The sequence below is a fragment of the Microcebus murinus genome, chromosome 4, assembly GCF_040939455.1.
Source record: "Microcebus murinus isolate Inina chromosome 4, M.murinus_Inina_mat1.0, whole genome shotgun sequence".
NCBI lineage: Eukaryota > Metazoa > Chordata > Mammalia > Primates > Cheirogaleidae > Microcebus > Microcebus murinus.
This window is the reverse complement of record NC_134107.1, coordinates 90788898-91077255: the sequence shown is the minus strand read 5'-3', so window position 1 is coordinate 91077255 and position 288358 is coordinate 90788898. Positions and strand designations below refer to the sequence as shown.

The 288358-nt window shown below is 39.0% G+C and overlaps 3 protein-coding genes across 9 annotated transcripts in view; 2 read left to right on the top strand and 1 right to left on the bottom strand.

The window, feature by feature from the left end:
* ALG9 (ALG9 alpha-1,2-mannosyltransferase) overlaps positions 1-88716 on the top strand; it is a 90956-nt gene extending 2240 nt beyond the window's left edge. For 2 of the 3 annotated variants that reach the window (XM_012749550.3, XM_076002505.1), the window contains exons 3-16: positions 1052-1186; positions 8744-8814; positions 12351-12439; positions 14851-14986; positions 18979-19066; positions 19245-19350; positions 27433-27555; positions 31145-31299; positions 33618-33747; positions 34382-34529; positions 35740-35869; positions 63102-63232; positions 86601-86719; positions 87027-88716. In XM_012749550.3, the coding sequence (XP_012605004.2) occupies positions 1052-1186; positions 8744-8814; positions 12351-12439; positions 14851-14986; positions 18979-19066; positions 19245-19350; positions 27433-27555; positions 31145-31299; positions 33618-33747; positions 34382-34529; positions 35740-35869; positions 63102-63232; positions 86601-86719; positions 87027-87064 (1599 nt within the window). In that variant the 3' untranslated portion in view covers positions 87065-88716. The remainder of the gene's footprint in view (positions 1-1051; positions 1187-8743; positions 8815-12350; positions 12440-14850; positions 14987-18978; positions 19067-19244; positions 19351-27432; positions 27556-31144; positions 31300-33617; positions 33748-34381; positions 34530-35739; positions 35870-63101; positions 63233-86600; positions 86720-87026) is intronic. The other variant, XM_076002504.1, reaches the window with a different exon arrangement.
* A 13413-nt stretch (positions 88717-102129) lies between these two features.
* On the top strand, positions 102130-139423 carry PPP2R1B (protein phosphatase 2 scaffold subunit Abeta). 4 transcript variants are annotated; one of them, XM_012749555.3, is made up of 17 exons: positions 102130-102303; positions 103186-103276; positions 103693-103793; positions 107168-107400; positions 107710-107857; positions 112679-112834; positions 113026-113140; positions 113561-113631; positions 113980-114114; positions 115014-115187; positions 118934-118994; positions 123928-124082; positions 124466-124608; positions 124992-125083; positions 129420-129541; positions 138152-138232; positions 139281-139423. In XM_012749555.3, the coding sequence occupies exons 1-17, from the start codon at positions 102190-102192 to the stop codon at positions 139371-139373; spliced, it is 2085 nt and encodes a 694-aa protein (XP_012605009.1). In that variant the 5' UTR covers positions 102130-102189; the 3' UTR covers positions 139374-139423. The 4 variants fall into 4 exon arrangements, with proteins under 4 accessions (XP_012605009.1, XP_012605010.1, XP_075858617.1 ...); XM_076002502.1 differs by having other exon boundaries at positions 102131-102303; positions 138132-138232; XM_012749556.2 differs by lacking the exon at positions 138152-138232.
* Positions 136054-271505, bottom strand: SIK2 (salt inducible kinase 2). 2 transcript variants are annotated; one of them, XM_076002501.1, is made up of 15 exons: positions 271414-271505; positions 236581-236697; positions 233669-233732; positions 177234-177395; positions 164129-164253; positions 163568-163691; positions 162023-162243; positions 160534-160686; positions 153167-153331; positions 146313-146541; positions 145585-145869; positions 145293-145447; positions 144440-144550; positions 143564-143655; positions 136054-142863 (listed from the first exon to the last, which is right to left on the bottom strand). In XM_076002501.1, the coding sequence occupies exons 1-15, from the start codon at positions 271429-271431 to the stop codon at positions 142230-142232; spliced, it is 2655 nt and encodes an 884-aa protein (XP_075858616.1). In that variant the 5' UTR covers positions 271432-271505; the 3' UTR covers positions 136054-142229. The 2 variants fall into 2 exon arrangements, with proteins under 2 accessions (XP_075858616.1, XP_012605006.1); XM_012749552.3 differs by lacking the exon at positions 271414-271505 and adding an exon at positions 249188-249455.
* Positions 271506-288358: the final 16853 nt, after the last annotated feature.

Here is a 288358-nt window from a genome sequence, read left to right as displayed (position 1 = left end):
AAAATAGAGAAAGAGGGCTGGGTGCGGTGGCTCACGCCTGTAATCCTAGCACTCTGGGAGGCCAAGGCAGGCAGATTGCTCGAGGTCAGGAGTTCGAAACCAGCCTGAGCAAGAGTGAGACCCCGTCTCTACTATAAAGAGAAAGAAATTAATTGGCCAACTAATATATATAGAAAAAAGTAGCCGGGCATGGTGGCGCATGCCTGTAGTCCCAGCTACTCGGGATGCTGAGGCAGCAGGATTGCTTGAGCCCAGGATTGAGGTTGCTGTGAGCTAGGCTGACGCCATGGCACTCACTCTAGCCTGGGCAAGAAAGTGAGACTCTGTCTCAAAAAAAAAAATAAAAAATAAAAAATAGGCCGGGCGCGGTGGCTCACGCCTGTAATCCTAGCTCTCTGGGAGGCCGAGGCGGGCGGATTGCTCAAGGTCAGGAGTTCGAAACCAGCCTGAGCAAGAGCGAGACCCCGTCTCTACTATAAAGAGAAAGAAATTAATTGGCCAACTAATATATATAGAAAAAATTAGCCGGGCATGGTGGTGCATGCCTGTAGTCCCAGCTACTCGGGAGGCTGAGGCAGCAGAATCGCTTGAGCCCAGGAGTTTGAGGTTGCTGTGAGCTAGGCTGACGCCACAGCACTCACTCTAGCCTGGGCAACAAAGCGAGACTCTGTCTCAAAAAAAAAAAAAAAAAAAAATAGAGAAAGAATGCTTAGTGTAGGTAGTTTAAGGAGAATGTAAGATTTAGAGTTTTCCTGTTTTGACTAAAGACTATTTTTAAAAAATAAGCAAAGGGTAAAATTGAAGCCTTCAGTGTTGCCTAAACAACAATCTTTGCAGAATTTATAATGTATGAATATTTTTAATATTAATATTTAATATTGAGTCATTTTGATTTTTTTAAATCCATTTATTACAAATCTTGCTGAGAATGTCAGCATTTTTTGTATACCTTTGTCTCTTTAATATTTCTACTTAGAAACTTCACTTGCATCCTCTTAACAGGGATTTTTGGCCAATGTAACCCTGAATTCATCTGTTTTTGTACTTTTAGACACACTACCTCATCTATGGGGAGGGGTTTCAGACTTGGGAATATTCCCCGGCATATGCCATTCGCTCCTATGCTTACCTGTTGCTTCATGCCTGGCCAGCTGCATTTCATGCAAGAATTCTACAAACTAATAAGGTAAGGGCAGGCCAATCTCAAAACAGTCACAACTAATCAAGAGGTGAGTCTCTGGAATAGTTTTGAGAAAAGGGCAAAATAGATGGGTAGTTAAGAAGGGACCTTTTTTTAAAGAAGAATCATTTATTCATTCATCATTCAACAAATATTAATGGAGCAACTTTTATTTGGTAGACACTATATTAAGTGCTGTGGCTGTAACAGTGACCAAATCCCTGACTTTATGGAACTTATATTTTAGTGGTGAAGATGAACATTGAACAGTAATTCTAAATGCACTGGGTCTTATGGAGGAAAAATACAACTTACAATGGAATAGCATATTAAGAGAGACTAATTTAAGTAGAGTGTTGAGGAATAAGTCGGTGTTAACTGGAACCTAACCTGATTAGTTTTCAGAAACTTGACTGTGATGGGTCTTGGTATGGATTTCTTTGGGTTTAACATGTTTGGAGCTTACTTAGCTTCCTGAATCTTTAGGCTTATGTCTTTTGCCAAATTTGGGAAGTTTCTAGCCATTATTTTTTATTTATTTATTTATTTTTGAATACTTTTTTAGCCCTATCCTATTTCTCCTCTTTTTTTGGAAATTCAATGTGACACAAATGTCAGGTCTTTTATTATTAGTACCAGAGGTCCATGTGGCTCTATTCATCCCCTCTCCTGCCAGTCTGTTTTCTCTCTGTTGTTTATATGGAGTAATTTCTGCTTTTCTGTCTTCCAGGTCACTGATTTTTTTCCTCTGTCCCCTCCCTTTCCTTAGTCCCATCTTTGCATTTGATTTTGTTTAGTATCTTCTATTTCTTTACTGAGACTTTCTGCTTTTTCATTTGTTTCAAGCATGTTCTTAATTGCTCCTTTAAGTATTTTTACAATGGCTGCTTTAAAATTCAGATAATTCTAACATCTCTGTCATCTTGGCTTTAAAATTCAGATAATTCTAACATCTCTGTCATCTTGGTGTCTATTGACTTTTTCATTCAGTTTGAGATCTTCCTGGTTCTTGGTATGACAAATAATTTTTCAGTTGAAAGCTGTAAATTTTAGGTATTGTTTTATGAGACTCTGGATTATTCATGGGCTTAGCATGCTTTCATTGCACCACTGTGCTCCTCAGATCTTATTTAAGCCTTCTGTTTTAGCCACCTTCTTTTTTTTTTTTTTAACTATTTTAAATTTGCTCTCTTATATTTCTGCTGAATGGCCAGCTTCTTTTAGTACTACTTACTCCAACAGGGGAAAGAAGGTTGAGGGGAATGTCTCTACATTGTTCCTGCCATGTAGTACTAGAACTCCAGGTTCCTTACTGGACCTCCATTGACCCCTGAGGAAGGGGGTCCTCTTTGTTATTGCTGAGCAGAGGTAGGAGGTCTAACTCCCTACTAGGCCTCCGCTGATGCTACCCAAGCAGGTAGGATAGGTGTACTTTGCTACTGACAGGTTGTGGGTGGGGCTGGAAGTCCAGGCTCCCCAAGTGGTTGTCACTGATGCCATGGTAGGGGAATGACTCATTACTACCACCAAAGATGAAAGTCCAGGCTTTCTGCTAGACCTTGAATACATGGGTGCAAGTAGGGTCACAGTTTTTTTCTGGGGTGTTTTGCCAGAGTAGAATGGCTACTATCTAAAAGGTTTATTTATTTATTTATTTATTTTATTTTTAAAATCATACTAGGCTACCCCATTCTTGATCCTTTGGCTAGAGAGAACAGGCCTTGGTTGGAGCATTTTTGTCCATACCCATGGGCATTTCTGGTTGGCAACTTCTTTAGCTTCATACCTGGAATATGAAAGGCAAAAAGAAAACCCTTGGAATTTACCGCTGTGTTGTTCCTCATGTCCCAAAGTCTGTAGTCAGTCTGCCTTCTTCTCTCCACCTTTGAGAGTCTTCTTAGGCCTGCTTTAATAATAGTGTCCAGAATTTTTGGTTTACTTAGCAGGAAAAATAGGGGAAAAGTCCATTTTTATTGAAACAAGTCCCTGATTAAGAGAAATGAAGGATAAGTAGGAGTAGTCTACATAAGGGAAGAATGAAGATGAGGGAGGAAGTTGGGAACAACAATCTTCTAGACTGATGACCTTGAGGCTGGGAAGAAGGCCAGCAGGGACTTCTTGTGTAAATAGGTTTGACACTTGAAAGAGAGAGGGAGTGGTGGGGTGAATTAGATGAGGCTGAGAGGTAGGAAGAGGCCAGAATTATATAAGACTTGGTAGGATCTATTAGGGAATTAGACTGTCTTGTTTTTTCCCTAGCTACATTAAGTGAAGCCACAAGGTGGTTTTAGACAGAAAAGAGATGTGATTGCATTTGCATTTTGGAATGATCAGAAGGTAGTACTTTTTTTTTTTTTTTGAAGAGGAAATGAAGTCAGAAAGAAGGTAGTACTTTTCTGAACGTTGTCCCTCCCTTCCTTACCTAGCATCTCGTTTCTAGATTTTGAACTTGTCAGAGGAAAGATAATATAGGATAAAGGTCTCAGTAGAGAACTAACAACATGCAATACATAGGGTTTTTTGTTTTTTTTTTTGAGACAGAGTCTCGCTTTGTTGTCCAGGCTAGTGAGTGCAGTGGCGTCAGCCTAGCTCACAGCAACCTCAAACTCCTGGGCTCAAGCAATCCTATTGCTTCAGCCTTCCGAGTAGCTAGGACTACAGGCATGCACCACCATGCCTGGCTAATTTTTTCTATATATATCAGTTGGCCAATTAATTTCTTTCTATTTATAAGTAGAGACGGGGGTCTCGCTCTTGCTCAAGCTGGTTTTGAACTCCTGACTTCGAGCAATCCGCACGCCTCTGCCTCCCAGAGAGCTAGGATTACAGGCGTGAGCCACTGTGCCTGGCCATGCATAGGGTTTTTATTTCACTTGGATATCTACTATCTCTTCAAATTTGACATGTTCAACACAGAATTCTTTCTCTTATACCACTAATTCTCTTACATCACTGATGTGAACAGTGAGTTAAAACAGAAAGAAAGATTTCCCTTCTCCTCTTGTTCTTACTTCCAATCTCCTTTTCTGCCTTGGTTCTGCCAGTGTGAGCCAACACAGAGCCATTTGGCAAAGGGGAATTGTAGTGTATTGAGTCCCAGCTCCAGCATCATAATACTGAAAAGGGTGGTTGCTGCTGAGAGTGGTAATAACTCACACCATTAGTGATGGCTAGCTTTCTAACTTATTGCTACCCCAAATGAGGCACCTTTGTATTGTCTCCTTATAGATTTGTGTGTGAATTTCTCTGAAGTGTACACTTAGGAATGGGATACCACACATAGACCTGTAGGCTTTCTTAATTTCACTGGGTTCTACCAGGTTGCTCTCCAGTGGTTATACGATTGATGTTCCCTGCAGTGATACTCCAGGTTCTATCTTCCTTACATCTCCCAAGTACTTGATAGTTTTGACTGACTCATTTATGTGATATGATTCTCATTTTAATTGAATTTCTGTGATTACTAGTGATGTGGAGCATTTCTTGCTGTATTTATTAGTCATTCAGATTTCCCTTTCTGTGAATTATGTATTCACATCCTTTGCCTATTTTCCTATTGGGTTTTCTGTTTTTTCTCCCGATTTGTAAAAGTTCTCAATAGTAACCCCTTGTAGGTTTTAGATACTGTGAATCTTTTCTCTTAGACTGTCACCTCTCTATTAAATTTATCTGTGGTCCTTTGTTGAACAGAAATCTTTAATTTTGATACAGTCAAACCAACCAATTTTTCTATTATGATTGGTGGGTTTCAGATCTTTGTAAAAGAATCCTGCTTCACCATAGGTCATAGAGATATTAGCTTTTTTTTTTTTTTTTTTTTTTTTTTTGAAGACAAGGTCTCGTTTTGTTGACTTGTTGACTGGGCTGGCTAGAGTGGTGTCATCATTGCTCACTGCAGCTTCAAACTCCTGGGCTCAAGTGATCCTCCTGCCTCACTCAGCCTCCCGAATAGCTGGGACTACAGGTATATGCTACCATGCCCAGCTAATTTTTTTTTTTAAATAGAGACAGAGTCTCGCCGTGTTGCTCAGGCTGATCTCAAACACCTAGCTTCAGGGGATCTTCCTTTCTCAGCCTCCCAAAGTGCTAGGATTATTTAGGTGTGAGCCACTGGGCCCAGCCCAATTAGCTTTTAATTTTACTTTTCGCATGTAAGGCTTTAATCATTTGAAGTTTATTTTTATAAATTGTGGGAAGATCCAGCTTTATTTTTTGCTATATGGTGAACTGGATTTTCTAGTACCATCTAGTACCATCAAATAATCCATCTTTTTCCTTCTGATTTCTCAAGCTACCTCAATCATAGACCTCATTCCCATACGCATGTGGGTCTGCTTCTGTCATCTGTATTCTTTATCAATTTGTCTGTTAGTACTATAAAGCTGTTATTGTTATGGCTTTGTAATGTATGCCAGTATCTGGTGAATGAATTTCTCATTTTGCCCTTTTTAAAATTTATGTTTTATCTTCTTCTTCTTTTTTTTTTCTTTTTTGAGACAGAGTCTCACTTTCTTGCCCAGGCTAGAGTGAGTGCCATGGCGTCAGCCTAGCTCACAGCAACCTCAAACTCCTGGGCTCAAGCAATCCTGCTGCCTCAGTCTCCCAAGTAGCTGGGACTACAGGGATGCGCCACCATCATGCCTGGCTAATTTTTTCTATATATATTAGTTGGCCAATTAATTTCTTTCTCTTTATAGTAGAGACGGGGTCTTGCTCTTGCTCAGGCTGGTTTCGAACTCCTGACCTCGATCAAACCGCCTGCCTCGGCCTCCCAGAGTGCTAGGATTACAGGCGTGAGCCACCGCGCCCCGCTTAAAATTTATGTTTTAAAAATCATTTTAGAATCAGTTTGCCCCTTACCTAAATTCCGCTGGGTTATATTGATTCTTCAGTATACTGTTTACTGTATTTACATATTAAATATGATAATTAATATTTTTACAGGGTGAAATCATTCTGTCCCTAACGTGAAAGATTTATCTATCTAGACAGGTTTTCTGTGTCTTTTAATAAAATATAAAAAGTATCCATTTCAGTCTTATGCAGTCTTTGATAGGTTAGTGCCTAGATTCTTTGTATTGTTTGTTGTTACCATAAATGGTATCTTTTTTCTGTTATATTTTAGGTGGGTATTTCTGATACAGAGGAACACAACTGATTTTTTTTTTTTTTTTTGAGACAGAGTCTCGCTTGTTGCCCAGGCTAGAGTGAGTGCTGTGGCGTCAGAGCTCACAGCAACCTCAAACTCCTGGGCTCAAGCAATCATTCTGCCTCAGCCTCCCGAATAGCTGGGACTACAGACATGTGCCACCATGCCTGGCTAATTTTTTTATATATATATATTAGTTGGCCAATTAATTTCTATTTATAGTAGAGACGGGGTCTCGCTCTTGCTCAGGCTGGTTTTGAACTCCTGACCTCGAGCAATCTGCCCGCCTCGGCCTCCCAGAGTGCTAGGATTACAGGCGTGAGCCACCACGCCCGGCCCACAACTGATTTTTGTTTTTTTTTTTTTTGAGACAGAGTCTCACTCCGTTGCCCAGGCTAGAGTGCCATGGCATCAGCCTAGCTCACAGCAACCTCAACATCCCGGGCTTAAGCAATCCTTCTGCCTCAGCCTCCCGAGTAGCTGGGACTACAGGCATGTACCACCATGCCTGGCTAATTTTTTCTATATATTTTTAGTTGGCCAATTAATTTCTTTCTATTTTTTAGTAGAGATGGTATCTCGTTTTTGCTCAGGCTGGTTGTGAACTCCTAACCTTGAGCGATCCTCCCGCGTCAGCCTCTCAGAGTGCTAGGATTACGGGCATGAGCCACCACGTACAGCCTGATTTTTGTATTTTGATCTTAATACTGAATATCTCACTGAATTTCCTTACTAGTTTGTCAAGTGAATCTCATAGGTTCTCTATTATCTTTGTATATTTAGTTTAGTTTATTCTATTCCATTCCTTATACCTCATTTCTATTTCATGTCTTTTTGCATTGACTATGGCTTCCAGTTATTATGTTGAATATTAGTAGGGATGGTGACATTGTTGTTCTACTACCAAATACAATTCTTATATTAATTTGTGTTAATTTTTAACTTTCTAAATGTATATTTGTACTCTCATCAAATGTATATTCGTACTCTCTATATTTGTACAAATCTATTTTTATTTTTATTTTATTTATTTTATTTATTTATTTATTTTTTTTTTTGAGACAGAGTCTCGCTTTGTTGTCCAGGCTAGAGTGAGTGCTGTGGCATCAGCCTAGCTCACAGCAACCTCAAACTCCTGGGCTCGAGTGATCCTTCTGCCTCAGCCTCCCGAGTAGCTGGGACTACAGGCATGCGCCACCATGCCCGGCTAATTTTTTTTATATATATATCAGTTGGCCAATTAATTTCTTTCTATTTATAGTAGAGATGGGGTCTCGCTCTTGCTCAGGCTGGTTTTGAACTCCTGACCTTGAGCAATCTGCCCGCCTCGGCCTCCCAGAGTGCTAGGATTACAGGCGTGAGCCACCGCGCCCGGCCCAAATCTATTTTTATACAAATCTATTTTTGTACTCTCCTCTTATATGAGGAGTCCTTGAATGTAGACACCTCATACCAAAATTATCTTTTAATAGCATATAGAATAGTGCTCAGTGTATATATGTTTTCAGTATGTTTTTATAGAATTAATGAATGAATCTGCACATTTACTGGATCACTTTATTCAACTCTTTTTGGATTTTTTTTTGGTTATAGTGATGAAGATGGAAAGTTATTTCCAAGTTATATGCACTTATATTAATCATACTATGTATTTAAATAGTGCTTATGCGCTGAGGAATTCAATGCTCTTAAACATGGTATTCTGTAGTATAAAAGCTATTCAAAAGCTATTCAATATAACCCCCTTAATTTTGTTATTTTTATTTTTTAAATTGATGTTCTTATTTATAAAATTAATAAAATCACAATGTTGAAATTTGGAAGCTATGAGGAAAAATATTCACCTAAATCCCACCAGGCTGCTGTAGCTACCCTTACCAATTTATTTCTTTTTAGTCTTTTCATATGCATATAGTTTCCATAACTATAATTCTGATGTATAAATAATACTGTATTATGCATTTTCACTTAATATTTTGTAATAATCAGTACCTAATACAGTTGTTTAAGAAGTGGTTGTTGAATGAATGAGCATTGTATCTCAAGAATTTTTCCACTGCCTTTGTTCCTATAAATTTTAATATCTATATAATAGTCCATGAAATAGATGTAGTATAATTTATTTAATAATTTCCTTATATTTGGACATTTTGTAGTTTTTTAAAATTTTTGCTAAATTAATAGGGCTGCAATTAACATTTTCATGAATGGAGCTTGCCCTCTACCCTCTGCCTCCTGGAGTGATAGATGTATACTGATACTGAGTCTAGAAATATGAAAATTTATATGGTTCTTGATATATACTGTTTTTCAAAAGGATTATACCAATTTGTAGTGTTACTGATGACAAATGAGAATGGTTTCATCTTTATGAGTTTTTCTAGCTCATATCTGTGACTTCTGTTTTCTTTCAGATTCTTGTCTTTTACTTTTTGCGATGTCTCCTGGCATTTGTGAGCTGTATTTGTGAACTTTACTTTTACAAGTGAGTAAAAAAGCTTTGCATCTAAAAGTGCTATGAGGAAGCCCTGTTTAGCTTAGGTTATCTTTCTTAATGGTCTGGGGGTAGTGATTAGAAATAAAAAACACTTTCCTTCTAGTTCTTGATATTATATCTGAAGTGTGACTTCTTGTTTGAAACCAACAGTTGAAGAGGAATACTGTACTTCTCGTTATCTTTTTCTTTCCTGAAGTTCATAAATACCATACCCTCATATTATTACTTTTAATTCTGTTAATATGAATACATATTTAACTGATCTTTACCTGGTAGGATTTAGTAGAACCTTATTTTTGGTCCTAGGATACATGATAATGATTTACCTCTACTCTAGAGCTTAGCTGATGGGACTTAGCTGATAGAGCTTAGCAGTGAGACTCACTGCTCTTATTTATACCCAGCACATCATTCTCTTTCACAAAATAGCTATTGGCTATTGGAATATTAGTGGAACTATTAAGCATGTAAGTGTTCCAGTAATAACAATAGCCACCTTTTTTACACGACACCTAGCAACATCTTATTTTTTTTTTTTTTTTTTTTTTGAGACAGAGTCTCGCTTTGTTGCCCAGGCTAGAGTGAGTGCCGTGGCGTCAGCCTAGCTCACAGCAACCTCAATCTCCTGGGCTCCAGTGATCCTTCTGCCTCAGCCTCCCGGGTAGCTGGGACTACAGGCATACGCCACCATGCCCGGCTAATTTTTTATATATATATCAGTTGGCCAATTAATTTCTTTCTATTTATAGTAGAGACGGGGTCTCGCTCTTGCTCAGGCTGGTTTTGAACTCCTGACCTTGAGCAATCCGCCCGCCTCGGCCTCCCAAGAGCTAGGATTACAGGCGTGAGCCACCGCGCCTGGCCGCAACATCTTATTTTAATAATGCTTTAGTATGCATTAAAAAGTATTTGGACTTAATGACCATTATTAAGAATTTTCCCATAGCTAAAAATCTCAAATTGAAAAAATCTTTGGACTTGACTCTGAGTAGAGCAGAGGGAAAAAAAAAAACAAAGCCAGTGCTACCTTTGAGGACTGTAACATAAGTTGGTCTTTATATGGGTTGGGGTCCGAATTTAAATCACTGGTGTGGTTGTCCAAGCCCCAAGTCGACACTTTATTTATTTGAAGGATCTGGAAATGCAGAGAATTTGTTTAAAATTGTTCTGAATTGGTAGTGCCCCTGGCATCTGGCAAAAATTTTGCTAGAAAAATAGACCCTAACCCAGGTATCAAAGAATTACCAGTGATTAAGTTCTAGTGAAGAAGATATTATAATAAAAATAAATCACAAATAATAGAAGGGAGCACGACATTATGAGTGACAATCAGCAGAAATAATCAACAGAAAGCCTGACCTATAAAACTTCATTTATTAGGAATTATTAAAATAAGAATCTAAAATAAGTATATTTAATATTTTTAAAGATTAAAAGAGGAAATTAAACACATGAACAAGAAACAAGACTACAGAAATGACCAGGTAAATTTGAAAAAGAATCAGGATTTATAAGAATCATATAATATATGTATATAATATCAATAATAAATTATATACTATTGATATTTAAAATTCAGTGGATAGTTTAGACAGCAAATTAGACACTGCTAATAAGTGAACTAGTAAACTGAATTGAAAGATTGATTTGAAGAAATTATTCACAATGTGGTGCAGAGAGACCCTCCACCAAGAAAAGGTACTATAGAAGAGGTTAAGAAATGTGTAATGTAGAGTTGAAAGATCTAATATACAGCTAACCAAATTGTAGAAGGAGATGATAGAATGGGAAGAGGCAATGTTCAGGGAAGTAGTAGCTGAGAATTTTCCACAATTGATGGAAAGAGGATGGTAATCCATAGATTTAGTAAGCCTAATATATTCCAAGCTAGATACATAAAAAGAAATTAATAAAACTATGTATAACACCAGGGACAAAGAAAGATCTTAAAAGTTGACAGAGAACTAATAGAATACCTACAAAGGAATAGTAGGCAATTAGAAGACTTCTCAAGAGCCAGAGGACAAAAAAAGAATATCATCAAAGTGCTGAGAGATAATTACTGTCATCCTAAAATTGTATACTCAGTTAAACTGTCTTTTAAGACCAAGAGCTAAATGCAGACTTTTCAGTTAAAAAAAAAGAGAGAGAAAAAGAAACAAACGAAGCAACCAATGAAACAGAATTTTACTATTAACAGATTCTCACTAAAGGAACTTCTAAAAGATATACTTAGGAAGAAGCAAAATTATTTCAGAAAGAAATTCTGAGATGCAACAAGGAATCTGAACAAGGAAATGGTTAACACATGTATATATCTGAACAAATATTGACTAAATGAGGTAATAATGTCTAAAAATGTTTAATTTAGGTTTTTGTTTTTTTTTGAGACAGAGTCTCACTTTGTTGCCCAGGCTAGAGTGAGTGCCGTAGCATCAGCCTAGCTCACAGCAACCTCAAACTTCCTGGGCTCAAGCGAGCCTACTGCCTCAGCCTCCCAAGTAGCTGGGACTACAGGCATGTGGCACCATGCCTGGCTAATTTTTTCTATATATATTAGTTGGCCAATTAATTTCTTCCTATTTATAGTAGAGACGGGGTCTTGCTCTTGCTCAGGTTGGTTTCGAACTCCTGAACTCAAACGATCCACCCACCTCGGCCTCCCAGAGAGCTAGGATTACAGGCATGAGCCACTGTGCCTGGCCATAAAAATGTTTAATTTGTGGAGTTTAAGAAATCTATGAGAAATAAGTAGAAGGAGATATATGGTTGCTTACATTTGAGAAACGCTGACTTAGATAACAACTTATTAACATTTTCATGAATCCTCTAGTTCAGGGGTCCTCAAACTTTTTAAACAGGGGGCCAGTTCACTGTCCCTCAGACCATTGGAGGGCCGGACTATAGTTTAAAAAAAACTATGAATAAATTCCTATGCACACTGCACATATCTTATTTTAAGTAAAAGAACAAACAGGCAAAAACACCCACATGTAGCCCACGGGCCATAGTGTGAGGACGCCTGCCCTAGTCTCTTTTTCTTATAACTACCATTTATTGAGCAACCATGTGCCAGGCACTTTCCTAAACACTTTGCATTGTCCTCACAAAAACTTTACAAAGTATGTATTAGTTATTATCCTCATTTTACAGATGAGGAATCTGACAGATTATGTGTCTAGAGTAGTATCTGACTGCTAGTAAATGGCAGAGCCAGAATTTGAACCTGAGCCCATCTGAATCTGAGGGCTATTATTTTTCACTACATCCTGCTGTCTTCCTGTTGTTAGTAGACATAATCTTAACATGTAGATATTTCCTCTTAGATAGGAAGCATCTCTTTTCATGTCAGGAATAAGAATGTTTGGGTTTCTTATGCACACAAAATTACCAAAAAACCTGTCAGGATAGGTCTCTATTTGATTTTAGATCTTCAGTGCTATCTGTGATGCAGGTATGTTTTTCTCTTTTGAAATGCCTAACCCTAATATTTGCTGTGCTAATAGTCTTTGCCTTTCTCCTAGGGCTGTCTGCAAGAAATTTGGGCTACATGTGAGTCGAATGATGCTGGCCTTCTTGGTTCTCAGTACTGGCATGTTTTGCTCATCATCAGGTAAGAAAAAGGGTAGGTGAAGGGATAGGTTTACCGATAGTTCACAGCTGCATTGAAAGGAAGCACTTGTCCAGATATAGGTTATATTTGTATAACATGTCAATAATTTGCAGAGCACTATTGTTTACATTATCTTGATTGACCTTTACAACAATCCTATAAGACAAATATTTTCTCATTTTTACAGGTGAGGACATTGAAACTGAGGTGAAATGACTTACTAAAAGTCAAAATTCATAAGTGGTAGAGCTGATAGTTTCACCAGGATATTTTCTGTAACATTCTTTTATCAACCACTCACTTCCTTTCTTGGCCATTAGGGGAAGGAAATAATTCTGTTGTTTTGTTTAAGGATGCTCTTTGTGCCTAAAACCTGTTCTTGATAGTTCTGTTTTCTGCCCATTATTTGAAATGTATTCTGTAGAGGTGTACATCTTCTATTAGGCTTTATTCTCCATAAGCCCACACATTTGGAATAAAAGCCTTAATCTAGAGTGGTGGCCGTTAAGTTGTGCTGCCATTGATCATTTGAACAAAGGTGGCCTACTGCCAAAAGGTGTTCCCAATTCTCCAGAAAAATTAAGTTACTGGATATAATTGTCTCATTTCTAGTTTCTGCTTGTGTGTCCCAGAATCTAGTATGCACACTAAATATACACAAAATAGTATCTAGCACAAACTTATATATTGACTTTTCCCTCATTGACTATATCAAAACTGATGTTGTTCTGCAGAGACCTCAGGGCTCCACCCTGGAATAACTTTGAGAGCCACTGTCCTAAATGCATCTGAGCTCTACCCTTTGAATCAGCAGAGACCTCAGATTCCTTTGCTTCTTTTGTCCTCTACATTGGCAGCTGGAATTTATAGCCTTAGATGTCATCAATATTATTTAGCATTTATTGGTGAAGGTGGTACCTCACATGTTTTTTTAGTTTTTTCACTACTCTTAAAATTGATCTTTATGTGTGGGAGATTCCTGGGAGTATCTTCAGTTCTGGAATTTCCACTGCAGCACAGATAAGTTGAAGGCATCCTTTGATACAGAGCCCCTGAACCTTTTGCTGAGGTTTTTAAATCTCACTGCCTATTTGTTGTGGTTCTTTCTGGAGTTGATAATTATTTTTCTTCTCTAGTGATGTGGACTTTCTGCAGCAGGAGAGGCAGATCTGCATTTTTGTGCAGTTAGTAGAAACACTTTGATCAATTGTTACTGTTGCAGAGACTAAGGCTCATGCTTCTGCTGTATACAACAAAGTTATGGTAGATGGAAATTATTAAGGGGCTGTGTAAAGACCACACTATCTATAGCAGCAGATGTGGGACACAAAGCAGTGCTACCATCCACTATCTGGCTCTTGAGGGTGTGGTGGCTCACACCTATAATCCTAGCACTCTGGGAGGCCGAGGCCGGAGGATTACTTGAGCTCAGGAGTTTGAGACCAGCCTGAAGGAGAGTGACACCCTGTCTCTACTAAAAATAGAAAACATTAGCTGGGCATGGTGGTACATGCCTGTAGTCCCAGCTCCTCAGGAGGCTCAGGAGGATAACTGGAGCCCAGGAGTTTGAGGTTGCTGTGAGCTAGGCTGATGCCACAGCACTCTAGCCCAGGCAACAGAGTGAGACTCTGTCTCAAAAAAAAAAAAAAAGGAATTTATGTAGGGGACAGGTTAGGACCAGGACAGTCTCAGAACAATCAGAAGATAAGCTTCTTCAGAAAAAAATTGTCAGCAATGGCTCTAAGTCTTTTGCAGTATATTCCCTGGCTGGAAATATAAGCTGGGGGTGTTCTTGGGGAACCTGGAATTTTGTAAGTTTTAGATTTAGACACGCCTGTAATCCTAGCACTCTGGGAGGCCGAGGCGGGCGGATTGCTCAAGGTCAGGAGTTTGAAACCAGCCTGAGCAAGAACGAGATGCCGTCTCTACTATAAATAGAAAGAAATTAATTGGCCAACTAATATATACAGAAAAAATTAGCCAGGCATGGTGGCGCATGCCTGTAGTCCTAGCTACTCGGGAGGCTGAGGCAGGAGGATCTCTTGAGCCCAGGAGTTTGAGGTTGCTGTGAGCTAGGCTGATGCCACAGCACTCACTCTAGCCTGGGCAACAAAGCGAGACTCTGTCTCAAAAAAAAAGATTTAGAGTACAGGGCAGGAGAGGAATGGCATGGTTAGTACTGTATACTTGTGCAATGTGTTGGTACTAAAAAAACAGGAGGGAGAAAATAAGAAAACCAGTGAACTTCATTTTTTTTAAGGAATAACACTTTCCTGCCCATTTCTGATACTGCATTGCCGAAAATATGTTCCTGATTATTGACATTTTGCAATGTAGGTAAATTTTTAATAGTTGTTACCTAATCTCAAACTCTTATCCTCCTCCCTCTTTTCATTTCTTTACTCTTACAGCATTCCTTCCTAGTAGCTTCTGTATGTACACTACATTGATAGCCATGACTGGATGGTATATGGACAAGACTTCCGTTGCTGTGCTGGGAGTAGCAGCTGGGGCCATCTTAGGCTGGCCATTCAGTGCGGCTCTTGGGTAAGAAACTAACACAGTTCCTGTCCCGTTTATCACTGGACATATATTAAATCTTAATGTTGGATTATCTCCATATTATCTGGGTAGCACCTAAAATTATAGGAATCAGTTTGGCCTACAAAGATTTAGAGAAATGGAAGACTATTTCTCTTAGCGCTTATTATTATGATTAATTCTAGTAAGAATGGTGACTGTTAAACATCTTATATATTAGGCACTGCTAAACCCTTTGTAAACTTTATCCTGAAACCTTACAGCAACTCTATAAGAGAAATGTAATTATTAGTGCTTTGTAAATGAGAAAGTGGACTCCAAGAGTTTGATTATTAATAATTTGCCTTTAAGATTATGCTTGCTTTTGAATCCCGGCCTTTCTGACTCTAGAGCTGATGTTTCTTACACACTACACCACCCTGTTCTGTGCATTTTCCTGGTCACTCAGGCTTGAAATCTAAGTTTCCTTCAGCCCTTCTTCTTTTTTGACCCTAGCGTCTTTTTTTCTCAAGTTCCTTTTGTACTCTTTGTTCCCACCACTTCTATTCTAGTTTGTGCTGCCATAAATTCTTGTCTGTACCACTAGTAATTTAGAAAAATATTGTAGTTTATTGTTAAGATTATTATAGAAATATTACATCTTTATTATTTTTAAAAGGATCAGATTGTATGAGGTAAAAAGAATTCCTAATTTTCTTCTCCTCTAGCCCAATCCTCAAAGATAGTCATTGCTAGTAGTTTTGTATATATCTTTCCAGAAATCATTACTGTGTGAATAAATGCACACACATATACATGTGCATATGTACCTACATTCTTAAAACAAATAGAATTATCCTGTATATATGTATATCTTCTCTTGTACATAGATTTGTATCATTCTTTTTATTAGTTGTATAGCATTCCATTATATGGCTATCCATAATTTATTTAACTATTGCTTTATTGGTAGACATTTGGTTTTCATTTTTTTGTTATCATATACAATGTTTCAGTGACCATTTTTGTGTGGATATCTTTGTACACTTGGAAATTTATGGGGTAAATTTTTAGAAGGGGTGTTAATAAGAGAATAGGCCATTTTAATTTTTTTTAAATGCCTTTTAAAGGCTGGCTTCCTCACCTTCATTCCTTTCTTCATTCTATTTTGCATAGCATCCTCAATTTGTTATATTTCTCATGATTTTTGTCTTAGGCCCTCTACTATACTTTCTGCTCTCAACCATCTTTATGTCTAGTCATCTCTCTTGAGCTTCACTCATATATTCCCACCTGCCTGTTAGATACCTCCTGAACTCATTATCTTCCCTCCATATATATTGCATTATGTGTTTCTATCCCAGTAAATGGTACCACTTTCTCCTTAATATTGAGCCAGAAACCTGAAAATTATCTGTGATTCTTTTCACTTTCCCACATCCTATAAATATCTTATGAATCTGACTACTTCTCTTCATCCCTCTCTGCTCCTAGGTTACTACATAGCCTCTAAATGATCTCATCTCTAATCTTAAACCACTGCAAATCTGCTCTCCACACTCAAATTAGAGTTATCTTCCTAAAATGCATATGTGGTCATATCACTTTGCTGTTTTAAACTCTACAGTAGTTTCTCCATTTCTCTCTGTCACAAGAATTGGCAAACTGTGGCCCATTGGCTAAATCTACCTGGCCATTTTTGTACAGCCCAAGAACTAAGAATAGTTTTTACATTTGTAGGCCAGGCATGATGCCTCACGCCTGTAATCCTAGCACTCTGGGAGACCAAGCTGGGAGGATCGCTCGAGGTCAGGATTTCGAGACCAGCCTGAGCAAGAGTGAGACCTTGTCTCTACTAAAAATAGAAAGAAATTAGCCAGACAACTAAAAATATATAGAAAAACTTAGCCAGGCATGGTGGCGTATGCCTGTAGTCCCAGCTACTCGGGATGCTGAGACAGGAGGATCGCTTGAGCCCAGGAGTTTGAGGTTGCTGTGAGCTAGGCTGATGCCAGGGTACTCTATCCCGGGCAACAGAGTGAGACTCTGTCTCAAAAAAAAAAAAAAAATTAAAGAAATTTTTACATTTGTAAAAGTTTGTTTAAAAACAAACTTTGCACATTGGCTGAGCGCGGTGGCTCTTTCCTGTAATCCTAGCACTCTGGGAGGCTGAGGCAGGCAGATTGCTCAAGGTAAGGAGTTCAAGACCAGCCTGAGCAAGAGTGAGACCTCGTCTCTACTAAAAATAGAAATAAATTAATTGGCCAACTAAAAATATATAGAAAAAAAATTAGCCGGGCATGGTGGCGCATGCCTGTAGTCCCAGCTACTTGGGAGGCTGAGGCAGAAGGATTGCTTGAGCTCAGGAGTTTGAGGTTGCTGTGAGCTAGGATGATGCCCCGCACTCTAGCCAAAACAAAAACAAACAAACAAAAAACAATGCACATGCACACAGACACAGACACACACAGGAATATGCAACAGAGACCATATATGGCCTACAAGTCCTAAAATGTATATAGTCAGGTCCTTTAAATAAAAAATTTGGAACCTTACCCTCAGGCTGAGTGCAGGTTGATGTGGCTGTAGCCACTGCCAGGCTGAGGAGAGACAGGGAAACCAGGTTCTCCAAGAACAATACTCACTCCCTGCAACAGGCTGCTGTAAGACTGAGACATGAGTGGGCCGCATTCCCCACATCTTTTTGCCTACACTACTCGTCTGACTGGGGCCTCGCCCTCTCTGGTCACAGGCTCACAGCTGGTGCCACTTTAAGAGTTTAATGCTGGTCTGTGCCCTACCCTTGGGCCAAGTTTAAGGTGACGCAGCTGCAGCTGCCACCTGGCTGGGGAGGGACAGAGAAGACGAAACTCTACTAAGCACACGTAGGACCATACCCACTGCCCTGTTTTGGGTGGGTGTGGGACTGGAGACTAGCCTGCCCAACCTATCTTAGCTAGCAACACCAACACAGACCATTTGGGGCCCAGTGGGTCACTCTACCATTGCTACTGCCGTGACCCACATCACAACATCTGCCCAAGGACCTGAGAATCTGCCCACATACCCAGCCCACTGCTCTGAGCTTCTGAGTAAGCCACATGGAGGCTCAAGAATTGGTGTTTGTTCATGCAAGAAAAGTGGAAGCACTTACTGAGAATAATGAGTGTAATTTCTCTGGGGAGATATGACTATGGTGAAGGACTAAGAAAAAAAGCAATGTAGAAAGGAGCACTAGGGAAGAGACCACAAAAGACCAGAAACCCGGGGAGTCTAATGAGGGAGGAACAGATGTTTTGTGTCCAGAGCAGCACAAAGACAAAGGGAGATGAAACTTGTGAAGAGATACTGGGTCTTGCCAAGAGGAAGTTCCTGGGGACCTTCTATCAGTCTTATTAGCTTGGTACAGGGACTTAAAGGAAGAAATAGTGAAACGAAGGCAACACATATATGCTACTTGCATAGGGAATTTCAGTAAAAGAAAGAAGAGCAAATAGTATTGGAAGGAGATACATCAGAATTGAAGTCAAGGTCTCTACTATAAATAGAAAGAAATTAATTGGCCAACTAATATATATAGAAAAAAAAAAGAATTGAAGTCAAAGTTTGTAATGTCATTATATTACTAAAATCCTAGTAAATCATGGAAGGCAGAGGTCAGTGCTTATTTATTTGGTAGGTGGGTGTAGGACAATAGGGCACATTTACTTATAATTGACATATTTTAAATGTCAATATTTAAATGACATATTTAAATGTCAAAATACACATAAATATGTAGACAGTGTAGATCATTCGGCAGCTCAGTGTTTATATTTCTTGCATAGCACTCTGATGGGCCCTGTGAAGACCATCACAGTACATTTTTGAGAAGACATCTTCTCACATACTAGCTTTCTTCCCTCATTGTAACTGGCAGAGACGTCTTATTCTCAGCTGAGCAAGAGGTATGTGTGGATCTGATGTATCTCTGTCAGTATTTTATTTTATCCCCCACTCTCTGTTTCTCTGTTAAATAGTTTGCCCATCGCCTTTGATTTGCTGATCATGAAACACAGGTGGAAGAGTTTCTTTCATTGGTCACTGGTGGCCCTAATTCTCTTTCTGGTGAGTTTTCTTTTTTTCTTGTTTTGTTCTAAAGTTGTAATGAAAGGAACTTTGATGTGAAAAAGGGAACGTCAGGAGTTCATACCGTTTTTCATTCTCAGGTTTATCCTATTAGCATTTTGAGAATGTTCCCAAAGCAAAACTTTACAATTGCTGTGTGTTTTCTGCTCTGTTTTAGGTGCCTGTGGTGGTCATTGACAGCTACTATTATGGGAAGTTGGTGATTGCACCACTCAACATTGTTTTGTATAATGTCTTTACTCCTCATGGACCTGATCTTTATGGTAAAACTTTATAAAATTTAAGAAAGTGTTAGGAGATACCTTAATTTGCCTGAGCTTCAAAATTTTAATTCATTTGCCTCATTTCATCAAATACAGCATTTCTTTCCTGGTGATCATCTTTTCCTATTTTAAAAATAGAATGACATTTGAATATAGCACAGTGATGACATGTAGCCACTCAAATATTTCTCCTTGATAAATGTGATCGTCAGATACCAGCTCTCTGTTTGTCTTGCTATCTGTTATTCCCACTTTTAGAGTTTCAAGGACTCTATTCCATTGATGGCTTTCGATGCTACATTTCTTTTTTAAATTAAAAGTCACTTTTTTCTCCTCTTATTAGAAAATCAATGATAACAAAAAGAAGAAAATAACAACATAATCCCATCTCTACATAGCTATTATCAACATGTGGGAGTATATTCCTCCAGGCATTTTCTGTATATATACACATTTGATGTTACTTTTTTAAAAACTTGCATTACTTTAATATTAGGCATTAGGAGAAAAAGTTTGGAAAATCTATAAACAGCGTATGGCATATGGGGCTGAGTTGGGGTCAGCATGTGAGGGTGGGTAGTTGGCCAGCTTGGGGTTAAGAGAAAAAAAATTGAATGCCTTTAGTCTGGGGAGGCTTTCTTCACTTTACTCCCATCTCCACCCCTTCCCTGATGCCTCTTACTCAGCCAGCTGCTGAGCCAGTTTTATTTGGCCCCTGAGGGCATTTGAGTTGATTATAGTTATAAGAGGAGGAGCTAAAGATCTTTTGGATCAGATCAGCCAAGGCAGTAAACATTTTGAGACAATGTTTTCATTAAAATAAGTATAGTTTCTTTTGCCCTAATCTAAGACCCTTTTGAGGGTCTTAGAGGGTCTTAGAGCATTCTATATATGTCATTGCCTTGGGGCTCTGCTATGAAGCAGGTTACTATTATCTCTGTCTGTACCTCTAATCAGTTTAAGTCTTGTTGTAGCCATGCCTATCATTTGCCTGTGCCACTTGGCCATTAGAACCGACAGGTTGAACATGGCGATTTAAAGTAAGAAATGAATGAGATTTACTTGAACCTCCTAGGATTTGGGGAATATTGTCATTTTACATGGCAAGTAATATGTTAAAATAAGCAGTGTTTTGTTCGATGAATTCACAAACTGCATGGTTAGGTTAGAGAATAATCACTAAGTGAAAGAACTTTAAAAAGGCTCCTTTTTGGCTCCAAGATCCCTGAGGACATGAGACATGTCCCCTGTGTTTAAGCTTTTGCCTCTAGATGTCTCCCTTTAGCTAGGGAGAGTTTGCATGTTTATAATTGTCCCTTGTTTTAGTTTACTTGTAAAATTTTGTTTGATTCCACAAGGCAATAAAAGGTCTTAGACCCAGATCACACAGTAGAAATCATTTTACACAAAACCTATTGGCAATATAATATCCATTCTGTAGTGGTAAATAAATTGAGTTAATTTGTGTTAATTTTGTGGGGTTTTTTGAGACAGAGTCTCACTTTGTTGCCCAGGTTAGAGTGAGTGCCATGGCGTCAGCCTAGCTCACAGCAACCTCAAACTCCTGGGCTCAAGCAGTCCTCCTGCCTTAGCCTCCCAAGTAGCTGGGACTACAGGCATGCGCCACCATGCTGGCTAATTTTTTTTTGTATATATTAGTTGGCCAATTAATTTCTTTCTATTTATAGTAGAGATGGGGTCTCGTTCTTGCTCAGGCTGGTTTCAAACTCCTGAGCTTGAGCAATCCGCCCACCTTGGCTTCACAGACTGCTAGGATTACAGGCGTGAGCACCGCATCTGGCCAATTTGTGTTAATTTTGAAAAACTGGCTTCTCTACTTTCATGTAAATTGGGTTAATATATTTTATATTGATATAATTAACCATTAATATATTGATATTCTGACTTTATTTATAAAACTGTGAGAGAATATGAAAGTGACAGATTTTTTTTATAGCCCTCTAGATTGATGAGGCTTCTAAATCTAGAAATAATCAGCTTGATGGGAAAGAATAAATTCTGATTTAAGTTTACATTTCTAGTTTAACAGTGGGTTGATCAAGAACTCCTGTGGTAGGTAGGTTTGGGGATCCAGTAGAGCAGTGGTCAGTCTTTCCTTGGACATTGGCATTTGCTGTTCATTTCAATTTTTACTGGGAAAGAGTCCTGGGGGCTTCTTTCTTCCTACTTTGATGAACCTGTGATAGCTTCATTTCAGATTTTGCTATTTTGGATGTGCAGGAACTGATTACTTTCCTAGTGGTATCAAAAGCCCTGTTAGGACAGAGAGAATTCTCATACTGGCCATTAACAGGCCTGATGCAGTACTGCGGTCAGGCAGACTTTGGGAAGTTGTTCCTTGATGGTAGAAATTTTGCACTTTTAACTCATCTTTGAATTTGACAAATTTTTTTTTAGTCTGATTTCCATTCTTTTAAAGAGTGTTACCTGTTTTTTGCTTTACCAGCCCTGCAGAGAGACTACTTCTTCCATATTAGGAGTAGGAATTCCTTGTATATTCCAGGTTTACAGTACAGATTTGTCAAAAATGAATGACTGAATGAATTCTGGAGGATCCATCAGGTTGCATTAGTGTCCTGTTTACTGTTGTGTCCTAGGACCACTTTGATTAGACCTGTTATGGGATCCCTGCTAATTTGGGATTTTCTTGGTACCAAATAAGAATAATAGATGTAAAATACCTTTTTTTTATTAAAGAAACAGAGTCTTGCTCTGTCTCCTAGGGTGGAGTGCAACAGCGTGATCATAGCTCGCTGCAGCCTTGAACTCCTGGGCTCAAGCAGTCCTCCTGCCTCATCCTCCTGAGTAGCTGGGACTACAGGAGCATGTTATCATAATTGGCTAATGTTTTTTGTTTTTGTAGAGATAGGGTGTCACTGTGTTACCCAGGCTGGGCTTGAACTCCTGGCCTCTAGCAGTCCTTCCCCGTCAGCCTCCCAAAGTGCTGGGATTACAGGCATGAGCCACTGCACCGGCCCATAAAATGCCTTTTTTGTCTTGGAAACCTAGCTCTTTCACTTTACTTACATGTTTGGTACTATTTGGCATTATTTTGGCTATTTTACAGAAGTCTCTTGCTCCAAGTGCCTCATTAACTATGGTAGGCCCATAGTTTCTTATCTGAAAATTAAAAATGCACTGTCTGGATAGTTTTTGCATACATCTCTTAGTGCTATTTCTCATCTGTAAGAGCTTCTAAACCTACAAATACTTCTTGAATGAATGGATAAATAGACTTTAGCAAATTGCTTTTGATCACTTACCACACATCCTCATAAAACTTGCCATCTAATGAGGCTGCAGACACACAGATATATAATTACAGGACAGTGTATCATGTGCCACAGTGGGGAGATAGGGAATCATAGGAGCAAGTCCCTCTGGTGGTATCAGGAAAGGTGTGGTTCTTGAACTGAGCCTGGAAGGAAGAGTAAGAATGTAGATGTTAGGGGGTGCATTTCAGACAAATGGAATGTAAAGTGTAGGGACTGCTGAGGCAAAAAGACTGAATACTGAGTTCTTTTGAAAAATATAATATTCAGCATCGGCTGTATTTTAGGTAGCGACTGTTAAGGCATGAGCAAGTTGATTTCAGTCTCTCTGTTGTGACTGTAATCATATAAATATTTACCCTCTCTGTTGTTCCTGGTTTTTGAAGGGACCTTTCTACACTTTCTTGACTAGATTGCATATGCTAATGATACATTGAAGATCTGACTTGACTCCTTTCTTTTGAAGCCAGGGGAAATAAAAGGAGTGCATTTCCATAGACATTAATTACAATAGCTTCTGTTTATCAAATGCTTATTATGTGCCAGAAATTTAACACATACTATCTTCTTCCCTTCATAAAAACTCTGTGAGATAGGCATTATTAATCTGTATTCTTAGATGAAGAAACTGAGGTTGAGATGGTGAGGAACTTGCCACATTGTTGACTAAGTAGCAGAAATGGGATAAGAGTCCAGGGTTAGGCCAGGCCCCATGGCTCACACCTGTAATCCCAGCAGTCTGGGATGGCTCACACCTATAATCCCAGCACTCTGGGAGGCGGAGGCCGGAGGATTGCTTGAGCTCAGGAGTTAGAGATCAGCCTGAGCAAGAGCAATACCCTGTCACTACTAAAAGAAAATAGAAGAATTAGCCAGGTGTCGTGGTGCACCCCTATAGTTCCAACTACTCAGGAGGCTGAGGCAAAGAGGATTGCTTGAGCCCAGGAGTTTGAGGTTGCAGTGAGCTATGATCATGCCACTGTACTCTGTGTCAAAAAGAAAGAGTCCAGGGTTGTCTGACTCTGAAGCCTGTGTTCTCTCCATTGAAAACAACCTTAACAAAACCCTGGAGTTTGGCTATTGAGACTCTATAGGAGAATAAGCTTGTGAACAGCATGAATTGGGGTAGTAAAAGTTAAGTGCCAATCTATAGAAAGGTTGGGAAGTTGCACCTTTGAAGGTTTGCACATTTTGGCTTTGAGGGTGAGTCCCTAGAGAGCTTGGGTGGCAGAGTGACATGCACATTGGGAAATTCTCTTTCACAAGGGAGCACTGCACTAGACCCTTTTTTCGAAGAAAGGAGTGTTTGGATGAGATAAAGGATACTTGGCATTTAGGAAATTTAGATTAGTGAAGACTAAAATTGCAAAGTCATAGGCAAAACATCTTGGTAGGATCAAAGATCAGGAGATGAAATTTGTATTGCCGAAAAAGAGGGATTGGTCTTGGCACTGATTTTGCCTCTTGTAACATTTCGAGTTCTCATGTGTTGATGTCAACAAGTATTTTTGTCTGGTGAGTGAACAGTGGGAGTAGACAGTCCTGAAGAAGAAAGGAAAGGCTCTTTCTTCAAAAAGAACAGTGGGTCTACTCAGGATGCCACTTTGCAGCTTTGGACAAGATCTGATTGCCTGTTTGCATTTTTTTTTTTTTTTTGAGGCAGAGTCTTGCTTTGTTGCCTAGGCTAGAGTGAGTGCCATGGTGTCATCCTAGCTCACAGCAACCTCAAACTCCTGGGCTCAAGCAATCCTCCTGCCTCAGCCTCCCGAGTAGCTGGTACTACAGGCATGCGCCACCATGCCCGGCTAATTTTTTCTATATATATTAGTTGGCCAATTAATTTATTTCTATTTATAGTAGAGACGGGTCTCGCTCTTGTTCAGGCTAGTTTTGAACTCCTGACCTTGAGCAATTCGCCCTCCTCGGCCTCCCAGAGGGCTAGGATTACAGGTGAGAGCCACGGGCCCGGCCTGTTTGCATATTTTATCAAGGGCTCCCAGATAACTGGATAGGAAGCTTCAGAAGGTACAGGCAAATGCCCTCTGTTAGAAGGCCCACAGTTTTCCATTCTTGTAGCAGCAGAGGAGAAAGCCACAGTGGGGTCTTCTGAGTCCTGCTTAAAGCTGACTGCCAGCCAGAATTATTCTAGAGCCTTTGTTCTTTTGTTAATTATTTCTGTTGAAATTTGGTGGCTTTTCCCTCTTAGTGGTACAAATTTGACATTTATAAGGATGACTTACTATAATTTAATTCCTACAGTTCTGTAAAATTGCAGTTATGTAAAATGGTTCCCCTTCATTCAATCTACGGAACAGTAAACATTATCCCTTCTTTTGGCCTCTTTGAAAGCTCCCTTCAGCTCATTTGAATGAAAGGTACTTTCCATAAAAAGGCAGATTGGTGAGTCACTCCCTGCAGAGACCCTGCTGCCAGCTTTCTTTCACCTAACGACTTGCACCAGTTCATTGCTTAGCTTGTCATTCTGATGTGTTTTTTCTGCATAGTTCAGCTTTAATGCTTTCTGAGCAGCAGCATTGAGTATCTCCCAGGAAAGAGATAAAAGTTTATACCGTTTTCTTTCCTCAGGCAGGTGTGTCATCAAGTAGGGGAGAACACTAACTAAAGAACTCACTCTTTTTGTTCCCTTTTGCCCTTGTTTTTAAGACTGTTGTTACTTGAACCTTCTTCACTCTTGGCTTATCCCCTGATTTTTGCCCCATCCTTCTGGGAATTAACCATTGATTATGAAACGGGTCACAGCCTAGCTGAGAACTTTATTTCTGAACTCCGAACACATAAGAATAATTGAGTTTACCAAATTAATACTTTTGTTTCTGCATCTCAGAGTATAGTATATATAGGTAAAAAGGTAGTTCTAAAGTAAGCTGTGTTGGAGACAAATATTTGGTGGAAACTTAAGAGTTTTTCTGAAAAAACAATCTATATTTGCAAATATCAACGAGAGAAGGGGCTTTTTTTTATTGATGGTTAGCCTCTGCAATAGATGATATAAAGGATGACGCCTTTCTGGTCTCACTGTGGTTTTTCTTCATAAGCTCAGATTTCCAGAATTCTGTTAAGAAAAAATGCAGGTCAAAGGTTGATAGCACTGGGTCCACACTGGTATTCAGGAGAGGATTGTGCAAAAGCTTAGCTCTCTGGAAACTGGATCATAAAGTACTCAGTTCAGGAAATATGTTGTTAAATATTAATTAAAATTCAAAGAAGACACGTGTCTGTTTTAAAAATAAAACATCCATGAGTTTCCTAACCCAAATGTTATTTGTAAAGAATATAAGATTAGGCCGGGCGCGGTGGCTCACGCCTGTAATCCTAGCACTCTGGGAGGCCGAGGCGGGCGGATTGCTCGAGGTTGGGAGTTCGAAACCATCCTGAGCGAGACCCCGTCTCTACTAAAAATAGAAAGAAATTAATTGACCAACTAAAAATATATATACAAAAAATTATCTGGGCATGGTGGTGCATGCCTGTAGTCCCAGCTACTTGGGAGGCTGAGGCAGTAGGATCGCTTGAGCCCAGGAGTTTGAGGTTGCTGTGAGCTAGACTGACTCCACGGCACTCACTCTAGCCAGGGCAACAAAAGTGAGACTCTGTCTCAAAAAAAAAAAAAAAAAAAAAAAGAATATAAGATTAAAATGCCCCTAATGAACTTGGCCTGGAATAGGACCTCTGTTCATGAACAATCTCAGTCATTGCATTTAGAAAGGAAGGAGTGAGCTTCCCCTAAAGGTAACACACAGTTGAACTTGAACCCTTCCTTAGTGTAACCTTCCTCCACTTTACTTCTCCCCTGAATGTTTCTAGCATTATGGGTTTGGTTTCTAATCTTATTTTGCTGTGCAAGCTACAAGAATGTCAGGTTTTTCTGACTATTCCTCTGCCTTCTAATTACCCTTTTAAGCAATGCTGATTGCAGGAAATTGCTATGGTGCAAGGCGGGTGTCACAACACACAGTGATTAAAACCCGCGTGTGTCATTCACTGCCTGATTGAAGTAATCATACAGAGGGGAAAAGCTGATGAAAAACCTGCTAAATGTGCAGAGGGGGGCCTGTTTCTCATCACTTGGGTTTAAGGAGTTTGAGTTAAAGAATCAAAACTAGTGTGAGTGAGGCTTGAGTTTCTTAGTCATTTTGCTTCATTCTGAATCCTCAAAGCTTCTGAGCAGGGCCTGGGTCTGTGAACATGATTCTGAGAAAAACAAGTTGTTGTTTTTTACGAAACACATAGTGCCCTTTGTACATGACTATAAAATAGTGGTTGAGCATATCAAGGGGAAAGATGCTAGAATGTAAATGGGACAAGCAGGTGAAAACCGAGTGGGAGAGGCCTGAATAGCTCAAACCACGTTCTTTTATTACTCTTTCCTTTGGTCTGCAGAATGTTGAGAGAGTAGTTAAGTTGAAATGGCATTTTTATCATTTTAGTTATATAGCTTGAAAGGTATTTAAATTATTTGGTGGTTCTGAAAAAGTATTTGTTTCATTTGGACGTAGCAGTTTGGGCTGGATAATGTGGTCTCTATAGAAAATACACTGTTTGAATCTTGATTTCTGTCTAAATCCTCATGCCCAGTCCCATTGTCTTTCTATTTTCTGGTTTTGTGCTCCTGTGTGTGGCTGAGCATGAAAGAGTGGGCTATGGACTCTCATTGACTTGAATCATTGGACCATCAGTGCTACTTAAACAAAGAGCAAGATGCATCAAGTGCTATAATAGGCATTGAAGGCATCTAATAATGATTTCTTACCTCTTGTGTCTCCCTCAGGTACAGAATCATGGTATTTCTATTTAATTAATGGATTTCTGAATTTCAACATAGCGTTTGCTTTGGCTCTCCTGGTTTTGCCTCTGACTTCTCTTATGGAATACCTGCTGCAGAGATTTCATGGTGAGTGGCATAACAGATGGTAGGTTTTCTGGGAGGAAAAGAGCAAGTAACAATGTATACCAAGAACCAAAGAAGAATCCTACTTATTTTAGTCTCCATTTTTTCCTATGGAAATCGTTGGCTTATTGAATTTTCAGCCTATAATCATTGATTATTTGAACCTGTGTGAAGATTCGGTTAATTGTTGCAAATTACACTGACAGAAGGAGCTTTGTTATCCCTTCAAGTGAGAAAGTCAGTATAATTTACACAATCACCCAGGGAGGCAAAAACATTTATAGCATTTCAGAAGATAACAACCCTATTTGAGTCTTCTCTCTTTTAAAGAAATGTGTGTTAACCTGGTAGATTCCTTAAGATAATTCATGCTAGAGGCAAATACTCTTTGGGAAAGTATTTCAACCAGAAATTTAAAAACTGGACCAAAAAAGGATTCCTCCAAATTTGATTCCAAGGTCAGAGAAGCTTGGACTTCCTCAGAAGCCTGGTGCTTCTCTTTGTTCCATTTTGCTTTTGTGTTTGCCTTCTGGGGAAGGTTTGGTTTGCCATTTATTTTGCTTGCTCTGATTCTGTATTGCACAGCTGGTGTTTTCTCAAGTTGTCGTGGCTCTGGATATCTAGTGCCTATCATTTATGGAAGACAGATTTGAACAGAAACTCATATGAGGTTTGGAAAGAGATTTGATTTCAGACTTTTCAGTCTGATTTGAATGTCATATGATTGATCCCCCCATTCTACCTCCATTCTGCTTTTCTACTATTAATGATTTATAGCAACTTCAGTGTGGTTTAAGAATATTAGAGCAGCATTCAGAGTCATTTTTTTGTGTGTTTATTAGGACTTTTACCATAACCATGATGCCATTATCCTAACAAAATTAACAATAATTCCTTAATATCATCTAAAACCTACTTGATATTCAGATTTCCTAGATTGTCTGGAAAATAGCCCTTTATAGTTAGCTTAAAGCGGAATCTAAACGCAATTCACTTGCTGAATTTGGTGTTATTTTACTTAAACTTTTTTTTTTTTTTTTTTGAGACAGAGTCTCACTTTGTTGCCCAGGCTAGAGTGAGTGCCGTGGTGTCAGCCTAGCTCACAGCAACCTCAAACTCCTGGGCTCAAGCAATCCTACTGCCTCAGTCTCCCAAGTAGCTGGGACTACAGGCATGCACCACCATGCCCAGCTAATTTATATATATATATATATTAGTTGGCCAATTAATTTCTTTCTATTTTTATAGTAGAGACAGGGTCTCGCTCAGGCTGGTTTCGAACTCCTGATCTTGAGCAATCCGCCCACCTCGGCCTTCCAGAGTGCTAGGATTACAGGCGTGAGCCACCATGCCCGGCCTACTTAAGCTTTTTAACAGGACCCCATCTTACTTTTTTCTCCCAAAGATTTCTTTAGAGAAATGAGGCCATACATCTTGCATAACGTCCCACATTTTGGATTCAGCTGTTTGCTCCCTTGAGGTGTTAACTTATGCCTCTCTGTCTTTTATTTCTTCAGAATCACGTTTTCTTTTTTTGAAAAGTAACTATTTTTCTGACTATAAAAATACTTTATGAGAGCTGGGTGAGGTGGTACACACCTGTAGTCCCAGCTGCTTGGGAGGCTGAGGAGGGAGGATTGCTTGAGCCTGGGAGTTGAAGACCAACTTAGGCAACATAGTGAGACCCCATCTTTATTAAAATAAAAATAATTTTTGCTTATGGAAAATTTGGAAGTGCTTGTGATGTAAGTAAAATAACAAGATATTAAGCTGTTTACTACAGTAGGAAATAATTGTACAACATAAACTAATGCTGATTTAAAAGTGTGTCATGCACACACATATCTACCTAGTAAGAAAATGAGTACTTTCTGTGTTTTAAAATATTTTACTGTGTATTTTACAATAGAAACAATACTCTTTTAAAAGGAAAACAAGTACAAAAATACAAAGTGGCAGGAAGTAAATTAGCCATGATCCCATCATGTCCAGTTGTGGTTTTGAGTTTGTATATTTTATGGAGGACATTTCAAAATATTTGACCACATTTTAAAATCATTGGTTAGCTTTTAGGGTACAAAAGAGAAAAAGACTGCTTACTTATAGACAATAAATAGATTTATTTCTTCTAATTAAAAGAAAATTCTAACTTAAAATATGCTACCTGGGAAGGGTATAAATCCTAAGTTATAGGATTTATCTTCTGATAAAATCCTAGAGCAGGCCGGGCGCTGTGGCTCACGCCTGTAATCCTAGCTCTTGGGAGGCCGAGGCGGGCGGATTGCTCGAGGTCAGGAGTTCAAAAACCAGCCTGAGCGAGACCCCGTCTCTACTATAAATAGAAAGAAATTAATTGGCCAACTGATATATATATAAAAAAAAATTAGCCGGGCATGGTGGCGCATGCCTGTAGTCCCAGCTACCCGGGAGGCTGAGGCAGAAGGATCACTCGAGCCCAGGAGTTTGAGGTTGCTGTGAGCTAGGCTGACGCCACGGCACTCACTCTAGCCTGGGCAACAAAGTGAGACTCTGTCTCAAAAAAAAAAAAAAAAAAAAAAAAAAAATCCTAGAGCAAAAAGTTTTACAAATAATCTTATTATTGCAGTTCAAGAATTTTTATCCCTAAGGAATTTCTGCAGCGATCCAGATAATCCAGGAACCCTAGATAAGGCATTGTGGAAGGGGATCTTCAAGTCCTGATCTTGTAGTCTAAACTTGCTCTCTACCGCACAGTGGACACCAGGGGGTGCTATCTACCCTTTGCCAGAGTCTGCACTGCTCCTTATTACTAATACAATCTCAGTAGGAGACAAAGCGTCACTGTGGGTTGCAGGCTTGTCAGTCAGTGCTCATGAACCTAACCACAGGAACTTTCCAGCAGGTTCTTGGGTATTAGTGTTCATTACATTCCTTTAATTCTTTCACATGCTTTAAGTACATTTTGGTTACAATTTTGGAATTAAAAGTGGATGAATATTGCAGAAGAGGAGAAAAAACTTAATCAGTAAACTTCCTTTAAGAGCATTTTTATGTTTACTTTGAAACAAACTGTCATTTGTGGCATGATGAAAACCAGTAATGAGTTTGAGAATCCAACATTTTTTTTCCTTTGATCTATGGCTATTTGTACAAACTAGGGTATAGATAAGACGATGAATGTATTCAACAGAACATAAGAATTAAAACCCAAGAAAGAGTTTATGTTATACTTTTGGTTAATCTCAGTAACCTTTAGTTTTAGTGGCAGGATTCATTAGCGGGAAGTGGCTTTTTTTTCTTCACCCAATGTAGAATTTATTAAGTTCTATTACCCATTAACTTGACTTTCATTTGTGTTTTGGCCAAATCCAGTATCATGCTTCCCTAGATTTTGAATTTCTTGGAAGAGCTAAGGAGTATATTCTTCTCTCTACTTGAGCCTTTATTGCCTTTATCACATTGCAGAAAATGCGAATACGAGAGTTGAAGCATTTTTATGGAATGTCCCAGGACTAGGGCATACTGCCAAATTTGAGATCAAGATAGCATTGAAACTAAATATGTTATTATGTTCTAATATGTTGAAATGTGGGTATTTTTCTGTGTCTTGCAGTTCAGAATTTAGGCCACCCATATTGGCTTACCTTGGCTCCAATGTATATTTGGTTTATAATTTTCTTCATCCAGCCTCACAAAGAGGAGAGATTTCTTTTCCCTGTATATCCACTTATATGTCTCTGTGGCGCTGTGGCTCTTTCTGCACTTCAGGTGAGTTTCAAGGAAAAGTATATCTGTCTCATTCTGTTTCACTTATTAAATAATTGCTCACAAAACCTAAGTGCAAATTATAGATGCTTTCACATAAGATATTTTATCCATACCATTAAACCTGATATGGATCATATTATTAAAGCTTTATGTATTGATTGCTTAGGTGTTTATCATACTCTTATTTCCTGATGATATGTTTGCAGTGTTAATTTGTCTCTTGTCAACAAGAATCAAATTACAGAATTTCCATTCTGTGTCAGAGCTAATGGAATGGCTGCTCTTCAACTAATAGATTGAAATAAAACTTGCTCAAGAGCTTGGGATTACATCAGGCAGTTAGCAGTATGAGACACTTTGTAATCCTGGTTTAAAACCTGTCCAGGTTAATAACGTGGTGGAGCTAATCTTATAATAACTTTAAATATATCTGTACTTATGGTCTTAGGAACCTTGGATCTTTTCTTACCCTTTGCTACCATTTGCAATTGGCAGAAAAAAAAATTAGGATAGTTTTTTTCTTAAAAGATTTATTGAGATAGAATTCACAAACCATACAGTTCATCTATTTAAAGTGTATAATTCAGTGGTTTTTAGTATATTCACAGATATGTGCAACCATTACCATAGTCAGTTTTAGAACATTTTTATCATCTTAGAAACCCTGTATCCTTTGGCTGCTGTTCCACCCCCCCAATCCCTTTCCCATATCTTCCCAGTCCTAGATAACCACTAATCTACTTTCTGTCTCTATAGATTTGCCTATTCTGGATATTTCATATAAATGGAATCATAAAATATGTGGTCTTTGTGACTGGCTTCTTTCACTTTTAGCATAGTTTTTAAGGTTCATCAATGTTAGAATGATAGTTTTAAAAAATAATTTTAATTATAAAAGTAATTGAACTTCATTGTAGATAATTTAGAAAGTGGTAAAAGAAAAATTAGTTCCACTGCCCTAACAAAAACACCTTTTGGCATTTTTATATTCAAATATCATTGTGATATGATCACAATCATTGTGATATTATCACAATCAAATATGATTGTGATAATAAGTGTATATATAACTTTATATCCATTTTAACTTATTATTATACCATTACATTCTCTATGTTGCTATAACATTACATAATATATAATAATATATATTGACTTAGTTATGTATAATGATTGGATATAATTCATATTAGAATTTAGGTTACTCATTTATTCAATATTATAAATACTGCTAGGATAAATATCTTTATTTAGATTTTTGAATTGTTTCCTTAGGACAAATTCTCAAAAATATAAAAAGGGGGTCAAACAGATTTATGGCATTTGTTATATATTGCAAAATTGCTTTCCAAAAGTAGTTCCCATCTTGGAGGGAAGGCAGGAAGGAAAGAAATCTGAGGAGAAGATACTCAAAGACAGTGGAATCCATGCATGTGCGTATATATTATACTATTGATCTAGTTTATAAATTATTTTAGCAGATAATTAACAGCACATTCCTAATGTTCTATGAGAGGAATTCTTGTTTGGTCATGAGACATTTTGTTGATACTGAAACCTTTGATGAAAACTTGTCAGTAAGGGCAGGGCGCGGTGGCTCACGCCTGTAATCCTAGCTCTCTGGGAGGCTGAGGTGGGCGGATTGCTCAAGGTCAGGAGTTCAAAACCAGCCTGAGCAAGAGCGAGACCCCGTCTCTACTATAAATAGAAAGAAATTAATTGGCTAACTGATATGTATATAAAAAATTAGCCGGGCATGGTGGCGCATGCCTGTAGTCCCAGCTACTCGGGAGGCTGAGGCAGAAGGATTGCTTGAGCCCAGGAGTGTGAGGTTGCTGTGAGCTAGGCTGACGCCACGGCACTCACTCTAGCCTGGGCAACAAAGCGAGACTCTGTCTCAAAAAAAAAAAAAAAAAACTTGTCAGTAAGGAAAGTAAAGATTAATGCTTATTATATCAAAACAAATTGAAAATACTTATATATCAAAGGAAACTATCAAGAATCATTTTTAAGTATTTTAAAAAATAAATTATTAGGATTTAAGTAGTAACAAAATATCTGGATAATTTTCCTATCAAGCTAGTGAGATTTCTTTCTTGGCAAGCCCTCTGGCTGGCCAAGACTATATAGTCAGTCTTAGAGGAGTTGGCTTTTATCTTAGAATTTGGAGTGAGTACCTTGCTAAGTGTTTGCAAATGCTCAGACCCTTAATATAACCTCTTTTTTGGCTTCCTCACTGTTGTTACTATGTCTTGTGATTATGTTTAATCTGGAAGGTATATATATTCTTTTATCAACACAGTTTTCTTTCCTTCTAGAAATGTTATCACTTTGTGTTTCAACGATACCGCCTAGAGCACTATACTGTGACGTCAAATTGGCTGGCATTAGGAACCGTCTTCCTGTTTGGGCTTTTATCATTTTCTCGCTCCGTGGCACTGTTCAGAGGTAGATATGCTGAGGATATCTGAACCCACACTGATAAGGCACTTCATATTGGGTTTTACTTGATGCAGGATTGTTTAATACCTATTTGGCTTACAATAGGAAGAGGCCTTTTCTACAGGAAAAACCTATAGACTTAATGAGTGGAATGTAACTTCTGTACTTTGAGATTGAAAAGAAGATTAATTCCTTTTAGTGTGATTAACTATACATTTTTTTCTCTATTTTCATTGACTTTTTAAAATTTTTAATGGATGCTGATGAATTAAAGAAGCCTTAAACTTAAAATGCATATTTTGGATAAAATTCTTATAATTTATATTCTTTCTTATAATCATTATGTGGATCTAGGATATTAAAATATGCTCAAGGAACATAAAGTTGAAAAGGCAAAGGGGTGCAGAAAAGGGCAAGAAAGCAAATTATTTTTGGCAGAATAGGGTCCCTGTTGTAATTGTCTTCCCAACTACAGAGACATTTTATACCTGTAGAGCAGGCTCCCTGCTGGAATTGCTCTGGCCCTTCACACTCTTTAAATTTCATGTGGATTACAGTGGGACGTTAACATGCATTATAATTAAATGTCAGAATCTCATCTTACTCATCTTTGGCTTTCGCTAACTGTTCTCCATTCTAGGATATCATGGGCCCCTTGATTTGTATCCAGAATTTTACCGAATTGCTACAGACCCAACCATCCACACTGTCCCAGAAGGCAGACCTGTGAATGTCTGTGTAGGAAAAGAGTGGTATCGGTTTCCCAGCAGCTTCCTTTTGCCTGATAAGTAAGTTGTCCTTTTAATTCCCAGAGTTTTAAATCAAGGAGTAAATGTAGCAATTCTGTGGTGGTGTCATCTTAATTTTTGTTTCATTTTGGAATTTTCACAGAAATTTATTGAATTGTTTACCATGTCAGAGAGGTGTGGGATCTGTGTTGTGCACCCACCTCCTGTATTCAGTAGGTTGAGTGCCATGTCTGGTATGCTCCTAACACTGCCCATAACCACAGGTGTCTGGGGACTTCTGAAAATGCTTTGGGTCCTAGACTAGTGGATCTTCGTGGATCTGTAACTATCTGATATTAATCCACTTCTAAAAGTGATCTGGAAACTCTAGCTAGAAGAGTGGTTTTTTTTGTTTTGTTTTTTTTTTTTTTTTTAGAGTGTTTTTAGAGAAGAAATTTTTTCTGTCCAACAGTGAAAGTTCTCCACTAATATACAGACACTGGGGAAAGCTACACTTACGACATCTGTGCCAGTTCTCTTGATGCTGTCTGTTGCTAGATGTGATAGCAGAGGCCCTCGAGTTCCTTGTATTTTGCTTAATTTCACCAGAGAAGAGTCCTGTTTAGGTAAAGGGAAATATGTTTAAGATGAATTATGTTTTTCCATTTGAGGACTGGCTTTAGCAACTTAGCTTTACCTGGTGGTAGTATCTTAATGCTGAATTAAAACCTTGTATTGGTCATTAATGATTAAATTAAAACTTGCTTTTTAAGTGTTGACTTTGGCCTTTGCCTCTTACATTTGAAATAGTTTTAGAGCTAAAGATATTTTTGAGGCTTACTCAGGAACAAAATTTTTCTCTAGTAGTATGTTCTTTGTGCCATATATTACTTTTCACTCTTTTTCTATACACCTGTGAATTTGCTTTAATTTTGATAAGTCCCTCTGATCACATGGTAATTGGCAATAAACTTTGACACTTTCCTGGTCGTTTGATGTTATGACCACTTGGTTGCAAATTTCGATGCTGAGAGTTGGTGAAATGGGTCTAGAGATCTCTAGTTGTAAATTTCTCAATGATTTTGGACTGATTTGTGACCTCTGCCTCTATGTTCCCTGGTTGAGGTTTCAACAGAAATCTTTTTTCTTCAAGTGAAATGTTTTTCATGTCCACATGATTTTCTGTTTTTTGGTTTGTTTGTTTCAAGTACATTTAGCAGTACAATCCCTTCTGTGTTTTTATTATTCTTCTTATTTGTGTTTCTGACAGTTGGCAGCTTCAGTTCATTCCATCAGAGTTCAGAGGCCAGTTACCAAAACCTTTTGCAGAGGGACCCCTGGCCACCCGGATTGTTCCAACCCACATGAATGACCAGAACCTAGAAGAGCCATCCAGATATGTAAGGGTTACACTTTCTTCTTGCTTCTTGGAAAAGAATTCTACCCCTAAAATCTACTGGCATATACATTAGAGCATTGATAAAATGAGAATTTCTTAGAAAGTGATTTTTTAGGGTGATATGACAACTTTTGTTGAGAAAAAGTGAACAGTATCACTTTTATTTTCAAATTAACCTCATTCCTTATTTTCTATATATCACATATAATTTAATATAATTTCTAAGCTTTTGAGTGGGCTGGAAATTTTCTTATGGTAGAATTTGAATCATCGTTCTGAAACTCATATCATTCCTTGGCCCATTAAAATACTTCGGGGGGAACTTTCAAGTTATCAAGTGGACCTTTGACCTAGCTATTATTATATTCTGGTTTTAGCAAATCAACAGTCAGTGAAGACTGTTTCCATAGTGAGTTCCATGAAGCAATCTCTGTCAGAGCCATGATCTTCTACCTACTTGTCTTTACATACTCAGAGATCCCATGTGAATTTTATTTCGGTTCCTTTGAAAGATGGCACATATGACATTTTTTTTTTTTTTTTTTTTTGAGACAGAGTCTCGCTTTGTTGCACAGGCTAGAGTGAGTGCCGTGGCGTCAGCCTAGCTCACAGCAACCTCAAACTCCTGGGCTCAAGCAATCCTTCTGCCTCAGCCTCCCAAGTAGCTGGGACTACAGGCATGCGCCACCACGCCCGGCTAATTTTATATATATATATATCAGTTGGCCAATTAATTTCTTTCTATTTATAGTAGAGACGGGGTCTTGCTCTTGCTCAGGCTGGCTTCGAACTCCTGACCTCGAGCAATCCGCCCGCCTCGGCCTCCCAGAGTGCTAGGATTACAGGCTTGAGCCACCGCGCCTGGCCCACATTTGACATTTGATACTTATAAAATCTTTGATCATGAAAAAGATGAGGGCAATAATGACAGTGGTCCCCTAGGGACCCTCAGAATTCATGAGTGAGATTCTTATTGTATGAGCTTTAGCTATAAGCTGTGAAAATGGACATCTTGAAGATATATCTTTGGTCTCTTGAGAGACCTAGTCTCCTGAGAAGGTAAGATATGCATTTCTACCACATGACTGTGTTAGAGCTTCATTCTTTTAACTTAAGGCTCTAATTCCTGTTACAAGGAAAATACCCTTGGCCAGGGGTATTTGTAAACCGTTATTGGGTGTTTTTATTTTAGCTGCAGATACTCTCTGGAGAGCAGGCTTTAATACACAGGGATCACTAAGGGTACGCTGGACAAAAGGGTGAGAGAGGACACCACAATAAGGGGTGTTATAAACTCAGAGTGATGTTATCAGGGCTGTGCTCTGGGGAGGAGAAGCATGGGGTTTAAAAAGAGCCTGGGCTTTGGAGTCAAGGAGACCTGCATTCAGATCATAGCCCTTTGTTTACGTTGATGACGTTGGGCAAATTAGTTAACTTCCCTGCTAAGCTAATTTTAATTTCTATCTATAAAATGGTACCTACTCTGAAATTATGAGATTCTATAATACATCTCTCTGTCATATTTAGCATAGTACCTGGTCCATAGATTCTCCCACAATTGTTCTTAATCTGATAATGGTATGTCATATAGATTAGAGGTAAAGGAACTCTTAAGGCAGGTGTCCTCAAACTACAGCCCGCAGACCACATGAGGGTATTTTTGCACATTTGTTTTTTTACTTCAAAATAAGATATGTTCAGTGTGCATAGGAATTTGTTCATAGTTTTTTTTTAAACTATAGTCCGGCCCTCCAATGGTCTGAGGGACAGTAAACTGGCCCCCTGTTTAAAAAGTTTGAGGACCCCTGCTTTAAGGTGATTTATAATCTGCCTGAATCTGTCTCTCTCTCCTTACTTATATTGTTTTCTGAACAGGTTATCATTCCAGTCTGTCTAGATTCATCATTGCCTTTTCCACCCAGTGACTTTGCTTATGTTGATGCCTGTGCCTGGACTACCCTCATCTCCCTTCTTACACTATCAAAATTCTCTTCCTCTTTGAGTCCAACTATTTAAGTCCATATTGAGCAGTCCATTTATTTTTGTTTTATGTTATTTAAATTTTTTGATATGTATGTCATATCTTTGCCCGTTAGAAGTGCGAATACTATGAAGAGAATGACTGTACCTTGTTTGTTTTGTATTCACCATAGCATCTAGGATAGTGTCATATACCTATTAGTTAGCCTTTGCATGCTTTCTCAGTGGATAATGAGTATTCATTATTATTGGGATAATGATGTTTAGAGAAAGCTGGCTAGAAAATCTATGGTGGACTTTTGCACATTTCTTAGGCTTCGGTCACTAGTTGTCTCTGGTTTTCCATATTCTCTGTTACCACACATTGTTAAATTTGATTAACCACTTTGGTATGAGCGTCAACTATAGTTGATAGCCACTGATGAACGCGTACAGCCCAGCGTCGACTATAGTCGATAGCCACAGGTGAATGTGCACAGCGACTTTAGCCAGCAGCCATGATATGACTTTTCTAATTTTTCATTTATCAAAATAAAATTGTGAACATTTAAAAATAATGTAATGAAAACATATATGTATATGTTACCTGTTGTGATTTACATTACAAGTAAAGCTGCCTGTAAAGTAAAACAAGCTTTCAGTGCTTTAAAGCTTTCCTCATCACACAAGAACAACACGGATTCGTCGTCAATGCACAGCACAAACTATCGTGCGGACTATGAGTGCCGGCTGTGGGCAAGGTTTCGCAGCCGGTGAGCGCTGTACCCAAGTGGTTAACTAACTCTCTATGAGCTTTACCCAAAAGATTTTTCCGAATGCCAATAGGAGTCACTAAAATGCCAGCTGATAAGAGAAGGAACAAACAAGTGAGATGTGTCTGCTGGGTGTGTAGTGTCTGTCACTGTGGCTATCTATGTTCCTGAGGTTGAGAGTTTTCCTGCAGAGCTGTCTTTGTATTCCAGTTTCAGTGGATTTTCCTGCATGAAGGAAAGTGCCTGCCAAATCTAGTCCACTCACCTTTGGCCCTTTGGAAAGTAGCAGGGACATTTGATGGCTCGTTATTAATTCTGCATGAACTATGATTAGGAATTTATTTCTTTCGCTTAACTGTTGAAAAAGATATTTGTTTTCTTCTCATGATAAAAGTAATATATATTCATTGTATAAAATAATGAAAGCTATAGACAAAAAAAAAATAAACTATTATCTCACTACCCAAGCACTATTACCATTTTTGTGTTTTTTTCTTTCAGTTTTTTCCCCTTTGCATATATATGTATATTTGTGTATAAACAAAAATCTCAATTATGTTTAAAAAATTAATATGTTTAATTCTTTAAGAAAGGTGTTAAGGTCTTGTGGGATGGCTCACACCTGTGATCTCAGCATTTTGTTTTGTTTTGTTTTTTTTTGTTTTTTTTGAGACAGAGTCTTGCTTTGTTGCCCAGGCTAGAGTGAGTGCTGTGGCGTCAGCCTAGCTCACAGCAACCTCAAACTCCTAGGCTCAAGCAATCCTACTGCCTCAGCCTCCTGAGTAGCTGGGACTACAGGCATGCGCCACCATGCCCGCCTAATTTTTTCTATATACATTAGCTGGCCAATTAATTTCTTTGTATTTATAGTAGAGATGGGGTCTCACTCTTGCTCAGGCTGGTTTCGAACTCCTGACCTCGAGCAATCCGCCCACCTTGGCCTCCCAGAGTGCTAGGATTACAGTCGTGAGCCACCACGCCCGGCCAGTCTCAGCATTTTGGGAGGCCAAAGCAGGAGGATCTCTTGAGAGAAGAAGTTCAAGATCAGCCTGGGAAACATAGTGAGACCCTATTTCTACAAAGATAAAAATAAAAAAAATTAGCCATGTGTGGTTATACATACCTATAGTCCCAGCTACTTGGGAGGCTGAGGCAGGGGAGGATTGCTTGACCACAGGAGTTGGAGACTGCAGTGAGCTATGATTGCACCACTGTACTCAGCTTGGGTGACAGAGTGAGACTGTCTCAGGAAAAAAAAAAAAAAGGAAAAAAGAAATGATGCCAGAATCATGACTGTGATAGCCAAATAACTTTGCCTGATATATAGGAGCACATGTTGTCCTACACTAATGTTTGTTACTTTTGGTGTAAGTCCTGGTGTTTAGTCCAGGTTCATTTAAGAAGGCAAAATAATTATGTTCTCTATCTTTCTTGAGCATGCTAAATAGCATCATTATTTTTATCTGCCCTTTGGCTCTGAGCAACTGGTTTTAGCTAGCCTTTAGCTTCAATGCTAAGTGGTTCAATCTGTCCTCTGTTTTATTCTGCTTAGAAACTAGGAAAAATGTATGACCTCCTTTATTTCACTATCCTCCTTTACCTCTGGGTTTATCAAGAATTAGGAGTATTAGTAAAGGCTCTGTGGTTTGTACTATACTGTTATAACTATATTGCAGAAATAATTTTTTTTTTGAGACAGATTTTCACTCTATCGTGCCAGCTAGAGTGCAGTGGTGTTATTATAGCCTACTTACAACCTCAAACTCCTGGGTTCAAGGAATCCTCCTGCCTCAGCCTCCCAAGTAGCAGGGATTACAGGCATGTGACACTGCACCTGGCTAATTTTTCTATTTTTTTAGTAGAGATGGGGTTGTGCACTTACTCAGGCTGGTCTCCAGCTCCTGAGCTCAAGCTATCCTCCTGCCTTGGCCTCCCAGAGTGCTAGGATTACAAGTGCGAGCCACTGTGCCTGGCCAGAAATAATATTTTTTGTGCTGTGTATTCTTTCATAGTAGGTATTGAGTAGCTATTGAACATCCCATTTTTGGACAGGAAACATTTATAGTGGTTCATACCAAGATTTTCTGCCAGAATCAAGATCTGAATTTAGAAGATACATTCTGCATCCCCTCTTTAGTTCTGGACAAATGCAAACTTTTGTTCACTATTTCGTGGTGAATGGTATCCTTTCTACTCCAAACCTAGTGTGTGATTTGGGAGCTACTTAGTCAATGGATAGACTTTGGAGGAAAAAAACAACTCTTCAACAGGATGGCTAAAGAGAAAGTCTTTTCTCTGTCTTTGATTTCATGCTTAAGTAAACTTGCTGGAAGCTTGCCCATCTGTTATCTTTGAAAAAAAATAAATTGGTCATTAATTATTTTTTTCCCAAATAATAATACATTCAGTTCTACTATAACATGGTATAAAATCATTGTGTAGTAAAGCCACAAGGTTTATGGGGATAATGGGGTTGGGAACATAATTCTTAAAAACTTTGTTAGTGGCACATTATGAAAAAAGAGATACGAACCTATTAAGATGGTAGTACAGTTTACCTATATTAAATGGTTAAAAGAACATAACTACCACAATAAATATGGCAGTTTACCTTGAAGAAAACCTGAAGTTTGCTTGTGGAGTGGTGTTGGAAAAGCTGCAGCTTGTGGAATAGTGAAAGGATAATCTGAAATATGACAAAGGTAGATGGATGGGTGTGACATATAACACCGTGCTTTGAGGAAGCTGATAGATATTTGAATGTGTGCTTGTAGGTACTTTGTGTACTCTTCCCTGACTGGTTCCGCTGAGCCAGTTTTCTGCATTCAGCTAGTGTTTCTTGTGGATTAAATAACACAGAATCAAATGCAAAAATTAAATTATGCTCAGAATGTTCCCCAGTATATCCAAAATGTTGGAACAAATTTGTGCTTTCAGGACAAGTATTAAACAGAACTGTCTATATATTCAGTCAAGGTTTTCTTTATCTCATTCTTCTTTATCCTTGCTTTTCCCATTTAACCAATAGAAAGAATTGTGGATTTGGAAGAGAACTTAAGACATAAGAGTCTATGATCTCTTCATTTTATGGGTAAAGGAACTGAGGCTGAGAGAGATTGTAACCTGACAAAGGTTAGCCCTAGCATAAGAAGCTTAGTTTCAGGATTTTCCAATATTCTTTTTGCACCTTCTCTTTCTTGCATAGGTTTTTATCTGCTAGTTAATTATTCTTTGTTGTTACAAGGCTGAATAGACATTACGTAGCTGAGCATTACTTTTTTTTTTTTTTGTATAGTTCATTTCACAGCTAGTTCAATTTTATTTTTTATAAAATTGTCTCAGTTGTCAGTTAGTTGATTAATTGAACAAACATTTCTGATCATTTTAACATATATAAATATGCACTGAGCATTAGAAATTAAAAATACACACACAGACACAAACATACACACACAAGATCCCCTGTTTTTGTAGAGGTTGCAGTCTAGAGGGGTTTTTAGACTTTTTTTTTCAGGATCTTATGAGGGTACAAACATTTTGGTTACATTTTATGTCTTTGCCTCACCCAAGCGAGGATTAGAGGCATGCTGCCATTCCCCTCTACAATGCTCACCGCATCCAATAGTTGTGAGTTTACCACCCGCCCAACTCCCTAATCCCTGGAGAATATTACTACTGTGTGAGCACCATAGTGTTAATCAATCAGTACCAATTTGATGGCGAGGACATGTGGAGCCTATTCTTCTGATCTTGTGATACCCACTTCGGATAATGGGCTCAAGCTCTATCCAGGAAAATATAAGAGGTGCTAGGTCACTGTGGTTTCTTATAATTGAGTAATATTCCATTGTATACATATACCAAATTTTAATAATCCACTCATGAATCAACAGGCACTTCAGTTGTTTCCACATCCTTGCAATAGTGAATTGTGCTACCATAAACATTCAGGTGCAGGTGTCTTTATTATAGAATGTCTTTTGCTCTTTTGGGTAGATGCCTAGTAGTTGAGCATTACTTTTTTTAAAAGTTACTTTCCATTTCTAGAGCTCTGTTTAAAGTAGCAGGTACTTTAATAGTAAATATTGTGTTTATCAATAAATATAAATTATTAGTGTTTCCCATGTTTTGCTTTCTTTTCTTTTTTTTTCTTTCTCTCTCATTTCATCCATTCTCCTTCCCTCTTTGAAAGTCTTTATTGGTGGAGAAAATAAATTGCACTACCAGTCTTGAGTATCAAAGCAAGCAGATTCAAATTGCTGTAATATATGGTATTATATAATTGCAATATAATTATATTGCAATCTATCAAAAATTTAATTGAAGACTGTTCAAAATAATTTTTTAAAATTAATTCCCTAGGATCCATTATGTTGACATTTAGAAATTAATTGATGTCACTATAATCCATAATGATTGACCAAAAGTTTTTACCTGTGAGATTACATTTTTTACAGTGCACTAAATTTTTACCTGTGAGTTTAAAGACTTAATCAACAAATATGTATTCAGCGAGGCTACATGGGGACAGAAAAACTGTAAGTCTGTGCCTCTGGTTGACAACTACTTTTTTGAATGTAACTGGAACATATCTTAAAGAGGAAATGAAAAGCCAGAAAAATACTTGAGATCTTTCCCTTTCATATGTTTCCTCCCAGGCCCCAATGTTCTTATTTCAATAAAGTGAATATCATAGGGAAATATTGATGATTGGCAGCATGATGTAGTGGCAAGGGCACTAACTAGGAATTAGGTGAGTCTGAGATTCTTTTCTAGAATCAAGTGAAGTGTCTTTTCTTTTTAAATGACTGCGAATTTCAAGACCTTGGAAATTTCTTTGCATCTCTTTCCAATTTGCTATAACTACACCTGAAATCCATATGGAGTGCTTATATTTCAATTTATCCCATTACCTGTTTTCCAGTAACATATTTTATGGTGGTAAAGTTTACCTTGAGGCATGCTTCCTAGGTGATGGGATCTCATGACCAGAAATGGAAGTCTACATGCTGCTTTTGTCCCAGAGGAGATGAATAGCTGTTAGAGGCTTACTCTGTGCTGTATCATGCTCCCTGAGCGTGATGCTGAGGTTTGAGAGTTAGATGATGTCACTGCAGACTCTAACCCTGGCAAAGTTGCTGTAACACCTAATGAGGAAATCTGTGACAATATTTATTACTGCCCATCTTTCCACAGCTCACTCCTCCCCTGACAAAATGCACACTTTTTATTATTGGCATCTTGAGCTCTGTTTCAAGCCTTTTTTAAAATTTGAGACCATGTATTTTTATTTACATCTGGGGTGGTATTAAATTGTCATCCTTAATGTATGTTTATTGATAAGATGTGAACAGTGTGGTGTTGATGATTAATAAATTAGCTTGAATTCACCCACCATTACCTTTTTTTCTTTTGGTGTAGATGTGCTCATTTGTTCTTCTCCAAAGCTTGTAGTGGGTTGAAACTGAAAGAAGTCACATTTCTTTCAAAATGAGTCTTAAATGCTTGTGTTTTACAAAATTTTAAATTAAGGCATATTTTTAGCTTCGACAGCTGGTTGATATGTAGCCTGTGACTAATGAAATGAAACACATTTTTGTTTCACGATCATGTGTTAATGTCACCCTACAATTTTGTTATTTTTGATGCAAGAAAGAATGATTAAATCTCAAGAAACAACAAAAAAAATGAGATCTTTGGTTACACTTTAAGGCAAATTTAAATCTAGTCTTTAGTCTTTTGATTTTTGAATTGTAGATGATGTGGTTATGGATAATGGTCTTAGACTTTGCAGTGAGATATTGATAAAATTAAGAAAAGAAATTGTTCTTTCTGATTCTAGTTCAACTCATGTTACTTTAGCCTTTAGACCTAAGGGGCAGTAGACACTTGGTGTTGCTGGGCATTTAAATTGAGAAATCTCAAACTAAAAATAGTCACAGTTAAGCAATATATATAGCATGATCCAGATTTTGTTAGGAAAAATCAATATCTGTAAAGAAAAAGATCTGGGATATACATTAACAGGTTGATGGCAATTTTCTTTATGTAGGAGAATTATAAGTGATTTTTCAGAGTACTTTTTTCATATATTTTTTATAATAAATCATGTTTTACTTTCATCATTAAAATATAAATAACCATGTTAGGGGCTACAGATAGCATGGTTATGAAATCTTTTAAACCACTACCAGGGAAATCTGTGGTGTACTTTACAAACAGTAGGCATCATGTTGTCAGTTGACCTCAAGTTTCCCTTCTTTGAGCATAAGAACTTTCAATTCGAAATTGGGAAATAAGTTTTCAATTAAGTAATTTTTGCCTCTTAGCCTTCTGGCCTCCTCTTAATTAAGTCATTTCAATCATTATATTTAGGACTCCCTTTGCTGCTCTTTTGTAAACTAGATCTTAATTGCCTCAAAGAAATAGGTGTGGTTTACCTATTTATAAACTCTGAGGAAAATTTTTTTAGAAACCTAGAATTAAAGAGGATGCTGCAATGGGTAAGGCAAATAGACTATGTTAAACCCTTCCAGGCAGGAGGGGAGTTACAAAATTAAATAAAAATTTAAATTAATTCACCAATTATTAAAGTTTGCTTAAAAAGCCTGTCTGTCCATCCAGTAATCTTGCTGGAGACTACCCATTGGCAGGGGTAATCCCAACAGTCCTGAATTACTGGCTCAAGAAGATAGTGATCTGTAATCTTATCAGTACAATGATGTTCATCTCCCATCTTTAGTCATCTTTTTCATTCTTAATCATTTTTTAGTGTTTCTTATTCTGTTTATTGGTTCATTCATCTACATTGATACAGCTTTTTATTGTACCTAACTATATGCTGAAAATACAAAGGTGACAGAAAGCATAGTCTCCTATCATTTAAGAATTAAAAGTCCCTCAGGCCAGGCATGGTTGCTTACACCTGTAATCCTAGCACTCTGGGAGGCCAAGGCGGGAAGATCACTTGAGGTTAGGAGTTCAAGACCAGCCTGAGCAAGAGTGAGACCCTGTTTTTGCTAAAAATAGAAAAATGGTGGTGCTACTTGGGAGGCTGAGAGGCAGGAGGATCACTTGGGTCTAGGAGTTTGAGGTTGCTGTGAGCTAGGCTGACGCCAAAACACTCTAGCTCGGGCAACAAAGTGAGACCCTGTCTCAAAAAAAAAAATTGAATGAAATTTAAAAAGTCCCTAACAAGAAAAAAAGGAAAAAAAAATATGAGGGAAAAAGAAATAAAAAGAAATAGAAACAATGTAGGAAGCAGAAAAAAATTTGTTACTTCTATAATCTATTCTCTGATAGAGTAAAAGTTTGGGGTTCATAAAACAAAAACATATACTTTTAAAAGGGATGAATGAGGAAATAAGAGCTTCTAGACATTAAAAATAAGATAATGGAGATTTCTCATATCAGTAGAATTATTAGAGTGTGGTCATTCAATAATAATACAAAACAAATCAGACCATAATATAAAAGCAAAAACAGAAATAAAAAATAAGAAAAGGATCCAGAAATCTGAGGATCCAGAATCCAGCTAATAGGAAGTCCAGAAAAAGAAAAGATAAAATGGAGGAGAGAAGATTTCCAAAGAAATCATGTGGAAAAATTACCTAGAACAGAAAGACATCAGTTTTCAGATTGAAAGAGCCCATAAAATGTCCCTGAAATGATCCATACTGTATGTATCAAGTACCAAAAGTAGTGAGTGTGCATTACTGTTTGATCATTGAAAAATCAAAAGCCACCAGGAGAGGCCGGGCGCTGTGGCTCACGCCTGTAATCCTAGCTCTTGGGAGGCCGAGGCGGGCGGATTGCTCAAGGTCAGGAGTTCAAAACCAGCCTGAGCAAGAGCGAGACCCCGTCTCTACTATAAATAGAAAGAAATTAATTGGCCAACTGATATATATATAAAAAAAAAAATTAGCCGGGCATGGTGGCGCATGCCTGTAGTCCCAGCTACTCGGGAGGCTGAGGCAGGAGGATCGCTTGAGCCCAGGAGTTTGAGGTTGCTGTGAGCTAGGCTGACGCCACGGCACTCACTCTAGCCTGGACAACAAAGTGAGACTCTGTCTCAAAAAAAAGAAAAAAAAAAAAAAAAAAAAAAAGCCACCAGGAGAGAAAGCTGAAAGACTTGTGAATAGTTGCCTCTGGGAAGCTGGACCAGGGAATAAAAAGGGTACTGCTGTTTTTGATAATAAGCTTCTTGTAATACTTAAATTTTTAACTCTGTGCGTATATTATTTTGATAAGCCTAAAGAGGAATTTTAAAAAGGACATAAATCTTGCCCTGAGAATCTAGTAGTGAGAGAGAGTCTTAAAATGTTATTCAATAGTGTAATGAGTGCCATAATATACTGTGAGAGCACAGAGAATGTAGGAGAATGTAGGAGCTTCACATAAGAGGTGGCATAGGATCTGGGTCTTAAAGGATGATTAAGAGTTCTCTGACAGAGGAATGGGAAATTGACATTCTCATCAAATGGAACAGCATGTGCAAAGGCTTGAAGTATGAAAGAATATTGAGTGTTTAGGGGCAATTAAACGGTTTGAGGTTTCTGGATCTTAGTTAATTGGGCAGAAGCATTTTTCATTTCTTGCCCTTCCTGTTAACATTTGTTCTCACATATTTATGTATGTGACTGTGTTTTCTGCTAAATTATACATTTGTTTAAGGACAAGGGTTCATGTCTTTGTCATTAATATTTGAAACTTCCATAGTACCTAATATAGGGCTTATATGTAGCAGGTGATTTTTAAAAATTTAACTAAAATACTCAAATAGGACCAGGCGCGGTAGCTTACGCCTGTAATCCTAGCACTCTGGGAGGCCGAGGCGGGCGGATTGCTCGAGGTCAGGAGTTCGAAACCAGCCTGAACAAGAGCGAGACCCCGTCTCTACTATAAATAGAAAGAAATTAATTGGCCAACTAATATATATATAGAAAAAATTAGCCAAGCGTGGTGGCATATGCCTGTAGTCCCAGCTACTCGGGAGGCTGAGGCAGGAGGATTGCTTGAGCCCAGGAGTTTGAGGTTGCTGTGAGCTAGGCTGATGCCACGGCACTCTAAACCGGGCAACAGAGTGAGACTCTGTCTAAAAAAAAAAAAAATCCATTTACTCTTAGCAAATATATAATAGTGTAACCAATCATCAATTATCTGTGTTAATAGAATAGTACATATATAACCCCTATTCCTTAATTTATTTTGCTACTAAGACTTCAGTATGAGGAGATATTTTATGATTTCACAGAATTCATAAAAATCAAATAAATTAACAGAATTGCCTATTTTCACCCAACATAGGAATGACCATAAAATTAGTCACCTTCTCCAGTCCTTTTCCCCTACTTATCTTTTCCCCACATTTCAAGTCAGAAGCAAGACATAATTCATAGTTTAATGGAAATGCTAACCTGGGTAGAGCTTTATCTATTGAATTTACATTCTTTTGAATGGGTGATGAAAATAACTGTGAGAAGGTATGGCTTAAAAAGACATTCCTGGCTGGGCATGGTGGCTCATACCTGTATCCTAGCACTCTGGGAGGCAGAGGCAGGAAGATCACTTGAGCTCAGGAGTTCAAGACCAGCCTGAGCAAGAGCAAAACCCTATCTCTACTAAAAAAAATAGAAAGAAAATAGCTGGATAACTAAAATATATAGATAAAAAATTAGCTGGGCATAGTGGTGCATGCCTATACTCTCAGCTACTTGGGAGGCTGAGGCAGTAGGATTGCTTGAGCCCAGGAGTCTGAGGTTGCTGTGAGCTAGACTTACGCCATGACACTTTAACCCGGGCAACAGAGTGAGGCTCTGTCTCAAAAAAAAAAAAGACATTTCCTCTTCTTAGATTGCAAAATGTATACATGGAACTGGTAATAATATCAACTAACAGATCAGTTAAGCAGAGAAATTACAATAGCAAAAGATTTTTTAAGCATATTTTGCCAACTCTGGATCATTGAAAATTGAATTTCCACTACTGTTTATTTGTGCTTTGGTATAATGGCTTTATTCTATTGGCTGAATGCCATTTAAAGTTTATGTACCTAGGCCAGGCACAGTGGCTCACGCCTGTAATCCTAGCACTTTGGGAGGTCAAGTTAGGAGGATCATTTGAGGCCAGGAATTACAGACCAGGCTGGGCAATGTATTGAGACCCCATCTATTCAAAAAATAAGAATAATTGGCCAGGCGTGGTGGCATGTGCCTGTAGTCCCAGCTACCTGGAAGGTTGAGAGGGGAGGATCATGAGGCAAGGAGTTGGAGGCTGCAGTGAGCTGTGAGGATGCCACTGTACTCTCAGAGCAAGACCCTGTCTCTATAACAATTAAAATTAAAAATAAATCAAAAAGTTTATGCATCTAATATTGTCTATCTTAGGTAGTAAACTCCTAAAGGGCAGGTATCTATCCATGTGTTTGTCTTCCTCTAGTGCCCTTTTAAATTATAATGACAACATAAAACCCTTGAAGACAAAATGGAAATTTTTTACAAAAATGACTTTTTGTATACATACCTCAGCTCTAAAGCAGAAATTCTCTAAAAGTTGTATAATTTATTTTTCTTTTGTTTCTTAATTTAGTACTTAGGCCTTTTTTAATGATGGTAGTGATTAGTGACTTTAGTCATAAATGCTAATGAATTTCATTCTATATTACAGATGCATTCTTAAAATATTTTATATAAACTGGTATCTTTAAAGTCAGATTTACAGAAGAAACCCCTGAGTTTTGTGTGAAACAAGTGAAGCAATCTCCCATGATTTCTCAGTTTTCCAAATCTGCACTTTTATATATAAAGCAGGAGGTTTGTTTATATTGAGATATATTGTTATGAACCAAGAGATATCATCCAGATAGGGCTTCACTGAGTTGCAGCACCACCAGCCTGGATGTTCACCCCCATGTACTGATTTCACAAGGAGGGCAAATAGCTTCATTTCACGTGATACTTCTAATCCATTAGTAGTGGCTTACTGGAGACTCCAGGGTTGAAAAGCTTGATGAGATTGAATCCAGACTAGTGTAAGAGTGCAACAATTGATTAGTGATGTCTAACATGAGCAGTGAAAAGGGAGACAACTGTCAGAGCTTTCTGTATTTATCATCACCCAACTTCAGGATAGACCAATGTGGTAATTCTAGGCTTTGTAGGTAAGTCATGTAACCTACTCCCAAATCATACCTTTTATATCAATAAAGTTGAGGAAGCTCTGTAAAATTTTATATTATAATTTTTTAGTCATGCAAGCGCACACAATTTTTCTAACCCTCTCTGTATTTAACAATGATAATATCTTGGCTTTAAATAGCTCCTTGACATCAACAAATTAAGAAGTGAATGATCTTATTTTGCCTTTGCCATTTGTGACATGTATGTATCTTCAAATATGTTCAGTGCTAGAAGTAAGACAGACTTTCTTTTTTCTTTGGGGCATGATCATAGCTCACTGCAAGCTCAAACTCGGGCTCAAGTGATCCTCCTTCCTCAGCCTCCTGAGTAGCTGGGACAACAGGTGTGCGCCACCACACTCAGCTAATTTTTCTATTTTTTTGTAGTGACTGGGTCTCACTATGTTTCTTAGGCTAGTCTTGAATTCCTGCCTTCAAGTGATCATCCTGCCTTGACCTCCCAAAATGCTAGGATTACAGTTGTTAGCCATGACGCCTGGCCCTGATGTAGACTTTCTATTAATAATTGTCCAAGTCTTGGCAATGTAAAAAGCAGATCCTGTGCATTTGTTACCTCCAGTGAGGAGCTGTCTTTTAAGATGGAAATATATCTAAGGGTGAGCAACAGCAGTTTAGAGGAGAGTAGAATCAACAATGTGGAGTATATTTATAATTGTGATGAAATTATTTTCTCCACAGTGATCCTTTCTTAGAGTCGAGAGGAATTGTAGTGGTTTGTAGTCTAAACCTTTTTGGAGAGATGGTAAAATCTCTGAGGCTAGGTTAAGTGACTTCTCTAAATCACAGAGCTAGAAGCAGAGTATTTAGAGATCCCATTTCTTGATGCAAATGGAAATGTTAGCTAGATTTAAATAAGACGAGCACTTAGTTAGAGGTAGGGTATACAAAGCATTCTGCTTTTCTATCGATGTCATTTTGGAGTTAGCTCCTTTAAATACTTGTTTGTTTTCTGGTTGCTTTCTGATGTAATCCATATCCATCTCAAAAACCCACATCAGGTGTTGAAGCAATGTGATTTCTACTCAGTGCTCTGAATGTCAAAACTGAAGAAACTCAATGAAGCGAGGGAAACAGTGGAAATAACTGTGACTCTCTTAAGGTAGCCAAGTGCTTTGTCATCTAAATAGTGACGCGCATGAGTGGATGAACAAGATTCCCACTGTCCCTACCTACTATCCAGCAAAACCACAGCCAAGGGAACGGGCTTGGCAGAATCAGAGAGGAAAGAAGACCCTGTTGAACTTGACTGTAGTCTGGCACAGTGAAGAGACGTGAGAAGTGTAGAAAGGTGGGCAGCCCTGAGGGGTGGGGGTGAGCCAGAAGGGGCTTTGGCTTCTGGCCCCACTCTGGGGACCTTGCCGGGTGGAGAATTTGACTGGGGCATTACACCTGTCAAATAGTAACGCAGGTGTTGTTAGTCAAGCTCTAGGAGGACAGAAACCTCCTGTGGAGCAGAAAGGCAAAAGGCTCACTTGGTCTTGATTTTCAGTGTGAATACAGACTGTGAAAATGGGACTTCATAGAAAAATAATAATTCATTTTCAGATATGGTAGGGCAGTGGTCCCCAACCTTTTTGGCACTAGGGACTAGTTACATGGAAGACAATTTTTCAACTGGGGGTGGGGTGTTGGGGGAGGGAGGCAGAGCTCAGGCAGTGATACCAACGAATGGAGAGTGGCTGTAAATACAGTAAATACACATGAAGCTTTCCTTGCTCCCCTGCTACTCACTTCCTGCTGTGCACCCCCCTTCCTAAGTTTCATGGAAGACAATTTTTCCAGCGGGGGTTAGTGGGGAGCTCTGCGGCCCAGTCCCTAAGAGGCCATGGACCAGTACTGGTTGATGGCCCAGAGGTTGGGGACCACAGTGGTAGGGCATATGCAGTAGGGTTTCCTTTTACATTTGTGTTTTTTATAAATAAAAAATTGTAACTAAAATGGACTCTAAAGATATCTTCTCAGGGCCGGGCGTGGTGACTCTTGCCTGTTATCCTAGGACTCTGGGAGGCTGAGGTGGGTGGATCGTTTGAGCTCAGGAGTTTGAGACCAGCCTGAGCAAGAACAAGACCCCGTATCTACTAAAAAACATAGTAAGACATTAGCTGGACAACTAATATATATATATATATATATATATATAATTAGCCAGACATGGTGGCGCATGCCTGTAGTCCCAGCTCCTTGGGAGATTGAGGCAGGAGGATCGCTTGAGCCCAGGAGTCTGAGGTTGCTGCGAGCTAGGCTGACGCCATGGCACTCTAGCCCTGTCAACAGAATGAGACTCTGTCTCAAAAAAAAAAAAAAAAAAAAAAGGAAGATATCTTTGAGAGAACTTCTTTATATGCAGAAAGTTCTGGAAGGTTACTGAACTAGACTGGCATATCCATTTGGAATTTGTGTTAATGCTGTGGTTTCATGTGTCTCCCAAAGTTCGTGTTGGGAACTTAATCCCCACTGTGGCAGTGTTTGGAGGTGGGGCCTCATGGGGGCTCTCCCCTCATGAATGGGTTAACGTCATTATCACAGGAGTGGGTTCCTTATAAAAGGATGAGTTCAGCCGTCTCTTGCTCTCTCCTGCCCTCTCTTTGCCTTCACTATGGCATGACACAGTGTGAAAGCCCTTACCGAATGCTAGCACCTTGGTCTTGGATTTCTTAGCTTCCAGAACTGTGAGGAAATAAATTCCTGTTTTTTATAAGTTACCTAGTTTTAGGCATTCTGTTATACCTTAATCTGTTCACAGCAGAGAATAGATTAAGACAGTTGCTCTTTTTTTTTTTTTTTTTTTGAGACAGAGTCTCGCTTTGTTGCCCAGGCTAGAGTGAGTGCCGTGGAGTCAGCCTAGCTCACAGCAACCTCAAACTCCTGGGCTCAAGCAATCCTACTGCCTCAGCCTCCTGACTAGCTGGGACTACAGGCATGCGCCACCATGCCCGGCTAATTTTTTCTATATATATTAGTTGGCCAATTAATTTCTTTCTATTTATAGTAGAGACGGGGTGTCACTCTTGCTCAGGCTGGTTTCGAACTCCTGACTTTGAGCAATCCGCCCGCCTCAGCCTCCCAGAGTGCTAGGATTACAGGAGTGAGCCACCGCACCCGGCCCAAGACAGTTAGTTACTCTTAAAAGTGATTCTTGTATTTATTTTCTGTTCCCTTTGGGTTCTCTAACCCTCTTTCCAGTAGGAGAATACTCATAAATCTGAATGGAGTTGTGTATTCTGATCACAGTAGTGAAATCCAGGAATAATTGTTTAAATTGATATCTATAGGTAACTCACATACTTTAATTTCCCATTCTGTGGACTAGCCAAGTTAAGTCAAATCTTATTTGGTGAATTTTCTAGGCTTCCTCACAAGTAGTAATCAATTTGGTGGAGCTTGAAAGCATTTTGCTATTTAGAGATATTTAGTAGATTTATTATAGTATGATTTGATCTTTATTGGATGATATTATGGAGGAAACAGATTGTCCTCCAGGGGCTAGAAACCTAGGGAAGAAATTCTTAACACTTATAGATAGCTGATCCTAGTTTTTAACAGCTTGCTATTTGAAGTTGTCCAGCATCCTGGTACAGCTGGTAACCATTCTTCCCTTCCACAAATACTTTTTGACTGCCTGAGATATGCCAGGTACCATACCAGGCATGAGGGATACAGTGCTAATTAAGACAGACTCAATCCCTACCTTCACAGAGATGATATGCTCAGCTATAAGAAGGCCTGGACCTTGCCTACAGTTGCTCACAGGAATATGAGGGAACATGATGACTTAGAATTTATTGTGTGTTTGGAAACAAGACATTCTGAATGCTGTTTAAAAGTTAAGTATTAACTTAATAGCATATGTCAGCAATTGTTGTGGTTGGATAGCCTCAGTTATGACCAAATTTTACTTAGCTGTGGGCAAAGTGTCTAAACATTTTTTTTCAGCTTTAAAACTCCCACTTGCTTTGGAGGTTACAGGACAATTATTTTGATTGATCTCTCAAATTGTCCCCTTGGATTCTTAGAGGATTCTCTACTACAGTTGTTTACCAGAGAATTTTCAGTGGCATTTGAGAAATAAGATCTGTCTTATATGTGGAGATGATTTCTCTGTGATATTCCCTGAACTTCATGTTAGCCCTTGCCAGAGATCTCTATTTTTACAGCTACGTGCGTCATTGTCATTTCCAGCTGATAGACGCCTGAATGCAACTTCACATCCTTCCTGTCTTAGGACTTGTGGGGCTTGACTCAGGCAGCTGAATAGACAGCAGGGAAGGTCACTGAGAATAGGAGGATGGGCTGTTAGTTCTTTCCTTGTCCCCACACAGCATTCTAAGCTTCGATAAATTTATTTGGTACACTGTTAAACCCACTCCTCTTGTTACCTTTTCTCTGTCTTCAGACTCCTTATGGTCTTTCTGTGGCATTTGAAATCTACACTGATTTTCCAAAACTGTGTGCTTTTTTGATTCTTCTCCTGCATCCTCTAATGATTCCTTCTGTCCCTTGCTTCTTGAAGCATTTGTCCGTTCTGCCCAGCACTACAGGTGTCTTTTTTTTTTTTTTTTTTTTTTTTTTTTTTTTTTTTTGAGACAGAGTTTCGCTTTGTTGTCCAGGCTAGAGTGAGTGCCGTGGCGTCAGCCTAGCTCACAGCAACCTCAAACTCCTGGGCTTGAGTGATCCTTCTGCCTCAGCCTCCCGAGTAGCTGGGACTACAGGCATGCGCCACCATGCCCGGCTAATTTTTTATATATATATCAGTTGGCCAATTAATTTCTTTCTATTTATAGTAGAGACGGGGTCTCGCTCTTGCTCAGGCTGGTTTTGAACTCCTGACCTTGAGCAATCCGCCCGCCTCGGCCTCCCAAGAGCTAGGATTACAGGCGTGAGCCACAGCGCCCGGCCACTACAGGTGTCTTACTGAGCTTTATCTGTGGCCTTCTGCTCCTCTCTGGGTTCATTTCTTCTCTCTCTTCTACCCTATCACCTTTTCTTCCTTCCTTCATTTCCTTTCACTTTTTTTCATGCATTCTTGTACATTTGTTAAATAGACATTTATTTAGCAGCTACTATATGTTTTGGACTACTAGATTTTTGAAATAACAGGAGTAAATGAAATAGACGTAGTCGCAGCTTTTATAGACATTACAATGAATTTCCCAATTCATAGATTATATTAATAATTGTGAAATATTTTGAGAAGTACTGGTTGCTTTGAGAACATGTAATTTGGGAACCTGTCTTAGTTTAAGTGGTCAGTGAAGTTATTTCTTTCTTTCTTTCTTTTTTTTTTTTTTGAGACAAAGTCTCACTGTGTTGCCCAGGCTAGAGTGCCATGGCGTCAGCCTAGCTCACAGCAACCTCAAACTCCTAGGCTCAAGCGATCCTCCTGCCTCAGCCTCCCAAGTAGCTGGGACTACAGGCATGTGCCACCATGCCCGCCTGATTTTTTCTATATATATATCAGTTGGCTAATTAATTTCTTTCTATTTATAGTAGAGACGGGGTCTCCCTCTTGCTCAGGCTAGTTTCGAACTCCTGACCTAGAGCAATCCTCCAGCCTCGGCCTCCCAGAGTGCTAGGATTACAGGCGTGAGCCACCGCGCCTGGCCTTAGTGAAGTTATTTCTTAAGGAAATAATTTTTAACAGAAATCTGAAGGATGAGTAGTAATTTATAAGGTGGCAGCAGGGAGTGTTCCAAGCAGTAGGAACAGAAAAACAATTCTCTGACTCTCAGTATTCTAGACACAGTAGCCTTCTTTCAGTTATAGTCATGTGTAGTATAACGATGTTTAGGTCAACAACAAACAGTATGATGGTTCCATAAGATTATAATGGCCATACTATGTAGGTCTGTTGTAGTAGGCTGAACTATCTAGGTTTGTGTAAGTACAAAATCAATGCTGCATAAGGACAAAATCGCCTAAGGTCACATTTCTCAGGATGTACCACCCCAACCCTAGTAGTTAAGGGACACATGACTGCACTTGAATACACCTGCTTCTTCCCACCTCATTAAGTGAAAGGCGAAACTTATCATCTTTCCTCAATCTCACCCAAACTGATTCTTCACTGTGATCTCCTCTTCCCTCCCCATTCCTTCCCCAGATTAGAAATTTTGGTGGTGTTGATTTCCTTTGAAGTAGACCTGAGATTTGCTCTTTTTGTTCCGTCATTCTCACTGAGGGCATTATCCCTTCACAACTGAATACTACATTAATAATTGGAGTCCTTGCTTTCCAGCTTTTTCTCCACTGCTTCCTTGTCCCACCTTCCCCAGTATAGACCTCTCTTTTTAAGACCCAGTTTTTATCATCTGACTCCTTGACTGAAAAACCAAGAGTAGATCCCTATTGCATAAAATCCAGATTCTCCTCCTTTGGGCCCTCCATTATCAATTCTCAGATTCTTTCTCTCTGGTTTTGTTTCTCAACATATACCTGTTGGGACAGGCAAATATTCCTCCCATTCCCCCTGTAAACCATGGTTATTTCTGCCTTTTACCCTCTGTTTTCTCTTTAATTTTTATTACTATCTCCAAGAAATCTTTTTCACTACTGTAGTCCCCAGTGATCCCTTCCTCTCTAAACTCTGATTACTCTTATACTAACACTTTCTGTATTTCATAAATGCTAATGCCACTTCCTGACCTTTAGGTTAAGAACAGGGACATGTCTTATAGCAATTTTATATATTCTTATTTAGGATTCACCAAATAGGTATTTAATAAATGCTTTGAGGATGCCCAGAAGATTCATTTTGATATCATTTAGTGGATGCTGCTAATTCATTACTAATCAGGAACTGTGAGTGGTTAATGTATCGTAATCTCCTGTATGTTGGATTTAACTTGAATTGACAATAGATACCAACCTAGGTGTCCAACAAGACTAATTCATTTTAATTGGCTCTAATGTTCCAGAGGTCTTTGCTAGCAGTTGAAGTCTCACATTTTATAGAACTAGTCAAGGATTCCTTCTAATATTCCAGCTATTTGTATAGTCCTTTTGATCTGCAAGTTTTATTTAATCATCTCATTTAATTCTCATTACAGCTTTTTGTGTAAGTGGCATTATCTTTATTTTACAGAAGAAGAAACTTAAATGAGTATGGGTTACCCAGTTAGTTTGTGGTAGAGCCCCGACCTGAATCTAGGCTTGCTGTTTTCTCACGACTTTATTTCTTCTTTAATGAAGAACCTGCTCTTGATCAGACCTCACCATTTTCTGCTGGAGGCCTTTGTCTTTGTTTGTTTTAGTTATTTATCAGCTGCTTTCTGGAGAGGATGTAAAAGAGATTTTTTTAATGGATTAGTATTTCAATTAATATGATTTTGCATTGGTATCTTTCTAAGACCTTTACTTTAAATGGCATTTGCTTACTGATGATGTGATAGGTAAAGCCTAAGATGACTGTTATAGTTGGATATTAATTAGTTACACATCTCTGTGTGTGCCTCACCAGAAAAAACCAGGCTGAGGTCAAATATTGAAATGTCAAACTGAAGGCTCTCTAACTGAAGGAGATCTAAGCATGAGACCATGTGATTCTCTGTCTCTTGCTGGTTCTGTTTGATTACAGAGACATGGCACTTGTTTCATGTTCTTACAATCCTTGGGAGCTACAGAGTGGGTGTTCAGACCAAAAAGGCTACTTCCTGAAGTGTTTATGCAAAGGATCATTTTTAGAGAGTTATGTGGAATGGAATTGGGTCTGACGTCAATTCTCAGTGCGCTTTCTCTTCCCTGGAGGAATAGGCCATATGTAGAGACAGATGTGAGACTGAAATCTTTTTTACATATAAATAATGCTGGGAGAGAATGAGAACATTGCTGTGAGATGGAGGTTAGGGAAGAACAGAGTTTACTGTATGCCAGAGATGACCAGTTTGTTCTTATATGCACTTTAAAAAAATTGTCAATCATGTATAACCTATAAGCCTAAATCTGTACAAAATATAAATGTACGGTAGGTTAATAATAATAGAGCAAGTATCTGCATAACCACTACCCAGGTCAAATAATAAAACATTGCCAGCACCCAGAAGACCCCCAGTAATTCCTTTTGATCATTACCCACAACCCCTTTTGGAAGGAGTCTCCTTACTTCTATGGCAATAATTTTCTTGTTTTTCTCTGTAGATTTACCATTTTTACGTGCATCCCTAAGTGATTTAGGTTAGTTTTGCCTGAATCATACTGCATTTATTCTTTTGTGTCTTGATCCTTTCACTTAACATTTTGTTTGTAATAATCACACGTTATTGCATGTAGCTATACTTTATTTTTCTTATTAGTGTATAGCATTTTATTGTATGACTTTACCACATTTATTTATTATTTCACTGTTGATGGATGTTTTTGGTTGTTTCTAGTCTGGGCCAACTACAAATAATACCACTTTGTACATTCTTGAACTTATCTTTGGGGGCAGGTATTTCTGTTGGATATACATTAGTTGAACCATATGAGATTACCATTTGTGTGGGTCAAACATCAAATATTAGTGATTTGATCACCAATATTAGTGATTTGATCACTAATCATCAAATATTAGTGATTTGGCTCAATCTAATCCCTAGGAGTAGAATTGTTGCATCATAGGATATAAATATGTTCAATTATAATAGATCATGCCAAATAGTTTTCTGAAGATCTTGTACCAACTTAATCTCCTGAAAACAATGTATAATTGTTCTACGTTCTGGTCAATGCTTGATATTGTAATTTCTCATTGTGGTTTTAATTTGCATTTCCTGGTTACTAATGAGGTTTTAAGCACTTTTTCATTTGTTTGAGCCATTGATTTCTTCTTGTGAAGTACCTATTCTAAGTCATTTGCCCATTCTTCTATTGGGTGGTTTATTTTTGTCTCTGTTAGCAGGAGTTCTAGATATATTCTAGATCTGAATCCTTCATGGGTAAATGTGTCTTCTCCCATTCTACAGCTCAGCTTTTCACTCTCTTAAATGGTGTTTTTCTGGCTGAGCGCAGTGGCTTACGCCTGTAATCCCAGCACTTTGATAGGCCGAGGCAGGAGGATCATTTGAGCCCAAGAGTTCAGCCTGAGCAATATAGTGAGACCCCATCTCTACAAAAAAAATTTAGAAATTAGTCAGGGTGGTGGCACATGCCTATAGTCCACCTACTTGGGAGACTGAGGCAGGATGATAATGTGAGCTCAGGGGTTCACCACTGCACTCAAGCCCAGGCAACAGAGTGAGACCCTCTCTCAGAAAAAGGTGTCTTTGGATGAACAGGTATTCTAAGTTTTAATGTAGTCAAATGTATCCATCATTTCTTTTTATAGTTGATGTTTTTTGTATGTTGTCTAAAAAATCTTTTACCCTAAGATCTTGAAGATAATCTTCTATATTATCTTCTAGAGCATTATTGTTTTGCTTTTCACTTTTAGGTCTATAATCCATCTGAAGTTGATTTTTGCATGTGGAGTAAAGTTGAGGTCCAATTTTATTTTTCCACCTAATGGATATCCAGTTGTCCTAGGACCAGTTAGGGAAAAGACCATCTGCTGCTTTGTAGTGTTCTGTTATAACTCAGGGTCTATATGTGCCTGCATTTGTTCTAGGCTCTCTGTTCTATTTCATTGGTCTGTTGATCTAGTCTCATACTAGTACTTCACTGTCTTAATTACTGTAGCTTCATGGTTCTTTTTGTTCTTTTTTTAAGAGTTCCTCGGCTATTCTTATCCTGTATTTCCATGTATATTTTAGAATCAGCTTGTCAAGTTTCATAAATTTGTTGGGATTTTGATTGGGATTATATTTAATCTATCAATCAATTCATTTAGAATTGACATCCTTACTATTGTAAGTTTTTCATCTAGGAATAAGGTATATCACTCCATTAATAAGGTCTACTTTATTGTCTTTCAAAAAATGTTTTGAGATAAAATTCACCATTTCAGTGATTTTTGTTATTGAGGCAAAATATACATAACAAAATTTGCCAATTAAACCGTTTTAAAGTTTATAGTTCAGTGGCTTTTAGAACTTTCAAAATGTGTAATTCTCACCAATATCTAATTTTAGAACGTTTTTATTCTCCCCCGCCTAAAAAAAAGCCCCATACCCATTAAGCAGTCACCCCCCAAGTCCCTAGCAACCTCTGCTTTCTGTTCTGGAGGATTTGCCTATTCTGAACATTTCATATAAATGGAATCCTATAATATATGGCCTTTGGTGTCTCGCTTCTTTCAGTTACACCAATGTTTTTAAGGTTCATCTATGGCGTAACATGTATCAGAACTTTATTCCTTTTTTGGCCAAATGCTATTCTATTGTATGACTATACCACATTTTAATTATATGGATATTATATGGATATAATTATATGGATATTATAAATGTATCAGTTGATGGACATTTGTTAATAAAATTCTATAATTTTTATAGGGTACTCTTTTATTTTTCATTATATTTATTCCAAGGTAAATGTTTTCAAAGCTTGTAAATTATATTTTTATAAAATTTCATTTTGTTTACTGCTGTTAAATAAGACTATATGATGGCCAGGTGTGGTGGCTCACGCCTGTAATCCTAGCTCTCTGGGAGGCCGAGGTGGGCAGATCGTTTGAGCTCAGGAGTTCAAAACCAACCTGAGCAAGAGGGAGACCCCGTCTCTACTATAAATAGAAAGAAATTAATTGGCCAACTAAAAATATATAGAAAAAATTAGCCGGGCATGGTGGTGCATGCCTGTAGTCCTAGCTACTCGAGAGGCTGAGGCAGGAGGATTGCTTGAGCCCAGGAGTTTGAGGTTGCTGTGAGCGAGGCTGACGCCACGGCACCCACTCTAGCCTGGGCAACAAAGTGAGACTCTGTCTCAAAAAAAAAAAAAAAAAAAAAGACAATGATTTTAATGTATCCTATAAGTCTAAAGTTTCATAAAATCTCTTAAAAATTCTAAAAATGTATCTACAGATTCTTTTGGACTTTATATATACCAGTCATATCATTACAATGAATGAATTTTGTTTCTCTCCATTTCTTCTTCCATCTTTTTCTTTATTTTATCTTACCCTGCTGACTAGAACCGCTAGTACTGTTGAATCTCTTGTAATGTTGAACAAAGTAGTGATAGCAAGTAGCTTTGACTTATTCCTGATCCAAAAGGAAAAGCTTTTAATTACTTTACCATTAAATGCGAGATTTGCTATAGATCTACACATGTTTCAAATGACTTTGTGTAGCTGAAGCCTGATAATCTAAGAGAACTCTTTTGTTTTAATTTTTAAGAAACAATTAGATGAGCCTCCTAAGAGTACTTTGCCTCTTATTCAGTCATTTTTGGCAATCTTGAGGTATAACTTTTGAAGTCACATTGACCTGTTTCCAAATATAGCTCTGCTATATACTCATGTGATTTTGGTCAGGGCTGTAAATCCTTTTAGGGTAGAAACTATGTCTTATTTGTTTCATTCTGTATCCTTAACTCTAACTTAATGCATAGTACATTATAGAGGCTTAATATGTGTATATTGAAAAAAATGAAGTTATTTAATTTATCTGAGTCTTGACTTCCTCATTTATAAAATAGGGGTAATAATTCCTTATAGGCTTTGTTATGATGATTTTTAAAATAATATGTATAACATAGTTGGCATGTAAAAAGCATTGAAAATTTCTTTCTCTTGAGATTTATTTTTCTTTAACTGAAAAATAAATATTAATGATCTGTTTTTCATCTCTGGGTTTTATGTAACTTCATAGAAACTTGTGTCTTTTTTTCATATATTTTAAAGAAGTTAAACATTTTTTATTTTTGAGACAGCATCTTGCTCTATTGCCCAAGGCTAATGTGCAGTGGCATGATCCTAGCTCACTGTAACCTCAAACTTCTGGGCACAACTGATCCTCCTGCCTCAGCCTCCTGAGTAGCTAGGACTACAGGCACCTGTCTCCAGATCCAGCTAATTTTTTTCATGTTTTGTAGAGATGGGGTCTTCCTATTGCCCATGTTAGTCTTGAATTCCTGCCCTCAACTGGTCTTCCCACCCCAGCCTCCCAAAGTGCTAGGATTATAGATGTGAGCCACAGCTCCCAGCCTAAAACTATTGAAAATTAAAAAGGCTGGCCAGGCATGATCTCTTGAGCATGTAATCCTAGCACTTTGGGAAGCTGAGGTGGGAGGATTGCTTAAATTCAGAAGTTCAAGACCAGCCTGAGCAAGAGCGAGACTCTGTTTCTACTAAAAACATGCCACCCGGGCATGGTGGCGCATGCCTGTAGTCCTAACTACTTGGGAGGCGAGGCAGGAGGATCGCTTGAGCCCAGGAATTTGAGGTTGCTGTCAGCTAGGGTGACGCCACAGCATCTAGCCTGGGCAACAGAGCAAGATTCTTGTCTCAAAAAAAAAAAAAAAAAATTTAAAAGGCTTAGAAATTTTCCCTATGGCTGCAAAATATTCTGATGACTTGAGATGAGAGGGAAAGTGTGACTGTAGTTTAAAATGAGCTTTTTAACTGCAGAAGGATCCTACAGATTGTGTATCATGTTCCACTGAATTAATCAATTTTGTGAGAAGCACAGTACTAATATGGTTTTATTTATTTATTTGTTTATTTCTTAACCTACTCTCCAGAAAACCAACGTGGTTTTGAATGGAATGTATTAATAGTCTCCTATGAGCACCTGTAATGTTCTGGTGTATCCATGTTATGAGCAACTGGATGACTCTAGTTTTGTTAATACTATATATCTTTTGTAATCTTCTTCATTCCTGCAGTTCTGGTATCTCATTTTTACTGAACTTTTGCTGCAGGGAGTCTCTGTCAATTCTGTTGAATTTTTGAAAGAGATGATATGCATGATATTTCTGTACCACCTGTGGGGAATAGTGTAGCCTCCTGTGGCTTTGTCTAGAGAGTCCGGGGCATCCTCACACATTAGCGTCTGTGTTTGTCATGCCCTTTCAGATTCTGGAAAAAGAGGCAATATGCTGGAGGGGAGTAATAGTGAGCAGAAGATAGGTTTTCCAGAGGTAGCCTGTGGACTCATGGAGGCTTCTGAAGTGTCTTAACTCTTAAGAAAGACTTAGGGACTCAAACTAGAGTCAGACCACCCAAAGCTTACGGATATGTTTGGCCGAATGAGTGTAAACCCCGCTGCCCCAGTAGCATAGATAACACTCTCACACTCTTATCTGAGTGGAAAGAGCACAGGCAACATGTCAAAGGACTTAGATATTGGTTTCTCTAAAACCCTGTGGGAATTCTTAAGATTGCAATTGATGTTCCCTACCCTGAAGGACCTTCACAATTACTAATGAAGAGTTGGATTTCTCCATTTCAGATCAACATCAGTAAATGCCATTATTTAGTGGATTTGGATACCATGAGAGAAACACCCTTGGAGCCAAACTATTCATCCAATAGAGAAGAATGGATCAGCTTGGCCTACAGACCATTCCTTGATGCTTCTAGGTATGTAGTTTAATCCTATGAGATGTACTAGGGCTAGTAAAGGTGAACATTAGATTATTGGATTGAATAACTTCTAGTCCTGGGCTGATGCTAGTAACCATCATTTTCTTTTTATGTGGGCCCAACACATCCTCTGTTTTTCTCCAATTTCCTAAGAAAACTAAATGATTTCTTTTTCAAGGCACCAGAATGCAAAGTGTATCTGATATCATCCAAATGGAAGGCTCTAAGTAAAACAGATATGTCTACTGAAGAAAACTCAAATAAGTGTTTTACATTGATTATTTTTGGCAGCTAACTTCAGCTATCTTAACCAAGAATATTCTGACACTGTTAGAAAGATTGATTATGTCCTTTGAGGACCTAGAAGTTCATGTCCATTATTTTCAGGCTTAAGCCTGGACCAAGGTTGGGATAGGCCTTATTAGATCTTAAAAAGGAAGGCTAAATAGACCAGGGCTTGGCTGGTTCTTCAGAAAGTTCTCAGAATTAATGAGAAGAAGTAATCAGGACATTCAGGTGAAGGAGTAATGGGGAGGATGAGTTAGAGGAGTCAAGGTGTCTGTGGGCACAGGTTCAGGTAAACAGACAGTTGGAGTTAAGGAGGTTTAGGGAGGACTGGTGGGCAGAGCTCAGGAGCCAGGAGGTCTGGAACAAAGCAAAAGGTAGAGGACTAGGTCCTGAGAGGTAGGTCTGAGGCTCAGAAGCTGGGACTGGGCCTAGGACAGGACTCGAGATAGAAAGACTAAATGAGCACAGGTGCTGGGTTTAAGTCTGAGGAACCAGAATATAGGTCAAGATACCAAGACAGGAAATACAATACCGAGAAAAACAAGGGTCCCTGGCCGGGCATGGTGTCTCACGCCTGTAATCCTAGCTAGCACTCTGGGAGGCCGAGGCGGAAGGATCACTGAAGGTCTGAAGTTCAAGAGCAGTCTGAGCAAGAGAAGAGTGAGACCCCTTCTCTACTAAAAATAGAAAGAAATTAGCTGGACAACTAAAAATATATAGAAAAAATTAGCCAAACATAGTGGCACATGCCTGTAGTCCCTGCTACTCAGGAGGCTGAGGCAGAAGGATTGCTTGAGCCCAGGAGTTGGAGGTTGCTGTGAGCTAGGCTGATGCCACTGCACTCTAGCCCAGGCAACAGAGCAAGACTATGTCTCAAAAAAAAAAAAAAAAGAAAAGAAAAGAAAAAGAAAAAAAGAAAACCACAAGAAAACAAGGGACCCTAATTATTAGAACTGAGGTATGAGACTGATTCTTCATGAGTAGCCAAGAGTGCAGTTATTTTAAGTTGGTTCAGTTAAAGCCAGACTAGCAGGAAGGCTGAGATGCTGACCTGGATACCAGGCCACTAGGTTGGTCTTAGAAGTGAGGCTGGAACTGAGTTTGGAGAGATGCAGGAGCTGGGAAGGTCACTGTGCTTTTATTTTTTTATTTATTTTTTTTTTGAGACAGAGTCTCACTTTATTGCCCAGGCTAGAGTGAGTGCCGTGGCGTCAGTCTAGCTCACAGCAACCTCAAACTCCTGGGCTCAAGCGATCCTCCTGCCTCAGCCTCCCAAGTAGCTGGGACTACAGGCATGCGCCACCATGCCTGGCTAATTTTTTTTTTTTGTATATATATATTAGTTGGCCAATTAATTTCTTTCTATTTATAATAGAGACGGGGTCTCACTCTTGCTCAGGCTGGTTTCGAACTCCTGACCTCGAGCAATCCGCCCGCCTCGGCCTCCCAGAGAGCTAGGATTACAGGCGTGAGCCACCGCGCCTGGCCTCACTGTGCTTTTAGATTGAGTCTCTTCAGTGACTTTATGGGCAGTTACAATTGAGAAGGATGAGGGGATGGTTGAAGAGAGAAGGGCAATCAGGAGGCATCTGAGTTCTAGAACAATTCTCAAATATAGGATCTTGAACCACACTGTAAGTCATCCTGTAAGTCTTTCTGTAGCCTGAAGCCATTCCTTCAAGTATCTGATACATATTTTCTAGGCATTCCATTTTCACATAATGGGAAATAGTGCTGCTTTTCAACAAATATTTTTTGAGAGCCTGCAATGTTCTAGGTGCTTTGTACATATCAGTAAATAAAACAAAGATCTCTGTCCTCGTGGAGCTTATTGTTTGGAGGTGGGTGGAGGAGACATATAATACAAAAAACATAATCAATGAAGGACTAGATTATATGATATATTAAAAGATGATAAATGCTAAGGAAAAAAATAGCAAGTTAAGAGGAGAATTAAGAGTTCCACTAGAGCTGAGAGTTATACTTTTAGCCAGGGTGGTCAAGGAAAAATTATATTTGAACAAAGACTTGAAAGAGGTAAGGGAGTTAGATGACCAGGGGAACGGCTAGTGAAAAGGTTCTGGCATTAGGAAGAAACAGGAGATGAGTGAAGCTGGAGCTGAGCAAGAGTGGAGAATAGCAGGCAGTGTGGTCAGAGTGGTAGGCATGAGAGTGCAGGCTATGAAGAGCTTCATAGGCTGTTGAAAGGCCTCAATTAAATGGGGAGCCACTGTAGGGTTTTGAGCAAGACTTGATATAACTTTTGTCTTAAAAGGGTCATTTTTGGTTCTGTGCTAAGAATAAATAGTAGGGAATAAGAATAGATACAGGGAGACCAGTCAGGTGATTACTGCAGTAATCCAGGAAAGAGATGAGGGTTGTTCAGTTCAGGGAGAGGGCAGTGGAGATATCGGGAAGTGGTTAGATTCAGGATATATGGAAACACACTGATTTTGAAGTGTGAGAGAAAGAAAGAAATCAAAGGTGATCCCAGGGATTTTGATCTGAGCCACTGGAACAACGAAACTGCTATTAGCTGAAATGGGGAAGATTGCAGGCGGAGCAGGTTTTAGGGGAACGGTGAGAGGAGATCAGCTTTGGTTAGGTCTGACACATCAGTTGCCAAGCAAATAGAATTACTGAGTAGGTAGCTAGATATACAAGTCTAGAGGTCAGTGAGGAGGTCTGAGCTAGAGATAGACATTTATAATAGAACTTTGGCATTTAGATGATATTTAAAAACATGAAATGGGGAGATAACCAAAGAAGTGAATCAAGTTAGGGACAAGATGAGGCTGGGGAAACTCCAGTGTTAAGAGGTTAGGAAGAAGAGGAGGAACCAGCAAAGGTGACTGAGAAGGAGTGACCAGTACGGCAGTAGGAAAATCAGGAGAGGATAGTACCCTGAAAGCTAAGGGAAGAAAGTGTTTTCAGAAGGAAGGAGTGGTCAGCTGGGTCAGAAGCTGGTGATAAGTCAAGTAGGATGAAGTGTAACAGCTGTCTGTCCATTAGATTTGGCAGCTGCCAAAAGCAATTTGGGCAGAGTGACAGGAGCATAGGGCCTTGAGATATTATGGGGTTTAAAACAAGAATAGTAGAAGAATTGGGGTAGCAAATATAGACAAGTCTTTTTTTTTTTTTGGCCACAAAGTATCTGCTGATAGACAAGTCTTTTGAAGAGTTTTGCTATATAGGGAAACAGAGAAACAGCTGTAGCTAGTGGAAGGTGTCAGGGAAGTGATAGCTAAAGAAGATTTTTGACCTTTGTAACAAACATTTTTATTGTGGTAACATACAGGTAACAAAATTTGCCATTTTTAAGTATACATTTCAATGGCATGACTTACGTTTACAGTGTTGTACAACCATTACCACTATTTGCAAAACCTAAAAAAATTTTTACATTTTTTCATAGACTTTATTTTCTAGAGTAATTCTAGGTTCACAGCAAAATTTGAGCAGAAGGCATATACACCACCTGCCACCACACATGCACATCCTCCTCTACTATCAGTATCAGCCACCAGAGTGATACATTTCTTACAGTTGATGAACCTACATTGACACATCATCATCACCCAAAGCCCATAGTTTACCTTAGGTTGTTCACTCTTGGCATACAGTTCTATGGCATAATGTCACATATCCACCATTACAGTATCATACACAATAGTTTCACTGCTCTAAAAATCCCCTGTGCTCTACCTATTGTTCCCTCTCTATAGCCCCCAACAACCACTAATCTTTTTACTGTCGCTATAGTTTTGCCTTTTCCAGAATGTCATATAGTTGGAATCATATAGTATGCAGGCTTTTCAGATTGGCTTCTTTCACTTAACAATATGCATTTACATTTCTTCGAGTCTTTTCATGGCTCAATAGCTCATTTCTTTTTGGCTCTGAATTCTATTGTCTGAATATACCACAGTTTGTTTATCTATTTACCTATTGAGGGACATCTTGGTTGCTTCCATGTTTTGGCAATTGTCTTAGTCAGACTGCTATAACAAATTACTGTAGACTTGGTGGCTTAAACAGCAAACATTTACTTCTCACAGTTCTGGAGGCTGGAAGTTCAAGATCAGGGTGGCAGCATAGTTAGGCTGTGGTGAGGGCCTTCTTCCAGGTTGCAGACAGCCAGCTTCTTGTATCCTCACATACCAGAAAGAAGATGAGCTAGCTCTATGTCCTCTCCTTGTTAAGACACTAATCCCATTCTAAATTGCTCCACCCTCATGACCTAATTACCTCCCAAAGGCCCACCTACAAATGCCATCACATTGGGAATTAGATTTCAACATATGAATTTTGAGGAACACAAACATTCAGTCCATAGCAACAATTATGAATAAAGCTGCTATAAATATCTGTGTGCAGATTTTTGTGTGAACATAAATTTTCAACTCCTTTGGAAATACTAAGGAGTATGAGTGCTGGATTGTATGGTAAGAGTACTTTTAGTTTTGCAAGAAGCTGCCAGTTGTCTTCCAAAGTGGCTGTACCATTTTGCATTCCCACCAGCAATGAATCAGAGTTCCTGTTGCTCTACATCATTGAGAGCATTTGGGGTTGCCAGTGTTCTGGATTTTGGGCATTCTAATAAGTGTGTAGTGGTATTTTGTTGTTTTAATTTATATTTCTCTAGTGTGATGTAGAACATCATTTCAAATGTTTATTTGCCATCTGTGTATCTTCTTTAGTGAAGTTGGTATTTGACCTATTTTTTAATTGGGTTGTTCATTTTCTTATTGTTGACTTATGAGAGTTCTTTGTATATTTTGGATAACATTCCTTTGTTAGATATCTCTTTTGCAAGTATTTCCTCCCAGTTTGTGGCTTGTCTTCTCATGCTCCTGATAATGTCTTTCACAGAGCAGAAATTTTCAATTTTAATGAAGTTCATCTAATCAATTTTTTTTTTTTTTTGAGACAGTCTTGCTTTGTTGCCCAGGTTAGAGTGCCCTGATATCAGCCTAGCTCACAGCAGCCTCAAACTCCTGGGCTCAAGTGATCCTCCTGCCTCAGCTTCCTGAGTAGCTGGGACTATAGGCGTATACCACCACATCTGGCTAATTTTTTCTATTGTTAGTAGAGACAGGGTCTCACTCTTGCTCAGGCTGGTCTCGAACTCCTGACCTCAAGCAATCCTCCTGCCTTGGCCTCCCAGAGTGCTAGGATTACAAGTGTGAGCCACTGCGCCCAGTCTTATCAATTCTTTTTTTCATGGATTGTGCTTTTGGTGTTATAAAAAGTCATCTAGATTTCCTATGTTATCCTCTAGGAGTTTTATACATTGTTTTTACATTTAATTAAGTCTGTGATCTATTTCATGTTAATTTTTGTGAAAGGTGTAAGTCTGTGTCTATATTTATTTTTTTGTATGAGCATATGCAGTTGTTCCAGTGCCATTTGTTAAAAAGACTATTTCTCCATTGTTATTGCCTTTGCTCCTTTGTCAGAGGTTTATAGTTAACTGTATTTATGTGGATCTATTCCTGGGCTCTCTGTTCTGTTCCAGTGACCTATTTGTCTGTTCCTTGACCAGCACTACACTATCTTGATTACCATAGCTTTATATAATAATGTCTTGAAATTGGGTAGTGTCAATCCTGCAACTTTGTTCTTCTCTTTCAATGTTGTATTGGCTATTCTGGGTCTTTTCCCTCTCCATATAACTTTAGAATCAGTTTGTCAATATCCACAACTTAGCTTACTGGGATTTTGATTGGAATTATATTGAATCTATAGGTCAAATTAGGAAAAACTGACATCTTGACTATAGCGAGTCATCCTATCCATGAAGATGGAATATCTTCCCATTTATTAGTTGTTCTTTGATTTCTTTCATTAGAGCTTTATAGTTTTCCTTGTATAGATGTTATATATATTTTGTTACATTTATACCTAAATATTCCATTTGGTGTGGGGGGGTGCTAATTTAAATGGTATTATGTTTTTAATTTCAATTGTTCATTGCTGGTATGTAAGGAAGTGATTGACTTTTGTATATTAACCTTGTATCTTGCTGCCTTGCTATAATTGCTAATTAGTTTTAGGGATTTCTAAAGCTTTTTTGTTACCCCAAAGTATCCTTTTTTTAAAAAGATGAGGGGAATAATAGGCATGTTTGTACACTGATGAAAATGATCTTTTGTAGAGCTAAAACTGATGATATAGGAGAAAGGAAAGAATTACTGGAGCAATGCCCTTGAGTTAGGTAAGAGGAGATGCACAAGTAAGTAAAGGGTTGGCTTTAGATAGATGTACAGATTGTCTATGTACAACCCTATCCAGTAGAACTTTCTGCAGTGATGGAAATGTTTTCTGTCTGTACTATATAATATAGTAGCCACAAGCCACATGTGGCTATTAAGCATTCAAAATGTGGCTAGTATGACTGAGGAACTGGATTTTTAATTTTATTTCATCTTAATTTAAATTTAAACAGCCATGCATAGCTAGTGGCCACTGTACTGGACAGCACAGAAGAGTAACAGGCAGCAGGTAGGTATGATGATAGGAATCTGGCATTCTCTTCTGATGGCCTTAATTGTCTCAATTGAAATAGGAAGTGGGATTATCAGCTGAGAAAGGAGTGTAAAGGATGGGGTGTTAGAGATCTGACGAGAGAGAAGAAAGAGAAAAAGGTATGAAATAATTGAGAATGAAAGACAAAAGGAGCTGTAGAAATATAGTGTGATTGAAGGACAGGATCTAGAACCTGTTTGAGTTTTTGATGGGGCCACTGTGGTTGCCTTTTTTTAATCTCCAGCTATGTCTAATGTTAGCTTTACTGGTAAGACACAAAACAGGTAAATTTAACCAGGGTTGATTTTTTTTTTAAACAACTTTATTCAAGTATAATTTGCATGCCATGCAATTCATCCATTTTAAGTGTACAACTAAATGATTATTAGTAAATTTACCAAGTTGTACAGCCATTCCCACAAATCAATTTTAGAACATTTCCTTCACCCTGTTAGGAGCCCTCATTCCTATCCCGAACTTCAGGGACCCACTAATCTGCTCCCTGTTTCTATAGATTTGCTTTTCTGGACATTTCATATGATTGGAATTATATGATATGTGGAGTTTTGTCTGTAACTTCTTTACTCAGCATGTTTTTGAGGTTCATTCATGTTATAGCATATTTCAGTAGTATCCTTTTTTATTGCTGAATACTATTCCGTTGCTTATTCCTTCACTAATTGATAGGCATTTTGGTGGTTTCCACTTTTTTTTTTTTTGGCATATTATGGGGGTACAGATTTCAAGGTTTCAATAAATGCCCTTTCCCCCCCTCCACTTTTTGACTCTTATGAATAATGCTACTGTGAACATTCATGTGCACATCTCTGTGTGTGAGTTTGGGTTTTAGGTAAGAAAGTTCAACAAAGCATGAGACGGGTAAGGGAGTTGAAGGTTTTTGCAGGAACATGCTAAAATGAGTGGCCATGACCACAAATTTGTAAGGATGGACATGGGGCAGGGCATTGAAGGAGTGAGAGAGAATGAAAGGTGGCAGGATCATGGATGGATTTTCAAATATTGCCAGAACTGGGGTAGTAAGAGGAGTGAGCTGGAAAGACAGAAGCAGCAGTGATGGAATGAAGTTCACCTCACACGTATTCTTTGGTTCCTATCTTGTTATTTGGTGTAGTACTTGGGGTAAGGTTCTATTGTGTCTTCATTTTTTAGTTCAAAAAACTTTGACAACATGAGACAAGGGCCTGAAAAGATCCCCAGCTCTGAGGGGACAGCAAATCCCAAACCGCCTTCCTGTTAATTGGGGAATGCCTTTAGAGGATTTTCATTTCCCATAAGTTGTGCTCAGGGCATTATTTTCATGACCCTATGCTGAGAAAGAAAGAAACCAGTTGGGTTAAGAACTGAGCAGGTACAGTTCACCTGAAGTTGTACAAAGTGTAGTGAAGAGCAAGTAGGGTTTGAAGATGTATGCATTTGAAACCTAGCCACTTGCTCATAGTCCCCTTCTGATTTCCAGATTTCCACATCAGTAAAACAGAGTTAACTATTTTGTCTATTGTACGGGGTTGTTATAAAGATTAAATGAGAGCGGGTATATGTGGAAGTACTTTTAAATTCTAAAGCATTATACAAATGTCAGGGCATTCAGTTTATTTGCAGGTAGCCTAGGGTTCCAAAATTATGCTGAATTTCTTTATGTTTCTCAGCATCTTATAGTATGTACTGATCTAACTGCAAAAACAGCAGGATCCTACAGCCCACTTTGCCACAGCAGTTTATGTCTGTCAGCACTATGACATCTGATGTTGCTGACTTTGGGCCACTTAAGTTAGGCAGCACTGTCAGAGCCTGTGTGCCTCAGAGCTGTCACTCTGAGGTGACGTGTGAGATGCTTTTCTGAGCATGATCCTGAAATGCCTTCAAGTGTATTTACTGGGACTGCTAAATTTCCTGTCTTTTTGAAACAATGGTTTTTGTGCTTTAGCAATTTATATAACAAGGAGAAATAATGGTACCATCTGGATCATCTGGATGGAGTGCTCTCTCATGTCTTAGACCCTAGATCAGATGAGGCTGCAGGTCTAACTATTCTCTAGGTCTTTCTGAGGAAAGGAGAAGGTTTTAATAAGTCTATGACACATAGCTACATGATCTATTTAGAAATCTAAGTAGGCTAATTTCTCAAGTCTAAATCTGCTTTCCTTACAGTTCATTTCTATGAAATCATTTCTTCTTTCTTCCATTGTTTGTCTATCCTTCTGCCATCTGTGCAATCAGCAAGTATTTACTAAGCACTGCCAGGCACTGTGGTAGATTTTAAGTAGATACTGATGAATAATAGTATACACCAGGTCCCTGTCTTCTTGGACTATACAGTATATTGGACGAGATCGGGCGCGTTCAGGGTGGTGTGGCCGTAGACAATATACAGTATATTGGGAAAACTGCTATTAAACAAATAGCCATGCAAATCAATATGTAATTACAAAATGTGTTAAGTGCTTTAAAAGAAAAATTCAGGGGGCCACTAGAGGAGTGCTCAGCAGAGAGCCTGTAGTCTTGTTATGTCCTTAAGCCAGTTGGTTAAGTAGATTAAGAAATCAGGAAGTCTTTGAATATCTATTATGTCCTTCTCACATAAAAGTATAAAAGAAGTAATTAGACACAGGCTTTGCTCTTGAATAACATAGAACTTTTGTAGGAATACCTACATATGAAAACAACTTAAAAATAGTGTTAAGACCATAGAGGTGCCAAGTTGTGTGTTAGAACTTTAAAGAAAGGAGGGAACCATGGATGGTAGAGTACACTAGAAAGGCTTCCTGCAGGAGGTGGTGCTTGAGTTGAGGCTTAAAGGAAAAGTAGGATTAAATAAGTGCTGGTGGTAAAGGGGGAAGGATCGCCTATTTAATTCAAGAAGCAATCATGAGTACAAGTGGAGGGATAAGAAGAAGCCTTTTGGATAAGGGGCCCAAGAATCAGTATCAGAAAGTTTAGTATGGCCAGGTGTGGTGGCTCACACCTATAATCCTAGCACTCTAGGAGGCCTAAACAGGAGGATGATTTGAGCTCATGAGTTCGAGATCAGCCTGAGCAAGAGTGAGACCCTGCCTCTACTAAAATAGAAAGAAATTATCTGAACAACTAAAAATACATGGAGAAAAAATTAGCCAGGCATGGGGTCGTGTGCCTGTAGTCCCAGCTACCCGGCAAGCTAAGGCAGAAGGATTGCTTAAGCCCAGGAATTTTAGGTTGCTGTGAGCTAGGCTGACACCACGGCATTCTAGCCTGGGCAACAAAGCAAGACTGTCTCAAAAAAAAAAAAAAAGTTTAACTTACCTCTTTGGCTGGTTTAAATTTGCTTTTATGTAATCTGTAATATATCATCCACATCAGAGCTCTTTTGAAAGTAAAAGGGACCCTTCCCTGGGCAAATTGAGATATATGGTCATCCTGCTTTAATGTGACCAGAATAAGAAGCTTGTTCCAAAAAGCAGGATGGGAGAGTGAAGCATGTAGATATAGTTCCTTTGCCCCATAGTCCGTGTTTACTATGTGGATTTGCCCATAGTTTATTTATTTGATTTAATTTGCTGACATCCTTTTTATTGTAGCCTACATTGGGCCTCAGCTGAAAGGGAAGCAATCAGGATGTTTGAGTACAGTATTAACACATTTTTAAAAAAAATTATACTCTGAGTTATGTGACATTGGGGATTCCACTCCAAGGAGAACCAACCTAAAGATTATTAGGACAATTTTGTGACTGGGGCAAATTTAGGGATTCTGAACATCTGTAAAAATGAGAATAAACCTGTTTTCTATTAAAATTGTTGCAAGATAAGCAAGGCCTTTACTGTTGGACTAATAGAGAAGTACTTACTAAATAGAGCTGAATGGTGTTAGCCCATTTGGGAGAATGGTAGCCCAGGTGCTCATTCGCTTCTTTATTAGAGGCCCAGAGACCTCTGGCCCCATAAGTTTGAGAGGATACAGGCATAAGATCTTAATAACCATGTTCTAGTCTCTACTCACACAGAGCTGGCACTAGAGCTGCAGCTTCCCCTCCCTGAGTTTGCCACATCTGTGTCCAGCTAATTTTATAAAGTTTATCAGATGCCCAAGATATGGAGGTCTAAACTGACAGTATCACTGTTTAGACCAGACACTATTGTTACTCTATGGCCATTTCATATTACATACTTTCTAAAATAAGAGAGGATTTTTTTTCTTTCTTTGAAGCATGATATAATTGCTACTTGAATAAAATAGCTCAACAAGTGGGCGGTTGTAATGCCTACTCTGAGAGTCCCCAGAGAGGAGTGAAGGGACAGTATTGCAGTAAATTACCAGCTCAGTGGTACGTTCCTTTCTAAGTGTGGTGAGAACACTTGGCTATGGGAGTCTGGTGGGAAATGCCTCTCCAGGATATTGTAGATGGCCTCCTGAGCAGCAGGGCCTGTTTGTAGCTTTGGAAACAAGTTGGGCAGCCCTGCCACTGCTTTGCATAGCCACTTTCCTCCCACTGTTTCCTCCTGCATTATAGGTCCCTTTTGTCTTTCTTGCTTTGCTTTCTCCTTTGGTTTTAGGACTGTGAGATTTTCTTCTTCTCTATATTGGAGCATGTTAGCCTTCTCTAACTGGATTTTAGGTTTGCCTAATTAGGGGCTCAAGACAACTTGGGGGACTTAGATAGGGCAGGATTTCAAAGCCATGCAAATTCATAATTATAGATGAAGAGTAGATGCAAGGTAGGAGTTAGAAGTTAAAAATCTTCAGCTGGTATGGTAGGAGAGGTGCCTTTTCTAGTCAAAGGACCTCTGCAGCAGCAAGTTGGGGACTGTACTGATGACATGTGCTGCTTGTGGTCTTTCAGAGGCTAGCATAGGATTCTCAGTGGCCACTGAACTTTAGCTGCTCTGGAGAGTTTTTCTAAGGCCATGGCTTTCCTTTTAGCCTCCAAGAAGTGAACTCAGCACCTATGAGGCTTAAAGAGTTCACCTATATTCATTTTTGCTCTATGTGATAGAGTAGTCTGACTGGTGGGAGCCAGTGTCTCCCCCAGCCCCTAGCTCCAACATAAACAGAGCTATTTATTTCCAGAAGATAATAAGATCATTGGAGTAATCACTGTAAAGAGCAAATCAGTTGGAAGCTTTTTTTCCAGTCATTGCTGTGTAACAGTCACTTGTACTTAGTAGTGTAAAATGAACAAGTTATTATTGTTTTCTCTCATGGATCTGGAAGTTGACTGGGCTCAACTAGCCAGATTTTTTTTGAGACAGAGTCTCACTCTATTGCCTGGGCTAGAGTGCTGTGGCATCAACCTAGCTCACAGCAACCTCAAACTCCTGGGCTCAAGCAGTCGTCCTGCCTCAGCCTCCCAAGTAGCTGGGACTACAGGCATGTGCCACCATGCCCGGCTTATTTTTTTCTATATATTTTAAGTTGTCCAGCTAATTTCTTTCTATTTTTTTAGGAAAGATGAGGTCTCTCTCTTGCTCAGAGTGGTCTCGAACTCCTGAGCTAAAACCATCCGCCTGCCTCGGCCTCCCACAGTGCTAGGATTACAGGCGTGAGCCACCTTTCCCGGCTGTCAACTAGCCAGTTCTTGTTCAGTGTTTCTTATGTACTGGCCATCAGACAGTGGCCAGAGCTGGAGGCACCTCAAAGTCTTTCTCACTCATTTTTCTGTAGTTGATGCTGGCTGTGAGCTAGATATCAGCTGAGGCCATTGGCCAGAACACCTACATGTGGCTTGTCTGTGTGGCCTGGCCTTTCATACAGCATGGTGGTTGACTTCCAAGGGTAAGCATCTCAAGAGCTGTGTCGTTTTCTTCTTACCTAGCCTTGGAAGTCATGCAGTAGCACTTCCACCTTACTTTCTTGTTTGGGAGCAAGCCACCTGAATAGCCTGTGCTCACGGGGAAAGGAATTAGACTTCCCCTATTGATGGGAAGAGTGTCAAAGAATATATGGACATGTTTTAAAACCACCACAGCTCTTTTAATGCTATTCTCCATCCAAATTGGCTAATTTTTGTAATTTTTCTGTTTAAAGGAAATTTCTTACAGATTTCTTACAGACATATGGTGCACACAGTAGTCCAGCAGGCTGTTTCCATCTGCAGCTTCTTACTACCCAGGTGGAAAGGGAGACTCCGCCCATGGCGGAATTTGGTTGCATGCCAACAGTTTGACATGTTTCAGATGGTGTTCCAATCCTTTGGGTAGAATTAGTTCCCTCCTAAGCAGTAATTGAAATGCTTCTGTCTTTTCCCTATGTGTCAATCATGGTAATGCCCTTAGCTCCCTTAATGATGCCAAGAATATTGAAAAACAGTAAGAAAGAAGAGATCAGAGTTTCTACAGTTTTGTACTTCTTTGTCAGTTTATTACTCTCTTACACTTTTTGTTTCATTCTTCATCAATTTTGGGCTTTTCCTACTTTACTTCTCCCCAGATACTTTCCTGAGACCGTTCATCTGTCAGTGCTACCTCAGGCCTGATTGGGCTTCAAAACACATTAGTGTTTTGCTCATTATATTATTTAGCTGTTTAATTATTAAGATCTGCTGACATTTTAAGAAGAATAAACTTTTCTTTTTTTCATTTTTCTGAAGCTCAGAAAGTCTGCTTTCTATTGTTGTGAAATTAATTCTCATAAGAGACCATTTACAAACCATCTGTGCTCTAAGTCCATGCCATAGAGACCCTCAAGTTTGAAGAGCATATACAGTGTTCTGGCACCATCACTACTTTTATTTAATACCTAGTTTAGACTAAGCAGCTGGCATCATCAAAGGTCTTTGTTCTAAGTTCCTTGAGAATTAGAACCACATCACATGTTGATTTTCTACAACTCCTAGCATGTTATAGAATCTTTGAAAATATTTATTGATTATTTGATGTATTTCACATTCTTAAAACTGGTTTTATGCTACAGTAAAAAGAAAAAAAGATGATAGGATTTCTTCAGAAGCTTCTGATGCCCTTTTTTGGTAAAATAAAGATCATTGAATTATTTTAAAGTATATTCATTATTTATTTCATCTCTATAAAGCTAGCCAGAATCATCTACCTTATGTGGCCTCCAGTCCTCCTTCTATTTGTCACATAAAAGTAGCCTGAATGAGGGTCCAAAGAGCAAGGACAAAAACCTGCATGAATGCTGTTTGACATCTTCTCCACAGGAATAGTGACCAGAACAGATAATACCTAGATACCTAAATAGCTATCAGATGGGAAAGAGACTAGTAAAGAGCATTTTACCAGCAACCTTGACAGGACTGAGGCAGGAAATAGCCAATTGCCTAACAGCAAGTCTTTGTCAGTTTCTTCATTCTGAATGTCAGCTAAAGGTGACTGGTTAAGAGGTTATGATGTTATGCCAGATGTTGACCAGGCCACAGGTCAGCAGAATGATTCACTCTGTACACTGGTCTCACAGTGCCATGATTCCAGTCTGGGCCTCAGTACACTTCATAGTCATTACACATTATGGATTTTTGAAGGTTGCTCCCAATAGTCAAAACCATGAATACAAGACCCCATCTCTGAAATAATTGAAAAAAATTAGCTGGGCATGGTGGTACACACCTGTAGCTCCAGCTACTTGAAAGGCTGCAGCAGGAGGATGGCTTGAGCCTAGGAGTTGGAGGCTGCAGTGAGCTTTGATTGTACCATTGCACTCCAGCCTGGGCAACAGGGTAAGACGCTGTGTCTTAAAAAAAAGAAGAAAAATATATATTCATTGAATGTTGAATGTTAAAGATCTGTTATACATGCCTGCTTAAAATAAAGTATCATACTGAACACATGGATAATGCAAATTCTATGTAAACTGACACCCAGAGAGGCTAGGTGTCCTTTTGTGGTGTATTTTCTTTGCTAACATGGGGGCCTTCTGTATCTCACTTGCCCTCTAACATCCCATGGGCCTCCGCAGCTCCCTTTGTTCTCTCCCATCCACCACCCCACCGCAGGCTCCTACTCGCTCTGCTCTACCTAAGGCTTTAGGACTGAGTTGCTTGGTAAAAGAACAGAAAGAATTTCATATAATTTTTGATATTTCCTTTTCCTCCATAGGAGGTGAATATTGCAAAAAGGGATGGAGGTAAACTAGATGATCTGATTTAAGAGTCAGGGAATAGTCATTCATTAATTCACAGAATATTATTGAGCACTTTCTGTGGCACTATCCTAAAATCCAAAGATAATACAGTTAGATAAAATTCTGTCCTCAAGGGACTGACGTTCTAGTGGAATATGACATACAGCTTGTAACTCCTGTGCCCATTCTCTTTTGTGTAATAGGGTTATAAGTCCCCTCTGCGTAAGTCCCCTCAGTTACTGACCATTAATGTCTCTGCCCCCATTTCCTGTTAAAAGACTGTTAAAGCAGTGGTCCGCAACCTTTTTGGCACCAGGGACTGGTTTGATGGAAGACAGATTTTCCATGGACGTTGGATGGGTGTTGGCGACGAAGCTCAGGCAGTGATGCCAGCCATGGTGAGGGGAGCAGCTGTAAATACAGACGAACTTTGACTTGCTCACCAACCACTCACATCCTGCTGTGCGGGCGCTCCCCCACAATTCCTAAGTTTCTTGGAAGACAGTTTTTTCATGGATGGGGGTTGGGGCTCGGGGCAGAGCTCTGCAGCCTGGTCCCTAACAGCCTGCAAACCAGGGATTGGGGACCACAGTGTTAAAGAACAGTCACATTTTTTGCTCCGTGCCAGCTTTTTGAGCAGTTCTTAAATTGCTTGATATGAAATTATAGGTTGGTTATTACTAAGGCCAAATCTTGAAGGAATTCTGAGATTCTCTTCAGAATTGGAGATAGCTGCAAAAGGCAAGTTCTGCACTGAGGGTTATAGAAAGTCTATCACTGAAATGTGAACTAAGTGCAAGAGGAAGAGTGGGGCCGGGGGGGGGGACCTGCTTTAAAAAGCCCCAACTGGAAGAGCAACTGGCCGTGGGTTTAGATTACAGGTTTATATAGGGGATGTTTAGGTGAATTATTATGTATACATGGATGGATGGACTAGGTAGGTAGGTAGGTAGGTAGATAGATAGATAAAAATAAAAGAGAAAACCTGAATACTAAAATATTTTCCTTTTAAAATGAAAATTGACCCAGCATTTCCATTTGTGTCTGCTGAACTGGTGACATCAGGGACTGGCAGCCAGTTGTCCATTGACGTCAGCAAGAGCAGATTTAAATCTCCACAGCACAATCCTCCCCAGCCCTGATAAATAGGGCTGGTAATTGAATTAGAAAACATTCTGAGCCATCAGCTAATTATGCTGTTCAGGCAATTGCTTTGTCCAGGTCTGTTTCATCCTTGAATCGCTTGACTTTCTCACTGGGGCACACATTTTATGTCTCCCTAAATTATGCTGCTGCCTGTGCTGCCCTAGAGCAATACTTGGGCATTTCACTATTTATAGACATTGTTGTATGAGTTTTTTTTTTTTTTTGAGACAGAGTCTCGCTTTGTTGTCCAGGCTAGAGTGAGTGCCGTGGCGTCAGCCTAGCTCACAGCAACCTCAAACTCCTGGGCTCAAGCAATCCTCCTGCCTCAGCCTCCCGAGTAGCTGGGACTACAGGCATGCACCACCATGCCCGGCTAATTTTTTATATACATATCAGTTGGCCAATTAATTTCTTTCTATTTATAGTAGAGACGGGGTCTCGCTCTTGCTCAGGCTGGTTTTGAACTCCTGACCTTGAGCAATCCGCCCGCCTCGGCCTCCCAAGAGCTAGGATTACAGGCGTGAGCCACAGCGCCCGGCCTTGTTGTATGAGTTTTGATAGGAATTAGTTTTATTCTGTAATTCAGTCTGATCTTTGTTTCCATGTATATAGATGTGTGCACATACATTATTCCAATGTTCAACTGCTCTTTTTTCCAGCAACATTACAATATAACAAATTCAAAGTGCCCTAGTCAGAGTTAACATATTGAAGCTATTGATGGTAAAGAAATTAATCTAAAACAGTAACTATAGTGTTTAAATGAAGAATTCAAGCCAACTTTTTCTTTTGGTTAAAAAAAAAAATTACACAATCTTCCCATCCCAGCTCAGAGGTAAGAATGGGCCAAAGCGTATATTGGCCGTTTACTCATTTCATCTTCTAGAAGGAATTAGTTAGTGGCTTTGTATGTGATAGATAATGCTATTAAAGATTACAACCGGAATCTGCAGGAGAAAAGGAGGTTCTTTTGTGTTCATGCTTAACAGAAATGCCTCCTTGTTTCCTGAACATATTATTTGAATTTTATGCTGAATTTCATGTGATTATACACTGGGGGAGCCTAGAAAATTAAGTTATTTCTGAAATCTCTTGCTGTAGCTAAGTCAGATCCATATTTGTCCTTAAAAGATGGTTATTCCAAACCATAAATTCAGCTGGACTTTGAATTCCTTATAAAGAGTAGGAGGAACCCTTTCTTGTTCATCATTGTGTTCCTGGCATCTAACCCATTGCTTGACATCGTGCTCAGTCACTTGTGATTGGACTAAATTGAATTAAACTCTTATTTCATTTGTATTATATAATATCCCTCCCTCCCCCTCTTCCTCAGTCTATCCATCCATCCTTTGATCCATTTACTATATGCCAGGCACGTACTGGTAAATAAAACAGACTTGGTCCCTGAACTCTGGGGATGGGATGGAGTGACAGACAATAAACAAGATAAACAACAAATAAATAGTTACAAATTGTACAGAGCATAATGAAGAAAGACACAAGGTATGCCAATAGAGACTAGTCAAAGAAGTGGAAACCTAGGATCGTTGGAAGACCTCTCAAAGGAGGTAACTTTTAAACAGAGACATGAACAATGACATGGACTCAGTCATGAGAAAAACAGGGTGGAATAGTTTTCCAGGTTGAAGGAACAGCATAAACAAAGGCCCTAGGATAGAAGTTTGTATTTTTGAGGAGCTGAAAGGAGGCTGGTGTGGCAGAAGTGTGGAGGGCAAGGAGGAAAATGGCACAAGGTGAGGGATAAATAAGCAAAGGCTAGATCTCCTACGGCTTTGTAAGCCATGATAAAGAGCTTGGAATTTATTCACTTCATCTCTAGTTGCTGCTGAGTAGACAGAGAATTTTACGTCAAATGCCTATAGATTTGGTTATGGGTAGACAAGTTACTTTTCATGCTTAGTATACCTTAGAATATTGAATGGATAAAACAAAATGATATGCTATATATTAAATGCTGCTTCTACACCTACTTAGCCCTTAGCATTTGACCTTTCTTCTGAATGTGTGCTTCACCACTTTGAACTATATCAGCCATTTAATATTTAGTATATGGTAAGTTATGATTATATATCATTCATATTCAGTTTTTCCCAGCTAGATCATTAGCCCTTTGAAAACAGAGACTTTTGTGACTTCAGGGCCAACACACAAATCCTTATATATTATAGGCACATTGGGCTTTTTTTGTTTGGCTGGTTTTTGTTTTTGAAGAATTTGAGGTTTCCTTTATTTAAAAATTTGTCTGCTGGTGTTCAAAAATTACTATAAGTAATACATTTCACCTACTTTTGTATATATTTGAAATTTTCTGTTATAACAAATGGAAAACAAACTAGATTGTTTGTAAAACAAAATAAACAAATGAGATGGTGTGAAGTACAAAATAAAAATCTTCTGCTATATCATAGGGAATGCATCATTTTTTGTTTTAATTGATAGTGCTGAAATTGCCTTTCCAAGTGGCTATGCAGGTTTATGTTTTCACTGGCAATATCTGTTTCCTAATTTTTCATTAGCATTTCATACTGTCAAATTTTTTAACTTTTGCAATCCTGATTGTTGAAAATTGTATCCAGTTTTGTATTTCCCTTGCTACAGGTAAGATTGAACATTATTTCATGTTTATTGGCTATTTGCATCTCTCTTCTCTATTCATATTTTTTTTCATTTTTTTCTTGTTGAGTTGTTTATCTTATTGATTTTAGGAACAGTTTATATAGTCCAGATACTAATTCTCTGTTACATATATTGCAAATATTTTGTCCTAGTCTCCTTTCTTTTACCTTTGTTTTTGCTTGCTTTTGTACTCAACAATAATGAATAGTGGTCCTTTTTCCATTTCAGTCCAGTCAGTATATTTTTTGAGACAGGGTCTTTTTCCATCACCCAGGTTAGAATGCAGTGGCCTCATCATAGTTCACTGTCACCTCAAACTCCTGGGCTCAAGCAATTCTCTTATCTTAGCCTCCTAAGTAGCTGGGACTAGAGGCATGCATCACCATGCCTGGCTAATGTTTCTATTTTTTGTAGAGGGGGGGGGTCTCACTCTTGTTTAGGCTGTTTTCAAACTCCTGGCTTCAAGCAATCCTCCTGCCTCGGCCTCCCAAAGTGCTAGGATTACAGGTGTGAGCCACTGTACCCAGCCAGTCAGTATTTTTGATGTTGATATATACCATGTGCAGCCCAAGATAGTTTTCTGAAATGATTTTTTTTTAAGAGACAGAATCTTGCTCTGTTGCCCAAGCTGGAGTGTTCAAGCCTGGGCTTGGAACTCCTTGGGCTCAGGCAATCCTCCTGCCTCTTCAAATGATCTTTTGAACATCATCTGTCAACATACCAGGAAAACAGTCATCACCATTTACTGTATCAGTCCAATGGACCCTTTTTATTTTTTATATTTTTGAGTTATTTTATAAATTACTTACAAAAATAAAAAAATAGTGAAAAACAATTTCCTCAAACTTAAGAATTGGTGAGTGAACCATATATTTCTAAGGATAAAAAGGAAATAAAGTATTCTTGACCAGATCATCATTCAATAGAAAGACTTCATCATCGTAATAATAATTTAAATGTAGCAATCTCAATTTTTTATTCCATATCTTCAGATTTTGAATGTGTATAAATACCTGAAATGCAACTAACTACTCACTAGCTGTCATGCATGAATCTGGAATATATCATCTTGAAAATACTGATTCCAGATTTCAGATATATCTCCAATAAATTCTAGCTTGCGATTACTTCTGGTTCTTCTTGCACTTGTGTCATCAAAATGTAATACTTGAATAATTTTTTGAAATCTTTGATGACTCATAATTTTGTGGAAGAGAGGACAGCTATCTCTTTTGCTCCATAATTCAAATATTTCCATTTTTAGATTTATAGATACCAATTAAAATGATTATCCAGTGGATTTTTTTATTTCTTTCTTCACTGTTATTCTTCCAGGCACCTTTGCAAACTTGCCTTCAGCATTGTCAACTTATGAACTGTATCAAATATAATTTGACACACAAATATCATAAAAGATGAAAGAATATGATTAAGTATCTTTTTAGTATAACAGAATAGTCCAGGTTCTTGTAAAATATTGTATGATGAAGTCTTTCCTGTTGAATGACTAACTGGACAAGAATACTTTATTTCCTTTTTGTCTTTAGAAATATATAGTTCACTCATCAATTCTTTTTTTTTTTTTTTCTTTTTTTGAGACAGAGTCTCACTCTGTTGCCTGGGTTAGAGTGCCGTGGCGTTAGCCTAGCTCACAGCAACCTCAAACTCCTGGGCTCAGGTGATCCTCCTGCCTCAGCCTCATGAGTAGCTGGGACTACAGGCATGTGTTACCATACCCGGCTAATTTTTTCTATTTGTAGTTGTTTGGCTAATTTCTTTCTATTTTTACTAGAGATGGGGTCTTGCTCTTGCTCAGGCTGGTCTTGAACTCCTGAGCTCAAATGATCCTCTCACCTCGGCCTCCCAGAGTGCTAGGATTATAGGCGTGAGCCACTGCGCCTGGTATGCACTTATCTTCTGATTTGTCTAAGAATTGTGAAATGTCTTCCTCTGTCAATTACTTTTTATGGCCATTATGGAGGGGAAATTGTATTTTATTTTATTCTGTTTTATTTTATTTATTTATTTATTTTGAGACAGAGTCTCGCTTTGTTGCCCAGGCTTGAGTGAGTGCCGTGGCATCAGCCTAGCTCACAGCAACCTCAAACTCCTAGGCTCAAGCAATCCTCCTGCCTCAGCCTCCCGAGTAGCTGGGACTATAGGCATGCGCCACCATGCCTGGCTAATTTTTTCTGTATATATATTAGTTGGCCAATTAATTTCTTTCTATTTATAGTAGAGATGGGGTCTTGCTCTTGCTCAAGCTGGTCTTGAACTCCTGAGCTCAAATGATCCCCTCGCCTCAGCCTCCCAGAGTGCTAGGATTACAGGCATGAGCCACTGTGCCTGGCATGCACTTATCTTCTGATTTGTCTAAGAATTGTGAAATGGCTTCCTCTGTCAATTTACTTTTTATGGCCATTATGGAGGGGAAATTTTAAATTTTTTGAATTCTCAACTGTATTCAATGAAAGCTAAAAGCACATTACACATATAGTGTCTCTAATCATTTATACCTTATTGAAAGATGATACAATATTTTGGGTGATGCAATATTTTGGGCAATGCAGTAAGAAAATTGAGGGATAATGCAAAGTGATGATTTATTTCATTATTGCATTATCCTTTTCAGTGATTTCATCATTCTTTTTTTAGTATTTTAATTTTTTAAAAAAGCATAATTGTAAATAATTCAAGATATAGAAAAAAAGAAGACTGACAAGATCCTATAATGTACCTTAGATTTATAAAAAGGTACTATGGGCCCATATGGACTAGCAATCCTCCCAAATAGTAAGGAATTGTTTCAAAACTCAAGTAATAAACTAAAATTGGGTCCAGTGAACCCTGCTGTTATACCAAGGGCTGAGTTCACCAGAAATATATAGTGACTATATTAATGAATGAAGCTTTTATTGTGACTCAAGGAAATGACACTTAATTAGTTTTAGCCTTTCTTTACTAAACTTAAGCTCGAAGGAATTTGCTTCAGCTTGCATCTTTCGGTTCTGACCTTCACCTTATCTGTGCAGCATAGAAGAATAGTAAATTGGCTGGGCGCCGTGGCTCATGCCTATAATCCTAGCTCTCTGGGAGGCTGAGGCGGGCGGATTGTTTGAGCTCAGGAGTTCGAAACCAACCTGAGCAAGATCGAGACCCGTCTCTATTGTAAATAGAAAGAAATTAATTGGACAACTAATATATATAGAAAAAATTAGCTGGGCATGGTGGCGCATGCCTGTAGTCCCAGCTACTCGGGATGCTGAGGCAGAAGGATCGCTTGAGCCCAGGAGTTTGAGGTTGCTGTGAGCTAGGCTGACATCACGTCACGGCACTCACTCTAGCCTGGGCAACAAAGTGAGACTCTGTATCAAAAAAAAAAAAAAAGAAGAAGAAGAAGAAGAATAGTAAATTAACTTCCTTTTGAGTGGAGTGAGTGCTTCCTCCTCCTGCTGTTCATTTTGTTTGCAGGAGCTCTATTTTGTCTCCTGTGTCTCCACTCTAAGCCTCTTTTCTCCGTCAAAGCCCTTGAACTTCTAGCTGTTGAAGTGGAGTGCGTCTCTATTGAGCACAGGGTCCCAGTTGGGGAGAATCTCTAAGAGGTGTATATATCAAGCATGGTATCATTGTGTGCAGGCATTGTTGGAGTCTGCCAAACCCAGGGCTAGGCTGCCAGTACAAATGCCACGTTGACATGACATTTACAAGTTTAGAATTTGGAAAAGGACTAGCGGTGGAATGCCCCTCAGCTACCTCATTTAGGGTGGCAGTAACGAGGCCAATTTTTGATTTTCAGACTCAGAAATCACAAGAAGTAATACTTCATATAGAATTTAAAACTATCACAGCACCTTTTTTTAGGAAATGATAAATCTTGTTTCTGGGGTACAGGATAGACCATAATGGTTGAGAATGCGACTCTGGAATGAAACCTGGATTTGAGTGAGGGCTCTGTCACTCACTGTGTGACCCTGTGCAAGTTTATGCCTCAGTTTCCCATCTATAAAATTGGGATAATAATGTCACCTATATTATATGATTATCAGATAGATTAAATAATATATTTAAAAGTGTAAGGACTTTTCACATTCTTCAGGAACTTGTAAAAAATTCAGGTTTTCAGTTCTCAAATTTCAGTAATAAGTAGATATATTGTAATTTGCCAGGGACATGTTGTCATAGCATGAATTTGTGTGTAGACCCTTTCCTTGACGTAGACATTACTGAACACCATGCATAGGTATCCAGGACAGACATAGTTTTTTTCCTCTCTCTAGGAAAATGTAGAGCTGCAGTCAGGGTCATTTGAGTATTTGGCATCTCCACAGTTTCTTGGATGCAGAAACCATTTGGATGTTAAGAATTCATTTCAGTAATAGCAGTACTTTGATTGACTTGAACTTTTCTATGGCACATTCTAATGCAAAATGTAAACTCAGAGCTGTTCCAAAGGATAGACTGTGGCTTATTAGGGGCAGTAATAAACTTTGGCATAGGTAACAAAGTACTTGTTCTTGATTAAATATTTTGTCATGATGTAACACCTAAGTAATAGGTTTTTCTGTGCTACTTACATAAAATATTATCTTTACCACAGCACTTAGTTTATTTCCTTTCATCACTTTCACTACTATTAGTAAATTCTCCCAAATGATAAAATTCTTTCTTTTCTTTTTTCCTCCATGTTTTTCAGATCTTCAAAGCTGCTGCGGGCATTCTATGTTCCCTTCCTGTCAGATCAGTATACAGTATATGCAAACTACACCATCCTCAAGCCCCGGAAACCAAAGCAAATAAGGAAGAAAAGCGGAGGTTAGCAACACACCTGTGGCCCCAAAGGACAACCATCTGGTTAACTAGTGATTCAGCTGACCTGACTCCCTCCAAGTCATCGCCTGTAACATTTATAATAAAGGTCTCCTGACATGAATGCTGGAATCTGGGTGCTTTGGGCTAGTCAAAGTCTATTTCAAAGTCCAGTCAAAGTCACATTCACCTCTTGTCTGTGTCTCTGATCTGCATGTAAACTTTTTGCAACTAGACAGACAAAGGTCCTAAAGCACAGGTAGATATATTGCTTCACATCTCATTGTTTTTCTTCTGTCCAATTATTTACTAGACCGGAGAAGAGCAGAACCAACTTACAAGAAGAATTGAAAATCCTTGGACTGGATGGTTGCATTAAGCTGTGCTCCATTCTGTGGCCTGGCATCCGAGAATTAGCAAAGCTCTCTTAGGCCATATGGGCTTCTCCACCAAAGCTGTTTGGGAGCTCCTAGCAGACCTTCTTGTTCAGACCCTCATGCTGAAAAAGAACACAGTCTAGTTGCCAGCCCACATGTCCTTTCACCTCCAGCAAGACTAAGCTTCTGTAAAGTTCTTCACAGGACTAGGACCCTGTCCTGGAGCTATCTCAGGAAAAAGGCGACCATTTGAGGAACTGTGACTTAATTTTATTATATATAATGCCTCTAATTTTCCTTTTATTTCCTTTACAACCAACTGTAACCATATAGTGGTTGTGTGTTTGTGTGTTCTTAAGTTTTAGCATGCCATTTTTTGTATTATAGACTCTTCTGTATAAAGGTATCAACAGACCAAACTATAACTGTATAGGGCATATTTGGAGAACATTAATTCTATCAATTGGTAGATTGGGATGACATCATATTTTTAAGTATAATAATATATTCTGAGGCCATTGCTGATGAAATTAAGAATTTCCCTTTTTTTAAACAACCCTAGTAAAAAGGACTAGTGTATATTGATTAGCACCTAGTTTTTAGTTCTATCTACTGTAAGGCACATCCTGCATGGGACACTTCTAGTCAAATAGGCAATGACAATGACCTAATTAAAATGTACTAAGTATATACTATTACTTTACCTGTATATGCAGTATTTCAGTTTACAAGGCACTTTCATAGCATCTCATTTGATCCTCACAGTTATAATGTGTGGTAGATAAGGCCACACATGATTTTATCCCCATTTTATGGATAAGGAAACTAAGATTTACCGGAGGAGGTAAAGTGACTTGCCCAAGATCACGCAGCCAGTAAGTAGCAGAGCTAAGACTAGAACCTAGGTTGTCTAACTTCTCATCTAGTGCTCTTTTATGAAAACATTACTTGAAAGGGCGATGAGGTTGACCAGACACATGATTGGTATTGTAACCCTCTATTTTAAGTAAGAATTTTATCTGTGTTTCTTTGAGTTCTTTGGAGCCTCCAGTCTGCCTGATGCAGCCTGGCCTGTGGCAGGAAAACAGTGCTTATATTTGGAAGTCATGTTCCTTTGCAGCCACACAGGATCCAAATATCAGTACTGTTCTTAAGTTGATCGGGGGCTGATATTATAGGTGCCTTATTTCCCTAAGAGTAATTGTTTCTAGTATCTGCAAATAGAATGATTCTGTTTTTGAGAGTTTTTCTGTCTTTTATTTTTCAAACAGAAGGACTTTAGTAGGAACTGATCCCAAGAGAAGAGAAGAGGTAGTAACGGAAGAAAGAGCTAGTTACCATATAAAAGGCTTCTCTTTGAGATCCTTTCTAAAGGAATATCTGAGATGAAGTTACCACTGGAGAGGTAATAGGTGTAGAGAGCATAGAATGATAACTGGAGAGTGAGTGAAGATAGACTGGGGTACCACTGACTTTAAAGCTGTCTGGCAGCTGGGCTTAGTGGCTCAGGAAGCTGAGGCAGGAGGATCCCTTAAGGCCACGTGTTCAAGACCAGCCTGGGAAACATGGCAAGGCCCCATCTCTCAAAAAAAAAAAAAAAAAGAAGAAGAAGAAGAAGAAAAAGAAAAGGAAAGAAAAGAAAAATTAGTCAGGCATGATGTCATGGACCTGTATAGTCCCTGCTAATTGGGAGGCAGAGGCAAGAGGATTGCTTGAGCCCAGGAGTTTGAGGCTGCAGTGAACTATGTTCGTGCTACTGCACTCCTGGGTGACAGAGCAAGATTGGCCCCTATGATCTGACTATAGGACAGAGAATTATAAGGGAAAAATCTTGCCTTACTTTCAGTAGTAACTGTCTTTCACGGTAGCTAAGGCCCTCTGCTTTTTGTACTTGAAAGGAGGATGACGTTGACCAGAGACCTGATTGGTATTGTAACCCTCTATTTTAAGGAAGAATTTTATCTGTATTTCTTTGAGTTCTTTGGAGTCTCCAGTCTGCCTGTCTGTAGGGGTAGGTAAAAGAGTCCAGTAATGGAGAGCCACAGTAAGTGGGTTTTTGCTAATCAAAGCGATACAAAGCTGATGTTTTATCATCTTGCTTGTTTAAAAAAAATAGGTCTTCTGAGCAAGAATTTAATTATAATATAGCACAAAAAAAGATCAGGATTGATACAGGGGTTCCTTGGAAATATCAATTCCTATTCCTTTTAAAAGCTAATTGTGAGGCCGGGGGTGGTGGCTCACACCTGTAATCCTAGCACTTTGGAGGCCGAGGCGGGCGGATTGCTCAAGGTCAGGAGTTCAAAACCAGCCTGAGCAAGACCCCGTCTCTACCAAAAATAGAAATAAATTAATTGACCAACTAAAAATATATATACAAAAAATTAGCCGGGCATGGTGGTGCATGCCTGTAGTCCCAGCTACTCGGGAGGCTGAGGCAGTAGGATCGCTGAGCCCCGGAGATTGAGGTTGCTGTGAGCCAGGCTGACGCCACGGCACTCACTCTAGCCTGGGCAACAAAGTGAGACTCTGTCTCAAAAAAAAAAAAAAGCTAATTGTGGTTCTCTTTATTCTGTGTATCACTTTGGTGAGAGCACAAAAAAAATTGCAGAACACTGTGCCACATGTTGTAGGTAAGGAATTGAGAAATGAATAGTTTTTTTGTGAAGGTGTTTTTCATGTGATATTTTATAAACATTAAAAAATCTCCATCTCTTAGCAAGGGATAGAGCTTTCACTGGGGAAAACATTTCAAAACACCTGTTCAGAGTAGCATTTCTCCTACAAGGAATCAATGTTCAGTATGAGCTAACTGCTGTGCTTGCTGTAAGGATCAAGTATCTAGGGTACTTATTTCTCCATAAATTGTTGGGTATTAAGGAATGAGGAACTACAGATTATTCCTAATAGCTTTGGATTATGGGCTGAGTTAGGGAGGGCATATACTTAGCAAATCCAGGATTCGGTCCCTAACTCTAAAGCAGCTTTATCTGAACCCCAAATCTTGTGACACTGAGTAGCATTACTGAACCAGTCTGTGTGGTAGGTAACCATTATCAAAATTTACCTCTTACCTGATGGGTGTCATCTGATAAGAAAGAAGACAAGTCATTTTAATCTCTTGGGATAATCATAGAAAATTGTAAGCCTGTACTCTTTATAACAGAATTCAAGTTTAGAAACAGATTCTTTGTTTTAAACCATGATGGTTCTTGACCCCAACCATTTATTTGGGTCATTTTCCCTAGTTTGGAGTTCTGGGAAAGAACCTTGAAAACCCTGTGTAATTCTGTGACATGAGATCTAAGGTGACCATCTGAGCAAAACACCAATGGCAATCATTTATTGTGTTTTGCATTTCCTGGGATTTATTGAAATTAGAATTCACTGTGATTATGTAGTCTTCTGGCCAGTATCAGGCATCTCTGCTTTTAATTTGGTTAATTTTATTTTCTCTAGAGAGGGAAAAGAGGCACAATTTAATCTTTGCCTCCACAGGCATATTAAAGCTCATGTGTTAATCTATTCTTATGCTACTACATTAAATGCCTTGTGTAAATGGAGAAATGGGCATGTGCCCAACTTCAATTTTTTTGCAACAGAAAGATCAGACTTCTGTATGGCATTGTTGGATTTCAGAGGCTCTCTGGTGTATCCGTAAATCTGAATGTTGCCTTTAATTTTTCCAATCTACATAACCATGTGATTCATGCTGCAAATGAAATCAGGAAGCAGTACAGTGTTGAAGCAGGAGTATTCTCCAATTCACTTGTCTTCCTGATCCTTGTGCTTTATTTCATGTGTCAGTGTTTACATAACGTATTGTATTTTCTGTGAAAAGAAAAATAAATCACGGCAGTTTGATTTTCCTTTTCTTAATGTGACATTTTCTCTTTTGCTTGTAAATCTTTGTTGGAAATGGAAACTGAAGGAGCTCAATTCCATCTGTCTTCCCTCCAGCCCTACCCCTCAGAGTATAGACCTGCCTTCTATAGGCCAAATAGTCCAGAATGTTCATCCTGAAAACTTGAGGGAGAAGAGTTTGGGAAAGCCAGGGAGGGTTATTTTTATTTTACCTATGGAAAAACCAAGCATAGTTGGAATTACTCAACGTTTGAACATTGTGCCTAAAAGAAATGAAGTTCCTGAATCCCTCTTAAGTTTTTGGATTGAGAATCTCTGGACTGTGAGAGTCTAATTTTCATAGAAATCCTGCACTAGTTATATCTAACATTTAGGCAGTTTACCCCCTTGTTGGAGTTGTCAAAAGGAACAAAACTTTAATGTTTTATTTTATTTTACTTTTTAGGAACAGGTGCTCATTATGTTGCCCAGGTTGGCCTGGAACTTCTGGGCTCAAGCAATCTTCATGCCTCAGCCTCCCTATATAGCTGAGACTATAGGCGCATGTGCACTGTGCCCAGCTGGAATAAAACTTTTTTTGTAAATGAATTCCTAACATCATTGCTGTACCTTGCACTTTATACCCAATAATTTCTAGTAGCCATCTGGTTTTGTACCATTGGTTATCATTTTTCTTCCTATAGGACCCAAAATTCCCTTGAAACTTGGTTTGATTTATTTCTCTCAAGTTGTTTTAGGGAATGATGTTTTTATTATAATAACATAATTCCAGGAGGGAGCAGTCTACAGCCTTAATTTCTTTTTTCTTATCTAGAATGTCATCCTTTTCTCTGTTTATTTGCTGCTTTTACTTTTAGGGCTGTCTCCCTCTTCTAAGAAGGAGACTCCTGTGATTACCTCCTTTTCTGAACCCTCTTGAGTACCTAGTGTCTTAACTAATGGCATAGAACCTTAGCATATAAACCTTGTAAACCTGTCTTCCAAGAATATTGTTGGCATGCTAGAGGCAAAGACCATGTCACACTCCTTTGTATTCCCAGTGCTCAACATGGTTCCCTGGACATTTGGATAGTGTACATGTTTAGTGACAATGAATAAAGAAAAGTAAAAAGAAACCTATAACTAACATATATACAGCAGTTGCTCTCAATTTGACATGGATTTTTAGACCACAGAAAATACAGCAAGTCCTAAGTCCTGTAGTACTCAAAGGGCAATGTGAAAGATATGAATGTTTATATTTTAGCAATTCTTCTGAAGTACACAGGCTTCTGCACAAAAGCAGATTCCTCCCATAGTTTCTAAAAAGAGAGAGGGTAGTTTTATTGACTATTTCTATCATTACTTGATTTTGGAGGGTCAGACATAGCCCAGGAGACCTTCTGACCCAATAGTTTGGGTCAGCAAACCTCTCCTTCCAGGAGGTGCTCGGGTCCTGTCAGCTGCATGACCTGCTAGGAAAAGGCAGTCTGACTACAAGATGACTTTGTGGTGATACACTCAGATTGAGTAATATTAAGTAGCAAGTGACATTTTAAAACTGAGGGCTGTTTTTGGCTCTCTTTTGCTGTGGAGTTCAGCATAGACCTGATGTCTAAGCACATTATAACTAACAAATTTGGTAAATGAAGTTAGGGAAATGGAATTGTAATGGCAAGGACAGACTGGGAATTTCCTGTTGTAACTTCACAGAATAAATAGTCTGTGTTTAAATTAATAATTGAGTTTAAATAGCATTTTACTTGAGTATGAGCTTTTTTTTATTTTTTATTTTTAAAGTGACTGTTCAGGCATTCTCATAAAATACTTCAAGGTGGTAGTATGACTTTTTGTTTGTTTTTGGTTTTGTCTCTAGTTTGTGGGCTTTTTCTGTCATTACATGCCTGGAGATAAAAGTATAAACCGGGAGACTTTTTGGTGGTCCTAACAGCCAAAAGATTGTGTGATTTAAGACAAACTTCTGACAAAGTTTCTTTTGCAGACCAACAACCATGGATTCCAGACATTACCTGCCTTTAGAAGTGCTCTCTTTGGCCTTCGTTGTCATGCGGAAACAGTATTTGGCAGTTGGCACCCTTAGCCTTTGATTCGTCATTTTAAATCACAAATCCCAAGTTGCCGAACAAGAAGGGTGTGTTTTTGGTTTGTTTGCTAGCTTCTTCAGCAGCACAGGACTAAATGCTGAAGAAATTGTTACCTATAAAGCAGCAATTCTCAAACAGAGCTACACGATGCAGTCATTTGGGGATCCTTTAAAAAATTGCCACTGTCTGTTTAACCCTTCAGGAATTCTGAGTTGGTAGCTCAGGATAGCCCCAGACATCATTATTTTTTTAAAAACTCTCTAGGCGACTTATCGGATACATAGCTAGAGTTAAACACCACTGCTCTTGATAAAGACTGAGAGGCAAACAATCACACCAAAGATCAAAGACTATTAAGCAGGCAAAATGTTTGCTGTCTTTTTCTAATTATGACCCTGGTACCCCTGGTTACCCAGGCCTTCAGCCAGGCCTCTTCCCCTCCATAGACCTTTTTCTCTGCTTACTTGGGCCTATCAAACTCACTTGCTGTATCTCCCATTCCCTTTGGGCCCGGCTTTCCAGGAAACGATTAACTAATATGGTACTGAAGTACACTAATGGATGTTAATAATTTACTGTAGTTCTCTTCCCATTGATTCATCTCAGTAAATTGAGTGATAACACATGTGGGGAAAAAAGAATAAATGACTATAATTTTGGCAATTTCAGACTTACTCAGTGCCATTTTATTGGTATATTTATTAGGTGGGAGGAGAAAATTTGAGCAGGCAGACCCAACCTTCAGGAAGAACCTGGTCTTCAATTCAGTGCTATTGCTTGGTACTGCTTGGCCTACTCAGGTAAGGACCTGTGTCTGTGTTGAGTAGGACAATGGAAAAAAAAGTGTGTGTGTGGGTACTAAGCCCTCCTGCTGCAGGACACACTGGGGGAGCCTGCTTTGTGTGTTTTAAAAAATATATTTAACTGTTTATTTGAGACAAGCAAAGTGAAGACCATACTTCACCTTTGTTATTCTACCTCTGTCTTCTGCAGACAGAGCCTCTCTGGAGTTGCTGCCACTACCTCAGCCATGAGAGCAAAGGTTAATCTCATTTTGAGAGAAATGGCCCGAAATGTACTCAGTCAACCAACAAGAAGACACCACGTACACTATTCAGGAGTTGGTCTCACCTCTTTCTTGTCTCCCTGTTAACAATATGTCTCTAAGCCTCTCTGATATTTCCTATAATGTGTTCCCATTTTTTTCTTGCCAGTGAAGTATTTGCAAAGATATGTAGAAAAGGAGGCTGGTTTTTCGGTGCTACATTTATAAAAGAATCTTAGGAATTTTTTTTAATTCAGCCTTTTCCTTGGGTCTTTTTCTATATTTGTGTTCTCACAGTCTTTGATTACTAGAGATAGTCTAGAAAATAGCACCAAAGTTTAAATTTGTTGCCATGTTTTTTTTTTTTCTTTCGTTCTTTTGGTTTTGTTTTACTCCCAAGTATCACTACCTCTGACAATTTAAGGCAACCTTATCTGCCATACCATTCTAGAGGCTTCCCTCATGCCCAGCAGAGGGCATCCTATTCTCACTAAACATTTCAGAGCTCCTGTCTCTCCAGCAGCTTTCAGTATTTGTTGTGTTCTTGGTGTAATTCCAGTGTACATTGAAATACCTTAGTTGCATTTCTTTGGAATTTTGCACTCTACTATTGCACCATATTGCACTCTACTATTACTATAATGCAAAAATTTCCTGGAAAAAACTATGTCCATAACTACCAGGGCATGACTTGTCCATCACAACAATGATTCCCTGATTGGTAGACGATTCACAAGTCAATTCTCAGTTGATTTCAGTTCTATTTGTCATGACTTTGATTGTATTCTTAGGTAATAAAAGATACGCGTTTGAGTGAGAAGAGGAAGCAGCTACTCTTAGGGGCAATTGCCCTTTGTCCATTTTCAATATTCTAAATATGTGCAAACCACATCACATGCACAGTTTGAACTTTACCTCTGCTAACTTATTGATATTGTCAAAGACAACCACCCCAAAATATGAAGGTCCAGGGTTCTACCCTTCAAATGCTAACAAATTATCCACAACACTGTAGCCCAAGGGACAGTAATAGCATTTAGCAGGGCCTGAGCCTTGTAAAGTAAAAGGCTTTAGAATGCCTTTGACTGCACTTGGGATGAAAAGCAAGCATTTGCAGAAGGAAGTATAATTTGCATTTTAAAAGTATAGGATAACCACCTAGGCAGATTTGAGCCTTAAGGAATAGACAAGGTACAGCCTATCAGATACAGAAGAGGATTCCCTTCTCCATATGTGTGACACCTGATACCCTCTTTTGAGCTCAGTCTCTGAAACTTGGGACTGTATGGATTTTGCATTGGTATCTTTTTCTGTTGGTTTTGTTTTGTTTTATATACCATCTACATTGTCAGATTTGCTTTGTGAGAAATAATATGAATAACAGCTAATGCTTATTAAGTATTTATTATAGGCCAGGAATGAATTGCTTTTTCTTCATAGTCCTTACAACAACCTTATGAGGTTGATAACTATTATTAACCTCTTTTTATAAATGGGAAAACTGAGGCTTGGAGATGTTATTAAGTGTCTTGCCCAAGGTCATCTGAATATAAAATTGTTGACCCGAGATTCAAACCTAAACAGTGACTTCAGAGCCTCTCTTTAAACCATGACCTTACATTCCCTATTTCATGACCTCTTTGAAGTCCACAGTCATTAACCTCCTTTTTTGGATGTTACGTTGGGGAATCTAGAAGGATTTTATCAGCAGAGATGAGAGCAGGATCTAGTTAAAGTTGTTTCACTTTTTTTTTTTTTTAATCACCTTTTTAATCTGCTTCCAGTAACCACAGCCTGGAGGTTGTCCTAGTAGAACAGAGTGTGCAGATAGTACATTCAGTCTTTGCAGGAGCTTTTCATGAACACTGTGGGCTCCCAGTTAATTTTAATCACATAGCTAGATCAGAGAGGGAGCTGATTTCCTGAAGTCCTAGAAGTTAGTGGAAATTCCGGTCTCTGATTACAGTCCCAGCTGGATTTCTGCCAGATGTGAATGGCGTGTCCAGGGGATCTTGGCCCTGGTCCTTTCTTACTCTTGTGACTTTTCTCCTGACAGTTCTTCTGCTGGGCAGATCAGAAAACAAAGTAGGAAAGAATACCATCTTCAAGGGGGACCACAGGCAAAAGCTTTCAGGGGAGCAGAAATATTTTAAATAAGCCTTGCTTTTGCTAAATCAAGCCTCTGTCTAGCTGGATCCTGGGGACAGTGTGCCCAGCTGCTGAAAGCTACTACTTATGTTGGCTAGGTCTAGTACAAGATATGGTGATAAGAGGCTTACAAAAATAAGAGAGAGGAAGGAAATCTGGACTCTATAGACCCTGTGGACATAGCAGGGCTAGACAGAGAATAACTGGGCAAAAGGAGCCTATTATACACACTTATGGATGCCACAGGAAAGGCCAGCCAGGAGGAGGCAGAGTACAGTTTGTTTCAATAGATAATAATCTCCATGGTTCAAAATTCAAAAAGCCTAAATGCAATGTGTTATCCTGGAGTGGGTCCTGCAACAGCAAAAGGACATTAATGGAAAAATTTGAATAAAATCTGGAGTTGAACAAATAGTAAAACAAAACAAACAAATGAACAAAAACAAAGCACAAATGCATATACTGTACATTTCAAAATATTTCCTTTCCATCTCTGTTCTCCAAGTACCCAGTTACCTTGCTAATGAACCAATGTTATTAGTTGTGAGCATCCTTCTAGAGATTTTTTAATACATATCCAAGTGCATGTGTGTGCATTATATTTTATACAAATGGTACGGTACTATTACACACTCCCTTGAAAATGGTATTCTTTCCTGCTTCCTTTTCTGTTCTGGCCCTTGCTTTAAAAAAATTTTTTTTAAGATAATTTTAATATTAGCCATTTGGAAACAATCTGTCATTTCTGAACATTTTCAGCTTTAAGTAAACCTGCAACTTTAATAACACTGTATACCTTGCTCTTTCACTTAACACTGTTAACAAAGGGTTTTTGTTGAGTGGTGTATAGCATCTGGCAAGATAACCAGGGGTTCTGTCCTGAGAGCATTAGAGCCCATTTGAGTCTCAGGACTCAAAGGCCTGAGACTTTTGAGAGAAGTCACCATGCCTGTTTGATCTTCAGGTTTGCCATAACTTAAAACCTACCCCTGTAGCTAGGGGAAGTACTAATTCTGACTGCTGTTCTTGGGGAATTGGGGGCCTACACACTTTGAGCAGAGATCTTCAGATATTTTCTTTTTGTGTTTGGCATGGGCACCAGATTCAGTGAGCCCTTGACAATAAATAATTCAACTTCTAATATTTGCATAGTGCTTTCCATTAACAAAGCACTTTACCAGATGGATCTCAACTCCTCACAACTCCGAGAGGTAAAACCTCTATTTTACCAGTGTAAAAAAATCTTCTGGAGTCAGGTCTTTTGGCTCTAAATCTTGTACTCCTTTCATTCTTTCACGCTGGTCCTCTCTGTTGCCAAAGCTCAATTGATTGGAATGTTTTCTTATCTGCTCCTACTTCCTCAGTAGATAATAATTCATCATGGCTAACATTTGAGGGCTGTCTTTTGCCAGGCACTAACTAAGTACATTGTATGAATTATTTAATCTTCTTGACAACCACATGAGTAAGCTTGGCAGCCCCACTCTGTAGATATAGAAACCAAAATTCAGAGAGGATAAGTTATTTGCCCAAAGTTACGCAGCTAGTAATTGGTAGAGGTGGGATTTCAATCTACACCTTCCTGACTCCAGGGAATACTGTCCTCTCTTAACCATTATATGCACTGTTCTGAACCAGAACTGACTGTCCTATTTCTTTGATTTGCTCTTCCCAAGAATTCAAGCAAAGTTTTGCTTTGGAAATCCAATACCTTCTTTTATATATAGTGAGAAGCTGTGGAATGGAGGTAGGGTATGAAGCAGAGGTTAGCAATAATCCCTGATCATGAGTTCTACAGCTGCTTCTGATTTACTATGTGACTTCAGGTAGAGCTTCTTTCTTTTTGTCAGAGTATTTTTTTTTTTTTTTTTGAGACAGAGTCTCGCTCTGTTGCCCGGGCTAGTGTGCCATGGCGTCAGCCTAGCTCACAGCAACCTCAAACTCCTGGGCTCAAGCGATCCTTCTGCCTCAGCCCCCCGAATAGCTGGGACTACAGGCATGCACCACCACGCCCGGCTAATTTTTTCTATTTTTAGTTGCCCAGCTAATTTTTTCTATTTTTCATAGAGATGGGGGTCTCATCTTGCTCAGGCTGGTCTCGAACCCCTGACCTCAAGCGATCCTCCCACCTTGGTCCCCCAGAGTGTTAGGATTGCAGGCATGACCCACCGTGCCTGGCCTGTCAGAGTATTCTTATCCATAAAAATGGGATTAAAAATTTGCCACAAAAAAAAAACCAGAGAAGGGAAAGAAGGCAAAAATATTGAGGTGAAATTGAGGGGAAAATATTTGAGTTCCACAGAATGATGACATTCTTTGCATAAATATAAATTTAAGATATCATTAACAGTATGGTGATAATTACTACTTTGTAATGAAATAAGTACAGACCTGGGAAGGGATTTACCAGGGTCATCTTGCTAAATAAAGATATTTGGAAAATGCCTCTGTGCACTTCGGGTTTTCTGTGCTGGGCCAACCACCGCTCTCCTGATGGCCCTTTCAGTGGGACCACAGTCTGGGTCTGCCCTGAGAGAACCACCGTCAGGTCTCCTGCACAGGCCTTCTCCCTGGCAGTGGGCTGACTTTGGGGCAGATCAGCACTTGAATAAGTGCCTACTTGTAAAGCTCTGGTCTGAGCTTAGTAAATGGGAGGCAAAGGGCCAGAATGATGGTCATGATGTCATTCAGACTTCCTCAGGACTACTCTTTTCTGATGCGACATTGAGAGCTGTTACAAACGGATCCCATCTGCCTGTACTTCCCTATATTCTTGACGCTTTGTCTTACAGGAACTGAGCAAGTCTAACCCAGTCTTCCCTTGATTCACACTGGATGAGTGAACTGTACGTGGGAGTCAGAACTCAGTGCTTTTATGCTGAGAATGTCACGTTGTTTCTAAGGGCTGCCTTAAATCCTCAGTCTAATCTCAGCTGTTGCCTCTGGCGTTCCCTGGTTATTAATTTCTTATGGTGTGTGTGGGAAGTGGAGAGAAGGCCTGAGGGAGCAATAGAGGGGAGAAGAGGATATGGAAATAGCTCAACGCCACAGAACTGTATTGCGAGTGCTTGGCTAATGTCCAGGAATCCAGCAAAAGAGGGATCACCCTTTTAATCTAGCAAAACCCACAGCCTACAGAGACAGAATTGCTTATCAATAAGCAGTTATAGCTGTCGTTTGCTTTCTCTGGACAGAGATGGCCTCCGAAGACTTTTCAGACTCTACCTGAGCAGACAGATGGTTGTTTATCGACATGGAAATTATTTTTCCAGATGAACTTTTCATATCAGTGACTTTCAAATGTCAATGCACATTAGAAACACCCAGTGGACACCATGAAATGTCTGGCCCCCTTCTTAGGGACTTTGATTCAGTAGGTCTGGGTTGGAGGCCAGGAATCTGCATTTTTAATTGGCAACTTGGATGATTCAGATAGTTAGCCTTAGAATTTGGCCCAGTTTTTGAAATAGCCTTTCTGCTGCTGTTTGAATCACTTTCTTTATTGAAGCATTTATTAGCATTTCCATGTTTATTACCTGTTTTATTCTCACAGCATCATAGTAACTAGATCAGGTACCAGAGATGATGGATGGTTAGCTCCATTTTATTGGGGTGAGGGGGTAAAAGGTGGGACTGAGGCATAGGGAGAGGTAGGTTATAATGAATCAGAAACAGTGATGGCCATTCCAGAATTGATGACTCTCAAACCAGGCAATTTTCTGGGGCCTATTTTCTCACCTTGTGATTTCATATTTAATCATAGTTATTCCTTAGATCTCCAATTCATTGTGCTTGGGTAAGCAAAGCATATTTGAGTTTTAAACAAAATAGTTTAGCATCAGTGTCCCAATTTTTGTTAGCATATTGAGGCTTTTCTGAGCTTAAGCTAATATCTAGATGATAATATGTATGGAACTGAATCCACTTCTCTTTGTCCTTGCTTCCTTTATCATTTCTGAAAACTTTTTACATAAAGTCTTCTCCATGATAATAGGAACTCCATCTGATCTTCTAACTGGTAAAGTACTAAATTAAGAACTGCTTCCCACTGCTCCACTTGACCAGAAAAAAAAAAAAAGAAAAAAAAGAAAAAAAAATAAAAACAAAAAAGAACTGCTTAGCCATTTCTCTCAAACTTGCGTAGTATATGGATCCATTTTTAAAGAAATAAAAAACACTGAAAACTCTCAATCAACTTAAATTATTTTTTATTACAGTGTTACTTAAATTTACAGTATAAATGATGAATATATGTTCTTTTATTTATAACTCTTAGCTAAAAAAATTTACAAATACAAATGAAATCACAAAACTAATACTATTCAAGTTAGTAAGGCTGTAGTAATTTAACATGACAAATGATGTATTTTGCTAAAACTAAATCATCCCTTATATTGTGATTATGGTATTGCCTGCTAAAGCTCAGCTGCTTTTGAGTTCAATATACCTATGTACCAAGTGGCCTATGATATATCAATTTTCTCACTACTTTTCTCTGTTAGAACTACTCAGTGCAGTCTCATGATGTCATTTGGCTTTCATTTTGTGCATGAAAGCTTCGTTTTCATTTTAAAACCACTTCTGTTCTTTTTTCATTATCCCCAAACAATAAAAGCAGCCCTGAAAGACACCTGCAAATGCAGATGTTGAAATTGTGTGGCAGTACTAAGTTAAAGCAGTCATTCAGATAATCCAGAATATGCTATGCAAACCTAAAAAAATAAACAAATGAAAACAAAATTAAAACCCTAAAGAATACATCCACCTAATTTGAGAAAAATTGTTCAGGTCTCTTGGGTCCCAAACGTTCATTACTACCAAAGGCTCTATTTACTGTGCTTACTTCCAAGAACCCCATGTTTTAAAAAAAATTGTCTCCTAAATTGCATTTATTAATAATTTTACATTTTTTATCAATCACACACATAGAATTACCATTTCAGAGTTTGGGATCATCATATGTAGTTATCATTCTAAGTTGCTTGAATTCCAGTCCTAAACAAACAAAAAGACAGGAAGGACCCATGCTGTCCTAAGCAGGATAAGTGAAAACTTTCCATTCAGTTTTGTAAGAAAGAACTCCCAGACCCTGACCTCCACCTCCTCGCACTGCTGCCTTTGAGGACTCTTGGAGGTCTAGGGAGGCCAGTGTAGGCTTTCTTGTACAAGCCAAGTACCCACTCCACCCAATTTGGAAGGATTAAAGCTTGTCCTAGTTTTGCTTCATTGTTGTACTTCTAGCATGCTAAAGAGCTAAAAAATAGGAGGAAGAAAATACAACAGAAGGCACCATTCCAGTACCAAACTGAAAAGAAACACAAAAACAAGAGAGCAGCATGTTTTTAACAGCTTGCGTGGAAAAAATATTGACTGGGGAGTTTGGACAGAGCTGTTCATTTTCTCTCACCGCCCGCGTTATTTGTCTTACGGCGCAAGAGCCAGATACGATTCTGGAGAACAGGCCCCAAGGAAGAAGTGGAGGGGCTCTGTGGAAGCATGAGGCAGAGCGGAGAATTTAGGGCTGGCGACCCAGTGGCTCGGGGTCAGGATGAAGCCAGGGGAGGTTCTAAATCCTTTTTCCTCGGGGCTTTGGGCATCCTCTTCAGCCGGCCTGTGTGCTAAGAGGGCGCAGCACGCCTCAGCCTGTTAGGTCCCCGGCCCGTTCAGACCACAACGAACAGGAGGAATCCCTGCCCCAGTTTGCTTCGGCTGGGGAAAGGACGCGGGGGTCCCATGAGCTTTCTCAGCCCACCCTCCTTGTGGAGTTTAGACCTACAACTCTTGCAGCGGGGTTCCGAAAGTATCCTCCTTAAGCGAGGCGGAGACGTAGCTCCCCCACCTCGGCGGAGCCCGCGCCCCGGCCTTAGCCCCGCCTCCCTGGGCGCGGGGCGGGGCCTGAGCGCGGGGCGGGGCCTGGGCGCAGAGCAGGCGGCGGCGACCAGCCGGAGGAGAAAGAACATGGCGGGCGCGGCGGGGCCCGGGGCCGGCCCAGCGGCAGCGGGCGGAGATGGAGACGATTCGCTGTACCCGATCGCGGTTTTAATCGACGAGCTCCGCAATGAGGACGTGCAGGTATTGGACTGAGGCCGGAGACTCGAGGCGGGCCCGGCCGGGCGCGTGGTAGGGGAGAGAGAAGGCCGGAGCCGCTGTGGGGGAGGCCCGGGGATTGAACGAGCCGAACTCGGAGCAGAAACTTGAAGGGGAGGCGAGAAAGACGCCTGAGGGGCTGTGGTGTCACGCCAGATCCTCCCCGGGACTTCTCCAGCGCCCCTCCTCCCGGTCCCCTGAGGCGTCGGCCCGGTGCCCCATCGGGCGTCTGAGAACCGGCTTCCCACCTGGGCGCCCCATCGGGGCGGCGCGGGCGGTCACGCCGGGTCCCTCCCTGGGCCGGCCGGGCAGTCCTGGTCGATGAGCCAGCGGGAGGAGCGCGGTGCCGGGCCGCGAGGGGCTTGGAGCGGGCTGTGGATCGCTGGGTGCCAAGGGACCCTTTTGCGGTGCAGCCCGGTGCCTTCCTCTCGGCCTGGAAACTGGCTGGGCTTGTTGGGTACAAATAGAGTGGGATGGCTTAATTAACCTAGATGGAGTCGGTGTATCAGCTCTGATGGAACTTTTCTTCGAAAAGGCAGGCGTTGTATTCAACCATTTGTATTCAACCTGCTTCACCACTGCCAAAGCTCTCGCTCTTGAAAATTATTTTACTTCCTGAGTTTTGTATTTCATTCATTTCTCTTCTAGGCCCTTTTAAGTGTTTCTCCTAGGAAATCTTCCTCTGGCTGATGAGGCAGAGTTACACTGCTCCTGAAGTCCTTATGAGGTTCCTTATGAATAAAATCTAAATGAAAGTTTGTTCTTTGTAAGAAGGATATCATTATTATGTCATTATTGCACCTTTTGTCTTTTGGTCTAAATTGCAGCCATTTCTTTACTTTTTTCTTTCTACTTTCTTTTTCAAAGCTCCGTCTCAACAGTATTAAGAAATTATCAACAATTGCTCTAGCACTTGGAGTAGAAAGGACGAGAACTGAACTGCTGCCATTCCTCACAGGTTTGTGGACCTTTGTTTAAAGAAAGGCGGGGACGTTCCATTTTCCAGTGTCTTTCAAAACTTTGTTGTTTAGAGTTTGTTACTGACAGTATCATTAAGTACTACACTGAGCCAGGTGCTTTCTGTGTAAAAGAAACAGAAGCATATTGTAAGGTTGTGACCAGATATATTTAAACATTAACTGTTTAGCTAATGGGAAAGTAATTGATATGGGAGTATGAATTTCTAATTCAGACTGTAAAAGAGATCCAGGAAGACTCTTGATTGAGGAGAAGAAAGAAAATGCTGTTAGGGTTCTGACTGGGCCATCTTACTGGCTACCTACTGAGTCTATTCCTAGTTTTGTGTGAGTGCCCGGCTCTGGGCCAGCTATACGTGTGATGAGTTGATGAGTATTTGGTTGATGTCATTTCCAGATACAATTTATGATGAAGATGAGGTACTGTTAGCCCTTGCTGAGCAGCTGGGAAATTTCACTGGCCTGGTGGGAGGTCCTGACTTTGCCCACTGTCTGCTGGTGAGTATTTGAATGTGCTTACCCTCCTCTTAGAATTTTTGCAGTATAAATGATACATTGTTTGGTGATAGGCACACAGCAGCATTTTTTATGCAGACCTCTTTATGGGCAGATAGTCATAATGTTAGCCATTGACAGAACAAGTAATATAGGTTCTTTAGACTCTTATTTGTCCAGCTATGAATAAAAGAACTTCTTCCACTTTTTCTGCCTCTGTAGACTTACTAATTTAGAGGTGGGGAGAAAAAGGATTTGATAGTTTTTATGTTTTTTTTTTTTTTTTTTTTACCCCCCTGAAGTTGGAAGTCTTAATTCTCATTGGAGAATGTCTTATCATTAATTGTTAGCATAAGCTTTGCTTCAGACTTTTTGAGTTTGATGAGTTCAGTTCAATTTAGTTGACATTTATTGAGAGTCTACTATATCAGGCAAATTATAAATTAACAATGTTAATGTTAAAGAAGACTAATCAATGGTGAATGGAATGAGGTCTCTGTCTTTGTGTGTCAACAAATAATTGCAGTTTTTTTAAATGGAAAAATACAAGCACCTATAAAGTACTCAAATGTTAGAGAGGTGAAAGATTAACTCAGGGTGTTCAGGAGAGACCTCTTTTTTTTTTTTTTTTTTTTTTTTTTTTGAGACAGAGTCTCGCTTTGTTGCCCAGGCTAGAGTGAGTGCCGTGGCGTCAGCCTAGCTCACAGCAACCTCAAACTCCTGGGCTCGAGTGATCCTTCTGCCTCAGCCTCCCGGGTAGCTGGGACTACAGGCATGTGCCACCATGCCCGGCTAATTTTTTTATATATATATCAGTTGGCCAATTAATTTCTTTCTATTTATAGTAGAGACGGGGTCTCGCTCTTGCTCAGGCTGGTTTTGAACTCCTGACCTTGAGCAATCCGCCCGCCTCGGCCTCCCAAGAGCTAGGATTACAGGCGTGAGCCACAGCGCCCGGCCAGGAGAGACCTCTTGAGAGATGTTGTCTGAATTAGATTTTAAAGGATAACTGGGAATTCAGTAGTTGGACAAGGTAGGGATATCTGCTTTAGGTCTTTAAAATACTGTTTGTGTGATGCTGACTCTTGTGATTCATATCTCTACCTCTGACTTTTCCATGGAACTCCATAGATAGATAGATACAGATGTATAGAGATAGATTTAGATATATATATATATATATCACTGTCTATGTATATCTGCCTATGCTTTTTCTACTTGGATGTCAAACTGGTATTTCAAATTTAACATACCTAAAACAGAACTCGTCCCCAAAAGATGCCTCTTATTTTGTTGTTCCATTTACCCAGTTGTATCACCATCTATCCAGTTACACAAGCTAAAACCTAGAAGGTGTTCTTTAATTACTGGACTACAAGGTGGAGCAGCCTTTCAGAAGGTATTCTTGAATCCTCTTTTCCTTGTCCCCCAAATCTAATCTGTTAGTAATTCCTACAGAGTCTATATAGATTCCCCAAATCAGTCTACTTTCTTCCATCCCTTCTACTGCCACCATAGTCCAGACCACCACCATCTTTCCTCTAGAGTACTGCAGTAGCTTCCTAACTAGTTGCTTTCCACTCTTGCCTTGCACCTCACCCCTACAGTTCACTCTTCACCCAGTAGGTAGATCACTCCCTGTCATGACTCTTAGAAAATCCAAACTCTGTGCAAGACCTTTTATGATCTGCTTCTGAAGGCTTATCAAATGGTGTTCCCTCTTGATAACCTCATTCCACTCATACGGGTTTTCTTTCTGTTCTTTGAATAAACCAAGCTCATTATTTCCTTAAGACCTTTGTCCTAGGTCTTCCCTTTAAGAAAATGCTCTTTTGAGCTTCCTGTGGCTGGCTTCTTGTCATTCAGATATCAATTTCAATATATCTCCTCAGAGAGATCTTCCCTGACCACTCAGCTTGAAATAGCCTTCCAGTCACCCCTTATCATATCATTCTATTTTATTTTTCTACAGAGTACTTATTACCATCTGCTTGTTTTCTTGACTGATCCTAGTCTTTCTCCATTAGAATGTAAATGCCATTAGAGCAAGGAACCTTGTCTGCTTCTTTCCTTTGGAAACTCAGTGCTAGAATACAACAATAATCATTTATTGAAAGCATGAGTTTCAGAGGCTTGGAAGCATGAAGCATAGGTTTCAGACTGCTGGGGTATGAAGTGTTGGCTGGAATAGGCAGGAGTGGTCACCAAGGGCCAGAAGGAAAAGGGCATTGGAGAAGTGGGCAGAGCTCAACTCAAGAGACAACTCATCAGCAATTCTCAGGAGCTTGACCTTATCCTGTCTTATTGATAGAGATTATCCAGTGGTCCTGTATGACAGCAGGTTATGGTAGGCAGAGGACAGATCATGAAAGGCCTTGGAAAGTAAGAAACAGTATATTTTCAATTGGCTTCTGAAATACTGTTAGGAAAATTGAGTAATGTCCAGCTTTGTGTATCAAACGATGTTCAAAATGTATTATTAGGCAGGCACCCTTATTTCCTTTGACTCTTTATCCTTGTCTTTCAGTCTGTTGCTCAGTTCTACATGTGGGTTTTATACTTTAACATCTGTAGTTCATGGCACGTGCTGAATCTACCTGTCCCAAATGCAAACACAGTAAGGCAGAGATTCAGAGAACCAGCCTGTTTTCACTTTTTACTGGGCCATGTCATATTCAGTTACTGATCCTAGTCCAGACCATCAGCCCCTTTGATTTCTTCTATTTCTAAAGCTGCAAGCAGGGTCTCCTACCATCTCTGTACTCTTCACTTGATTGTTTTGCCAGAAACTCCGGCTCTATGGCTCATGGGAAGATTCTGAATGTATTCTGAAAAAAGTGACTTTGTACTCAACCGTTTATAAGTTGGATAAATTTATGATGTGGAGCTGGTGAACAAGGCTTGCTTGCACCTCTGGGAATGGTAGAATAATATTCAAAAGGCTGTGGACTCAGTGACATCACAGCTTGTTGAGTGTTATTGTAATTGTGGTGCCTGATGTCGATCATATTTTTGTACTTAATCTTGAGGAAATATATATGATCCTATCTGAATTTGGCTACATATCTTTCAAACCTAGTGATTCAGCTCACAATAATATTAATATTGTGTCAAGTCTTTTCCACTGTGTCATTTGTAGACACCATCTGGGAATTGCCATCTGGGACATGAGATCTTGGCTTTTCTACAGAAGTCGTGTCTTCAGGTTGGCTGTACCGTATGTTATCACTGTGGGAATTGAAAGTAACCATTTGGTATGATATAGCTAACATTCTGGTTACGTGTACCACCTCCCTTCAGTCACTTTAAAAAGTGATAATCTGTATCTGACCTGATTCATTAAGTTCTTCTATGATTTTCCTTTTTGATCTTTTCAGCCTCCTTTGGAAAGTCTGGCAACTGTGGAAGAGACTGTTGTTCGAGACCGGGCTGTGGAGTCCCTGAGGCAAATCTCCCAGGAGCATACGCCTATTGCTCTGGAAGCTCATTTTGTACCTCTGGTGAAACGCCTAGCGAGTGGAGATTGGTTCACTTCTCGCACGTCTGCATGTGGTTTGTTCAGCGTTTGCTATCCCAGGGCCTCAAATGCTGTCAAGGCAGAAATCAGACAGTAAGATAGTTTTTTGGTTTTTGTGGGGTTTTTTTTTTTTAGTTATTTGGGATTATTGGGGATTCATAGGTGACAATTTACACAGTACCCTGTTACCACTGAGTGGCTGATACCAGGATAAGATTGATGTCATCATTTTTTATTATCCAGTTGAATATACTATTTTTATTTTTTTATTTTTGTTATTTCTAGGAATAAAAGCCTAATCATTAATGTTTGTAAGAGAAAACCTCTAAAATGTCTGTGTGTGTTGGGGCATGTTTAATCATGGTATCTGATGCAAAATATCTTCCTTATTTTATGTTGCAGGCATTTCCGTTCCTTGTGCTCAGATGACACACCAATGGTACGACGTGCTGCTGCTTCCAAGTTGGGAGAATTTGCAAAAGTTTTGGAATTAGACAGTGTGAAAAGTGAAATTGTTCCATTGTTCACTAATCTAGCTTCAGATGAACAGGTAAGTTAACTCTTAGTATTTAAGGGACAACATAGATATGCTACTCTCTTCTAAATTTTAGGAATTTCTTGTATTTTTTGTTCTTTTAATTTAATTTTTTTATTTTAGGAATGTCTTTGAGGAGGTTTGGTCCTCATGTTAGAATCCTTTTTGTAAAATTAATACTTAATTCTGAGCTGGATAAAGTGTAATATGACTCACTTCAGTGTTCTTACGTTTCTTTCTTAAGCAGACCATGATTTTCTTTCTCACCTTAGCAGCTGGTGAAAGAAGGGCAAGTCAGGGATTAAATGGGAGCCATAATTAGGAAGACTAAGCTGCATCAAGGGATAACATATCTTTGGGAATTGTCAGCTGTATTGTAGTATGAGGGAGTAATGTTTCCTGTTATTTTTAACTTCAAGATAAATAAGCATAGAATGTGTTAGGAAAGCTGTTTGACCCACTGCTTCCTCTGTACTAGTATATGAGAGTACGTTGCATAATAGCAATTTTAAATCCAAGGAACTGAGATCTCTTTGGTGTAGAAATAACAGTAAAAATAGCAAACACCTAAATAAAGTGCTTAATATTTCTCAGCCTGTTTTAAGTGGTTACATGTGTTAAGTAATTCAGTCCTCACAACAACCACATGAGATAGATACCCAATTTTACATATTAGGAGACAGAGGCCTAGAAAGTTTAAATAACTTGCTTAAGGTAGCATAGTTAGTAGTGATAGAGTCGGGATTTGAATCTAGGCAGTTTGGCTCCAGAATTCATGCCCTTCATAGCTAGGCTATACTGCCTCTCTGTAATGGTGCTTAGAAGGATCAGCCCCCAGAGTTCCTGGACTCTAGAATAATCCTTTTGGGTTTTTAATTTGTCTAGTGGCTGCCCTAGTATCACTTCATGTATACAGGACCACGAGTACTAGGAAACACATTGATGAATATCATTTTCAGATTCTAAATCTAATGATGATAAATCTTACTTTCAAAATAATTTTTAAATTTGTTAAAATAACAGAAAACAACATAAAATGTATACAACTTAATGAATTATTATAAGGTTATATTATCTTGTAGCTAGCATCTATGAAAGGTTATAGTGCTTTGACAACCAGTACCCCAGAAGCCGTCCATGGGCTGCCTTCCAAACATAGTCCTTCCCTCCTCTGCTCTCCACTTTTTACTCCCTTAAGAGTAATATTATTCTGACTTTTAAGGTAATCACCTCCTTACACTTTACACATTTTTTTGAGACAGAGTCTCACTCTGTTGCCTGGGCTAGAATGCCGTGGTATCAGCCTAGCTCACAGCAACCTTAACTTCCTGGGCTCAAGCAGTCCTTCTGCCTCGGCCTCCCTAGTTGCTGGGACTATAGGCATGTGCCACCATGCCCGGCTAATGTTTTCTATATATTTCTAGTTGGCCAACTAATTTCTTTCTATTTTTTAGTAGAGACGGGGTCTTGCTCTTGCTCAGGCTGGTTTTGAACTCCTGACCTTGAGCAATCCACCTGCCTCGGCCTCCCAGAGTGCTAGGATTACAGGCATGAGCCACTGCTCCCGGGCACACTTTACACTTTAATTACCCAAACATTATAGTTTAAAACAGTGCCGTCCAACAGAAATATAAGCTACTACTAATTTTAAGTTTTCTACTAGCCACATTTTTAAAAGTAAAAAGAAATAGGTGAAATTAATAATATATTTTACCCAGAATTTACAAAGTCTTATCATTGGAACATGTGGCTTAGTGGTTGCCACGTTGGACAGCTCATGTTTAGAATCCTCATTTGGAATTTTATTGATTACATTTCCCATGGTATAATTTAACATTTTCTCTTGTCCTCTATATTTCCCACAAAATAGTAGTTGAATCTGAAGTTAGCAGTTTTCTTTTGTGTGGGCCAGTTTCTATTGTCCCTGGTCAGTTCTGCTGTTATAATACAAAAGCACCCATAGATAATATGTAAACTAACAGGCATGGCTGTGTTAAAATAACAACTTATTTATGAAAACTGGTTTCCTCTTGAATTTGGCCAGTGTTTTCTCACCTGTGATCTTAAGGCTTAATCAGATTTAGGTTTGATATTTTGGGAGTGATAAGCATACTTCATAGGCAGTAGTGTGCTATTAGCAGCACCTGATGCTCAAAAAATTATTAAGTGCTTTGTATTAAAGTATGTATATGTATGTTCCCTCTGACCAATGGTAGAAAAGCTGCTTTTGGCTTATTCATTCATTGAAAAAATATTGAGCACCTACTTTATATCAGGCACTGTTCTAGTGCTGGGATACAGTGTTAACAAGGCATACACAGACCCTGTTCTCATGGAGTTTACATTTGAATGGAGAAAAACAAAAACAGATAAATAAAATTGGGCATTCCTCTAGACTGGCTAGTGAGAGGTGGCATAAACTGAGACACAAAAGAAAAACACCGGCCATGGCCCTTTCCTACAGTGTCAGAGCTCCTGGAAAAGAGAATTCCAGGAAGGGGGGACACCTAGTATAAAGGCCGTAAGGTTGGAACATAGTGGTTGAAAGAGACTAGTAAGAGATGAGGTTGGAGAAGATAGGCAGGGGCCAGATCACAGAGGGTCTTAAGTATAGTGTTTGGATTTTCACCTAGATTATGAGCAAGGTTGTGATATGTAATTTACATTTTTTAAAGATATTCTTGCTTCTGGATGGAAACTAAATTTTAAGGGGGTTAAGAGTAGAAACAGGAAGACCAGTTAGGAGGCTTTTATGATAATATGCAAGAGGCAGGGTATAGTGGCTTCCACCTGTAATCCTAGCACTCTGGGAGGCTGAGGCGGGAGGATTGCTTAAGCTCAAGAGTTTAAGACCAGCCTGAGTAAGTTAAGATCCTGTCTCTACTAACAATAGAAAAATTAGCCATGTGTTGTGGCATGTGCCTGTAGTCCCAGATACTTGGGAGGCTGAGGCAGGAGGATCTCTTGAGCCCAGGAGTTTGAGCTTGCTGTGAGCTATGATGGCGCCACTGTACTCTACCTGGGACAGTGGAGTGACACTCTTTCTCAAAAAATAAAAAACAAAAACCTAAACAAGAGATGATGGTGGTGGACTAAGGGGGTAACAGCGAAGATGGAAAGACTCTAGATACCAGATTTGATGGTGGAGTCAATAGAATTTAGCACTATTGGATTGGATGAGGGGAAGAAGAGTCAAGATCTAGATTTTTGGCTTGAGCAGCTGGGTGGATGGTGGTGTCATTTATAACATGGAGAAGCTTCTGGGAGAAGGAACAGATGTAGGAGAGAAAATCAGGAGTATTCTAGAAGACAAGTAGTTGATTAACAAATATTTATTGGCCTATATTTCAATAGCTGATAATAGTCTTTCGATATAGCATTATTTTTAGAATCTGAAAATATTTGTATAGCCATTACCAAGAACCTAGTTCTTTTTATACCCTTTTCATTTGTATACAGAGGGATGAATGTGTCTTAGGGAGGTTATTGGTGATCTACAGTTTTTTAAATTTGTAATATTTTTAAAGTTGGAGTCACTGTATCTCTTTCTTTTCTTTCTTTCTTTTTTTTTTTTTTCTTGAGAAAGAGTCTCACTCTGTTGCCCAGGCTAGAGTGCCGTGGCATCAGCCTAGCTCATGGCAGTCTCAAACTCCTGGGTTCAAGCAATCCTTCTGCCTCAGCCTCCTGAGTAGCTGGGACTACAGGCATGCACCACCATGCCCGGCTAATTTTTTCTATATATTTTTAGTTGTCCAGCTAATTTCTTTCTATTTTTAATAGAGATGGGGTTTTGCTCTTGCTCAGGCTGGTCTCGAACTCCTGACCTCAAATGATCTTCCCACCTCAGCCTCCCAGAGTGCTATGATTACAGGTGTCAGCCACCATGTCTGGCCTCTCTTTCTTGAGTGTATGTATGTATATTTACATACTATGTTATTGTACACAACTATTAAAATTTTAGCCAGGCACAGTGGCTGGTGCCTGTAATCCCAGTACTTTGGGAGATGAAAGAAGGAGGAGTTAAATTTTTGACCTATTTTTCCTGGGTGCTCATATGTTTATGTGTTTTTAGTTTCTACTTATATATAATGATTCTCAAATCTACAGTCTCAGTTCCCACTTTCACATTGATTTTTCTTAATTGTATATTTTCACTTGCAAAGCTGAGTTCATTAATCACATACTTTTCTAATTCTAACTTCTAATTTCCATGTCTTTTAGACATGGCTATCTCAAATTATTCTGTCCTTGATCTTAAACATTAAAATCCAACTGATTTTTTTGTTGTTGTTACTAACTTTTGATTGCTCTTTTCTTATATTTCTTTCTAAGTGATTATCTCATGCCTAAATGCTTATTACTCCCACCTTGAACTGAGTATTTTGGAAACTAAGCTTCCTAAGTGATTTCCCTTACCCTATTCTATTTGTTCTAATCTATTTATAAATAACTTGTACAAGTATACTTTTCAATTTTATCCCTCAACTTCCTATTATAGTAAGGCTTTGAGGACATCATTAAAATGTTCTTTTTTTTTCCACTTAATCTTTACGTTTACATTTAATTTTCTTAATAAAAACTCTGTACTCTGGCCAAGGCAATTACTTTGTTGTTGACTCTTAGAACAAAGTCATTTCTATGTTTATGACTTTGGCATGCCATTCCAGGCAAAGGCAGCAGCTATTTCAGGATGTAAAGACATGAAACTGCATATGGTGTGGTTGTTTTTTTTTCCTTTTTTAAACAACACCCACAGTAACACCGCCCCATACCACACACAGTGTCCCACAGCTCTCCGTAAATATTGTCTGACTTAGAGAAATTTTGTTCTTTTAGGATTCAGTGCGCCTTCTAGCTGTGGAAGCTTGTGTCAGTATTGCCCAGTTACTGTCTCAGGATGACCTTGAGGCCTTGGTGATGCCTAGACTTCGACAAGCAGCAGAAGATAAATCTTGGCGAGTTCGCTATATGGTAGCTGACAAATTTTCAGAGGTAAAATTAATGCATTTTAGGTACTAAAGAAAAACAAAAAACCACAGATATGCTGTTGCACTAAAAGTTTCTGAATTAATTCTTTTGGATGTAAAGTGTGTGGCAAAAGTATATACTTGAAAATTGCACTATTTTGTGTTGTTAATTCTTTTGTTAGGATACATTAAAACCTGTATAAATTTCTTTTATAGCTCCAGAAAGCTGTGGGTCCTAAAATCACCCTAAATGACCTCATCCCCGCCTTTCAGAACCTAGTTAAAGACTGTGAAGCTGAAGTTCGAGCAGCTGCTGCCCACAAAGTAAAAGGTTAAAGAGTTCAATTTATGTTTGTGTCATTCATTTTGGTGTATTTTTTTGTGCCAGTGTATTTGGTATTTTTTTTTGTTCTAGAATATGTGTCTTAAATATATAGAGATGATTTTAATATGTGGAAATGCTACATTGTCATACAAAGCCTTCCCCGTTTCTATTTAAAACCAAACAACCATTTTTTCTTATTTCTGTTAAAAAATGCTTTTTCAGGTTGGATTGATATAATATGCAGTGGCATAAAGATTGATGAAAAATTGCATTTAGAATAAGATTCATTTCCCCCTTAGAGCTTATTTGCTTAAACATATGATTTGATTTAACTTGCAACTATTGATACACCTGGTGCAGTGTCCTCATTTGGCACTTCTTAAATGGCTCTGTGAAAGCATTATTTTTTCTATTTCTCTCTTTTAGAACTTTGTGAGAACTTGCCTGTTGAAGGTAGAGAGACCATAATTATGAATCAAATTCTGCCCTATATAAAGGTAAACCTAACTTCAGTTTATTTTGTTTCACTTTGCCCAATATGAAGATAAACCTTACCTCATTTTTTTTTTTTGCTTTACTTTAAAGCTCTTTGAGTTTAAAGGTGGACATGGGATCAATGAGGCAGATATGTTAATGTATGAAATTGTTATTTATTACTTATTAGTGCCTGTTACAATTGTAAAATGGTTTTTAGTGCATAGGTTTATGCTACCTAACAACTGGCCTGAGGAAGCATCAACTAATCACAATTGAAATAGTGCCGTCTTGAAATTCTTTGGGAGATGGTATGGAAGTTTGTGTTATCTTGCAAGAAAGAAAAGCTTTTAATTTTGATTTTATTTTAGGAATTAGTATCTGATACCAATCAACATGTCAAGTCAGCCCTAGCTTCTGTAATTATGGGATTATCTACCATTTTGGGCAAAGAAAATACCATTGAACATCTTCTACCTCTTTTTTTAGCTCAGTTAAAGGATGAGGTGAGTCTGGCTATACATTTTGTTGTCTGTGATAGTTGGTATGATTTGATTTTGATTTGGAGTTTCACTAAAATAGGACCAAAATGTGGGAGTAGATAAAAATAACATAACTTATTTTAAACTAGTGGCAATCCCTAAGTTTGGATATGGGTTACACACTTACCAGAAAATGGGCACAAGGAGCCATTGAGGCAAACCTAAAAATGTCTATCCATCCTCTCTGCCTGATTTTTCCTTCATATTCCGTGGTTCCTTATCTTTGAAACTAATGTATCTTGGTTTTAAATTTTTTTTTTAATTTCAATAGATTTAGGAGGTACAAATGATTTTTGTTACAAGGATAAATTGTATAGTGGTGAAGTCTGGGCTTTTAGTGCACCCGTTATCCGAATAGTGTGTTTTGTAACCAATAAGTAATTTTTTATCACTCACCTCCCTCCCACCCTCCCCTAAAGGTTCTTTTATTTAAGTTTAAATATAGTTTAAAAAGTTACAATGATAGCTAACATTTATTTAGTAATTACTATATACTGGGCATGATCCTAATTGCTTTGCTCCTGTTGTTACATATAATCCTCACAACAATCTTATGAGGTAGATTTTATTACCCCATTTTACAAATGAGGATTCTGAGACACAGATAGATGTTGCAGATCTGGGATTTGAGTGCATCTAACTTAATTCCAGAGTTTATGCTTTTACCTACCTACAGACTTTTCACTGAAAGTTCTGGTTAAGATCACTTATATTTATGTGCCTTGAATTATTTGGGTACTCTCACCTGAGAGTACTTTCTCATTTTAAAATTTACTTAGCAGTTTTAACCTTATCCTGACAGGAGAATATTGGGTGAGGACATGACTTTTACATGTGGTCTTTTGGGGCTTGTGTACTTACAGTGTCCTGAAGTTCGTTTGAATATCATCTCCAATTTGGATTGTGTAAATGAAGTGATTGGAATCCGTCAGCTCTCTCAGTCTCTTCTTCCTGCCATAGTGGAGCTGGCTGAAGATGCCAAGTGGAGGGTCCGGTTGGCCATCATTGAGTATATGCCGCTGCTGGCAGGCCAGCTGGTAAGTGTGTGTGCTCCACGAATTGCAGGGTAGTATCAAATAGTCCAGTTTCACCGTGGCAAGTAGGAGGCCCAACTAGCCTGAATGGTTATGTTTGTTTAATGTGTGAGAGAATGTGGTCTTGTCCTTGTTGCCTGTAGGGTGGTTTTTATTTTTATAAGTGCATAAACATCTAACAAAAAGGTTCAAGTTGGGTATCCCTTATCTGAAAAGCTTGAGACTAGAAGTGTTTTGGATTTCAGATTTTAGAATATATGCATTATACATGCTTACTGGTGAAGCATCCCAAATCCAAATATCTAAACTCTGAAATGCTCCAATGAGTATTTCTTTTGAACGTCATGTCAGCACCCAAAAAGTTTTGGATTTTGGAGCATTTCAGATTTCAGATTTTTGGGTTTGGGATTTTCAACCTGTATAATAGAAACACATTTCATCTCACCACCACCTAAAAACAAAGCCACACCTAAAAACAAAGCCATAAAAGAATATGATCAGTTTCTTGGTATATATAACATAGATTTTGTAATATTTAATGTTTCTATAACTTAAGGAATATTTAACTGAAAAGGAAAGGAAGTATGGTTTCAAGGGAAGTCTGCTTTGATTTTTGCTTAAGGCAGCTTCTCTTTTTGCCTGTTTTCTGAGTAAAAATGTCCCTAGAATGTTCATATATTCTGATTAAAGGGAATTGAAGAATCACCATATAGAAAAGGAGTATTAAAGCTTATAATGTTAATATTTTTTTTTGTTTTGAGACAGTCTCACTCTCTTGGTAGGTTAGAGTAACGTGGCATCAGCCTAGCTCACAGCAACCTCAAACACCTGGGCTTAAGCAATCCTCCTGCCTCGGCCTCCCAACTAGCTGGTACTACAAGCTTGCGCCACAGTGCCCGGCTAATTTTTTTTTCCTATTTTTAGTTGTTTGTCTAATTTCTTTCTATTTATAGTAGAGACAGGAACTTGCTCCTGCTCAGGCTGGTCTCAAACTCCTGAGCTCAAGCAATCCTCGCGCCTCAGCCTCCCATAGTGCTAGGATTACAGGCACGAGCCACCGCGCCTGGCCTATAATGTTAGTATTTTGACCAAAGTCCACATTATCTATTTGAGTTTCATGATTAGTTTTACTCTGATACCACATTAATTAAAATTTCAAAGATGGGGTTTATAGCCATGTCCTTTTTTTTCTTTTTTAGTAGGTGCTCTAGACAGTTATTTTATTTTATTTTTTTTACTTTTTAAAAAAATTATGTATTTCTACTTTAAAAAAATTTTTTTATTTAAAAAAAATTTTTTTTACTGGTCAAGTAAAGCATTGGACATTTAAAGTTTATTTATTTTTGAGACAGTCTTGCTTTGTCACCCTGGGTAGAGTACAGTGGCGTCATTGTCATCGTTGCTCACTGCAGCCTTAAACTCCTAGGCTCAAGTGATCCTTCTCCCTCAGCCTCCCAAGTAACTGGGACTACAGGCATGTACCACTATGGCCACCTAATTTTTCTATTTTTATTACTGGCTAATTTTTCTACTTTTAGTAGAGATGGGGTCTGGCTCTTTCTCTGGCTGGTCCGAACTCCTGAGCTCAAGCGATCCTTCTGCCTTGGCCTCTCAGAGTGCCAGGATTACAGGCATGATGAGCCATCGTGCCTGGCCCACTTTTTAAGTTTGAAATACTCTTACCCCTGTTGGTAGCACTTATTACAGAGTATTTGTAATTATCTGTTATAATCTTGTTGGGGAGATAAACAAGTGATCCCTTTTAGGGCCGGGACTGTGTTCAGGGTTTTATTTCCACTGTCCATCATAGTGCCTGTCATTAATTAGGCACCTAACATTTGTTGATTATTGAACAGATAAATACCTGAATATTTTTTGAGGAAGCTCATGCTATGTCATTTTACTGCTAACATACTATAGTTTGTTTTCCCTGCCTCACCCCCATTTCCATTCCTTTCAGATCAGAGCATATGGGATTTCTTTATTTTTCTTGGACCACTGAACTTGTGTTGCTAATTCAAGAAATAGCCAGGAAACATGTGTCTTGTGGATGTCTGGCATTACATGTTTTATAAAATTTGAAGTGTCCCATTCTTCAAAATGAATGCCAAAGATAAAAGTACATCACTAATAAGGTCATCTAGTTGTCATGTCACCCTTTTCCTTTGTCACTCCCAAATGCTGTGGATCATCTTCTCTTCACTGGTGACTGTCATGGATCAATCCTCCAGGGTGGAAAGCAGCAGTGGGTAACTGGTTTGCTGAAGACTGAAACAAATGTCCAGAAGGGAGGGTGAATTTTAGTACCATTTCTTTCAACTTCTGCTCCTTCTAGACCTGGAAAGTCTCCAAGGGTTGCTAGCTATACAGAGCAGTATGGAAGCAAACTAGGTGATGCCTTTGGTTGACTTACTACCAGTCTGGTAGGGATACTATTCATGCCTCAGTCATGAACATTTTGTTTTGTAATTTAACCTCTTGTTAGTATATATTGTCTCCTTATTTTTTCTTTATCTGTAAAGACTTTTCTATCAAATAGTCAATTTATAAAATTTTCTTTCTTTCTTTATTTTTTTTATTTTGTTTATTTACTGGACCTTCAGAGTTATTTTTTTCCTTTTCTTTCTTTTTTTATTTTATTTTTTTTTATTTTGATATTTATAAAATTCTCTCAAGACTATGTATGGCCTGATTTGTGGACCATGGTGAGTAAATGTGAAGTTAAACCACAAAAAATTGGAAAATAAAAGTTAATTAAGACTGAAGGAAAAACCCTCCACCTAAAATGAAAAAGATATCTTTGAGAGCTGACATGGTAATCTAAATGTATGGCAGAACTTGTGGTTATAATGATCTGTTTATATAAAACTATTTAGTCATATTCTGTCACTATTTTTGAAGCATTATAATGTTATATTAATATTATATCTTTTTATTTAAAGTATATAATCACTGGATGGGAACTTCTTATAATTCAAAGAAGCAAGAGTGTAAACATGTACATTCCAGAAAGGAGGCACTAGGAAAGTACATATCACAGCGTTTCCCCACATGCTGCACAAGTCCCAAGGCTGAGAAGTCTTCTAAAATCAGCTCCTGGAGCTCATCTCCAGCCTGTGCTGAAGTGGCTACCTGTTGACAGTCAAAAGGAGCAGGGCTAGGGGAGCCAGGACAGTTCTGTGCTCCAGGTTCTACCTGTGACTCCGTGCTGGTGTTGCTTCCCCTGTTGTGTTACTTTCCCTCCAGTGCTTTATCCTAGCGTCCCAGAAATACTCTCTTTAACTGGGGATATCTCTGTGTCTTGATGTCAGTTGCTTCATTTTTAAGGATTTATTATGATATTAACCAAAAAGGGAACATAATTGGCAATTATTAATATTATTGACAGATATTTTCATTTTTACAAATAATCTAGATTTTACTTGGCTGACCACCCACACTGCATTCTTCTTATTCTTCTGTAGTATTGTATCTGGCTTCTGGCCACTCTGTTCTTTCCTACTTATTAGCAGGGCCTGTGCCATCTCACTTATGATTTTCTTTGTTTATATGATTTCTCTCCAATAAAATAGATTTATAGTTTGTTTGTAAATCCAGTTACATTTCTTTTCTGGCTGTCTCATGAATTCAGCTTCTTTTGGAAATGAGTGGGTTTTTTAGCCTTCAGGTAACCTTGGTATAATATAGTTAGATCATCTTGGTTTCTAAACTTTGGAGATGTGTATTAATAGAATCTTCTATATCCATAGGGTGTGGAATTCTTTGATGAAAAGCTGAATTCTTTATGTATGGCCTGGCTTGTGGACCATGGTGAGTAGATAAGTTAAAAATAGACTATTATGGAAAACCTATGATTTTGCTTATGTCCCATGATGTTCATATGTTTCCTTTTTCAAAAAGAATCCCAGTCCAACCAGATATTTGCCATAAAGTCCAGTCCTCTGAATAAAAATTTGACGTTTCTACCAGGTTTTTTATCTTAAATTTTATTTTATATCTGTCTCTTTGCCCTGTTTCTTATTCTATTACATCATCTTCACAGTATCTCTTTTATGCATCTCCTTACTCCTTCTTTATTCCAGGATCTTGTTTGACCATGGCATTATTGGTTTCTTCAACTATAGACTAGGATGGAGAAGTATTGGAGATAGATGAAAGGCCTGGGTTGGAAGAAGTGGCTACTTGGCTTTTTTGAGGTGACAGAGAAAATCATATACAGTGGGACAGTACAGGATTCTTAGGAAACACCAGCTGTGCCCTAGGATAGAGAGGGTCTGGATTTCTGGTTTTAGTGAAAGGAAGGCTTCCTGCTTCCATCCTGACTAACAACTGCTACATTGCTAGGACAGTACGAGCTCAGGGCAGGTAGGTAGGACAGCAGGAATGAGCAGTGACTTTCTGGTGAGGTCTTGGATAGCTGTATACCAGCCAGCAGTGGGAAAACGAACCCTCTGCACCAGCTCCCAGGTCCAGACTTGGCAGCTTCAGTGTAGCCTTGGACCTGTTCTGATAAGTGCCACTGAGGGCTCGTGTGACATTGTCCTTGAGCATTGGTTCCATATTTTGGTGGTGGATACAATAGGAATCGTGTTTCAGTTCCACAATCTTACATATACTTATGTATGTATTGAGTATATTTCTTTGTTCATCTGTGGGCATTTATGCTTGCATATTTGGGAAGAATGAGGATATTTGGAACTGGTTATACATATAGGTGGTTTTGTTAAAGGCCTATTTGTATCATATGATAGGTAATATGATTAAGTGTGAAGAGGAAACGTGTGAAAAAGTATGTGAAACTCTACAAGGGCTTACATATGTGAATATTTCCAGTGATTTCAAACTACTATGAAGATTTCTTTCTTTTTTTCTTCCCTAAAGTTACCTGTTCATGTCCTATTATTTTTTTCTTTTTAAATAAAACTTAAATTTGGCAAATCATGGTAAAGAAAGTCTTTTTTTTTTTTTTTAAAACAAAATGTTTATATGATTTCTGATAAATAGTTAGTGGGAATGGCACATCCCAGCAAATCAGTCTATACTTTTTTTGAAAGCTAGATTCTAGATTAAGACTGTTTTATTCTGAGGAACTTTTAAAGTACAAACATTCCACAAAGAATTAAATTCCTGTTACCCTTTCTCCTTTCTCTGTAGGATTGTACTCTCTATGCAACTTAATTACTCCTTTCTTTTTTCTGATTTTTTTTCTTCCAGTTTGAGAGCAGTAGAGACCCTTGTTTGTTTCACTGCTAATGTGGGGACTGTGAGCATTTTTTGAACCAGTGAAATGGCAGCTCTGAAATTGTTCTATGCTTAATTAATCACAGGGGCTTTTTGTTGTTCTTTTGCTTTTGCATTTTTTTTATTTATTTATTTATTTATTTATTTATTTATTTATTTTTGAGACAGAGTCTCGCTTTGTTGTCCAGGCTACAGTGAGTGCCGTGGCGTCAGCCTAGCTCACAGCAACCTCAAACTCCTGGGCTCGAGCGATCCTTCTGCCTCAGCCTCCCGAGTAGCTGGGACTACAGGCATGTGCCACCATGCCCGGCTAATTTTTTATATATATATCAGTTGGCCAATTAATTTCTTTCTATTTATAGTAGAGACGGGGTCTCGCTCTTGCTCAGGCTGGTTTTGAACTCCTGACCTTGAGCAATCCGTCCGCCTCGGCCTCCCAGAGAGCTAGGATTACAGGCGTGAGCCACCTCGCCCGGCCTGCTTTTGCATTTTAGATAAGCAGTATATAGTGATCACTGATCAGAGTTTTTGAAACTTTTTCTCCTAGTTGTTAAACTAGTAAAAGAATGTTGTGAAAAATCCAGGGAAGTATAAGGAAGAAAGTATTACCTATATTTCTGTGGTTGAGTGGACAGTATTAATCAGAGGGAGGAATTTAGAAGGGGAATTTGTTTTTTATACGAGAAAGTATCAAAGTTAGCATAGAGTGAGGTAAATATTAAAAAAGCCTTGCAAGTCAGCCAGACCTTGGGGAGAATGGGAGAGAGAGAGAAAGAGAAAGATAAAACAAGGAGAGAAAACAGGCAGAACTGTGGAATGGTTTGCATTCTTTTGACAACAAAATTGAGAGGAGCCAAGAACATAGTAGGCATCTGGCCAAGTAGAGTTTAGGGCAGCTAAGGCTTTGTTCAAGGCTGAGCAGGTGTGTGCCGACTCTCTGGTTACTCTGGCAGTGACCTCCCTTGCTATGTGGCATGATGATAAGAAAAAACTCAAGCGTATTAAAAAACAGTAATTAGAGAGTACACATGCTTTAGCTAGCCTCATCTTAAGGGGAAGAGAGGATGGGAGTTGGGTCCAAGACAAAGACTATAATGTGAAGGGAAAGAATCTGTGCTACAGGTAAAAAATAGTTGGCTTTAACTTGCTCTGTAGAGAGTGCTTCTGGGTATTACTGCTGGCTTGTTTCTTCCTTAGACTGGTCAATTTAAGTAAGTGTTGGTGATAAGAGGTATTGTTACTCATCTTTGCTGTCTTGCCTGTTCTTCTCAACATCATTGCCCAGAAGGATCCATGGACTGGGAAAAACAAATAATTCTTGTCTAAAGGTGTGTATAAATTGTCTAGGATTGGGACTGTCGCATGGGTAGCTATTCCTGACCTTCCTGTTGATAATCCAGGAGGACTGGATCCACCTGATGAGAGAAGTGGAACACAGTATCAGTACCTACCACCCTTGATTTATCTAAGCCCTGATTCTGAGTCTTTCTGGTTCTGAGAAGTGACACCAGGCTTGTCTTTGTTCATTGCTGTATATAGCAACTAATTGTGAGAAGATGGTAGCTCAGACCTTTATTATCTATTATTCTTTTTTTTGTTTGTTTGTTTGTTTTGTTTTGTAATCTTTTTATTTTTTATTTTATTTTTTTAATTTTTTTTTTATTTTGGCATATTATGGGGGTACAGATTTTAAGGTTTCAATAAATGCCCATTTCCCCCCCTCTATTATTCTTTTTGATAAATGATCTTGTACGGCATTATTAGATCTTAAGGCACATTTATTCACAAAAGACATTTGATGTCTTACCTCAGCCTAAACGTTTATTTATTTATTTTTTTAGACAGAGTCTCACTTTGTTGCCCAGACTAGAGTGAGTGCTGTGGCATTAGCCTAGCTCACAGCAACCTCAATCTCTTGGGCTCAAGCAATCCTTCTGCCTCAGCCTCCCAAGTAGCTGGGACTACAGGCATGCGCCACCATGCCTGGCTAATTTTTTTTGTATATATATTTTTAGTTGGTCAATTAATTTCTTTCTATTTTTAGTAGAGAAGGGGTCTCGCTCAGGCTGGTTTTGAACTCCTGACCTCAAGCAATCCGCCTGCCTCAGCCTCCCAGAGTGCTAGGATTACAGGTGTGAGCCACCACACCCTGCCAGCCTAAACGTTTTTAATGGAGAAGTAGCAAGTCGGTCTATAGTTTTAATTTGCCCTTGTATAGATGAACACAGTGTCCTCTACACAGTCTCCTGGATGTCTTTCTCCACTCATTGGTCTTCTGTTTTTATATTCCTTTCTTTTTTTTTTTTTTGGAGATAGAGTCTTGCTCTGTTGCCTGGGCTATAGTACTGTGGTGTCAGCCTAGCTCACAGTAACCTCAAACTCCTGGGCTCAAGCGATCCTTCTGCCTCAGCCTTCTGAGTAGCTGGGACTCATCCGTCTTCTTGATGCTGCTTGAATAATTTTGCTTAAATACCACATTGGCCATTGGGTCACATGTTGGCTTTAAAAATCCATCAATGTTTTTCTCATCAGGTCTAAGTTTAGCTTTCAAGATACTCTGTAGTCTGCATCCGCAGACAGTTGTCTAACCTTAAAGTCTCACGGGTTTCAGTTTTTTCCTTTGTGTCCTGGGTACATTTTTCTATCCTTTCCAGGAATTACTCCCCTCTTCTCTCTACTTACACAAATCCTCCCTAGTCTTCACTGCCCAGTTCAAGGTCTGTTTCTTTCCTGAAGCCTTCCCAGACTTCCCTGTTCATTCTTCTCTGCAGTCTACACTACACAGTACCATACTTCATTATAATTCATTATAATTGGGCTAATACCATGTGACTTCTCAAGAGTGCATTTGCTTTAATTTCTCTGATAAGAGTACATGACCTCTGAGGACAAGTATCTTTTTTTTTTTTTTTTTTAAGAGACGGAGTCTTGCTCTGTTAACCAGGCTGGGGTGCAGTGGTAGAATCAAATCTCACTGTAACCTCCAATTCCTGGGCTCAAGAGATCTTTCCCCCTCAGCCTGCCAAGTAGCTGGGACTATAGGCACGTGCCACCACATCTGGCTAATTTTTCTTATTTTTTATAGAGATGGGGTCTTGCTATGTTGCCCAGGCTGGTCTTGAACTCCTGGCCTCAAGTGATCCTCCTACCTTGGCCTCCCAAAGTGTTGGGATTATAGAAGTGAGCTACTGTGCCTGGCCTGTATTCTTTTTGTAACAAGTAGCATGCAGTAGTCATACATATTTGTTAATTAATTAACGATGCATATATTGAGCTCCTTGCATCCCTTGCCTTGGATGTATACATTTTGAAACTATAACAATAATAAATTAGTGTATTATGCATCATGGCTGATCATGCTTGTCATTGCCATATGAGTCTATGTGGAGTGTTTACAGAGAGGTTTTGTTTTTAGTCCACATTTGATGCTGATGTAAGTAAACTAGGTTATGTTTATAAAGTAGTAAGCAGTATGAGACTGTGTTTTTGACCTCTTCTGCAGTATATGCCATCCGAGAAGCTGCCACCAACAACCTCATGAAACTAGTTCAGAAGTTTGGTACAGAGTGGGCCCAAAATACCATCGTTCCCAAAGTGTTAGTAATGGCAAATGATCCTAATTACTTGCATAGAATGACCACTTTATTCTGCATTAATGTAAGTATAACATAGCTGTTATTGCTAAATTCAGGGATTAAAGCAATTGTTAACAACAATTTCTGAATTCTGAATACTATTTTCTCCTTGGAATATATTGCTTATACTGATTAATTTAGATAAGAGATGAGAGAAAATGTCAATTTTAAAATTCATGTTAAAATATATGGTATTATATTAAAAGTTGCAGTTGTGAATTCTGGTCTAATTTTCAGATTCTTTGAATGCTACCTTGTGTCCCTTATTTGGATGCTCAAACTAGAAATATTTTCCTATTGGTCATTTATTATATTTTCTTATTAAATATTAATTTGTCTCATTAGATTTTTGGATTTTTTAAAATAATAAGTGTTTTAAGTGTGCCATCTTATTTGTTTCTCTAGGCACTGTCTGAAACCTGTGGTCAGGAAATAACCACTAAGCAAATGCTGCCCATCGTATTAAAAATGGCAGGAGACCAAGTAGCAAATGTTCGTTTCAATGTGGCCAAATCTCTACAAAAAATTGGACCAATACTAGACACCAAGTAAGATTTTAGTGTTATTCTTGTTTTAAAAGTATATTTTAACTTTACCTTGTAGTGGAGGGTTAATAGCTAAAATTGAGTTCGGTGATTTTTCACTTAAGATCTGGGTTTATTTAAAGAGAATAATAAAGTACTTTAGTAACCTTTTTTGATGATGGCCACTCTGACTTTTCTATTTAAACTCTGTATATGTGTAGATCATTCACGGAAGCTAATTTTGCTGAGAACTTCTTTAGAAATTATTTTGGATATTTGTCAAGTTTATAAGTGTTTTAAAATATTTTTAAAAATTTTAGACTTCAGAAATTACCATAGAGCACATATATCATAAAGGACTTCTCTGGCCCACTAGACTCTGTCACAGGTAATACTTTGAATTTCAGTGCTTTGCAGGGAGAAGTTAAGCCGGTGCTACAGAAATTAGGTCAAGATGAAGACATGGATGTCAAATACTTTGCACAGGAAGCTATAAGTGGTATGTATTTCTGTTTTCTGCCTTGCAGCTTATGTTTTGGTTAACTGAGATTTATCCCTATTATGTGAGTGGTGTTAAGTGGGCAGGGTGGTAAATATTACGGGAGACAGGGAGGGTGGTGAGTTTCTGGAATGCTGGTGCCCTCTTTGTTAGAAACTTCTTGGCCCATCATTCTCTCATAAGTGAATAGGCCATTTTCTCAGTTCCATGTCTAGGACTGGATAGGAAAATGATTGTTACTGGTAAAAGCACTTTTTAGTTTGGATTTTAATCAATTTTTGAAGTTTAACTTCTGGTTTGGCAGAGTAAAGAAAATGACTACAATGAGAAGTTCTTAGTCTCATGCTTTAGGATCATTGTTGTCATGCTTAATATTCACATAGATCGTTCATGAACTTTCTGTACCACTAACCTGATTTTGTTTGGAATTTTCCAGTTCTTGCGTTGGCATAATGAGGAACAGGAGGGAAAAGCCTTTACAAAGTTCTTATCACAGATTTCTAGACATTGTGTTCTTAAACTGGGTGGAGAAACTATGGAAAACCTTCAAGATCTCATCCAAGCAAATGGCAGCAACTTAGAAGAAATCAAATTTCAGTGACTTGATTCTTTAAAAGATGAAATGGGATTGTTTTTTACTGATCTTCCTTGTTGGGATACGTATTTAAAAGCCATTCTTATTAATCAATTCCTGACACTTGGTACAGTCATCTCTTGATTGTGTCCTAATGCTTTATCCGGCACCAACGGGGTTCCTGCATCCTCACTGTTTAATCAGGCCCCAGCCACTTAATATTCTGGACAGAGCCTGGATGGGTTTGGATCCAGAGGTGGAATGGAGTGATTCTTTTGATGTTTACATATATGTGTGTGTGTCTCCATCATTCCATAGTTAAATGTACATGTTTAGGATAACTTCATAAATTTTCTATTTGGGAGATACATTGAGACTTGACTATAGAGAAAACCACATTTTCCTGGATTATGATGGTCTGCATTGGTGTCATGAAACAGGAACGTGGAAGCTCAGGGTTAATGTATTGGTTGTTTTGGTTTTTATTTGCTTGATTTTGACTGTAATCATGTCACTCAGAAACCTGAAGTGTGGATGCATCTTGCTGCTAATGTGTGATGTTGACACTTAACTTAATTTCAACAGCTTACCACCGTGACTGTATTCAAAAATACTTCTCTCTTTCTGGAGAAACTTTTATTTTAGTGCTTCCTAATAAGCAGTAGTTCTACTATTTCATTGTAAGATTGCAGTTTTATATTTCAAATGAGTATAGGAACAGCCACAGGTATAATACTGAGTAGATTTCCTACTCCTCTTGGTTCTGTTTTCAGGAGTCTGGTCCTTGCTACGTTGCTACATTGTACAGTAGCTTTCCAAACTGAAGTTTCTTTGCAAATTTTTTAGTATGGGTGATGCTGGAATCTTATCATTTGAAGTGTTTGTTTTTCTACTTTTACAGTAAAACCTCATTAATTCTGAAATTGAAGATAATGAGTTAACCAGAGGAGTTTACTGAAGCAAATTAATAGCATTTAAGGAAGCAGTTTGAACTACTTAAACAATTTTAAAGCCCTCTTTAAAAAGCACCCATTTACCATGTGATATGCCAAGTACCAGTCTTTTTAATCATATAAGACCTTCCATGAGAATCTGTAGGAGGCCACACCTTTATAAAGATACATTCAGTTTACTCTTTATCCTTCATATATATGTATGTATTTTGTGGAGAAGTTAAATTTTTTTTTTAAATTATTTATATATTTCACCTAATCAAACTGATCTTATCTCTAATGAATTCTAGTTAATGAGGTTTTACTGTAGCTTATTTTTCTCTCTGTGCATCTTGTTATGTAGTTGCTTGTTTTTATTTTAGTTTTTGAATTGCTGATTTCATTCACAACCTCTTAAATCTAGGGAGCCCTGTTCTGTTTTGTGAAGGTCCAAAAGACTCCTATAAAACTTTGTACATTAAATAATTATATAAAACCAAGCTGACTAAATACTTTTAAGTTTATCATACCTTAAAAAAACAGAACAGAAATTTTAAATCAGAAATTATCTGCCTGCATTTTAGACTGCCAAATAACCTTATAGTAAGTTTCCATTTCATGACTTTGGGCCAAGGATTAAATATTTTCCTAAGAAAAAATCTTTTTATACATTCTCATTTTAATGTCTTAAACTATTATGCTATAAACATTTTAAATTTTAGTTTCATGGTTCTTTATTTCTATGACCTGCAAGTTACGTTTCTCTTCATTGAATTTCACATGTGAGAGACTTTGTCTTGATGCTTGAAACCATTTGCATTGGAACCATTGCTTTATTCTTTATTGGAAATGTCATTTTCATTGGTTTGGGGATAGACTTAAGAGGCCCTTGTGTATCCCCCTGGGGTACCCTGTGCATGGACTATTGAAGAGAGAGACAGTAGCTCTTGACTGCTCAAGCATGGGTCATGGAGCTCAGCTGGGGCCCTGTCTTTTGGGGGTCACGGTGAGGAGCTTCATTGTTTGTTTCTGACCTAAGCAATAGGGAATCCCTTTTGTTAATTCTTAAGAATTGTTCTTTGGTTCATTTTATCCATGGATTAGTTTTCCTATCTTGATTTCACTAGAATATAAGCTCTAGGAGCTTTGTAAGGGCAGGGATTTTTGTCTGTTTTGTCTTCTGTATCACCAGCACCTGGAACAGTGTCTGGTATACATAATAGGTGCTCAATAAAAATGTGTTCTATGAATGAATTTCTAAAATATGTCCTCTGGTGTATTGCGTGCGTGGAATAAGCCACCAAAAGTAGCACATTGTGTCTCGTTTTCTCATCGACATAATTAAAGATTTTTCTGCTCTTAGGAAACAAGCTTTATGTGGCCCTTCTCCAGTCTCCTGACTTAGGCAACAGTTCTATGTGGATTTGTCTGATTGCCTTCAGCATACATTGCTGTTGTTTTTCATCCTAGTAAGTTTACATCAATTGTTTGGTTGATTAGGAAAGTAAAGCAGAGACACACACATAAACCTATGCCAATAAAAATGTCTCAGCCACAGTGGAATTCACCTTTGTGTTTCTTTCTACAATTTATGTGGGTTTTACCCCAACAGGTTTAAGAGACCAGATCTTGTTTCTCCATCTGTGCTGCCAAGAAGATGTGAACCTAAAGATACATCTTGTTTCATAAGAAAAAAAGGTTAATATGTGGTGCCTGATGAGGCCTTATTGAAACAATGGGCAGCCCTCTGCTCACAGAAATACCACAGCTTGGCCACCATGATGCAGGGCCCCTGGGGGTCTTTGCTGGACATCTGACTCAACAGAGATGGCAGCATGTTGCCATCCAAGTTGCAAGCATCCAAAGTGCTTGCATAGACCTCCAGGGGAAACAAACATGTCATTCCTGGCCCAGTGGTTAAGCTGTGTTAATGCTTTCTTGTTACAATTTTGTTCCTTTATTAACCGCTGTGTTGTCACTGAACTCAAAGTCTGGTACTTTCCCATAGAAATCACATTGGTTCCATCCCCCCTGAGGATGGCAGGGCAGGGCAGCCAAACAAGTTGGGTGCTTGTCCTATCCTCTTGCCTTCTACTTCAGTTCCTCTGACTTTTCTTTATTGTGACACTCCTATCTTAAAGCCTCTTGTTTCTCCACTGCTTGGATATAAAATTAGAGGGAGAAGGCCCTGTCACCTCATGTTCTTGCCGTAACAGATGAGGTGATTGCCGGCCGGTGTTATGTAATTGTTTCCCTTTGATTCTCCAGTATTTGTTTCCATTCAGTTCCTTGCTCCTCTCTTTCCTATTCCCTCACATGTCTCCAGTCTTCTCTGTACCTAGAATAGTCTGCCTATCCCGTTTGCCTCCACGAGCCTGCTGTTTCCAGGAAATTACATAATGTTCAGTTGAGATGGAAATCTTCTGGAGGATGAAGAGAGTTTAATTACTCATTGCGTAGAAAAGCCAAGCCATTTTTTTCTCCAGAGTTGTTCTCTTAGCTGGTATTATTAGTTCTGAAAGGAGCTGGGTCTTTTTTGTCTGGTAAGGGTTTTGTAGGTTGTTCATAACCAAGATGTGGGGAAGCACCCTGCTGGGCACCATGAGGCCCCGTGGGGCAGCACTCCGTATGACTTCTGAGGGAAAGGCACCTTAGATAGGGTCCTGAGTTGAACCAGTTTTCTCTGCCCAGGGGCCTTGTCCTCGTAGGTTGCTGGGCTTCCCATCCTGGTGCTAGAAAACCGAGGGTATCCTGGCCAGGAGTTACAAGTGGGCTGGGGAGGGATGTGCCTGGTCAGGGACAGTTACAGCACCACTGTCTGTATCTCTAGTGGTGGCACAAAGGCTGAGGAAGCTAGATTTTCCTGTGAAGGACAGTGAAACGCCCAGCACCCCTGGGGCTGAAAAGAACCACTTCCTGAGACCCAGAGTACCTGGAGAGGACACTGGGAAGGTAAGTGCTTCAGAAGCCTGGGGCCGAGTCCTGCCCTCTGAGGGCTGAGGGCAGCCAGTGTGGCCTGGTCCTCAGGGAGATGCAGCGGGATAGGCAGAGGAGCAGTACCTCTTACCCTGTCCCCAAGGGGACAGCCCATTTTAGGGGCCAGGAGGGTATATTTTTGAAGCCAGTTGCTCTGTTTTGCTGTCTGTATTATGGGAATACTGTATGAGGAGTGGGCTCGATGTCAGAACTCTTGTCACTTCTGTGGCTCGAGCGAGGTCTATCCTGTCATCTCACCACAGTCAGAGAGCAAGCCCAGGAAGTAGACAGAGGTGCTTATAGGCAGGGGCTACTTCCATTTTCCTCAGTATATAGAAAGTGATTTGCTACAGTTCTTTTCAGGTAGTTATTTCTATTCAAGATAAAAATGATTTCTGTCAAGTTTTTCTGTGTAATAGTTCAAATGTTTTATAAGCCCCATTTGATGTCACTCTGCAGGGAGAAGGTGTACAAAAGGTTCAGGTCAGCAATCAAAGTTGGTGCTGGCCACTGCCCAGGGCCATTCATCAGGAGGTGATTTATGATTTACAGATGCATTCAGAAAAGGAGCACGGAGAGGCTCAGCCTCCTCGTGCTGATGTCAGGCTGCATTTAGTTCACTGGAAGAATTTGGCAGTCTCACACCCACTCCAGTGGGTTCGCTTAGTCAAAATTCTGACATCAAAAAGTCTGCCTTTGAAATCTCATGGCTTTTCATTTTATGTGAACGGAGGCCACAAAAACGATTTTCCCTGTCGTCCAGGCCCTGAACTGCAGTCATGTATCTTAGAACGTTCTCACCTTCCTGCCGGGCTGCACACTGTTGTCCTGGCAGCTCCAGCCGATCCTGCAGTGGGCTGTGTGGTGGGAGGAAGGGCAGGTGACTGTGCTGGTAGCCTCGGCAGGCCCAGGACCCTGACAGACAGATGCCTGACGTGGCCAGCCCTTCACGTCCTCACATCCACTTCATAGAACTTGGCCTTAGGGAAAAGAGCTTGGCTGAAAGAGCAAGATGGTGTTATATTTTTCAGACCTAAACCATAGACTTAAAGGAGAAGAAAAGAGTTATGTTTTCCTACAAATTCAGGGCCAACTCCTCATGCCATTAAACGCATGGTATGCACCTGACACGAGTGTGGAACGTTGAGGTGGCCTCCCCACGGCCGACTTGCTCAGCTCTGATAAGGCCCCTGGCTGGGCCTTCCACAAGCTGAGGACACAGTATCAGCTGCCATTCCTTGAGCTGTGCAGCACCTTTTCAAGCACTTGATCAAATCTCATTTAATCCTCACAACAACCCTAGGTGGTAGGTGCCGTCATCTCTGTTTTTCAGGTGGTCGTGAATCTCCCCCAACTATGTTGTATCTATTTGGGACTCTTCCAGGAATGGAGGCTTGGTGGTGCTAGGCCTGTGAGGCTGTAGCTCATTTAATCCAGAAAAATCCTCTGCCTGGTGACTCAGGGAGCCTTCCCTGCATTTGTTTCACTTAAGGAAAATGACCTGAGGGTGAGATGGAAAGGGAATTGGCTGTTGCCAGGCAGAGCCCTTCATGTCAGGGGCCAGCAGCCAAGTGAGTGATCCAGGAAGTCATCCAATTGCAAACCAGAAATCGTCCTTAACCCCTCACTGTCTGCGGTGCGTAGCAAACTCGCCAATCCGTCCAAATGGGGTAAGGGTGAAGGCCTAGCTGTGGAGAGCCCTGGGAACTCTTCTCAGTCCTCAGGTAGCCTCAGGGCCCTCAGGGAGCCATTTGACGCTCCAGGCTGGGCCTGCCACCACTAGGTCCAAGAGAAAATGGCCCAAGGGGTGAGAGCCAGTTCCTCTTGGTGAGGCGTGCCTCCTTGGCACCCTTGAAGTCTGCAGAGGTGTCTGTGTGCTGGATGTCGCATGTGTCCCCCCATGTGGGACCTGCCAGGGAGCACCGTGAGCCACCTCCTACACCCTGCTCTGCCGCTGGGTGCTTTCTGGCAGAGTTGCTGGCAGGCCTCTGTCAGACAAGGGTTAACAGGGGATTTGTTTATTGAATCACGAAGTAGCTGTCACATGATTTTAATCAAAACACCATTTCCCTGACAACAGTGATGTCAGTCTTGTTATTGCAGGAAGGAGCAGCTGTGAGGGACATTCAGTCTCCATGCCGAGCCCAGGTTTGGAGACTAAAATCAAGTAAAGCACCCATAAATAATGGTTGCAGGCACTGACTTACTGAATACACCCTCCTCTTCCTTTTCTTCTCTCTCTGTCCAGACGGTTTGTCCTGCACACACGCTGACCATAGGCAGCCCCTGCACCCTGAGTCTCAGCCCAGACCTCACCTTCTGTGTCCCTTGTTCCTTCTACTCTTGCTCCTACTTCTGATTTTTCCTCTTTTTTTTTTTTTTTTTTTTTTTTGACACAGGATCTTGCTTGGTCACCCTGGCTGGGGTGCAGCGGTGTGGTCATACTGCTGCCTTCAACTCCTGAGCTCAAGTGATCTTCCTGCCTCATCTTCCAGAGTTGCTGGGAGTGCAGGCACACACCACTGCACCTGGCTCCGTTTTCTGTATTTTCCCCAAACCCAGAGAGTCACTTGGGCCCCCAAGGTCTCTGGCCTGTGCCTTCTGGCATCTGTCTCTTCCTTGCATCTAAACCCACTCTTGCTGGGGAACCAGGCTGTTCTGGCCAGCCTGAATTAGGGACCATCCCGCCCCTCAGTTACCTTGGCCTATACTGGAGCCAGCTTCCTGGAGCAGGGAAGGCTATGCTTGTCCGTGTCCTTCCAGATACAGCAGGTTGGGGTGCCCAGGTGCTGTCCTGAGAATCTCAGGGCAATCTGAGGAGCTCCTCAAGGGCCTGAACTCTGGTCCAGAGGATTAGTTCTCTCAAACCCAGAAATACTACAGGAGGCCGAGTTCAACCTGAGGACTGACAACAAAAACCAAAGCCTAAGGACACTTGATCCCATCCCCAGTAGCCTCCATCCAGCTAAGAGAATTGGATCCCGAAGTCCACCAACACATCAGAAGTAGGCTGGTCACAGGACCTGCTGGAGCAGTGTCCTCAGGCTCTGGCCTCCTTTCGGTGCCTTCCCCACTGTGGGGCTTGCAAACTGAGCAGCGGTCTGCACGGGGAGGCTCCCCCAGGCTTTCCAACCCTTCTCCACCCAGGAGTTTGACCTAAAAGTTGGAGATGAAAAAGGCCTCCAAGCTAGCTGGGACATAGATTCTTAAGGATGTTCTTATGTTTGTGGTACCCAAGGGCCGGTGCTACCCAGAACTCTTCTGAAAATTCAGAAATCCTGGGTCAAAGTTCTTGGTTCTTAACTTGGAACAGGTGGTCACAATAGGACAACCACTGTTACATCTGTGAAGAGAGATTTCCCAGGCAGCAAGCAGCCATTTTCTACGTCCAGTGTTGGGAGAGTCAAGAGTTGAAAGAAGACAGGCAGGATGAGATACTATGACAAGCCATTCGGGCAGACTGGAGAAGTCTTCATGTTAGAGAGCTGTGCCATGCCAGGCTGCATTTGGACCTCATGATAAATGTGGCAGCTAAGAGCCAGGTGCAGTGGCTCACACCTGGAGTCCCAGCTACTCGGGAGGCTGAGGCAGGAGGATCGCTTGAGACCAGGAGTTGGAGGCTGCAGTGAGCTATGATCTTGCTACTGCACTCCAGCCGGGGTAACAGAGCAAGACCCTATCTCTAAAAAACAAAACAAAACAAAACAAAACAAAAACCTGAGAGTTAAGTCAGCCAGCCAGTGTTTCAAGTTCCTGTTGGCACTAACAAGCCTTTACAATGATTTGCCCGGGTTAGTGACAGGGCTGAGAGTGCTGCCAGAGGCAGAGGACTTGGTCAGAGGTTCTTTGCTGCCTCCCAGACAGAGAAGGAGCAGGCACCCCCCTTCCCTGGAGGGCCTTCCTGGCCAGGGTGGCTTCTCTCGGGTGGGTGCCTGTGCTCCCCAGCCTTGCTCCTTCCTGGCCCCTTCAGCCCTGTGGTGTTCCCTCCCACTGCCTGCCTGCCCTTTGGCCCTCACTTTGCTGGCACAGGGGCCCCGCTAAACACCTTGGCTTCTCTAGCGAGCAGAAGGCAGTTCTACTGGGCCCCAGACCTGGAAGACAGGGAGGCAGTGACCTCGGAGTCCCTTGCATGGTGTGCTTGTAGGAAAGGCCTTGGTGGCTTTTCTCAGTTCAGTCGCGTCCCATTGCCAACTGTGCAGGTGGCCCTGGGGTGGTAATGGCCAACACCTCAGGTTCAGAGTTCTCAGTCTGGCCCCTTTTGGGGCATCTTGGGCCCCCTTATTTCTTGTCTTTGGGGAGTGAGGAGGGAGACCGAGGGAGAGAGTGACTCAGTTTTCCCTTCAAGAGGCTGGATCCCTGATGCTTCATTTCCTCCAGGCCCAAATTTTCTGAACTTTCTGCCCAGGTGGGTCTTGGGGGCTCAGCTCCAGGGAAGCTGGCGTCCCATGGCACAGCGTCTTCCCGCCTCCTTTCCAGGCACTGCACTTGGCCACCCAGCCCAGCACGTGCTCTGTCTGGGCTCAGAACCCGTTCTCTTTGCCAATTTCTGACAGGCTCTGAGTCAGTCGTCCCTAGGAAAGCCCCCTAGAAGAGTGTTCAAAGTGAGGCATCATCAGCAGGAAGGCCTGTGACAAAGACCAGTGGCTGGAAGCACCTAGCAAGCTCCCCGCTCTGGCCGAGGTCTGGCCTCAGTGATTTGCAGTCATAGCGTCACACCCGGGCGGAGGCAGCTATGCCAGTGATGGCTCCATGTCCAAGGTGAGGGCCCAACCCCTTTGTTTCAGTTAAGGCCCACATCTGTCTCCTAAAAGACATTACTTAGGATAATCCATGTACCATATTCCATCCCCTGAGAGCTGTGCAGCTTTTGAAGTCACGGGCTGAGAAGGGCAGAGCTATGCTGTCGTCAGCCTCTAGGGCAGGGCAGCTCTGGGCTGTGCAGGTGGCATTTCCTTTGTAGCCACATAGCACCCAGGATTTAGTACACAAAGCCCAGAACTTCCTTCCAGAGTGTCCAGGGTGCAGGCAGAGTGCGAGGCTCCCTCTCACCTGGGTCCACCCAGGGAGGGATTGGAATCCCCTCAGCAGAACAGGACCCTGTCAGAACCTCAGCTCTGAAAAGCGGGGAAGCTGAGTCGGGGGTCCTTGACCTTGGTCCATGGGTGGGCCTCAGGGGATCCAGGAATCGATACCTCCTGAAATTCTATGTCCCAAGTCGTGTGACTAAGTACATGATATTTTGGAAGAGAGCCCAGTGCTGTTGTCAGCACGTCAGAGGGACTGGGATCCCTCAAGACCTGGTGGGGCAGAAAGGAGCAGCCTCAGGCCCTGTTCGCACACGCCCTGCAAGGAGAGAGGGCTCTGGGCGACTTGGGAAGTGCGTGCAATGCCTGGCCCGGGTGTGGGGAGCAGGGCCTGCGGTCCCCACAGGGTGCAGCCCTGCAGGGTGTCCTGGGGCGCTGCAGACCTGACCAGCCACTGAGGTTCTGGCCAGTCTGTTATGTTTGCCCATACTCTGGGCATTGGGGTTGTTTTTGGCAACATAGAATAAAAATGGAGAAATTTGGTGGGAAAGGGAAAAGTTTGTGAAACATCATTACTGAAATGTAGTGTTTTTTCTTTAAAAAAAAAAAAAAGAAACTCCTTGATACGGAATTCTTGGGCAGTCAAGGGGTACACCGCCGACTTCAGGCAGGACTGAGCGTCCGTGGTGCTGGGCAGCAAGTCAGCTCTGCCTCCTGCACCCTTGCCCCGCAGCCAGCCGCCCATCCTCAGTTCTATAGCATGGTCTCAACCGGAATCGTTTGAGGGAAGCCAAATCCCAGTTGAGCTCCTGCTGCCAGAAGGCAGGATTTAACACTGCCCTTTCACTCAGGGTCTGGCACTGAAACGCCCAGAGTTGGAGAGCAGCTCATCTCAGCAAATGGAATCTCTGGCACCCTGAGGGCGTGGAGTTGGGTCTCAAAAGGGTGCCTGTCCCTGTGAGGGAGTCTATGGTGTGTATGGGCACAGCATGGAGGCCTGGCAGACCCCAGAGATGTGACATTGTGACTAAGTAGCAGTGTCTTTTCCTGGCAGACTGGAGCCCCTCCCCACCGCTGGCCTGCAGCTTGCCTGTCCTGGGGGGCCGGACAAGAGCCTCAGGAGCCTGCTCCCCTCCTACCCAGGCTACCTGGGCTGATGGGCCTTGCCCTGAGACTCTGGAAAGCAAGGAACAGTCGTTAGGCAGTGCCTAGCGGGGCCCTGTCCCCGGCAGGCTGTGGTGAGCAGTGCTTCCGTCAGCGATCTGCAGTGGCCAACGTGTACTCAGGCGATTCAGAGCAAGGTATTATTTACCCTGCTGACGTCAATGAGAATATATTATCCACTGTCCTTTTCTGCAGCCTGAAATGAGCACCAGAGCTCAGAGAACACAGCCACCTTCCACACTTTTAAAATTCCACCCAAGGCCCTATCTCATTAACCTGGCATTCATATCACCCAGGCTCTTAGAAAACAAGTTGTTTTTATTTTAATTCAAGAGGGTTGGAAACATAAAAACAGTACATTTTCCTTGCAGAAAATTACCCCATTTAAATTACCATTTGGTACAAAGATCATTTATTACACTGCATTTTAGGCAATTCTCTAACATTGAGTGACAGGTTACACTTTGATTTTTTTTCACATTGGAGCTATTATGATTTGCACTCAAAATACCAAAGCTATTGAACTCACCAATTTTTTTTTTTTAGTAATTTAAAAAAAACACAGAAAAAATAACTACAATTAGGTTAACTTTATGAAAAGTAACTCTTTCACAGACCAAACATCCAGCAAAACCACCCACCTCCCTTCAGAAATAAGCAATAATCTTGCCCTTCCTACAAAGTGCAAATATCTCTGTATCCCTTTTATTTCTTAAACTGCAGTCCCCGAAGTGAAGCAAACTTCCTGTTCTCTCTGCTTCTTTCCCCTTCAGAGATTTTGGTGAAGGCAGATTTCTTTTACCAGTAGTAGTGGGAAGATCTCACCACTTGAATTTCCTTGACTGAGCAAATCTTGAGCAGATAGGCATCACACAGCCAGCGGCGAGGCCCAGTTATCTGTATTTACTAATGTAACATTATTCCATTTGGGGTCATATTTTTCCAGGATGTTGTTTTGTACTTCTATTTTTAAAGCTCCCCCCTACCTACCAGCTTTGGCTCTGAAAAGAAAAAGTATTCAATAAAGTATGTTATTTTTTTTAATCCTAAAAGTGTCTAATAAGCACTTTTACTTGATGGGATTGACTGTAAAGAAACGTTACTCCCCTCCTCAGGACAAAGGCTGAGTTTGTGACTCTTCTCTGAGCAGCCCCTTTTCCTAGGGTTGAATCTGGTGGCCTGCAGTGGTGGCCTGACACCATGCAATTCAGCTCCTTGGCAATCCAGGGGGATGTGTCCTTCCATCATATAATTCTATAGGAAACTATTTTGTGTAACTTGGAAAAACTAGACATCTTTGATGCGAGCCTAAACTTCTGTAGTTAACTGGACACTGAGAGGATGGCCGATCTGTGGGGTCTGTGTCTCCCTCAGCCTTGTTCCATGCAAGGCCACCTGGACAACTGCAGTGTCACCTGAAAGGCACCTCCCCTCCAAAGCCAGGCAGCTGTCAAGTGGAGAATGAGGCTGTGGGAACAATGTCACATTCACCCTGTGCTTGACTAAAATGGGGGCTTTGTTTATACAGCTGTTCGCTTATGAAAAGAGTCAGATGGACGGGGAAAGGGAGGGCTTCTCACACAACGAGAAGCTAGAGAACCCAAACCAGAAGCAGTCAACCCAAGTCCTTGTCCTGGGCTCCTCCATTCGCCAGCTCTGTGACCTCGGATAAGTCACACAAACTCCCAAGAGCTTTGGTTTCCTCAGCTGTGAAAAATAAGGACGATAACTTTCCAGCTAATTTCACAGAGTTGTTGTGAGGATTTGAAGAGATTACTTGTGAAAGTGCTTGGTAAACTCACGTATAAATATAAGCTATTGCTCCTTGTGGACAGGCAAGCCATTGGGTGGGACCCATCGAAACTCTAAGTCTATGGGCTGTCCTGCTGCCCGTTTCTCAATCTATGCACTAGTATGTGCCCCAATCTGCCAGCGTGTTGAAATCTGCCTAGAGGTGTGGACAAAAGATGGTGGTGCAACTAGGATGGCGTGAGTCTTCCAAAGGCAGCCAGGCTACTTGATTGGGAAAAAATGGTAAAATAAGTATGTGAGAGGGTACTGGGAGATCAGAGACTCCAGGCCCAAAAGGGGCCTGGAGTTGACCCTGCTGCTGACAAGGGGCAGACAAAGAGCTCTGTAATTACAGTCGCTTCCCTGGGCCACAGGCCTGGGAGGACCATACTATGGAACCCGTCAGAAGAGATATATAAATTTTTAAAATGTTTTTTTGTCCAGCTTAGAACAGAGGCAGATGATACTGTTCTTGTCTTCCACACATCATTCTGAAGATAAGTTCTGTAAAAAAAATTTCCAGAAGTAACAAAATGATCAAAGTTCCCTGCCTATACAATGACTCCAACTTACTGCTTGTTCTCCAGTTTTTACCTTTGATGTCTAGGCACAAAGAGACCGAGCGGCTCGGGTGGCTTCCGAGGAGGCAGTAGAGGCAGCCCAGTTTAGGGGTACAGATGCAGCCAAGGTCAGCCCCGGCACAGGGATTCAGCAACTGTTCAGTGGGACCAGTGTTGGCAATGACACTAAGTATTGTCTCTGAAGGACGTTGAATGTGAAAAAGTTACATGGAATATGAATTTTCTTTAAGCCAATAGGGAGCTTAAGTGTAACTGTCGATAGTGGCTTTTAAATGTAATCCAGAGTAGAAAAACTCTGACCCCAATATATTTATGAATCTGGGGCTGGACTAGAGGCTGCAGGACCCACGCAAAGGTCGCACCACACACTCACGACATCCTGGTGCCTGCGCCTCACACCCGGGCCCCTTGACCAACTAGGACTAGAAGCTGCTACTGTGCACCTTTCACTAGTCTCTGGCTGATCACCTGATCACTCTCTAGCTGACAGTATACCCTCTTCCCAAGTCTAACACCTGGACAGAATTCTTTAAGCAGTTCCCTGCCTTCAGGTACTAGTGACACCCAACGTGTGGTCAGAGAGATCGGTCAGCTCCCTGACAAATCCCTTCTGCTGGGGCCATTAGTCCGTTGGTGGTGGGGGACAGGGTAGAGGGTGACACCCCCACAGGGTGGTCCTCCCTCCCCATCAGAGCATAGGCCCACTATCACTGCAGGGGCCAGAGTCAGGAGGAGCACAAGAGGCGAGGGCCCGGTTCAGTCCCAGGCTCCTGTTGTCTCACCTCAGCTGACTGCAGGCCACGGTCTAAACACCTGGAAGTTCTTTATTTTGGAGGGAGAAAAGGCCGTGACTTTCTTAGAAGGCAAAGTTGGATACAGAACAGTAGTTTTGCTCATATCTACACTAACAATCCTTGAGTCCCATGTCTGGTCCTCCTGGTGGGCACAGCCCCCCGTCCATTGGGTTCTGGAGGCTGTTGGTAGAGAGAACTGTCTTCCTCCATCCCTGTTCCCAAGGTGGCAAAGGGCAGTGCAGGCCTGGTGGGGCAGAGGGGCTAGAGGGTGGCTGGGGATGGTCAGCATAGCTCATGGGGAATTTAAAAACAGGACATCGCCCTCTTTCTGTTGTGTTAACATGCTCTATTTGCCTTACAGGGACCAGCGTATCAGTTGCATGTAAATACTAGAGACACACATGCCCAACTGGAAATTGCAGAACTAGTGCATTTTTCCCAAAGCAGAGACTAAATACCCCTGGATTAAAAAAAAGAACATAAAAAATAAAGAAAGTACCACACATATTGCACTTTTTGCCAAATGAAATTTTTACCTCATGTTCATCTCACCAAAGTCTCTTCAGAGGAGCCTGGTTTACAAGATAATAAAGCTAACGATTATCATACAGTAGTGTACACACCGCTGACGTGAAACAGACTGGAAAGCAAGTCAGTATTGCAAAGTAGCCTCTCATGAAAAGAGTGGTACTAAGCCATCGTAGTGTTACTTTAGTACTTATGAAGATAGAACTGCTTGGAAGCTTCTGTCGGTCACTCGTTAGGGAACAGAACAACAGAGATGATCAGACAGGGCTGAGCAAACACCCCACTGACCAACAGAACCAGTCTCCTCTCACCAGCTTACATTTCAGTAAATACAGATGGTTATGGAATTTATTGATTTCTGCTTGAAATAAATGAGATAAGCAAATAGAGCTTACAACACAGGTTCCAGCAGGAGGGGTCGTGCTCTTCACCAGGCAAGTGTCCAGCTGCCGCCATGTCCGTCGGTTCCTGTTGGGCCTGGCTGCTGCTGGCTGCCTCCCCATCTCTCTCTGGGTCCCTTAACCTTCCAACCCGTAGCCTCTCCGTAGTCCCTCATCTGTCGGCCTCACTGTCCCGCCATAGCTCCTAGGTCTCTTGGGCTAAGCAGCTCACGGCCTTGTTGGGGGCCAGGAGTTTATGCCAATTTGTAACCGTACCATTCCTGCAGTTCTGGAATGAGTGGCCCCCACTGTCAATCTGGAAGGCATTTTAATTTCGTAAATATTATAGCACTCCTGTAGTATATTTTGGGAAAACATCCTCCTTCAGTTTAAACAAATCAAGTCCTGTTTTATAACTAGCTTATTTTGCAAAGACTTAAAACAGATTAGAGATCTTAATGAAATGATCTCTTAAATGAAATGATGTTCTTTATTTCACGAAATCATCAATCTTAAGCACGAGGAGGAAAAAGCAATCCATAGAAGGAACTTAATTCACTCTTCCTGGACTGTCACTGTGTTATTAAATCACAGAAATGACAGCCCCTACACTACCCTTTCCTGCTGACACCGAGAGTCCAACCCCAAGCACAGGGCCTCTGCAAAGCATCCTGGCACCGACATGGAGCCCCAGTGACTAGGCAGACTCTGGCTGGCGACAAGAACTGCAAGTTGCCAGCACTGCTAGGGATGGGGCTGCAGGGCCAGAATGGAACTCCCTAGGTTTTCCATGCTTCCCCTCGCCTGTCTGGACACTTACTACAAAGAGGAAAGGCAACTTAAAGGTGTTTTCTAGATGCAGCATCAGTGTAGTATCTCTCTTCTTTGTGCTTTAAGGAAGATGCTTTGTGCTTAACGCATTCATCTGCTGATAGGACAAGCCATTCTAAAGGACAGAAATTATAATCTTTATAAATAATACTGAATTTGTAACACCTGGATGTTACTGCCCAAATGACAGATTACTCATTACTTCTAGGTTTATAGTTAACTAGCTTTAGCATCTATTTTTCACTTACTCTGATGAATGAATTGGAAGGGTTGGTTAAGTTTTACTAGTAATACAACGTGTTTGGCAGATGATCTGCTTAAATGGTTAACACATCTGTGGTTCTTTGAATATTGCTGTTATACTTGAATGTTTCATTACAAGTCAAAACTTTAAGGAAATTAAGAATGCTGATTCCCACATGGTGGAAAACAAACTCTGAAGTGACTTTGGATTTAGCATTGACATAAATGGAAAACTGTTGGTTTCTACAGAAAAGAAAGAATTAAAGCATGATTTGGGGGGAAAGGCACAGCACTACCACTTCACATGGGACATAAAAGTTCATTTTTCGTGTCCTTAAAATTTCTAAGCCCTATATGAAACTGTCCAAATATACAAAGCTCAATAAACTACTAGCAACATATAGTGTGAGTCAGAGTAGCTGTTACATGGTAAAAGAGACGACAGGGCCTCCGGGGACCAACTGCCCCCAAACCAGAAGTCTCCACAAGAGACTGTGCAGAGAGAGCCTGTCTTCCCTGGCCCGGGGCTGCTGCTCTTGATGCCTTCTCCAGTTTCTTGCCCCCTGCCTCCATTAGTGGGTCTCCTGTTGGTTCTACGGGTGACATCTTTGGAGCCCTGAGCACATTCTGACACTCAGCAGCCCAGGGGTACCTTCTCACGACGTGTATTGTCTGCTCCCAGATGGAGGCGACGGCCGGTCTCAGGGGTCAGTACCAGCTGTCATTTAGGGGCCCCTGAAACAGCTTGCGCTCCACTGCTTTGCGACAGCCTTGGGGACAACTTGCATCAGCAGCTAAGAACTTACGATTCGATGACAAAGTACAACTCTCCTTTATTTCCTGTGCATCAAATTTCATTATGTATTCTTGATTGGCCTTGAAGCAACATGTTGTTGCTCAGCTTCAGTGAAAAATATATTGCCTTTTTTGTTTGCTCATATATATGCAATGGCACACATTTTGCCTGCTTTCACCAAGGTTTCCCTTGATAATGAACTGGTGTAAATTCTGCATAAAACCTAGGTCTGAACGTCTTCTTATAGAAACAGTTGGTGGTGCCTCCCTCGAGAGCTTGCTCCCCTCCACCTCAGGGCATGAGCTTTAGCCTACAACTATGTTCCAGCACTTGCCACAGAAAACTTCGTGGTGGGACAGCGGCAGGAGGAAGCAACCTCCACCCCAGCCAGGCCCGCTGATTCCAGTTGGGCGACTTGATTTCTCCCCATTAGGGAGAGGGCAAGAAAATAAGCTTCAAATTGAAAGGCTGGAATAAAAATAGAAATACAAAGTCTTCCTTCACTTGACCCACCTCGCTTCCTGTGCCGAGGTTAATTCACCAGGACATACCCATTGTGTTGTGGATCCACAGCGTCCAGCATTTCACAATCAAAGAGTCCGGGTAACTCAGAGAGGGCCAGTGGGTCGTAGCTCGAGGTGGCCTCCTGCAGTCCTGAGCTCCTGGGGCAGTCTGGCCCTGCCAGGCCGCTCTGCTGGGCTCCCTCCACGGGGTACTGGCCGGGAGGAGCAGGGTAGTCTGGCGTGGGGGAAGTGGTGCTCGGCAGCTCACAAGTCTGATAGGAGAACTGTAAAGGGGCTGGGGCAGCTCCTGGCTGCTGTGGTGGCGGCGGCGGCGGCGGCGGTGGTGGCTGCTGTTGCAGCTGCGCAGGGAGTGGAGGAGGAGCCCGGGGACCCGGTGAGGAGGGCAGGGGCTGCAGCTGCATCTCCTGGTACTGGCTGAGGAAAGGGCTGTATTGCATCTGCTCGGAGGAGGGCTCCAGGACGGGGCTCAGGGGCTGGGTCAGGCTGAATGGGGGCGCCTGCTGAGATGGTGGGGGGCTCTCCTGGTGGGCAAGGGGCAGCTGCTGACTTGGCTGTGGGTAGGAGCTCTCTGCTATCTGCATCTGATTGAAATATGCCTGCAGCTGAGACTGCTTCTGGAGGAAGAGTCGCTTCTGTTGGAGCCTAAATTGGCAAAACCAAAGGAAAGAATTTTAAATCTTCTCAAGTGATGGCAGTTTTAATGTAAATCCAATACCAGTCATTAGCTTCGGTTCCCCACGCCTCTCTTTCCGATGTCAGGAAAAAACAAGTGATAGTGGGAACTAATAGTGGGGTTTTTTTTTTAACCCAATCTCATTTTTTGTCCTTTAATTCAGGCAGTGTTAAAGTGAGCAGGAATGCATTTTCTCTAAGACGCTTGAGTTTTTTCTCCCTATAAAATGAGAGTCTGATTTCCCATCCTGAGTGGTTAGAAGGGGAGATAATCACACTATGGCCTCTGCAGGTATCTGTAGGTTGATGGATTAGGGTAATTCTACCTTGGCCAACCTGCTTCTAATAGCGAGGCATGCAGGCATGAATTAAGGCAAGGAAGGACAGAGGCCTTCTCTGCAGTCTAACCCACTTTAATTGCTTTGGGCCACTGATTGTGAAAGCTTAGGTCTAGTCATATCCCCAAGGAGAAACAGTGGCAGAAAAGGAACAACGCACATGTGAGGGCTGCTATTGCCTGACAGACTAATACTCTGGGGACACTGGAATATCTTCAGTAGCAGTCATGCCTGAAGACACTGTGGCACACACGAGTGGGAAAGAACAACACATCCAGCATCTTAGCACTTCCACAAGAGTGAGTTCTTCGACCAAAGACTGCCCCCCTCACCTGTGTTCCTGTAGCTGCTGTTCAAGGCTCCGCGGTGGTTCTTTGCAGTAAAGCTGGCAGGTGTTCTGGGCCTTTGACAGAAGGCTGGGCTTCTGGAAGAGCAGAAAAACAATACATGACAGCATGACAATATACTGTCACCTAGGATGCAGTCATCAGACTGTGCTTCTCCTTGGAGGATGAACCTGCAAGCGTATCCTACAGAATCCACACAGGGTGAAGGGACTGACACTTGCTCACTGAGACCCTAGGGCGTGGACTGCCTCAGTTGTAACCTACTTCAGTCTTTCACTCTACTTCTAAAAGTCCTCTAGGACTGTGAGAGGTTCATGGAGATTAAGCACTCGCTTGCTTTTTTCTCATTATCCACTCGACATTATCCACACTTGACATCCGAGTGCAAAGGGTTAAAAAACAATGAGAAAAGTAGAGTTAAATCTTGATAGCAAAGGTCTCAGTGCCTGCAGGATGAATGAATGATTTGTACTTTATGGGATCTATGTTGTATCATTTTTGAAGATTTTCATGTACCAACGTAGAGAGCCCATGTTGAAATTTTGCACACTTGAGAGATTTCCATTTCATTTATTATCCATTAAGAGGCATAAGATTAGAAACAAAGACTCCAGGTCTCCCCTTCCCACCACTCAGTAGTGTATCCTTTCCTGCGCCTGAGGATAAACCCTTTCCCGCTACCAACAAAAAGCCAAGTCTGGACACATTTCTAGAAACTACATGTGAAGAGTCAAACCTATCTGCCTGTAAGGAATAAAGCAGCTACCCTAAGTAAATACCAAGCAAAACAGGTTTCTGCTTTGCAGAAGGGCAGACTCAGGGTAAGCGCAGTGAGCTGGCCTAGCAAGGAGAAGGCCCCACCTGGAGTCTGTGCTGCAGGTACTGAGATTCCAGGCTCTGCCGCTGGGACAGCTGAGGATGCACACTGGTAGGGAGAGTGGAGACACTGTCCTGCTGCTGAGAAACTTCCTCCTGAGGAGCAAGGGGTGAAAACAATTTTCAATTCTCCATGGGGGAAAGAGTCTCAATTTTTACTTTAAGCACCTTTGCAAATGTCCAAAAGGGATCTCAACTCTTTAAGACATAATACTCAAAGCTTTTTACATAACTAGTAGGCTGAGAGTTAATGACTCTGCAGAAAATACATGCATGTATGATCTGTAGTTAACAATTACCCAGTCAGGGATAGAGCAAAGGCTCCTGGTGTTACCAGGAGGCCATCACCTTCATGTGCGCCTCAAATACGCTAATATCCTTGATGCACTGAAAATAGGCTCAAAATAAAATTGCATAAACAGCAACATTTATTGTATTTTTAGCATGAATAATCCACTTAAAATATTTAATGAGGTGTTAGTAGCAAGCAGCTTCTCATCTAGGTGAAATTTCTTACTCTTCATTTGTGTGTGGGGGGAGGGGAGTTCAAGGGAGACTGTACGAGGTCATCCATATATAATCTGCCCTGTCAACCAAAAATAGCTTGACAGTGTCTAGGCCTCCATCTGGTGCTGGTCACTTGGGAGCAGCAGGGCTGGGTCTAAACTGTCAGTGGCAGGTGGCAGCAACACGGAAAGTGTTCAGGCTGTGGGCTTTCCAAAAGAAGCTGTTTGCTCCAGGTCTGGAGGAAATCCTCTAAGTGAAAATGGCACATCTTCAGGACAAACTCGCACCTCATACTCACAGGGCCATGGTGGGAAGGGCCCAGCGCACCCACCTGAGGGCAACTGCTGGCAAGGTCTTGGAGCTGAGGAGCAGCTGATGGGTCTGCCTCTGATCCTATTTGTTCATACAGCAACTGCACTTTGTTCAACTCTAGAATTCCTTTGGTTCTAGCCAGATTCTGAAGATGCTGTCTAAATGCTACAATTCCTGAAAGGAAGTACAAAGACCAGTTTAAATAAAATACAAAACCTTTCAGTGATCACAGGTTCACACCAACATGGCAACAAACCTTCCTCAACTCCTACAACATAAGAGTTTTAAAAGCCAGAGGAGAAAGCAGTCACCTTGGGTGAGGGAGGTGTCCGACGCCCGGCGGCCCTCTCTGAAGCTCACTGGCGACCTGTTGTGGGCCTCTCGTTTCTGGGCACCCAGAGCCTGCATGGCTGGGTTGGTGGGTCTCAGGCTTACGAAGGGAGATGTCATGCGGGGTGAGGGCTGATTGGCTACCATCATGTCCTTAAGGGAAGGGTTGTCCTCCAGAAAGTTCAGGTCCCTCTGGACAGACCCCATATCATACTCAGAGTCCACACTGTCAAGGGAGGGGTTGTCACTCATGGAGAAAATTTTCCCTTTAAGAGAAAACAAAACAGATATAACCAACAACAATAGCATCTTTTAAGAACACATGATACAAAGCATAAGCAGCTTGGGTTATGACAGCTATGATGCCCTTCATCTCCAATCAAAACATCTTTTCAGAAACTTTTTTAGAGGTCAATTTAATCATCTTCAAATTTAGTGGGGCGAACACTCCAGAAGCTACAGTCGTAAGCTCTCTGCCATTCCAAAGGACCTGGCGTCCCTGGGGAAACACACGGCCCCCAAGTGCATCCTGGGAGTTAGGGGAGCCAAACCAGAGACATTTCATTTTAATCTGTTAGCTGCTGAGCAGACCTAATCTGAATCCGCTCCAGAAAGGAATGAGATACAGACTAAATTCTAGGAATTCCTGGTGATTGGAGTACGAACTAATGCCGTGAAGACCTAACCCGGCGCTGCCCCCGCATCATACCTGCCCCAGGCATCACGACCAGCTGATTGGTCACTTCGGACAGAGTGTGCCGCCTCTGCCCGCTGCGTGTGGACTGAAATGCCTCGAAGGAGTGGCTGGGGTCTTCCTCGGCCTCTCCTTCCGTCTCCAGCCCTTCGTCGATGGAGGTCTCCATCATGTCGCTGGGCAGCGACTGGCAGCCCTTCCTCAGCAGGGCAGGAGGCACAGGGTCGAGCAGACAGCCGTTTACCTAAATGCCAGAGGGGGAGGGAACATCAGTTGCTGTTCTGTTGAAACAGTAGAAAAATCCCCAAAGGAAAAACCATCAAGACTTGAGGCAAACTAGAAATGAAGGAAAGTATTGAACGTGTACATATTTATTACTAACTACAATACATAGAGGAGAAGTTAAGGCAAGCCAACTGCAGCACTTAGAGAGACAGAAGCCCATTATGACCCGAACTGGCACTGCCACCCAGGTTCCTCTGAGTCATCTTTATTATAATAAACACATTTTTTAGTGGTTTCTAGAAGAACGGGGGGGGGGGTGTTATATTAGCTTGAGGCCTGCCAGTTATTTTTTTAAAATAAGGGAAATGAAGAGAGGGGAAGATGAGTTTGTTTGTCTTTTTTTTTCCAACTGCATGGCTCACAGCTAAGAAAAAGTAGTAGTGACCAACATTCTTCTCATTTTCAACCACAAAACATACCAAAAGGTGCTAGACGTACTTTTATGTTCATAATTTAAGTGCCTGCCCATTTGATTTAGTCTTCATTTGGTTCTGTGTGCCTGAGGAATGGAAAGTGAGAATTCTTTCAAGACAGACTGATAGCAGAAAAAGGATTGGAAAAAAAAAAATTCAAATGGCAAACAGCCAAAGCCTTCCATTATAGAATAACAAATGACTCACTGGCCTAAAATTCCAGCAGAGGTTAATAAGCCCCAGTGCACTGAATTCCCTCTCCCCCAGCAAAACACACAGTAGCTCCAGTTCCTATCCTACAGGGATGAGCTCAGCACAGCTCCTGAGCACAATCTGCCTTCCCAGGCAGTTGCCAAGCAAACCACCTAATGGCAGCAGAAACAGCACACAAAGGGGAGTTGTGGTTGCAAGTTCTGGCTGGTAAAAGCCCCTGTGAGGAGGCAATTATTTACCTCATTACCTTAACTATTCCCCTGCGGAAATCAATCCGTTTTCTCCTAAGAATAGCTGCTCAGGAACAGCCAGTCATAAGATGTTCAGTTCTAAGCATTTACCCTCACCTGGAATATACTGGGTAGAGCTATTGTTTCCTTTGGATGCAGGAGCAGCTCACGTATGTGAGAGGTGACGTGGGATAGCCCTTTGCCAGACACAAGAAACTTTCCTCTTATGGCAACCAGTCTGAAGGCACTGCAAGGCCCTTTATTTGGAGAGGGAGACTTGGGTGACTCAGATCTTTGTTTGCTTGGGGGAGGGGACGGTTTTCTATTAAGAACTGCTCTGGGGCTACAGCATTATTTGGATAAGGTGGCAAATGTATTACAGGTTTTTAAAGTGATGAGTGGTCGTTTAAAAGGAAGAACAGCAAATAATTTCTTCCTAGAGTTCACTCAACCTTCCCTATGACATCAGAAAACAAAACTCTGAATCTAGCTAGCCAAGTCTTATTCTCTCCTTGCTCCTTCCCCAGATAAGATTTCTTTCTTTCTTTTGTTTTTTTTTTTTTTTTTTTTGAGGCAGAGTCTCGCTCTATCACCTGGGCTAGAGTGCTATGGCATCAGCCTAGCTCATAGGAACATCAAACTCCTGGGCTCAAGCAATCCTCCTGCCTCAGCCTCCCGAGTTGCTGGGACTACAGGCATGCGCCACCATGCCCAGCTAATTTTTCTAATTTTAGTAGAGATGGGGTCTCACTCTTGCTCAGGCTGGTCTCCATCACTTGAGCTCAAGCCACCCTCCCACTTCAGAATCCCAGAGTATTAGGATTACAGGCGTGAGCCACCTTGCCCAGCCTGTTTTTTGACTATACTGAATAGTTTTCTTATAAGACAGAATGGCTGTTTCATACCTCTAGGCTCCTTAAATATCTACTAATACAATTTCTAAGACTAGCCGAGGATGATTTAGAGATGAATAAAGTAACAGAGGAAAGAATATTCGTAAGTAATTATCTACTGAGCATCTTTTACACTTACAGCCTCTGTCAAAATTTCACCAGACATTTCTTGCAGTATAAGCCATACAAGCAGGTTCTTTTTTTCCTTAATAAGGAAAAGTCACCTTTTCTTAGTCACTTAAAATACCCTGCAGTCTCCCTGAATTTTCAATTTTACTTACATTGTCAGCTAATAAATTTATCTCCTCACCTAGAGTACAAGAGGAATTATATTTTTTATTTTAAAATGTTTGCTGAATTCAATTTCATCCGAGGATAGCTGGAAAACAATGATCTGATATTTAGTGATGATTAAGAAAGGGCTGTGGGGGCTACTTTTAAATAGATGTGAACACCTGCAGCCTTCAGTTACTATTTCCTGAAAGAGCCGATCACCACGCCACGCTTGCCTGCCAATTTACCCAGGGACTTGAAACAGGACCCTAAACTCAGCTCCAGGATTTTGTGACCGAAATACTAAGCTGATCTATCAACTGACCTAAGCTGCTTTCTTAATAAGATTTTTGCTCTATGAAATAATCTAGGCTAACTATCAATTATAGGACTTCAAAATACAATGTGGTGAAATGTACATTTTCTAGTTTATTGTTTTTGTCTTTCCTTAAAGTTCAATTGATTACTTCACTTGTAAAAGATCTCATATTGCAATAGGTGACCTATATGACCAAAGAGAAGGCTTTATGTCAAGATTCAAAAAGTGTATAAATAAAACTACAACACCTTTTTAAAAAGCATTTTAACCATCTTGAGGCAAATTAAATAACTAGGTGAGGAAGGAAAGAACTGAATAACACCAGCTCTAGAAATTTATCCTGAAGAATTAATCAGAGGTATCATCAAAGATTTAGATATAAGGATTTTCACCTTAAGCATACATAAGGGAGAACATTCTGTAAAAGAATTGAAATACCTGATCTCCAACAACAGGAGAGGAATTAAATAAGGGTAATATTAATACAATATATTAGGCTGTTGTTAAAACTCATTCTTTCAAAGAACATTTTGTGACATGGGAAAAATGCTCATGGAATATTATATAAAGCAAGATACAAAATTACACAGAATATAATTTTCTTCTAGAAAGTCTACCTACCTACTGAACCATCCTACCCCTACCTACCACCATCCATCTATAACCTGCTTTAAGGAAACATGCCAAAATATGCTTATCTTTTGGTAGTGGGATTATGGATAAATTAATTTTTTTTCTTTACTCTACTCTGAATGTTTCATGTATGATTATGATTGGTTTTATTTGTTCAATTTAAAATTATAATGTTATAAAAAAATCCAAATTTGGAAGTAAAAGTGAAATTTCTCCCCCTTATAAAAAGCCTGAGAAGTTAACACTATTAAGAGTTTGATACATATCCTTTTCTTTTCTTTCTTTCTTTTTTTTTTTTTTTTGAGACAGAGTCTCACTCTGTCACCCCAGCTAGAGTGCAGTGGCATCATTATAGCTCACAGCAACCTGAAACTCCTGGGTTCAAGTGATCATCTTGCACCAGCCTTCGGAGTAGCTGGGACCATAGGCACGTGCCATAATGCCCAGCTGATTTTTTCTATTTTTAGTAGAGACAGGATCTCTCTCTTGCTCAGGCTGGTCCAGAACTCCTGAGCTCAAACAATCCTCCCGCCTCAGCCTCCCAGAGTGCTAGGATTATAGGCATGAGCCACTGTGCCTGGCTGATGTGTTATATATCCTTTCTAGACCTTCTCTTATGTATACTACCTTTGTAATAAAAAAAAATTAAAAATGTATATAGACATGAAACATCCCTTCTACAATTGCATTTTCATGGTTTAGCCTCACTGTTCCCTTCTGCTATTGAGCTATGAAGGTGGTAACTTGGACAATTCTTTCATTATAATAAAATATATTTTATATAAAGTGACTGAAGTAAGTGTGTATGTGTGAGTGTATGTATAAAAAAAATTCTCAAGAGAAAGATTTACTCTGTAGGATTTATGCATTTGCCCCCTCCCATATGGTCCCTGTGTCACCTGTGGGTCTCAGTTACTATTTGAAGTACCTGATCCAACCATTCTTATCTAGAGGGAGGTGACTCTCTCAGAAAGGTGCCATTTTTTGCAAGAACCACAAACCAAAGTTTCAATTTAGACTCTCTAAGGGATTTTACTGACAGTTTTAAGCACTGAAGACTTCTGGGAGGGAAGGAGAGGTGAACTCTCTTTGAGATGCATAATCTGTCCCCAGCTGAGAGCAGAAATGAAATTAGCAATACAGGCAGCTATGAGGCATCTTTTAGAAAACAACAAATGGATGTTATAGTACATACATATGAAGCAATGTGAACAAAAAGGGAACTGTATCTCTAGCTGATAGTTTTTTGTGTGTGCATTTATTTATGGGCCCCAAAGAAGGGTCTTAGGGAGGGAAGAGACACAGTGTTTTTGCTGACATAAATAAAACACTCCACAAATAAGACCAGCGGATGTCTCTGGCCTGGCTGAGTGCCAGGGTGGCTATGCTAGTGTGGGTGGCCAGCTCCAGCGTGGCACTGTTCTTCCTACAAATGCAAATATACCATCTAGCTACTGTCTATATCTTTTGCAAAATCATTCATTTCCTGTCTGTTTCCTAGTTACGGTAACAATCACAAGCTTTAAAAATAGCTTGCCCTATATAATACAACAGACAGTGCCCAATCTGTGTTTCAGGCCTGATGCCCTCACAGACAAGCCTTTAGCAGACTGCATTTTAATTTTTTTGAGGGAATTAGATTTTCAAAATAAATGAATTATGTTGCTCTAATTTATGTCTAAATTTCTGAGTGGGACTGTAGTAGCAACCACAGGCAAAGAAAGCAGACTGTCCACAGGCAGTGGACTCGTCCTTGTCCTTAGGGACATGGACACTAGCTACTTGTGGCCAGCAACTAGGCTGAAACCTGCCTGTGGCAGCCTAGCATGGAGCTGCCTGCTCCGGGCTACGCTGCGGCTGAACTCATGACTGACCCTTTGAATCTGCTCTGCCTCCGGAGTCCCTGATTTCTGAAAATGGCTCTCACCTTCCAACATCTAAGCTCAAATCTTGTTATACTGGTTTGGACTTCTCCTCTCCAGACTCTAATATTCTATCAGTTTTATCTTGACCATCTCATTTCTGTGGTCCCCTCCTCTCCAGGTTCATGGCCACTGTCCTAGTTCAGCTCCCATCACCTCCTTCCTGGACATGCGCTCTGACCTCTGTTTTTTCCCCCACTACTCAACGTACCAACGTGACCATGCAGGCGCATTTTCTGAAACACAACATGGATCACAGTGCTTCCTTGCTCAAAAATCCTCAACTTTCCTACCACCCCAACGACTGTTCCTTCAATTGTTTCCATTGATACCGAAACACTTCTCCACATTGAGAGCTCCGACCTTGAGAAAAAGGCTAAATTCCTTGGCTTACCATTCACAGCTAACATATCCATCTTTATTTCATACAACCTGCCTTCATAGGCCCTTCCCGCGGACAAACTGAACTACTGCGCGGACGTGGATGGACCTACGCTTTCCTACTGATTGCTTTCGCTCAGGCTTTCCCTCCCCTGAAGACATCCCGCCCTGGTTTCTACCCACCCAGGTCTACTCACCTCTCAATCTCCCGCTCTGACAGTTAACCCAAAGACTTTCCCGATCAAACAGCTAAAAGCAACTCCCCCCCGCCTTCTAGTCTCACTTGGATTCATACTTCTTTAAGGGACTGATCATATTTTATCTTTTATCAATTTATTCAGCACCTGGCATGCTGTCTTTAGTTACATATAATGTTTCTTCTGCTAGACCGTAGTCTAGCAGACTGCGAGACAGAGTTCATGTCTGACTCATTTTTTATCACCTAAAGAGGTAAAAAGACAGGAAACCAATATGTGCTGAATATCTATAATCGGCCCCAAACTTCATACACATTATCTTAATTCTGACAAAAGTCTCAAAAAGTTGGTATTCTCATTTTACACAAGAGAAAACTGAGGTTCAAAAGTTTAGTCACCTTGCCCAAGTTCACACAGCTAGTAATGAGAAGAATCTATTTTGAACATACTCTAAGATCTATGTTCTTTTATGACACTCTGTTACCCATCAATATGATCCTCTGTATACTGCTTGATGCTAAGTACATATAACACATATTAGAAGTTAAATAAATATCCATTAAATGAGAGAAGCTGTCATCTTCCATATCCTGAAAGACAATTTTATGTAGTACACTAATCTTTAAGCACATCCAAAGTGGACAAAAAACGATGTTTAACTGGCCAAAAAAGACAGCCCATCATTTTGTAGCTGCAGTACGCTAAGCAGAAGAGAGTCAATAATAATGAAATAAACAAAGTCCAACTCAGCAGAAAAGTTAATTTTTTGTTTCCAGAATTAAAATCTATTAACAAAAATACCCCGCCCAGACACTTGTGAGGGATCTAGGAACTTGAAGAGAGAAGGAATTAGTTAAGGAAGGAGAACGAAGATGGCTTTGAAAAGTTCACACAAGGTCTGACAAGTTATGTTATGTAACAGTCGTCATGACAAAACGCTGATGAGGGCTGGGCCCTGGACACAGTTCTCAGGTTTTTCTCCACAAAAACAACACTTCTGAGTGACTTGAGGAAATGGCAAAGTTCAACAAAGCCAAAGTACAACACTTGTGGACCAAACTGAAGTCTCCAGCCAACTGCCAGCTCGGAGTCTCTTAAACACACCCGTACCTTTGGAGTGTCCACACATTCTTCTTCCATAAACGCTGCTTCCGCCTGACAGCCGGACGCTGGGAAGGGAAAGGCCTCCACGGTGGACGCCTGTGGGAGGAGGGCAGAGCGCAGCAGTCGCATGTTCGGCGAGTGCATGGTCACTGGGAGCCCCACGGTTTGTGCCTGTGAGCACGGCAAGAACAGACAGTGTGGGGATGTGAATACCTTCTCTGCAGATACACAAAGTTTTAAGAATAAAATAATTCTTCCTGGGGCAATTGAAGGATAAATAATTATTCATTGGAAACTCCAGAAAGATTTTATAAAATATGTATATGGTACAGGTATTGATTTGAAGCAGTCAAATCAATGATTCTGAAACAGGTTGTACAGAATTTCATTCCTGTCTCATGATAACATGTGTAACTTTCATGCAGGTCTTTGTGATGCATCAAGAATCCTCCTTGCTAGGCCGGGCGCTGTGGCTCACGCCTGTAATCCTAGCTCTTGGGAGGCCGAGGCGGGCGGATTGCTCAAGGTCAGGAGTTCAAAACCAGCCTGAGCAAGAGCGAGACCCCGTCTCTACTATAAATAGAAAGAAATTAATTGGCCAACTGATATATATATAAAAAATTAGCCGGGCATGGTGGCGCATGCCTGTAGTCCCAGCTACCCGGGAGGCTGAGGCAGAAGGATCACTCGAGCCCAGGAGTTTGAGGTTGCTGTGAGCTAGGACGCCAAGGCACTCACTCTAGCCTGGGCAACAAAGCGAGACTCTGTCTCAAAAAAAAAAAAAAAAAAAAAAAAAAAAAAGAATCCTCCTTGCTTCAATTCAACAAACATATTTGTCTCTTTCTTTAAATATATTACCTAGAAATACATAAAGAAGAATAGAAGTGTCCTTGCCCCTGTGAGCTCAAAATTGAACCAGGGACAGGCATATACACACACATCCGCAACGAACTACAATACAAGGTACACTGAAATAAGTACTATATCTCTGCTTTTTGTTTTGTTTTGGGTGGGGTGAGATGGTATATATTTCTTGGCTAGGGTGTGTGTGAAGAGGAAAAGAGTAGCAGCAGTTGCTTGGAGGTGACAGAAACGTCTGCCCTCCTTCCTTGGAGGAGATGCACGGCCCGCACGGTGTGCTGGCCTAGCAGACGGGGACGCTTACTGCCGAGCAAGTACTGTTCCCCAAGCCAACCTACTACAGAAAGCTCCTGATGGGTTTAAGCCTGTTCTCACGTGTCCCTTATTTACTACCCTAATTAAACAAGCATTACAAATGCTTCTTTTTAAAAAATCATTTAAAAGACAATCTTCCCTTATGAGAATTGGCAAAGATTAATTTTAAAGGTGAAGCTGCTGGATGGTCCTTTCATCCCTGTCCCTTCAAAACTACCCGAATAATTTATCAACTGCATTTTGAACATAAAAGACATTACAAAACATCTGAGGGAACAATGATCTTACCAGACTACGAAGCAGAAGAATGGCCTATACTTTTCCTGCTGTAGTCACTTCAAGGGATATATAGGATAGGGAGTTTTAAATTCAAACAAGTGAAAGGAACAAAATGGTATGAGATTCGAGCTTCTCTTCCCCCAAGACCTGAGTTTGATTCTGAGCTCCCTCACTTACTAATTGTGTGACCTTAATCAGGTTACCTAACTTCTCTGAATCTTATCTGCTTCACCTGTAAAAAAGGAGCTAATAACTACTTCGCAGTTGTGAAGGATTGTAAAAGGTAACATGTAAAGTCCTTAACTCAGTAACATGAATTCCTCCTTTCCCCTTCTTTCTAAAGCCTTAAAATGATCACAAGAATGTAAGAATTAGCTTGCAAAATGAATGCAGTTTTGTTCCCAGATACTATCTAATGGTTCCCAGCTAGGATTTCAGGTTGATGATTTTCAAGGATTGGAGGATATATTAGAAACATACTTTATGTCTGAATATACTTTGAATACATTTACAATTTACTTTATATTTGACATATTCCAATATTAACATCATTGGATATACTGCACAAGGCAAAAAATAAAATACTATTAGCAAAACATCAGTAGGCTACAGATGATAAAAACAGAAAAGAAATACTGCATACCATTCTGGGCATGATAAAGAAATAACTTTTCGTGTATTGTCACTCCTCAGGCTTATATCCTGTGCCACTTTTGAGGTTAAACAACACTTTTTTTCCCCCTTTCAAACACTAATCATTTAAATTAATTTCGCTAGCCACAATGTGAAGTTTTAACTTCCTAATAAAGTATATTTGGTATACTCTTCTTACCCCCATCATCAGCTTTTCAAACAAAAGGATAAAGCTGAAGATTGATTTCTAGTTCCCAAATTTATCAGACCGCTCCTTCTATATGAAAGTAGTCTAGATGATCAGGGCAAAGCATTAGCTGAAGGCGCTGCACTGGAAATGAGATGCCAACAAAACAACTACAACATCCTGCCCCTTCCCAGTCCTTGACTCTTGCTAGCTCTGAGTCTTTAAATGGCAGGGCTGTGCTGTGCCAGGCCAAGCGTAGCACATTGTCCTTGACGACTTTCACATCCGACCTGAACCACAACAACAACTGACTGTGTACTTGGTAAGGGCAGAGGAATAACACATTTTGTTGTGACAGTCACTTCCTAGGAAATAGACCAGTAGGTTTTAGGAGTCTTGCAGTCACTGAGGGGACTAAAGAAGTCTTTTTGGAACAAGAGAGGCTATAAATATATGAATGGCAGGCTCAGTGGTACAGAGCTGACTAGAGAAAATGAATAGACAGACGGCCAGTTAATATCCCAAGGAAGCAGATATTACCAGCTTCTTTGACAGAGCCAACGATCATGTCTAGTCAATTGTGATTACTTTTTTAGACCATGTGTTTATTGCCTTGAATTTCTTCTTTTGACTTTGTGTTTTCCAGAAGCATCAAAATGAAAATAATGTTCTTTCCTATGGGAAAATTGTTACGGCTCCAACACGCATAGACTTGCTACAGCCTGAATTGTGTCCTCCAAAAATTCACAAGTTGAAGCCCTACCCACAGTGTGACTGTATCTGGAGACACGACCTTTAAGAAGGTAAGTAAGGTTAAATGAGGTCATAAGGGTGAGGCCCTGATCCAATAGGGCTGGTGTTCTTGTAAGAAGAGGAAGAGATGCCAGAGATCTTTTTCTCCACACTTGCATGGAGGAAAAGCCATCTGAGGACACAGTGAGAAGACAGCCATCTTTAAGCGAGGAAGAAAGCCCTCACTAGAAATCAGCCCTGACAGCACCTTGATCTTGCATTTCAAGCCTCCAGAACTGTGAGAAAATAATTTCTGTTGTTTAAGCTACCCAGTCGGCAGCAGTTTGTCATGGCAGCTCTGGCAAACGAATGCAATGCTTTTTCCAATAGTTGTGAAGGGCAACTTCTAATCAGCAATTAAAGCATTGGAGATGACTGTTTCCTTATCTGTTTACAGTTGATAGAAACTTGGAGTGGAAGAACTGTTAAAACCTAGTGGTTAGAATTCATGAGAAAAAGGCAGGACGTATTTTTCTCTAAATAGTCATCTGAAGTCAATTAGATATAACACTTCCTGCCTGTTATACAGCAAATGCAAGTACTCTAAATCTAAGATGGGAATCTCACTGTTGTCTAAATAATAATAATAGGTAGTTATCACTAGATGATCAACTCATTAAGGGCAGGGACTATTTCCTGGGACTTCTGAAGCCACAGTGGCTGGGACCGTGCCTGGCGTATAAGTGCTCTATTTGCTGAATTGCATTTAACTTGGTGGCAATCTTATGAAGTAAGTATTGCTATTTCCATTTTATATTTAAGGATGCAGGAGCTCAGAGATGCTGACTTGCCCGAAGTCACCGAGCTTGGTATGGAACCCAAGGTCTGTGTGATTCCACAGCTCATGTGATCTTTGTATTGGATCGTGTTTCCTCAATTTTTTACTGCTATATCAAGTAACAAGTGATTTGCCACTTCCTTAAAAAAAATTACAACATCAAAGAATTAAAGTGAGAAGGCTCTACTAAAACTTTCAGCACATTTATATCCATAACAACAGAGAAAACTATTTTTTAACAAGTTCAACACTAAAATTTAGAGTGTGAAATCTCGGAGGGAAGGGAGCATTTTCTTCAGCCCCGGAGCCTGTTGCTTAGCATCCAGAAGGCACTCAAGACAGGTTTGCGAATGAGCACTGAAGACTGCCACTTGAATTAGATACATTTTAACTTACAGTAAGTAGGTTTCTATGACGACTTGGGTCAATGCATAAAGTGAAAAGAACTCATGGAGTGCTTGGTAATAAAAAAAAAAAGTTATCAAACATAAGAAGCCATGTTATAAATCTGAACTCTGAGCCAAATTAAATATAATTTGAGATATCCTAGAGAATTTGCTCCTAGTCTAGATATGAAAGGATATCATGTACAATAACACCCACACGTGCTCAGGAACAATCATTTATGTAACCCCTCACCACTCCCTCACTTGTGTAATGTTTAAGAAGAACAAAGAGACTTGGCAGAGAATGACTGCCACAGCCCTGGGGGTTTTCCTGCTTCCTATCCATCCTGTCTGGCCACATTTACAAGAGGGAAGGGGTTCCACTGCATCTCACTATGGCTACCCCAACTTAGGAAGTCTCATTTTATCTCTTCCTCTCTCTGTCTTGAAAGCAATACCGTCAACTTTGAAGGTTTCCAAGTACTCAGAGATACTCTAATCCACATATCTGCAACTGTATTGATACCTGATTTGACTCACATTTGTATCAATACATTATTTTACATACAAAGTATGTATAACAAAATAAACCATTTGCCTATTAAAATCAAGAAGATTTTAATTTCTTCTTTTTACATGTTCTGTAGAAACCAATGCAAAATTTTATTATAATCCTGTAAGTTTTGTAAAACTGCCAAAGAAACACAATGTTGTCAAAACTCTTCTGCTCTTACTTTTGCTTAGAACAAAATAAGTTACTCAGAAAAGTGGACAGGAATCCTAATTGAGCATAAATAAGAACAAATCACTCCCTTTCTCAACCTCTATATAGATGATTCCCCAAATCTCATTAGCCCCAGCCTCTCCTCTCTTCTGAAATCCAGATCCATATCTTCCCCCTGAGCAACTGAGTTAATGTCGCTGCTATTTTCTCAGGTCTGGGCTCGAGGATGAGTCTCCTCTAACTCACTGTTGCCCCTTCTTCCTCAACATTTGATTATTACTGTATATAACACACACACAGCACTTACTATGTGCCAGGCACTGTTTTAAGTGCTTCACAAATATTAACTAATTTAATTGTCACAACATTTTTAAATTCTTTTTCTTTCTTTCATTCTTTATTTTTTGAGACAGTCTTGCTCTGTCACCATGGCTTACAGTGCAGTGGCATCAAACCTCAAACTCCCAGGCTCAAGCAATCCTCTTGCCTTGGCCTCCCAGAGTGCTAGGATTACAAGGAATGAGCCATTGTGCCAGGCCCCAACATTCTATTATTATCCCCATTTTAAACTTGGGCAATTGGCCAGGTATGGAGGCTCACGCCTATAAAACTAGCACTCTGGAGAGGCTGAGGCAGGAGGATCAATTGAGGTCAGGAGTTTGAGACCAACCTGAGCAAGAATGAGACCCTGTCTCTACCAAAAATAGAAAACTTAGCTGGGCGTGGTGGTGTGCACCTGTAGTCTGAGCTACTCGAAAGGCTGAGGCAGGAGAACTGGTTGAACCCAGTAGTTTGAGGTTGCAGAGAACTATCATGACATCACTGTACCTTAGCCAGGGCAACAGAGCAAGACTCTGTCTCAAAAACAAAACAAAACAACAACCCCCCCCCCCAAACCTCAGAAACTCGGGAAACTGAGGCACAGAATGACCTTAAACTCCTTTAATGTCACACAGCAGGAAATGGCAGGATCTGGGATTTGCTCCAGAGTCCCTACTTGTAAGCACCATGCCGAGCTGCCTCTCCAAATCTCTGCTAAGTTCACACAGAGTCTACCTCTGAAACAGTTCCTAGACTTGCCTCTTCCTTTCTGCCCCCACCAGCACCATATTAGTTTAAGCCTTCAGTATTTCTCATATCAACTACCATAATCTCCTAACTGTTCTCTCAAAATTTCTTCTCTTCCCTATCCAACCCATTCTTCCCAATGCTACCAGGTTAATTGGCTTAAAGCATGGATATAATTGTATCATTTTTCTGTTTAGCAGCCTGCAGTAGTTCCTTATTGCTTCCTGAATTATAAATAAAGTCTTTACCTTGGCATTCAAAGCTCTTCACAGTCTGGCTTCAGTTTATAATTCCCACTTTGTCATTTGCCTATACTTCAATTCAGGTGAATTAATGAGAATAAGGCCCCCACTGGCCCACATGAGTACTTCTCTCATCTGTGCTGCCCCTTCTGCCTCCCTAGGATGCCTTCAACCACTGCCTCTCCCTAACAAAGTCCTACACGTCTGCGAAGATTGGTCTTCTATGCCATCTCTCCCACAAAGCCTTTCCCCTTCAGATGTGCCTCTCTCTCCCTTGTCCTTAGCTTTTCTACAGCGCTCATCTTTCTCTCTGTTGAGTGACAGTTATGTATGATCTTGTCTTATTTTACTTCCATAGTGTAATGTCTCTGAGGGTAATGACTGCATTTTACATATCCCATCCCTGATAGTACCTAATAATAGAAGCTTGCACATGGTAAATCTGCAATAAAGAGTTGTTAAATGAAACTACATGTATAGGCTAGTTACAGTAATTCTCAACATAAGTGAATGATTAAAAAATGAAGCATCTCTTTAAAAAAAAAAACTGCTTGAGGCCGGGCGCTGTGGCTCACGCCTGTAATCCTAGCTCTTGGGAGGCCGAAGCGGGCGGATTGCTCAAGGTCAGGAGTTCAAAACCAGCCTGAGCAAGAGCGAGACCCCGTCTCTACTATAAATAGAAAGAAATTAATTGGCCAACTGATATATATATATAAAAAATTAGCCGGGCATGGTGGCGCATGCCTGTAGTCCCAGCTACCTGGGAGGCTGAGGCAGTAGGATCACTCGAGCCCAGGAGTTTGAGGTTGCTGTGAGCTAGGCTGACGCCACGGCACTCACTCTAGCCTGGACAACAAAGCGAGACTCTGTCTCAAAAAAAAAAAAAAAAAAAAAAAAAAAAAAAAAAAACTGCTTGAAATAAAGTTAATCCTTAAAAATAGGAAGGTGCTAAAACATTTGAGAATCTAGTGAATGACAGAGAAACAAACTTTACAGAAAGACAGTGTAGAGGATGAAAGCCTAACTCTTTGTACTGCAAGATGAAAAATGTGTCAAACATGTGAACAGGCGCGTGCACAGATAACACTATCGGCTAAGGGGGCGTTACCTTGGCAACTGTTTGTTCAGCGATGGAGCTAGGCCGGCGCTGGCGGCCATCAAGTCTCTGCTCCACTGGAAAACTGCTCCTGTGTGATTTTAGGCGCTCCACCAACAAGAAATAAATGGCAGCAAAGTGGTTATAGCTCTTGTTCTGCAAGGACTGAAAGAGAAAACAAGTGCTGAAGGCAGAGAACTATAAAAACCAATTTAATGGTCTATACCTTTCTTAAAAAAAAGAGAAAGGAAATCATCTGTTCTTAAAGTAGATTGACAAAGTGTGCCTCAACATGAAAGCTGTTCCAGAATTTAGACTGGAAGGCAGAAAATTTTCAAGTCTTTAGTATTAATGATCTAAAAGGTGATTTAAATGAATTGCTTGGCCCTTCTACATTAACAGGATCCATTTATTTTTCTGCAGTCAGGGAAAATGCCATCCTGGTCTCATATAGACATTCCCCAATGCTGCCATGTGGTCCCATCTCATAGCTGTAACCACGGTGTAAGCTCAGTTAGCAACCTGAGCCTGGGGCTCTAATTCCATGGCTTCCACACCAGTCCAAACCATTGAAAACTCTGAAGTGAATGATTAAAGTCTTTGGGGAACTTTCTGGTGATTATTTTGGGCTGGCGAATGACATCTGGATGCTAAATTGAGAGACACTATGCCTCCGTTCTTAGGTAATTTTTTCCTCTTGTTTTTGCAGTCCCACCCTCTTGAAACCTTGAAAATACAGTTGCTTCCCAAATTTTCACATCTCTAGCCTGCCAGCTTTCCCAGGATACTAAGGGAACAGGGAAACAACTGCTCCTTTGGCTTCTAATTCCACCTGACAGTGTGCAGAGGTGCTGTGCAGGATGCAGAATACTCTCAGCAACAATCACAGGCCAGTGGAATGGCACTCACAGCTGCCCTTGGGGATCTACTTCATGGACAGTGCAGAAAAACGTCACTGAGTGCACGACGTGCAAAGCAGGGAAGTCAGTTTGGTTTCACCCACGGCTACAATGAGGGAAAAGGCAGCACAGTCTTTCACAGCAAACAAGGGGGCATTTGATATTCTTTCTTGTTATGCTTCCTCTTTAAAAGAACTGTTTTTTACTATTGTGGAGTTATTAAAAATATGTATCCCATAAGTATACCTACTATTAGAGGATAGAAATAAAAAAAATTCCCAAGTAAAACTTCATGCTTCATCTTGGAAAAACTTTCTAACTTTTATTTGCTAAAGCTTCCATCTTTGCCTTTTCTGAATCTTCTACAAATGCTTCCTCTTGAATTTTTTGGTGGATGGGGCAAAGAAAGGAATTTAGACATTGAATAAAAGCAACTATAAATAGAGTCTGATGTAATCACCAGGGAACACTTGAATAGTATGCCTAGGTGCTGGGAACAGATGTGCTAAAAGAGTAGGATGACAGGTGTGAGCATGAAATTTCAAGTAACTAAGTGCAGTAGAATCCTGAAATATCTTTAGTCAAATCTCTGATGGCTTTACCTCAATGGTTTTCTGCTGATCTATTCCAAGGCTGTGCATCAATCGCAGAACCTGTTCATTAAACTCCCCGATCGATGGCTCATTTTCTTGCTCTTGTGGATAGAGAACAGGTCTCTGTACAGGAACTTCGATGAGCATCCATTTATGCTCCTTGATTTGAGCTATGGTTAGCCGTTTGCAAGGGTCTAGGACCAACATCCTTCGAATAAGGTGCTCACAATCTATAGAAACCACAATGTTACAAAAGTCACACAAATCACCTTGCACTTTAGTGTTATCTGCTTGACTCACATGACTTTGTACAACAGTGTTAATCGTTGTATCCTCCACTGGAAAGCAGAAGGTCAAATGAATAAATGAATACATGAAGCTTACTGACATTTGTCAAGTTCACCTGGTGAACCAATGAATATTTAAGAAAAACAGGAGGCTGTAGGTCTATCAGATTCTGTGCTCAGTGAAATCTTTCTACTGAATTTCCAAACTGAAAATATCTAGACACGGACTTAGATTTCAACTAAAGAAAAGAAACAAGCCTCATTCCTAGAACAAGCAAATGATAAATTGATCCTCAGTCACATCTAAGGCTGATACACTAAGGCTATGCAAGTGAGGCAGAGAGGTCTCCAATGGGCTGTTGCTTTTCTTCACATTCAGTGCAGATGAGAAAAACTATGTGAAATATTATATACTTCTTGATTACACCAAGAAAATGGCACTGCTGCAACTTTGAGCACTAGATTATTCCCTGAGCTGATGTGATATTCTTCACCACGCCCACATAAACTAAATTTACAGCAGCCACTAATGCCAGGCACCCTGCTAAGTGCTTTATACAGATTAATTTAATTAATCCTCACAACACCCTTCAGAGAGGAACAACTGTTATTTCTGTGGTATAGATGAGGAAATTGAAGCACAGAGAGGAGATACAAGTGCCAAGGTCATACAGCCAGTCAGTGGTGGACTCAGGATTCCAACCAGCAGTCTGTTAGTCTGGCTCCAGAGTCCATGCTCTTTGCTACTAAAAGCATTATTTCCATTGTTAGTAGGAACAAAAAAATTAAGATTAATAACCAAAATGAAATTAAAAAGTAAACTTAACTACTACCTAATGTAACAGCTCAAGACGGGCAGGGATTATGGCATTTCATGTTAATTCAGCAGAGCTTTGCCAGTTGGGTTTTAATCTAATTAAAAATTTTTCAATTTTACTAAATTCATTTCATACTTAGAGTAAAATGTAGTAAATCTGTATCTATAAAGTGCTTCAGTACGTCTAAAATAAACCTGAGACATTTATAGACCCAGAGTGAATGGGAAGGCTTGCTGCTCTTAATCTGGGAAATGTTCTGTATTCAGTTACAAGCAGGAAAGGCTGGAACTTGTCTCACCTACAAAGAGGGGGTTGCTTATTTCTATAGCTTTTTAAATGACTCACTTTATTTGGCATCCAAACTCTCTGAGAGGGAAGCTTTTGCCTGGGCATTTGATTTGCAGCACAAATACTATAAAGCACCTTTAGTAAGATGAACAGCTTGTTACCTTCTGACATGAAATATGGAATCCGGAATCTTCCTTCCAAAACCCTCTGCCTCAAAATCGGAAGAGTTGGTCCATCAAAAGGCAGAGCTCCACAGACAAGGACGTAAAGAACGACTCCCATACTCTAGGGAAGAAAATGATGCAGTCATGTAGTCACTTTTCTACCGAGAACTTCAAACACTCTTCTCCTAAACATCCCCAGGGCTCTTAAAATCATAAGGACTGAAAAATTCTTGTCTGAATTTATTATTTTCTCAGAATTTGAAAAAATATCTGAAACCCTGACTATTGTAAGAAGTCTTATAAAAGATACCAAAACATCTGAATTTGATCACTTTGATGACTAAACTTTAAATTATTGCTGTTATCAGGATGATAATACTTGTCCCTAGAAATTCTTTCCTAGGGATCCATTTCAGGATTCTCTAATACTAGTCTGGCAGATGGGGAAAATAGGAAATACTGCTTATGTGCTAAGTACCAGGAGGTTCTAAGATGGGCCAAAGTACCAAGTCTTATCATTATAGGCGCATTTAACAACACAGCAAAGCAAAGCAATACCCAAATATCCAGCTGTGGTCCTTCATACTGCTGCCCTTCAAAGACTTCTGGGGCTGCATATGGGGGGCTGCCACACCACGTTGCCAGTAGTTCACCACTTTTAAAGAAATTTCCAAAACCGAAATCTATTGGGATGGAAATAAATGTTACTTTCATCTATGCTCTCAAACTATACTACATTTCTCTGTAATAAATCTTACAATGTGCTATATTAACAAAATTACTACTATTCACTCTGTGAGGGCTGGGATGATATCTATTTTGTGATGGTTCTCTAGCACTTAGTCATTTATGACTAGCAAATAGTAAGTACTCAATAAATACTGCTGAATGGATGCATAAGTGAATCAAGTTTCCTTCTCAAAGAGAGTAAGAGATTGGAAAGAGACTTTAAATCATGTATTTTTAAGGCTGAAAGAAAATCCATTGGTGTGGAGAACTAACTTGAATTCCATAATCTTAGAATTTCAATTACCCAATAATTGATTGATGAAGAGCTCTTCATCTTATATGGTCTATACAGAAAGCTACAAATGAGTAAAACTAACTCTAAGATATTCACGTAAACACAACCAAGTGACTGGCTGCTCTTATAGCCTCCCCCAAGGTAGCAAGGCAACCGAATACAGTGTTTCCTAAGTAAAAACTCTGGGTTGGTCCATACATCCTCTTTTAGGCAGATGCTCATCTGAACAGCTTATTAACATATGATGGCTATATGGCCCAGCCACAGGCCACCTATCACCGTGACTTATTTACTCATTTATGGAATACAGTGGCATTATCCTTGAAAACAGTTAATGGCCTTCCCCTTATAACCTTAGTCATATTCAATCTACAGCTCTGATGCATAGAACATACTCCGGAAATGCTATACTCAGATGCCTTTAATATGCATGAAAAAAATTCAGTGAGCTTTGGTATAAATGCAAGCTTATACCCTTTTGTTATGCCTTTACACAGTCTCATGTTCTTACTGAAGAAACAAATTCCTATGATTTTGTAAGTTGTACCCATGCTGCCTTGTGTTGTTGTTACATACTCCTGACTGAAGAACATGCCTCAGTGACAGGAAGTGGCTCTACACCCAGCTGGCACACAGCACTGCATGCAGAGTGAGCTTTAAGAGATGCCCCAAAGGGGGCTGGAGGAGTCTCCATTGCCAGACTGACTGGGTTTGTGACTTTGGAGTCTTAGTTTCCCCATCTGTAAAGTTGAAATAATAAATATACCTAGTCAGCACATTGTTGTGAGGGTCCAACGTATTAACATAAACACACATACTCTATTCACACCTTGAGATTATGCATACGTCTGCACCTTAGGCGAAGCATTCTCTTAAATCAATAAGTAACAACTGGTGGCAGGCAGCAATAATGGTAGTAATAGTGACAATCCCTATCACCACAGCTTCATGGACGAGTACAGGCTATGAAGTTAGGAGAACTAGAGCTGATTCCCAGTTTTGCCACTTTTTAGCTTTAAGCCCTCTAGGGAAGTTATTTAACTTCCCTAAACCTTAGTTTCCATATCTATAAATGTAGGGATAATCCACCTACCCAGATAGGATGCCATGAGGAATGAGTGTCACCATATAAAATGCTTAGAGCATGGCAGATGTGAAATACCAGCTCTCTTTTCTTTCTGTGAAACCATTATTACCTACTATTGCCTTTCAAAGAAAAAGGTCCCAAGAAAATAGATAGGAGGGGTAGAAAAAGTGTAGAGGGAGCCTAAGGGTTCAGAAGAGGAAAGAGGGTGCATCTGGGGAAAGGGTCTCAGACAGAGCCTAACCCTGGTGAACAAGACTGTGGTTGGCATCCGGGAGCATGAGGCAAAGCGGGTGCCAGGGAGACGTTCTCTCCAGTCCCATAGTCCACTTTCCAAAATGACCATCAGAAAGGCCTTAGCTTCTCAATTCCATCTCTGTGACTAACCACTCCTATCACATCACATCCCCATCTGATATATGTTTCCAATTTTCTACAAAATCCATACTGTCACATGAGTCAAGGATGGGATGTCCAAATCAAGTTTAAAGAGAAAAATTTTAATTTCTCTGTGTGTTTGGAGATCTTAGGTACAGTAATAGCCACACTTTAAACCACAATAAATACTCTGCAGATAGCATTGTTAAGTTTTAATGTCTCAAAGAGCTCTGATAGAGCCATTTCACTCTAAACTTTCTCATACCCTGGTGAAATGAACTCAAAGGAGTGACAGAGGCCTGTCAGGAAGGTGGCCTGGCTTCTTTGTCGCCTTAGGTTCTCATTGGTCACTTCACAGGCAAGAAAGCAAGAGCTAGGAAAGTTCACCAGGTCTGCAGTAGGCTAGTTTCAGCCTCAGCTTTACAGACTTAGCACAAAGAAAGCTTCCTGTTCACACTTACAAGAAGGGTGTACTAAGCACCTGTTTACTTCTATTTTCTGCAGGTAACTGAGTAAAATAAGAACTTAGGTCTAGAAACATTAAAAGAAACACCAAAAGACAATCAGGCTCACTAAGCTATTACAACGTCACATATGCAGAGGTCTTCTATAACCTCGTCAAAGCACTTCAAACATTGTATTTGTAATCATCTGATGAATAAAAACATAAGGAAGACTTTGGAGTCAGGCAGATCTGGAATCAAATCCTAGGTCTTCTACTTAGCTATGTAATCTTGATCAAATTATTTAACTTCTTGGACCCTTGGTTTCCTCATTTGCAAAATGGGGACAGTATACTTCATAAAGTTGTTTTGAGTATTGATATAAGTACAATATAGATAATGCTACTGAAACATAGTAGGTACTCAATAAATGGAAGCTACTGTTGCTACTATTATTTTACTTATCTGTCTTCCTCATCAGACTACACTCCTTGAGAGTAGAGAATGGGGGAATGACAGTCTGTACTTCTAGCCCTTAATATGCTGTCTGCAGACAATAACTGATTGATAAAGATTTTGCTAAATGAATATGTCATTCTTATCTCTTATAAAAGTGCTTCATTATGTGCCAGGAGCTGATCTAAGCTCTCCAAAGATAATTTCTTCTTAATAACCCTATGAGGTATCCTTATTTTTGGAAAAAGTGAGCATAGAAAGTTAAGTACCTTGCCAGAGGTTATACAGCTAGTTAGTTGCAAAACTAGAATAGAAACCAAGTTTGATGATAAAGCCCTCACTGTTAACCACCACCTTTATGTCCTTCCTGGCACAGGGGTAAGTAGCTATTTTTGAACAAGTTAATAATTGCCAGGCTTAAGAAGTGGCAATGAGAGGTACTTAAAAATAAAAGGCTTTTTATTTCTTTAGAGGAATCTGAGTAATTGGCTTCATTCACGGTCTATAGCTTTCTGCCTAAATGCATATAGTGAAATGAGGGGTGAGCAAGAAGGATGAAATAAGAAGCTGCTGGATTTGTTTCCTCTTGTCATTTATTCAAATAAAATGCACTATATTCGTGTTTCATCATACTAACCAAATTCACTCATCTCTTCATTTAACATCTGTATGCAACGCAGGTGTCAATAATGTGCAAACCACTGAGCAAACACAGAACAGAATCTCACAACAACACAGAATAATGAAAGACCCCCCCCCATTATCACCTGACTTTTAGAAAGCATTATGAAAACAATCACGTGGGCACTCCCCTGTCTGCTAGACTCAGATCCACCCTGGCCTTGCTGGAAAGCAAACATCTTTCTAGTTTAATATTTTTGCTAATTCTCTGATCTGCAAGTTAATACCTAGAACTCTGGCTGCTATGTTCCTCAGACATTTTGCTTGCTGTTTTTCTGTCATAAAACTTATGCCATACAATGTTGGATTCACTTTTTTTTTTTAACTTGCAATTTTGAAATACTTTAAGATTTACAGAAGAGTTGCAATAATAAAGTGATATATATATATACCCTTCACCCAGCTTCCCCTAATGTTACCATTTTACATAATTATAGTACAATTATCAAAACCAAGATTCAATTATCAAAACATCGATTCAATACTTCTAACTAAACTACAGACTTTATTAAGATTTCACTAGTTTTTTCACTACCATCCCTTTTCAGTTCAGGATTCTACCTTGCATTTAATGTCATGCCTCCTTAGTCTTCTCCAATTTTTGTGACAGTTCTTCACAGTCTTTCCTGACCTTGAAGAATACTAAATATTTTGTTTGACTGTCCTTCAACTTGGGTCTGTTTTGTGTCACCTCATGATTAGATTAAGGGTATGACTTTTTGGGAAGAGCATCACAGAGCTCGTGCTCATCTCAGTCCATCATGTCAGGCGGTGTACGGTGTTATGTGTAATTACTGGTGAGGTTTACCATAAACACTTGATTAAGATGGGGTCTGTTGGGTTTCATCACTGTAAAGTCACTATCTTTCCTTTTGTAATTGATAAATATTTTAGAGAAGATCCATTGGGACTATATATATTTTGTTTTCTCTTGAATATTCACCCACTAGCTTTAGCGTTTGCTGGTAGATCTTGATTGCAGCAACCACTGTGGTACTCTAATGGTGAGTTTTCATTTTCCCCATTCCTTCTACATTTATTTTACCTAAATTTTATTTTTCAATAACAAATAATAATATATATTAATATATTAAATATTTACAGGCACAATGTGATAAATATATGTTTAACATTGTAGAATGACTAAATCTTGCTAATTAACAAATCCATCGCATCATTAGTTACAATTCATCTCTAAGGAAGAGCTGTACCTTCTCTACCCTTTATTTATTTATTTATTATAGTGCTATATTACATATTATCATGAATATTTATTTTATTCTTAAAGTTATAATTCAATACTACTGTTACTTATTTTGATGCTCAGTTTCAGCTTTGGCCATTAGGAGATAATTCATACTGGCTCCTGTGTCTTTTCAACATGCCCTATTTTATTTTATTTTAATTATTTTTTTATTTATTTAATTTTATTTTATTTTATGCATTTCCTCATCTTTTGGCCCCAGATGTTCCAGGCTTATCTTGTATTTTCCCTGCCCCAGTCTTGACTCAACTGCTTCTCCTAGGAGCTCTGGTTCCTTTTACTGAAGAATGGCATTTAGAAACCAAGCCTAGGTCCTACATGTGCTCATTGACTTGAAGTACCTACAGCTGCAAGTGACTTAGCCAGTCCTCAAATGCAGGTCCTTTGAACTCGGAGCCAGGTGTTTTTTTTTTTTTCTTCTTCACTATAATCAATAATCATAGATGTTCCAAGGACACCACCAGTCAGAAGTGTAATCCAACTTAAAACTGGATTTACAGAAAGCTGTCAAAACCCAGGGAAAAAATAGAGATGAGCGATTTTCCAATTTATCCCTGTGCCAGCAGGAGTTGGAGAAGGCTTTCTCTTCTCTATAATATTAGAAACTATGTTAACAGCATCCTTAAGAAGTGGATGGGAATAATTAGGATGTTTAGAGTAAATGTCAGAAATATACACCTGTATTTATTTTAGGAATCTATATTCATTTTAAGAATGCATGATGTGCTAAATAGACACATCTTGTCCTTTTCATGTGAAGATGATACATGCTTCTATCCCCACAACACTAAGGCATGTACCCCAAGCTTTTACTCTAATAAAATTTTTGAGATTGCTTAATATATTCATATTCTCTTGCCTGGGTTCTATGAGGCTTGAAATGTGTATACAAAATAGGATTTGGGATAGAGTCTTTTACTATAGATCAGTTACTGACTCCCATGAAAATCAACTAGTCCTTAAAAGCTGAGTCCTCTGTCTCTTATCTAACTAACCAGTAACAGACCATGGATATATCTGAATACAGTACTAGAACTGCTACTGTTTTCTTTTCCATATTTTGAAAGTTGACTGACTGACCTATGTCTTCCTGATAATAAAAACTATCTTTACTGTTATCACTAAATTACATAAATTATCAGTGCCCAAACATACTTAGCAAAGGGACAATGTTTTAGGAATAATAGTGCCTTGCACAGAAGTAAGCTGACCCTGAAGATTACTGTCTAATGGGAACCAAGTGCAATATAGAGAATTCTGTTGTTTGTTGGAATGAAATAGTTCCAACATTAACATGCATATAAGTCACCTGAGAAAATTGCTAAAATGTAGATTCTTATTCCATAGGACTAGGCTTGGGCCTGAGATTCTGCGTTTCTAACAAGTTCTGAAGTGATGCTCACGCTGCTGGTACCTACACCACTCTCTGAGTAGCCAGAAAATGGAATAAAATAGGGGCTGTGAAAAAGGTACAGAAGATGTTAAATGATGTCAGTGTTTGCTGTTGCACAATGATTATAATCACTAAATACTTTCAGGATTTGTATTTAAATGACATAAAGACTAAAAATAGGAGAAATCATTAGGTAAACTAAGTCATTTTTTTTAAAAAGGAAAAAAGCAAACACTGAAACCCACTCTTCATAGATAACAGAGGAACACAGTAAAAAGATCTAGACTCAGAAGAAACGGTAATATTTTCCAATGGTCAGGGAAATGCGAGTTAAATAGCTGTAACTTTATATAACTGGAAATTATTTTAAGAATGAACTCCTTACACTGTTGGGAATATTAAAAGAACATTCTCATACATTGTTGGTGGGGGAAAAAAAGAGAAAACCAGTTTTTGAGCAAAGAAAAAATAAATGATTTCTAGGAATCAACACAACCAAAGCAATTTTAATCTCCAGCAGTGTGTTATAATGTCTAATTTATAATTTAAAAAATCCTCCTACAGAGCAGCAGATGGCTTTAGGGTTAAATTTATCCTCATTTCTAAAATTACCAGCAGAATTCGGCTATCCAACCTCTATGAAGAGTTACACATCCTTTGTGATTATTGTAATAGGAGTGAAGAAGACAATTATGAGGACATGAAAGCTGACAAATGAAAGGTAGAAGAGTGACAGAGAAGAAACTGACCCATTGCACAAACTGCATACAGATCAGTCAGACACTGACATCAATGCATACTTTGTTGCCCACCAGCAAGAAAAGGCCAGTTGCATAGTTCATTTCCAAACATCAGTCATTCTCCCTATCTGACAGGAAGGCAAGGGAACCACCACCACAGTTGAGGTGAAATGTGATCCTGCTGACCAGTGTGAGACATCTATTCGTCCAATCAGAGAGTTCAATGAGCTAAGAAGCAAATACATGATCTTCCTTAGTCTAAACGAAGTAAGTGGGGAGAGGGGGAAGGGAGATGAACAGGAGGGGGAAAGGGAGCCTAAGATGGGGAAAACAAAATCAAACTAAGCCCTTTCAGCTACCTTCCATATTCCAGGCTTAATGTGCTGGTGGTGCTAAGTAGGACTGAAGGATACCGGCAAAGTTTTCATTGCACTTGCTGATGTAAAAGCTCTTTTTACATTTTATATAATGTTAGTGGCAGGAGGATAACAAATGGAAGGCTTTCAATAATTATTTTTCCAATAAAACCTATCTTTGCCTCTCCCACCCCTTTTTAGTTCTAGGGCACAAAACTGGAATCATATATCCAGAAACCTTGTTTCAAGGTCTGGTAAGTAGGAAGGATATTAGAAGCAATGATGACAGACGATTGACCACTGTATCAAATTAGAAAGGAAGCATTCATTCCTTTTGGGCTAAGACAAGTGACTTATGATGCATAGGTCAGATTAATCAGGCTAATTACATAATACTAATTACATTTAAGGTCTCTCTCAGAAAAAAATTAATTTGTATCAGAGACAATTTAGAATATGTGATAAATTTTCCTTGCTTCTTTAAGATTTGTATTAGTAAAGCTTTGTTTTCACATGCAATCAATTATACATTGGATATAAATAATAGTTACCTTTTATTGAGTGTTTACATGGTGCCAGGAGCTTTAATTAACAAATTATTTAACAAACACTTAAACAGTACTAGAGAGGCATTGTTCTAAGTGCTCTGCAAATATTAACTCAAGTAATAAATAACCACTATGAGATATGAACTTCTATCACTCTTCTTTCCAGATAAGGAAACTGAGAACAGAGGGGTCAGGAAATGTGCCCAAGACACAAAGCTAGTAAATGTCAGAGCCAGGATTCAAACCCGGGTTTCCTAGCTCTAGAGCCCATACTCTTACCTACTACCCTGTACCACTTACCTGTATTGCCAACCTATGTCTAGCATTATCAATAATCCCACGATCTCTTCCTGAAAAACAGATTAATCTCTATTTAATAGATATGGAACCCTGGGTCTAGAGAAGTTAAATCATCAGCTCAAGGTCACAGCTTCTAAGTGGCATAGCCAGAAATTGCACCAGCACTGTTACCAAATTCAGCACTCTCCCTGTTTGAATTGTGATTATTTTCTGAAAACTTCCTCCAAGTAATTCATACATTTTAATCCTTATCTAAGTATTTATTATGAACATTTCAGACTGGGAAAGTTGGAGAATAAAACTAAATGTTATTCATCTATTCAGTCTCAACTTTTTTTTTTTTTTTTTTTTTGAGACAGAGTCTCACTCTGTTGCCTGGGTTAGAGTGCCGTGGCATCAGCCTAGCTCACAGCAACCTCAAACACCTGGGCTCCAGCGATCCTCCTGCCTCAGCCTCCCGAGTAGCTGGGACTATAGGCATGTGCCACCATGCCCAGCTAATTTTTTCTATATATATTTTAGTTGGCCAATTAATTTCTTTCTATTTTTAGTAGAGATGGGGTCTTGCTCTTGGGCTCAGGCTGGTTTCGAACTCTCAACCTTGAGCTATCCGCCCGCCTCAGCCTTCCAGAGGGCTAGGATTACAGGCGTGAGCCACCGTGCCTAGCCTATTTATTCTCAACTTAATGCCTGAATAACCAGAGACAAATTAGCTAGGAGAAATAGTACTGTAATTACTAAATTTACTGAAAACCAATATTGTTTTGCATTCAGCTTCTTACTATGAATGTCCCAGTGCTCATATTTTACAAAGGTGGGAGGTCCCACGATTGAGGCAATGGGCACACACAGGTGTGGGTGAAACTATATGGCTTATTAGGTTTGACCCACTGGGGGAACATAAACTGGAAGCTGGTCTCAAAGCCATGTTTCTGTATTTATTAAAATGAACCATGTCTGATACTTACACTCCGCTTTCTGTCTTATAACACAGATAAATATGAAAATATTTAATATTTAAACCTCATTTTGGTTTGTGCTTCTTTTCAATTTCAACATACAAGATGGCTAAAACAGTTCATTTATTCATCTTATTTAGAAAGTAGAGATCTTTATCAGTAAAAGCAACATAAAAAATATATAATTTAAGGGGACAATTTTATATTTTATTCTGGGTCCTTGCAATTTCTTTTCATGGAGCCTCATCTTTCCCACATGTTCGATTTCTTTAAAATTCAAGAATTCTCAAAGAGATCAGAAAGTGTTCTTAAAAGAAAGCAGAGCCATCAAAAAGTTATGAAATCTATGAATAAAAAAATATCCTGGAGAAATTCTTTAAAGACATTGGAACACACCTAAACTTCATATGGCATGTGGAATCCTTCATGACCTGGCCCCTGCTCACCTGTCTAGGCTCTTTTCCTATCATTCCTCACTGGCATTTACATGGTACTGGCTAAGACCTGCATCCCAACATTCCAGGTTCTCTCTGGCCTCTCTGCTTTTGCACGTACTGATTCATTTGCTTGAAGAAGCCACCCCGACCCCTACGCCTACCTTTCTCTATCTTGCCCCTCCACCCCCATCCCACCATAAATACCTTCTTAATCAAGTTTTAGCTAATAATTTCCCTGATTCTTCCAGGCAGAGTTAGTCTTTCTCCTAGCCTCCATGGCCTTGAAAACAATGAACTTTTTGTGTTATATTTACTTAAAGGTCTGGTTCTTTACTTGATGAATTCCTTGAGGTGAAAACAGAGTTAAGTTTTTTATTGCTGTTTTTTGTCTTGAAATTTGTGAATTTCCAGGACTTAGCTCAGGACCAGAGTAGATAGATGTTTAATAAACACTAAAATTTGGGGTTGAGGGTAGTGAGGATAGCAGAAGATAAAGTGTGGGCAAGAAAATATCTGAGTGCTTAGCTATACTGTGTGTGCACGTGTGGGTCTCCATTTGTGAGCAATGGAAGCAGGGACACTGAATGTATAAATATAGAATGACGGAACCCACAGTTCAGTTAGTGAGCACCCCTTGAGGAGGAACTGACACATGATACTTGGAAATTACAACATGATGTAGTGAAAGAAGCACAGATATTGTGGTCAGCGAGACCTAGGTTTGAGTTCCAGGTCTGCTATTTATTATCTGAGTCACCTTATCAAGTTATTCAATCTCTTTGCTTTTCAGCTTTCTTATCTAAAAACTGGCAAAAGCTATGCAGCTCCCAAGGTTGCTGTGAAGATGAAATCATATAAATACCTAGCAGAGTACAATGAAAATAGTGAAGGCACAAATAAAAAAAAGGTTAGTTGTTGTACTATCTCTTCACCAGAGAAAACAACTTTAGGAATCTGACATTTTACCCATCTTCTACATAATTCGAAGGCCTTGAAGTTTAGATATTCAAAACCAAAAATAAAAACAGTAAAAACAAAACAAAAACCTAGATGTCACATAATGACATTAGAAATACTGATGTGACCCACCCATATTTTAGGCCAGAATTATAATAGACACACTACAGCCAGGCAAAGCTTGGTTATAACCTTAAAGCAATATTCTGGGTTTTCTGTTTATAAGTTTTTTTGGTGTCTTACTTTGACATTTTCTTCTGAGAGGTTAAGTGATAGCGCTTTGTAATTTCTACAGCGTATGAGTCACAGCTCTAATTTTTCTCTGCATCAGAAAACTCCTGGAACTCCTTTGACCTATTGTTTTTGTGAATTTTTTGTTTTGGTAATAAGGGACTATGAAAGTGATGCAGGGGTTTCCCCCTTCTTTCTACAGAGCTAAGGACTTTGTAAAAGAAGAAAAAGGACTTTCTCTGGAAAGAAAAAAAAAAAAACAACAACCCAACAAAAAACACTTCTAGGGCAGCTGATGCTTTTAAGGAACAGTAGACAAAAAATTCCAGTGAAGTGCATTATAGAAGGTTGGCAAAAAGGAGAGAAATGAAAGAGACCAAATGGGCCAAAAGAAGAAGATAAAGGGGAAAAAAACATAAATGGAAGAAGTGAACATATATTTAAAAAACTATGAAAGCATTGCAATTCTGTGTATCCTATTTTCACAACAAAAATAACAAATCAATGCTGTGTGTGTGTGTGTGTGTGTGTGTGTGTGTGTGTAACAAATTAACTTAAAAAACACTTTCTCTTATCCAGGCAATCCCATTAGGATAAAATCAGACTACAGAATGGAAAATCCATTACATATCCTGTAACATATATAATACTGACATTTAAAACAAAACGAGTAAAAATTATTTAGCTTCCCCAAAATGCCCCAGACAAAAACTAATAGAAAATGGTACAGAAACAAATCAGTTTAATGTACAAATCAGAGGCTTTTAACTTTGAGTACCCAACCTAGCCAGTCAACCAACAATTTCTTGGTCAACTCCTCCCATCTGGATGTCTCCCTGCTCCCCTTTAACAATCCTAGAACAAAACACCACCACTTAGCACTGCTGCTATTAAAAACAAACAAACAAACAAACAAACAAACAAACAAACAAAAAAACACCACCACTTGTAACTCTGCTAAGCTTTTAACCTGTGCCCTTTATCTTCTTCAAAACCCTAACCAAAATAAATCTGCTTGCCTCCCACACCTTCAGCCTCTACTGCTGCTGCTCTAGTTCAGATCCACATTTTCTTAATTAGGCTACTGCATTAGATTCCTTATTAATCTTCAATCTCACCCACATCTCCTATCTATCTTAACTTTGCTGCCAGAGACATACTTCCAATGTGCAAATCTAACCATAACCAGTTCCACTTTATGCCCAACCATGCCCTAAAATTTTTTTTTTATCTCTTTATTTTTTTTTTATTTTAGCATATTATGGAGCTTCAAGTGTTAAAGTTACATATACTGCTAAAATTTTCAATAGGCTAGACTCCCTATTACCTACAGAATAAACTCTAGAATCTTTTACACGGCATTCAAGACTCTTCATATTCTGGTCTTTACCTACCTGCTCTTCCTGTGTCAATCCCCCATAATCCGCAGAGTTTTATTTAACCAATATTGAGCTACAGTTCCCACTATTCCAATCTCTGTCTACCTGCCTGCAACGTCCTACTTCTGTTTGTCTTCCTGGCAAGTTTCTAACTCATCTCTTCAGCCTAAATTCAAATAACTCCTCTGTGAAGCTTTCCTGACTTCTTGGATATACTGTCCCCTTGGGTAGATATCCCCTAACCTATGTTCCTACTATAGCCTGTACATACATTTTTTATGGCAACTATTATACCATATTTTTTTAGTTTTATTAAAGCATGATTGACCAAAAAAACATTTATTCAATGTGTATAATGTGATATTTTGATATACATATATGTTGTGAAATGATTTCCACAAATCATATTTGGCATAGCAGAGTACCTAACACACAAATATTTATTAAGGGAATGAGAGTTTTGACTATGCGAATTAAGAAACTCAGAATCTAACATGTAAACATTTTTGTAATTGTGAAAGGGTAGAAGGAAAACAAGCAAAATAATCTCTACCTTTAGTTTCCACGTTATTAATCAAAACCCTATTGTATCAGAGTAAGGCAAGGTGCTTTTGTGTCCTAAATATTTCTCATTCTACTTCCATCACTTCATTCTTTTCTCTGACTGTAGCCAGCAGCCATAATTAGGAGAGCAGGCCAGAGCTCTGGCAACCCACACTGCTCCCCCAGCCCCATCCTCCCTCCACTCACTCTCACATGCAGGCCAATGTACCTCGTCCAGCAGAGCCCCTCCCGAGGGACCTGGACACGAATCAGACCTCAGGTGTAGCCTTGCCAGTGTACATTAATAATGAATTTATTTCCCTTACTTTTAATTACACACAGAACTAAGGAAACGTGTAAAATACACTTTGAGGAAGCCTGACATTATCAGGTGGAAATGCCCCTGAATGTGCACCTGCAGGTCTGTTTCTGCAGACCGAGAGCAATGGCTCACGTCTCATCACGTTGGAGCCAGCTGTGTCCCAGTTACCTGCTATTTTAATATTCATGTTGTTATCCAGCAGGAGATTTTCAGCCTTGAGGTCACGGTGCACAATCTTCCGACCATGACAATAATCAACAGCAGACAGAATCTGCCAGAATTTTCGCCTGGCTTCAGACTCATTTAACCGGCCATGATTAGCAAGATAGTCTATGAAAGAAGAGAGAATTTAGATTTAGTCACCAAAATAAAATAAATCCACTATTAGTATTCAGGAATTTTTTTCCTTCAAAAAAAATTTTTTTAAATGAATAAGGATTAGTGTTCAAATAATATGTTCTTGCCTTTGGAGAAGTAATTTCAATCACATTTCACTAGAGTCCAAATAAATTGTGAGAGTCCAGGACCAGACAACAGCAAGCCACACAATATTCAAAGTACAACTCAAAATGATATTTTTATGTCTAAGCACTCCCTCTGTCTTTTTGTTGAAAAATATATTGAGTATTGCTCCTAACCATACTTTTAAAATAAAACATAAAACAGAGAACATTAGTGAATTCGCTGAGATCTTATTAGACAAAGGATATCTTTTCTGAAATACTGTTTTCATGCAATTATTATACAAACTACTTTTAACATAAGATATGTGGTACCTGGAAGTAGCTTACATAATTCACACCCTGTTCTGTTGGAAGGAATAATTCTGATCCACCCAAGAACATGCTGACTTGTTCTCTAAATCAAACACTGTCATGACAGTCATTTTCACTAAGCTAAAAGACAAATATACTTTGCAAAGTACATTATCTTATGCAATGTCATAATCTTCATTAAAGCAGTTTACCTGAATATTAATTCTACATATACTGTGCACATGAATTCAATAAAAATAAACATTACAACTCATTCAAGTATCATCTGAAGCTCTAAAAGGGCTCTGAAATTATCTTCTGAGGGAGAGAGGGATCACCACAAAGACTTGAAAATTTTTTTTATTTAAGATAATTTTCCTAACTAAGGAACTGTTTGGTGAATCAATAGGCACAGTCATCTTCACACATTTTCTGCTCTAGTGCTTACTAATTTGCTGGCTTTTAAATTCCATGCCTATGGCCAATGCCCTTCCCAATATTTATTATAAAATTTACTAACATTTGCACAACACAAAGCATGTTCATATCGTAGTATCTGATTTAATCTTCCTTAAATGCTCTATGAGAACTAATACTCAATTCCCATTTTATAGATCAGAAAGCTGAAGATCACAGGCTGAAGTAATCTGGCTGAATTCATACAATTGGTGAGTGAATAGTTGATCTGGGACTAGAACCTTTGACTGAAGTTTTTATTATCAAGCATCTTTTCCTAGACTCCTGCTGAAATTCTAACCATGCTTTTAAAACCCTACTCAAATGTCACCTTCCCCTTAAGTAGTCCCTCATTGCTTTAAGTAGAAATAACCTCTCTTCTCTGAACTCCTTGTCACTCATCATACACTGACATGCGCTAGTATCAGAAACTGAGACAGTCAGTTCATCACAACTTCCCCTTGCTTTTACACTGCATGCAATTATCTGCATGCATATTATAAATACATATGTGTGTGCATGCACACAGCACAAACTCTAACATACCATATTTTGAAAAATTAAAGATATCTTCATTTAAGCTTCCTGAGGACAGGGACTATAATTATTCTCATCTGTGCTCCCCACAATGCTTAGCACTATGCGCGAAACATCATAGGTACAATACTTCATACTTAGCTGATTAAGGTCTATCATGGATGGTGTCATAAACTCTTCTATCAACAGTATTATAAAAATGTGGAGTATATGCCATACTCTACATATTATAGGCTTTAAATGTAAGCAGACATTTTGTCTATTCTTCTACACTGGCTAATATCAGAAACTGAGACATCCTCCCCTTCATTGCATAACCCCCTTGCCTTTACAGAGCCTGCATAATCAGCTGTCCATGACTCTGAAGGCGAGGAAAGGATCACTTAAGAATATGTAGAAGTTTTGATCAAAATGTCCAAATTGCCATCAGAAAGATTATGCTGAAGAACTGGTAAGTAGACAATGTGCCTTTGCCACCTTCCCCCCTCCCCACTGCCACCCCACCCAGAGATAGGCTCACGCTGTCACCCAGGCTGGAGTACACTGGCAGGGTCACAGCTCACTGCAACCTAGAACTCCTGAGCAATCCTCCTGCCTCGGCCCCCCAGAGTGCTCGGATTACAGGTGCGAGCCACGGCACCAGCCTATTGTTATTGTTTTTTAAAGCTATCAGTCCAAATTGGCACTACCACAGGCAAGGGGGAAGAAAAACTTTGAAACTTGGCATCAGGAAATGTACTGTCTGAAAAACAAAGGCATGGTATATCTGAACCTAAAATTACCACGTAAAGCCACAGCCATCACATGTCAGTGAATACGTAACACACAGTGTGAGAAAAATGACAACACCCAAATTCCAGAGATTAAGAGACAAACCATATAGAGAGGTGGTACTTTCACTATGTAAGTGAAAATTTCAGCAAGTATTCCAGTGTATCTATTATCTTCCCCGTTCTTTATGATTTCTGCAGTATAAGCATCCCTGAAAACCGTACCATCTGCTGAGAAATCAGTAACACAAGTAACTGAGCCAGAAACCTGTGGCTGCAAATAAAATTAGTTTAGGTTATACATCATCTCCTCTGAGGAACACAGTTATCAATCCAAGCTCAATTTAATGCACAAGGTCCTGAAGATAACATAGCAAAAGCATACTCATGTTTCACATTAAAAACCTCATTTAATTACAATTACAGAACAAACTTATGAGTGTAACAGCAATTCTCTGTATTAATTGCTTATGTGTGTATTTTTGATGAATGGATACCATTTTTTAAAACTTCTTTTTCCCTATGTTTACATTTGTTCTGATTGTGAAGTGAAATGTGATTTTATTTTTGTTGACTTTAATAACAAAACTTTTTAAGGTTTAAGGTTATATTTTGTTTGTCACCCTCCTACCACTTTGCTTTCTGGTAATTGATTTTTACTGTATTTTACAAAAATCATGGTATGCAACAGACTGGACAATTTATGCTCAATACCAGTAAGTTAAAGGCTTAGAAGCAGAGCCAACCCAGTGGTAATAAGCACCTTGGGCATCCAGATAGCATTCCCCAGTGAAAAGAACCAAGTCTTCTCGGAGAAATGACTGATTCCAGGTTTGGGGCAGGAAATTCGTTTTTATCATGGCAGAAAAAGCAAAGCTATTGAATATTTTTGTAGTCATGGTAAAATCAAAAAACAGTATAATGGGGTTTCCACTGACCAAAGACGGGAAAATGTGAGCATCAAAAAGAATAATGGGGGCTGGGCGCGGTGGAAATAAGTACTTTTAAAAAGAAAAAAAAATTCATGAAAAAAGATCTTGGTTTTTAACATTAACATAATGTCTCATCCTACAATATACATAAAATAGTTTCAAAGTAGCTATACTAATAGTACTATTAACAATAATCTGGATGAAGTATAAAAGTTAACATTTCTTTGTATTTCTTTTTATCTTAAAATTGTATTATCCACATAAAATTTTATATGCAATTTCAAGGGGGGTCTAAATACTATGTTTTAAAATTACTTGAAAAAATTATCTATGTGTGGTACCTTGCCAACATGATATAAGGATTGGTACATTTGTTTTCAAATATATTAGGAATTATTTTTTCTCTCTTCTTTGATTTATCTTTATTTCTTGCATATGTAACTGATCTAATATTTAACATAATGCAAAAGTTAAAACAATATAACAAGATATAGTCAGAGAAGGCTACTATCCCTGTTCCCTTCTTCTGCCTATAGGTAACTTTTAAAATTAGTTTTTGATTTACCTTTTCTGTGTTTCATTTTATATGAGAAAATGTCTATATATAATTGTATTCTCCCCACTTCTTACACAAAAACATTCTCTTTCTTTAAAAATGTCATAGCAGAACACAGAAATCTTCTACATTCCTTTTACAGTACTGCAGATATAATATTTTTAATATTTAATAGTGTGGTGCTAAGGTAAGAATGAAGGTTTAGAAGATAGGCTTCCTGGGTTCAAATTTTGTCTTCATACTTGCTAACTATGTGACCTTGAGCAAATTACTTAACCTCCCAAATCCTTCATTTGCTAATTCCAAAATGGAGATAACAGAAACCACCTCGAAAGGTTATGTGAAGATTAAATTTAAAAATACAACTATAAAAGAAAAAACCTATGCATAGTGCCTGATACATATAAGTGCTCAAAAATGTTAGGTACTATTACTTCAATTATGATTATTACTATTATTGTTGTTGTTATGTTGCCAGGGGTTGACTCAGGCTACCTTCCTTCCCTAACTACTATTTACCCATCAGCCCCTTGTGATACGGTTTCTATGTTTCACACACCACTAGAATTGCTTTAAAGTCACTGGCAAGTCCCTAGGCTAAGCCAATTAATTACCTTTTCTCAGTTCTCATTTTTTATGATCTTTAAGTGTTAAATTATATATTTAAATATATAATGTTTAATAATATATAAATATATATGTTAAATATATAATTTAACACTTAACTGGTCTCCAAGATAAACACCTCTCCATTAGATGCTGTGTTTGCCTTGTTTTTCTCCAAGTCTTTCACTAATTAGTTCTTTTTCTTCTAACTATATAAAACTACCTACCATAGCCTAGTCTAGGCTTTTGTCTTTTTATATTCTTTCCCTCATGGAACTAATCTAAACTATCACCTTTGTGTGCCTAACCTTTGATCTACTTTATTCTTAGTAGATGTTAGTCCTTTTTCATAATCTTCTTGTTTAGTGTCTGTCTCAGGGGTGCCTCTCTGGTCACCCCAGTAGTCTTAACACTCTGGCCTGAGACCTTCTGCTCACAGACCCTACTCAGTATCTAATGAAGATCAGATTCAAATCTAATCGTACAAATGCACACATAATTTTTTTTTTTTTTTTGAGACAGAGTCTCACTTTGCTGCCCAGGCTAGAGTGAGTGCCGTGGCATCAGCCTAGCACACTGCAACCTCAAACTCCAGGGCTCAAGTGATCCTCCTGCCTCAGCCTCCTGAATAGCTGGGACTACAGGCATGTGCCACCATGCCCGGCTAATTTTTTCTATATATTTTAGTTGGCCAATTAATTTCTTTCTTTTTATAGTAGAGATGGGGTCTCGCTCTTGCTCAGGCTGGTTTCGAACTCCTGACCTTGAGCGATCCTCCCTCCTAGGCCTCCCAGAGTGCTAGGATTATAGGTGTAAGCCACTGCACCCGGCCCTATCACATAAAATTTTATATGCAATTTCAGGGGGGTCAGAAGTGGACTATAAAATCTTAGGTTTAATACCAGGTTGAGAAACTCTGCCCCTGGGGGATTTCATTCATTACTTAAATTTTTAGAAAAATAATCTCCAGATTTGCCAAGTACATTCAGCCTCTCAACAGTTACTTAATTGTATATCTATATAGTTTTTTCTTTCTCCTACTGCAATGTTATCAAGACTGAGCTCATCTTTCTTTTTATAAACTTCATTACCACCTTCTAAGTCACTATAACTATCATCTTACAGACACTCAACCTCAAAAATTCAAGAGTCATCTTCTACTAACCCCTAAATTAAGTATAGCTGAAGCCCCAATAAGTTTCACGTTATACAGATTTTAGTTATATATAGTATTTCATTCTGCCTTTATAGATAATAACCCTAATTTTATAGCATAGTGCCTGACATAATAAATGCACAATACATGTTAGCTGCTATCATCATCATCTTCACTACTGAGTAGAATCTCTTGTCTTCCCTCAGGGATAAGAGGCAGCCTTCCCAGCATCTTATCAAAGACAATGGGAAACACAGATAACTGAGTTCCCTTAAGCTTCAGGGATGTCAGATCTTTTCATGATCACCTTTAAGCCTCATATTCTTCATTTAGAAATTATCAGCCTCCCTCAAAGATGCAGCTAATAGTCCAAAAGATTAATAATTTATGCAATTAAATATTAATGTTATGTTAAAAGGATTTAATTTGTAATTTCATCAATTTGTAACTTGGGAGTAACGTAAAAAGGCTGATGCCAATTTAATATTTTATGCTTAAAGAGTCTTTTATTTAAAAAAAAAAAACTCAAAAAATTAAATACTGGACAGAGGTTTCTAACCCACAAATCCACGAAGACTTCACATTTCTAATTAATAAATTTGAAGAGAAACAATGTTTTCAGGAACATGACAACTATGAACCCTGAACCTCCACCTAACTATCATCTTACAGCTCCCATAAGGTAATCAAAACAGGCTCACTTGCTCTCTTCAAAATATTTTGAAGATCCATTGTTTTCAATTCCCATACCCAAATTTATACTCATCTTTTTCTCTACTGATTCTTTCTTCTAATCAGCACAAAAATGATACTGTGAAAAAGACCCCTTCTTATTGTAGATCGGGACTCCAGTCTTTGTCAGCTCAGCTTGTGCTGGTTCTTACCAATCACTCTCGGAACATAACTAAGAAAGGAAGGACCATTAAATAAAATAAAAACCTGAACAACAGGTTTATAGCACATTATAACCTGACATGTGAACACTAAAAGAAAATGGATTAGTTGTTTGAGCTGTATTGTTAGGATAACCTGTGTTATCCTAATTTTAAATATTAGATTATAATATTATTTCTAATATTAAACTTGTAACCTTGAGATATATTTGTGATTATGAAACTACAGATTATAAAACATTTTGCTTTTCTGTTTGTTTTTGTAAGTACATAATCATTTCAAATTGTGTGTTCAACAAAAATTAAGGAAATTGTTGCTTGTGGTATACTCTGGCAATTTAATTGTGCTTTCAGCAATTTCCCTACATTAGACTGTTCGCATCTGTTAGATTCTGAATCAGTTCTTCAAGCTATGTGGAACCACTGAAGCAAACCACAGTCTTTTGAGAAGTGAAGTTACACAGAGTTTTTAGTTACACAAGTAAAGTTCTAAAGGTTATTTACAATTAACTTTCATAACTATATGTTCAAGTTCTCAGCAATAATTAAAAGCAAATATAGTCAAACTTTTCTAAAACATTTATAAACCCTATATAGAAGCCAAGAGATTGTAACATATGATGGTAGTAACAGATTTCAAACAAACAGATGACTTCAAAATTTTTTCATGCCTTTAATAAAACACATATGTAAATACATTTCTGGATTTCCTTTTACCTAGGGAGATTTCAAAATACAGTAGAAATAAGTTCTAGAGTCAGATAAGCCTGATTTTGAATCTTGGTTCTATTTTTCACTGCTCTGTCACCTTGGGCAGGCTGTTTAGGTCCTGGATTACTCTAATTTCTCAGTAATAAACCCCAAGTTTTGTTCTTGATGGGAGAGTCACTAAATGTTCTGCACATGAATTCTAACTTGACGGCAAAGAACCCTTACAAGGGGTTTTATTCCACATCTATCCTAGTGGAGCAATTCTTTAGCCCGTCATGTGAAAAATATCTGTACGCAGTATCTAATAAGAGAGAATATACTGTATGCAGTATGTAATAAGAGTTACAACACAGAATATATATTAGGAAACAACTTTTAATTCCAATTTTGAAATATATCATAGGGTAAATCAAGGCTTATAAAGGTGAACATGTACAAAAACCATACTTTTTGGTTCAGTTTCTATACATGTGTATAGATCTTTAAAAAACCCTAAACACCTCAGTTACAAATCAGAATAAAATCAATTAAATAAGAATGATGAGCACAGTAGCATAGGACTACTTGGGGCCCTCAATTGTACCGACTCTCTTCAGGTCAATCTGAAAGCATGGTGCTCTCTCCCTCACGGAATGAAATTAAGGAAGAAAGCTAAAGTTCTAAGAGGTTAAAGTATAAAGTCCATTTATTCAACAAATATTTGAGTGTCAGTCACTATGCTTGGCACTTTGCCCTCATGAAACTTCTGAGTGGAGAAAAAGACAATAAATAAATAGACAAATAAGAATTATAATTTCAAGGTGCAATAGATGCCAGGGAAATAGGGTAATCAATCAGGAAGTATCTGGATGAGGCTACTTTGCATAGGGTGATCATGAGAGGTTTCTGTGAGAAGGTACTAGCGGGGAGAAAAACATTCTAGGAAAAGATGTAGCACATTCATGAAACCAAAAGGAGACCCATGAGGCTAAAGCACAAAGAGCAAGGAAGGAGGAAGGTGTACAACAAAACTGAGCAAGTCAAGCTAAGCAAGGATTTATAGGCTTAAGAAGGAAGCCTATATCTTATAATATTAAGAAATGAATTAAGGGTTTTACATATGGGAGAGATCTGATCTAATTTACATTTTAAAAGCACTTAAACATAATCTGAAACTGAGAACTCCATGCTAATAAGCCATACAACCCCACTCAACAAAAATTAAAAGAAAAAAACTTAAGCACCTCTATGAGAATGGTCCTGATATCTCAACTGATGTAAGAGCCACAAGGAAATAAAATCCAGCCCGTAATGCAAACAGATTTACAATATATATGAGAAAAAAAGTTAAATAATAAAAACCTTAATCAACACTTCAAGAAAATAATAGCAGGGATATCATGAGGTACTTACTGGCTTACAGATAAGATGAGGTACTGTCTGAAACATCATCAACTGTCTTAATATGATTCCAGAACAATAGTTGGGTTTTGGGTTTTTTTTTTGTTTTGTTTTTTTTTTTGTTTTTTTTTTACTTATTTTGATATATGTAGTAACATTTTATTAACTGTCCCAGAACTGCTTTTTAGGCAGTGATTTAAAAGAAAAAATAATGTCAATAGCCTGGGAAAGTGCCCAGTCATATTTAATGCCAGATGATGATGATGTCATCTGGATGGTATTAAACATTCCAGACAATTCCCCAAATAGGTACTTTCAGCCCACCTATTTTTATCATCTCTCCAGGACCTCAAAGTCTGTTGTGAATTATTTCTGAGTAATGACTATGACTGGACTGACAAATGAGTCACTCTAAGCTGAACTACTGATGTTGTGTGCTATTTACTCAATTTATGGTAGTGTTATAATAATATTTATAAATGCAATCTGGTCACACTTCTAACACATTCTTTACACAGATAAATACATCCAGATAGCTATTTTGATATGCAATTATTTCTTAAGAAGGAAGGAAATGTAGTCTAAAGAACAGACTATGGTTTACCAAACCACACAATTTTTAGAAATTAGAATCCAAATGTCAAACTTGCAGAATAAGATAATGATGAAGGAAGCAGATTTGTTAATTTTGATATTTTGGTTTCTGTATAGATATCCTCTAAACATATCTACATTTTTAGCACTTGAGATATAAGACATCATCATCATTCATTCATAAATCAAAGGCACATATATCTCTTTCATTTCTTCCTTGAGTTCTTCAGGTGAACTAAAAGAATAAAAACAATGAAGCCATGCTAGATTGGTTCATTCAGAAATGGGCATCAGGAACTGAAGAGTAAAATTAAGCTATACTAAGTAGAACCAATTTTTTAATGAAGCTTTTGCAATAAAGTTAGTAAATAGTAAGTCAAGGTTCTTGGGAAAACAAATTCATAAAAGGGCAAGCCCCTTAGTTTATTAGCCAGTGGCTTGACTTATACTGTATGTTTAGTGGGGTCCCATACAGTAATAATGACATTGTGAAGTCACTTGTTAGAAAGGAGAAAGACAACAGTGAAAGGGAAAGGATAGCTGGAAAGAACAAGACAATCTGATCAACTATTCAGACATCAAAGAGGACAGTTAATTCAGTGACAAACTGACATTATAAGGTTGAAATATTTCTGTGGTAGATTACTGCTCCCATTTCTTCATTCCCTCCCCATAACAGATTTATCCATACCCTTTGTCATCTGACTTTGCTATGCCTCCCAGCAGACTAGGTGGTACACATTCCTGCCTTTTTGCGTTTGGTCTTGGGGAATGTGAATGGCTTGACTTGGTCTCTTGTGTTTCTACTATCTATCATGAGAAGAGAATGCCCAAAAGGAGAAACATGTGGAGCAGACCTGAACCCAATTTATATAGTCTGAAATGGAGCCACCCCAGATGATGTGCAAAGAATATTTGTCGATGTAAACCACTAAATTTGGGGGGCTGCTTGTTATATAACATTACCACAGTAGAAATATGACTAGTATACAATTTCTAATATTGGAAAAAATTTTGCTCAGCTATAAATTCACAACAGTTGTACACAGAAATCTTTTGAACATGTTTGTCACATAATATATGATTATGATATTTTGTGTTCCTTAACTATTACACATGCCCTTGTTTTATTTTTACACACCTGGTTGACATCTATGGATATTAAAACCAACCTGACTGGCCTTGAAAAACATTTGGCTGGGAACTGCTCGTGTAGACTGTATTAATTACTGGCTCCACTAAGTAAGATGATGTAGAAAAGTCTACATCAGAAAAGTTTCATCTCAGAGAGATTGCTTGAGCACTTTCTTCCAAGCCAGTTTACCCACTATCAGCAGCTAGACTTACCCACTGCCTCCTATTTCCAGGTTTAGTGCTGGGAAAGAGGGACTACTGTTTAGGCATGGTTCTGAAGAATCAAATATGAACAATTTCAGAAATAAAGGAAGATAAAAGAGACAAACGGGTTAGTTATGGCTAACTCCTATGTCAAGGAAGTAATTACAGAAAGAAGATAGTTCCAAAACAACATGGACTAATATTAAAAACACTGAGCTCTGTTCTCAGCTCTTCAGAAAAATCACTTAATCTTTGTTGGCCTCAGTTTCTAAATATATATAACTATGTAACCCTTAAGGTTGCTTTTTAATTCAATATATTTATTTATTTTTTTATTTCAGCATATTATGGCGGTACAAATGTTTAGGTTACATGTGTTGCCTTGCCTCCCCTTCCCCCCTGGAGTCAGAGCTTCAAGCATGTCCATCCCCCAGATGGTGTGCATCACACTCATTATATATGTATATACCCATCCCCTCCTCCCCTCTACCATCTGCCTGACACTCCAATAAATGTTATTCCTATATGTCCACTTAGGTGTTGATCAGTTAATACCAATTTGCTGATGAGTACATGTGGTGCTTATTTTTCCTTTCTTGGGATACTTCACTTAGTAGTTAATTCAATATTAATACTTCAATAGATATCAGTTTTGCATAAAAGCATGACTTCAAATTTCCCTTTGGTTTATTTTTACCTCATCTCTTACCCTGTGATGTCTAGTACAAAAATCTTGAGGGTGCTTGATTTAAGACAGGAGAGAAGTTAGATGTATGGATGGCAGCTCTGAAACTGCTTCTTACTCAGCAATGAGGAGGAAAGGACAACATCCGAAGTGGAAAATAACTGACTGCTAGAAGCCAGAAGAAAACAGATCAAATCCAAGAGGCCACAGGAAAAATAAAAGGCTCCAGTATGGGTAGTATTCTGGGACCCAACACAGGCAGAAAAGCCTAGATCTCCACCTACCGTAGTTTAAGAAAACAAGATCTGGCATTTCACAAAGCTAGTAGTAGTGTGCCAAAACAAGGGTACTCAGAGTTACAGAAATACAATCAAATGTAAGAACAGATATTAAACCCTGTAACCCTGTAGCTATTTAATAAATGTTTCCTTTAACAACAGAAAAGAAGCTTGACAATGGTTATGAAACCTGCTGGTCCTAAGAACTTAGTGACTATGATCCTGAATAACAGAGGAACAGGCACAGCACGGTTTTCTTCTGTGGCCTTTAAAACGTTAATATTTGGCAAAAGGACATGACTTCATAGAGTTGGGTCTGCAGATTCAACATTTAACATTTAATGATGTCTCCAGGTGGTTTAAGTGGTTAGTCTTGAGCCACAGGTGTTGGTAACCAGGAAGGAGATTTGCATGGGTTTCTAATCATTACTCAAACCAACCACACTATTAACCTGTACTGCTGACACACAAAGTTTAAAATAAAGGCAAGTTTAAAATACGGCACTCTTAAGATACCATTTGGCATCTTTCTCACTAATCCTTAAGTTTTGTTAAAGCCAGAGTTTAAACTAATAGTGGTTGAATCAAGAGAATTTAGAAAGTGTCTCACTCTGTGTCATTAGCTCAAAGCTGTAGACCTAACAAAGTTAGAACATGGCTCTGGGACTTGAGGACATTAAAAGTCCTTGTAGCCTCTCAAAGGTGTTGTTTCCATAGATTTTAGAGCAAGAGTTTCTGACTACCTTGTTGTTTAGTCAGCAGCTTCTCGACAGTCTCTGGCCTATCTTTCTAATCAATCTTTTCCATTCTCTTGTTCCTTCCTCTTCTAGCGGAAGGAAAAAGATAATTTAATAAATCTATTTTGCTTTCCAGGAATTTGTTAAGACATGCTAAATATAATCACTGTTTAACTACCCAATTATTATGAGAATGTTAATCAAAAGTTAAGTTATGATTCCTTTACAATTTTGATTGTGCACTTAAAAAGTTGCCAATCTAAGCTTTGCTAAATATCTTAGGCATAAGCATCTCATAATTAAGGAATATTCTATTAGAGTTTAACATATCTCATAATACTAAGGCCTTTTAGAACTATGTAAATCCAAGAGGAGCTAAAGCTAAAGCCTTAGAGAAATTCTGAGCTTTCTCTATTTTAAATTTAAAGTCTATTATGCTCTAATATTACCAAAAGTTCAAACAGACTACCTTAGGCGCTATTCAAATATTTGTGAACCATTAAGCTTTTATATAAATAAGAATGTCTGTTAGCCAAACATGTTGGAAAAAGCCAGTGAAATAAGTCAATGCCTTTGGATTTGATCCTTTGAAATCTGCAGGATTAAGCAATCAGTGACAACATGGATTTATAATTCCCATGTAGTGAGTTTCTGGCTTTATGTTTCCTGAAGAAAATTTCATCATGCAGATGTATGAGAAAAATTTCATTCACAGTATTTTAAACTACTATAATTAGGTTGCAGTTTCTGCCGTGAATAGGATAAAGTTTTATCAAATATGGGCATCCCCATAACACATAGATAAAAGAAAAAGAGTAAGGAGGGGATGAAGAGAGGTTGATTAATGGGTACAAATATACAGTTTGACAGAAGAAATAAGATCTAGTGTTTGCTAGATAAGTATACTATATATTTAAAAATAGCTAGAAGAGAATAATTTGAATGTTTCTAGCATACAGAGAAGACAAATATTTAAGGTGATGATATCCCGATTACACTGATTTGATCTTTACAAATTATATATTTGTATTACGTTATCACATGTACCCCTAAAATATGTACATCTATTATGTATCAATAAAAAAGTAAAATTAGGCCGGGCGCTGTGGCTCACGCCTGTAATCCTAGCTCTTGGGAGGCCGAGGCGGGCGGATTGCTCAAGGTCAGGAGTTCAAAACCAGCCTGAGCAAGAGCGAGACCCGTCTCTACTATAAATAGAAAGAAATTAATTGGCCAACTGATATATATATAAAAAATTAGCCGGGCATGGTGGCGCATGCCTGTAGTCCCAGCTACCCGGGAGGCTGAGGCAGAAGGATCACTAGAGCCCAGGAGTTTGAGGTTGCTGTGAGCTAGGCTGACGCCACGGCACTCACTCTAGCCTGGACAACAAAGCGAGACTCTGTCTCAAAAAAAAAAAAAAAAAAAAAGTAAAATTAAAAAAGATAAAGGCAGAAAAGATACTTTAGGAGCTGAGACTGGGGAGCAGGGTTTGGAAAGGTAGTCTATGGCAGTGAGAAAGGGATAGCCAATATCAGAAAGGATGGGAGGGGGTTAAGGAAATGATGTATTTAAAAAGTAAACCAAAGTCAGGGTTTAAAGACAAAAAAGTCTAAATACTGGATAAAGTACCACAGCCAAAATACAGCTAAGAATTAACAATTTAATTGTTTGTTGACTAAGTTTTCCAACTTAGTTTATTAGTACTTTTTGTGTGTTGGAAAACATTTCTAATTTATAAGGAATTCAAAACAAGGAGGTTTCTTTATAATAATTTTGATGAAACACAACAATTTCATAAAATTATATCTCTATAAAGAATTATCAACAGAAATAATTTTTCTGAGGTCTTGTCTTAGATACAGGTAGATTCTGAAAGAAATAAACACACATATATCACTGTATTCCCCCCCCTCCCTCCCTCTCTCTCTTTCTCTCTCTCTCTCTGTCCAAACAGTTTAGTTCTATTCTAGTCAAAATGAGCTCTGCCTGGAAGTGGAGAGAAAAGAACCATGTATATGAGTCATAATAAAGGAGTCAACTGTTATTCTTGTTCTCTTTCAAACTTCCATTTTATGAGTTTCCTTCTTGATTTATCAGCCATTTATTTATTCATTCATTCGTTAATAAGATATTGGGCACTCTGATGTCTAGCCTCATCATTCAACCTCCTACTCACCAATGCCACATGGATATCTATGACGCACCTCAAATTTAACATGTCCCAAACAAAACTAAAAAATGTCATCTCTCCTAACCCTGTACCTTCCCTTTACTGAGTCTTCCGAACTCAGTAAAAGGCCACTTTAATCTTACACTTAATACTGAGACCCTTTTCTCTCTCCACATTCAATCCATCAGCAAATTTTTTCAACTCTAATTTAGACATGTGTCCAGAATCCCGCTATTTTTCTTCAACTCCATCAATGCCCCTCTAGTGTAAATCACCATTATCCTTTGCCTGAACTACTACAATAGTTTCCTGACTGGTTTTCCTACTTTTATCTCTGCCTTTATCTTCTATTCCTGACACAGTAGCCAGAGTGATCTTTAGAAACAGTTATATCATGCCAGTCCTCTGTCCATAACCCTCCCATGGCTTCTCATATCACTTAGAGTAAAAGCCAAAGTTCTTACTATGGCCTAACAAGCCCCTGCATAACCTGAAACTGAAAACATCTTTTTAACCAAAAGAGCTGAAGACTCCAAAATTATACAACATAATAACGTGTGACTGGTCATAGCTCAGACTTAATGTATGTACTCAAATTCTTTAATGGCGAATTGTGGGGCGCGGTGCGTCTTCCTTGCTGGCGAGGCGGGCGCGACAGCGAATATCGAAACCAAACCTTAATCTCTACCATGGAATTACATTCACAAGTTTGCAAGAGAACGTGTATAAGTTTGTCCAGTGTAACAGTATTTGAAATAGTTAAAACCAGGAAACCACCTAAAAGTCTATTTAATAGAAGGAATGGTTATATAAATTATGGCATGTAATTACACTGGTGGAACACTATGAAGCTGTTAAGAATGTGACAAGGCTTGAGACCAGGCTGGGCAACACAGTGAGATCCCATCTCTTAAAAAAGGAGTGATGAATCTTTATTCATTTACATGGAAGTTTCTCTGTCTCTCTCATACCCCACTTACTTTAGTAATTCCAAACTGAGCGCAGTTCCCTACATATAGCCTTTGCACATGCTATTTCCTCTGAATATCTCCATCCTCCTCACTGTACTAATTCCTATTCATCTTTCAAAGCTCATCTCAGAGTATCATCTCATTAAAGAAGCCTTTCCTGACTCCTCTGGCTGGGGTAGGATAGGTTAATATTTGTTGTATAAAATAAAGGAAAAATACCTACATTTTCTATTTTATACAAACTAGCTTGAAACTTCATTCTAAAAATTATTTGGTATCTATTTTCTTTCCCTCAAATCCAATGTAATTTTTAAAAATTTTTCTTTCTTTCCTTTTTTGTTTTTGTTTTTTAGAGACAAGGTCTCACTCTGTTGCCCAGCCTGGAGTGCAGTGGTGCCATCATTGCTCACTGCAGCCTTGAACTCCTGGGCTCAAGTGATCCTCCTGCCTCAGCCTCTGAGTAGCAAGGACTACAGGTGTGCACCATGACACCTGGCTCATTTTTACATTTTTTGTAGACACCTGACTAATTTTTAGTTTTTTTGTAGAGACAGGGTCTCACTATGTTGCCTAGGCTGGTCTTGAACTCCTGGCCTCAAGCAATCCTCCTGCCTTGGCCTCCCAAAGTGCTGCGATTATAGGCATGAGCCACTGCACCCAGACTAATGTAGTATATTTGTATGTCACAAGATCTACCACTGATACAGAACTATGGCCAGTGATCTTAAATAACATTAGTTGGAAATCTGTTGCAGTGAAGAATCATTTTTTTATATCTCTATTGAGATATAATTAGCACAACATGCAATTCATCCATTTAGGTTGCACACTTCAGTATTTTCTAGTACATCACAGGGAGAATTATTATTTTAGCAACAACAAAAACAGTCTCTGAGTTTGGAAACCATCAATTTGTGATTACCATAAGATGAAACACAAAGGTAGTTAAAAAAATAAAGCAGTTATTCTATCTACACAGTTGGTTAAAATATTTCCATAAGAAAATCCATCTGGGGACCATATTATCAGGTTATAGAAAGAGGAAAGAAACCTGTACTAACCTCAATCTCATCAAATGTTAAAAAAAGACATTTCTACGGCTCCATAAATAATTATAGAATGAATACAATTTCCAACTATCTACTAAATATTTTCAAATGGATATCGTCCTAATCTTTTATATTCAACATGCTCTGAATGGAACCCATTACTTACTGTTTTCTTTTGTAACTTCGTCATTCCTATTAATGGTACCAGTATTCCCCTTATAGTTATCTTCGACATCTAGCTCTCTTTCATTCTGTCATATTCTGTAGGGTTTTCACTTGTAATTTCACAAATGCAAATTCACACTCAGGACACAATTCCCTTCCTCTACTTAGTCCTCTTGGAAACCTTCCTCAAGTTATGATCCTCTTAGTGTTTTGATGCATGTGGGGTGAACCATAAATTTAGGTCTTAGTCCAAAGTCAGACCATAACTACAAACTGGGTTTATCTCATCATTTTTAAAAATAATATTCTTTTATTAAGATAACCGACAACCACCATAAATTATCATTTTTACATCTTGTATATTTCCTCACTAATCCTTATTACTGTTATCCATAACTAAATTGAACTTTTCTTATCTCTAAAATCTGACTGGAATGCTAATGTAATCCTGGAGACTCCCTTGTCATCTCACACCTTTTAGAGATAGTATTCATTTTTGGCACTGCAAGTCAGCCAGCTATTCAGAAATTTTACTTTAATGCTTGTGTTCTCTCAAATAGCATAAAGAGATAAAGATTACATCTTGGAACTGTAACATAGAGTATAAATATGTCATGACTATTTCTCTGCAATAAATTCTATTTTCATATAATTTTCTGCCCTCTGTTGTTATTAATATTACCTCCAGGATTTGCTAGTTAGGTGTTTCCTAATTTTACATATAGGTTCCTATTTTTAGCAGGATATGACATCATAAATGTATAAATGACTGAAAAAAAATTTTTAAACAGGTGAAATTTTAATTGAAGCATCAGAAATTTATTAATCTGATGTGAAAACGATGAACACACCCTAAAACGGAGGAGAAAGACATGACAACAATGGAAATTTAAGTGTTTGGATTTTTTTTTTTTAGTGACATAAAATGAAACAAAATCACTCAATTTGAGGAGATAAAAAAGTAGACAGCTTAAATTTGATTATATTGCATTAAATAAAAGTCTGCTGTTGTGGGCAACAGCCTGACCTTGTCTTCAGATTTTACAGACTGCCTCTAATATACAGATTATTATTATTATTTTAAATCTTTCAATTATGAATATAACTGCTTACTAGAAAACAACCTCAACAAAGATTTAAATTAATTTTATAACAGGCCAGGAAATAAAATAGAGAAACAATACCCTATCCTTAGGAAAGGCCTTTGGAAAAAGCACAGTACCTGAAAAGAACCCCCACCCCTCCATAACATCAGAGGGGCAAACGCTATTGCAACTATGATGACTTTGTACTTGTTTCACAAGACAAACTGAAATTTCTAGCTCCACCAAGATCTCCATGAGGTTGGGGGACGGTAGAGGTGCCAGCCTTTTAAATCTTGGAGATTCCAACAGAAAGCAAATAAGCTTTGCTTCAACATCATTGGTAAGAGCATTTATTTATCCTGTCTACTTCATGCCAGTGCAGCAGTCACACAGTTTAAAGCTTCTCCTGCCCAGCTGTTTGGAACTATCCAAGGTTCTGACCCTTAATGGTGGTCTAGTAACCTAGAAAGCAGCACTTGGGCTGGCGGGTTGGGGAGCAGTGCTAGGAAAACCAAAGTCCACAGAAAACAGAACTGTAGTCTTAGTGGTTCTCTGCCATTTCTAAATCTTTATTCTATCTCCCACCCACTTTGGCCTTTTTCTGATCATTCCATCCAGCCCTGGTCGACATTTTACCTCAGGGCACCCATGGTATATCACCAAATCCTATCAAATTCCTATAGCATCTGGATCTATTCCTTTCTTCCTTATTTCAACCATTCTCCCCACTCTACTATTTTAGGAGCAGAGATCAGTAGATTATGGGATTGTAGGAGAGATTTAATTTAACTTTGATTTGTTTGATTAGATTAGAGCTGCCCCAACTGGAAAAAATAATTCAAATGTGTAAATTCTGAAGACTGTTTCCTGCCTCCCATAAAGTGCTCTAAAGCCTCCAAGCTAATGAGGGGAAAGAAAAAGATAAGGGTTATATCCTGCTCCAACAAACCCATCAGAATTAAAGTAGTTAGGCCATCTTGAGCAGAGAAACAAAAGGCAGTCTACAGTGCCCTGAATGCTATCCCATTTCTCTAATGGGAGAGGTGTGTAAGTTGGGGGTGTGAGAGGCAGATAATGTTCCAAAGAACTGTCAGAATTAACCCCAAAAGAATATCTGGGTCTTATCTTACTCTCTTTCATTCTCCCGTCTGCCCGGCACCAGGGTATGTTACCCCAACTCTTTTGGTGGTGAAAAATAGTCAGAAGACATGATTTCCCCAAACTTTGAAAATCTTTCAAAATTTGTTTCATAGAAAAACAAAGAAGACAAGGTTATGCATAACCAGGTCAAATACCTCAAAAGCTGATTAAAAAGGAAGAACTTTGATTTTATTTCTTATGAATTTTGCACATACTGAATGGAAGATGGGAGGTAGAAGCATGGTGTGGTGTCTGGTCCTGGCCCAGGGTTTCCTTCTACTTTCTCCCTGGGAAGTAGGGGGTGGAGAGGGGGGTAGCATAATGATCAGAACACAGACTATGGAATTTCAAATCCAGTGCTACCACATTTTAGCTGTGTGACCTTGGGCAGGCTATTTTTCTGTGCTTTAATCTCCTCAACTGTAAAACTCAGATAATAAGTGCATCTACTTCAAAAGGTTTTTATGAGGATTAAATAACTAGGGTTAACCACTTAAGATAAACCTGTGTGAGTGGTGCCATCAATTTCTGTCAATTTTTAACCTTCAGAATTTATCCTGATGCCGGTTGTTTACTACCACTTGTGCCACTACCTCGTTAAGTCCAAGCCACCATCATCTCATGCCTGGACTGTAGCAATGCTCTTACCCAGCCTCCTTGTCTCCACCCTACCTCCACTCCAGTCTGTTCTCCCAACAGAAGTCAGAGTGACGACTGAAAAACTAAGTCACACTGTGTCACTCTTCTGTACGAAACTCTCCAATGGCTTCCAGTCTCACTCAGTATAAAATCCCAAGTCCTTACCAGAGTCTATGAGGCCTTATGTGATTCCAACTATTCCCTTTCCCTTCCTGTGCCTCCCTGCTCACCCCACCCCCATTTCCTACCACCCTCTAGCCACAGTGCTTTCCAACCTCAAGGCCTTTGCACGGCTGTTCCATATGCTTAGATATCCACGTTGCTTTCTTCTTAAACTTAATTCAGGTCTCTGCTTAAATGTCCACTGATCAGAACGTCTCCCTCTAACCACCACCCCAGGGACTCTACCATTTTACCTTTTTTGCTTCACTTCTCTTTCTAGCACTCTTTACCACTTGTATATTTGTTTGCTTATTGTAGTTCTCCTTCTCTTAGGATGTAAATAAATCCCATGAGGACAAGGATTTTGAACTGTTTCCCCCCCTGTAACTCCTGGATCTAGAACAATGCTTGGCATATAGTTAGAGTTCAATAAATATTTGTTGAATTGACGAATGAATAAATATTTGCTATTATTATCCATCTGTGACATTTTCTTTATTCCAAAATATTGCAACAGCTTCCAAACAGGATTTAAAGCTTCCAATCTCTTCTGTCTAGAATTCATCCTATACACTACTAGATTACTTTTACTAAAACACTGCTTTCATAATGTCATTCCTCTGCTCAATAACTCTTCTCTGACCTCAGCATTTCCCCAGTGCACTCTGCAAGATGTTAACAGATGTATGTGAAAAGAGACACCAGGTAACATTTGGAATAAATAGGATTAAAGAAGTTGTGTTATTTACTACAGAAATTCTTAATGACTTTAATTTACTATGTGCAGTGTAACTATCTAGAAAGACTTATTAATAATACTTCCCAATAGGATATTTGTGATTATAGAATCCTTTTCCAAGAAGCAGGTCAAGGACTGGCTTTTGTGAAACACGCTATAGGATATATTGGCCTATAGAAGTATCTAAAATCATTTTCAAAAATAGCCATCAGAGCTCTTGGTAAAATTGAAAAGACACAGTTTGTCATTGGTACCCTTCCTACTTTCTTTTCCTATCTCCCCCCTTCTGTGGCTTATCTTTCTTACCAACAAGGCTTAGCAAGAAATTAATAAATCAATCCATCTCAAACTGAAAGTATATGTATTGGCATATATGTTTAAAAGGAAGAGCCTTTCTGGGCTTCCAACCTACTTTAGGGTTTTTCTTAATCCATAAATAATCTTGTAACTTCAATGATGTATTTTTAATTTTTGCTTATATGCTGCATCAAGCAAAGAGAGAGAGAGTATACTCAATAATCTTAAATTCATCTTAATAACCGGTATGCACAAGCTCAGCAAGATACAGACCACATAAAATGTGATACTCCTTACTAGTAATTAATCCTGAAAATTCTATTAAGATTATCACAGCTTAGCCGGGTGTAGTGGTACATACCTGCAGTCCCAACTACTTGGGAGGCTAAGGTGGGAGGATCGCTTGAGCCCAGGAGTTCAAATCTAGCCTGGGCAACATAATGTGACTCCATCTCTTAAAAACAACAACACAGCTTGGATATTGAACCTATTAGGTTCAAGTTTTAGAAAGTATATCTTTACTGGTACTATAGTTTTATATGGTATATTCATTGTGGGCAAGGTATTTTTCCCTAAATGATATTCCAAATTTTTTAAAAATTTTATGTGATGGACTACTCAATATTTTTTTATTTATTTATTTATTTATTTATTTATTTATTTTTGAGACAGAGTCTCGCTTTGTTGTCCAGGCTAGAGTGAGTGCCGTGGCGTCAGCCTAGCTCACAGCAACCTCAAACTCCTAGGCTCGAGCGATCCTTCTGCCTCAGCCTCCCGGGTAGCTGGGACTACAGGCATGAGCCACCATGCCCGGCTAATTTTTTATATATATATCAGTTGGCCAATTAATTTCTTTCTATTTATAGTAGAGACGGGGTCTCGCTCTTGCTCAGGCTGGTTTTGAACTCCTGACCTTGAGCAATCCGCCCGCCTCGGCCTCCCAAGAGCTAGGATTACAGGCGTGAGCCACTGAGCCCGGCCTCAATATTTTTTTATGACAAAACTGAAGCACTGCTTTACTAAATCAATATACTCATTATGGAAATCTCTGAGAAAGGATTGTGTCTATAAGAATTCAGAAGATAGATCCAAAAGAGGTATATACCAGATATATTTCAGGGTACCTGTCTGCCATGCCCTTTTGGGGACTCCTCACTCATAGCACAAAATGGCCTTGTTTTATACTATGCATATAGTATATATAATACTTACATATTAAATACTAAGTATACAGCATATACTACATAGGTACACATCTGACTCAAAGATAATTGTACTAAACTCGACTGGATAGAACTGCAATTTTCTTCAGGTAAAATTTCCACAGTAATTTTCATTTTAGAAGAGCTTAAATGAAGGGTCCCCATCAATAGATTGCCATTCCCTTCCACCCTCCAGACATTAGACTACATTTACCACAGAGGAAAATGACCTCAATCCCAACTCCAGAGATGGGCCTGATTTAGTCACAGGGCAATCCCATTCCACAGGCCAGTGATGAGTTCAGAAATGGTATATTTTGGTAGCTTCTCTTTCTCACCAAGAGAGCTTATTAACCCAAACAGATCTCTAACTGCAAGTCCAGCCAATGAAACATGAGGCTCATTTTCAGGGCAGAGTTTAGGAAAAATTTTCTTACTCCTAAGAAAAAGCCACAGGAAGAAATGGCTACTTCCTTCTAAATATCGTTATATGTGCATATAATACCTGCAACCACTGTAATCATTTTAATAAAGCTAAAGTTGAGAATGGCAGAGTGAAGGGATGCAAAGAACCTGGGTCTTGATGACACTGTGGAGTCTCCAATCACCCAACTCTAACTGCTGTCCTTCCATTGGACTTCCTCCTATGCGAGATAATATATTTCCTCATTTATCAGTCAATTTGAATCAGATTTTTATTACTTTTAGCTGAAAGGTTGCTGGATCAGAGAGGATAATGTGACTTGGATTGAAAAGTGAGTAGGGTGAATCAGATCCCTCTCTTGGGAAAATGAGAGACAAAGAGGGAAGCTGCCAGTTAGTTGTGAGGAACTGAGCTGAAAGAGCATATAAAAACAGAGAACTCATTTGAGCCATCATAAAAGGAATAAGCAGACAGAAGCAGCCTGCTAGGAGAGAAAGGAGGGTCAGAAAGATGTGTTGCAAGAAGCAGAGAAGCCATTAGAAAGAACAAGATTGTTCCTTTAAGAAAAGACATCTTTTAGCTTTCTAGTTCCCATGGTGCCTGGCTAAGCTGCATTTCTCATCTTGGAACTACCACGAGACATCTCTGTAACCTTACAGTGTATTTCCTTTTAGAGGAGTTGGTTTGAGGGTGTATGCTGCTACTTAATGAGCTCTGTCTAGGATGCATGGGGGTCGATGGAAAAGCAAAAGTCAAATTAAACTCAAACTACAAATTAAAAGGGGCCAAAAATTACAGATGAGAGACTCAAGAACGGCTCCAATGATAGCAAAACTTAACAAAGAAGACTATAAAAGTAAATACGAAGTGAAAGAATGATCACATAATCAATACCAAGCAAACTAGCTATTAAAAGAGAACAAATATGTGTCAAAGATGTTTCTTACATTATCTAGCAAAAAAGTTATCTGGATCAAGCATTAGATTTTCAAATCCTTTCCTGACACACTTTAACCTTTCATTTATTCTTATGCTTTTGGTAAAGAATGCCAGGGCTAGACATTTTCTCTCTGCAATCTCTCTTCCATCTGGCATCTCTTTCTTCTACCATTGCCTCCCCAACTGAGTTCTGTTGATATTACCTCATATTAGTCCTGATTACATTTTACTTTGGTTACTGCAGTATTTGTTAAGGTAATTACTATGGCTCTAGTGTCTCCCAATTCTAATACAAATTAATCCTTCCAAAGCAGAACTCTGAATATCTTATTCCTCTATTTAAATATTCTTAATAGCTCTTCCATGCCGATGGCATTAATTAAGCCCATGCTACTCCTTGGCCTACTTAGCATACAGAATCTGCATGATACATAGTTTCAGTCCATTTTATTCCCTTACCCTCTCTTCCTATTATCATCTCCTCCTACTATCCACCTTTCCTCCCCCACTTGCTGAACTGCTTTGTTCTCCACATAAACCTCATAATTTTCTAATTCTGTATTTTTAGCTCATGCCATTACCTTCATCTGAAACTTGCCCCCACACACATACACACTCCATCCTTTTCTTCCATCCATGTAGGAGTAATAGATTTTTAGAAATAACAGTATATTCTGATTAATAAAATCAGCACATGAATGAATCAAAGTATAGATATGCAAAATCACTTTAAAGACTACAAAGTTAGCAATATTTACCAAAATAGAAAGAACATGCACCCAAAATGGAAGTTTAACAGCAAGGATAGCAGTGATCCAAATACTATCTAAAGGTATCACTCAGGCAGACAACATGTTTTCAACAGTCCTTCAAGCTCCACTTCAAATGCTGGCATTCAAAAAACCCTGTCTTGTTTTTTAAGCTTTGTTACTGTTATATGACTATATCTGATTTATTCCAAAGTATTAGAAAGCAAAAAACCCACATCTTATGCACTTCGTGGTCCACAGCACTAAGAATGACTTAAAAGTAATAGATGCTCAAATATCTGCATACATTTATTATTTGTGGAAAACAAAGAGGATATTAAGGTTTCTTACTTTTTCTATCTTTAAATTGAAACAATAGGAAAGTCCTTTTTTTTTTTTTTTTTGAGACAGGGTCTCACTCTGTCACAGGGGCTAGAGTGCAGTGGCATCATCATAGGTCACAGCAACCTCAAACTTCTGGGTTCAAGCAATGCTCCTGCCTCAGTCTCCCAAGTAGCTGGGTCTACAGGCATGTGCCACCACACACCAGCTGATTTTGGTATTTTTTGTAGAGGCGGGGTCTTGTTCTTGCTCAGGTTGGTCTCTAACTCCTGACCTCAGGCAATCCTTCCACCTCCGCCTCTCAAAGAGCTATGATTAATGAGTGTGAACCACTGCCTAGGAAAGTCATTTTAAAGGGATTCTTTTTCTCTCTCAAGGGGATTTTGACTTAGCTAAACATCCAGTTTAGAATGTAAAAACACAATTGAAATGCATGATGATAATACATTAAGAGAGAAATAGAAGTTTCTGAGAAAAGCCAGAAAATTAAATGGGAATTGGGCAACTAGTTTTACTAGCAAGTCAGGTCAGAATTTCATAGCATAATTATTTTATTTAAGTGCCAAAATTGCTAGCAGTAAATATCACGTATTATGTGTAAGGCACATGTAAAACAAAATTCCGGATCAGATATTTCAGAAATGTTAAAAAATGCATTTCAGAAACAAATTGAATGGGTATTTTTCATTATGAATGACTTGTCCTTATTTCTTTCCGTTAAACTCAATGAGTTTCTCTAAAAACAGATTTAAAAAAATGGTGACAACTACTATCTCAGCTATCCTCATGATATGGTAAAATAGGAATTGGTGAGTTGTATGGAAAATGGGTAACAAACTAGCTTTTAGTTACATAATAACCAGGATATAAGTATCCTTATGTTAAGGGCTATCAGCATTTGATTACTGAACAAAATTATCTGCATATAAATACATTTAAGATGTTGAAACTTCTTGGTAAATTGAAAAATAACACATTCTCTAATAAATGAACAACCAGAGCCATTATTAACAGAGAAATGGTTAAAAACAATATAAATATGTTCTTGGCCAACTCTATCTTGGTCCACTGTTTTGATAGTCCAAAACAGTAATTATCAATGTTAGAGTCAATTCTCTCAATCCCTTAATAAACATTTACCAAGTATTTATAATATGCTGTGGGCTAAGCACTCTACCAGGTACTGGACATATAAACATAAATAAGAAACACTGTTTGCCCCTAAGGAGCTCAGTCTAGCAGAGGAGACAGACCTATAAGTATAATTATAAAATAGCAAGTACAACATTGAGAGATATGCACAGGCCACTATAGGACTACAGATAAGGGACCTCCATTTAGCTAGAAAGTTAAGAGAGGCTTATCAGGACATTGTTCTTTCTATAACATCTATTAGTGCTATTATTACCATCATCAAAAGCCTCTGTATACACAGTTAAAAACACAGCAGATTCCCCACAAAATATTTAAGCAATAGTTAATATAAAAATTGAAATAAACAATTACTGCTATCCCCTGACCTATATAAAGAAGTTCACAATTTCAGGATTTTTTTTTTTCCAAAGAGACAGAGTCTTGCTCTGTTACACAGGCTGGAGTGCAGTGGCAGAACCACAGCTCACTGTAGCCTCAAATTCCTGGGCTCAAGGGACCCCCTCGCCTCAGCCTCCCGAGCCTCCCGACTAGCTGGAATTATAGATACACGCCACAACATCCAGGTAATTTAAAATTTTTTTGTAGAGATGGAGTCTCACTATGTTGCTGAGGCTAGTCTTGAACTCTCGGCCTCAAGTGATGCTCCTGCCTTGGCCTCCTAGAGTGCCGGGATTACAGCCATGAGCCACTAAGTCCAGCCTAAACTTTGGATTTTATCAGTATATAAGGAAATCAAAGGAAGAGGAAAAAAGATTTTAATTTAAATATTTAAGTAAAAGTTTTCAAATGTATACATATTTGAAGGATCCACTGATAAATCTAATAAATGGCTGCATTGCAGAATAATGCCTTAAAGATTCCAATCAAATTTTCTGCCAAAGGAATGGTTGTAATGTATTCTGAAATCAGATTTCATACTTATACTTATCTTCTAAATTATCTGCATCTCAAGTGAAAAGTAAAATGAGTCCCTACCTGGGGAGGGAAATTTCACCTCATGTAACAGTCACATTCTCCATGAAGCTTTCGTACACTACTTCTTTAAAAGTGTGAAGCTGATGGGTGTACAGATTCTTAATAAGACACAACAGATGGACATGGTTAGTGAAGCACAGTTAAGACTGAGGAGAAGAGGCAGCTGATGACAAGCAGAAAAATGTACAATTCTCACTTGAATTTAGGTGTGGGGAACTAATTTAAAAGCTACTTGAGATGCCTGTCTTAGAACTGTGGAAAAACACTTCAAAAAGTCACTTTATACTGATTAAACAAAGCACAATATTAATTTACCTTTATGTGAAATGATTTGTAATTTGGTTTTTATATGGATCAAACTATAAACAGGGTACAAGTGACAACATCACACAACTGAGTGAAGAAATAAGTAAAGAAAAAGAGGGTGGTGAACAGTACCTATTTTGGCCAATCTGACAATGGCCAAATACTGTTGTCATTACTGAATAATAATGACTCAGATCTTTAAGTAGTCTACATTGCAAAGACTAAAAACCTATTGCATAGGAGATAATGTAACAATCAGAAATTTCAACAAGCAAATGAAATGTTTAGCTGAGAACAGGAAATGAGCTACTCCAACTCTGATATTTGGGGGTCTTTTGGGGTTGGTTTTCTATAAGGATTCACTCAATCACTGGAGCTTCTAACAGTTTTTCCTTCCTTACAAATGCATTTATTTTGTATTGAAAATTTAAATAACACAACAGAAATTTCTTTAGGAAGGAATAATAAGATCATTGTTATGGAGCAGAAAAATATTTACTAACATATACTTTGTTGTAATCACGTTTTACCTAAACAATTTCTGTTTTCACTTTCCTCACAGTCTTTGCTTCAAATTCCTTTTTTCTTTTTTTTTTGAGACAGAGTCTCGTCTTTTTTGAGACAGAGTGTTGCCCAGGCTAGAGTGAGTGCTGTCAGCCTAGCTCACAGCAACCTCAAACTCCAGGGCTCAAGTGATCCTACTGCCTCAGCCTCCTGAGTAGTTGGGACTACAGGCATGCGCCACCATGCCCGGCTGATTTTTTCTATATATATTAGTTGGCCAATTAATTTCTTTTTTATTTATAGTAGAGATGGGGTCTTGCTCTTGCTCTTGCTCAGGCTGGTTTTGAACTCCTGATCTTGAGAGATCCACCCGCCTTGGCCTCCCAGAGTGCTAAGATTACAGGCGTGAGCCACTGCGCCCGGCCTGCTTCAAATTCTTAACAATGGATCCCATCTTAAAATCGACTTTAGAATTCTAAAATATACATGCCAGCGTCAAAGAATGGTCAATCAATAAAATGAAATAAATAAAATGAAGGAAAGAGAGATCCGAGAAGGGAAAAAGACAACTCACATCACAGAACCTCACCCCCCCAGTTTGCCCCATAGGAATCTTAAAATTAAGGGCAGAACATTTTGATTCTGGCAATGAAACTGGATCAAATCTACTTCTGATATGATTCTTTTGGCATAAATCTGCATTCTGTTGCTGCAACTGACCATTCCTGACTATTTTATGTTCTTAGAAAGCTGCTCTGCAAGACAATTTGCACATTCATGTCTGTATCCAATCTGATTTCCATCCTGTGAGGAAGACTTCTTTAAACCAGTTTTAGAAGCCTCTCTCCGAACTCCTCTTGCCTGTGAAAATGCCAATCACCTTAATCCCCTTTCTCACTGTCCTTTTGTTGGCTCTTCTCTATTCTTGCTTTCTGTTAGAGCAATTCTTCTAGTGCAAGGGAAGGGTAGTTGGTACCAGAACTGAGAGTCAAGTTACTGAGCATTTCTGAGCTGATAGGATGCAAGGCTTGGTTTTCTCACTCTATGGTTCCCAGAATGGTTTCACTGTCATTTGACAGTACTCAAATTCAAGTCTGAAGATATTTTTATAATATATACCAGGACTGAAGAATCTCCAACTAAAAGGTCCTTTCATTACCAAAGCAATAATGTTTTTTCCCGTTACCTCTACTATTAGGTGGTTTCCTCTCTGATCTGCTCTTGGGGTAACCCTTCTGGTTGAGGGGAAGGGTAGTACCAGGGCTGAGGGTTCGGTTATTGAGGCCCTCTGCCAGCACTGCTGAGAAGGAAGCATGACAGGGTGTGTGTCTACCTGAAAGTTTTCCTCCTGGGGCATCTGGAAAGACTCAGGATTAAGGCAAGGTTAAAACTTCAGATGGTTCATGGAAGCCAAGTCACAGCTTGAAGCTCCTCCTGAATCTGTGGGTCTGGATAGAGGGGTGATGCTCAAGGCTCTCAAATTGCCAGAAGTTGACTTAGAAAGGCTTCCAGCCCAGTTTGGGGCTCCCAAGTTTTAAAAGAAAGAAAAGTGAGATCATATGACATTTATTAAGGATCTACCAGGCCGGGCACGGTGGCTCATGCCTGTAATTCTAGCACTCTGGGAGGCTCAGGCGGGCAGAGTTCGAAACCAGCCTGAGCAAAAGCAAGACCCCATCTCTACTATAAATATAAAGAAATTAATTGGCCAACTAATATATATAGAAAAAATTACCCGGGCATGGTGGCACATGCCTGTAGTCCCAGCTACTCAGGAGGCTGAGGCAGCAGGATTGCTTGAGCCCAGGAGTTTCAGGTTGCTGTGAGCTAGGCTGACACCACAGCACTCACTCTAGCCTGGGTAAGAAAGCGATACTCTGTCTCAAAAAAAAAAAAAAAAAAAAAGGATCTACTGTGTTTCCCCAAAAATAAGACAGGGTCTTATATTTATTTTTCCTCAAGAATACACCCTAGGGATTATTTTCAGGGGATGTATTAATTTTTTTTAAGTACAGTACAACAATCTACCATTCATTAAAATATAGTTAAGTCGTCTTCTTCTAGAATATCATCACAACTCTCTAAACCCTAAATTCCATCCTGAATTTCTTGCAACTCTATTTCCTTTAGAACCATTGGCCCCAATCTCTCATGTCGAGCAATAGAGCTCTCATGGGGCAGATGAGAAGGGCTGCTCATCTTCTTTACCGCTCTGCGATGAAATGCATGGGTTGTCCAGATATACTGCGTAGCCACACCCATCACTGGGTTTTATTTTTGGGACAGGGTTTATATTGCACAAATGCTTAGAAATCCTGCTAGGGATTATTTTATAGGTAGGTCTTATTTTCGGGGAAACATGGTATATACTAGGGACTAGGCTAGCAGATGGACACAACAACAAATAAAATATCCACTCTCAAGGACACAGTTTAATGAAAGAAAGAGATAAACAATACAATGTTTCAGTATTATATAATAATATGGATGTGAGCAAGGTGCTAAAGGAACAGGAGAAGTTAGCACCTAAATATTCAGTCTACTGAGCACTAACTTCCTTTCTAAAGCACTGTTCTAAATAAGTCCTCCAAATTCTCTATATCTGGTCCCCAACTCCTGGGCTACAGACTGGTACTAGTCAGTGGCCTGTTAGGAACTGAGCCACAGAGCAGGAGGCGAGCCACCGCATAAACTCCTCCTCCTGTTGGACCAGTGACAGCATTAGGTTCTCAAAGGAGTCTGAACCCTACTGTAAACCGCGCATGTGAGGGATCTACGTTGAGTGCTCCTTATGAGAATCTAATGAGCGATGATCTGAGGTGGAGCTGAGGCGGTGATGCTAGCGCTGGGGAGCAGCTGCAAATACAGATTACCATTAGCAGAGAAGTTTGCACAATAAATGTAGTGCGCCTGAATCATCCTGAAACCATCCCCTTCACCACCACCCTGTACCCACAGTCCGAGGAAGAATTGTCTTCCATCAAACTGGTCCCTGGTACCAGAAAGGTTGGGGATTGCTGCTCTATATCACAATCCATTAATGTTTTCCAATATTGCGAATATTGCTAGTCCATATGGAATTTATTTACTCTTCCATCATTTCATATGTTCATATTCATAATATCAGGAATATTCTTTATTCTTCTACCCATCACTCCTTGTTATTTGTCTTTACATACTCAAGCTAGGTAGCAATATAGTGTAGTGCAGCAGCTCTCACATGTTAGTGTTCATAAGAATCGCCTTGAAATGCCTATTAAAAATGGAGAGCCCTGGATCCTATATCCAAGGAATCTAATTCAGCAGGTCCGGTAAGGGACCTAAGAACCTTTTTATATAGTTACCCAAAATAATTTTGAAGTTTGTGGTCTACAAAATATACTTTGAGAAATATTATAATAATGTTATAATGGTTAAGAACGTGGGTTTTTTAATCAAGACTTATTGGGTTTGATTTAATCAAGACTTCTGCAACAACTTGGATGGAACTAGAGACCACTTTCCTAAGTAAAGTATCTCAGGAATGGAAAAACAAATATCACATGTTCTCACTTATAAGTGAGAGCTAAACAAGGGGCATATATGGTCATAAAGCAGTGCAATGAACATTGAAAACTAAGAGAGGGGGAGGGAAGAGCGATAAAAATCTACCTATTGGGTACAATGTACACTGTTCTGGTCACGGGTATACTAAGAGCCCTTACTTCAGCATTACACAATTTATCCATGTAACAAAAAAATACTTGTACCCCCTATTTGAAATAATAAGAAAAATAACTACTTCTATTTATTAACTGTGTTACTGTGAGCAAATTTCTTTCACTACTCTGAGTCTCCCTTTCCTCATCTATATGAGGATAATGACATCCACCCATGTGAGGTTTACATGAGACAAGACATACAAAGTGATTGGTAGAGTACCTGCCACATGGTAATAAACGTTTAGCCAAGTTACTGTGTTTAGCATTAACAATAATTTAAAAGTTACCTTTTCTAATCCTAGTACTCTGGGAGGCTGAGGTGGGCGGATTGCTCAAGGTCAGGAGTTCGAAACCAGTCTGAGCAAGAGCAAGACCCCGTCTCTACTATAAATAGAAAGAAATTAATTGGCCAACTAATATATATAGAAAAAATTAGCCGGGCATTGTGGCGCATGCCTGTAGTCCCAGCTACTCGGGAGGCTGAGGCAGAAGGATTGCTTGAACCCAGGAGTTTGAGGTTGCTGTGAGCTAGGCTGACGCCATGGCACTCACTCTAGCCTAGGCAACAAGTGAGACTCTGTCTCAAAAAAAAAAAAAAAAAGTTACCTTTTCTAATCAAGACCATCTGAATCTGGTTGGTTCTGTTTCTTCAAGAGCTGATAGTAATTAGGTGCCCAGTTACATGAATTCAAGTTACTCTCATTCACATTTAAGTGATCCATGTTTTTCATGATAACTTGCTTAAAATTGGAGTGGTGTATCAAAAGAAAGCTCCAAGATGATACTGTCATATATCACCAGGATTCTTGGCAAAACTATAAAGTAGGAGATGAGATTTTGGTCCTTTACCAATTTTTGCCATTCCTTCCAACCCCACCACCCACATGAGGGTCCCAACTAATTGTAAAGATGTTAAAAAGTCAAAAATAATTATTTTTGGTCATAACTCCTTAGCCACCAATTTCCCTTAAATTTAGTGTATCCAATGACAAGATTTAAAGTTCTACATGTTTTCTCTGTTAACTGAAGACTGATTACATTGTTTTATGTATGTATGTATGTATGTATGTATACATGTAATATGGATCACTTTTATTTCTATGTTTTCCACAGTGTATGCTCCATACATTTGACAGATTTTTATTTGACAGATTTTTAAAAGAAACTATGTTTGGATTAGATCTTAAAAGCACCAATGCATTATCTTCAATCATATAAAGTTATGTGGGATAAATATTTCTATAAAGAGCTGTCACTGGCTCCTTGTTACAGCTAATACTTACTCTCATGTAAAACTGGAGTAGCAAATTACTTCCATTAAGTCATCAGCTCACCAAAAAAAAAAAAAAAGCTACAGAGCCTGCAAAGTTTTCCTGGCCAAGCTAACATATTTGCCACTGATAAATCCAAAATCACAACTTATACTGAAACAAATTAATTAAAATGCAGTGCCTGCCATAGTGCAGGTGGTTAAAGCATATCTGCTAAATGAATGAATGGATGTACAAACAATGGTTAATTTTGTATGTATCAACTATAAGTACATTATTTTACCTTTAAAAAACCTACTAAAACTAAGCATAAGCAAGTCTCCCATTAAAACTCAGAGCCTATTTAATTTCTACAGATCCCTACATTAATAACTCAAATTTAAATTACCTTTAATTTTACTTTAGTGAAAGAACAAAGTGTTCTTTACTTTAGTTAAAGAACAATCTTCCTGTATAATTATGTGAAATATTGTTTCAGCAAAGAATATGTACCTTGATGCACTTAACAATATATAAACCTAACTTGAAGTCAGTAGTGCTCTTAAAAGTAGTAAAAATCATCTTTATTTTCATATATAAAATCAAAGGTATAAAACACAACTTTTCCTCTATACTGAAACTCATAATTAAAGAGTACTATTTCTAGAAAACTCAGGCCTACTGAGACCAGCCATATCATTAAGACTTTGAGTAAACATCAAAGTAGAACTTACTTTAGTTTCAGATCTATTGAATATAATCTTGCTTCACAAACCTATTATTTTTATTTTCATTTACCTTATATAATTTTATGAAAATCATTTTTCCTTATTTTAAACATAAAGTAACTTGGGAAAAACAAGCAACACGGTAAATTCAGAGAATTTATATTTTGCTGTTTAAACTACTAGAGGTATGAATAGAAAAAATGGAAGAGGTTGAGAATGTTCAAAATCAAAAAAAGTTTATAATATTTTTAGATATTGATGCCTACCCTTTACTCTCCCCAAACTAATTTTTATGCCAAAGGTTTTATAACTCTACTACAGCATATTACAATTTCTGCAATGAGTACACAATGAAGATTTTAAAAAGACAGGCAAAGAAGAATTTGTACTTCTTATGGGAATGTTATTTTCATAAGAGCTTTTTCTTGCTGACTTTCAATGTAGAGGTTGAAATTCTTCCCTTTAGGTTTTAAAGAATAGCAAGTAGATTATATACCTACTGGTAATTATATTTATGTTCTCCTATAAAAATCAAAGATTTTCTTCTATTTTTTTCAGAAAGTTCAAAACAAAGATGGTTTAACCAAGTCACAAATTGAAATCTGGTAGCTTAGAAAAGCAAAAGCAAAAGAGAATTAATTGCTAAAGCCAAGGTTTAAAATGTATCTAAAGTTAGGATATTAAGCTATATTTTAGCTGTTCAGAATATTTACACAAGGTATGTACATTTACTAATTCAATGTTTTATGAGAGAAAGATCTACACAATCACAAACAATAAAGCTTTCAGGACAAATGACCTGCTTATAGTTAATGCTGAGAAGATACTATTGCATTTGCATATAACTCAAATTTGTATTTATTAGTAAGCCATTAAACTCGTATTTCTCTGCCTTTTTTCATCTCCTAGATCAACTTCTGGATGTGGAAATACTTATGAGTGCTCCTAGCACAATTAAAATTTTTTAATGAAAGCTATCCTGGAGAAAAAAATCTCATTAACTGTGAGAAAGTGATGTTGAAAACATCACACAGATATCTTCTTTCTGTATTTCTGTCATCTCCATGACACCACCACTACCACCTGTGCCATCACACAGATTCCAAATTAGCACGATAACATCAGTACAGATCACCTCTGCACTGTATGTTACCGTTTATAAACACTCTCACGTACGTTATCTAGCTTAATCCTCATGAATGAATGAATGTTCATTCCATGTTATATTACCTCAGCAAGCAAATATTATTAGCTCCGAGTAGATGATATAACTAAGTATGTAATAGAGCTGGGATAATTACATAGGTCTCCTAGTATCTAGATGAGTGATTTTTCCACTAAAGTAGTATAAACTTTAAGTACTGTAGTCAAATACTTTCATGTGATTGCCTTCATTTGTGGACAAGACGATACCGGATTTGGAGGAAGTAATTTACTGTGTTCTTGCAATAACAATATATTATTTTAGAACACAATGGTCTGGTCACCAACTAAAGTGTATAGTGTTTGATTAGCAGATTCAAAGTCAGAGTATAGACAGATACATGGAATATGTGCAAGGATCAACAAAATGCTGTACTCACAGATGGAGAGACAAATGCACAGAAAAAAAGAATGAAACTATGTGACACTACCCTAACCAGCTACAGTATGCTGAAATATAAGGGGCGCTAGAACACTGGAACTGACAGGCTACATAACATATCAATTATAATATGAGTAGCCTGACAGAATTTAGGAAAGAGTAAAAGTATTCATTTTGCTGACTAACAATTCACAAACACACTGACTGGGAGACCATAAATGGAAAGGAGACATATAATCTAGCCATGAGACACACTTGCCATAGTCTATTTAGCTGGATCTTCTCCAAAAGAGCTACACTCTAACATGTCTCTAAGCTGAACTGTAGAGCTGTCTCATTTTTTTCCCCCAAATGAAAATACAGTACTTATTTTTTCCAAGAGTAAAAGCAGTGCATGCTCATTGTGAAAAAAATTAAAACACAGAAATACACCAAGTACAGATGAAAGCCCCTAAGGGGTCTCAGACACAACCACTGTACAGCTTGATTCACATTTTCCAAACTTTCCCCTTGTCTATGAAAATATATATGTATAATGAAATATAAACATTTTGAGTTCATTTATAAATATATTTACAGTATATCAATATGAGCCATATATTATATGCTATGGTCTGAATGTTTGGGTCTCCCTAAAATTCATATGTTGAAACCTAATCCCCAATGTGATGTATTAAGAGGTGAGGCCTTTGGGAGGTGAGTAGATCATGAAGGCACTGTTTAGGGTTAGTGCCCATATAAAAGAGACCCCAGAGAGCTAGCTCGCCCCTCTACCATGTGAGGACACAGTGAAAAAGTGCCATTTATGTAGGCCCTCACCAAATACCACCAGCACCTTGATATTGGACTTACCAGCCTCCAGAACTATAAGAAATAAATTTCTATTGTTTATAAGTTACCAGTCTAAAGTATTTTGTTATACTAGCTCAAAAGAACGAAGGCATTATAATATACTACTTTAAATAGCAAATGGTATCAAATAATAATGATATATTTAAAAACCCAAATGCGATCATACCACACATACTATATTGCAACTTGTTATTTTTTTAATCTTTTAATTTATCTCTTAACATTACAGACTCCCTATTTTGAATGGTAGTTCTTTTACAGTTTCATCTGATTTAGAAAGAGAAATTTCACTTACTATATGATACAAATAGAATAAATGATTTTTGAGACTCTAGACTTATTTTCATCTATAAATAAAAAGTAAAAAAATAGCTTCATACAGAAAAGGAATATTTTGACTAACTACATCTAACATAAATTTAGTATTCAAATGAAAAAATATGATTGATGATTTAATTTGTCATATGTCTGGAGGGAAATCTGTAACAAAAGCCAAGCAATTTCACATCTCGTCATTTATTGTAAAGAAATAATTAAGAATGTGTTCAAAGATTTAGTCTCAAGGATGTTCATGGTAATGTTGTTTATAATAGTGGAAAAACTGGAAATAATCTAAATGTCTACCAGCAAAGAATTGATTAAGTGCACTATAGCACATTTAATTGATAGACTACTACACAGTGATTTAAAATAACTTTATAGGCGCTGAGTGCAGTGACTCACACCTGTAATCCTAGCACTTTGGGAGGCCGAGGCAGGTACATTGCTTGAGCTCAGGAGTTCAAGACCAGCTGGAACGAGAGTGACCCCTTCTTTATTAAAAACAGAAAAATTAGCCGGGCATGATGGTGCACCTGTAGTCCCAGCTACTGGGAGGCTGAGGCAGGAGGATCACTTGTGCCCCAGGAGCTTGAGGTTGCAGTGAGCTATGATGACACCACTGCACCCTAGCCCGGGCAACAGAGTGAGACTATCTCAAAAAACAAACAAAAACCCCAAAACAAAAAACATAATAATAATGAAAAAGAATGAACAACATGAATGAATTTCATAGGCTTACTGTTGAGAGAAAGAAGCAGACACAAAACGGTATTATTTCACTTATCTGAAAATCAAAACAGGTAAAACTAATTTATGGTGACAGAGGGAAGGCTAATAATTACCCTTGTAGAAACAACGACTGGGAGAGAACACAAGGGAGCTTTCTAGGATGATGTAAAGGAAATGTTCTACATCTTGTTCTAGGAGATGGTCACTTGAAGGATACATACATAGAAAATTCATCAAGCTATAAACTTAAGATCTATGTACTTTATTACACATTATACTTCAATTTAAAAAAGGAAAAATATGTAAATGAAGAATGAACAGATATGAACAAAAAATGAAAATGGGTTTATGGGTTTCTAGTTTTTTGTAACCATGTTATTTGTATTCCAGTTATAATAAATAATAAAAGGTCCAGAAAGCATTCAAGTGTGTTAAGAAAATTGTGTTAGATGAGGAATTAAGGTCCTCATACATTGTGGAAATAAAACCTTATGACAGATTCCAGAGTCTTTTATTTTTTCTGTTCTTTAGATTCTTTCATATTTTGCCACATGAGACATTATATATTCAGAATATAAGACTGGAAATAAACTAACAGGTATATGCGTAACAGAGCTTTTCTTATTACAAGCAAATTTGAGTTTTCCAGAATCAGCAATGATAATAAAGCTTACATTAGAAATGCTGAGAGGAGTCACTAAGAAAAGGATATCTATGCCTTGTGGTCAATACGTTAGAAAAAAAATGTTCCCTTTTTCATCGCTCCTTTTGGAAAAACAAGGATTTTTCTACCTTTGACACTGCAGCAAACATTAAATACATTGTCTTAGTCTAATGCCAAGAAAAGTTTTTTTTTTTTTTTAAGGTATTGCCTACTTCTCACGAATCAATGAATACCAATATTCAAAAATTATTAGTTCATTTTCAAAAAGTTATTGAAAATATCTTTTTCAATTCATACATTTGTAACGATTGCCTGAATACTCTACATATTATAATATAATAAATTTTAAAAGCAAAACAAGCCCTACTCATTCATTCAGTTTCTGAGTGTCTGTTACGTGCCATACACTTTACTGGGTGTTGAGGATCTAGAATATGAGGTAAGAAACAGATCCTGCCCTTGAGAAAATCACAGTGGAGTAGGAGAAAGTTGCATACACCAAAAATGGTAGTGCTTTACAACAGACACAACCATTAGAAAGTGAATGAAAGAAAGACCTCTTTTAACTAGGGGACAGATAAGAAGGCTTCACAAATGAAGTGAAGTCTGAACTGAGCTATGAAAAATGAAGAAGACTTTGCCTGGCGAAAATAGGGGTGAGGGAATTCTAGAGTTGTGATAATAAGAAATATGTATTTGGTCTTTGTCTCCAGTTCCAGACATAGAACTTCTAAACTGTGCCTCTCCCCCAGTATCTTTTGTTATTCAGAACAAGCCCCTTTCAACCATACCAGAGTCTATGCTAATTAATAGGTGACTCTCCTTGAGTCCCCGGATACTTCAGGATAGGGACTGGTTGCTGGAGGAACCAACCCTGTGATTAGAGGGTTGGAACTTTCAGCTCCACCTCTGGGCCCCTGGGGAGGGCTTGGAGATGGAGTTAATCATCAATGGCCAATGATTTAATCAATCATGCCTACATAATGGACCTCCATAAAAATCCTAAGGACAGAGTTTGGAGCAGTTCCAAGTTGGTGAATACTTGGAAGGTGCTGGGAGGGTGACAGCCAGGGTGGGGCATGGGGGGACATGAAAGCTCTGTGCCACCCCCCATATCTTGCCCTATGCCCATTTGGCTGTTCCTGATTTGTATCTTTTATAATAAACCAGTAAAGGTAAGTAAACTGTTTTCCTAAATTCTGTGAGCTATTCTAGCAAATTATAGAACCTGAGTGGGGAGTTGTAGGAATCCCCAACTTTGTAGTGAGGTTGGATAGAAGGTGTGGGTAACCTGGGGGATCTGCTACTTGCAACTGGCCTCTAAAGTGAGAGCTGCCTTGTGGGATTGAGCCCTTAAACCTGTCGTGTCTGATGCCAGCCCTAGGCAGTATCAGAATTGAACTGAATTACAGGACGCCCAATTGGTGTTGGAAAATTGGTTGGTGTTGGGAGGAAAACCCCATACATTTGGTGTCAGAAGAGCTAAGAGTGAAAAACAGCTCAGAAGGCTAATGACATAAATACAGGAAAACATAGAGCATTCAGGAACAGGTATCATCCAAACTGAGGGAAAGGAAAGAAGAGATTAATATTTACTAAGTACCAGGTACTGTGGTACCAAGAATTTCTGTTTACTTTCTTCATTCCACATACCAACCGTTTTACAAATGAGAATCTGAGATTCAGAAACATTAAGTAACTCTTCCAAAGTTACTTATTGATGTTGTTAATCAATGGCAGAGCTGGGATAAGATTCCAACTCTGTGGTTCCAAAGCCCTTTGTCTGTCATACAGTACACATAAGGAAATAATGGGAAAAGAAATCAGAAAAGGATCCTAGGTCTTCACCATAAACGACCTTAAATGCCAAAGAAGTCAGTAGGCAGAAGGGAATTACAGAAGATTTTTGAGAAATGAAGTAACAATCCAAGTGGTGTTTTAGATTAAACTGGCAACCGTGCATAGGATAGATTGATAGAGGAGATACAGAGGCAAGAGACCACTTGAGATGAATCAATGAGGGACTAAATTAGGGTAAGGCAATGAAAATATAAAATAAACAAAAGCAGAAATGAGAAATATTTCAAAGGAAAAATTTGTAAGACTTGGCAAATTAATATAAACATGAATAAAAAATAATTCAGTGGTGTAAGAAAAATGGTTAAACTGGTTGACAGAATTTTGAATACAGGAAGAGCTTATTTAGAAGAGACAAAGGTAATGTGCTCAGTTTTGGAATTTATTTTTCAGATACCAAGGCAGAAAGTAAGGACCTTGAGTTCAGGGAAACGTAAAGGCTCAGATTAAAGATAAGAAAAAAAGGAACACTTAGAGATAAATAATATGTTTAACACCTCAGAGATAAGAGACTATATCACATCTATAAAACAGGAAATGGGAAATGGGAAAAAGAACCAATTAAAGAACATAGAAATAAAAAATCTGTTGAAATACCAACTCAACTGACTTGAGAAACCTGAAGCCTCAGAAACTAATGGCACAAGGAACCCTGAAAGTTGCTATAAAATGAAGCTAAAATAAGGATGATCAGTTAAAGATAGTTTTAGAAGTAATTCCAACTCCAGATCTCTTCTCTCATTCTATGTAACAGGTGAGTGCCCTGACTTGTATTCCAGTAGAAATATGGAGACTTGTCCTCTTGAGAGACTAAAATAGAGGGGCTCTAGGCCTAAGAACCCTAGGCACAGTTGAGGAGAGGGATATCACATTAAAAACAAGAGGATTAAGTAAACATATACATACTGGATACTAACATGCCTCAGTCTTCCTCACACATGAGGCCAAAACTACAGCAACCAGGTTTTTTACCTTCTGGGCAAAACACTAGAAGAATCTTCTCCTGGTAATCTATCAACTCAAGTGGAAAGACACAAACATTAAAAATTTCCAATATAAGAACACAGATCACCTTAACAATAAAACTCACAGCTGAAAAATGCCAACAACTAGCTCAGTTTCCAGTTAGCTTTTTAGTTCCCCACTTTTAACTAGGAAATGACAACCAAATATGTGTAATAATCAACTAAAGAAATGCTAACATAAACTACACAGACCAAAACAAACACACCAACAGAAAAAAAAATCAACTTGGAGGAAAAAAGAGACCATACAAAGAAAAGAAAATATAGCGAATTATTGTTATTCTCAGAGAGCTAAAAGAAGATATTATAAAATGAACAAATAAGAAAAGGGTGTTATTTTAAAAGAAATCATCAGGAAACAAAATAAACTTATAAATACAAAAATGTGATAGCAAAACAAAGGTTGGAAGCTAACGTTTATGAAATCCCCTGGAAAGCACAGCAAAAAGACAAAGATATGGAAAATAGAACAAAAAAGAAAAGAAAATTAAGGGGCCAGTCAAGGAGGGTCAATATCTGAATAATGGACATTCCTGAAAGAGAAGACAGAGAAAATTAGGAAAAGAAACCATCCGCTAAGTAACTCAAGGCAATTCCCCAAAACCAAAGGATATGAATTTCCAGATTGAAAGGACACACCAATAGCCAAGCACCACAAATTAAAACAGACCCACACCATCGCTCATCATTGTGAAATTACAGAACACTGGGGAAAAAAAGATCTTATAAGCTTACAGAGGACACAATAACAACAAAGGATCAGGAATTGGATCACTTTAGGTTTTTCAAAAGCAACCCTGGAAACTACAAAACAATGGAACAATGTCCATCCTCATTACTCTGAAGGAAAATTATTTCCAACTTAAAATTCTATTCCCAGCCAAACTATTAAGTATTGTGGTAGATATGCAAGATCTCAAAACATGTAAGATCTCAAAAAATTTAATCCTACACATCATTTCTTCAGGTTTTTGCTCAAATATGTATCACAGAGGCTTTTGCTGACCGCCTTTTATAAAGGAACAAATCTTTACTACATCCTGGCCTCCCTATCCCTTTTATATTTCTTATTTATCTCTGAAACACTGACATAGAAATTTTCTCTTAATCCCCCCAACCTAAAACACTCTCACTGAAATACAAGCTCCAGGAAGGCAAAGACTTTGTTCATTAATATGTTCTTAGCACCTAGAACTGCATCTGACATGTGACAGGCCCTCAATAAATAATGTATTGCTTTGACAGAAATAAAATAATTTTACAAAAGTAGGCAACGAAGCAGTAGCATTATTAGACTATTCATGTGTGAGGATGATATGATAGCATCTTCAGAATTACAAGGAAATATAATAGAAATATAAGGTCTTCAGAGGTTTCACTTAGAGATCTCTTTCTGAAAATAGAAAAGATATTTGCCAAAGGGGGAAGAAAAGATCCTCCTGTATGTGGACTATGGTTTTCCCATTTTATCCTAAGTAGGTAATCTATCCCTCTCACCACCTTAATTAACAGACAAAAATCTATCTCTTGTTCTCCTCTTTCACAAACAAAGAATTAGCTTTCTCTGAATTAATTCAATCTTATTGAAAATTTTTAATACAATGATTGACTTAACAGCAATTCATCCTGAAAGAAACAGAAAATGAGGGAACAAATCATGGACTGCCAAAATCTTCACATTAATAGAATTCAGTTGGGTATGGTTATGGCCAAGATCAGAATAGCTGATGCTTCCCTCTCTCCCTTCACTGTAGCCTAGCTACAGCTGCAGCTGCCAGACATGGGAGCAGCTCGCTGCTCACAGTACAGAATGTCAGCTTTGAACCGTAACTAAAGGCAGGCTGCCAATAATCAGCAGGAGATAGCTGAAATTTAAAATAGAAGTTAACAGTGAAACTGGACTGCTTCTCAGAAACTTGCCTATTCGATTAAGGCCTACTATGCTTATATTTCCAAACATGTGAAGTTTAAAAACAATTTTGCTTAATCATCTCTGAAAAATCCATTCCATTCAGCAAATGTATGTTCAGAAACTCAAATTTATTTCCTGAGATTTACAGACATCAACTTTTTAGACCTAGAAAACTGACTGGGAACTCCTCTAGAGCAATGGTCAAGTCACTCATTTTTTTTTTTTCTTTTAAATTCCCAGCACTAGCCATAGTACCAAGTACATAGCACTTACTAAACTCACACCACCCCCTCATTTTTAGAAGACACTGAGGTTCAGAAACATTATGTGGCTAACCCAAGGATGTTTATATTAGAAGTTAATGGCAGAACCAGGACTAGCACACAGACCTTACTCCTGACTTTTCTTTTAATGTCTGACCCAATTTAAACAAAGGAGGGAGGGGGAGCAATAACAACTTTCTGAATCATGAATCATGCTGGCTCTTTCATGTAGTTACTAGTCTCTCTAAAAGTTAACTAGAAAGATTTATAAATAATCCAACTAGATCTGAGCTCTTCAAAGATAACTTTATTACACATATCTAATAAAAATTCAAAAGGAAAGATCCTAAATTTTACATCCAAGGATAGTCTAATTTTATCCACATGAATTCAACATTTGCATACCCCTTCTGATGTACACCCTAATTTAATATCTTTCTACACTGACAACCACCATCCTCAGACGTGTGAAAGTGTTTGCCTATACATCTGCACAGCAGATCGTGTTCAGTCAATAAAACCCATACAACACGTGCCTGGGATATGACTGGATAGGAGGACAGGGGCAGATTGTTATTCCAATTCGATACCAACTTTTGATTTTATACTGAAGGCAACACAGGAAGACACAGAAATATTTTAAGCAGAAAAATGACAAGGATCAGATCTATATTAAAGGAAAATCATTTTGATAGTAATATGAAAGATAGATTAGAAGAAAGACAAGTCAGGAGGAATAAGACCTTAGGCTGTTGAAGAAATTCAAGTGAGAAATGATGAGGGACTTAAACAAAGCAATGATGGAAGAAACTGGAGAAGTGAGGATAGATTTAAGCAATACGGAACTGCGGCCCTGGTTAATAATAAGTTAAAAAAAAATAAAAAGAAAAAGCATTAAAACTTAACTTAGGCTCATACTGGCTACATACAGTGAGTAAACCTTCAAAGTTTATTTAAACTCTTAATAGAAAACAAATGAACTACTTCCCTAATACTACCTTCAGGCTGTTAAGATAGAAACTGAAGAACACAAAAAATGTTCCTTAGGTTCCTGGAGTAACCAAGTGTCTAAAGGTATCTTGGCTAAAACAAAGCCCATTTTCAATTACCACAGCTGGCATCCTAATATATTACCATTGAAAGGGAAAGACAGGAAATGAATCAATAAACCTCAGGCACATGCTCAGCCTGGAAAGACACAGCATATCAAGGAGCAGAAATCTGAAAACAAAGGCCCTGGGTAATTTAATTACCAGGCCGGAATCTGCTGACTGCCGGTTTAATTGTTTGAACAGTGCCCAAATTGTTTGATGAGGTGACCACCCTAAGATTTCTGCACCACTTACTACACGTGACTACATGAACAAATATGAGAAATAGTTCTAAAGAATGTAGGAATCCCGAATGACTTTTATTAATCACACCTATGATTCCAAAGGAAAAATGTAAAGTCAAAACCTTATCATATTTATAAATAACCCAAGGCTCTTTTTAGCAAATTCACTTGCCATTACGTATTTTGCACGGCCAGACCAAGAAAACAATATCCTTCAGAGATGAGCACCAACTACTATATAAGAACTGGAAAACAAAACGTACCCAGATTAAATGTATATGTTCTTATTTACCATTATACTCTGAAAAGGTTATGTTAAGGGAGGGCTGGGAGTTGGAAGAAAGAAAGTAACAGCAGGGTAGTAACTACCAGTAAGTACTCAAAAACTGCTCAGTACACTAGAGCAAGCCAATTTTCTGCCTTGATTCAGTTAGTATTTCCTCATCTGTGTTTATCTCCCAAAGAGTAAATCAACAGAAAACTCCTTTCAAAAACTGAACAAAGAAGTACCTCAGACTACTTAACCTGGCAGTGTGTTCTCTGTTGGCTTCACTGAGTAAATAAGGTCCATAAGGCCAAAGTAGACTATTACACCATTCATTCGACAGGTATTTATAAAATGCTTTGTATTGTGCTAAGTCCTCAGCAAAAGCTTACAATCTATTAGAGATAAAAGATACACATGAAGACTTTAAATAACAACAAAAGTCAGTATGTAGATAAATTCTAAAATGAATCATGCAAGAATGAGAACTTCAAGGCTCTCATAAGAGGAAATCAACATGGACAGAATTAATTGAGAAAGATTTTATTGAAGAGATGGAACTGCAGCTAGAGCTTTTTAAAAGGCAGGATTTGAATATGTAAAGAGCGAAGGGCCATGAACACACAGCAGAGATTTTGAATCAGAAATTTACATGTTCTATTATGAGAACCAATATGGAGCTCAACTTAGTTATGGGTTTGTGGTAGAATATTAGATTTGGACATTAGATTTGGTAAGAAATTCACTGGCCAGTTTCCGAAATACTGAAGACAGGAGCCCAAATGCTTCATACTTCCATTATAGCTAAGGAGGAAATATAGGACCAAGCTACATATTACATCAAGAGGAATAGTTATGCCACTGTAATGGACAAAACTGTTAAGTGCTTGCCCTGTTGTTAGTCTTTAATGATAACATATTAAATTAATGATATCCATTAAGATTTAATTCAATTAAATGATATGCTTAAAGGAGATAAGGGGAGGGCAGAAAGTCCTTTAAGCAGAAGAAAGAGGAATATGCAAAGTTACTGAGACAGATGCAGCTTGTTAAGTTCAAAGAACTTTAAGAAGGCATATAACCAGTTAGTATACAAAGAGTATGGCTTCAAACTTTGGTTATGCCACTTATTTGCTCTGTGACCCTGGGCAAACTGTTTAACCTCTCTGTCCCTCAGTTTCCTGTATTGTAAAACAGATACATTAATAGTACCTATCTTATAAGGTTTTTGAGAGGATTAATGACATAGTATATCTGTAGGACTTAGCACAATGCCTGACACATGGTTAAGTGTTCAAGAAATGATAACCTTTATTGGTTTTGTTTGTTTTTTAGACAAGGTCTCGCTCTGTTGCCTGGGCTAGAGTACAGTGGCATCATCCTAACTCACTGCAACCTCAAACTCCTGGGCTCAAGTGATCCTTCTGACTCAGCCTCCCAGGTAGCTGGAACTATAGGCGTGCACCACCCTGACTGGCTAATTTTTAAATTTTCTGTAAAGATGGGGTCTTGCTATGTTGCTGAGGCTTATTGTTATTGTTTTTAAGGACAAGGTGTATAGAGTGTAAGGACCCTTGAAGACCTTGTTAAGGATTCTGAACTTTATTCTCAAAGCAATGAAAGTCTCTGAAAAATTTTAACAGGATACAATTTTTATTTTAAAAAGATGAGTTACTTAGTACCTGTATAAGAAACCCTAAAGGAAAAATTTATTTTAGAATTTACTACTAAGAAAAATTTTGCTTTCTTTGAGGAATAGGTACCTTTCTTTCTCTTAGAAAAAAAATCTGTAAATGACTATATCTTCTTTTCCCTTTGACAGTCAGAAAGCTTAAAGCCAAATCTGAAGCTCTCAGGCCCCTTATTGCCTGCATATTTGTGTTCTTTTTTTGCCCAACAATTGTCTTCTACTCTTATGTGTATTTTCTGATTCAACTCTTTCTTATTATTTGTATTTTACAATTTTGGGGGCATTATTCTCCTTTAAAACTACTTCAACTCTTTGTGGAAAGAGGTATAGCATACTTAACCAAATGAAAATAAAGCATAAACACCATAGCCTCACAATGCATGAATCATGCACTGTAGGTGCATTCCCAGCATGCCACCGTAATTGCTCTTTTGGTGTAAAACTTAGTCAGATGGAGCAAGAAAACCAGATGGCACAGGAAACCTCTCTCTATGCACGAAGAAGCAGATGAGGAGAATGCAAAGACCTAAGGCCTTCCCTGAATTAACAGGGCACAGTTAAGGCAACTGTGCCAGGAGCAGAAGAGCAAGCTGCTGGGAAGTTATGCACAGGCTTAAGGCTAAGGTTATATATATGAATGTTTTTCCCTAAAGTACTTCAGCCTTTTTATAACCTTCAGTCTCTCCACTGTTCTATTTTCCCAGTTCATAAGACCTCTTTGTTATTTCACTTATCTCCCTCCTGAACTTGGATCTCACAATCAGCCTTTTCAACGATGACCTCTCTGACCACGGCAAGCTTATATGCATTTGATCTTCCACCATTCTAATCCCCAACCTGGGGCACTTATTCATACCGTCTACTTTTCCTCCTCTCGGGTTGAAAAGCACTGCTGACTGTGAGTCTACCATAAACTCCCTCACTGGTAATTATTGATCGTTTTATTCATCCCTTGACTATCATATGAGCACTGCCAACTGTTCTAAACCTTTCCCACACTGCAGTGTCTAATGTACTGCTCCTTCCCTGATGTCTCATCTGCTATATTACAGAATGAATTAAATCTATGCTATTTCAACAAACTCATCTTTCTTCTATTCTACCACAAAGTGCCTCTGTAGCCATATCCTTGGCAGGATCTCTAATTCTCACTGTGACTGCACTGACGTACATCTTTTCAGAGGGGGAATTCCTTTTTTCTACACTAACCACTCCCTCTGTGCTCTTGATCCCATTGCTTCCAACGGTCTCTTCTTTCCTGCCTATATTCTTTCCTTTTCTAGCTTTTTCAAACACCAAGACCACAAACAAAACTATGATACAACACTGAATCCTATAGGCCCTATCCCACAATTCTTTCCTTCTCTCTTTCCTTCTACCCTGAAAACCTCAAAAGGTAGTTTTATAATACCTCTCACCCTTTTCTCATCACCCATCTGTCCTTAACCTCTTGAAATCTGGTTGTAGCTCCCAATTTAGTGAAAAGTACTTTCTTCAAAGTGATTGGTGATCTGTTAATGACCAAATACTCCCACTTTACTACAAGTTCCTTTGACTAATTAGAACAGAAACCATTCTTATTTCCCACGACACTCTTTTACTTCATCAATTCCTTTCTTCCACCTGCCTTTGAAATGAAGGCATAATCAAAACACTTCGTAGCCTTCTGCACTCTGAAATCTCATCATTAATTACAGCTTCACTTATCACAGGTAATTTTCAAATCTATACCCCTATTGCTATACCCCTCCTTTTTTTGAGAGAGAAAAGATTTATTGAGGTATAATTTATATACAATAAAATGCAACTTCTTAGGTGGTTACTTAGATGAGATCTGATAATTGTATACTCCGTACAACCATCATTCACAACAAAAATAAACATTTCCATCACTCAAGATAGTCCCCTCTTGCCCCTTTCCAGTCAATTCTCCCCACTCCCTAGAGGCAACCTCTTTCCAACTTCTATTACCATCTGTGGTGTTGTCTGTTCCAGAACTATACAAAATGGAACTATATACAGTATATATTCTTTTGTGTCTAGCTTATTTTTCCCAGCACAATACCTAAGATTTACCCATGTTGTTGTATGTATAAATAGTTCATTCCCTTTTTACTGTTGAGTCATCTTCCACTGTATTACCACCATAATTTGTTTTGGATATAGTCTCCTGTCGATGGACATTTGGGTTGCTCGTGCTTTGGATGATTGTGAAGAAAGACTGCTATGAACATTCTTGTACAAATAGTTTTATGGACATTTGTTTTCATTTTCTTGGGTAAATACCTAGGAACGGAACTGTTATGTAATTGGGTGGATGTATGCTTAACTTTATAAGAAACTGCCAAACAGCTCTCCTAAGCTGGTTGTACCATTTTAGATTCTCACCAGCAATGTATGAGAGTTCTAGTTGCTTCACAGCTTCACTAACACTTTGTATTGTCAGTTTTTTTCTATTTTAATCATTCTAGTTGATGTGAAATGTTATCTCACTGTGGTTTTTAATTTGCTTAAGTTTCTGTGTTGACTAATAATGTTGAGTAATTTTTCATGTGCTTATTGGACATTTCTATATCTTTTGTGAAGTGTCTGGTTCAAGTCTTTTGCCCATTATTAAATTGGATGGTTCATCTTTTTATTGCTGAATGTAAGTTCTCTTTTGAATTGTGTTTACTTCCATACCTTCAACTGTGAACTGCCCATATCAAACTAAATGTCCTGATATTATTTCCAAAGGCACATTTAAAATCTAACTTGTTATTTTTACTCTGAAAACAGACTTAGGTGTCATCGTCAACTACACCACCAATATTCTTCAATCATGTTTGTTTCAAAGCCTAACTCTTGGTGTTTGCTTCTTGATAGTCATTAGGAAGTTTTGAGAGGTGACAGAGTATAATTATTAACAGCACAGGCTCTGGCACTGCCTAGTTCAAATCCAGACTCTGTCACTTATTTGCTGTGTGACTTTGGACAAATTACTGAATCTTTCAGTACCTACCTTACAAGGTTTTCGTGAGGTTTAAATAAATAAATCAAGTACTTTAAATAGTACCCAAGAAAAAGGGAGTGCTCAGTAAGTATCAGCAGTTGTTATTTTTAGAATTGGAAATGCCTCTTTCTTAAAATCTTTTTCATGATTCTGACAACTAACATCTTAATCCAGGCTCTCAGCCTCTTCCGCCTAAACAATTAGAATAGTCTCCTAAATGGCTTCTTCCCTCCTCCTGTAATTCAGACTACACACCACTTCTGGATTTATCTTCCTTAAAAAAACACCCCCACACACATTATTGCCTTCTGGCTCACAGATGGCCACGCAGACAAACAATCTTAACCCCTTATCCTAACACTCAAAGTTTCCTATCACTGATCCTTACATAGCTCTCTAACATTTGCCACTTTCGTATAGGTGTAGGGAAAGAATTCAAAAGGGATTCAAAAGACTGCGCCTAAAATACAAGAAAAATCCAGAAAGAGCAATACGAACATGTGACTTAGGAAAATGGAGATAAGTCCAAACTAATCAGCTAAAAGAAATGAAAGTGGTTTCCTCTGAGGAGGAGGAAAGCAGTGGGGATGGCAGCATGGGAGACATTATTTTCTGTAACAAAACTTGCAGAATTATTTGACTCCTAAAACTAATGCTAGTACACATTTAACTTTTACATAATAAATACTTGTGAGATAGAAAGATACAGCCCAAGATACACAAACAGAAAGGAAGGCAGGCAGGCAAGTAGGTAGGCAGGCAGGTTTATTAACTGAAGCAGATAGTATAACCTGCAATTTGGTTGTCCATACCTAAGGATAATAAATAGACCTATGCAAGGAATAGTTGAGCACATCCATTCACTTAGAGGAGCTATTCTATTGGCAGATTGAGGAAGTTGGATTTTATCCAATAAGCAATAGGAAGGTGAGTGAAGGTTACTGAACACAATTGTGATATAATACAAATAATTTTTTAGGAAGATTGAGCAGGAATTATATAGAAGTGTACTTGACTGGAGAAGAAAGAGGGTATGGTAAAACATGAGGATTCACTAATTGAGACATGAAGTGATGAAAGCCTAGATCAGGGTGATGACTGGGGAAACAGAAGGATTTAATTTCAAGTCATTTTGCAAGAACACAGAGTATGATTTGCTAGCCAACTAAATACAAAACTAAGAGAATGGAAAAAAATAGAGAACACGACATCCTCCTTGCACAGAGTAGGAATACTTGTAAAGCTAGACAAAGAGTGATTCCAAAGTTACAACCTCAAAAGAAAAATCTTAATATATAATTCAAAATATAGAGTTTACTACTCTTTATATGGTTCTTTTTCATCTAAATCTCCAATCGACTTAAAACATTTTTGGCTCAATTCACTCAAAATCTTACATAGTAATGCCCTCTTACCTATAGGGGATACATGCTAAGAAACTGTGGATAGTACCAAAACCTATATATATTATACTATGTTTTCTCCTGTACATACATACATACCTATGATAAAGTTTAATTTGTAAATTAGGTACAGTAGAAGATTAATAATAACTTATAATGAAATAGAAAAATTATAACAATATACTGTTATAAAAGTTATATGAATGTGGTGTCTTTCTCTTCCTCACAAAGTATCTTGATATTTTCAGGCCATGGTTGACCTCAGATAACTAAAATTGTTGAAAATGAAACTGTAGATAAGGGGGACTAACGTGCATAATTTTCACTACTTGATTAATGTTATTTGGACTCCATCTTCCCATTTCTATTTTATTTTTTATTTATTTATTTTTTTTTTATTTTTTTTACTTTAACCTCAGGTAAAAGTCTTGTACCCATTTCTATTTTAATATCCTCATGAGCTCCATGTCAAAAACTGGCTGGCTACCAGACTGTTCTTTGCTTGCACCTACCTGAATCTACAGTTATGTCTTTTCTTCCCTTCAACAATTTTTTGCCCATTTAGACCTCTGTTTTCTGCCAGGATTCCTTTCCCTCCCACCTTCTTTGCTGGATTCCTTATTCTAACCCTTCCTGGTCACTAATCTCTTTCTTTTCTACCACCATCTCAGCATGATGTCCAACTCTTCCCACCCCCACTGACCACACTGAAAATTAAAGCAGGGTTGCTCTGAGTGAGAGTGTGTGTTGCGTGTGTGTACATATCAAGACAGCTCTAAAGCATGGAGCAGCATGAAGAACCTTCCTTATAAGGAGAAATTAAGAGCAAGGGATATTTAAGGGCCAATAGTAATAAAGTACAGGAGCTACAATGAGCATCAATTCTTTTAGTGAAAACTGTTCACATGCCATTGCCTCGTTTTCAAAATTACTTTTTTGTAATTAATGGTCATTATAGAAAACTCAGAAAATAGAGATAAACAATATGACTATGTTTGTGACTAAGGAAGATAAGTTTGGAGACAGCATAAAATAGAACAGTTAGGAGATGATCACATAGTACAGACAAGGAAGAGTGAGGACCTTGACTTGAGGCAAAGAGTGGATATGGAGAGCTGAGAACTTCTTTGAGAAATATTTAGGAAGCAGAATAGGCAGGATTTAAAACCTCATCCGAAGAGGGGGAAGGGAAAAGGAATCAATACTGACCCCAAGCTTCCCAGCTCAGATGACTCTGTAAATAATGAAGCCAAGTAAGGGAAAAGGGAGAAATAGTTTTTGTGAGAAAAGGCAATGAGTTCTGTTGGGCTACAAGCTGCATGACAAAGTCAAAGTAAATAAAAATAAACTGGACTAAATGATCTCCAAATCCCCTTTAAACTCAGATTCTTCCATTCTAAATTAGTGAAGACTATCCAAAGATTTCGTCATATTTTTAAATTACATTCTATCATTCATTATCTACACTGCCCAAGAAACTAACTGTACCAAAGAGTGGAAAATAAGATAATTAGCATTTACTGTCCAACTATCAAATTCTATCAGATTCTTCTTTCCAGAATTTATATTGCAGTTACCCTAGATATTTTACATTAAAAATAAACTTTACACATTAAAAATCCCCAAATTATGTTTCAATTTATGTAAAACAATGTTGTCCAAAACTGTTTCAAAGGTCTTAGCAAGAAACAGCAATTTAGATTATCCCATTTCCATGGAAATGACACCTAATATATAACAGCCATTGCTAGCTCACTCATAAAACTACAGCCCAAAGCTTTAAAAATATTCCATTGGATAAAGACTTAAAAATCATTCTCTTGACCCAGTGTCCCTACCAACTACCTTCCATTTCTCTTCTCCCTTTTTGCAGCAGAACTCCTTGAAAGAGTTGTTTATTTTACTCTCTCCATTTTTCTTCTCTCATATGCTCCTTAAACCCCTTCAATCTAGCTTTTGGCCAAGTCACTCTCCCAAAATTGCTATTACCAACTGCCAAATACAAAGGTCAATTGTCATTCTTCATCATCCTTGATCTATCAGCAACATTTATCACAGACATTCACTCTATCCTTCTGAAAACATCTGGTTTACTTGGTTTCCAGGACACTATACTCTCTTAGTTTTCTTCCTTCTCTGTCTCCCTTGCTGGTTGCTCCTCTTTTCCCAACCTTTTAATGTTCAAGTGCCTCAGGGGTCAGACTTTGGTCATGTTTGGTCTCTTCCAAACCACTTACTACTTAGGTGGTCTCCACCTGTCACGAAATCCTATTGATTCTACTTCTAAAACATATTCTGAGTCTGACCACTTATGACTACCTGCACTGCCACTGCCCTGGTGTGGGCCATCGTCGTCTCTCACTTGCACTACTGCAGCAGCCTCTTACCTAGTCTCCCAGTTTCCACCCTTTCCCATTTGCAACACAGCAGCCAGAATGATGCTTTTAAAATGTTAAATTAGATATAGTCACTTCTCTGCTGAAACCCTGCTGAAAATGGCTCCCTGATACTATTCAAGGTAAGAGCCAAGGTCCTTACAATAGCCTACAAAGCCCCGCAAATCTGTCCCACTGCTGCCTCCCACTACCTTTTGGACCTCATCTCCTACTCTTCTTCCTTGCTTTTCCCTCTTGCTTGCTTCTCTTAAGCCATACTGGCCTCCCTGCTACCCCATGAACACACCAAGCACAGGGCCTTTGCATTTATTCTTCCCTCTCCCTGGATAACCCCCTTTCTCCCACATCTACATGCCTATGCTTTCAAGTCTTTGCCCAAATGCCAGTGAGGCCTTCTCTGATCACTGCAATGTTTCGATCCACTCCTATCCCCCCATCCTTGCTTTATTATTTCCATAATACTTATCACCATTTAATAAACTACATAATTCACTTATTTTGTTTGTCTCTCTCCCAATCTAGAATGTAAGGTCCATAAGAGTAGGGATTTTTGTCTGTTTTCTTCATTACAGTTTTCTGACCACTTAGAACAGTATGTTACACATAGTTGGTTTTCAACAAAGATTTCTTGAAAGACTGAATGAATAAGTGAATATAAGAAAGAATAGGAAGAAAGAAAATAACAAAAAGAAGAAGAGAAAAGAAAGGGAAAGAAGGGAAAGGAAAAAATTTGTCCAGAGTAAGGAATAATTAATATGGTATAGCCAGCATTATAAACCAGATTTGCTTGGCTTCAAAGCCCATATCATTCTATTACAGTGTGAGTTAAGATGCTACTAGTTGAAACAAATACCTTAAGAATTACAATAAGTTCATTAAGCAGCAGCACAAAAAAGTAAAAAAGGAATAGTATTTCAGACTATCTTTCCTGAAATACAGTGAGCTCAGTCAGAACTATTTAGAATTCATCTACAAATAGTACATTTTCCCAAAACTATGGAAGTATATATAATTCTCTTTAAAATACCTAAAGTTAACAATAATTTTGAAAGAATTGGAGAATTCTGCTCTTGGCTAAGATGGAGTAAAAGGGATCCAATTTACCTTCCTGCCTGAAACAACCTCCCCACCCCAATTACAACAAAAACATAAAATATCTGAGATAATAATTTATAAGACACTGGATATCAGGCAAAGAAACAGAACGGTCCCTGAGAAACAGGCAACAAATGAGGTAAGACCCACGAATGTCCCAGCTAATGCCTTGAGAGAATTTCTAGGCCACAGCATAGGGAGGGGAAACCCAGGCAGGCCCCAGCAATGTCCTTGAGTTGAGGAGAGAGCTGAAAGTCTGGGGAGAACAGGACAGAGATCACAAGACAGAGTACCAGAAAAGAGCTACAAACAGAACTCCAACAATCTGCAGAGGGTGAGTAATGAACATTCAGGAGAGTCCTGATTGGCACATGTGAGAGAGAAAATTACCTGAGGCCAGAGAAAGAACCATCTGAAAGACTGAGCGAGAACAACGCCTGGTGCTTACATTGAGCCAGGGATAGTGCCTGTTCCTACTGGTCAGGCTAAAAACCCTCAGATTTCATGGGGCATTGGGCAGAGTACTCAGAAGTGGTAAATAATGAGACCCAGACTAAGCAATGCTCTAATCATAAAGGCAAGACCCCAATGGATGAAACTGTTTCTGCATCCCAGAACAAAGTTCAAGACAACTTAAAGTAACACAAAAATATGAGGTGCTCAAGGTAAAACTGGCAATATCTGGCATCCAATCAAATACTCCCAGGCATGTAAAGAAGCATGAAAATATGACTAAAACTGAGGAGAAACACCAACCAATCGAAACTGATCCAGAACTGACAGAGATACCAGAATTAATATACAGGAACATTAAAAGTTATTATTAACTATATTCCAGATGTTCAAAAAGCTAAGTAAAGACATGGAAGGTATAAAAAAGGTCCTAGTCAAGTTTATAGAGAAGATAACTACAATGGCTGAGATGAAAAATATATTGAATGGGATTAATGGCAAATTAGACATCACAGAAGAAAAGATCAGTGAACTTGAAGACAAACAAATAGCAACTATCCAAAATGAAACACAGAGAGAAAAAGGAATTTTTTAAAACAGAAAAGAGTATCGGTGAGCTGTGAGACAATTTCAAACAGCCTCATGTACATCTGACTGGAATCTCTGAAGAAAAGGAGAAAGAGGTGGGACAGAAAAATTAGAGAACAGTGGCTGAAAAAATGTCCAAATTTGATGAAAGCAGGACATTCACAGATCCAAGAAGCTCAATGAACACCAAACGTAAGAATCGTGAAGAAAATCCCATAAAAGCAAATCATAATTAAATTGTTAAAACCAATGGTAAACAGAAAATCTTAAAAGCAGCCAGAGAAAAAAGGCATATTACACACAGAGGAATAAAGAAAAAGATGACAGTGACAGAGGATTTCTTGTAGGAAACAGTACAAATGTGAAGACAGTGAAGCAACATCTTTAAAATACTGAAAGAAAAAAGAACAATCTAGAATTCTATATCTAATGCAAATATCTTTCAAAAACATAGACAAAATAAAGATTATTTTAGACATGCAAAAGCTGAATGATTTCATCACCAGCAGACATGCAGAAGAAACACTAAAAAAAATCCTTTAGGTAAAAGGAAAATGACCCTTGATAAAAATATGCATCTACATAAAGGAATAAAGACGAAAATACGCCTCTACAGGTAGGAATGTGGAAATGGTAATTATACTTGTAAATATATATGATTTTTTAAAAAATTGAAATCTCTTTAAAAGAAAATTGACTGTTTAAAGAAAAATAACAACACTGTATTGTGTTTTATAAAATAGGTATAAATAAAACATGACAAGAACATAAAGGCCAGGAGGGACAAAATAAAATAACATTATTGTAAGGTTCTTATATTACATGTGAAGTGTTAAATACTACTTGAAGGTAGATTGTGTAAGTTAAAGACCTGTACATGAATGTTCATTGCAACTTATGAAAAACAGACCAAAACTAAAACCAACCCAAATGTCTATCAACAGATGAATGGATAAACAAACTGGGATATATTCATACAATAAAATACTACTTATATGCATTCCAAGGAAGACCGCCTTAACGAAATAAAAAAGAAAAAAAAGAAAAAATACTAGTTGCAATAAAAAGAAATTATATGTTGATACACACAATTAAATGGATGAATCTCAAAATAATTATACTGAGGGAAAGAAACCAGACAAAAAGAGTACATCCTGTATGATTACATTTATATAAAACTCCGGAAGATGCAAACTAATCTATAGTGACAGAAAACAAATCAGTGGTTGCCTGGGTGAGGGATGGGGCAAAAGAGCTACAAAGAGGGCACAAAGAAAATTTTAGAAGCAAAGGCTATCTTGATCATGATGATGGTTTCACAAATGTGTACCAACACTTACTAAATTGTACACATTAAATGCGTGTAATTTATTGTATTTAAATTATTCCTCAATAAAGCTGTTTAAAAAACAATTTTGGATTTAAATTTAGGTTGAGAAATAAAAATAATTAGATACCTAATGTATCCTGGCTTCACAGAGTAAAAACAAATAGCTATTCTAGATAAAAGTTAGAATAGAAGATTCATCATTTTTAAGGGCCAGAATGGGTCACAGAGACCAATGAATCAAATACTTTCTTGTTGGAGATAATGGAACCAAGTCCCAGAGTTAGTGACTTGCCTGAGCCTTACAGCTATAGCAAATACCTTACCAAACTGTAACAATCACAATGACAGAGATTGTGTTTTTAAGACACTACTGTACCCCAATACCTAGTACATGCCTGGGACACAGTAGGAGCTCAATAGATATTTGTTGACTGATCTTTCCCCTGGGAAAAAAGGTAAAAAAGAAGATAAAGGAAAAGAAAATATCCCTTGCAGTATGACCCAAAGTTTCTCCCTATCTTTGATTTTCCAATCTCTTTAGCACAGATGAGAGAATTAAGTAGTATCTTTAATATCATAAATACAAGGAAATAAATTATATTCTACATTTTTTAGTTTACTGGATATTTTATCATATTCTAATACTTAAAAAATTCTAACTCATATTACCAACTCTTACATAAGCAGAAAAATTAATAGAAAATACCCCATTTCATGCAGATTAGTGACCTTTTCAAATTAATAAAAAATTTACAGAAAAAAGCTTACCAAAAATTTCTCCATTTTTGGCATATTCTGTCACAAGGTACAACATACTTTTGGTCTCCATTACCTATTGATAAATAATTCCATATTAGTTGACAGGAAAGCACTTCAATCTACTACAACATTCTATAGGGTTACCTAAATTGAAACTACTCACAAAAGAATCAGAGTTATGAACAATTCAGAAGCTAGCTAAGTTTACATGTCTGACAATATCCTTATGCTAACATTTTTATGAAAAATCTAGATCCTTGCTCTTCTAAGTATAGTCCATTAACCAGGAGTAACAGCACTGTCCAGACATGTGTTAGAAATGCAGACTCTCAGGCCCCACCATAGACATCACAGACATACTGAATTAGAATTTCCATTTTAACAAAATCAACACGTGATTTTTATGCACATTAAAGTTTGAGAAGTACGAACATAGGTAACAAGAGTTTTGAAGGTCAACTTTTCAACACCTCTTCGCTGACTTTTCTAACCCTATGCTATCATGGTAGACCCTGATTAAGAAAAGAATAGTAAACAGAAGAACTTAGTTTATCTGGCCTGTAGCCTAGCTAATCTGGCACAATGTGATATTCCTCCTACTACACTTTAATATTGTTACAAAGTACTATGATTTTAAAACATAGTTTAAAAGTTTCATCTTCACAGTTTTACTGTTATACACTTTTATTTAAATTAGTTTTTCTAGGTTCAGGAATGAAGTGTGTCATTGTCACAAATCTGATTTTTCAAACTACGCTAAATATATGTCTATTTAGAAAAGAAATTAATTTTTTGAATTAATATGAGCAGTTTTTAGACTCCTTCTCTGTAACACTCTTTATCTGCTATCTCCTGAAAGGCTGAAAACTTCTTGCTTTAAAATGTAGGTTGAGGACTATTCCCCATTAGGCTAGAAAACTAAGAGCTACCTACAATTTGGTTAAACGAATCAAATAGTAAATCAATTTCAACCAACTATTTAGTTCAAATAAAGATAGAATTATCATGTGAATTATGATAGTTTTATCCTCAGTTAGCTTATGGCTCATCAGTGACTGAAAAACATGATTAGTTTTTTAGAAGTATCATCTTTAGGAATTAACAACAACAAAAAGCTTAAAGGGAGAAATAATTTGAATTTTTTTTTTTTTAAGAGAAAAGGACTTGTTATGTTGCCCAGGTTGAAGTACAGTGGTTATTCACAGGCATGATCATAATGCACTGTGGCCTCAAACCCCTGGGCTCAAGAAATTTTCTTTCCTCAATCCCCTGAGTAGCAGGCACTACAGGTACGTGGCACCATGCCTGGCTAATCTGATATAAATTTAATCTAAGAGGCCTTGGTAGTTTTAGAATTCTTAGGAAATGTTTTGAGTGGTACATCATAGTCTCTCATTCTTAGGAGGCATATCATAAGCCAACAGTCTCTACATTTTTTAAATTGCAAATCTCTATCAATAAAAGTTGTTTAGCCACATATATATATGCATGTACATGTATATACACACATGTATATGTACATACACATTTATGTATATATACATACACATAAATTATATACATGTGCCACTGTATTTATTGTATATATGATATATATTATAAATGCACACGAGAAGGCAAATATAAACAATAAACATAGCTAGAAGTTTTAATAATTCCTTCTTATACTCCCAAGGACATTTATGCCAATCCATTTGAGTGCACATAGTGGTGTGCTAGTAACCAGCTCTAAGGAAAAAAAAAGGCCCTGATTTGTAAGTCAATTTCTGTGGTGTAAATATTCCCACCAATGCTGATTTTGAGTTACTAATGTAATGTGAACTGGCTTGCAAAACTTCTGAAAATTTAACAATCAGGTCTTATACGCCAGCAGAGGCCTAGTCTAGCAAACCATGGGTTCACACATCCTACTCTGGAGAACAAAGTCATAGGCTAGCATATTGGAATATTTCAGTTTAAAATTCTTCCAATAGAAAAATTCTACATGTTAATGAATCGAAACTTTTAAATGTTTTATATTATCATTCTTAAACATGAATTACTCTTTTAAAATCTGAGAAAATATTCCTTTTAAAAAAACACGGCTTATGCTTAAAATGGGTATAACTTATTTTACAAAAATTATCTTAAAGTTGATTTTTTTAAAAATGGCTCATTTATTTTATCTGATAAAACAAGCTAAAAAAAGATTTGTCTCTAGGTATCACAAAGTATACTACTCAGTAATAGATCACTCCAGCTTTTGTATGTCATAAAACAGTGGTCCCCAACTGTTTTGGCACCAGGGACCAGTTTCATGGAAGACAATTTTTCCATGGACCAGCACCTCAGATCATCAGGCATTAGATAGATTCTCATATGGGGCGAAACCTAGAGCCCTTGCATGTGCAGTTTACAGCAGGGCTTGAGCTCCTATGAGAATCTAATGCCATAGCCCATCTGACAGGAGGCGGAGCTCAGGCAGTCTTGGAGTGGCTATAAATACAAATGAAGCTCCATCCCTTCTGCCACCCCCCCCCAACCTCCTGCTGCGTAGCCTGGTACTGGTCCACAGTCAGTCCAGGGGGTTGGGGACTGTAGACATAAAACATCAACAGTATGTTTTTTAAATAAGCAATACTGCCACATCCTCATTAATGGTACCACCAAAACGCAGCAGGTTTAAGCAGGGTATCATAAATGCACAATTGCAAACTTTTAAAATAAATAACTTGCCGTGTGAGAGACAACTTAAAATAAAGCTACTAGTTTCTGATTTCAAAACTTTTAAAGGTAATATAGAAAAATGGATATACTTGGCTTAATAAAAGCATATATTTATCTTTCATTTATAGATTAGAAAAACATAAAAGGAAAAATCATGATGCAAAATAGAGTACTGAATATGAAATGCATGGAGGAGGTATAAGACTAAATCATACCTGATAAAGTTTGATTATGTGAGGGTGGTCTAACATTTTCATTATTTGAACTTCTCGGTAGATTTTCTCAAGGTTCACCGCATCCAGCTGAGATTTATCTATTATTTTTATCGCCACCTGCATCCCAGAACACAAATAAATATAATTAACATATGATAATTAACATCTTCCAATTAAGAATCCTGTCAATAAATGACATCTGGAGACTTCACCTGTAGTTTTCTATGACACTGATTATAGTTAGTTTAAATTCAACACTCATTCATTCATTCATTCAATAAATGTTTCTTCAACTCATACCATGTGTAAGGAACTGCAGAAGATTTTGGTTGGTAGCGTCTTTAGTGTGCTATGAAGAATGACTCTGCAAAGTTACTTTAATAAAGCATGTTTCGGCCGGGCGCGGTGGCTCACGCCTGTAATCCTAGCTCTTGGGAGGCCGAGGCGGGAGGATTGCTCAAGGTCAGGAGTTCAAAACCAGCCTGAGCAAGAGCGAGACCCCGTCTCTACTATAAATAGAAAGAAATTAATTGGCCAACTGATATATATATAAAAAATTAGCCGGGCATGGTGGCGCATGCCTGTAGTCCCAGCTACTCGGGAGGCTGAGGCAGAAGGATAGCTCCAGCCCAGGAGTTTGAGGTTGCTGTGAGCTAGGCTGACGCCACGGCACTCACTCTAGCCTGGACAACAAACCGAGACTCTGTCTCAAAAAAAAAAAAAATAAAATAAAGCATGTTTCTCTTTCAGTGCAACTGTAATGGCTTTTTACTCCATGTATAAACTGAAGAAATAAAATCTTTATTTTATTAAACTAGCAGCTGTTTCAACCAGTTTTCATCCCATTGTAAAGTACCTATAAACAAATGATTAGCCAAGCAGAAGACATTTCGGAAGATAGTTTCTGTTGTACTGAAATACTATTTTTCTAGAAAAGCAAGTGATAGGTTCCAAAGAATATAGACATACCTGTCTAGAATAAAGCTGAATAGTAAGTATTAAAACTCAATTACATGAAAAAATATCAATTGGATCAAATTTTGTTTTAAAAATCAAAGTGTAAAAACTGAAATGTTAGTAATTACAGTAACTTTTAACTTTCTAAAAGGAATTTGATTTCAGATAATGTGGCCGCATTCTTATATAACTAAATAGGAATCTAAACAATTCCAAGGTTAGTAATCTGCTGAAGGAATTACATTTGAAGGTGCATAAATACATAGAATTCAACACTCACATACTTTTTTCCCCATCCAACTAAAAAGAACTAATTTTTAAAAATTAGATTAGGAATATAGCATTCTGATTTAAATGAATTTTTCAGATAATTGGGAACTATCCAAATAAATTTATACTTACTAGAAATGTATTAAAATACACTTCATAGTCTATCAAAAAGTATTCTTTTTTTTTTATTTCGGCATATTATGGGGGTACAGATTTTAAGGTTTCAATAAATGCCCATTCCCCCCCTCCCCCCACAAGTCTGAGTCTCCATCATGACCATCCCCTAGATGGTGCACATCTCACTCATTATGTATGCATATACCCGCCCCCCTCCCACCTGCCCAATACCCTATTACTGTAGTACCTATGTGACCACTTAGGTGCTGTTCAGTTAATACCAATTTGCTGGTGAGTATATGCGGTGCTTGTTTTTCCATTCTTGGGAAACTTCACTTAATAGTATGGGTTCCAGCTCTAACCAGGAAAATATAAGATGTGCTATGTCACCATTGTTTCTTAGAGCTGAATAGTACTCCATGGTATACATATACCACATTTTATTAATCCATTCTTGGATTATCAAAAAGTATTCTAAACATAATCTAATCTATGTTGTTGTTTCCAGGTAATTTTTAATACACCAACTATTGTTATGTTCTGTAATAGTTCAATACTCCCAAAAGGTATCCAAGAAAATAGGACTCAGCTTGTCACCTCACTTAATTTCCTCAGTCTCCTATTCACACAATTACAGTTGACCCTTGAACAATACAGGTTTGAACTGCGTGGGTCCAATATACACAGATTTTCTTCCACCCCTGAGATAACAAGAACTCCTCCTCCTCTTCCACCTACTCAATGTGAAAACAACAAGGATGAAGACCTTTATGATGATCCACTTCTACTTAATGAATATAGTAATTATATTTTCTCTTCCTTATGATTTTCTTGATAAGGTTTTTCCTCTAGCTTACTTTATTGTAAGAATATAGTATATAATACATATAACATACAAAATGTGTTGACTGTTTGTTACTGGTGAGGCTTCTGGTCAGCAGAAGGCTATCAGTAGTTAAGTTTTTGGGGCGTCAAAACTTATACTTGGATTTTCAACTGCTGGGGCAGGGGTGGAGTGAGTGTCCCTAACTCCCACCCTGTTGAAGGGTCAACTGTAATTTTTTCTTCTTTCCTAATGGCTGCTGTCCTTAGCAGTTATCTCCTAAAGCTCTACTGTACGGTTTCTTTCTTACCTTTCTCTATTTCTAACTTGCTGTCCACAGCTTGTTCCCTGATTTGAATTAATTGTAACTCACAGAACCACCCAAGCTTCCCAGGGGAAATCAGATTATCAAACATAATGTGTAAAACTAAATGTATTGCCTAAGAAGAAAGGGGGTAGATCCTTCTCAAGGCAGAAGGTGCATAGGTTCTGTGATAGCTATTTTCATTATGTTTGATGGAAGTTTTAATTATTACCATAATCAGAATATTCTAAAAAAGCATGATAGAAACCAGTATTATCCGTCACTTTGGGTAAAAGTTGCCAAATAAGTGTACATTTGAATATTCTCAATATTTCTCAGGATAGTAACATGGAACTTCAAAGACACGCATATTTTGAAGAAAATGTTTTGCCCTACAATTTTTGGAGTGAGTCTAGATACCAGGACCCTTCTCATCAAAACAAAGCTTTTATGAGATGGGTCACAATCATCTAATAAATAGAAAGAGTTGGGGAGAAAAGAACTATGGTTTTAAAATCTCAGTATTACTGTCATAAGACAATTTCATATTGTATGTATTTTGAGTATCATATTCAATACTGAAGAAAAGGTTTGGATACTAAATGCCAATTAAAGATATTACCCACGGATATCTCCTCTTTTATATTATTTTGGAACCTTGGCCTAAACAATGAAAAAGTAAAATATATAAATTGTCTAAACTTTAAGAAACAATTATAAACATCATTATTTATCTTTTCTCAATAAAAAAATTCTCAAATAACATAATTCTCTCTTCACTTTGGGTCACAGACTCTCTGTCTACCTACCTATGACCCCAAATATATATATTTATTTCTTTACATCGTTATCCCTTGTTTTTAAGGCTGTTATAAGAGGATTATTCTTCTCTAAAGAAAAAGGAGAACATATGTTAGCATATTCCTTGTGATAAGGGACAGTCTAACTGCTTTGCCAAGTAGACCTCAAAACATATAATGATCCAAGCTCAACAGAAGTTTATTTCTTGCTTATGCAGCAGAACTGGATGGGTGAAATTAGCAGGCATACGAGACTCAAGGAGGCTTTATTATCTTTAACATATAGATTCCAAGGTTAACCTGAAGGTGATCTTCTTTCCAGCTAGACAGAAGGAAAAAAGGGCTTGGTGGGGTCTCATGGTAAGTTTTCATGGGCCAGGCCTACAAGTGGTACATATTATTTCTGCTCATCCCATTAGTTAGAACTCAGTCATATGACCACACCTAAATGCAAGGGAGGAATAGAAACAGTCCAGTTGTAGGCCTAGAAGGAAGAAGAAACAGTGGATTTTTGGTGATCAGCTAGCAGCCTCTGCCAAACTCTTCCAGGTAATTTCCTAACAATAGAGCTCTTTACCAAGTACTTCCCAGAAATACATACAATAATGATGGTGGTGATGACTTTTACAACTGCACAGCACTTTCAAAATTCTATCAGCTACTTTAACATATTTTATCTCATTTATTTCTCAACTCTGTGAAGTAAATGGAACAAGCAGTTTATAACCATGAGTTAATGAAACAGAGGTTCAAAAGATGTTACATAATCTATAAATGTCCTAAAGCTCTAGTAAGTTAAGATACAAAAACCCTTGGTCTTCTACCTCCAAGCTCAATCTTTTCACTATTTCAAAGAGCCTATTAGTTACACATTTACTGAGCACTTAGTGTGTGCCAGGAATTATGCCTGGGACACAAAAATGAATGAAATCTGATTTCTACCCTCCAGGAACTTAATAGGTCTATGAGAACAAAATGTACAAATTTTATCCACAAAAAAACTTAATATTTGGGGATTTTCCTAATGGTGTACTGAAAGCTCTCAATTTATAAAAAGGTCATGTTCCAAAAGTTCATTTTAAGGATAAGTATGAATTTAGATTTCTAGAATCTTTCTCTCTACATCGTTTCATCTATTTAGTTCTAAGCATAGTACCAGAGACAAAATCTGCTTGGTCACAAGAAAGAAAGGCAAGCAAGGGACTCCATAAATTGAGAGATCCCTTTCTTATAGTTGTTCATCTATTCAACTCTCTAATTCTTAATTATACATGTGTTCTCTTTTTTAAAAAAATTCAATGCACTCTAGTCCAGGCAACAGAGTGAGACTCTGTCTTAAAAAAAAAACCAAAAAACAAAAAACTTTAATGAATTTATGATGATGATAGAAAAACTAATATTCTTCCTACTAAGGGACAAAAGGAAAGTTTCCTCTATAACTCTGGAGGACATATAGGAAAAACTAGAAATGATTACTATAAAACTAAATTCTATATAAAGTAACACTGAATTTCATGAAACACTGAACACTCATGAAAATGTGAATTAAAAACAGTAAAATACCATTTTCATTTATTATATTTACAAAGATTAAAAAATAAATACCCTTATGAGTTAAGGTTCAATAAGATGGCCATTTTTAGATATTGCTGGCAGAAATATAAAATAGGTCATAATTTTTCTGGAAAGCAATTTGGTAGTCTTTATTAAGAACCTTAAAAATCATCCATCCCATTTAGACTAAGGATTCTTCTTCTGAGAAATTATTTGAAGGAAATAATCTGAAATGATGATAAAGATTTATGTGTAAATATATTCAATAGAGTATTAGAAAATGAGAATTATCAGCGCAGTCTCAACAGAAGATATGTATAGAAAAAGACCAGGAAAAACCAGATACAAATATGATAAAAATGTTGAGATAAAAAGATAATGGATTATTTTATTTTACTGCTTTATAGTTTTCTGTGCAATTTTTCTTCAGTGAGCATGTATTACTTTTCTAATCAGAACAGAAAACCCAGAAAAATAGAGTTATTTATCATCTATGCTAACTTCTATGAAATTATTATTTTCATTGTCTCATTTTCTAAATTCTCTAGAAAATGGCTATATTATGATTTAAATGTTAAGAACACCATATACATAGAGATGTTTCCAACAATGTTACATTTTAAAAAATACATAGGAAAGTAACAACTATACAAATTTGCAGGGACAGAGAATTAAATGTAACAGCAGAAATGAAAAAAAGATGTTAAGCTGATGAATAAAAGGAATTTTTTAATATTTTAAATTATTAATGTTATCTTGTCTTTGATAATTTTAGAAAAAAGTTATTTCACTTCTCATAAAAGAAATATTAATCTCATGCATTTAAAGAAACCACACATATGAAAGTAAGTTCTGGGTTCTATAAATCCACAGATTAAAAAAAAAAGCTTTTGAGGACTTTATAAAGAAGTTACACAATAAGAGTTATTCTATGGAAAAACAAGCACCACATATACTCACCAGCAAATTGGTATTAACTGAGTAGCACCTAAGTAGACACATAGGTACTACAGTAATAGGGTATAGGGCAGGTGGGAGGGGCAGGGGGGCGGGTATATACATAAATAATGAGTGAGATGTGCACCATCTGGGGGATGGTCATGCTGGAAACTCAGACTTGTGGGGGGAGGGGGGAAAAGGGCATTTATTGAAACCTTAAAATCTGTACCCCCATAATATGCTGAAATAATAAAAAAAAGAGTTATTTTAATAACTAATCAGAGAGATTAACATGTTTGTTGTCTCTGATATTTACATTAGTGCTATTTACTACTAATATACTAATTCTACACTGTCCTTCTGAAGTACCAAGTAGCATTTGCCCCACTATACAATCATATCTTTGAAACTAAAAAAATAAACACACTTTTCAACTTATACAAGAAATCACTGGTGGAATTACAATATACCAGCCTATCATATGATTGAAAAGTACCTGTGATTGAGTGATCTATAATAAAAGAATTTCTGAAAGCAGTAAAAATCAATAGTAAAACTGACATGGAATTCTCTAGCTACCTTCTCAGAATAAATAAAAATTAGATTTTTTATGATATAAATTTAACTTTTAAACTGAAAGTATTTAAATAATAAACGCTCACTAAGACTTAAATTTGACTATTAATAGTGGGTAAGGAAAATACTGGAGGAAAGGTCAATGGCCCTATGCTTTTATATCTAGAAAAATTAAACTGAGAAATTTTAAGACTATAAAAGAAGTGATTAAAAATAATCTCCTATATTAAAAGTACAAATCAACAAAAAAGACAATGCAATTAAAAAATGAGCCAAAGGACAAAAAAGCAATTTACCAAAGAAATGCAAATAATCATCATATAAAAACTATACAAAGTAATCAAGATATACAAATTAAAATAACAAAAAGAAAAAAATAATTTTTGTCAATTAAAAGATAAAAATAGAACTTGTTTAAAAAAATAGCACAGAGCATTAATTTCCCCTATCAAACTGACAAAGATTTAGAAAATAATATTCCTGGGAAATGTGTGTTCTTCCTGGTGAAAACTGATGGGTATTCCTTTTCTGGAGGGTCATTTGGCATCTCATGCCATAAGATACATAACGTACATATTCCTTGATCCAAGAATTCCATCACTATGGAATTACCCTGAGGAAATAATCAGATACATGCACCAAGATGTATGAAGAAGAATGTCCTCTGAAACATTTAAGAAAAAGAAACAGCAAGAGAAAGAAATAAACTAAATGTTCAATAACAGAAAACTGATTAAATAAAATATTGATAGTCATATGCAAGAATACTATTTAACCATGCTTTAGTTCATTTTTTAACTTGGAGAAATGTTAATAACACACTAAGTAAAAAACACAGATTATATGTAGAGATGACAACTTTATTACATACACATAAAATATACGTGGATAACTAAGAGGATATGAAGCAAATATTAACAGCAGTTATCGTTGGGTCTGGAAAGTGGAAGTAAGGATGTTTATTTTCTTCTTTGGGCTTTTCAACAATGTCTACAATGACCATGCATAACTTCTGTAACTGGGAAAAAACCATATAAATACGATGTTTACTTTAAAGAAGAATTTAAAACAAAATTTTAGCATTGTCTCTCAGTTTAATGCATCCAAGATTCAGCTCTTAATCTGTACATTTTTAAAATGTTTTTTTTTAAATGAAGAGTTCCTGATGAAATTCCCAAGTTTAATTGTCTTTCAATCTTCTAATAATCTCAAACTGGATATATATGCTGTTTCTCTTTGAAGGACGGGAAAGCATTCTCCACAAATGTTCTGTATAAAGAAACTTTTACATAAATAATTTATTTCAAAAAGATAGAGGTGGAAAACAGGAGAGGTATTAGGTACACTAAAGAGGAAAGAAAGAGATCTTAATGAATTCTGGAATCCATCTGCCTCTAAGGAAATGAATTTGTAATCAGTAGTGGGTCATAAATCAAATGTCATCATGTGAATCCAAGAAGAGAGGTCAGTTTCAGTTATTTCCAAATAAATGTTTTCTTAATTGCTTGGTACTGAGATAGAATTTCCCAGAAGATTTAAAATCAGAACACATTAAACTCTGTTAAAGTTAAAAATTTCCACAAAATGTAAAAATTTACACAACTCGTATTTTGTATGTTTGTTCCCCCTCCCAAAAAAGAACAGATCATTCTGAACAATATTTAGCAGAATAATTTGACAAATACTATTTGTCTGAAGTTTCAAGAAACTAGAGAATAATTCTAAGAAAGCATATATATTCTATGACAAATATAATTTTTATTTCAATACACAATTAAAGATTATACACAGGACTAGATACAAATATTAGTGATTAAGTTGTTTTGTAAAAAGTCCTTTCATTGCATATAGTACAGCTGCTCCTTGAAATCTGGAATATTTCATGGTGCAAGATTAATTCCAAGACTATTGAGAGGAGTCTTAAAATTTTCAAGCAAAATATAAAACTCAAATTTATTTATAAAAAAGAGTCCTTTTCAAGAAACATCCTAATTAGGGTGTAATATGCCCTTCTCTTGTCACTACCTTTGCTACAAAAATGTAATTTTGATACTTTTACCTATTTTGAAAAGCTTTAAAAAATCTTACATTTTAAGGTTATAGTTAAAGAATTGTGTCTAACTATAAAAGCCCCAAAATGCACATAGAAAGCTTTTCAGTGAACAAAAGCAATTTTCAGAATGTCCTTGATATCAGTTTTGCATTCCAGGTTCTCTGAAGGATAAGGAGCCTAATGCCTACATGCTATTTTAAAAAGATAATTTTCAGAAACTCTGTGAAATATCTTTACGATTCTATGGACCACACACTTACATATTCTTTAGCTCAGCAATACAAGAAGTATGGTGTTGGGGAAAACTCAGTTATCTATCACAGACAGCAAGGTCTGAAAAATAAGTAATGACACTTATCTAGATAGATATTATGGGTAATTCTCTTAATTTATCTATACTTTTAAGTTTTTCAATAAAAACATGATAGATTTGGTAATAAACATATACTACTCTTTAATGTAGAAATGATACCTTCTCACTTAGTAAATTCCCTTCGAGGAATTTACCAGCGATTCTTCCTTCTTAAAAAAATGTAATATGCGACACAGAATATAAAAAAAAATGTTTACTTCAAATTATTTACTACAAGTGAAAAGTGGAAATATATAATATTCAATAATAAAGGAATCATTAAGTAAAATCGGATTCATCCACAAGATATAGAACACTATGCAGCTATTAAAAATGTTTTATAAAGTTATATATAATACACAAAATGCTTAGGTTATAATGTTAAGTGGAAAAAATATAATTTATAGTGTATCATGTTCTCTCATCTATGGAAAAAAATGCATTTAAATAAAAAGACTAGGGGGAAATATGTCATAATGTTAAGAATGGTTTATTCCCATTGGTGAAGGAACTATACATATGCTTTTTTATGCACTTTACTTTTCCTTATTTTTTATATTTTGTATAGTAAAACACTATTTCTTTAAAAGTCAGAAAAAAAAATGTAAGGGCATAAGTGGCTTTTCTAGAATTTTACTTAAGAGACAAAAGACTAGCTATACAATTACCTAGAAAGAAAAAGTTATTTCCTAGTACTGTGTAGTATTAATAAAACACTACTCAAGGACATTCACGGAATAGCAAACTAGCAACCACTACTGCCTAAAATAGTTTAACAGCTTAAATGCCATTATTCTTTTCCCATTATGCTAATTTTATAAAATTAGCTTCTCTAATTCATAAACCACAAACCAACACTACAAAGCTTTTATGAAGTATTATATTAGGAAGCTAGATTCTACCACCACCTGCTTTCCCTTTTGTGTGTAAAATTCACAGAGATTTAATAACATAAGAATACCGCTTCAGATGATGATGTAATTATATTTCTTAAAGTGTTAAGCTACTTGATAGATTAAATCAAATTGAAGATCTCTTCTGTCTACTAATTTTTTTTTTTTAGGGAAACAAACTTGGATCTCCCAAGCTCTGTAGAAAATAGATCATTTTTGAGTGATACAGAACAAGAGACAAGACTCAATTAAAAATAAAAGTTCCAATTGTTCATCCTGTAGATGTTTAAGCTAAAAACTAAAATTTGTCTCAGGATCAAACTTGGGTGAAAAAGGCCTCTAAGTTTTAAAGCATACAAACTTATATTGATTTAAAATAGAGTATATAAAGAAACTTTTATAATGATATTTTGGTAATTGTTTTTTATACCATATTTATTGTTCTATGTTTACTGTAGTCTGATCAGCAATGAGAGCCTAAAATAATTTAAAATAAAACAAAGTTTTCACTAGCCATCTTATAGTTTTTAAGGTTGTTGTATTTATCAAAAATACACATATTTATCCAGTGAATGAATGAAGTTAACAAATACTGCTGTAAAAAAACTCATTAACAACAAATTGAATACTCTATGAAACAATTGTATCTGTGCCCTTGCTAAACAATCATTAATGTAAATTACCTATAAAAATTCACAGAGCAGCTTCACAAATCTAGAGATCTAACTTTTCTGTTCAGCAATTGCCTTGACATTTCCCTCACCCCCTCCACATTATCTCTAATTGCACCAAATTACTACAAACACACTCACCCATCTTAAATTGACACTATTAGTTTTTATGTTAACGATTTCTTTAGAAAAAGCACAAGGGAGATGATTTCTGTGGACTAAAAATTTAGCTTTTAACCTAAATCACTTAAAATACATATACTACACACACAATTTAGGATCTAAGTGCTCTTTCATGATCTAACCTGTACCTTCAATTACAAATGAATGCATTGATCTAACTGTGATAGCCAAACCACGATACTACTCTACAGTGCCCCCTAGCTCTCTAAAATGTATCAGTTTAAAGGGGACACCATTTGAATTGTCAACCTCAAGTGTCAGTCGCTATCAGTTCCACTTAATCAGCTCTTAAATAGATACTGTATTAACTAAATTTGACCTGATAAAAAACAACTGACTTAATTAAATCTTGCTATGAATCCAATAAGGCCTGATGGGAAAAAATGTTGTGAACTGATGGGTTTGGAATAATTCTACCACGTATATATTCTAGTTCAAAAGTTCTGTAGAACCGGTCTATAACTCGCAATTTGTTTGCTTTTCAGACAGTCATTAAGCAAGGACTCAAAATTACGCATTTAAAATGCCTTCTTTTTATGTAAGTCCAGGGGAAATGGCATGGCAAAAGGCCATGGCTCTTCAGAGGAATGGAATCAATTTCTTCATTTTTAAAAATGCTGGGATCAGATTAAGTTATGCAAAGACTTAGTAATGCCACCATAGCCAGATTACCACTATCATTACAAACAATCAAAATTGTTAACACTGGTAAATTTGTGAGAGGAAAATCTGTGACCTTGGTCCTGATGCTACAAAATAAGTCAGATCTAGACTGCTTCAGGATCAGTCGAAGAAGGCAAACAGCGAGTAGGACTGAATGGCATATGTCTCTTCCTTCTGGAAACCGACATTAAACAAAACTTCTAAGTACAACAGCCACAAAAATCACTCAAGTTTCCAAATGCCCTTCGCCTTACCTAAGTCGTTCTGGAAAAAAGTCCCACTTTATTCCACATTCAAACTCTAGTGCATTCGTACTAACAAGGGAAAAAACGGAATAGGTTGAAAACTGGGGGGGGGGGGGATGAAAAAGGATGAAACTCCAGTAGCAACTACAAGAAAGCAGAGTAGATACATCAAAACCACTAGATTTTATTCTAAAGAATGGTTTTGCTTCCACCGTTTCTCTAAGCTAAGGTATTTAATTTGCACGTCTTAAAATAGAGACCCTGAGGAGAGCAGCTTGAGGCAGTGGAAGGAAGGGAGGCGGGTTAGGTAAGAACAGAGACTTGCGAGAAAATATGTGCGGTGCATTAGAATGTGCAATGAAGAGGGGTGCTGGATTCACCGCCAGGAAGCAGTTGAGGGCTTTATGAGTAGAGAGGCGGAATCCGACGAGGTTTAAGGAATGCGTATTCACAGCCAGAACGCACACCTGGTAAAGGGACAACCCTAGACAAGAAAGACCAACCCACCAACTGTGCAAATGCAGAGATGACCATTTCAACCAATTCTATTGTCTGGAGTATTAGATGGAAATGCCCTAGGCAAGAGATCAAGCTAGCCAAACAGCAAATCAGAGACACCGCGGGGCAAAAGCAAGGAGAGAAGACGGACAGTGGCTGTCTGGGCATTCCCGGCCACCGGGGCCCCTTCCTCGCGGGGCAGGGGAAGGACGCCGGGGTCGCCGGGGCCGCTCGATCCCCGACCCGCGGAGCCCAAGCTCAGGCGGTCCCCTCCTCCGGCTAGCGACGTCTCCCTCGGCGCAGCCCGGGAGCACCGAGACTTCCCCTCCCACCCCACCCCCAGCCGAAAGCAGGGAAGACGCGGAACTTGGGCTCCGGAGCGGAGGCCACAGAGCAGGTCACGGCCCGGGTGGGAGGCTCTGGGCGAAATTCCGTGTGACCACCGGGGGTGGCGTAGGGGAAAGCGAAGCCCCGGCCGGTCGGGTTTCCAGTCGGACGACACTCGGGTCCCGGCGACCGGGCCCGATCCCTGCGCTGCTCCCCGAGCCCCTGCACCTCCTGGGTCCTCACAGTCCCAGGCCCGCTCGCCTTCGCCGGTGGCGCGGCCTCTCGGGTCTCCCCGGTCCCACCACTGCTGCCGCCCCTCTCGGCAAACAGCGCCTCTCCCGAGCCCTCTCCTCGGACGCTCCCGCCGAGCCCCGGGCCGCACCTCCGTCTTGGTGATCCGGTGCCGCCCCAGCTTCACCACGGCGAAGTTGCCCTTGCCCAGCGTGCCCTCGATGTCGTAGAACCCCACCCGGACCGGCCCGCGCTGCAAGTGCCTCGGGCCATCCGCCATGACCATGCTGGGCCCCGCTGCTAGACACGGCGGACAGGAGCGCGGGCTGGCGGGCTGGCGGCGCGGCTCGGCTCGGGCGACGACCGCTCCGCTTGCTCCTTCGCTCCTTCCCTCCCGCTCCGCAGGGCCCAGCCAGGCGCGCGCCGCCGCTGACGTGCGCCGACGTCAGGGGGCCGGGGCATGGGGGCGGGGGCGGGACCGGGCCTCGATTGGTCACCATGGCGACCGGAGCACCGCCGACGTCGGCGGCGGGCGGGAGAGGGGGGCCGGCGCGCGGGGAGGGGCGCCGGGCCAGGCCGGCGCGCTCCTTCCGGCTCTGGCGCCCTCGCCTCTCCCCTCCGCCTCGCCGCTGCCAGGGGCGGGGTCGTCGCCCGGCCCGCCCCGTTCCTCGGCCTTCCAGCCGAAGGGCAAGAGCGAGCCCTGGTGGGCGGTGCCGAGGGCTGCAGCGACGCGGATCCGGCCTGTGGGCTTCTCCGCCCCGGCGTTCTCCGCCCACCCCGGGCCCTTCCCGCCAAAACCCGTCACCTATGAGTACAGTGCACCTTAAATTTGGCACCGGCAAAGGGCTGAGCAACGCGTTGCTCACAGGCTCCTTCCTTTGTATCTTGTTCTCATCTCGTTGCTATATAAATCCCTCCACATTTGATGTCTCCGAGGAATCATGCTGACAGCAGCACGGTCGCTTATAGACTCGCGGAATGTCCAGCGTTGAAGAGACCCTAGAGATCACTTAATCGGAGATTTAGAGCCTCAACTGGGCTTCAGAGCCTGGAACCCCAGGAAATGTAGGCAAATGTTTGCTTTTCTGAGCATGTCTGTGGGGAGATGGGATCATATCTTCTATCATATTCCCAAATGTGTCGGTGACCCTGAAAAGGTTAAGAAATATTTATCTAATCCAATTTCTTCTCAGATGACGAAGCAGGCCGCAGGAATGAAGGGAATTGCCAAAGTTACACAAGTAATGCTAGAGTTAGGATTGTAAATCACCACACGAGTGATTTCCATATAGCGACCCAGGGAAACAGGAGAAGCGACATTTTAATATTTTGAGCTATATTATGTGCCTCCAAGCCTTGGCTCCTAAATACCATTCTCCACTAAAAACAAGCAGAGTCCTTGACGAAATGGCTGATTCCAGAACAGAGAGAGGGAAAGTATAAAATGCCCTCGAAAGACCTTGTTCCGGAAAGCAAGGAGATTTCTTGGATATGTCAAGGAGAATATGTCAAAAGAAAAAAAGAAGACAGCTTGAAGGTCTCCTTATCATGTCTGAGACGATTTGAGCATCAAGAATGAATACTGAGAGAAATGAATTATAACACATTTAATTTTTAAAAAGAATTCATCAGTACGTGCTTAATCTTTTAAATAAATAAACAAATGTAAAGGGGGGTGGGAATGAAAGTTCTTGACAGTGAATGCCAGCTAACACATGTGGAAGAAATGATGAAATTAGGAAATCATCTCACAACTTTTATAATAATAATTGATCCAGACAAAATTATCAATAGATATTAAAATCACTGGGTGAAATTTGGCTGGGATATTTACACAGTCTTCAGATTTTTTTATGCATTACAAAGGGTTAACAAAGGTATTTTGACAGTGAACAAATCTGGCAGACACCATCCTAACCAAATGCTCAGAGTTAATGTCACCAATTATGGGATAAAATGACATGATGTGCCTCCTGATGTGAGGTACTGAGAACACAATCAATATCTCTTATGTAGTATCCCTGACAAAAATTCATATTATGAATCTAAAAATAGTCAGAAAGATGTAATCTGAGAAACATTCTACCCAATAGATGATTGGTACTCTTTTAAAAATCAGTGTCATAAAAGACAAAGGGTAAGGAACTGTTCTAGATTTAAGGGATTAAAGAGACATGCCACTAAAGGCAACATGTGATCCTGGAAAAAATGCTATAAAGGAATATTTTCAGGACAATTGCTGAAATTTGAATATGAACTGCATATTAGATAAGAATATTGTTTCATTGTCAAGCTTCTTGCATTTTATAATTGTACTGTGGTTATGAAAGAGAGTATCCATTATTAAGAGATAAACGCTGAAGTATTTAGTGATAAAAGTTTTTGATATATGCAACTTATTCTCAAATGGTTTAGCAAAGATAGATAAAGTAAATGTGACAAACTGTTAAATTAATAAATCTAGATAAAGTGTAGATGGTAGTTTATTGTACTGTTTTTACAACTTTTCTGTAGTTTAATTTTTCAATGAAAATTAATATATCATGTGTATATTTACTATATTTTGTTTTAAAATTTATTTTATTTATATATTTTATTTTATTAGTGCAAGATTGATTGGCTGTTGGCCCTCCACTGCTCACTGGCTGTAAGACTGATCAGATTTCTGGATTGATAGAAGTTGTATATGAGGGTTCCTCTAACTAGAGCAGGAGCCCATTTTTGTATACCAGTTCAAAAATAGTTCCCATATGCATATGGCTAATTAGATGAATGTATTTTAATTGTCCTGGGGCTGGGTGCCTTTGGGAGTCTGATGAAAAGCCACTTACTCAGGAACCAGAAAATGTACATAGAGACCCACTAGAGTTAACAACCTTCTCCTTTAAAGTATACCTTTTGAACAGAAATTGACTCCTTTTTATCTAATTATTTTAATCAGATAACCAGGCCAACTACCTACTTGTACAGTCCTGGAATAAGAACTGATTTGGGGCTAGAAAGAAGAAAAAAGGATGGCAGGGAGTACCAGAAGTTTTTGGAAAACCAGAGTTCAATGTGAGTATGCTGAGTGTCTAGAGAGAAAGTTAGAGAAAGAGAGGCCAAAGATAGGAAAGAGGTAAAAGGGCATATCCCAAAAATCAACCTTGCCCATGTGGAAATGCAATGGATGTGCAACTGAAAATTACTGGTAGGTTGTAAACTCTGCAGAAATATGTGGACTAATTTAGAATACTTCGACTTTGGATTTTGTGATTCAACTCTATTTCCTCAATCCAAAGATCCTTCTCCTATTTCAATCCTATATGTTGCTTATATGCTTTTGCTTCCAATTAAACGATAGCTGTATACATATTTTTTTTCTTTTTTTGAAACACAGTCTCGCTTTGTTGCACAGGCTACAGTGAGTGCCATGGCGTCATCCTAGCTCACAGCAACCTCAAACTCCTGGGCTCAAGCAATCCTGTTGCCTCAGCCTCCTGAGTAGCTGGGACTACAGGCATGCGCCACCATGCCTGGCTAATTTTTTTTCTATATATATTAGTTGGCCAATTAATTTCTTTCTATTTATAGTAGAGACAGGGTCTGGCTCTTGCTCAGGCTGGTTTTGAACTCCTGACCTCAAGCAATCCGCCCGCCTCAGCCTCCCAGAATGCTAAGATTACAGGCGTGAGCCTCCCAGAGAGCTAGGATTACAGGCGTGAGCCACCGCACCCGCCCAATAGCTGTATACATTTTAGCAATTGTTATTATCCAACTCCTACTTTGCTCTTCTCTTTCTCTCTCCCTCCTTCTCTCCTCTTTCTCTTTCTATACACACCCACCCCCCACGCCCTCACACACACACTCGGGAAAAACGAATGAAAGATAAGAGGGAGAAGGAAAGAGAGTTTCAGACAGTCACCATCTTTTGCATCTCTGGTTTTAGTGTCAGTGAGGTAGAGCATACTAGTCACTAGATTTTCTATATGCTTGACTTTTCAAATGCAGCAATCCCAACTGATGCTGTGAGTCTACTATATTTGCCATTGAGTTGGTTTAAAAAAATGTTAACATAACACTTTGAAAGGCCAAAGGGAATACAGATAGAATTAAGATGATGATAAGACACTAAGAATTAATCCTGTAACACACTTAGAATAAAGTGGACTAATAAAAATGTGGAATGAGAGGAGTTAGCAAAGAGGTAATGAAGAAGTGATCTGAAATGTGAGGAAAGAAAACTTTGTGGCTCACAATGCTATACATATTTTGCTAAAGCAGATGGCCTGTGAACTTGAAAAACAAGGTATATACCTGTGTGTCCTTGATCATGAACATCTGCCTTTTTACTGTTTTTTCATTTTAGGACTGAAGGAAAATCAATACACCTGGCCTGGATTTAGATTTAGTACAAATCAAAAACTGGTGAAATCTTCATTAGATGACTTTGCTTAGAAAAAATAGATTACGAAGCTAGAATGAATACTTTGCTTTTCATATTAACAAAGGCAGAAATTACACGAGAAAATCCAAATCATTGACCTGTGCCAATTCCAAGCACTTCTTTTTTGTTGTTGTTTTTGAGACTGAGTCTTACTCTGTTGCCGAGGCTAGAATAGTGTGGTATCAGCCTAGTTAACAGTAACCTCAAACTCCTGGGCTCAAGTAATCCTCCTGCCTCAGCCTCTCAAGTAGCTGGGATTACAGGCACTTGCAACCGAGCCTGACTAATTTTTTGTTTCTATTTTTAGTTGCCCAGCTAATTTTTTTTATTTTTAGTACAGACAGGGTCTCGCTCTTGCTCAGGCTGGTCTTGAACCCCTGACCTCAAGCTATCCTTCCATCTCAGCCTCCCAGAGTGCTAGGATTACAGGTGTGAGCCAACGCGCCCGGCCCAAGTGCTTCTTATTAGTATAAATTACAGATATTCATGAAACAAGCATCAATCAGATAGGTTAATGAACATGTGGGTGTTACTATGTATAAGGTACTATTATGGAAATAAACTGGAGGATTGAGATTACTTAAAGAAAACTTCGTTTAGCATTTTTATTTTTTTAATAGCTTTATTTAGGTGTAATTGATATATGAAAAACTGAACATATTTAATGTATGCAATTTGATGGCTTTGAACATATGCATACACCTGCGAAACTATCAATACAATTGAAGTACTAAACATATCTGTCATCTCCAAAAATTTCCCCTTGTCCCCTTTGTGTGTGTATGGGCAAGTAAGAATACTTAACTTGAGATCTACTCTCTTAAGTTTTTCAGTGTACAGTAGAGTATTGTCAATTATAAGCACTATGAGCTTGACTATTTTAGACACCTCATATAAATGGGATTATGTTGTATTTGTCCTTCTATAACTGGCTTATTTTGCTTAATGTCTTCCAAGTTCATCCTTCTTGTTGCATTTGGCAGGATTTTCTTCTTTTTTAAGGCTGAGTAATATTCTAGTGTGTGTGTGTATAAATTCTTTTTAACTTCCCATTCATCTGTCAGTAGACATTTAGGTTGTTTCCATATCTTGGCTATTGTGAATAATGCTGCAATGAATATGGGAGTGCAGATATCTCTTTGAGATCTTGATTTCAATTCCTTTGGATAAATACCCAGGAGTGGGATTGATGGATCATATGGTAGTTCTATTTTTAATTTTTTTGAGGAACCTCCATACTGATTTCCATAATGCTTCACTGATTTACATTCCCACCAACAGTGTATAGGGGCTTCAATTTCTCTACATCCTTGCCAACACTCATTATCTTTTGTTCTGGGGTGTGTGTGTGTGTGTGTGTGTGTGTGTGTGTTTAATAATACAATGCTAACAGGTATGAGGTGCTATCTCATTGTAGTTTTGATTTGCATTTCCCTGGTGATTAGTGATGTTAAGTACCTTTTCATAGGCCATTTGTATATCTTCTTTGGAGAAATATCTATTGAAGTCCTTTGTTCATTTTTAAATCAAGTTATTTGGGGTTTTTGCAACTGAGTTGTAGGAGTTCCTTATATGTTTTGGATGTTAACCTCTTATAAGATATATGGTTTGCAATTATTTTTCTCCCATTCCATAGTTGCTTTTTCACTCTGTTGATTGTTTCCCTTGCTGTGCAGAAGCTTTTTAGATTAGTGTAGTCCCACTTGTCTGTTTTTGCTTTTGTTGTCTATGCTTCTGGTCATTTCTAAGAAATCATTGCCAAGACCAATGTCAAGAAGTTTTTCTCATTTTTTTCTAGGAGTTTTATAATTTCAGGTCTTACATTTAAGTCTTTAATCCGATTTGAGTTGGTTTTTGTGTATAGTGTAAGATAAGGGTCTAGTTTCATTCTTTGTACGTGGATATCCAGTATTTTCAGCACCATCTGTCGAAGAGACTATCCTTTCCTCATTTTGTATGCTTGGCATCCTTGCTGAAGATCAACTGACCGTATACGTGTGGATTTATACCTGGGCTTTCTATTTTTTTCCATTGGTCTGTATGTCTGTCTTTATGCCAGTACTACACTGTTTTAATTCTGTAGCTTTGTAATATATTCTGAAATCAAGAAGTGGGAATTATTCTTTTTGCTCAAGATTGCTTTGGTTATTCAGGGTTTTTGGTAGTTCCATATGAATACACATTCTACTGAAGCACACAGGGAACATTCTATAGTATAGATTATATGTTAGGTTACAAAACAAGTCTTAAAAAATTTAAGAAGATTGAAATCATACCAAATCTTTTCTGACCACAATGGAATAAAACTAGAAATCAATAACAGAAAGAAAATCAGAACATTCACAAATATTTGGAAATTAAACAATACACTTCTGAACAATCACTGGGTCAAGGAAGAAGTCAAAAGGGAAATAAAAAAAATCTTGAGGCCGGGCGCGGTGGCTCACGCCTGTAATCCCAGCACTCTGGGAGGCTGAGGCGGGCGGAGCACTCAAGGTCAGGAGTTCGAAACCAGCCTGAGCAAGAGCGAGACCCCGTCTCTACTATAAATAGAAAGAAATTAATTGGGCAACTAATATATATAGAAAAAACTAGCCGGGCATGGTGGTGCATGCCTGTAGTCCCAGCTACTCAGGTGGCTGAGGCAGGAGGATTGTTTGAGCTCGGGAGTGTGAGGTTGCTGTGAGCTAGGCTGACGCCACGGCACTCACTCTAGCCTGGGCAACAAAGAGAGAGTCTGTCTCAAAAAAAAAAAAAAATCTTGAAACAAATGAAAACAAAAACACAACATGCCAAAACTTATGGGGTGCAACAAAAGCACAGTACTAACAGGGAAGTCTTTGGGTAACCATGCTCTAGTTTGGTTTTAGCTCTGATGGATCTTCTCTAAATGAAGAATTTATGTGATTCTCTTAAAAGTTTGAAAATAATTTCAAAATATTTTGCATCTCCTCCCAAATGACAGCTTTCCTTAGCATCTTATATTTGAAAGGGATCTTAGAGAGTATCATATGAGTCCATCTTCCCATCTGATACATAAATCTTGACAGGTGGAATTAAGCTTTGATTTACTGTTTCATGCAGGAAACCAATCTATTGTGAGACAGTTGGCATCAGTTGAAAACACATCCTTATATTGGCTTTCCATACACTTCTTTCTAACGTCTACCCATAGATTTTAGTTCTTTTTTCTGGTGCAAGACATTGCAAACAAACATATACATACCTATTGTCATATTCTTTCTTCAGTTCTCTAGTCAAAACATTACCAGCTTCACTGTCTAGCTGACTATGTTTCCAGCTTTCTACCTGTTGTTTTTTTTGTGTGTGTGGGGGTGCTTGTCTGGACTCTGGTTTTTTCAATGTCTCTCTTGAAATATTGTTCTAAAAACTGAACACAGGCCGGGCGTGGTGGCTCACGCCTGTAATCCTAGCACTCTGGGAGGCCGAGGTGGGCAGATTACTCGAGGTCAGGAGTTCAAAACCAGCCTGAGTGAGACCCCATCTCTACTAAAAATAGAAATTAATTGACCAACTAAAATATGTATACAAAAATTAGCCAGGCATGGTGGTGCATGCCTGTAGTCCCAGCTACTCAGGAGGCTGAGGCAGTAGGACCGCTGGAGCCCAGGAGATTGAGATTGCTGTGAGGTAGGCTGATGCCACGGCACTCACTCTAGCCTGGGCAACAAAGTGAGACTCTGTCTCAAAATAAAATAAAATAAAATAAAAACTGAGCACAATAGCTTAGATGTAGTCTAAGCAGTGCAGAATACTGTCCATTGACCAGTCCCTCCTTTGATCCTTACTCTGTACTCATACTAAGTAATGAAGCCAAAGATTGGGCTAGTTTTCCTTTTAGCAGCCACAGCCCACAGTTAAGACTAAGGCCAACTAAAAATTTTTTTTAAAGATAACAATCATTGTTGTACTAGGTCACCCTTATAATATTTGTGGGCAATTGATTTTTAAGAAACTATAAATGGAAATTCTAATAGTTAAAATGTCATCTTGATTTTGCTCATAGTTCCAGATAATAGAATCACTTTGGTTCTTTACTCTGTCATCTACCATATTACCTAACCTTTAGTTTTCTGAGCTATCTGCAGATTCTATCAACATGCCTTCTATTATCTTTCTTGTAGTCATTATTCTTTGTACTGTCACTCCTAGTACAAGTGTGTGGCTCATAGTAGTTCATGCCTGTAGATTGGTAAACTGATAAATCGGCAAGGTTTGGGCCACAGTTCTAGAGCTTGCCACTAGACATCTGCCAGTTTAACTTCCACAACTTATTGGTCAACATTCATTTGATTTGGTTTTTCAATAACCAGGAGTTCCTGGAAGATTCTATTATCCATGCTCCTGGGATAAGATTTTCAGGAGAGTCCTTGACATTCTAGTGCTAATGTTTCAATGTGTAAGCTACTTGACTCTCAGTTGCTTACTTTCCCCTTAGTTCATTCCTGTCTGTTACTGGAGTATCTTACTAATCTTCTCAACTCCACTAGCTAATGAGCTTCTTTGATGGTAAAGATCATATCTTAGTAATTTTGAAATTCCTAAACTTTTTTTTTTTTTTATCAGAATTCAACAAATGCTATTTAGTTTGACATTTATTGCATTCATGTGGTAGGCACCATGGTAGATACTAGGGGTACAAATATGAGTAATCCACAGTTCTTATCCTTGAGGGTTTTGTGGCATAGAGAGGGAACTCTAAAATCCAACTGCTTAAGTGTGATCTGTGGCTCTACCACTTGTTAGCTTATGACCTTGGGAAAGTTGCTTAGCCAATCTCTGCCAGTTTCTCATCTGTTAAATAATGCTAAGTAATAGCACATACCTCAGAGGATTATTATGAGGAGGATAGACACATAAGCAAATAATTTTAATATAATGCTGTAAGAGCTAAGATAAGAGGTTTGCACAGGGAGCTCAAAGGAAAGGCACTCAGTTCAATTTAAGGGGTCACAGAAGAGGCCTCCAGAAAATGAAAGCTGAGCAGAGTTGTAAAGGCCTAGTGAAAGCCAGGTGAAAAAAGATTGGATAAGCATTTGAAGAGAAAGGAGCAGAATTAATAATGATCTCAACTGTAGGAAGAAGCATGATATGGTCAGGCAACTACCGTCAGTTGTGAACATCCAGACTCAGTGATGAGAGTGTCCACAGAAAAAACTGGAAGATGCCTGGTCATAGGAGGTCCTGTCTCCCCCTTTCAGCCAGACTACTGCTCCTAAACCCCTCTATAGAGAAATTATGAAGCTGCAACTGGATAGGAAGCTGCTCAAGTGATGAATTCCAACTGTGGCAGTGATAAGATGGGAGGGCTGGGAGGGACAGAGATTTTGAAGATTGCTCCTAGGTTGTTGATAGGAGTGGACAGATGCAATCAATTACCGAGAGCTTGCCATGTCCATTCACTCTGCCGGCACTGAGCATAGAAAGGTGGATGAAATATGCTTCCAGCCCTCAAGGAGCATATAATCTGTTTCACGTAGGTATTTAGCCCTTATTACTCCAATATATACAAGGAAATCATGAAAGACTGTTAAACAACGTGCAGAAATCAATATATGTATAATGTCTCTATATTGCAGCAAAATGAGTTGTGGTAGAAGTCAAATGTTCTGTGTTGCCATTTATAGGTTCTGGATACATAAATCTGGAGCTCAGGGGAGAGGTGTAGGGTGATAGTACTGATAGTTGAAGTCAAGAATGTAGACAGTATCATTCAATATGAGTATCAAGAGTGAAGGAGGCCAGGCATGCTGGCGCATGGCTGTAGTCCTAGCTACTTGGGAGGCTGAAGTAAGAAGATCATTTGAACCTAGGAGTTTGAGGCTGTAGTGTGCTATGATTGCATCTGCGAATAGCCATTGCATTCCAACCTGGGCAACATAGTGAGACCCCTATCTCTAAAAAAAAAAAAAAAAAAAAAAAAATTAGAACAAACCAAAAAGAGTGAAGGAAAAGGCAGTATCTTGCAATATTTGTTCAGCAATCATCGGAGGGGGCAAATAAAGAGAAGCATCCCCTCCCCACCAAAGAGAAGAGGCCAGCAAAATAAAAGGAGAGTAGATAGGGAAAGAATACCTTAAAATCTAGTGAAAAGAGAGTTTAAACAAGAATTTCCTATGAGGAAGGAGTGCTTTCAATCACTGAAAAATGTCAAGCAAGATGAAGATTGAAAGGAATTCATCAGATTTAGTCACAAAGAGATAATTGATGATCTCTGTAGAGGATTTCAGAATACTGGGGGTGGAAGCCAAACTGGAGTGGGAAGTGATGAAGAAAAGTGAGTGTAGACCATTCTTTCAAGAAATTTGTCTGTGAAGGAATGAATATAGAAGGTGATTTAAAGTCAAAAGAGAAGTTTGGTGTGTGTGTGTGTGTGTGTGTGTGTGTGTGTGTGTGTGTTTTGAGAGAGCCTCGCTTTGTTGCCCAGGCTAGAGTGAGTGCCGTGGTGTCAGCCTAGCTCACAGCAACCTCAAACTCTTGGGTTCAAGCAATCCTGCTGCCTCAGCCTCCCAAGTAGCTGGGACTACAAGGCATGTGCCAGCATGCCCAGCTAATTTTTTTCTATATACATTAGTTGACCAATTAATTTCTTTCTATTTATGGTAGAGATGGGGTCTTGCTCTTGCTCAGGCTGGTTTTGAACTCCTGACCTTGAGCAATCCACCCACCTCGGCCTCCCAGAGTGCTAGGATTATAGGCGTGAGCCACTACGCCTGGCCTGTGTGTGTGTTTTAATTGATAGAGAGTTGACCATTTTTGGAAAGAGCCAGAGAAGGGAAAGCTTGAAATAAAGGGGAGTAGAAATAACTAGAGAGAGGATAAAGGAATCCACAACACAAGGGACTCTTTAGTCAGGAGGTGAGAGGCCTCCTTTACTCTGATGTGGGTGAGGAGGAAGTAAGGGCAGCTTTGCTGACAGGCAAGTGGATCGTTCTCAGTGCAGGAAATTTACTCTTGGCATCAATTTCCTCTGTGAAGTAGGGAACAGATTATCTGCAGGGAGTGTGAGGGTGGAGGAATAAGAGACTTTGGATGAGATTGTTGGGAAAGAAGATGGAGGGCTCAAGAATCTGGAGCATAAATTAGATGAGAGTGAGGGCATGAAAGATATTGGGAAGGAATCATGCTCTATGCCAGCATATTTGAGTTAGATATAATTGTTCTAAGTGGTGATAAGATCCAGGGGAGATCCTCAAGAATGGGTGATTAAAGAGAAAAGGTCTACCCTTTTCTCTACTATATTCCTAGCACCTAACACAATGCCTGGGATGTAATAAGTCCTCAATATATATTTGTTCAAAAATTGAATAAAAATGTATTCTTCTCCGCTTTCCAGTGTATTATACCAATTTCCCTCTTTCACATATTACATTAATTATAATTGTAGTAAATATTCTAAAAGAAAAGAACCACCTGGTATGAGATTGTATAATAGGGAGTCCTATTCTAGGTTGGGGGTCAAAAAGTTTTTATCAGGAAATGACATTTCAGGCGAGATCTGAAGAATCAGTAGGAGATAAGGGATTTTTTTCACTCAGTGAAAAAAATTCTGAGTATCCTGAGGTGGGAAAAAGCTAAAAGCATTCCAGCTGAGTAGTAATGAGAAAGAAAGAGGGATGGGACTGAAGGGGTAGGGTAGGACTATATTATATGCGGTCTAATATATACTAGATTATGACATACACTGTGACCCATAAGACTTGACATTAGAAAAGTTGACATAATTATTGTTGCCAGCTTATAAGCATTAGTTGAAATTATTATTATTATGGGTGTATGATTCTGTACAGTGAGATTTGAAAGCTGAAACATTATATTTGTCTAAAATGTCTCTTCCAGCAGACTGCTACTTCCCTTGTACATGGCCTTATTCCTATGGATTAAACAAAGCAAATGTGGTAGCCTTCCAAAAACCACTATTAAAATGAATTTTGTTTACCTGGAGAGAAAGTCTCTAGGCCTTCCTCTCTGCTAGGTTAGTTTTTTTCCCATTAGCTTCATGATTGGTATCTTAGTCCATTCAGGTTGCTATAACGAAATACCTTAGACTGGGTAATTTGTTAATATAGATAACAGAATTTTATTGCTCACACTTCTGGAGGCTAGGAAGTCCAAGATCAAGGCACCAGCAGATTCGGTATTTGGTGAAGGCTAGCTCTATGCTTCCTAGATGGTGCCTTCTTGCTCAGTCCTCACATGATCGAAGTCCAGAAGGGCCAAACAGGCTTCCTCCATCCTCTTTTTATAAGAGTACTAGTCCCATTTATGAAGGCTCTGCCCTCATGACCTAGTCACCTACCAAAGGCCCTACTTCTTCTTTTCAGGCTGCTTCTCCTTGAAGGGAGTGGGTAGGAGTGAGTCTAAAGATAGGACCCTGACTGGAAGAGGTTTTGGTGGCAGGATACCGAGCCTGAGCAATTAATTATGATAGTCTGGTGCTTGGAGCTCTCCACCCCAGGGCTTGTCCCTGCCCTTCTCCTTGAGCTCACTGGATGTTGACACAGACTGGGATCTAGCCTTTGGTTTTTTCCATTACAAAAACTCAGATGAAATAGATGATACCATCAGAGAACTATATACTCACAGCCAAAGTAATGAGATGTTTCAGGAGTACAACTACTTCAAAAGAAAGCAACAACCTGGATTATAGATGCCACCAGAAGCAAATACAATATGCTAGATCAGATGGTTAACAAATGTAACAAATATAAAATAAGCATAATCAATCTTTGTTGGTATAGTTTTGTTTTACTAGATTTATTTTGAAGCTACAGTATATGAAAATAATTGGTATTTGTTCAGAAATATTAATAGAAAAATAAAACTTTGGGTAAATAGATAACTCAGAAACAGACCCATGTATATAAAGGATATTGATCCCTTACTCATACCATGTATAAAAATAAAGTCCAGATAAATTAGAGACTTAAATTTTAAAAGTGAAATTTTATAAATTTTATTAGAAAGTACTGGCATAGGCCGGGCGCGGTGGCTCACGCCTGTAATCCTAGCTCTCTGGGAGGCCGAGGCGGGCGGATTGCTCGAGGTCAGGAGTTCAAAACCAGCCTGAGCAAGAGCGAGACCCCGTCTCTACTATAAATAGAAAGAAATTAATTGGCCAACTAATATATATACAAAAAATTAGCCGGGCATGGTGGCGAATGCCTGTAGTCCCAGCTACTTGGGAGGCTGAGGCAGGAGGATTGCTTGAGCCAGGAGTTTGAGGTTGCTGTGAGCTAGGCTGACGCCACGGCACTCACTCTAGCCTGGGCAACAAAGCGAGACTCTGTCTCAAAAAAAAAAAAAAAAAAAAGAAAGTACTGGCATATGTCTTTCTGATTTTAGAGTAGTGAAGAATTTATTAAAGACACCAAAAAACCTCTAACCATAAGAGAAAAGATTAATAAATCTGACTATGTTAACATTAAGAACTTCTAAATATTAAAAGATATCTTACAAAAAGAAACAAGAGAAGGTATCAGCTGAGAGAGGATATTTGCAACTCAATTAACCAACAAAGGATTAATAGCAAGATTTTATAGAGGTTTCTTCAAATCAATAAGGAAAGGATGAACAAAACAAAACAAAATGGCCAAGAAATATGAACAGAAATTAAACAGAGGAGAAAACTCGTATGACCAATAAAAATATGAGCTGGTCAACTTCATTATTGATTGCAGAGGATAAATTAACACCAAAATATACCCATTTTATACCCATTCAATTGGCAAAAATTAAGAAATGAGACAATACCAAATGCTGGAGAGAATGTGAATTAGCGGAATATCTTATACAATGTTCTTGAGAATGTAAAATGGATACAACCACTTTGGAAAGTCTGTCATTATCTAAATGTTGAACACTCCCATATCCTGTAACCCAGCAAATTTTACTTCTAGGTATTAATATATACCCAACAAAAACTCTACGTATGACAGGTGATGGGAACATCAATGTTCCTGGCAGCACTGTTAGTAAAGGCAAATGCCTGATACCCTTTTTATAAAAGTTAAAAACAGATGAAATTAAACAATATAATTTTTAGGAATACAAATATATGATCAAGCTATAATTTCAAAAAAAAGCTAATAATAAATATGATAATCAAGGAAGGGAAGTTGGATAAATGGATTGGGGAGAAGCTCATAGGTGGGTATGATTGTTAATGATCTAATTTTTACATTGGATGGTGAGTTCACAAGTATTTATATTATAATAAGCAAATACATAAAGAAGCATATAAGTATATATAGATATAAACAAAAGAGGGCTATGCTTGGGCCAGTGAATGAGAATGTATCACAAATCAAAGATAATCTAACCTCAGAAATGACTAGGTTGGCCAAGAAAAAAAAAAAAGATAATCCAATTCTGTGCACTTGATTAGAAAAACATCCACTATCCTGACCATGTTTTGTTCTTACCATTAATCCACACAATAATCCTATTTTTGATTACTACTATAATCCCCTTTTTACAGATGAATCACAGCTTAGTGAGTTAACTCGCTTGAGTTTATGAAGCTAGTGTATGAGAATCCAGAATTTGAAGTCTCATCTGTTTGACCCTAGGGCCTGGCCCTTAACAATTGGGTTAGGCTCTTGGTCACTAGGATTATTTTACTCACCAAAATACCCACCGAGAGCAGTTATTGCTGAGGATAACAATCTCTAGATATGTGAAGATAAAAGTTTACCTAACATTTAAATATTTTGCCAAATAAAGTATGCCATAGCAACTCGAGCAATTTGCACACATGTGTCACAGTGGAAAAGCTATGTTAAAATGAAATCACAAGGCCGGGCGCGGTGGCTCACGCCTGTAATCCTAGCTCTCTGGGAGGCTGAGGCGGGTGGATTGCTCGAGGTCGGGAGTTCGAAACCAGCCTGAGCAAGAGCGAGACCCCGTCTCTACTATAAATAGAAAAAAAACTAATAGGCCAACTAATATATACAGAAAAATTAGCCGGGCATGGTGGCTCATGCCTGTAGTCCCAGCTACTTGGGAGGCTGAGACAGAAGGATCGCTTGAGCCCAGGAGTTTGAGGTTGCTGTGAGCTAGGCTGACGCCACGGCACTCACTCTAGCCTAGGCAACAAAGCGAGACTCTGTCTCAAAAAAAAAAAAAAAAAAATGAAATCACATGTATATCGTTGAGTAATAAGAATTTGAATGCAAGATAGCTCAAGTAAGAAATGTCATGCACTATTGGATCAAGAGTGATTCATTCCTTGAATGTGCACAATGTTCCTCTTTCATATGCCCACACAAGAATGTAAAGATATAAAAAGAATGTTCACAAACTTTTTTTAGCAGTTGTAAATTTGCTATACACCCCGTTTATTCTGCTTTGTGACCTTACCCAAGCAACCTTTATTCTGGTTTCTGATTTCTTTAAAGACCACCAAATGTAAGTCCCATGCCCCCTCTACTGGTCAGCCACATTTTGCCATAAATGTCTTTCTAAACAGGCATCCGCCCATCCCCGTGAGTGAAGATAATTTCATGCGTATTTCTAGTGCCCTGAGTTTTTTTTTTTGCAGAAGAGAGTTGGCAGTGGGAAAGAGAAAGGAGTATATATACATTTTTTTGTGAAGAAGACAAAATAACACCAAGAATCTGGCTTGTGGGCAGATGCCCATATAACTGAACTTGGATCAAAACTTTTGGGGTGTAAGATTGGAGGCGTGGAGATCAGCCTTAGAGGCAGTGTTTGTATGTAGCCTTTGCTTTACAGCAAAAAAAAAAAATCTGTTAATTTTCTTCAACTCATCTACCAATTACATTGATTAGGTACTATCACAGACGTCTGTCTTGTTGAGTGTATCTCCATCCCCTCTCCCCTGAAGGTGGTGTTCTCCTCTCCTTCCTGTGTTTACATGTCAAATCTATTCATCAGAGTAAAATGAGGACTTCTGAGGGCAGAAATCACATTTAATTTTCTGTCGGGTTCAGCCCCCAACTCCCAAATAGTGCATACCACATGGTAAATAACAATTATGCTACTTAGCTACCCTTCTCAAATTGCCACATAAGAACAGAAAACATCCCCATTCAGTAGCCCAAGGAACTCCAAATCAAAAGGATAAAAGAAGATGCTGACCACGCACCAGAAGACTAAATACAGTAATTTTATTGTTGTGCCCATAATCACGATTTGAGCAGAAACATTTCAGGATATGTTGATTCCAAGATGTTGAAGTTCAATGATCAGGTTCAGAAAACATCTATTAAAATGACTTCCGTTTTCCTCCACCCCTGAAACTCCAAATCCTTAAACACTAACGAGGGCTAAACAATACGGTTCTTTTGTTCTTTTCAACCTATACACTACTTGACCTCAAAATCCTGACAGAAATGTAGAAGCAACCCTGAGCATCGAGAAGCCAGACACAAGGCAGCAAGATTCTATGGGTGGGGAGCCAGGTGCCTTGGGCTTTGGTCTTGGCTCCAGTGAGTTATAGCTAGGTAACTATTGGAGAGTCACTTCAATTTAGTTTGTGCCTCAGTTTCCTTATATGTAAAATTAGTAATAATCATATCTACTTTATACGCCAACATCACTGGGTAGGCAGGCAATGTATTCTAAACTCTTTGACCCTAGGTCTTCTCACCCTATATACTCTCCGGAGTGGTGAGGGGTGGGACTGGGGGTGTCATATCTACTCTCCCTACTCCATTATGCATCCAAATTCTGAAGACTTGTGACTGTCCTCAGACTGGGACAAGCAAGGGCTGCCCCAGCTTTAGAGGGCCCCACATATCACAAACCACACACACACACACACACACACACACACACACACACACACACACACAAATTTTTAAAGAGCACATGTGCCGGCCGGGCGCGGTGGCTCACGCCTGTAATCCTAGCACTCTGGGAGGCCGAGGCGGGCGGATTGCTCAAGGTCAGGAGTTCAAAACCAGCCTGAGCGAGACCCCGTCTCTACCATAAAAATAGAAAGAAATTAATTGGCCAACTAATATATATAATATAAAAATCAGCCGGGCATGGTGGCTCGTGCCTGTAGTCCCAGCTACTCGGGAGGCTGAGGCAGGAGGATTGCTTGAGCCCAGGAGTTTGAGGTTGCTGTGAGCTAGGCTGATGCCATGGCACTCACTCTAGCCTAGGCAAGAAAGCGAGACTCTGTCTCAAAAAAAAAAAAAAAAAAAAAAAAAAAAAAAAAAAAAAAAGAGCACATGTGCCCCTCTCTCACTTAGGCATTCAGCATTGACACAGCATGGCCATCAGCCTCATGTCCACTCTTACAACTAATACTGTTTAGGCCCCAGGAAGACATTTTTCTATTATCTCTTGCCCTATGTCCTTGAAACAGCAGGTGGCTGGATCTGAACGCTATAAAAGTTTGTGGTTTGTGCCATTCTCAAATTAAAATTATTAAATATAATTTATATTTTACCTTTTAATTTTAATAGATTGCTTTTGAATACTTTAAAATAAACATAACTTTTTTGACAATATATGAAAAATAATAAAAGTAATTATTTTATTAAAAATAATTACTTTTGATAAAATATAATAAAATTTTATGCAGTTTGAATGTACTTTGATTTTAATTTTAATCTTTTATGATATTACTGTTGGTAAAACATAAATTATATGAAAATCTTGACAACGGCTTAACTAGTGATTTTGCTAAAATAAAAGCAAGAAAAACATTAGATACTCCATAAACAATTGATTGAATGAGTAGATAAAATGCAAGGTTTTTTTTTTTTTGTAATGGCAAACCACTTTTAAGAGTGTGAGTTCTACCTAAGAGCAGCAGAAATAGATTATATAAGTGGTTTCTCAAGTGAGATTTCTCAAATGAGGATATAAGGAATATGTCATGATTAGAAAGGGGGAAGGATTTCTCAAAGACTTTATTAAATGTAATGCATCTTCTGGAATATCCATTTCCCTTTTAACCATTTCGGTGCGGCGCTCACCGGCCACAAAACCTTCCCCACAGCCGGCACTCATAGTCCGCACGGTGGTTTGCGCTGTGCATTGACGACGAATCTGTTTTGCTCTTGTGTGATGAGGAAAGCTTTAAATCACTGAAGGCTTGTTTTACAGGCAGCTTTACTTGTAATGTAAATCAGAATAGGTAACATATACATATATGTTTTCATTACGTTATTTTTAAATGTTCACAATTTATTTTGATCAATGAAAAATTAGAAAAGTCATATTACGGCTGTCGGCTAAAGTCGCTGTGCGCGTTCATCTGCGGCTGTTGACTACAGTCGATGTTGGTACTGAAGTGGTTAAATTTCTATTTCTTTAAGAAAAACCAAGTAGCTTGTGAGACTTGAATGAATATTTTAGATAAACACAGGACTTTGGGAAAATTTTGCATTTCCTAAGAATTTTGGTTTGGGTCACTTCCCCAGGGCTATGTATGCACACATGTGCATGTCTGTGTGTGTGTGTGTGTGTGTGTGTGTGTGTGTGTGTGTGTGTGTGTGTGTGTGTGTGGTGTTGTGTTCAGCTTGCATTCTTCTTTCCCAATACTTCACTGGAAAATTTTATGAAGCATTGGAAGAAGTAAAAAACAACTGACTAGCACAAGAAGAGTTCAGAGTAGTATGCCTTGGGAGGGAATAAAAAGAAGGTTCCTAAGAAAGTCTTTCATTTGAAAAGGAGTGAGGCATTACACAATGTTGCCAGCTTAATTGTTTCTGTGTATGCTGCTAATGAATTAGACCAAATCATTCATTCTGTTCTTGTTTGGGGTAAGATGGCCCAACCCTGGCCAACTTATTTACTAGTGTGTGTAACTGCTTGGTCATTAGCAAGAGTGAAGAAGAGAATGTGGAAGGCACAATCTAATAGTGCTTTGGAAAAACAACTAAGTGGATGTGTCCACTGACAGTGGCTAAGGAGTGCTTCCCCCATACAAATCTGTGCTCAGGGTATTCAGTTCTACAAAGGAGCACCACTGAACTTGGCAATGAGTTTCATCTTCCGTTCTGTTCCTCTCTGCTCTATTATTTTCTTCTGTAACATGGGAGAGGTAATTACTAGGGAGAAGAGTATATGAGGACTTAGGTGGCCTGATCTTGGTCCTCCCTAGGGCACTAAGTAGCTATGGACCTGAAAGCAAGTTCACTGAACTTTTCCAGCCTTCCTCCCCCAACCCCCTCGATTATAAAATTAGAATTTTGGTCACTAGATCATCTCTAAGATTACTTCCAATTCTAATATGCTAGATCATTTTTGAACATCGTTGCACAAAAGTTCCCTTTACTTTTGTAACCCCATAACATATAAACTTAATAAGAGTCAAAAAGGGCTTAACCAGATGGCTTTCAGAAAACTTCTTAAGAGTCAGTGAGTTTCCATGTTTCTCAAGATATAAGGATTATACCTGTAGTCCTGATTTTGAATTGAAAATATTGATATGAATGAATGATGTGTAGTAAAAAGCGTTTTTCTACCTCTGTCCTCTGAAAAGGCCTAGACATAAAGACCAAACCAGTATCGATGAGCATTGCTAGCACCCAGGCTGAGGTGTCTATGTACTAGTTTTTTTTTTTTTAAGTAATCAAGATGTGTGGCAAATGCCCCGGTATGCCACCCAGATTCCCCTTTCAGAACTGAGGGCTCGTTCTCCCAGTGCTGGGAGCATTGGCTACCCTTGGTTCTCAGTTGAGTCACTCTTCGGGCATTGCCCTAAACCAAGGTTTCTCAGTCCCAGCACTATTGACATTTTGGACTGGATAATTCTTTGTTGCTGAGAGTAGTTCTGTGTATTAGAAGATGTTTAACAGAATACCTGGTTTCTACCCACTAGACACCAGTAGCATAAAAAATGTCTCCAAGGCCAGTTGCAGTGGCTTATGTCTGTAATCCTAGCACTCTGGGAGGCCGAGGTGGGAAGATTGCTTGAGGTCAGGAGTTCGAAACCAGCCTGAGCAAGAGCAAGACCCTGTCTCTACTAAAAATAGAAAGAAATTACTTGGACAGCTAAATATATATAGAAATAATTAGCTGGGCATGGTGGCACATGCCTGTAGTCCCAGCCACTCGGGAGGCCGAGGCAGGAGGATTGCTTGAGCCCAGGAGTTTGAGGTTGCTGTGAGCTAGGCTGACACCACAGCACTCACTCTAGCCTGGGCAACAAAGCAAGACTCTGTCTCAAAAAAAAAAAAAAAAAAAAAAAAAATGTCTCCAAATGTCCCCTGGAGGGCAAAATTGACCTGGTTGAGAACCACTGTCTCAAAATGAAGACAGCCACCTCACCAAAGTTCACACACCCCTCCCCAGCAGCAGCCTACATCTACTGACTGGTTAATGTGGATTATAAAAGTCAGACTATAAAAGTCAGGCTCTCTTGCCTCAAGGCAGGACATTTTAGAGGGCTAGACCATCTCCAGCATTCTCTGTGGGATTGGTGGTGACGGTGCAGTGGTTCAACTCCTTCCTCTGCTCATTCTTATTTTTGTCTCTCCTCCATGGGTGGTGATTCTGAGGGTAGTCCCCAATAAACTTCTTGCATGTAAATATTCAACTCAGAGTCTGTTTCCTGGGGGAACCCAACTTGAGACAGGACTTTTTAGAAAAATGGCTGATTCCAGGTCTGAAACAGGAAATACATGAGATAAGCCTGGAACATCTTGTGATACCAGAAAGCAAGGAAGCTATCAAAGAATACTAGGATCATGTCAAAAGGATTCAGGAGTCAATTTAGATAAGTTCTCATGGGCCAAAGATGGTCAAAGATGAAGATCAGGGCTGGCACAGAGGTTCACGTCTTTAATCCTAGCACTCTGGGAGGCCGAGGCAGGCGGATGGCTCAAGGTCAGGAGTCTGAGACCAGCCTAAGCAAGAGCGAGACCTTGTCTCTACTAAAAAAATAGAAAGAAATTAGCTGGACAACTAAAAATATATAGGAAAAATTAGCTGGGCACGGTGGCCCACGCCTGTAGTCCCAGCTACTTGGGAGGTTGAGGCAGAAGGATCGCTTAAGCCCAGGAGTTTGAGGTTGCTGTGAGCTAGGCTGATGCCATGGCACTCTAGCCCAGGCAACAGAGCGAGACTCTGTCTCAAAAAAAAGATGAAGATCAATGATGATAATGCAATGGATTGATGCTTAAATTCATGACATAAAGATTTTTAAAAAGTCATTGATCACTTTGGAGGATGTAAGAAATTACGTCTTAATTTTAAAAACTGGTAAATAAAAGAATTAAGCAAATGTTTCTGTCTTTCCCATATTACCTATATACCAGACAATTGATGAAAGGGAATAATTTGTGGAGAAAGAAGACTAAAAACTAAGAAGAAGAAATTATATAAATAGAATATCACCATTTTGCAGTCCTTGAAGAGTTAATGACCTTAAGCAATGATCACCAATGGCTAATAGCAGAAAAAGAAATAGCCATAAGCCCAGGAGTTTGAGGTTGCAGTGAGCTGTGATGATGTCATTGCTCTCTAGCCCGTACAACAGAGCAAGACCCTGTCTCAAAAACAAACAAAAAACCAAAAATCAAAAAAAAAAAAAAAAAAAGAGAAAAGAAAAGAAAAAAGAATGAAAGAAATAGCCAGTTATTTTGTACCTGATAGATACTACCACAATGTAGTGGTCTTGTGGGAAGTTTAGGGGGGCAGTTATTGCCCTCACTTCTGGCATCAGTTGCAAGTTTGGGGATCTCGAAACCACCCTTGGTTTTGGTAGTTTGCTAGAAGGACTCAGAACTCACTACAAGCTGTTATACTAAAGGCTATGGTTTATTAACTGCTAAAGAATACAGATCAAATGTAGTCAAAGAAGAAAACATATAGTGCAGAGTCCAGAAAAGTTCCCAGTATGGATGTTCCAGTTGTGCTTTCCTCATAGAGTTATGGACACCATTACTTTCCCATTCTCTATGTGTGACAATATGCACAGATTATTGCCAAGCAAGGAAACTTACCTGAGCCTTCCTGTCCATAGATTATATTTGGTTGACTGCCCACATGACTTCTCAGTCTCCAGCCCCTCCAGAAGTTGAGCTGATTATGTGGGACCCAAAGCTTCCACCTTAAATCACATTGTTACACTATCCAGTTTGACCCAAGGCCCCCATGCAAACAAAACCACTCCTATGAAGCATGAAATTCCAAGGGTTTAGAAATTACCTCCCAGAACTGAGGGCAAAGGCCAGACCTTTTTTTTTGGACAAGATTAAATTCTTTGCTACACATATTGCAAAACAACAAACAAAAAAGATTGAACCTGAATCTGATTAAGCCTTTAGAAATAACTAACAATTTGCAGGAAACATAAGAGATAAAGAACTTGTGAAATGACACAATAGCAAATCTAGTTTACGGGAAACTCTACAAGGCAATCAACCTGATATCTTTTTTCTTCTTCTTCTTCTTTTTTTTTTTTTTTTGTAAGAAAGGTCTCGCTTTTGTTGCCTGAGCATGAGGTCAGTGGCCTGATCATAGTTCACTGCCCTGCAACCTCAAACTCCTGGGCTCAAGTGATCCTTCTGCCTCAGCCTCCTGAGTGGGTGCATACCACCAGGTCCAACCTTGACCTGGCATCTTTAACAAAAAAAATCACAAGAGAAACAAAGGGATGGAAGAGAAGCCTATATACTAAGTTAAAGTAGACTTAAAAGAGATATTGCTCAGTTGTAATGTACTGTACTTTATTTGGATCCTGATTCAAATTTTAAAAAGGTGAAAATATAAGAGAATTGAGGAAATGTGAACTCTGATTCCATATTTGATCATGTTAAGGAATTGTTCATTTTTGTACTTGATAATTTTACTATGGTCATGTTTAAAGATCAAAAAGAGCCTTTATCTTTTAGAGACACATGTTGAAATATTTACAGATGAAATGAGATAATGTCTGGGATTTGGTTCAGAATGACCTGGGGGTGAGTTGGTGATGGGAGGTGTTTCAGGTGGAACAAGATTGGCCATGTGTCGTAAGAAAGCAAAAAAACAAAACAAAAAAAAAAAAACCTGGATCATGTATTAGTTCACATGTTCATGTTTGCCATTTAAAAAAAATGTAAATGGATATGTAAGACAGCTTGTGGGGGCACAAGGGGCCTTCACTGGGCCTTGCTTTTCTGCTGAGGTGCTTGTGTACATCAGACCATTCTCAGTTGCCCACCTCCCAGTTTTCTCTAGGCCTTTGAAGGAGCAGACATTGATGACTTCAGCTGAAAGTTGGAAGTAATACGTGTAGTGATTGAGGCCATACAGGTGTCGTAAGGAGATACAGATGCGTATACAAGATAATGGATGTTTGTGTATACAAGAAAATGTATTTTGTCTATTTATTTTTCAAGAGAAAAAAATACAGTTTTACTAAGATGGTAAATTTACTGTGGATAAACGTTATCTTGTAATATTCTAGCGAGAGCAATATATTTTATTTTTTTTTTTTTTTTTTTTTTTTTTTTTTTTTTTTTTTACATAACCTTAACGTTTGTATAGCAATATATTTTAAAGTTACAATTAAAAGCCTCATGTTTGCCATGTAAGCATATGTTTAGCTTTGTATGTCTAAATATATGCTGATGATAGAATATTAAATTTATTAAGCAAAGGGAACTTTAAGCGATGAAGAGGAGAAAGTCAAATATTTCAGAAGAATATTGAGCTTTGAGTACATAACTCCTCATAACAAGACATATCAAAAAATTATTCTATGCCCAGATAGCTGAGATTCCAGGTGTCACTAAAATATATTTATTTGAAGCCTGATAACATTTTGTGTAATTTTTTTTGTCATGCATTTAAGCATATTTAAACAGGATGGGTAGGCCAGGTGTGGTGGCTCATACCTGTAATCCTAGCACTCTGGGAGGCTGAGGTGGGAGGACTGCTGGAGATCAGGAGTTTGAGACCAGCCTGAGCAAGAGTGAGACCCCGTCTCTACTAAAAATGGAAGAAATTAATTGGCCAACTAAAAATATATAGAAAAAATTAGCTGGGCCTGGTGGCGCACGCCTGTAGTCTCAGCCACTCAGGAGGCTGAGACAGAAGGATTGCTTGAGCCTAGGAGTTTGAGGTCGCTGTGAGCTAGACTGATGCCACGACACTCTAGTCAGGGCAACAGAGTGAGACTCTGTCTCAAAATAATAATAATAATAGTCATAATAATAAACAGGATGGGTAAATTCACACCTGATGGGTACAATGAACACTATCTGGGGGATGGGCACACTTATAACTATGACTCAGACAGTACAAAAACAATTTATGTAACCAAAATGTTTGTACCCCCATAATATTCTGAAATTTAAAAATAATTTTTTGGTTGGGCGTGGTGGCTCATGCCTGTAATCCTAGCAACTCTGGGAGGCCAAGGTGGGTGGAGCACTCAAGGTCAGGAGTTCGGGACCAGCTTGAGCAAGAGAGAGACCCCATCTCTACTAAAAATGAAAGAAATTAATTTGCCACCTAAAAATATATAGAAAAAATTAGCTGGGCCTGGTGGCGCATGCCTGTAGTCCCAGCTACTTGGGAGGCTGAGGCAGGAGGATTGCTTGAGCCCAGGAGTTTGAGGTTGCTGTGAGCTAGGCTGATGCCATGGCACTGTAGCCTGGGCAACAGAGCGAGACTCTGTCTCAAAAAAAAAATATATATGTATATATATATACATATATATATAAAAAATTAAAAAAATAATTTTTTAACAAAAGTATACTTCTGAAAAGGCTGCAGTTCCTAATACTTACTGCTATTCACTGGTATGTATTTTCACTATAACGAAGACTGTAACCATAAGTCTTTAGGCACTTAGGACTTATGTTCTCATCTTGTCTCCTTTGACACTATTTTATATTGGCTTTTCCAAATTCAGGCTCCATATTCTGAATGATAAAACTGCTAAGATTTCCTCTACAAACATCTTTGAGGCTTCTCCAACAGCTCTTAACACCAAAGATTTGTTTCCTTCTATTGTAAAAGGAGGGATGCTGGAAATCATCAGGTACACGTGGTCTTCTCTGTACTGTGAGAGCATTTGTCAAGTCCCCAGTAGGAGAAGAGCTGGCAGACCAACCTCCCTGGGGCAACTGCATTCAAGGCACACAAGCCAGAAGTTATTAATATTAAAATAAACATGCTTCAGCAGTTCTAGTCTTTCCAGGATGGATAGAATGTATTTATGGTCACGTGCATAGACTGGCATAGTAACTGTCAACAAGATTTATTCAAAGTTTTCTATCTGTTTTGAAATACCTGTTTCAATTGGTTACAATAAAATATGCACAGTGGGATAAATGAAAAAGTCTGAGAAATCTGTCAATGGCCTCGTTTCTACGTTATGTTACTAAGGTCACTGCAATTGTTGATTAAATACTTACGCATTATGTTTCACTTTTCTTCTGGTAGACATTGTTAGTTATTATGGTAAATTAGCGCAAGCCATTCAGTCTTATAATCAATAGGTGGTTTCTTCTTATCCTTTACAATCGCCTAAACACCCCTGCTTTTAGGCAATAGATCAGTAATGGAGTCTTCTGGAAGAAACATCAAAAGAATCATAATCTCAGCTGGGCACAGTGGCGCTCACCTGTAGTCCCAGCTATTTGGGAGGCTGAGGCAGGAGGATCGCTTGAGCCCAGGAGTTTGAGTCCAGCCTGTGCAACATAGTGAGACCTTGTCTCCAAATAAAAATAAATAAATAAAATGTAAAAAAAAAAATCATAACCACAATAATGGCCTGAATTAGGTTCTCTTAACTATTGACACTATATGGGATAGATTTGTGGGTACAGGCCTTCCAGTATAAGCCGACCCTGTCTCCAAGCGCATATGGCCAGACTGTATGACTGAGGATTTCCAGGACTTTTTATTTAGTCCCAAAACAGATGACTTTGTGATAGTAGCCAATTAAACCAAGATTAGAGAACAAGCATTAAGGAGGTAGGACTGAAGGAAATCGAGATGAAAAATTTACTCGGGGTTAATCTCCTATATTCCATCGGGCAAATAAGAATGTTCCTTTTCTTTCATCCTGGTCTAGTACTAATTCTCGATTTAACAAATTAACCCTGTGCAAAATGGAATAAATATCCTTTAAGCGGTATCTTATTACAACTGATCTCTCAGAATTCAGAAAAACATCTTAGGATCTAGATTATAAACTAATAAGTCAAGAAGGAAAAATCTAAAAAAATGATTCTGAGGAAAAAGGTGACACATACTGATTAACTTGTCTGTAAAACTACATGTAATGATGGTCATTATTAAAGTGTCATCGCTTCCTTTTGCCTTCCATGACCATGTTATTGTTTACGTAGGTTCAATACACATCTGTCTTCTTTCCTATTGGGATATAATCGGATAAAGAAAATTTGTCACAGTTGACTGTGTCAGAAACGTCACATTTAAAAAGAAATCTCACATAATTAGGCGTGATAAGCTCATTATTAAGAAACAAGGACTGTACTTCACATGGGGAAATGATGCCCATAAAATCCTCCCAGGAAACTTCTCTTGCACCTGCTCTCCGACTAGTGAAATCTCAGCCTTACAGGTAGTAAAGAATGCCACTTCCTGCCAGAGCAGGAACGTTAACAGACTTGGGGATCTCAGGGAAGGAAGGGCATCCCAGTTACCCAGTTCCTGAGGATGATCATGGTGGAGGCAAACTGGGTTCCTTTTTCCCCCAGACTTAGAAAGGACAAGCTGATAGATAACAGCGATTCAACTGCATCTATAAGGCTGATGTCATCAAACTATGACTAGGGGCTTAATGCACCGGCCAAAGAGAAAAAAACAGGTTAGTGACACGAATCAAAAAATTTCTAACAAACTTATGTGGTCAAACCTACACTCAAGTGGCAGGAACTAGCCAGAAAGAGGGGATGAGAGAGCAGAAATGATGCCTTGCCCATGGCCATCTCGACATAGCACATCATGCACCACAGTCACGCACACACACACACACACCCCAAAACCAAAAGCAAAACAACCCCCCAAACACAAAACCAGAACCCCCCCAAAACTTGACATTCTTAAAATCCCTAAAAAGGGCAGCAACACCCTAACATGAGTCTCTAGATGAAGACCCATACCCTTTTTGTAAGCTGCATTAATAAAAATAGAAATTATCTGGACAACTAAAAATTATATATATATATATAATTAGCCAGGCATGGTGGCACATGCCTGTAGTCCCAGCTACTTGGGAGGCTGAGGCAGGAGGATCTCTTGAGCCCAGGAGTTTGAGGTTGCAGTGAGCTATGATGATGCCACTGCACTCTAGCCGGGGCAACAAAGCCAGACTCTGTCTCAAAAAACAAAACAAAATAAACAAACAACTTTTCTTAATGCATTTGTGTCTGAGTTTTCCTTTTACAATTGACAATTGTCAGAGCTCTGTGAAGGGTATGATGGGTCCTTTTACTTTTCTTTCTAATTTTGTATATATTCTTAAATTTCCACAATAAAAATTTAAAATAACATATAAAGGCTACACAAAGTAACAAAGAGATATTGGCAGTGCTTTCCTACAAAGACACCGGTATTAGTCTAATTTCAACTAGTTTCCAAACTGAAAGGCTATGTTGAGGCTATATTCAATTTTAAAGCACATGCAGCCAGTGGAAATGACGAACCATCACAAAGATAGTACTGCAGTTGGCAGGCTAGGACCAAGGAAAGTTATTTTTTGTGGTTGTGAAGCTAATGTTTTCTGACCTCACTAGTGAGGTTAGACTCCTCAATGTCAGACAGCAATGAAGGGAGCCAAAGTTTCCATAGTATTTGCTACATTCAGTGCACATGTCAAAAATAGCTCCAAAAGCTATGGCAACTGAAAAATATTTGTTTTAATCAGTGTTTGGGAAACAAATGCTGCTATTTGCCTTCGGGGTTGGCTTCTTCAGCATTGATATTGGCAGATACAATACACAAAAAAGTCCTACAGCACTTGTGTTGTTTTGTAAAATCCCATATGGACTTACTCTGTGAAACCGCTTGGCACATTTGCACATTTTGGTTTCCTGGGAGGTTCCGTTGGATTCATTTGGCTCTGGTAAGATGATTATTTACCGGGTGTTCCCTTGAAGTATAGAAAGAAAGAATACACTTGTTATGGGTTTGTCATTTATATATTTAACAAATATTTATTGATTTCCTATTGTGTGTAAGGCATTGTTCTGGCATTCTAGAAAGATAAAAAAAATGAATCAGATGAATATTAGGATCTCAATTTACTTTCAACCCAATAAAGGAAGACAGGTTGGGGGCCAGGCATTGAACTAGGTGCGGCAGATGCAGAGGTGAATGAGGCTCCTGACTTCACGTTGTTCCACGAAACTAAGGCAGAAAGATACATGGGTTAGAGAAGGGCTTATGGAAAAAATAACCTTGAAGCTTATTTGCGCAGGACAAATTAGAGTTAGCCAGACAAAGCAGAATGGAGCAGAAGGTATACTTTAAGGAGAGGGAATAGCAGATATATGTAGAGATCCTAGGATGGAAAAGATCCTGTGTCCAGTTTCTTTGAAGATCTAGAAACCTGATCCTTCAGGGATCCCAGAGTAGACTGAACTCTGGAGATAAATTCACAGGAACCAAACTTATGGTGGTAATATCTATAAAGCAGATGAGCGACTTATTAATATATAATGAAATAAATGTCATGTAGGCCAGAGCACCTGTGTCCAGAGTATTTCCTTCCCCATCGTTAGATCTTATCTGAGAAGCTTATTCATGCTTATAAGATTGCTTTGCAATCCTGGCATCAGACTTGGGGGTTAGTTGCATGATTCAGAGGTTCCCGGTTCTATGATTGCTGATGCATGCGCCTCCACCCTATGGAGGGAGCTACCATTGGGAATAGACTGGCTAAAATCTGAGGGCCTTGTCCCTTAAGTAGTGTTGGAGGTACATGGTTGTAACTGAACCAAACGGGATTCGTTTGCCAACATGCAATGGAAAGCCGAGGGAAAGCCAAACATCAAAGCACGGGGTTTTGGCCGTGAGAAAGGTTTATTGTTAGATGGCCAAAACAAGGAGACAGGAGTCAGACTCAAATCTGTCTCTCCAAGCTGGGGGCTGGAGAAGATTTTATAGGCACAGTGTAATGAGGGATGATTGGATCTTGTGATGGGGTGATGTCAGGAGACATGCTCTGACTGGATCCTGCTCCAGGGCTTGATCTGATTGGATCTTGGATCCTGTCATGCAGTGACCACTTCTTCTGTTTCTTTTTTTTTTTTAGAGACAAGGTCTCACTCTGTCACCCAGGCTAGGGTGCAGTGGCTCAATCATAGTTCCCTATAACCTTGAACTGGGCTTAAGCAATCCTCCTACCTCAGCCTCCTTAGTAGCTGGGACTATGTGCACCACTATACCTGTCTAATTTTGCTTATTTTTTGTAGAGCCAGGGGTCGCACTATGTTGCCCAGGCTGGTCTTGAGTTCCTGGCCTCAAGTCACACTCTCGCCTTGGCCTCCCAAAGTGCTGGGATTACAAGTGAGAACCACTGTGCCCCGCTGCTTTTTAATTCAGTCCCTGATCCTTGGTCTGAGCACTTAGGTTCCACCCTTGATTGGGAGCTTGGGGTCACCTGGGGGGCCATGGCAACTGAAAAACAACTCACAACTTTGTTACATAAAAGTTGAATAAGATTGGTCTGATGAAGTTACATGTTGATCATCATATTTTTTTCTGTGACTCGCTCTTTTCTGTTTTTTTGTTGGCCATCTGGTTCTGATTGCTATTTTTTATTTTTGTATGTCCAATCAATTGCCAAGTCTTATTAATTCTGCTTCCTAATGTCTCTTGAATCTATCTGCTTCTTTTAGCATCCACTGTCCCAAATCTCTTGCCTGTATTACTGAAAGAACAGCGATGTTCATATTCTTGCCCAGTTTTGCCCTCCTCCAATCTCTTCTTCACACTGTGGACGTGACCAGCTTTCTAAAGTACAAATCTGATCATGTGATCCCCCTCTTCAAACCCTTGAATGCGTCCGTCCCCACAGCCTTTGGGATTGTGTCAGTTCAGATCTTGACAGAAAACAGAATTTATCACAGATGGTCCAGAGCAATTGACTTTAATGGAAGTGCTGCTTGCAGATACGTGGGTAGGGTTAAGGAAGCAAACTATGAATGGGAAGGCACCCAGAGGCTAGCAATAGTGGGAAGTTGGTAACACCTTAGAACTGATGGGAAGAAACAGAGTTACTGGATTATAGTGAGAGAGCTGGAGGAGGGGCCAAGTGGTGGAGCTTGAATTGCAGAGGATGCAACTACTGCTACAGATACGAAGGGAGTGGGGGAGAAATGTCATGACCTTTCTTCCCTCCTGCCCACAGATGACCTGCTGGAGCATCCCATTACCCAAATCTTATGGGAAACCAGCCGGCAAGGGAATCGGGTGATGCATTCTGCAGGGGTCATCCTGCTGGGGGACAGAGTAGGGTAGAAAATGGATCTAGGTGGGGATCTGGGGGGATATGGCAAATGATGAATGATCAGCACAGGGAGAAAGTCCACATTCCTTAGCAAGGCTTACGAATCCATTCACCATCTAATTCCTTGTACCCACATCAGTGCTGTCACCCCTTGACCCCGTCACTCACCCGCCCAACATCCCAAGCTCAGTCATGCCAAACCATTGGAAATCCTGCATATGCGCCATGCTCTCACCTTAGGCATCGCTCCCTCTAGGAAGTATTCTCTGCAGCCCGGGTGCACCCATAGCTGTATCAAAGCCTCATCACAGTGTATTTCACTGACTGTTAATCTGGGTTTTTACTAGACTAGTGTAACTGCCACAAGGGTGGAGACTGTATCTTACTCACCGTTGCACCTCCCCAGTGTCAAGCACAGTGACTGTCATATAGCAGATGCCCAATACATGTTTGTTGATTCACTGAGTAAACACGTCAATACCATTCGCTCTGCAGCAAATGCAGACCTACAGCCAGACTTCAACCGAAGGTCACCCTCTGACGTCCTGGACACACTTTTTCAGTTACAAGTCATCGTCTGTGCACAGGTTAATTTCTACAGTTAAATTCTTAGATGGCCCCTTTGTTTCTAGGTCCTAGAGGGTATACTGTGCTGTCGTTGCACGCACTGCCTATAGGCAAAAAGTCCTGAGTACCGTGGGAAAGCCAGAGACAGGCAAACAGCTAAAGGATTTTGGAAGAAGAGAGAGGCTTTAGGGAGGATGAGGCACTTAACAGAGTCTTGACAGCTGGGTAGGATTTTTCACATAAAGTTATAGGGAAAGAACATTCCAGGCCAAGGAAAGAGGACAAGCAAGACGGCAATGGGGAAGTGTGTGCTGGGTTTGTGGGACAGCAACGAGTCTTGACTAGTGTTAGGGCAGTGGTAGTGAGTAAGGTTAGGGAGTCGGGCCAGGTCATGGAGGCCGCTGAGTGCTGGGCTGAGGAGTTTGAACCGGAATCTGCAGACAATGATGGGTCAGTAATGGTTTCAGATTCGGAGGAAGATTCTAGCACGTCTTTCCATTTAGAGGCGCATTGTAACCTTTCAAATGCCTACCTTGTGCCTATTACTAAAGCGATTGGCCTAGATCCACAGGGCGGGCGGGGCTGGCTTCTTGCCTCTTGCTGTCCCCTCTCACCCCCCGCCCTCCCCCAGGCTCCCTGCTCAGACCCTCGGCAGCAGGTGACACATCTCTGTGTCCGGGAGCAGAGCCTCAGAGCTCAAGAAGTGGGCATACACCAACAAAGAAGACGTTCACTATTATATTTAGTAAAAAAAAGCAGAAAAGTATGAAGTTAGCTTGAGGAAGACACAGAGAAAGGACAGAGAAGTAGAGAAAAAAGGGCCGTTTTCAAGATGCTAAGAGCTTATTGGTTGTCAAATGGCTCAATGACCCTGAAAAAGCCATTTTGGGCAAGGCTCTTTCTAGAAAATAAAGGGGGAGGAAAAAGTGATCTCTTCCAGAAGGAAGGAGGCCAGTTTCTTCCTTGAGAAAAACAGAACAAAACAAAATAATCTTTCAAAAACATAAGCTGACTAGTTATTTCTTAGAGCAGAACTACTTCCTAGAATGTAAATATTTGCATTGGTTCCTTTGTATTGGACTTTATGAAATAAATATTATTTAATGGAAAGTGACTCCATCTTTGCATTTTTTTCTTTTGTCTGATTATTTTGTAGATTTAAAAAAAAACATTTATTTCTGTTAAGAGATTCGACATTGAATATTTCTAGCAGTAAAATAAGGAGAAGACACAAACTGAAAGGCAATTAGGAGGGTAGAAATTAATGCTGGTTGCACTTGCCAAGGAAGGGTTTCATTTCGATTTAATGCCTTTACTGATTGCCAAGTCAGTGCAAGCCATTGTTCTAAGAGTTGGCCATCACAGGGATGAATAGGAGGTGCTTCCTGCAATTGGAAGGCCTGTAGGGATGACAGTGAATTCTAAGGAGAGCTAGACTGTGAAGGAGGCTAGGATAAAGAGTACGTTGAGAAAATGTTAGTTTTGTCTGGGGGCTGGAGGAGGCTTCCAAGGACAGGTAGGACTTTTGAAAGACTCTTGGCCAGGCAAAGAGGAGGAGGTAGGACATATCAGCTTCTTCCCTGTGTGTGCTGCCACTGCTTCTTTGATATGTCTCTGTGGTGGTGGCATGCAAGGCACAGTGACAGTCGTTCATTTCCAGGTGTGCTTCCCCAGCTGGATTGTGTGCACAGCTTGAGGGCAGGGCCTTATTTATCCTTGGGTCCATAGTGTTGGAAACACAGGAGGTACTTAAGACAAACGTATCCATGAAAAAATGGTATGGGCATTGTGTGAAAAAATGCAAGTGATTTCCACATGTGCTTATATAAACAGAAAAACAAAAACAATACAAATTAAAAAAAAAATTACATCCCAGTTTGCATCCCCCATGGGACACGCAGCTTGGCTATTTGTGGAATGATTTGCGGAACATGCAACAAAACCAAAAGGCTTTTTTGCTCTGTCCCTTACTGGTCGGATGGTCTTGCTATTTCATTCGTAAAAATGGCATCCATCTTGCTGAGCAATATTATTACCAGCATTAAGAAAGAAAATGCTTATAAAAGTACTTGGCATAAATGCTCAAGTCCCTGATAAAAATTGGTGTAGTATTTGAGTTTAACCTGTACACATCCTCTCGTATACTTTAAGTCATCTCTAGATTACTTATGATACTTAATACAATGTAAACGCTGTGTAAATAGTTGTCATGCTGTATTGTTTAGCAGGCATCCTCAAACTACGGCCCCGAGGGCCACATGGGGGTGGTTTTGCCCATTTGCTTTTTTTACTTCAAAATAAGATATGTGCAGTGTGCATAGGAATTAGTTTTTTTAAACTATAATCTGGCCTTCCAACGGTCTCAGGAACAGTGAACTGGCCTCCTGTTTAAAAAGTTTGAGGACCCTTGGTTTAGAGAATAATGACAAGAAAAAAAAGTCTGTTTACCCGTTCAGTACAAAACAACCGTCTAGGCCTAACTACATAGTATATGTCAGCAACAATGTAACATTTTCTATTTTTTTTTTATCTGATCCTTGGTTGAATCTGCAGATGCAGAACCTGCGAATATGGATGATCAACTGAATTTCCTCCTGTTTTTTCTTTACTCTACATACAAAAGAGGCAGCTCCAAATCCCCCTATCTGCTGACAGCACCCCAGCCTTTAGCAGGATCAAGGCTCTTTTTAAGGCTTGCAGAAGGGTAGATTTGGGATCAATTGTCTGCCAAGTGTGGGGATTCGCAGTGCTATTTCAATGCAATTTATTCAACTCTCTTATTCATTGCCTTGGGGGTCAGGGCTGGGGTGAAACAGTGAGGAGGTGTATGGCATAGGGCTGGAAGCTTAGGAGCAGTTTCTCAGCCTTAATCCTACCTAGCTGATCTCAGTCTTTAGTAAAACCAGCTGTTAGAGATTCTGGATCCTTGCAGAGAAAAAGAAACAAACTACCACCAACCTTCTCTGCCCCCTTTCTGTTCCCAGCTTCTACACATTCAAAGGAAAACGCCTGAAATGTATGCACCGAGATGAGATGGAGCGATCACAGGTTATCACATCCAACCTTCCAGCCAGCAGGTGGAGTAAGAGCCCTCTGGCAGTAAGAGCTAACACCTGTACAGCACACGCTCAAGCTGCTCAAACTCACATCTGGGGGCTCTAAATTTTACCCCCACCCGAGGGATCATGTCATCTCTCTGCGAACCTCTCGAGTGGGGTAGACCGTACAGGGCTTGTTAGCAGGCATCCTCCTGCACTTCATGGAAATTCCCCTCCCCGGATTTTTTTTTTTTTTTTTTTTTTGAGACAGAGTCTCGCTTTGTTGCCTAGGCTAGAGTGAGTGCCATGGCGTTAGCCTAGCTCACAGCAACCTCAATCTCCTGGGCTCAAGCGATCCTTCTGCCTCAGCCTCCCAAGTAGCTGGGACTACAGGCATGCGCCACCATGCCCGGCTCATTTTTTCTATATATATTAGTTGGCCAATTAATTTCTTTCTATTTATAGTAGAGACAGGGTCTCGCTCTTGCTCAGGCTGGTTTCGAACTCCTGACCTTGAGCAATCCGCCCGCCTCGGCCTCCCAGAGAGCTAGGATTACAGGCGTGAGCCACCGCGCCCGGCCTCCTCCCCGGACTTTTGTGTCTCTGCCCTAGCTTTACCAACTCTGTTCCACAGGATGGCAATATTTGGGGAGGGCACGAGATATAAGTCCGTGATAGCTGGAAAAGGAACTTTAATTTACAGTGAAAACAACATTGCCGTCTCAGTACAATTAGATTAAAAGTGTACAGGATTAATACAAGCTAATATTTAACGAACACTTCTCATGTGCTAGATATGCTTGCTATAAAGAATAGCAAAAAAAAACAAAAACAAACAAAAAAAAAAACTGGGTGGATTAAACAACAGAAATCTGTTTTCTTGCAGCTCTGGAGGCCAGAAGTCCAAGATCAAGGTGTCAGCAGGGTTGGTTCCTTCTGAGGGCTAGGAGAGAAAATCTGGCGTACCTCTTGCCTAGTTTCCAGTGGTTTGCTGGCAGCAGTTTGCTGGCAGTCGGCATTCTTTGGTTTGTAGCAGCGTCACCTTGATCTCTGCCTTTATCTTCACATGTTGTTCTCCCTGTGTGTGAATGGATGTGTCCAAATTTCCTTTTTTTTATGAGGACACCAGTCATGGGAATAGGGTTCCGCCCCAATGACCTCATCTTAGCCAATTTTATCTACAATGACCCTATTTCCAAAAAAGGTTACATTTTGAGATATGAGTAGTTAGGACTTAAATAATTTGGGGGCAGGGAGTGGTGGGCAAATTCAACTTATAAATATCAATACTATACAAATATTTTGTGGTTTTTATTCTTATAGTAACACTTCCACGCAGGTAATGTTTTCCTCATTTTAGAGATGAGGAAACAGGCTTCAATAGTGAAGTAGTTTGTTCAAGATTGCACAGCTGGTAAGCGGCAGGAATAGGACTTAGAACCTTGACACCCTGATTCCAGAACCCAGGATTTTAATCACTTCATTGTATTGCCGTAGTTTTCCTTATATGTTTACCTCCCTTTCTCTTTGTAGTTGCAGTAAGTTACTTGGCAGAAACTCAGGGACGTTATAATTGGGTAAGATTTCTATGGCATTCTAATGCTGCCACCTGGTGGTCAAAACAATTAAAGCAGCTTCCAACTTCCTGGCAAAGTTGCATCACAATATCAGGCGTCCTCAAACTACGGCTGGTGGGCCACATGCAGGTGTTTTTGCCCGTTTTTTTTTTTTTTGAGACAGAGTCTCGCTTTGTTGCCCAGGCTAGAGTGAGTGCCGTGGCGTCAGCCTAGCTCACAGCAACCTCAAACTCCTGGGCTCAAGTGATCCTTCTGTCTCAGCCTCCCAAGTAGCTGGGACTACAGGCATGCGCCACCATGCCCGGCTAATTTTTTCTATATATATTAGTTGGCCAATTAGTTTCTTTCTATTTATAGTAGAGACGGGGTCTCGCTCTTGCTCAGGCTGGTTTCGAACTCCTGACCTCGAGCAATCCGCCCGCCTCGGCCTCCCAGAGAGCTAGGATTACAGGCGTGAGCCGCCGCGCCCGGCCTGCCCGTTTGTTTTTTTACTTCAAGATAAGATATGCGCAGTGTGCATAGGAATTTGCTCATAGTTTTTTTTAAACTATAGTCCGGCCCTCCAACGGTCTGAGGGACAGTGAACTGGCCACCTGTTTAAAAAGTTTGAGGACCCCTGCATGCTTGCACCGCCTTTTCCCCTAGAACAGCAATACTGTCAAGCAATTATGAGTTCTGCTTGATCCTGCTTCAAACCAAACACAGGGCGGATGAGAACAGAAAAGAATAGAACAACACAAACTTTGAGCCCCTTAAGGTATATAAATTTTACTTATTAAAATATGTAGTCAAACATAGGAAACTCTCAGGTACCTATTTTGTGATATTATATATTCAACAGATTTATATTTTTCAAACCTTAACCTGGTCATATTCTATTTTGAAAAAATTGGTTTCTCCTGGTGCTCTTGCTCTGATGACTTATTATAGTCACCATTTCTTTCTGCCGTTTTAATTCAGGATTCAAAAATAATTTAAGATTACTTAGCAATTAGTAACCATTTGCTGTTCTTTGAAAGAGAGAGGAAGGGCTGTACAGAATAGTTGGCTTTGTTGCTTCTGCATCTCTGGGCTTGCAGCTTCTTAGGCCTTCATTTGACACCTCTGTTTTCAGTTTGCTCTTCACCATTAGGTATGTCTTACTACAAGTTCAGAAGTAATGTGGGCATAACATGCTCAACAATAGCTTAGAAAAAGAATCATACTGAAATCAAATAATTTTAGAGCTAGACAACACCTTAGAGTTTATTTATCTAGACCACACAAGCTATTTGCATTTTCACAGGCAAAAGATGGGAAATTATGGAGGAAAGGGACCTCTGAATTCACTTTTTCAGGGTGGCACATCACAGCTGCCTGTAACCTGCCAGGGCACGACAAAAGGTGGGGTTCAGGGGCTGGGCCTGAGCCTGGGGCTAGAGTGCTGATTGACAGAGCTATATTAGTGATTCCTTTTTGTCTTGGAGCAGAGGCTCTCAGACTCTCTCAACCACATCATGGCAAACTAGTGTTGAGCTTAGATGCAAGGTGCACTGCAAGTAACATGTTACCGATTGTAGTAGCAATGTTTGCAAATGCTTTTCCTTAAAGAACTTCACACTAAAAGTTGCAAGTGTAATTCAAAGAACTTTTCCCCTCCCAGAATCACCTGAGAGTAAGTTGCCAACCCGATGTCCCATCATCCCTTAATACTCTGATGTGTATTTCCTACAAACAAGGAGAATCTCTTAGATGACCTCAATACAACCATCAAAATCAGGAAGTTAACACTGATGCATTACTAGCTCTTAATCCTCAGATTCCATTCAAGTTTTTCCAAATATAACAATATTTTCCTTTATAAGATAATGACCTGGTTCAGACTCAAGTAGTGCTGTTAGTTGTCATCACTTCTTATTGTCTTTTATGCTAGAGACGTTGCTCTCTCTTTGACTTTCATCACCTTGAGACTTAAAGTTTGCGGGCCAGTTATTCTGTAGAATGTCCGTGAATTTGTTTTTGCATAATGCTTCCTCATAATTAGATTCAGATTATGCACTCTGGCAGAAAATCACGATGTGATGCTGTGTTCCTTTCATTGCACCCCATTAGGTGGTACATAATTTCAATTTGCCCCATTATTGACATCTTTACATTGATCATCTGATTAAGGTGGCACCTGCCTGTACTGTTGCCTTGGTGATTAGTGAGCATTTTATGGAGGAGACACTTTGAAACTATGTAAATATCCCATTCCTCATCAACATTGTAATTTATTCATTTATTACTTATATTAGTGTGGATTCATGGTTTTCTGGTTTATCCAACTGGTTATAATCCATCACTGTAATTATTTATTTTGATGTTCAAATTATCCCACATTTGAACTCTTATACACTCTTGGTGGGAATGTAAATTAGTGAAACTTCTCTGGAAAACAGTACGGAGATGTCTGAAAGAACCAAGAATAGTTCTACTATACAATCCAGCAATCCCACTATTGGGTATCTACCCAAAGGGAAAGAAATCATTATATCAAAAAGATACCTGTACTTGTGTGTTTATTGCAGCACTATTCACAATAGCAAAGACATGGAATCAGGTAACCTACGTGTCCATCAATGGATGATTAATAAAGAAAATGTAGTAAATATACACAGTGGGATGCTATTCCACCATAAAAAAGAATTAAATAATGACTTTTGCAGCAACATGGAGGGAATTGTAGGCCATTATACTAAGTAAAACAAGTCAGATATAGAAAGACAAACATTGCATGTTCTCACTCATAAGTGGGAGCTAAATAAAGTGAGAGTGGGATGGAGGTAGAGAGTGGGATGATAGACAATGGAGACTTGGAAAGGTGAGGGGTGGGAGGGGGTGGATGAAGAGAAATTGCTTAATGAGTACAGTGTGATGTAACCATGTGATAGACACTTTAAATGCTCTGGCCTCACCACTACACAATCTATGCATATAACAAAATTGCACTTGTACCCCATCAACTTATACAAAGAAAAAATTATCCCACATTTGGGCCAATTTGGGCCACTACGAGCTGTCTCCTGTGATCCATTGACATATCTCCATCATTCTTGAATATTCCCTTGCTTTCTGGCACCAGAAAATTTTCCAAGCTAATCTTGTATTTTCCCTGCTCAAGCCCTGGAATCAGCCACTTTTTCAAGGAGCCCTGACTTATTTTGAGGGGACAATGGTATTTAGAAGCCAAGATCTAAGCATGAGAGGATATATGTATGTATGTATATGTGTGTGTATGTATGTGTACATATGTACATATGTATTCAATACC

Coding starts and splice junctions, on each gene's coding strand:
- PPP2R1B (XM_012749555.3), top strand. CDS start 102,190: ATGGCGGGCGCGGCGGGGCCCGGGGCCGGCCCAGCGGCAGCGGGCGGA. Junction 107,401..107,709: donor GTCAAGGCAGAAATCAGACA/GTAAGATAGTTT, acceptor TTTATGTTGCAG/GCATTTCCGTTCCTTGTGCT. Junction 113,632..113,979: donor AAATTCTGCCCTATATAAAG/GTAAACCTAACT, acceptor ATTTTATTTTAG/GAATTAGTATCTGATACCAA.
- SIK2 (XM_012749552.3), bottom strand. CDS start 249,322: ATGGTCATGGCGGATGGCCCGAGGCACTTGCAGCGCGGGCCGGTCCGG. Junction 160,687..162,022: donor ATCAGCAGAAAACCATTGAG/GTAAAGCCATCA, acceptor TTTCTCTTTCAG/TCCTTGCAGAACAAGAGCTA. Junction 145,870..146,312: donor GGTCGTGATGCCTGGGGCAG/GTATGATGCGGG, acceptor TTTCTCTTAAAG/GGAAAATTTTCTCCATGAGT.